This window comes from Engystomops pustulosus, chromosome 1, assembly GCF_040894005.1.
Source record: "Engystomops pustulosus chromosome 1, aEngPut4.maternal, whole genome shotgun sequence".
NCBI lineage: Eukaryota > Metazoa > Chordata > Amphibia > Anura > Leptodactylidae > Engystomops > Engystomops pustulosus.
The window spans coordinates 106,611,847-106,900,204 of NC_092411.1; the positions used below are offsets into that span (position 1 = coordinate 106,611,847).

General features: G+C 39.7%; 1 protein-coding gene across 2 annotated transcripts; it reads left to right on the plus strand.

Moving 5' to 3' along the window:
* Positions 1-20,247: 20,247 nt before the first annotated feature.
* On the plus strand, positions 20,248-235,949 carry CNTNAP4 (contactin associated protein family member 4). Of its 2 annotated transcripts, XM_072150804.1 has the most exons (24): positions 20,248-20,744; positions 61,143-61,253; positions 84,054-84,247; positions 115,216-115,363; positions 132,938-133,141; positions 134,117-134,301; positions 136,611-136,754; positions 140,886-141,147; positions 142,029-142,178; positions 143,955-144,126; positions 166,295-166,401; positions 171,072-171,191; positions 175,603-175,800; positions 183,270-183,426; positions 183,869-183,996; positions 199,938-200,108; positions 200,601-200,819; positions 212,835-213,074; positions 216,389-216,604; positions 218,154-218,287; positions 219,013-219,100; positions 225,370-225,591; positions 228,604-228,675; positions 234,834-235,949. In XM_072150804.1, exons 1-24 carry the CDS (start codon positions 20,669-20,671, stop codon positions 235,031-235,033), a joined length of 3,918 nt encoding a protein of 1,305 aa, XP_072006905.1. In that variant the 5' UTR covers positions 20,248-20,668; the 3' UTR covers positions 235,034-235,949. The 2 variants fall into 2 exon arrangements, with proteins under 2 accessions (XP_072006905.1, XP_072006906.1); XM_072150805.1 differs by lacking the exons at positions 20,248-20,744; positions 61,143-61,253; positions 84,054-84,247; positions 115,216-115,363; positions 132,938-133,141 and having other exon boundaries at positions 134,168-134,301; positions 136,616-136,754.
* The last annotated feature ends 52,409 nt before the right edge of the window (positions 235,950-288,358 follow it).

Here is a 288,358-nt window from a genome sequence, read left to right on the forward strand (position 1 = left end):
AATGTCCTTTTATAAAAACAATGGCAAAGGTTACTTACACCCCAAAAAGAAAAAAAAAAACACCCAGGTGCCAAGAATTTGCTTAAAACAAAATGACTTTTTATGTTACCAAATAACATTACAATTTGGGGTTTATGGGAATCTTTTCAAACTTAACAAAAGGGTTCTTCTCCCAAAGGGTTTTCCCGGAATACAGGGAAAAAAACATGGAACTTGGGCAGGTATAATAAAAAACAAAAAAAAGAATTAGCCCTGCTTTGGGTACATTGTCACAATGCTCTTCTGTCTCTAGTTCTCAAATCAGTTTCAGGTGATGTCCCTTGTACAGCCGGTAAATAATGATGGAAGCTGGAGCCAGAAATAGGTAAGCCCACTAATTTTTGCCTACACATGTACCCGCTGTGGTTTTTAAGGATTCTCCAAAAAGTCCACTCCCACTACATATCAATGCAGATCTATCACCAGAAGCAAGAAACAGCCAGGGGTACATTAACCCCGAATTTTTGACATGCAATTTGTGGAGATTTTCTACAGATCAGGAGGCCCACACCTTAGTGAAGGGATAAAGCCAATTCTCCCAGACCAAACCAATCATGACCCCCCTCCAGAATTTATTCTTTATAGGACCATCTATAACTGCTATGGCAGGTACAAGTAAGATGGGAGTACGTCCAATATAGACACTGGAATATTTCCCAATCTCCTTTGCAGAATAGCAGTAGCTCAGTCATAGCCACAGTAATTGATGGGATTTAGGTCAGGGCCATTTTAACACATAAGCTTTTATTTAAACCATTCTATCATAACACTGTTTTTAGGGTCATTTTCTGGAGTCTTATAGACACTGATGCTCCACTGGGGGGATTCTGGGAAAAGTTTTCCAGGATTGAGCTTAAGGTAGCTCACTTGACATCAACCCTCTGAAGGTCATGTTTGATGTCAAGGGAGCTGCCTTGCAAGGTATCTAAAATAGGTATGGTTTTCATTATACCAATGCTGAAAAATGTTGCATATTTTCCCAGAATACCCCTAGTGGAGCATCAGATATAAGACTCCACAAGCCTACACGGTGGCCTTAATTGTCAGAACCTTTACTTCCTGACCCTAGTCAAAAGCCTTTCACTCAGCCAAACCAGTTCCCAACAATGTACTGAAAAGACCCAACCAGGTTGAAACAGTGCTGTCTACAGTTGGGAGTCTGTTCCTTCTGGAATAGATACACTGGTTTGGTTTTAATACTGCATTATATCATAAGGCTTCCTGAAGGTCATGCTTGATGTCAAGGGAGCTGCCTTACAAGGTAGCTAGAAGAGGCGTGGACTTCCTTATCCCATCCTGTAAAACTTTGTATATTTTCCCTTAAATAGTAAACATTTGTAGTGCATGGTAAAACCAGACACAATGGGCCAAATTTATTAAAGAGTTTGCGCCCGTTTTCTGTCTTTGCCCTAGAAAGAACTCTGCACACTCGCACTCTGCACACACCGCAGACAAACTGCATATAGTACACAATGGGGCTCATTTACTTACCTGGTCCAGTCACGATCCCGCGGCGCATTGGTGCATTGATTCGGGTATGCCGGGATTCACTAAGGTCGTGCGCCCGATATCCACCATGTCTGCGCCGAGGTCCGCCGGAGTTCACCTTCTTCTTCCAGGTGCAACGGCCACGGCCCCCGATTTCTGTCGCGTGAAAGCCGACACCGATGCGCCAAAATCAGATAGCGTGCACCAAAATCCCGGGGCAATTCAGCGCAAATCGGAAATCGACGGGAAACCAGGCGAAAGTGCGTCCGACATACCCTTAGTAAATGAGCCCCACTGCACTAGTTTTGATAACTGTGGGCTATTATGCAAGAATGAGGTCATCATTCATTTAGAAACCTTAACTCCTGTTTTAACAGGATTTCCACACACTTGAATGCTATTATTGAACAAGTCTCAAGTCTCTGACAATGATGTTGAATAGTGTTTGTTGGTCTAGCAGCATCTGTCTTTAATGTCTTTATGTACAGATTAATTCATGCTGAGTTGGTGCCATTCCTTCTCACAAGAATAAATGTATCTCTGCAAGACAGGAATAAATGTCTTACTGTTTTTGGAACAGAATTAATATACAAGGTACAGCTTGTCTTTTACTGGGTGGATAAAATCCCTTATTGAACCACACATGAAAAGCCCTTTACATAAATCATACAAGACATAGAAGATTACTGGCAGTAAAGGATTATCCCAACTCGTAAAACATTCAAGAGTCTTTGGCACTATGTTATCCTTTGCTTTGATTTGCTGGCCACGGGAGATTTCAGATGGAAGTTGCAAAAATCCCAATGCAAATAATCTTATTTTAGGTCATTTTCAATTTTGAAGCAAGTAACATTTCCAGAGGCTTCATAAAAGCAAGTCAAATTGATATTTTGCTAGGGTTACAACTTGGGATCACAATACAGAACATCTATTATTTGTAATGGTCAAATCACATTACATCACAGATTATTCTAAAGCAGATAATATTCATTGTGTAGTTTCTATTATAGTAAACAAGTCTTTTATTGGAACGTATTTAACACGTATTAAATAAAGATTAAAACACCTGCCAAAAGGCATGTACTGTAGTCCAAGCATCTAATTTTATTACTATTCGTGGAACTAAAAGAGAAATGAGATACTTAAAATACTGTATAGACTAAGGAATATGATTATATTGACTTGTATCTGAAAAATAACTTCATGCATTTTAATCTGTTTGCCAGACACTCTTGACACTTCTGGATTTACAATTGTTAAATTTGTATTCTTTTACTGCTAGTTTTACCTTATAAAGCCACTTCAGTCATAAGCTGACTTTGTGGCAATTCTCTAGTGTTTTTTTGTACACCATCAATACTGTATAGCTTGATTTTATAAGGATACTGTATTTATTGGACAAGTGTTGCAACTTATCAGTTGTTCAATCTGTCAGGAGTTGATATGGAAGTAAAAAACAAAAAGTATATCGAGCAATAGATGTAGTACTGTTTCTCGCTTACCCACTTTCAGCACTTTCAGTCCGTCAGTACAATTCTCATTTCAGACTAAAATACACATGACCTGATCCATAGGATATAGAGAAATAGTCCACAGTATATATCAAATAAAAGATAAGGATAACAGTCCAAGAAACCCACTGGACGATAGTCATGAAAGCAGTAACCACCTCATCCAAGTAGATGCAAAAAGTTTTTATATCTCACACTCAGAATAGACATGCCCAGAAAGTCAATAACCCCCTCTACTATAGTAGCGCAACAATGCACAACTAATAAAGATGGTGGTTAGTCATTAAACTTTAGAATGTACAATGATTGGAAATTTATATACTTGATGCAAATCTATTCTGTGGAAATACAGCCACCATTACAGCCTCTCTCTCTCTGGGCCTCCCACTCCCGATGATGTCAAATTAGCTGCCGTCTGGTACTAAGAAGCAGACAGCAGGAGGGAAAGGGCTGGAGGAGACAGGAGGTGGATTAGAGGTGCTGAATCTCAAGGTGTCATGACCATAAACCCCCTCACAAATATACTTGTAAAATACTTCAATACAATACATTTGATGAGCAAAAATTGCAGTGGGTATGGAAAGTATTCAGACTACTTTAAATGTTTTACTCTTTGTTTTATTGAAGCCAATTGATAAGATCATACATTTTTTGTTTGTTTATTGATGTAGACTCTGCAGGCCATTTTCAGAGAAAAAAAACTGAAATGTAAATATTTTGCTAATTTAATAATCAAGAAAAACTGAAATATAGGCATAAGTACTTTCGGACCCTTTGCTCAGTTTTGAGTAGAAGCACTTTTTGAGCTAGTACAGCCATTAGTCTTCTTGGAAATGATGCAATAAGTTCTTCACACCTGGATTTGGGGATCCTCCGCCATTCTTCCTTGCAGATCCTCTCCAGTTCACTCAGGTTGGATAGTGAACGTCGGTGGAAGTAATTTTCAAGTCTTTTCAGAGATGCACAGTTGGGTTTATCTCAGGACTCAGGCTGGGCCTGTCACAAATGGTCACAGGGTTGTCATTGCTTTGTCATCTTAGAAGTGTGCTTAGGGTCATTGTCTTGTTGGAAGTTGAACCTTTGGCCCAGAGCATTTTGAAATTGTTTTTCATTCAGGATCAGTTGGTAGATGTGCAGCCTGGGACAGTGGAGTCCGCTTGTTCAAATCCTTACATGACCAGTCCAGAGTAATGATCTAAGCCCAATAGAAAATCTCTGAAAAATACTTGGTCGTGAAGTTACTGTCAAGAAATCCACAATAGTCAAAGAACTGTGGAAGACACTGGAAGAATAGTGGACCAACATAACACCAGAGCAGTGAGAGAGACTAGTGGTGTCCTGTGTGAAGATATACTGAAGTCATTCAAAGTCTACGCATTTCCTACTAATTGGTAGGAAAATGTATTTGTCTTTCTCTGTGCTACAGACGTGGCTGTTCTATAGTTATGAGCATCATGTTTTTTGCAAAATAATGTTTTTATTTTGATATACTTTGGCAATTTTGTAAACACTGTTCTAGTGGCATGGAGAACCCTTACAAAAAAATCAAACAAATTTTGATCAGTGTAGATAACATTATTTCTAAAAAAAAATCAAGTGATCATACATTGTTCTCTAACTTTGATCTCCACTGTAGGAAGTGCAACGTCTTATTCTGCACCATATCATCCAGCATCAGACACAATGATTATTCTGGGCAGCAGAGACCTGTCTTGTTCAACTCTGCACTGAGCTCACAATGTGATGTGATGCTTAAACTACTGAAAAGGGGTTACGTATGAGAGTCATTAAATGTACAATTACGTCATTTATAATTGGTGATGACAAGACTAATTCCATACTGCAGTATTGTGAAAAAGTAAAACACAAGGGTAAAACACAAATGTAGTTTTAAAAAATAAGTCTGTTTACTAATTCACATCCAGCAAGAAAATTCCAAACCATTTGGCTAGAATATTCCTTTTCAAATCAAGACAGAAAATTCAAAAAAACTTTTCCAACTGTGAGTAATTGTGTGCACTCAGAAGCTATTGGCAGATGCTGCCCTTTGTCAGCAAACCTGCATAACCACTGGATTCATAAACTGGAAAAAGGCACTTGATTAATTCCAGACATATGATGCCAGCTTTTCCCATATGTTTCCATGCTGTCAGATCATACAGACTCAGAAAAAACAGCTGTCACAGCAGGTACCAAGTCCAACAATGTTTGTGAAGAATGTTACATTTACTTTTAGGTTTATCTTTATATAAAAGTTGATATGAAGAATCTAAGGGTGTAAAAGTAATACATATTCTCCAAATTTAACAGAAATTTGGCTTTATAATATAGAATAATCCCGCTCTCATTGCTACCCTGTCTAATGTCAGAGAATTGATCCAGTCACATTCTGGGCATCTCATAAAATATTTTTTTGGACTATTGCCTGCTATAGTCTTGTACTCAGGGACGTCACCTTAATTCTGTCCTTTGTATTCTGGTATTTATGACCCTTTGCCTGATTATTTGTTTGCCTAGTGATATTGAACTGCCTTATTGTCCTCATGGTTATGACCTGTATTTGATGACTATGCTTTTGTCTTTGTCTTGTTTTGTTCTTGTCTCAATGTTTTCACTTTTCTGCATGAGAAGAATGTTGACCAGTTGTCTCCAACCACTTAAGGTAGGTAAGGCAATTACAGAATAACAGCTCGGATGGGGGTTTAGTCTCAGGGCCCACTATCACCAGTTGGTTCCCTGATCCTGCATAACGTTCATAATTTAAAATAATGAAGAACAAAAGGTATTATTGAACAGTCAGGTGCATGGACCAAGGCAAAGGACACTTGAACATATGTTGCCTTTATTATGTAATGTACTTTTTTGAGATATATTAATAAACGTTTCTTCTATCATTGAGGAGAATTTCTGCTGCTTGTCTTTTCCAGGTATATATAGATCATATTGAAAAATAAGCCAACCACCATAGAGTAATCCCTTTTCATACCAAGTATGAATGGGTAAATTACATTCTGAGGAGCTGCCTTATCCACAATGCATTGACAACTTGAAGGCAGCTGAACTGCTCACCCGCTCACAGGGTATTGACTACAGCTGCCTTGCAGCAGAAGTGGCCAACCACATTGTCTCAGAACTTGCAGGCTTCCTGGCTGCCACCATTCAGGCCACACTAAAACAACTACAGGGCGATGGGGCAGCCATGACTCCAGGCTCAGAGAGGTGGAACAATGAGTCTCAGTGGTGGAGGACCGGGACAGTGGGATACATCACTGCCTCCAGAAACTGGAGACTGCAAACCCTGTGATAATGGAAAAGGTGGGCGACCTGGAATATAAGTCCCACCAAAACAACCTGCGTTTGGTTGGACTGCCTGAATCCATCCCCACTAGATCTTGCAGGGTAGAAAGGGCGCACTGCATGGGGGCGCCGAAACTGCAGAAAGGCGATGCAGATTCACATCGAGACAACCACCCCAGGCAAGTCATAGTAAAATATCCTGACTTTAATGATAAGGCAATTAAATGGCAGTATTGTAATCACAAGGACAAGCTTACAATGCAAATCCAGAAGGTGTTACTATTTGGAGATTATTCGGTCAAAGTGGCCTGAAAACAAAAGGCCTGTAATGCAATTTGTACAGAATTGGTTAAACAGGACATAAGATTACAGCTAGAATACAGGTGAAGAACCAGATAGAGTCCCCTTGTCGCCCCACACACCAGCAGATGGCGGATCTTTCCTGTGTGACATCCTACAAAACCTAACATCAAGACCACCTACAGAGGGAGAAGAAGGAAGTTTGTGGATCCAAGCAAGGTCAGAAATGTGGTAAAAGGGTCAGAAAAGGGTCAGGAGTACGTGTGGCGGTTCCGAGCTTTTATGCTAGAGGATACTTCATTTGTGGAGTTGATGCAGGGTTTGTGGATGGAGCTCTTAGCAACAAATGAAAATCATATGGCAGATCCTTTTCTGTTTTGGGAAACGGTAAAATAATAGAACACACGGGTATTTTAAAACGCCAGACCAGGGAAAAATCCACACAAGCAAGATTTGCTCTGAGGTCAGCCTACACCACGTACCTCTGTCACCCAAAAAATGACAATAAACGACATGGTTGACAACAAAATCAAGATGTGAAACCTGGGCGGACAGAAATGAACAATTCACTAGAACACAACAGGAAGTAGAACTTTTGCAGTTTGGTAACAAGTCTGGTCGTATGTTGGCCAACTTGGCGAAGGGAAAAATACCAACCCGGCCAAACCAGATTGTCTGACCCACCGTCCAAAGTGCAAGGAAAGTTGTACTGATCTTTTTCATGGTCTTTGGCATGTTTGGCAGATTCAGAACCTGTGGTCACAGGTTGAAGATGTATACCAGTCATTGTGGAACCGAGACTTTCCATTAAATCTGGCAGCATAACTTTTCCATTTTGCAGATGAAGATGAAGCTAACACCACAACACAGTTTACATAATTACCCAAGTTGTTCCATGTTATTAGTATGGAGGTAAAACACAGTATTTTTCAGTACTGGTTATAAGAGCACGTACCAACACTACATTATGTTCTGTGGCAGAATGAAATAAAAGTGCAAAAGCTAAAGTTTTTTTTAAAAAATTGAGACACTGGTTGATCCAATTCCTTACAACACAGGAGAACAGAACATAGAACAGGCAATGCATCCCTTTACGCTGACTAAATGGTACATACCTACGGGTACCCACTGGAAAATTTATGAGGTACCCTGGGGCCACTTCGCCTTCCATAGACATGACATAACTTATCCCCATAAAATCTGCCCCAATAAAAATACCTATGTATAGATACTTGAGTCCCTGTTTTAGTACAGAGTGTGCACCACTTCAAACCATGTATATGGACCAATTGCATAAAGTACAAGAGGGCATATGTGCATGACCTCCAGGGCTAGCTCCAGGTTTTAGTAGGCCCCTGGGCAACGAAGCCTTAGATGGCCCCTTTGCCACTCATGTGGTGGCATTTAAAATTCATAAACTATTATTTTATATGCAGCTCATTGTTCTATTATATCTGCTCTCCTCTCCAGATTGCTGCCAAGCTGCTGAGGGCTGAGATTCGGCCGTGAGGGCCCCCCAAGCAGCTCTGGGCCACGGCACTTCCTTGGGTATGCCTGGTGCTGGAACCGGCCCTGATGACCTCTCATGTTTGTCTGTTTTTTTGTATGTAGCTGCTTGTAATATTGTTGTGTTATGTAAGTGGAAAAAAATAAAAATAAAACATTATAAAGAAATCTTAAATATTCAATGTAGCATTGAATTAAGGTATATCGGAGCATTACTTACTCTCCAATGTCCTCTTTGGGTTAGCTTGTAAAGACAACCCACATTTTCTCTTTCTCTCTCTATTTGTATTTTTTCATTCATGTTTTTTCTATTAAAAAAGAAAAACTTTCAGTAAAAGTTAAGAAAAAAAATTCTACATTGCAGCATCTACATGGAAAGCAGGGATGCATGACTATATTAGAGCCTGAACATATACGGTATTTATATATGCAATTACTCAATTTTGTATATCCAGCAGCATAACGTTCAGAAATGTCATGGATGTTTAATTTGTGTCTACCTGTGGAAGCATGTCCGGAGAGAAGCCTTATCACTGTACTCCATTCACTGACTGTTCTAGAGAAAAAAAAATAAAAGAGATTTGGGAAAATGCTGCATGCAAACTGTAAATTTCAGCATGTCATACATTTTCGTGAAATGTAAGATGACATCAGCTCTTATAAATTGCGCGACTCAATCTTCTTAAGCATTATGGTTTACCTAGGCCTTCTCATGAGACATTCTCTTATTGAGCAATTACTGTAATCCAGCTGTGTGGCTGCTGAACTGTGAGACACTGATTTGAACGACTTTCTGAGGTGTTTGGAAAAGCTGCAACAACATCCTTCGGATATTGTCAAGTGCTGCAGAAATTTCAGTCATAAACAATACTCACAACAGTTCAATGAAATTAATCCTAAAATCCTATTTCAAAAGGAATGAAGCATTTTATCATCCAACTCTTTGTAGACAAAAGAAGTTTAATTTTGCTTATAAGAAGCAAAGTAGAAAAATGGAAAGAATAAATAATTGATTTTTTTTTTTGCTATTAGAATATAGAATCCAAGTTTGGCAGATAATTAAACATAAAACTTTCAGCAACGATGTTGACTACATACTAGCTGTAAGTTATATTCAATGAGAGATCAAAGACAGCCTAGAACATTAAAGAGCTTCTGTTCTAAAGAAAAAAAAGAAAATTGCTTCGTAGATATTTGGTTGTTTCTCTCTTTTCTCCTATTCTCCTGATTGTCACATGAATTAAAATAGTATGCTTGGAGTTGAAAATAGTAGGATTAACGGGGACATCTAAAGGTTATTTGTTCAACCATTTTTGGACTGGAGTATCTTGGGTCCATCAGACAAAACTGTTCTGGAGCCCACCCTTTTTTCATCCACTAGGAAGTGAACCCAACTAGCCTCAAAATTAGTCTTCTGCTGTATTTCTGGAGTCCAATATTGGTTTAAAGCCACGACCCACCAAATGATCCTCTGGTAGCTTAGTGATCAGTATGACACTGTGGTAAACTTCTTTTATTAAACACGGGGCTCATGCTTGTTAGTTGATAAAGGTATACTTGACTTCTACTTGTAAATGTGTCCTAAGAAGTTGAAGTTACTGTAAGTCTCTGCTAGTACAAATATTATTTAAATTATTTGAAATTTCAGCCTATTTTGCTGAAGTGTTAAACATTACTTTGTTACAATTGAACTTTTTAATGTGTAAACTAGGTGATTTTAACAAGGGTGAAATTCTTTTGGCTTGCCCACCTGGTTTAGAAAATCTCCTAAATAAATGATCTCCAGCATGCAGCCGTTACAATCCACCAAAAGTGGTCTATGAAAAGAAACAGCTGAAACAGTGAAAGGTCCTTTGTTGGCCAATGCTCATTATTGTGTGCGTGGAACAAAGCCATGTACATCTGGTCTAACGCCAACCATAGAGCAATGGAAGATGGTGTACTGCTATCATAGATCTTATACACTATGGGGGTCATTTATAATTTTTTTTCCTGCCATTGGTGTTTTTGCAGATTTTTGCTTCGCAATGGCTGTTTTGTGCCTATTATGTGCTTTTTTGGAATGTTACGCCTCAATTCGTCATGTATTGTTGCAGCCTATTTGTCATTACATTGCGACTCTTTACAGATGTTTGCGCCTGATTTATTAAACTATTACACCTATATGGGCGCAAATAATTGCAGCGTAACACACCAGTCCTGACCATGCTTAGGAAAGGCAATGATATGATTTGCGCTCCTTTTTTAAAATTTGCGCCTAATAAGGCAAAAAAAATCCTGCATTTGTCAAAGAACCATGGTTATGTTATATAGAATTGTTTCCCCTAAATCCCTTCCTCATCCAATCCCTTCCCTTCCTTGGTTGAACTTGATGGACAAGTGTCTTTTTTCAACCGTAGAAACTATGAAACTATGAAACCAAAATGACAAAGACAAATGAGATGCAAAAAATAGACTCACAATAGGTGCAAAAAGAGCACAGAGAAGGGGGAAATAATATAAATGACCCCCTATTGCTGTAACACTGGGTTTTGGACAATGAGTTGCAGACCCACTGTGTCACCAGACTGATTTTAAATTTAATAATTCCAAGAACATTAGGGGGTCACATTTATCAAATGTAGTGCAGTCTGTACTATGTGCAGTTTGCTTGTGAAGTGAGGAGATTGCACCAGATTAATCATAAGTGGCGCACAGTCTTGTATTGGAAGGGGTGATGGGATGGAGGGAGTGGGAGAGGAGGGGGGGGTGAGCGTAGCAGGTGAGACGGGAGCAGAGGGGGGTTGAGCGGAGTCGGGGACACAAGAGCGGAGGGGGGGAGACTGGAATGGAGGAGTATTGGAGACGGGAGTGGAGGGGGGGAGACAAACAGTATATACAGCATATACACACTGTACATACATACAGCAAATATACACACACATACATATATACACACACTATATACAGAATATACATAAAGACTCGTACATGCATATATATATAGACACATATAATATACACACACGGCAGCGGGGGGTTCAGGGAGCAGAGGGGGGTTGCCATTAGCGGAGCAGGGGTGGGAACGGGGAGCGGGAGAGGGCCTGGAGCAGAAGGGGGGCGTGAGCGAAACTGAGTGGGGGGGGGATGGAGGGCCAGGATCAGAGCAGAGCCGGGAGTGGGAGGGGAAACCAGGAGGTATGCGGAGAGTGATGAGTGGCAGGCAGGAGGACAGTGCCGGTTGCTTCAATAACTACAGGCTCAGTAGTGGGTCCTCTGGCTGGCAGTACTTCAGGTGCCGGGAGCGGAGCAGGAGCAGAACGGGGGGGGGGGGGGGAGGCGGTTGCGGAACGTAGCGGAGCAGGGCCGGGAGAGCCGGGAGTGAGGGGGGGAGGAACCAGGAGGTATGTGTGAGGGGTGGCCAATATGTACAATTTTCTTCCAAACTTGATCCAGGCAGTTCATAGTTGTTTTAGAAATTTGAGTGCTAACGTAACATTGTTCATCACAATTATGAAAATGCTAAGCCTCTTTGTCCCATTACTAATATTAAATGTCCTTTACGTCTTGAAGTAACTGTTGACAGCTCAATATAATATAATATATTTAAATCTGTATCTGAACTGTTGTAAATGTCTTACCCATGGTTGCTTGAAAGACATCTATTCAGTGCCTGATTACGTTGAACTGCGCATAAATTGAGATGATAAAGACAAGTGTAAAAGAATAATCTTTCTTTCATTTGAAGCAAAAATATCAAACTCCAAAGCTGAAATATAGGTATGAGTATTTTGAAATATGTACTTTTGTCTATAATTGGAAGGTCTAGAAGGTTTTCATGGTCTCACAACTTAAATAGCAAAAAGGTATTCAATGAGCAAAAGTGATTTAAATGTGTTTTCTATTGCTGTAAAATGCTGATGCAGGCTAAACTTGCCTTTTCATTTAATCAAACATGTGAAAAGTCAAAGGACATGGATATTTTTTTACAATAAAAATCAATGTTTTTCTGAGTAGTGGGTGCGTTATTATTTTTAAACCCATCTCTGAATCATGCTTCTAGCCTCTTTGAGTTGTAAGATTATTGGTTTCAAATGATTTTGAATGTTGCAATAAATTCTGGACTTTCTGACTTGTTCTTGTCACTGGTACCCCCACAATCCATGTCACGGATCGCTGGTGCACCTGTTCCCCTCTCAGTGGTGCCTGTCCTGCTGCCCCAGACTGACTTCTCCACGTCTACTAGGGCGCGCGCGGCGGTACTCTGAGTTTAAAGGGCCAGCACACAGGTGATTGGCGCTGGCCACTTCCGGGTCTCCATTTAATCCGGCGGCTCCCATCATTCCCTGACGGATCTTCAAACCTTTCCTGTGAACAGAAAGCCCTCCTGCTTTCCCGTGTCTCCAGTGTTCCTGTGTCTCCAGTGTTCCTGTGTCTCCAGCATTCCGATGTCTCCAGCGTTCCTGTGTGTTCCTGTGTATCTTGTGTTCCAGTTCCTCCTCCTGTGTTCCCGTGATCCTGCTCCTGCATTCCTGTTCCGTATGCTAGTCCATTCCTACGTGACAGTTCCTGTCCCAGCTCCTGTGTTCCTGCTGTGAGTCCTAGTGTTCCTTCTTGTGCTGTTCTACTGCTGTCACCCTGGGCTCTACTGTCTCCTGGTTAGCTACCTGGGCTGCCACCGTGGGCTAGTCGCATCTGTGGAACGACCTGGTGGTACCCCGCCACAGCAAGACCATCCCGCTTTGCGGGGGGCTCAGGTGAAGACTAGGTACCACTTAGACTCCGGTCCCAGGTGTCGGCTAATACCATCTTGCGCGTAGGTCCAGAGGGTCCAAAGACTCTGAATCCTGACAGTTCTGACACACACAACCGTATAATTCAAAGAGAGCGTACTTCCAATTTCTCATGGCTTCTAATACTGAAACAGGATGAACATCAGTTAATCAGTTAAAGCACCGTAACCAAGCTAATAATCTAAACACAACACTAAAATGTAACCCTACTTAAAAAGTTCACAAGAATGGCGTTCTTGCTCTCACTCAATGATGGATTGGTAGATTGAGCTACATCTGGAACTGAATAGATGCATTCTAACCTATGGCTCCATCATAGTGAGAACTAGACCTCCTTTCTCATGAACTGCAAGGGGATAACAAATTGCCTGTCAGGAGAGCTGGGCCTTTAACTCTTTCAAGAGCACTTCAGTTTTTGCCTTCAAGCATTTTGGAAGGCAAAAACTGGAAAGGCACCTAACAGATTAACTGCCCTGATCGATGCAAGCATCCATTTCAACAGTCAACGACATGTCCCAACTGTATAATAAAGCAGACACTTGCCCAGTAAGGAGATGGCTCAACCCATGAAACCTCTACCTACACCTTTCACGATGTAAGGAGTTAGAATTTTAAAAACATGCATTCTATTGCTAGGCAAACTCCTGCACCTCAAACTGGAAACTGCCAAAGAAAGGACTTCTAGTATCGGCTGAGGTGTGTATCATCTTCTACACCGCTGACCACCTGTGGAATACTCTGGCTTGTTTTTCTGTTTATGAACCTATGCAGTCTGTCATAATGTTTGCCTGGATATGTGACCCAAAGTTTAATTATCTGCTCTGACTTGTATTTAGAAACCTACTTGATGAGGTGAGCAGAATGTTCAGTATTTGAAGATTTATCTCTAATGGTGATCAAAACCTCTCTAATCATAATTTCTACCTGTAACCTTGTGGCCACAACAGTCATGTTAACTGAAATTGAGTACTCAGCAGCCTGGTAGCCCACTTATATATTGCCCATGGGAGTTGGCCAAAATCAATCTGCTTGGTGTAGCCAACTGATCATTACACAAACCCATCCTCAGTACCAAAATCCAGCAAGTTTAGTGCATAAATTAAGCAACTGAATTAATCTTAGTACAGTAAATACAGAAATATAAAAAAATTACTTCATAAAAATAACCCCAAAATCAGTATATGCATACTGTATCAACATTGTTAAATAAATAAAGCAAAAGAAGCAGCCTCAGAAAATACAGAAATTGGTTCAATCTCAAACATAAATACAGCTCCAGAACCAATTCTAACATCTGGAAAGAAAGTCTTTTGCTGTCACTGTATTCATTTGTGTCTGCAGATATGGCAATACATATGAATTTGAGGCTCTTTTAAAGATTTTCATTAAAATGCAGTAGCTACAAATAGGGCCACTGCTGTTCACCTTTTTGTCATAAGACAATGATTGTTATAGAATTTTCTATTGCCCTTTAAATTGACATATAATCATTAATTTTGAGCTACTATATGATAATCAATTTTCTATTACAATAGTGGTAAGACACCCTTAAGGCATCTATATCAAGGAAATCCAAGTTGAAAATCAAAGTACTGTAGTTATCTTTTATATAGTATTTATACTGTAAGTAGTTTAAATAAAAACATTTATGTCGCAAAGAAAAATCATGATATACAGTTAAATTAAAATAGAATACATTAATGGCATAGTATATAAAGAGCAAGAGTATGAAACAGGAGGTAAAGAGTCATTTTCAAACATTTTGCCAGATAACTTCTAACATCCTATTTGGTTTAGTTGACACAAATAAAATGTGCCATATTGTTGGTGCATAATTTTCTAGCTAAGCTACACTTACATTACATAAGACTATGCCCTTTTGCCATATAAAAGTAAATGGAGCTCATTTACTAAGGGTCCGCGGACCGCACAAAAGTCGGATAATCCGATGATTACCGTTTTGCGAATCATTTAAAAGGGGATTGTGGCACACGTGACCGGATTTTGGCTTTCATGCGACACAAACCAGTTTTTGTTTTTGCTTATTTACTAATTATCAAGCAAATTTGAGGAAGAATTGTGAAAACATGAAATCAAATTCATCGAAGCAAGTCTTCTTGGAGATAGATGGGAGCACAACTTGAAGACCAAAAACGGTACACTACCTTGTATTTCATCTACTGCATTCTATTAATGTTATAAATGGTTACTTATGTGCCATAGAGTCATCTTTTGCTACCACAATAAATCCGTTTTTCACAAGGTTCCTCACTGACTGACATCTGCCCTAGGTTCTATAAAAACAATAACCCAGTTATACTCACCTTCTCCAGTGCTCTTGTTAACCCACAGTGCTTCTTACCACCGAAGGGTGTACTGAAATAGCACTGCTGGCCTCTGTTTACAATCAGAGATTGTCAGTAATGAGAGGAGCTGCAGACGAACAGCAGCACCAAAATAGATGAGTATAAGAGGTTAATTGCTTTTATAGCCCCCCTCCTCAAACCTTTATTGCTATAAAATTAATATAGTTCATGGGTCTTCACCACTTTTATAAAAAAACTTTTTGCTGTCAACATACTGGGCTCAGCAGTGCTGGTTAGCTGTGTATCTATTGCTGTTTTGTTGGTAAGCTAATACCAGAAACATACAAAGGCTCAACTGCCTAGCAGTAAACTATTCCGAAAAGCTTTCTCTGTCAAATAGTACTCACTAAGCCTGACTAGGGGCTCCCGAGGCAGTCCTGGTCCCCTAGAGTGAGATGGTTTTCACACATCAAAATATCTTAGGTAATGCTATCTTGGACATGGCTAACCTAGGGCTCCTTGTCTTTGAGGTTAAGTAGGATTTTGTTTTGTCTCCCTAAGCCTTTCAAATATATAGACTTTTGAAGAGTTTCCCCCATATCCATTGTTTTCTGGCATGAGGCTAGGTAATCTCTTAAATCCATGTATTTCTTTTGAGCAACAATATCTTCAGGGGTCTTATTAAGCTCAAGGTATATATAAATCTGCCATCCTGCAGCTTGCCGGAATTGGTAAAAATCTTGATAATTATGAGAAATTCCTGTAGTCTTCACCAAAACCAATAAAACATTCAGTAGAGGAGGTTTTATTATAGTCGTTATGCCAGTTTTCTGGCCTAAAAATGCCCCACAATTGTCTAAAGAAATATTTTGCAACATTTGCAAACCTACTTCACATTAAGCCAACTTTACCAGATTAATCCAGTTAATCTAAATGTCTAAAACACATGAAAAGTAGTGGAAAATTAACACCAGGGCAGTCCCCTTCTGGTGTTGGAAACACTTAGGTATTAGTTGCACAAAAAATGTTCAACTTGCCTTGAGGCTTTACTTTGGAAAGGAAAACAAAAATATATGGACCCAAAAAATTGTCTTGAAACACTTGGTTGTCAGTCTTTCCAAAGCTTTGTAGAATACAATCAATGTAAATCTTCATCTTTAAGAGGTGAAAAAGTGCACTTTGTTTCATTTTAACTAATATTCTAATCCCTACAAGTGGTTTGAAAGCAATCTCCTGGCTCTAATGGGCTTATGCTGTGTTCTCTTCTTCCTGTATTCTCTGCTTGTTCAGGTTCTTGTACAGTTTTTGCACAACAATAAGACCAACAAGCATACCAGTGGAAAAAAAAATGATCTGCATAATTTCCAGGATGGAATGTCACATACTACAATCAAAAGTGTCTGGAAAATGAACACAATTAGACAAAACTTGCAAAAATTCAACTCTAGGAATTCTAGGAACTAGATGAAAGTGCTTCACGGTAATACTGTGAAACAGTCAAGTATGAGCAAAAGGAAAAAAAAGAACAAAAAAATGGACAATAGAAGACAGAGACACAGGTAATACTGTTTTTTTTTTAGATAATCTTTATTATATTTTTAGACAGTAAAAACATTATTACTAGGACACAGAACCAGCGACATTTTCCAAGTACAATAGATGAAATACAATTTCAAAATATCGTCCAAAGCGTCAACGTATAGTTTTTCCCATTAGACTATCTTGAACTTTTAACATCTTTGTCCTGTGAGAAGTATACCTTAAACCAGATATCCCTCCCTCACCCTCCCTCTGAGAATCCACTGGATACCCGAACAAAACATAAGAAAGAAAGAGAAAATAAAAAAAAAGAGAGAGAGAGAAAGAAAACAAAAAAGCCCTTCCCTCCTGTTTGGTTCAAACCTTTCAGAGAAACATCGCCCCGGAAAAGTGTTCACCTTGAGGTCACTTGATTTTTGCAAATAGCCCAATATAAGCTACCCTAGAACAATGGAGAATCCACACAGGAACAATGACTTCAATATGAGGATGTGTGTGATAGACCTGGAATGGCATGCAGTGACTTGCTGAGCCCATTCCCCCAAGCAAACTGACACTCCGGTAAGTGCAATAATTAAAAAAGGAGGAGGGCTCATACGTGTGCTTTCACCTACAGAGAACTAAATATATATAATAATTGACATCACCTGGGGCAATTAATTTCTTGAAGGGGTTTTCCAATGAACAAATGTTAGGCCTTATCCACAGGATAGGGGGTAACTTGCTGATCAGTGGGGGTATCATTGATGGGACCCCCACAGACCACGAAAACGTGGGGTCCGATGGGGTCCCACAAACCTCCGTTGGTCCCCTCATCGCTCAGTCAGACTAATGGAGCAGGCGGCCATTCGTTGCCATTCTGCTTCATTAATCTCTATGGAGCTGACGGAGATCGCCAAGCGCCGCACTTCATCACCTCCAGTGAGGCTCAACAGACTTGGTTGTCCAATGTTTAAGCAAAACCCTAGTTAGGACTTTCTGCCTACATGGGAAATTGCCTGCCGTAGCCACAGTCATCAATGGAGAAGGAGTATGTATATGGGGTATGACATTCAGCGGTTCTCAGAAGAAATTTCCCTTTGTAGTATATGAAATTATTTTATTGCTGTTTCAGGTTCACAGCATGTTTTAGGAGTATTAAGGCCCAGTTTTTCAAGTTCAAGAGATAATATTTACCCAGGAATCACGAGAAGGTGTCAGTAACAGCCCCACTGTCTCTGCTCATAGTAAATGGACAAAAACTGTCATTAGTGTTGAAACCCATCCTCCTACTCCTGCATTGGATTTAAAACTTTCTGGTAAAAGATCCAAAAAACACAATCATTTATTTTTGTGACTAATTGCTACGTATGTAGAAGTTGCTCCTAAATTTTCAGCTTTTGGAAAAGAAATTTGTACATCCACTGGAGGTCTTTTTAGCAGTGGATGCAGTCAGGCAGTCAGGCAACCCCACCTCCTGCACTCAAGCAATCCCAACTCCTGTAGTCAGCTTGTTTTGCCCAACCCATGCATCTGGCCCAGCCCTGTCTTCTAATTGTGATGTAATGCTCTGGTTATGTGGAGATCTAGGAGTCAGGGCTCAGTCAGATGCATAGAGGTAGAATAGCAAACTGACTGCAGGAGGTGGGGTTGCCTAAGTACAGGAGTTGGGGTTGCCTGAGTGCAGGAGGTGGGGTTGCCTGAGTGAAGGAGGTGAGGTTGCCTGAGTGAAGGAGTTGAGGTTGCGTGAGTAAAGGAGGTGAGGTTGCCTGAGTGCAGGAGGTGGGGTTGCCTGAGTGAAGGAGTTGAGGTTGCCTGAGTGCAGGAGGGGAGGTTGCCTGAGTGCAGGAGGTGGGGTTGCCTGAGTAAAGGAGGTGAGGTTGCCTGAGTGCAGGAGGTGGGGTTGCCTGAGTAAAGGAGGTGAGGTTGCCTGAGTGCAGGAGGTGAGGTTGCCTGAGTGCAGGAGGTGGGGTTGCCTGAGTGCAGGAGGTAGGGTTGCCTGAGTGCAGGGGGTGGGATTGCTTGAGTACACAAGTTGGGATTTCCTGAGTGCAGGAGGTGGGGTTGCCTGAGAACAGGAGGTGGGGTTGCCGGGCTATCTGACTGCATCGACTGTTAAAAAGACCTCCAGTGGATGTGCAAATTACAGAAGAAGGTACTGTTTGTGGGTTTGTGGTGGGGGTGGTGTGGTGATAAGTTCCTTTTAAGTGAGACTTTTCTAAAAGCTGCAGATTTATGAGCAAATTGTACATATTCCTTGTAATGGGAAATACCAAAATACATAGAAATTAGTCCTACAAAAGAATAAAAGATGATTTTTTATTCAAGTAGCAGCTTAGAAACAAGCTAAAAAGACCACCAGGGGACATACATTTTACAAAAGAAGGTACTGTTTGTGGGCTTGGGGGAGTGAGTGTGGTGACAAGTTCCCTGTCTGTTATATCTGGAATCACTTGATAAATGTGGCATAAGTAGGATAAAATGAAAAGTAGTGTGAAAAGTAGGACAATGTCACAAAAAAGTCAAAATCAGTGTGTTATCATGCCTTCTGTCTTTTAGGCTGGTTTCTGATATCAAAATCTTACAGTATGTTGTAATATAATTAATAGCCATATTAGAAAAGGCTCGTTCTCTGGAAAGACACATGAAGAACATCACAATAATAGTGTAAAACTATGACTTAGACTTGTTGCATGAAATACTGTACGTATTATTCTTTTATGCCACAAGATGGCAATCTGAAGGAGCAGATATTTCCCAGAGAGCAGCCTGAACTTTGCCGTTAGGTGAATCAATTACTATGTCCCCACCTATTTACTGTAAATATGAATCAAACTGTGTACAGGAAAGATACGATTAGCTATTACCTGGATTTCTTTATACATTCGCTGATAATTATTTCAGAAGATCTATAGCACAATAAGACAGATGCTACCTGAGCTGTAGTCTCAATCTCTGTCATAAACACTTTACAGCAACCAAACAATTCATCGTCCTAAAACTGTAACTACATATCATGTCTTTTCATTAACACTTGATGTGCCTGGGAAAATATTTAGAACACCTAATGAGACAATTTTGGGGATACAAGACTCTGCTATTGATTATGCTATTAATTCTATGAACACATTTTATTGTTGATCTAGAACATAACTTTTATACGGACAATTTATAGAAATTGATAGAAACTACAATTATTGTATAGTGATTATTTGCTGTAGTACTTGTTTTTTTATTGATATATATGAATTACACTAGATAGATTATAAATAAATAAATGACTAATAGATTTTTGATCCCTCATTACGCACACTCTGCTTTGTTACACTATGATATTATAGTGTAATGAACTTAACTTGCCTTAGCTATAATCTATCTATGTCATGTACTTTGTCTCTACATGTAAGGAAAGTGATACAACTTGGCTAGACATCCGATGTGACAGCCTAACAACACCATCTCCTTTCATACACTCACATGTTGTGTGCCAGAATGTTCAGTGATCAGGGCAGAGAAGACATCTGCAGAAGGCTCTGTCCTGATGCACATGTGCAAAGCTGCTTCATATTTTATTGTCTGCATTTCATCGCAGAGTCACATTTCCCACCTGTCACCACAAGGGGTATGCAGGACACATTGTGAGCGTGAAGCTTCAGTAAGCAGGCTGATCAGGGGAGCAGTCTGACAGTTTAGCCCTGAGTGATTGTGTGAAATTGGAGAGAATCTTACAGCCACAAGAAGCTGCTGCTGCTCTTGCTGTTAGGACCTGCAGCAATGAGGAGGTTGGTGTCTTTGTGAGAAGATACAGGGGTTGTCTGCCAGCTGGAAATCACTGCTAGACATCAAGGGAAGAAGCAAAGGGCAAGTAGAGAAGTGCTAAAAAGCCTTCCTGGAAGATCCAGCTACTTTCCTAGACTCTGTGGATTAAAGGATGGATTTGGTCCTTCTCAACTTGATCATCCTGCTCCTGCTTAGTGACAGCATCACTGCGGTGACAGGGAGTAAATGTAAGTGTGACATTGGATCCTACTTTCATGCAGGGTAGCATATTGTGACTGTGTGCTTTCCAAGTGCTGAAATTCTGCACAGTGTGCTAGTATTGGCTACTATCGACATAGTGGGGGTCATAGATTGTACCTTGAACTTACCATTGTTTCTGTCAATACTTCTAGACTGAATATAAAAGTTTACACCCGCCAGGCTTTGTGCAATACACCAATGCACTGTTAATGTCTTTTATGCTATTTAGTCTTAAAGCCATACATTTCAGAGCTCATTTCTCATCTACTGCTGGACTTTACTGCATCCTGTCTTACTTTTAGCTATTCATTATTTGTATTCTAAGTGTAAACCATATCCAGGGATGCATCTTGTCCTTAAATAGAGCTGATGCATATAATAGAGAACTACCCAGGGACATAGACTGAATGCAGGAAGGGAATACTGGCTACATAATACTTGTAGTGCTATAATGCTGCACAGGATGGAGCCAGCTCCTATAAGATGCTACATCTGTACATCGTTTACTACCTCTGCATGTTTCATTTTGCTACCCACATTTAGATTGAATGGAGCAGTCGAATGCCCCCATATATCACAGCCTAGAGGAGAAATAGATGGACCTAAGGATTTATGCCAAATGCTTGTGGTATTTAAAGAACGGTGAAGTAGAGTTGATTTAGTAGTGAACTCTAGCAGTTTGATAGTGATGAATATAAACATTATGGGATGGTAGGGGTAGACCTCCACTTGGTCAGAGCTGCTATCCAGGGACAGAGCTGTGAATGCCAGTAACAATCAAAGAAATATTTATTTTTGTTTGTTTTTTTACTTTGTGTTTTTTTCAGTAAATATCCCTTCTTACAAAACATGGAAATTCAGATTGCCTCTCTTATGTTTCTTTCTCTTTCACATCACCTAAGGGTCAAAGAAATTGAAGGTTAATGCTGCACAATACATTATGCATTGGGATATAACATTAATCCTTTACAATTATGTGCAAAGTTTGACTTAGTAAGTGATAGAGTATAGAGAGAAGCTATTGCACTGCAAACCATAAGGCAATCTGGGCTTGTAGTGCAAAACAGCTATAGCTAGAGGTCACTCTAACAATTTAGGAGGCACAAGCTTTGCAGCAGCATAGGGAATCAAATATTAAAAAGCAACAAAGTGCCTCCGATTGAAGTGCATAAGAAATGTACAGCAAAATAGTGTTCAAAGTCATTTAGAGTAGACACAACATAGAATTAATTTCTTGAGTTATCATAAAATTTTAGTAAAATGGCTAAAACTGAAGAGCGATAATAATCTGACCTTAGTTAATGAAATTACATTGAGATATTTGCCATTTTATTTCTGAGTATCTGCATTGTATATAATATTATTATATACATTCATTCTATCATTTTACCTATGGTCTATAAAACTTTCTTTTTTAATGGTTGCAATTTTGCAAAGACTTTTGTATATAAGTTGTGGAATAGATCTAGCTTGAAATATAATTTCCATGTACTACAGTATAAAGAACACTGTGTAATTGAGTTGTAGTTTTAGATAATGCAGCCTTGTATATCTGTCATTTCAATTTACAATCTATTGATCTGTTCACAGAACTTCTGAAAAAGTTGATTTTTAAATGTTCTAGTTGACTTTTTTTCCTCTTGATGTCTAATGCGAAGTCAAGTTATATATATCTCACAAAAAGCCTTGTACAGACCAGAAGTATACAGTTGATTGAAAAATGATGGTACAGAATGTTCCCAGAGAACGAAAAGTTTGGAGGAAACAGCTACTAGTTCTAGAGCTTGTTTTATCTGCTTTGGACTCTGTAATAATAAATCAGTCAGTCAGTAAATCAGATCTTGTCTGGTAGCTTGAAACTGGGTCATGAAGCACTAATAGACATGAGGAACAGTGTTTTGTAGCTCAAAAAAGTCCAACAGCCACAACAAAATGGACACAAATGCAATAAACATCAAACCAAATATTTGTCCTTAAGATGACTTTGTATGGAAACTTTTTAAAGTTCTATTAGTGGTGGTGGTGGGATGTGTAATTATTCCATGGAAAGTTACATTACCAAACTATGTATAACTTTTAGTTAATGACTTTTTAATCATTTTCATTGAAACCAGTTAAAGTGCCAAAATAAAGCAATCTAGTTTCTCCTATTCCAAGCCAAATAGATAGTGACAGTCAATAATTTAATATGAAATTACTTATTTTTCATAATGTAACAAGCCAAAAGATTTCACAAGATGCTATTGTCTATGCATTGAGACGCTGGTGAATATAGAAGACCTGAGAATAAAGTTTTCCATATGATAAATATGCAGTTTTCTTTATTAACTGTATTGTCATAGTAAACCCTGCTACATTTGAATGAAGATCTCGTGGGCACTTCTGGGATTATCTATTTACCTCACATTGTATTCATTTTTATTTATTATTATTATACATGTGTTTAGTAACTTTTAAGCCAAACTTTTAATTTCTTCATTTTTTTGAAAATAAACAATTGCAAATCAATGAATTGCTTCTTTAAAATGCAGATGTCAATACCATTCCCCGAAGTAATAAAAACATTGGAGGTTTGTTGCTGACTATGAACTTTCTTAGATTAAACTCATTTCACTAAGATGAGACTCTATCTGACATTGACTTTGTGCCTATCATAATGCCAATACCTTAAAGAAAACAATTTCTTGTGTCTCTTGCCATTGCTGGCGAGTCTTCTGCATCTGTCATGTTGTATTGGTTTAGGTTTTTGAATAATGCAAAGGGAATAATGTTTTGCACTTTCATGTATTTTACTTTACTGTATTATTTGGGTTGATTGGTATTAATGTGCTAAGTAATGAACTATCAACATGCTTCATTGGATAATTAATATCATTGAATAATTTAATGAATAAATTATTAAGTAAGTAGATAAGATCTATTGTCTTCATCTGGTTGCTTATGGGCATCATAAGGATTGAAACCTAACTAGACTCATACTACTGAGATACACGTGGAGTATGGTTTTCTTGGAGGTTCATCCCACATGGGACGTTAGCATGTCATTATACTTTACTGGTCTCAATATGGCATAACCTTGTACAGAGGTCTTCTTGCATGAATATGGATAAGTTTAGGTCCACAATTATATTGGCTAGCATGTCTGTGTCCCATGGTCAGTGACAGTGGGTGACTCAAGGCTATAGAAACCACAAGGGACAATATTCAGTATTTATTATTTTTTCTTTGGTTTTGCTGCTTATAAGTAGCTTTAATTCACAGGAATGTTTACAACAATGCTGTCAATGTAACTATAGAGGATATGATATCTCTCATTTCACATGAAATAACTACTCTGGATCATGTTTACTTAGAACATTTTATTGCACTGACCAAAGTTTGTTCTCTTGGAAATGGAAAGTAAAAATTCAACTCTGTGTTCCATTGATGAAACAAGGGTGTCAACTGGACATGTCCTTACATATTTTGAGACCATCCATTCTGATTCTGACCGTGTAGAGAATATGCTGATCAGCTTTTAACCAAGTCATACATTTCAAATGGTGATCCAAGAGGAATGCTGAAATGAGCAGATTGTTATTTCGTTGGGAGGAAGGAGTCATGTGCTTGTTAGAACATGTAGAAAGATGTATTTGTACATCTGATGCAGTAGCTGCATACAAAATTATGTGAAGGACTGGTACTTAAAAGGTTGTCATAATTTTCTTTTAACAAAACCCTACAGACTGTTCAATAAAAATCCTCTTAAATGATTGCAAGCTTTATATCCGTGGTAAAGTGATACAGAAATCATATAGTAAATTGCATAACATGGAATATATCCTGCAACTTATTGTAGAAGATAATTAGAGTATAAAACATATAGGGCCACATTTATCACTTTTGTACGCCTAAGTGTAGTAGTTGCACCTAAATTTCCTGCTTCGTATTAATCCCTTTACTTTAACACAGTTTAAGTGAAATTTTGGTGCAATGTTAGATACAATGTTAAATACAATGTTACATGTGATGCTACAAGCTCCTCTTTGCTTCTCCCATATCCCAGCATAAAGATAACACTTACAGCAGCACCCAGCTGTGTGTCACCCAGTGATCTCCTCAGCAGTGGCTTCTCCTGGAGGGGATCCTCTGGTGCTGATCTTCTGCTGCACCCCTGTAATTCTGCACAGTAACCTCCTCAGACACTAGTGTGATCATCCTGCTACACGGGGGACACTTGTCTGTACTATCTGCAAAATTCAGCAAACTTCTCTCCTGTCCTGCTGCTGAGTTTAGGATTTTGCAGAATGTTTTGTAAATAGAAGGTGATTCACTTTAAAAAGAGTCTGCAGGCAGTGTATGCAATGCCTGTACTAGTGTCTGTCTGAGCTCTGCTGCTGGGGATGAGCTGCTCTGAAAAATCGCATGTGATGAATATCATTAGGTGCAACAAAACATCTGGATTGGTAGAATAAATGATGGAAACATGGTTATTTCTGCTGCGCTGCTAGTTTGGCTTTTACTCGCAAAAATGGTGCGCCATATGAAAAGGCGCAAAAACAACAGAAAAAACTAGTGATACATGTGGCCCATAGTTACACATATGTGTCCTTTTTTAGAATAAATAAGAACCCCTTTTGTGATATCTATGCTAAAGATTTGTCCAAGATCATAACAGAAAAAAAAATGTACTTTTCCTTTATACAGGCAGCCTCCTACTTAACGACACCTGACTTACAGACAACCAATAGTTAAAGACACGCCCTTCTGCCCACTCCCAGACATCTGGTGAAGCTCTCTGGATGCTTTACTTTAGTCCCAGAATGCAACAATCAGATGTAAAGTGTCTGTGATGAAGGCTTATGGCACGGATGCACCCGTGATCTTTGTTGCGGATCGCGAGCACACCCGTGTCCCTTGGTATGACACGGCGCCCCCTGGCCAAGACTTACCTATCCTGCTTCACGATCGACGAAGACGCATGCTCCTGCACCTAAGGCGCTCGCGCTGGATCTTCCACTCTTAAAGGGCCAGGGTCCTCCTGATTGGCGTTGGTTAATACGACTCAGCCCTTTTGATCCAGCACCTCCCTTCCTTCCGAGCCAGATCTTCAGCATTTCCAAGGAACTTCCAAGGTTTCCAGATCTCACTTCCCACAGTGGTTACTGGTGAAAAAGAAAGCCCGTCAGCATTTCCAGATGCTCCTGGTGGTTCCCATGTTCCCAGCGTTCCCATAAGCCTCCAAGCCACCAGCTCTCCTCCAAGGACTTGTCCATTCCTGCCCGCCTGGGTCATGTGCCAGCTCCTGCTTGCTTGGCTGCCGTGACTTCCAGCTCATCCTTCCAAGCCGCATTCCAGCTGTCATACCAAGATCGGACTGTGTCCTGCTACCCCTTTTTCCCTGGCTGCCACCACGGCCCTAGTCGCACCCGTGAAACGACCTGGTGGGACCTCGCCGCAGTAAGACAATCCCAATTTGCGGCGGACTCTGGTGAAGACCAGGTGCCATTTAGACTCCGGTCAAGGGTGTCGGCTAGTACCATCTCCATCTCCATCCACAGAAACTCTAGTTCTGTTATCTGTTGACCGTAACACTTTATTGATAATCCTTTGTTCCATTACAGCAAAAAGTTTTGAGACTCCAATTGTCACTGGGGAAAAAAAAATTGTCTGGATCTACAATTAGAAAATATACAGTTCCAACTTACATACAAATTCAACTTAAGAACAAACCTTGTGCATAATCTGGGAACTACCTGTATTATATTATTGATACAGTGTAAAGCCCAATGGAAAAGGAAGAAGGGGGGAAGGGTGGGTTACTGCATGTGTGGGCTGGTTAGCTTTCTTAAAGAAATTCTATGGTTGCCGTAAGGCTATATTCAACATTAACAATGATGGGTAGCCGTGGGCAGGGTGATAACAGCCCTATGTTTATTATATGATGTGGGTGCTATTAAAATAAAAAATCTTTATACTTACCTTGATCCAGCACTCCCCACACCTAGCATCACTGTGCATGCACGATAATTATGGAGCTTGCACAATGAAACCGGGATTTAGTGCTTTGGCCTCATGGTAGTACTACACAATATGCCCAATATATGCCCAATACAATATGCCCAATGTCTGCACTTGGAGTGCCTATACAATCTGCACCTGAAACCAGTTGTATATTGTAGTGGCATCAGAAGACATGATTCTATGAAGACAATTCAGAACCTATCATCCTAAAGGATTTGATATAGGATTGATATACAGATGTACATACAGATGACATGGCAGATGTATCACTGTTTGCACTTTTTTTTATATGCACATTTTTTGAACTACAGATCATCTCAAAACTTTTTTAAGCCATGTAGAGTTCATGTCACTATTTTGGGGGATCCTGTCTTGGAAGAAAATCAGTTTGTGCATGTTTTTGCACCATTTTTTTTTTAATTTGCAAACCTGAAAAAGATTCCAGAAATTTCTTATATTCAACACAAGACAAACTGTGACATGCACAGGCGGCTAGCTCTGGAGACAGTTGGCGACACACAGCACCACATCTCAATAATAGGCGCACCGCACACGTGCAGAGTTTTTACACTCATGAACAGGGGGCAGTGCCAAGGGACATGTGAAGTGGTTGAATTTACCATGCACACTTCCTAGGAGGGGGTGCGGGAATTTAACTTGTTTCCTGCCTCCGTGACTTTCTCGATAAGGGGAAAGTGGGCTAAATAAAAGTGTGGGTTTTTTCGGACGAAGCTGCAATGTACAGAACCCATAAAGCAAACATGAAAAAACAATTACAGTAATCTATAAGGTACTGTTTGGGGTTTATAGTGTTGTTCTGTGTTGACAGGTTCATTTTAAATGAGGCACAAATTTGTGCTAAATACTAATTTCTCATTTCTAACTATAAGCAGCTTACCAATAACTAATAAAACAAATAAATCAACTTCCATCAAATCTTGTACACAAGCAACTCATCAGTGGTACTCTATTTACTGTACAAAGCATTATTGATCAGATGACAACATAAAAAAACAGCCTCTGTGTCACATTGAAAACTGTATTTTAGAATAACTAGAGCAAAAAGTAAAACTAAAATTCAGGCAAATATAGAATCTCTAAGGGTGTTTCATTTTCTGCTGCAGCAGTGACAATTCTTTGAGCTACTGGTGGCCCACTCTGATGCTGATCAAGTGTAATATGATGGACCAAAGAACTACTAAAAGAGGGGCTAAAAAGTGGGTTTGATGTTTGATTTCTCATTGCTTGATAGAAAGCGATGATTTTTTTTTTTAGTTTGCATGTAAACTACAGTTAAGTACAAAGAAATGCACTTAAAGTACCAGCACCCTTTGTGAGCTGTGTAAGACAAGTCAGGTGAAATCATTCTCACAATGGTCTTGTCGATCCAAAGACATTTTACTTTTCATTTAGGAAAACAGTTAACTCTTACTTTGTTAAAATGTATCAAAATCACACAATCATGGTAAAACTGACTACCGTCTACCTTGTGAGATTTCTATCACGAGTAACAGGATATTCAAACAAAGTATGAATTCTTATGTTGGACACGTCCATGATAAATGTTCATTGGAAGTAGTCAAATAAAAAAAGAACGCTGTCCAACAAAGTTTTAATGAGTTTCCCTTTCAGAAGTTGATATGTATACTTTGTATGCTACACAGGTTGCACAGAGCCTTGTAGAAATCAAAAACTTCTTTAATGGAATATTTAAGCAGAGACAAAATTGCTTTGGTAAGTATTAAAACTTTAAACGAACAGTAAATTACAGATTGTATCCAAATAGGGAACAAGTCTCAAAAACAGCTCCATGGCAACACGTCAATGCAAATGTTCTTCCTAAGAGACATAAGAAGTAGTGAGATACTTTAAAGGGAGATCTGTAATCTGCAGCTAATGAGAATTCATTTTCCACTTAATATTCATTTGCTCTTTCTGAAATCAAAGCTATGGAATAAAACTTATAAAACCTGCAGAGCAAAACAACATATAAGTTGAAGTGTTCTGCATTGCGCTTAGATGTGTACTACACTGTACTACATATGAATATATATTAGGATCGTTTCACACTGTGATTGAGCGCTACATTCATTATATATTTCCGGTGTAATCATAGACTCTAGTTAGTCTGATAACACGAGTGAACATCCTAGGTTTTTGCTAGTTGTTTCAGCCATATTGAAATGAGTCATCTCTATTATGTTTTTTTTTCGTATTAAATTTTTATTCAACTTTCGAACAAAATTTTTGAAACAGCACTCTTTGAGAGTGACTAGAGGATAAAAACAATCTAACATTTACAGTAATATATGGTCAACTCAGCTGAGTTGGAGCCCAGTATTAAACATTTATCAAATAAGTAACGGAATCCGAGCTACCTAAGTAGAAAATGAGGCACACACATAACAGATGATTAATCAAAGTTATGTAAGAAAAACAGAACATGGGGGGAGTCAAAAAGGGGAAGCAAGAGGGGGAAGGGGGGAGGACCAGACCACCTCTATTATGGTTTTAATAATGATTGTATTTAGTAAAGATAAAAAAAATGAACCCTGCACAACCAATATCGGGTATCTACGTAATGCCAACACACAAAAATGAATACAAAACACAGGAGAAAATATAAGTTGTCAACTTTAACCCTGAGGAAGTCTCCTAACGCGTGGGGTGTCCCATATCTCCTGTACCTGCACCATCCTGAATTGATGCTGTGATTCCTTCTTTTTTGTAACCGTATTTACAGCTGCCTTATTTGTAACGTATAATAGGGATTTTTAGTTCATTATTGTCGTTTTTGCTACTATCTTTCTGCCAGGACTTATTATTTACCTAGTATCTGATGCTTTACCCATTGGCTTGTCAGTACATTTTATATCACTTTTTTTTACAGTGTGAATATGTTTACAATATTATAATCACCCTGGGATGGTGAGGGTCACATCTGACCTTAATAGGAGGTGTTTTGTTGCTCTGTATACCCATTCAAAGCAACTTGTGTTCTTGGACGTACTTCGGTACATTTAAATTGTTTTTATTATTGTCCATGTGGTGTGTGGTTTTTTGTATCTCTTTAAATAAATTTGGCGCACGCGGTCGGATTGTGGCGCATTGGCGCTGGCCGAACGAAAACCCGACGGATTCGGAAAAACCGCCGCATTTAAAAAAAAAAATGTGTTGCGGACATCTTGTCCCCACACTCCATGCTGCTTTTATGTCACTTATTTGCAGGGGACCCAAATGACCAGCATTCTGGATAAAGAGGAGATTAACACCAAGTGGCAGGGGAGATGGGCAGCATTAGAAAGTGTTAGGAGCTCTACATGGTACAGTAGGGGAGATAGTAGTTGGCAGTAAGCAGGGATAGATCCAAAGCAACAGAAACATAGGGCCCTGTGTTGTATCATGTCTATGTTTGTAAGGGGAGATATGTAATAGATATTAGGGGCTGAGCAGCAAAGTTTTAAAGTCACATACAATATTAGGTCCCGTCTCCCTCCCCCTAATAGTGAGTAGTGGCAGGAAAAAACTTTCATTATGCCTGCTTCTGTTCACATGCCTACTGCTGGTGTGCTCTGGTGTTCAGCTCCGCCTCCTCTTCTCATGCTGCAGTCACATTGGGATGAGGAGGAGGGGACACAGAGGGGTGCCAGATTCTTCCAGAGCTTTGGGCCCTAGGTGATCACATAAAATGCTCATAAGATTATCTGCCATTGCTCAATATTATCCACATGTGCACAAATGCAACAAGTCCCACCTAATTTTACCTAAACGTGCACAAGAAAAAGAATTTGGTTGTGATAAGCTAACCTTTATGTGCAGAAATCCTAAAAAATATAATGCTCTATAATGCCCATGCATTGTGGGAACGTACAGGATCTTACTTGCATATATTGAAGTGTTAAAACTCAAGATTGAAATATATATACATATAGGATTTTGTAAGCAATCTCCTGCCAAAATGGAAAAAAAAATGTATTGTTATTATAATGACATATTCTTAGTTACACACCTTTATTGTTATTCACTATTATTATCAGTCAGCAAATGGATGCCGTTATTTCAGTGTTGTTTAATCCTGCGTGAGTGACACCCTGCAGCTATTCAGAATGCCAGACCTGGCACATTAATGCAAGGAGACCTTTTCCCACTGGTGTATGCTAGAATCATGTCACTTTGTGTTAGTGAATATCTTTTGACTCTTTCAAGAGGCAGAAACTTTTATTGCAGCACTTTTGGTGTTTCAGTGACCTTCTATTTCCAGGACATGGGTGAAATCATAAAATCGATGTGATTGTTTAAATTTCTGTAATCTTTACAGTAAATTATGTAATATATATAGTTTTTGAGTTTAATAAAAATATTGTGTTCACATAAGTATGTCAAAGTTTTATATGGAAGGATTTCAAATTGTAACAAAGTTTATGAGCTAAATCTAGCATTGGATCTAAGTTGAAAAAGTTTATTTTGTATTTTGCATTCTTAAGAATAAATGTGTAGTCTTGGCACAAAAAAAACAAAGTTGTTCACATTTATGATTGGACTTGTCCAGATATGTATATATCTCAAGTTAAGCGGCTTTTCCAAAAACAAGAGACAAGAGATATGCTTGGTGTATAAGTATGTGTTGGGGTAAGGGATTTGCAACCTTTCATGGCATTTTCTTTATATGGCATGACAATGTGTTGGACTTTTATTTTGTTCCTTGAATTATATGAATTATAGAGTGGTGAAGAATGAGTTCAGATAATGGTGTCAGTGGCAGTTCCCTTCAGTATGTTGGAAAATTTGCAAGACGCCTATACCAGAATGGATTCCATAGTTGACTATATGATCTGTACAAGTTCTTGCATCATTTGGAGCTGGGTTCTGAAATCTTTATATATGTATATGACTATGAGTGGATGAGTACATCTGGCACATTGAAATACGAAGAGCTGGGTCTAGTTCTACTGTGGATTGTACACATAGTTGGTTGGACCATAGTTGATTTGATCACTGCCTAAGTGTATACATGTGGACACATCTATACATCTATACAAGAGTCTAATAAGAATTTAATCACATATGTAAGAAGGGTTAAAATCATCCCATGATTAAACAATATAGTCATTATCATATAGGACAAACATAAGTTTAATAAAACATGTCTTTAAAGGAGTTCTTGAGTCACTCAAGATGCTGCTGTTGCTTACAGCTGAAGCATTTTGGTGATTCTCAAAATATCCAGTTTATAATAGGAATCTAATAAAAACAAAATTTCCAGTCACAGTAGTCCGAGGCAAATTTCTGATGCAAGTATAAGGCAACCATATGCTAGCCGTATGAACGGCAGCTAGCATACACCAGCATATATGTGCACAGTATGCACACACGTTTGTCACAGTACCATGCCATCAACAGAAAAAAGAGCTAGTATGCTCTATCTTTAGCCATGCATATGGCTGGGAAGCACGTCTTCCTATGGAGAGGGGAGGGGTGAACAGTGCTTACTTCTCCACCTCTCCAGCCAAGGAACATTACTGTAGGTAAAAGTAACCTGAAATTCAATACAAGTTCATACCATTTTCTATCTTAATTTTACCTAATGTGCCTGCCTTAATGTAGATTGCACAACATCGGTCAAGCCTCCTTCTCTTTATAAATATAGCTGCATGAAAAATCTATCTTTTTGAGCATGGTATAAAAGATTTATTTTATCCAACACTGTACATTGAATTATCAATTTTTTTTAGGTGTCTGCGAGATTTTCTTAGGCATGTGTTTTCTCTGGTATTGGGTAAATTAGGTATATTTTCCTAGATATTATAAAAATAATATGAGTAATCTTAATATGAATTATGTAGCTCAAGTAGAAGAAGAAATACAAAGAGGGCGCCACATGTGTAAAATCTTTTAAAGATATCTCGAGTAATGTTAACAATTTGTTGTGCTCACCTTTTTCTGTTGTACATTCGGTACAACACGTTAGCGAGTTGTGAATGTAGAAGGTTTCAGTACGATCCGGCAGCCTTCCTGGTCTCCGTGATGAGGAATCATCCATGGAGTTGGTATCAGTTATAAAAAAAAAAGTCATACAACTGAGGAAGAGGTTTTATGGATCACTTTGCTCCGTTTTTATCCTGGAGACCTTTCTTCTATCCAATATGAATTATGTAAAACATATCTGTGTATCTATACACAGAATTTTTAATAAATAAACTATTCAAATTAGTAAATGTTATATGACCAGACAGCAAAATTAAATTTTAATTTGGTGCATCAGCCTTTTAAGAGACATAATAATTACTAAAAATGTATAATTTATTAGAAAAAGCGTTTCTTGCTGTGTTACTTATTGTAGGCTGTTAATGCTGCAAAAATGATAGGTGTACATTGATTGGTTCCCATGAGCAGAACAGTCTTTGATTTGTCAAGCAGCAATGATTAATGAGCACATTGTCATGCTAATTAGCAACACTGGTGCCTATGGGGCCCCTCAGGAACTAGGACCTAGGTACAATTGATACACATGTCCCCTCTGTATCACCAATCAATTATGATATGTCATACAGTATTTATTGATCTAATTGATTTAGGCCACATATTTGTGTTATTTACCATTATCCTTCTTCAAGGAGGTGATTGTGATTGAGAAAGACCAGATAAATGCTAATAGTAAATATCAACACTCATTTTGTCATTCTATCTAGAATATTTGTGTTATTTCCCTAAATATATAATTCCTCAACAAATAGATTTTAGGTCAGTTGATGTAAGTTACAGTACTGTGAGTAATAATTTATAGTGGGAAAGGTCAGCAAATAGAAAAATAAGATACACATGTTAAGTAATTTAAGACAAATGTGGAAGCTACTATAAAACAATACGATCAAAACGAATATGAAAGTATGGGAAGAGATGCAGTAAAGCTTAGTTTGACTGATAACATGCTATAGTGTAATATCACAAAACAATTAAACTTAGCTAAAATTGTTTATGTAACTCACGTGGGTCATTTATCATTATTTTTCTTTCAGTTTTTTCTTTCTTTTTTGACGCATACCAATTTTTGCACCTTTTTGGAGACATTTTGAAATGTCCGCCAGACATTTGTTTTTTGTCAATAAGACACATTTATCTTCTGTTCCAGATGTGCTAAATGTCACAAATGACATTTTTGGCACGAAAAACTCCAGACAAAAGCATACTTACGGAAAACTTAGAAAATTGGAATGAAGTGACTTGCGACATTTGTGTGACATTTGTGCAACATTTCTAACAAATGTCTCAAAAAGAGATCTGAAAAAAAACATTTAACACAATGAAAAAGGGAGATTGATAAATTACCAAAGAAGCAGACAGAAAAACAACAGGCAAAAACTTGCCAAAACAAACAGAGATAAGATAAATGACCTCAATGGTCTGGAGAATATTGATCTGGATAGACTTTTTGTATCACAAAAATAACTCTGTTGTACAGTAAAAAGCAGAGATCTGTTGGAGCGCCCTTGTGTTGTTCTAGAAAGAGCCTTTCTAGAGTATAAACATCAATGTTCTGCTTCTTAATAAAAAAGGTTCTTTCTTTTATTGCTAAAATCGAGTTCAATTCTTAAAAACAATGGCCAATTGCTATGGGTTTCGAGGCTATCCTTGCCTCTTTATCAAGCTATTATGATAAAAAGTCATAATAAAATTGTACGTACTCTTTTTATCATATTTTTTTCTGATAAAAGCTGATACTAGTTTAAACGGTTCTGACTAAGGATCATCGGAGAGGAGCTGAGCTGTGACACAGACAACTTTGTATCATCTGGATCAGTAGTTATGCTCTCAGTATAACTACATCAGGTGAGCAGTATAATTTTTAACACAAGTTCACCGGCATGGACAGTGTTGCTCCATGAGCGCTTTTTTTCCTTTTTTGTAACACTGAAGCACTAAAAAATAACACTGTAGCACTACATCTATGGAAAACACACATTAAATCGAGAATTTGTGTTACCATATTATATATTACTTCAGTGTATATAACAGAGTGTTGCATTATAATCCTCCATTTCTGAAATGAACATACCTAGGAGAGATGATCAACCAGAACTTTTACTAGAAAACCACCATGCTTCCAACCAACCAGTTTAACAGATGCAGATATGTACTGTGCATTTAAAGAAGTTCTCAGGCTATTTGATTACACTGACTGTCAGCATCATCTGAATCAACTCTGGCTGCTGAGTACAGAGCTTGTGAGCCATACTCAGAGCTGCCTTGCTGAGAGCTACTCCTTGGAAAGTTGGGTGGTTTAATTCTGGAGCTCTGTATTAGATTCAGCTGTGGGTTGATGGTGCAGGGGCTGGTTAGTCAATGGCTTCGGGCAGCTCCAGGGAATGGATAAATTCCCTATGCTGAATCGACCAGTTCTGGAACTCTGAATCCTGCAAATATTAGATCACAGAATTCTTCCGGAGCTGGAAACCCTGAAACCCAGTGTGAACTTGGGACTGTATCTGGACCTGATCCAGAATATTGTCTCCTGCCTGATCTGTAACCCTGAAACCCAGTGTGAACTGTGGCCTGTTTCTAGCCCGGTGTAGCCCAAGTCAGTGACCTGTGTACCCCCAGCCTGAGCCGGAGACATGTGCAACCCTAGCCTGTCTGGAACTTTGTATACCCTGATACTGTATGGAACTCTGTGTACCCTAAACCTGTCTGGAACTGTGTGTACCCTGCGTACTCTGTATACCATCGTAAGCATGCCAGTGTATAATAAATGTTCCCCATAGTGTCCTAAACATAGATTAAACATTCTTGAAATATAACAGATTTATCAAAGTGACTGAATCAAGAGCCATTCTAAGGCGGATATATATAACTAAGCAGGATTCTTGTGCCAGTTTTTGAGGCTGTCTTAGATTTTTGTATGCCAGATATATCATAGTGGCTTAGAAAGCTTGATAGATGTGGCAAATAAGCTGTTGATATCTGCACTGGAAATGATAATTTTTGTCAAAAAGTTGCAAAAAAAGTCACAAATTTTCAGAAGTTTCACCGTATGAACCTGTGGACCACATCAGGTTTTACTTGATAAATCTGCTCTAAGTAGGTTAAAGTGAAAAATGGAGTATGTTAAAAAAAATTCATTATTATGAAAATCGCTAGTTTAAAAAAATTGCATCCTCCACACCAGGCACAACTGTTAGACTAAGGGCTCTTACACATTGGCATTGATGCTCAACTTACGTTGTGCATTGGTTATGTTTTGTCTTTGTTGTGTCTTTGTTTTTCTTTAGTTTTGTCTCTGTGTCAGCAAAAAAACCCTGAAGGTTTAACATTGCTTTGAAAACACCCATGAAAATCAATGGATTTGTGAGGAATCAGTGGAAATCACTCGGACATGAAAATCAAAGCCAATGTGTTAGAGCCATATCAGCCACACGTCTAATTTAACACAAGGAATATTCAATTTGGACAAATTAGACAAAAAGAAACAAGACAAAAAAAGAAGTAGATTGACAGGAAAATTAAAAAGAAAAACAATATTCCCCTTTATATTTGGGCATTGCCCCCTGCACAATAAGCAGATCTGTCCTCATTATAACTTGCAAAATCTTAAAGACTAAAGAAATGTTATCAATAAACAGTTAACTGCCAGTTTTTACAATAATTTCATTTTTATCAAATTATCTTTTTTATCTGAATCCTAAAATTTGTCAGGTGCAAAGAAATCTGATAATTTATAGAAATACACATAGGTAAATGTGACAGTTTGTATCTGGAACAAATTGTATCTGGAAAAAAAATAATTTTTGTCTGGAGCTTCAATTATAAAATATACAGTTCCGATTTACATACAAATTCATGCCTGTATTAGGATATGAGATTCATGATAATGTACTATTACAATTATGTTAATAGTTTTTTATGTTATGTATAGAGATGAGCGAACATGCTCGTCCGAGCTTGATGCTCGGTCGAGCATTAGGGTACTCGAGACGGCTCGTTGCTCGGACGAGTATTTCCCCTGCTCGAGATCGAGCATTTAATTAAAAAAACACAGTGAAGAACAATGAAGAATAGAATAAAAACAGTGAACACAGGATCATTTAAGATAAAAACACAGTGCAGAACACAGTGCAGAATAGATTACAGATGTTCGGCACATCTGCTTACTTGTCGGGAGATACGCGCGGAACGGCGCGAACAAAATAGCATGTGAAGAACAATATATATGTGTGTAAAGAACACATTGCAGATGTTTCCATACATCTGCAATGTGTTCTTCACACATATATATTGTTCTTCACATGCTATTTTGTACGCGCCGTTCCGCGCGTATCTCCCGACAAGTAAGCAGATGTGCCGAACATCTGTAATCTATTCTTCACTGTGTTCTGCACTGTGTTTTTATCTTAAATGATCCTGTGTTCACTGTGTTCACTGTGTTCACTGTTTTTATTCTATTCTTCACTGTTCTTTACATCTGCTAACTTGTCGGGAGATAATATACGCGCGGAACAGTGAAGAATAGATCGCAGATGTTTGCAAATTATCAGAAGACATTCTTTTTCAATTAAATAACACATTTTATTCCCGAACCATGGTCCCTTTGAAAAATGCTCGGGTCTCCCATTGACTTCAATGGGGCTCGTTACTCGAAACGAGCACTCGAGCATCTGGAAATGTTCGGCTCGAGTAACGAGCACCCGAGCATTTTAGTGCTCGCTCATCTCTAGTTATGTACTATATAGTGATGTATCTATCATTATTAAAAATGAAGAAAAAATAAATATGAAAAATAAGTGATAGAAGATCTAAACTAGAAGATCTAAAATATTGATGTATCAGACCAGATTGTGCAGTCCAAAACTATATAATTGTTCTTCATAAATGAATGCACAATCAATTTACAGAAGCTGTGTATCAATTAATTTATATCCATCGATTTGTTTAGAAATATAAAGTACATATGATTTATGCCTGGGATGTACGTACAGTTATTAATCAGGTTTTGATAACAGGAATTTGATTTCCTGAGGGACAAGGTGTAGTGAAGTAGCTTCCGAGTTCACACTGCTGTCTGCTTATTGATTTCTTGTCAAGATGCAATCATCTTGTTAAAGGTGCATACATCATGTCAATTCACATGCTGGTTACTGTTTTAATGTTTAGTATTTATTGTCTGAGTATGAATTATGCAATAACATCATTCTAAACATGCTGTAAACAAACAGTAATTGGTTTCTGGGGCAAAGACTTCTATCACTCTCATTTTGTTGTTGTGAAAGATTTATAAATCATGACAACAGGTACCTGAATGAAAAAAGGAGTATGATGTGCATGATCTATGACAATACAGACTAAACATACCCAGTTTCAGCAAAACAATCAAAGAATGAAATTCAAGCAACGTAGTTGGGGGCCGTATGCTAGCCATACAAACGGCGGCTAGAATATGGCCGGCATAGAAGTGCATTGTGCACGGCACGTTACGGTACACGTGTGTCACCATACCGCGCTGTTGCCCTAAAAAGATAGAATATGTATGACCCACTGTGTGCTCAGGCCGGAGGGGAGGTCAATTATATAAACTATCTAACTAAACTACTGACAGATTTAGAATGCTGACAAAGGCATTTATTTAATCATCACAGCATGGGCTGATGGAACCCATTTCCAGCTAAAAATCACATTCCTTATGTGATAGATCTAATTTAGTACAGTTGGGATCCCTTCGGTTGTCTTTTGTTGGGTTATGATGTCCATTATTTTGCTAGATGACATGAAGACATTTTCTGTTCAACCTGTCTGTGATTTTTTATGGAACTTTTTTATTTCAAAATGCAAATCTTATTTAAACAATACAGGAGCAGTGAACAGTAATTTTATGTCAGCTACAACAGACCAAGACTTCCTGCAGGTCATCAGAATCAATATTCTACCAGCCCTGATAGTTTTGTCTGTTTAATTATTAAAAGACAGGATTCAACAGATCCCTGTGGAGTATAATCAGAACGCAGTAGTTCTCCATTTTTTTACATAATAGAACAAAAGGAGAACTTAAGAATCTAAAATTATCTTAAGGAATTAGAAAGCAGCTATTTTAAATCTAACTAAAACTGTTTAAATGGAACAAAATACAATATAGAAAAAACACATTTTCTTTCCTCTCCTTTTCCATTCTAGCAAGGTCATCCACAATCCTGTTCTCTCCTATATACATACAGGCAGTCCCCGGGTTACATACAAGATGGGGTCTGAAGGTTTGTTCTTAAGTTGAATTTGTATGTATGTCTGTATATTTTATAATTGTAACCCCAGCCAAAATGCTTTTGGTCTCTGTGACAATTGGATTTGAAAAATGTTGGGTTGTCATAAGAACCAGGATTAACAATACAGCTTCATTACAGACACCTGTGATAACTGTTACAGCTGATCATTGTAGCCTAGGACTAAAGTACAATAAATTACCAATATACAGAGGTCCGTTTGTAACTAGGGGTCGTATGTAAGTCAAGTGTTCTTAAGTAGGGAACTGCCTATATTTCATCACTGTTACCACCCAAGTCTTGCCATTAATAATTCTACTGATCATTTCCAATTTCCTCCATTAAGTATATTATTTGTTTTAATATATTTTTCTAGGTAATATTTTTAATGTTTGCAATGTATTAATCATTTTTATTAAGGATTCTTTACCTTTATTATATATATTTTTTATCTGATACATGTGACCACTAGTGAGCGTAGCAGCAATTGATTCAACAAGTAGGAATACTTGTTTTCTTATTTAAAACTGATGAGTCTTTGGTCAAAATATTTCTGATTTCAAACAACCTTTTTGATGTAATTTTTATATTTAATATACTGCAATACTGCATGTATAAATTTGAAAACTTAAATGACATCTACCACCAGGATGAAAGACTGTATGCAAATGACACTGAGGGGCTCCAGGTTCCATTAACACCTATGGAGCCCCTTGGAGTGAAGGGAGCCCCCTTCATTCTGGTGGTAGATTCCCTTTAAAGGGAACCTGCTGCCAGGCTTTACCACTAAACTTCTAGCGCCCTCAGGCAGGGATTATGAATTCTAAAATCCCCCCTTTCTGTGAAATTTCACCCATTTACCAATAGAAAGATCCCCCCAAGTTAGGCAAATATGACTCTCCTCATGCCATTTTCAAGTTTAGTGGTTGCAGCTTAAGTGTCAATGCAGAAGAACCTTTAGTTCTACAGGATCTAGAAACATGCTTTTGTGTTATATTAAAGAAAAGAATCTCATCTTTTAGATCTCATCAGGTGTATGGCTGTGTAATCTACAGAACTGGACATAGAGGAAGTTGAAAACATAGACAAGAACTTGATCTGTATCTGCTGCTTGCATTTTCAACTATGTTTAGCTGCCTGGATCTCCAGTTATGTATCTCACAAAGCCATAAATCTGCTCTGATCTGAAAGATGATCTCCTTATCTTTGATGTGACGCCAAAAGCTTGTTTCTTAGTTCTAGGTGGCATCTTAAGTGACACTACAACTGCAGCCACTAAACTTGACTCATCTCATATACAAATTAGATGAGAAGAGTCATAATAGCATGACTTTGGAGCATATTTTTTCCAAGTAAACAGGCAAGATTTCACTTAAAAGAACACATTTTAGAAAGGTCATTTCCTACCCTACCTGAGGGGCTAGTAGTTTAGTGGGGCACAACTTGGTGAGATGTTCTCTTTAAACCTTGGTCCATGCAGACTGGGGAAAGCATCATCTTACCCTGTACTGGGCTCCATATTCTCTGTTAATACTTTGTGTAGTAATTGAGTTAATGTCACTCTACTATTTCTAGTAAATAAAAGACAGGGAAGAAGGAGAGTTGAAATATAAATTACTCATTTCCGATTGGCTAAAGCATATAGAACAGTTCTGATATCATCCCAGGAAAAGCCTAGGAATCAAATTAGTTTGAAGACAAAAAAATGTTCCCACACAAAAAAGCTGAGGTGACAACCCTCATAAAATGACAACGCTTGCTATAATTTATTTTCTTGGTTTGCTCTGACTTCAAACATTTATCTAAACAAGTAATGTAGTTGGTCAATGGGAAACGTCACACAATAGAGGAATTTATACATTTGACAAGTGTTTGGAGCATTAGTACAACTCAGGGCAATGATTGTTGTAATATCTTAATAATAACAAGACAGTAATCAGTCATTAGGAACAGAAAACAGCGACTTTGCCTAGGCTTGTAGCTTACCTTATGCATTTTTAATGTTACTTCTTCCTTAGACGTAAAGTCACATATGTACTGCATAACGATGTAATTATTCACATTCAACACAGTCAGATCAGTACAAAATTCCAGGGTTTTCTATCCATGTAAGAGAATCTTAATTAGATCATCTAATTATTTTTACATTTTTTGTTGTGATTTATGAAATAGAGTTTTAAGACGCGCAAGTTGTATCCAAGGAAACATTATGGAAGAGCCATATGTTTGGACAGGCCCTTTTATCAACTGTATAAGTAGGCTGTATGTCCATTTAAAGCCTGTTCAAATCCAAGTAAATTGGTTTCTTGGCCATTATGCATTTGTATATCTGTAGATAATGCTTCTAAATTGTCATTTTAATTATATTTAATTGTGTAGAGTGTAAATACAGCTAATAGGGTTTCTTTCCAGAATCAATTATTCCACAGAGAACATTTTTTTATTACAGTCAATTCATTAGTTTACAACGTAAGAAAAGTTTTAAAAAAAAAGTCTATGAGACTAATATTTTGATAGTGGTTGTGTAACTTTTTCTGAATGCTAAATCTGTATCAGCATACCCATTTATCCTACAGGTAGTCCCCTACTTAAGAACACCTGACTTACAGATGACTCCTACAGACGAACCTCTGGATGTTGGTAATTTACTGTACTTTAGTCCCAGGATACAATAACCAGCTATAACAGTTATCAAATATGTCTTAAATTAAGCCTTATTGTTAATCCTGGTTCTTATGACAATCCAACATTTTTAAAATCCAATTGTCCCATAGACCAAAAAATATTTGAGTGGGGTTACAATTATAAAATATACAGTTCCGACTTACATTCAAATTCAACTTAAGAACAAACCTAAAGACCCTATCTTGTACGTAACCCGAGGACTGACTGTATACCACTTATAATGCTGGTCTCCTTGTATAAGGAAGAGATATTTTGTAGGCTGTACATGTTATATGACTATTGTTGGCTATCCAAATTGGTCATGTGCTGCAATTTAGTTCGCAGCAAAAAATGACTAGTTTCTTTTGCGGTTTTAAGCAGAAAATTTTAATTCCACAAATAGAAATTCCCAGCAATTATTGACATTCTACAGATTCTAAACCCACAGTGGAAACCGGCTTGTGATCTGTATTCATAGCATCCACTAAGCGATGGCTTATCCGCAGCAGTTTCAGATTGTGTTTATCTGGACTAGATGCGACTCTAACCTCTGCACCTATTTGTTATGTAGCCAAATTAAAGAAACATGAGGGCTATGAGAACTTAGCACATGTCATCACTATGATGTTAGTTAATTAAATGCCAGCACCCGCAATTGGGACCAGCACCCGTCGTAGATGTTACTGGTGGGGATTTGGGTCTTGGTTCAGGTTTCGTTCCCAAACCTGGACTTTATATTTCTTATACAAGTTACACCAAACTTGTATGAACCAGAATTTTCATGGGCTCATTAGGGTTGCATTAAGTAATGCAACCTTAATGAAACAAAAAAGGAGTAATGTTTTAGATGCATGAAATCATGTTCATTTTTGTAGCAGAAATTACAAATCCTTGACAAATATGTCCTATTATCTGTAGTTTTATTGATTTGTTGACAAATGTACAGTCGAATTGCTGTGACAAGAGCCGTGAACTGTGCCTTTGTTATATCATTTTCCCTTTTTACTCAATGAGTCAGATTTAGACACAGCAAGACATTGACAGAGGTATACTTAGTGCTCACACTTAATGAGTAACAACACCTTTGTCATCAAGTGACTCAGCACTGAGTTAAGTGAGACACAGAGATAACAATTGTTAACCCCTTGCTGCTAAAGCCACTTTTCACCTTCCTGATATGGACCATTTTTAAAAAAATCTGACATATATCACTATAAGTGGTTACAACCTTTACATGCTTTTACACCCCTCAACGAATGTAGAACAACTTTATGGAAGTTTGTTAATCCTTTACTTGTGTTACAGAGGTTAAAACAACATCGGTTGCAATTTTGAAATTTACTTTGACTAAATAATTGTATTTTTCAAAAAACTAACACATTCTCAGTGGATTAAATACCAAAGCACTCCTCAAAGTTTGATATCCAATTTCTCCCAAGTATAATAATATAATAAAGTATAATAATACTAACATGTATTATAAGTCTGGCTTTACTGCTGAAATGTATCTTTGTGATTTTTCCTTATTGATACATGGGGCGATTGGTCTTTTTGAATTTTTGACTTTTTTTTAAAACAATAGCTGCAAAACATCTTCAAAAGTCGTTATCTGTTCCAAGATAATTTTGACACCTGGTCAGAGGCAGCCTTAGATTTGCATCGAAATCTGCATAAAAACTAGAAAATGGGGAACTTTGAAGAAAGACAGTTTTAGCCCCCCCCCCCCAAAAAAAAAAGTTGCAATTGAGCACAGCACCATGAAAAGTCTCAAAAATTAAACAAAAATGCAAGACAAAAGTTTGATACATGTCCCCAATGTGGTTATTATGAGAATTGAATTCTGATTATTTGAGTTGAATCAGAATATCTCCAATCACAGCTAATATGAGACTTGCCAGTAGTTTATTATGGCCACAGTAGCCCATGCCAAATACAATTATAACATGGCATTGGATACATTTCTGGCTTGCGCTTTTTGGATTATTTGGATTTATTAAATAAATTATTTATTAATGTAATAAAATTGGAAACCTTCTGAAAAATAATATTCTTAGACATATTGAAATTTTGTTCATTTTGGGAATAAATAGGCCTTTGAAACAAGGCAATATATGCAAATCGCCGGCATTCTATAAAAGTGATTTTTTAAATTAATACTTCATACAACTGCTAATTGATGTTGATACTTTGGAGAAGATAGATGTGGATAATTAGATTAAATATTGTCATATAACTTCTGAAATTTAGTTTCAGATTACAGTACACATGGCACATTGTGCTTCCAATTACTCTTTTGGTTTATAATGTAATTTGCCAGTGAAAATTGTATCACACATAAAGTGGCAGTAATTGCAATTTGTCTAGTGGTTATTGAAATACATTATGTACCCTGTTTTGTCTTTCTAAATGGTCTCCATATTAAATATGGCTTATTAAGAATGAAAATAATGTATACAGGGGTTTGTTAATGTTCAGTTAAAGTCCAGAATATGCTTGTGATAATGTTGATGCTAAAATAATTGTGCCTATACAGACCCGTTGTACAACTAACCTTAAAATGACATTACTTTTATAATAAATATTTCTTGTAAACTCAGCTTAGTAGAGATAAATCACTCTCATCAATCTAATCAATGAACTCAAGAAACCTAACAAGTATACAGACATGCAAATTTTCTGTTACAAAGCATCGTTTTCCACTTATCAGACAAAATATTATAGCAAACTAAATTTGAAGTTGATTTCTTTTTACATTTCAGAAATGAATAGAGCTGAACAAAATAGTAACATTTCCAATATACTTCATTTAGGGAAGCAGCCTTCCTGACTGTTTATGCTCTTCCTGCTGCAGTGAGCATTGTAAGCATTTAGAAGTTGATCATCTCATACAGATAAGAAGCCTAAAGAATACCTCTTTCCATTGCTACAGCATATTCCCCTCATTTTAAAAATACTATCTAGAGATTAAAGAGTTTAGTCTTTGGACACTTTATAAGGCTTTGTTATTTAAAGCTGTCAGTGGTGTACAGAGAGAGAAAGCGGATATTTATGCCCTGCCAGCATAATGTTAGATGTAATATTTATGCCTTGTGGGGTTAATTTTACTTGTTTTTTTATGGTGCTTAAATTATTTTTATTTAATTTAAATGTTATTTTGGACATGCCACAATAGGGGTTCCACCCATAATTTGTTAGAATATCTAGTTTTTTTTAACTTAAATTTCTTTCTAAGATCTTTGTAATGGACAGTGTTTATCCAGTGACTTCCATTATAGCATACAAAAAATCCCACTTATGGGATCAAATGCACATCAAATGTAAGAGTCCCTTGGTCAGGACCGTCGACTGTAAGCCAAAAGAAAGAGCGGATGTGAACTATTACATTTACTCTAAATCAAACACTACAGTTTATATATAGGAGCATTTACTACAAATAAGGAGGCGCTGATTCCGATATGGCAAATTATAACAGGGTATGGCCCTGGGTAAAATTACCCGATGAGCACATCACATTCAGTACAAGTAAGTTCAGAACATCAGAGGCAGGTGTCTCTCATAAATATATACAGACGGTTACGTACAAGATAGATTCTGTGGGTTTGTTCTTAAGTTGAATTTGTATGTAAGTCAAAACTGTATATTTTATAATTGTAACCCCACCCAAATGTTTTAGGTCTCTGTGACAATTGGATTTTAAAACTTTTGGGTTGTTATAAGAACCAGGATCAACAATAAATCTTAGTTGCTGAAATCTTTCATAACTCTTAGAGCTGATCATTGTAGCCTGGGACTAAAGTACAGTAAATTACCAACATCCAGAGGTGTTCATATAATTTTGCTTACTCACAAATACTGTCAATAAAACAGAAGTACCAAACATTACTCGATCCTGGATCCTGCAAAGCAACATTGCCCAAGTTGCTAATTGTAATCCATACACTTAAAGCCCTACCACAGTTTGGGCTCCAAGCAGTGATATAAAAGTGGCTAATCTATCACTCCAGATGTTGGCATTCATAATAAACTTCTTTATAATGGCATCAAGAGACCAATAAAAACATGAACATCACAGCAGGAAATCAACACTTTTCGGCATTAGCCTTTCTCATGAGTAAAGCTAATGCTGAAATGTGTTGATTTCCTGCTGTGATGTTTATGTTTGTATCAGTCTCTTGATGCTATAACAAAGAGGTTTATTATGAATGCCAAGATCTGGAATGCTGGATTAGCCACTTTTGTATTTGCACTCACCAATGCTTTGGGGTTTTCCGTGCACCACTTGAAATTCTGATACACAACAAAACACAGTGAGCAGGCGATTTGACCTTTTTCACACCACACAGTAATATAGTTTGCAGTAAAAGTTATATTGTCAGTAAAATAGATAGATGTAAAAATGGCACTTTTAGGTTTACACATTGGGGCACATTTACTAATAAAGTGGGAAACTGCACTAAAAGTGCAAAGTCCATCAGATAACTGTCGCAAAGCCCTTAGTAAATGTACCCCATTGTCTTATTAATCCACACAGTAGTAAAGCCCACTTCTATGACCTCTAAACACTAACAAAGCCATATCTTGGCCCTACTTGCAAATAATGGCCTTATGTGTGCCTCCCTGCCAAGCATAGTACTAAAAGATAGATTTGATTCACTGATTCACTTAGGCTAAAAATGTTACAAGGTTCAACTGGCTAGTAAGCAAAATAGAGCCTCACTGAGGAGCTGAATTCTAAGTGGCCAAAACGAACAACAACACATCTGAGTTTACATAGCACTTGACTGATCAACTAACAAACAGACAGCTGTAGTACCCTCCACTTTGTGTAAAATGTCAGGTCCTATAGCAATGGCAATGTGCTGTAATTGTTATATGTTTAAAAAAGAAGCGGCCAGCCTACCAAGGTGAGTGAGCAGAAAAGGATTATGGGAAGAAGAAGGGAGGAGTTGAAAGTCACTGTGAGTCAGTCGGCAGTAGCAGTCAGAGGAAGTAGACTGAAGGAGACAGCAGTCGTGAAGCATGTTTTAGAGGAGAAAGGCAGGAGAGCCTGAGTCTCGGAGAAGCTCAGAGAAGCTAAGCAGCATGGCAAGCAGAGGTTGTGCCTATAATTTGGAGTGCAGTGCAGATGAGGAAAAAGAAAGAAGCATATTGCGGAGCATGTGGAGAATAATATTGAGGAGGATAGCTCACCAAGGGGGCCATCATCCCTACAGTTCAAGTTCAAGTTAAAGTGTGCAAGTGTTTATTTGGGTCCGCCATCATCGCAAGGCAAATGTTATATACCTCCTTCTCCATTCATCCCCCTGGGAGCCAGCCCTAGTCGGCAAGAGTTCATAATATCATGCTGATCCAAAATACCTATCTCCCAGGGCTGAAGTCAGCAACCATTATCCTGGCTGTCGTTATAAACATTTCCCTATAAGTCTTTTCCTTCCTCCTTTTTCAAGGAGTCTAATGGAGGCCCCTGGTTCCCCGTCAGTACCCTTGGCCTAAGGGGACAGGACCAACACAGCCCCAGCAAAAAGCAAATTCACGTGTCTAATAAAAATGTGTAGTCTTTTACCCATTCAGACCTGTGCCTTAGGATGTTGCTGTTAGCAGATAGTTCCCTATACTATTGCTCTTTGCATATGAAATATAAATATGAAATAGCCCCTGCTATATCCCTGCGCCCTCCTCCCAACCCCACCCCCTGCGTCTGCCTTTAATGATAGCCTGGGATGAGAGAAATACTTATTTAGAGCTGCTGATATATGCTACTTACTTAGGCTGCTGAGATGATTCAAAATTATTTCAAGTTCTATGCCACCTTGAGAACTACTAAAAGTAATAAGAGGCAAATGATGGCCTGGGAATACAAAATGAATAAGAGGCATATGATGAGCTTTATGAATTCCCAAATTTATAAAAAAGATGTTTGGAGGCCTGAGATGTTCCAAAACCATTAGAAGCAATATCATCTTAATGATATGAGGCATCTCTGGATCTCTGTACATAACAATCTGAAATCTATGCCAGTCTGGAGTTATAACAGGTTTCAGCAGTAAAAAAGGGGATTATTTCATATAAAACTTGTTTCAAATATTGCAACTTTTTAGAAAACAACTGTACCTGACATATTCTACCATACATTTGAAATTAGGACATTAAAATTCCAGACTATTATTAGACTTTGACTTGGTTCCAGATGTACTACTAAAGACTTGTCTTATACAGGATGCAATATGTTCAAATTGATATCACCCCTGCACCAGCTGGGGAAGAGAAGGTACCTCTATATCTGTTTTTCTCTTAAAGAAACTCCACTGTGTCCCATGAGCAAGGACCTCCACACTGTCATCGATTGTTTGGTTCCTCCAGTTAGGATTCTGTGTGGGATTGGATCAGTATATTGTGCAAATCATGAAATAAATGGAATAAATTGTTTTATTAAATACTCATATTCAAATGTACGTAACATATTATAATTGTAAAAATACCTGCTTATTTTGAGCATAGCTTGCCCTTGTGTAGAACCTTGCCAGTGACAGTAATCGAAAATGTAACTACAATGATATTCTTTCTATTTTGTGTATAAACATATTAGCACATGTATTACTGAGTCATTATAGATACTTGCCTATGGTGCTCCAATGTGCCAACTCCTACACTTTCCAAATTGAAAGAAATCCCAAATGAAGAAGTCACTGAAATATAAATATGCTGCAGGAGCTAAGGATGAATAAATAATGTATCAGGCTGTTAGATCCATGTTAACTTTCTACTGCAGAGCTTGTAAATATCAAACCTTAATTAAATGGAAAATGTGAAATGAAATGCATGCATTGGTGTCAACATAAAATACATGCACCCTTTATGGTGGAAGAAGAATGAACTGTACGTGGCAAATAAGTAATATGTAAAATATTAACATCCTTCATCTTCTATTCAGTTTAATGTGCCTTCGACTGCGAAATCAGATTTTACTCTTCAGAACATGAGTCACATGAAAGATAGGACATAACTGGTCAGATTGGCAACTTATAGTCCTGTAAATGCTAGTCCACCTGACAATGCTCTTTGCTTGCTTTGACAAACCTAAATAAGGGGTAAATTTATATTGCCTAGCCAGAAAAACTGTTACCAAATATACACTTTATTACAAATGAATTCATAGGAATAGTTTAGTCCAGGGGTCTGATAAAGATTTTGAATTTAGGAAAGCACCTTCAAATGAGCATATCAGGAGGATTTAGGCCCTCAAACTGCCACCATAACGGTATACAGGTTGTACGCTTCTAGGGTCTTCACTCCTAGGATGTGAAGTGTAGCTGCACCATCTCATTAGAATTATATTCATTATATACCATTGCATATATCCAACATTGACAATAACAGATGTAGCAAATTACCACTGCTTTGTAGCTACAGAACATAGACTGCCACTTCATTGATAACAGTAGCAATTGGTTTTCAAGAAGAATGGACAACATTGAAAATTTCATGCAAGAAATGCAAAAAGATGGCAGAAATTTCCATTCCATTATCAAGACAATATGAAATTGCTTACTATGTTAAGTCTATGCAAGCAAAACGCATCAGTCATAAAGTAATATATCATAGTGAGATAATAAATATTGTGATAAAATATGAAAATGGCTCTACAGATATATTATAATCAACTAAGTTATTGCACTGTAGTATGTTCTATCATGCAGACTTATAACATTGCTGAATAAATGGGCCTTGAAATTATAAATACAAAGCACTTCAATATACAATATTTACAAGCCAGAATCATCCTTGTGCAGCCCTTCTGATATATACATGGCCAAATATGTATAAAGAAAGTATAGGAACCCAGGGCAATACATACATAAAAGATTTCTATATTAATAAAAGACATTTCATACAGAAATGCTTTTATACTTTTTACCACATAACCAAAACTGCAAAAAACTGTTTCATTTTTGACTCATGAAGCTTTAGGACATAAAATACCTGAAAAAAACACATTTACTACACAAGGTATGATTTAAAAGGTAGGTGAGCAGAGAGTTGGTGGGGCTCAATGGGAAGCTACTAACAAGTGTCTATAAACTAATGTCAATGTAAAGACAATAATAAAAGGCTTTGCAGGCACTGATAAAGATAGTTATAAATATAGATACTTTTAACCACAAAACAAAGCATCATTAAAAATAAATTGCTATTCCATAAAAAAATGTGGCATGGAAAGAGTATGGACTGGGCTCAGTGATAGAAGGAAGGACCTCAGAGCCAAATTGTTCAGGATTACTCGCTCCAACAAAATTACAAAAGTAAAAGTGACACGTGAAATATATGCAATTCTTACTAAATGTGTCTCATTGTGAGGAAAAAGATCAAAGACCACAGAGATTTGGAACAAGTGAAAGTGGACGCCAATTGTGAGGACTCACAATGTGCATGTGATGCCTCTATATGAATAGCTCATCCTTACCACACAATTAAAAAAACAATGGGGCACATTAACTTACCCGGTCCCTGCGTGATCCCCGATCCAGAATGTCCGACGAGGATGAAGACTGCTGCAATTCACTACGAGCGAAGTCCGCCAGTGTTCACCTTCTTCTTCCCAGTGTATGTAACTGCTTGGCTTGCGACACAATTTTCAAGTTAAATCCCACGGTTTGTCCGAATCCGTTGGATCATCCGACGGCCAGCCCCCCCAATTTGTGTCGCATGAAATCCTACGTGATTCCTATCCTAAAATCCTATTGTGTGCGCCAAAAAACCCTTTAAAATCCCTGTCCCAGCGGCGCAAAAAGGAAATCGTCGGGATGTCTGACGAAACCCCATTATCTCCTACATATTCAGATGCAACCTCAATCAACCTGACATGATAACTTAGGGCTCTTTCACATTGGCGTTGGTGTTCAGCTTCAGTTGTACATCCGTTACATTTTGTCTAGGTTGTGTCTCCGTTTTTCTTCTGTTTTGTCTCTGTGTCCCTAAATATTTAACATCACACCTGGATTTTCAGCCTCATCAGTAAAAAAAATGGCTGTATCATCTGTTTATTTTGGAGACCCATAGACTTCTATTGCCTTCCGTGATCTGCATCCATCAAAACAATAGGACATTTCATAATTTTTTTCATGGACATTGAAAGTACAAGCCAATGTGAAAACACCCATAGAAATCAATGACTCATTGAGACATCCGTGGAAATCACTGAACCACGGACGTGAAAAACAAAGCCAATGTGATAGAGCTTACTATATAGTGTTGGGTGATACAGAGAGATACCCTTTTTAATGAAATAGGTTAACACATTTAAGCCATGTCAATCAGTGGTATATTTTTACCACCGAGCAGAGGCCATGGGAGTTGTAGGTACATACCTACATTGTTTGTAAACAGGTAAACATAGAAGAGAGAATGAAAGAAAGGATATTTGTGCTATGTACTCTACCTGATGTGTTTGGGTTAGTAGTAGTGGTGTAGGACTATATCATATCCATAGGACAGCAATACAGATAATACAGGTAACCTTACTTTCACTTAAAACTCTTGGATCAACAGTAAATTTATTTTGTTTCTCCAGATAGAACACAAAGGAGTTGTACTGCATGATTTTGTCATTGACAAATTTAATGTGAATGCCTACTTATCTCTCTAGTGTATATGCCTTCAGATTTTAAACATGCCATTTATCTTCCCTATGTTTCCAGACTGAGGACAATAGATGGTAAGCTTTGTTCACCAGACTCTATTGTGCCTATATTACTGAGAATATCTGTCTTTCTCTGATATAGAACTGCTTTATGTCCCAAGGTAGAAAATAACTACAATAAAGCCATTTCTCATGACTCATGACCAGACTATGTTTGAAGACATTCACTAATAATATGGTCTTGGTGTAATGTATAGAAAATAGCTTGCACATATACTAAATTGCTGCATAAGGGGCTTTGAAAGTCATTACTATTCTTTATAATGTAATAAATTCTAAGGTTTAGTGTACATTAACAGTAAAGTTTAAAGTAAAATAGTGGCGTCTTTCAATGGAAAATATTTTTTCTATTTCTTTATGATCCTCTGATAGATGTATGAATCAGTAATTGTCAAATAATATTCAAATGTATTCTGATCCTGTTAGAAAAGCCTTGCCCAAGTACAGTACAAGGATATCGGTAGCTTGAATAAGCTTCCGAACAACAGTCTTCTCAGTTATAGTACCAGCTCAAAACATTATGATGCCAAGTAGTCTTTGCCGAGCCCAGAAATATAAATTGTATGCCAACCGAAATAAAAGCATTGCCCTACTGTCAATATTCACAACTATAGTGGGGGCGAGGTAAAAAGAACAAAATAGAAAAGATGTATCTCAACCGTAGCACTTTAGCAGAAAAGACACAGCAGCTTCTAGGTCTACAGTTAACATCAGGAACCTACATGCCATACATGGTAACTTAATAATCAAGCTGTATACCTTACTTATAGATTATACAATTCCAATAAGTTTACCTTATTCGTATTGATAACATCTACAGGTTCTGGCAGAAAATACCATTTCATCTTCTATACCTGTGCTCCCCACCCTTTTTGTATCCAGGGATCAAATTTTTTTCCAGGGACTGGGCCAGGGAACCCTTTTGTGTGCCGGCAAATACACCCCCAACAACCCAGTCTAAAATGCACCATATACTCCAGCTGCCACCTTTTCTGTAGCCCCCTCTATGGTACCCCTAATGGGTTGATAAGTAGCTACAGAAAAGGAGACATTATAATACCCCTTTTTCTATAGCAACCCCCACACACCTATAATGTCTCTTTTCTGGCTTATTACTGTGAGGAAAAAAAATAAACATACCACATATACACAAGTATTAGCCAAACTGAGGTACCTAATTTTACCACCAAAAAATTAGAAAACATAGTCTCAAGTATAAGCCTAAATGTGGGAAATGCAGCCGCTACTCTTTAATAAAATGTTCAGCAATCTCCCCTCATCAATTAAATCTCCAGCAGCAGCCTGCCCTCAATAATAAAATGTCTGCAGCAACACCCCATATTAATAAAATGGATGCAGCAGTCTGCCTCATTAATAAAATGTCTGCAGCAGCCTCCCTGCATTATTGAAATGTCCGCAGCAGCTTCACCCCATTAATGAAATGACCGCAGCAGCTTCCGCGCCATTTAGGAAATGTCCGCAGCACAGCCCCCCAACAAAATATCCCCAGCAGTGCTCCCACCATTTAAAATGTCCCTAGCAGTGCTCCGCCATTAATGAAATGCCCCCAGCAGTGCTCCCCACCAACAAAATGTGCACAGAAGTGGACCCTAAAAGGTCCCAAGCAGTGCTTCCCCTAATGAAATGCCCCCACTAGGGCTCCCCCCCCCAATGAAATGCCCCCAGCAGTGTTCCCCCATTAATGAAATGCCCCCAGCAGTGCTCTCCCTAATAAAATGCCCACAGCAGCGCTCCCCCCCCAACCCAAATGAAATGCCCCCTGGGCTGCTCCCCAGAGGAGGCCCCATAAAAATAATAAAGCATACACTTACTTCCAGGACTTCTCTTCACGCTGGCTTCTTCTGTCCTCAGCTTCCCGTCACTGCGGACAGAGGCACGTTTATATGTCCATAAATACACGGGGCTGCGGAAGAAGAGGAGCACCAGAGGTAAGTACTGATTTTTTGGCTTGCCCACTCTTAGGCCATGCCCGGTAGTTGAAGACTGCTATGCTATAGTATGGAGAATGAATATTTAAAATATATACTCCAATATTTTTTTGTATTGGAATCAATTGCCAGATAGTAAAGCAGTGTGTATATGTAATGAATTTGAGGAGATGTAAGGTTTTTTTTTTTGCAAAGGGATCTTCAATGATCTAAAGTAGACTTGCAAATAGTGAAACCAAACCTACAATTTAATTGTCTATTTTTTCTGTTCACAACAATAAGGAATATTTGTCATTATGGTGTCACAGCTTTCTAAGGTAAATCATCTAGGTGGAAGCAACAGATAGACTAGCAATAGGGAACTGCATATTTATTTTCTTGTCATATATTGTCACTTTTAGGCTATAAATTCACAGCTCTTCAGTTGAGCATTTCTTACCAACACATGAATGAACAGTATGTGGTTAAGGTTTAAACAGTATGTGCAATTCTGATGTAAGTTGTTAAGAGTGCCATACTTTATATTCTTATAAAGGATAAAAATGTTCAGATCTCCAAGTTATTGACATTATTGACAGTGTTAAGCAACTTCACAAAAGTTACCTATTTCTCCATGTCATTAAATTGAAAACTAAAGAAAAAATGTTTTAAACAATGACATTATGTATCAGACATATCCCCATTGCGATCTCTGAACTTTTGTTTCAATAAATCGAGACCAAAAATTAAAAGAAAATTACACAATTAAATATTTCCCACTTACAAAATTTTAGTGCAAACCTATTGTAGAAAGCTGGGCTAACAAAGAAGGGTGACTAATATCAGTTTAAATACTAGATTGCAGATTTGATGCCTAAAATCTGTTGTAGAAAATGTATTTTAGAAATAAGTACAGATATACAATGGCAATAGGTAACCACATACCCTTCCTCTCAGTGCTGTTAAAGACGCTCTGGGTGTTCAGACCCATTTAGTCATTCTCATAGCAGTAAAGAAGCAAAGGGTTAACCACATACTCTTCCTCTCACAGCCGTTAAAGGTACTGTGGGTGTTCAGACCCAGTTAGTCATTCTTATAGCGAGAAAGGAAGCAGTGGGAAAACCACAACACCTTCCACTCACTGTGGTTAAAGGTGCTCAGGGTGTTCAGACCAAGTTATTCTAATTGAAGTTCCAGGAATGTGGAACTGAAAAATTTGAAACAAATGTTCTGGGAATGAGGAATTGAAGGATTTTACTGTGGGACAGCCACCACCAGCAGATCTTTAAAGTTGTCCTTTAAAGCTGTCAATCTCCACCAGGCAGAATAGGAGCATTTCAAAGGCCAGTAATTTGGAAATGCTCCTATTAAGGACCAGTGTTTGTGCATGGGATTGGCATGGGGGATGGAGAGCTGAATGGATGGTATGGACAGGATTGGTGACTGTGGTGCTGCTGTTGGTGGAAGTAGTGGTGGTGGCTATACATCCCCTATTAGTGGGGAGACAGGATGGATTGTGACTAGGGAGGCAGTGGTGCAGGCTGGGCTAACTGAAGCAGCAGAAAGAGCCTTATGTGTTTCCAGGTGTTTTTGGTGTCTCAGTCACTGTTTACAGGTTACTAGTCATACATGAAGTGCTCAGATTGCTAAGGCTCTGGTGGTGGCACAGTATGCAAATAACATGTGTTCTGTCTTCTGCATTCTGTGAGAAAAATACAAAGCTTAAGACATTCACTGCGCAGTATCCTTTTCTCTGGGTTCCTGGATGTGGGGAGTAGCAGTCAAAAATTAGGCTATGGGCTAATCACTGAACCTTAGCCTCCTTTAGCTTGTTTTCCAGCTGCTAGTGGCTTTCTGCCCCTTTCTACCTCTGAAGTGACCTTCTTTTCCAACCGTGTCAGGTCCAGGACCTCATCATCACCACTGGCTTCCTCTAACACTGAGCCCACACTGTTGCCCTCCTTCTCCATCTGAATATTGCAGAAAGCCACAGCTGTTGGCAGTTGTGTTTCATTGTCATCATAGGTCTCTTCTGGTGGTCCAAACCCACACCCTCACCCTCCAATAAGAGTTCTTGGGAATCTTGTAACTGTAACTCTACAACTGGGGAAGGGGCAGGTGGATGGATGATAGAATCCCAATTTGGGGAGTCATCTCAGCATGTGTAAACATTCCATAACTTGTGGCTGAAATGGCTTTGCTACTTTGAAGGGGGTGGGGTGGATGGGTCTGCATTTAGAACTGAGGATGTGCAAAGCAAAGACAATCCCACGTAAGATGATGCACTGTCTGCCATGTTATTGACCAATGCCTCAATTTTATGTGGCCTATTGGGGCCTATAAGTTCATACTGCACACCCAGGCACCTACTCAAATGAGAGGAACTTGGAGTAGGCTTGGAGAGAGTCCTCTCCCTGCAACACCAGCTCCATCACCACCACCAGCAGCAGCCCCACAGCCACATCTCTGTCCCTTGATTCCTTCTTTCCTCATTTCAAAAGACATGCAGTACCAAACTATAATGTGACAGAACCTTTATGACCTTCATAGAAAACAGAACTTTTATGATCCACTTATCAGTGTATGTTACTCGCAGAGAACATAACTTTTATGATCTATCAGATTTGCTAAACATTATTATGAGATCTTTTATTATCTACACACTATTGATCAGGATGAACACTTTTCTAATTCATTCATTAAAGCACTCTAATCACTATGATAAGCTCTTCTATTATTCATGTATAAATGTGGCCTATTAAATATAATTAGCACTTATTCACTTATGCAATGCACACTATTCACTATGATGATCACTTTTATCCACCTAATCACTATAATGAGTACTTACAGTATATTATCCATGCATTAATGCAGGCTTTTCGCTATGGTGAGCACATTTGTTACCCATGTATTAATGCACGGTAATCTCTATGATCCATGTATTGATGGGCGCTGTTCACTATGATGAACACTTTTATTATCTACATATTAATGCTCACTATTCACTATTCATTCTGCAATTATTGCAGATTTCTTTCTTGTCTAACAGGAGCCTCATGTGTACACCTAAGTGCCCTGACGAGGACAATTGCTAAGTTTTCCGATAAGGTTTAAGGTATCTCTGTGGTCATATTGCTCTTAAGAATAAAGGGACTACACAGTGAAAAATATGAGACACTTGTACTGCCAAATATCTTGAATCATCATTATAATTCAAAATTATTGGCATTTGGTATAATGAAAAATTGCATACATTCTTTTTGTAAAAATAACGTTTTTGGCATGCAGTCTTTATAATTCAGAAGTAAATTTATAAACATTTATGCATTTTATAATGGGTATGGTAAGATTAGTCTCAGTTTAATGTCACCTTAGTAATCAAACTGAAACTCCATAGAGGACTATTTTAAAACACATAATTTGGATGCACTGCCCTCAGCTATCAGTTTTATGATTAAAATATGATCATCCTTACAACTCATGATAAAGTATAACCAGATTGTCTTACAACACCCAGAGAGATACTCAACATATGCTGAGGTCACTTGGTTTGCACATCTTGCAAGTGATTTATATCAAGAATGACAGATGTCAGTATATACATTCCAAAACGTGATGGCCCTGTTAAATTTGTAGTTGTTCATTGAAGTCTCTATGGAGAAAGTCAAGCAGCTGGATGGTAAGAAATGACTAAAGCGGACAGACTGTGAATGTAAAAAACAGGTAGATTCAGTGTAGTCGAAATAAATCAAGTGGTTTGAAACTTTTACTGTATTAACAGTTTGTCTTTCCAAAAGTGCGGTCCAGAAATAGAAATTAATATTAAAAATGAATACCATATAATTGAAGTCAAATTCAGGAATTCCACCCTTGATTAACAAAGACTTTTAGTCCAGTTTTAAAAAGGTTGCCTAGTGGTACCATAAAATATTGCCTGTGCACAAATTACAACTCAGAGCTGTAACATGTGTGAAAATACAGTATAAAGGTAAAATGACACCTTGGACACACCTAGAGAGCCACCCACAAGAAACAAATGGGTAGAACACAAAAGAACTGGAGACAAATTAAGAAATAGAGAAGGGAAAACAGAGATACAACAAACACAGGATAAGTCCTCAATACAAGTTCAAAAAAGTACATTTTGAGAATAAGTCCAATTGACAAGCGCGTGTCCAAAGTGTAGAGTTAAAAAGTCTCACAATTAGGCAGAGATTTTCTTCAGTTCCAACTTCTATGGAGGACTTTAACCCTATTTATGGCTTGAACCTTCATAGTGGCGAAGGGAGATGCATGGAGATGCATCTAAAGTGTTTCGATACATTGGACATGCATTTTTTCCAAGTAATTAGATATTGCTCTTCCCATGTGCTCAGAGATTTGTTTATTAAACTTGCGATTAATAAAATCTACATATTTGACAAAAAAAGGGTCTAAAAAAGTAAAGCTGGGCAAAGAAGGCCCCAGCAAAAACATCCCAAATTCAGACAGTAAATTACAGAAACAAGACAGGATGTATATGAATTGTAACAAATCCTTTATTGAATCAAAAAAATATATACATAAAAACACTTAAAAGGCACTAAGTGTGCTGTGGTCCAGCAACCAACCCTGATCTCAATGCAAAATGAGAAGTGAATATGATGTACATATCAGGCCATGAAACCTGGTTTGGCACAAGACTAACAACAGTCAAAAATAACCCAAATAAATGTGCAGACATATGGATATAAATATAAGTAGCTTGGCCATGAAGAGAATAGTAAGAATATTTACCTAAAGTGCATAGTGCAGTCAGGGAGGGTGCTGGAGGAAAGATGCCCCACGCGTATCGCCTGTGCAGACAGGCTTCCTCAGGGGTAAATGTGGACAGTCCATAGGAACTTACAACCTGAGCCACAGATACACATCTGCGTCCATTTTTGGCGCACGCGTCAAATTTTTGGCGCACGCGTCAAACTTTTGGCGCACGCGTCTAATTTTTGCCACACGCGTCTAATTTTTGGCGCACACGCATCCAATCTTTACTCTATGCGCATGAGCGCCCTGCTAATTCCGGTCACCGGCTATGTCACTTCCGGTACTTGGAACACACGCCAACAGCAGAATTGGGAGGCGCGCGGTATGAGGGCTTAATTTGGAGGTGGGTCCTTCCCCTATATATATCTTCCTATGCACTGTCCACATTTACCCCTGAGGAAGCCTGCCTGCACAGGCAATACGCGTGGGGCATCTTTCCTCCAGCACCCTCCCTGACTGCACTATGCACTTTAGGTAAATATTCTTACTATTCTCTTCATGGCCAAGCTACTTATATTTATATCCATATGTCTGCACATTTATTTAGGTTATTTTTGACTGTTGTTAGTCTTGTGCCAAACCAGGTTTCATGGCCTGATATGTACATCATATTCACTTCTCATTTTGCATTGAGATCAGGGTTGGTTGCTGGACCACAGCACACTTAGTGCCTTTTAAGTGTTTTTATGTATATATTTTTTTGATTCAATAAAGGATTTGTTACAATTCATATACATCCTGTCTTGTTTCTGTAATTTAAAATCTACATATTGTTATCGGCAAGCTTCACAGAAAATCAAATAGATAATGTCATTAGTATCACAGTTAATGTATCTACCAGCACACAGGGTTTGTAAAAGCAGATGTACAGCGAAGAGCGGTACCCGCGGTTTGTGAAAGAATGCATGTTGGCGACACAGTATGCAGGGCCACAGTGAAAAACCAGCACATATGGTTGCTGCAACGGCAGGATAATGGCTGCCTTCTGTGCAGTACCTCGTGGGCCATGGCTGCACACAACATGGAAGCCTGGCTGGTCTTACCGTTACATTAGAACTCTGTAATTTAAGCTCTGTAAGTTACCAGGAGTATTGTCTTACAATTGTATAATTCTATTTTATATGTGTGTATGTATATAACTAGGAACTTAAAGCAAAAAGCAACAAGCAAACGAAACAAGTAATCATATCTGTATCACCTTTAGGCTACATTCACACGATGTATGCCTGCCGTACCGTACAGACATCTTATTTACATTTTAATGGTAATAAACAGATAAATAAACAGGCTAAAAACAGAGCTCTGGCTGTTATTTGTTTGTGGCATCCTGGTCAGAGGTCATGAAGCTAGCATAGATATTAAGACCACTTTACAAGGTGTTAAATCGCTGCATTAAATGAAACTCCCATTCTGTTTTGGAGTCTGTGACCTGTTTCCTCCAAATAGAGTCCTGCGGTGGGACATTGTGCACGCATAATAAGGTAGTCTACATGGGAAGACCTGCAGAAAAACGTCCCCTTGATCTTATGTAGATGCTGTGATTGTGGTAAAGGTACATTGTCACCCGTGTGAATGTATCAACATGTTTTGGGGCTTTAGGGTGCTCCGAACAACAAGGTTTAAGGTTTGGTGGTTGCTGGAAGCAGAGGGTGGACTGGAAATATTTCTTTTATCTTTGTGAATAATAGGTTGCAGTTCCATGGTAATACTATTTAGGATATCCAGTTGTGGACTGTAGGTGACTACTAGGGGTAATCAGGCCTTCTGTTGGGTCTCCTTATATGCAAGTAAGCTTTCTCTGGTGATGGCTGCTGCTTCGCTTATTTTATTCTCAATCACTTTTGGCCTTTAGTCACCTGGAGGAATTCAGAACTTAGCCCCCAAAGGTGTCTGGTTGTAATATATAGTTCGACTGTATATAATGGATTGTCTTGTGTGTTTGGGGTGGAAGCTGTAATTTTTTAGGTAGGCAGTTCAGAAAGTAATTCTGTATCTGAATAGTTTAATTTCAGATTGATGGTGGGGTGAAAGTTGTTGTAACCATCGTGGAATTGAAGCGGTGCCTCCCCACTTGCAGCTCAGATGATCAGAATATCATAAATGATAAATATCATACATAAATGGAGGTAGATCATGGGTTTTGTGGTACATGTAGAAAGGTACAAATCTTAAAGTTCAGCCATAAAGAGATTTGCATACTATGGTACACAGCTTGAACCCATTGATGTTCCCATACACTGTAGGTACAGATCCTCTCTAAATGTAAAATAGTTGTTCTGTGACCACCTGCGTTGGTAGGTTATGTTTCTCCATGTGTGCCCGAAATGCCACAATTCCACTTTTTGTGGGGAATGTACAGTATGTGTACTTCCATGGAGGCCAGAAGTTTAAAGATATTGGGGCAGATTTATCAAGCTGTCTGAAAGTCAGAATATTTCTAGTTGCCCATGGCAACCAATCACAGCTCCCCTTTAAAATATTCATGAGCACTGGTAAAATGAAAGCTGAGCTGTGATTGGTTGCCATGGGCAACTTGGAATATTCTGACCTTCAAACAGCTTGATAAATCTGCCCCATTGTCCATTCATATGGTATAACAGTAAAAAGATATGGAGATGAGTAATGAGAGCTAAAATACATACAAATGTATATAATACAGCCCTGATTATTTGATTAAACAATATTATGGGTAAAAACTAGGTAAAGAGGATTCCCTTTTGACAGTTTTCTTCTGCTTTTCATACACTTTTCTATGTTTAATGGAAAAGCCTTTCTGTTTCTGCTGTTTGGGCATATGGAAATACTGAATGTTCTGACAATTGCATTTAAACTATTATTTTTTCACAAAAATATCAATATGTGTTTTCTATGCTTCTTTTATTGGCAAATTGATGAATCACTGAATCCTTTTCTGTTTTTTTGCTTGCTAGTATGAGAAGCGTATTGTACCTTTGTGTTTTTCATTTTTAGAAAAATTCTTTTAGCACAATATTCTTCAACATTGCCACCTTTATCGTATTCATACAATATTCTGTGTTCTTTCCACAGATGATTGTGAAGGCCCACTGGCTTCATCGCTCCCTCCATCCTCCTTCAGTAGTTCATCAGAACTCTCTAGCACACACAGTGCTGGATTTGCCAGGTTAAATAGAAGAGATGGTAAGTTTTGTTTGGTTTTCCATTATATTGTTTATTTTATTATTACACTTGAGAAACGCAGCAGCATATCACAGTACAACTGATCTTTACTCCCTATGAGTAGAGATTACAGGAAACTGCTGCTCGTGGTATAAAATAAATCTTTGTAGAAGGTCTAATTGAGATGAGGAGGCAACAAGTCTTTTCAATGAGCACCAACAGTTCAACAATGCATGTGTTTCCTGAGTCTCTAAGTCTCTCTATGGTTCAACATAAGATGACCTAAAATCATTAATACATGGTAGCCAAACCCATTAAACATGTTTAAATAATTATATGAATTTATGTAATATTGTTAGGCCTATCATGCTATATGTGTCCTGTTGTGTGAGTGTGCTTTTAACAGCCATGCAATGTCTCTTTTCACTGACCAGTAGGGTTATGGTTTATTTAAATTCAACTCAATTGTCCTGCATATCAATTGAGAAAAATACTCAACTACTAAATATACTTTAAATGTGACATGATCAACAGCAAAATATTTCAGTGAGTGTGATTTGCCGGTAACATCAGGCTCTCCTTCACTGTGGCACAGGGAAGAGGTCTTTGAATGCCTTCAGTCAGTTGAGTACTAAAGGACAGAATGCTGCTCCGAAGTCATGTGATGTGGCCCCCTAGCTGCACTAATTTCATCAGTCAAGCAACGGCTTAATGGGGTCGTTATGTAATAAAAACATTTACCATGGCAATTACAAGACCCTAATATGATCACCTATACTTTATTTAGCCTGCTAAATCTGCTCTTCAGTCGAATGGTGCTGCAGTCAAGTGACCTGCCAGCAGATAGACTTGGGATTTTCTGTAGCTTTGCACTCATTCACATACTCTGATGTCATTGGGAGCAACCACCCCCAAAATGGCAGTACCCACTAGTTTCAATTTCTTTGGTGCCAATGGCATTTTAACAATTAACACCCTTATGTGTTTCTAGTTGGTGTACCGAACACAGACCCAAATAGGATTTATACATTTTAACAGGTCCGCGCATAAAAAAAAATTACTCCTATCAATATGAAGTCAGCTCTAGACATATAAAAATCCATTTCTTCTTCAGTCCTGACCAGCAAAATCTATTTAATTTACTATGAGATTACTGGAATAATTCCATTCCATCTGGACGCAACATCAGTTTCTGAGATAAGCATACAGCAGTGTTGTGCCTTCAGCATGACATTACAAGTTGAACACCTCTTTATCCTCAAGATTTTTGGTTCATGATAAATCCAAAGGTTAATCTGTACTAGGGGGTAATGTTGAGCAGACCACAATGTTCATGAACCCAAACCCAACCCCAAACTTCATTTAGAAGTTTGGGATTGGGTCCAAGTCAGCTTAACCCACTGCCAATTACTTTATTATATAACTCCAAGGCCACAGACCATGGGACTTCTATACTTTCTTCCAGGTGAAGTAGCGGTCAAGTAATTATCACAAACTCACAGGCATCGGAGTGGATAAATAACCATGCAGATTTAGTAATAGTGCTGCGTTTTCTAACTTAGAAAGATCCTCCTTGTAATGCGTCTCATTTACTGAGTAGCCACTATCAAAGATAATGAAGGCACATAGCGCAATAATGTTTGATAGAAATTCCAACAATTTTATTCATTCCAATTACAAAAAAATCCAATAAAAGGCCTTAATTATAAAATCCACATCACACACGTTCTGCATCCTCTCCCGGCCCAGGGTTTAACCTTCAAACTAGGCTTGTTCCAGGGCATCCCTTAAGTGCACTTCCTACATATTGGGGCATATTCATCAGGCCAATAAATAAATCACAAATACTAGCTAATTGCTAGCACTTGTGATTATTTAGCCCAATCCGCCACCTTCACGCCGGGAGTGGGCTGGTGCAGGACGTTACTGTCCTTGCACCAGTGCACTTGCTGCAGCCAGTGACTTTTCACATGTGAAAAGTCGCTGTCTGTGCTTATTTCTATGCCAGGCGGGCCCTGTCGTAGAAATAAACGCTGCACAGCACCCTGCCGGATTCTGCAGCAGCGAGGCTATCATATGATAAATATGCCCCATTATCCTTATATATTAATTATTATCAATATTCATACATAAAACTAACTCATAAATATCTACAGTACATAAAAACTTTTAAAAACGCTGTATCTGATAAACAAAATCATTTTCACAAAATAGTTTTATTTTGGCAACAATGGGTTTTACACTATTCACCTTATATGCATCTGACATTTCTTATTCATTCCCACTTAAGCAATATACATTTGATAAAAAATTATAATGATTTTATTCCTCTAACCACCCAAAATGTTTTGTATATCCAATAATATTCCCTGCGGTTCATACTTATTATATTGGAACATTGATAAATTTATAGAAATCCATAGAATTGTAATCCCCTGGACTAGTTTGTAAAACATTATTTTATTTTATACTTTTAATTTCCACTGTCAATAACACCTGCACGTTGCTGGCACCAATTGCATGTGTTATCTCTCTCAATCAATGTGGCAAGTGTACATTTGGGGACGATCATGGCTCCCAGAAGTGCCCAGATCAGAACAGAATTTTCAAGTTCACCTCTGGCTGACCATAGTGTGCTTCATCATTTTGGGGACGATCATGGCTCCCAGAAGTGCCCAGCTCAGAACAGAATTTTCAAGTTCACCTCTGGCTGACCATAGCTAAACTGGAATTTCATTGGGTCCACTCATCACTAGTGCGACTTTCTTTCCCCTACTCTTTTCATTTTGCATTTCTTTACATAGCACTAGCAAATACATAATCAAGAGCCATAAGACTCATAAATGACCATGCTACCATGCAAGAAATAGTTAAAAGAAAATAGGCATACAGGTAAAGCCAGTATTTGCAGAAATGGAAAAATGAATAAAAAAATGAACAAAGTATAAAGCAATTAATTAAAACATATTTTATATTATTACATTTCTTAAAAAAGTGTAGTCATAACAAAAATAAATATTTGCATAATAAAATGTTGTTTTACTGTCAAGATGTGAATTATAGAATAATGTTATGCAGAACAACTTTAAGTGTATATTTATGTAATACTGTGCCTAACATTCTCATGCTCTGTAAGACAGATAAAAGCATCACAATAAATGACATAATGCTTTGTTCCCTTTTGCATAGCTACATTTAAGTTCTTTGAGACAAGTGAAGGCTGACTGCAACACAAAACTATTTCTAAAGGGAAATTAAATCTTTTAAATATTAAAAAACATTGTTTTATTTTAATTTAATTATGACGGCCGCATTGCAACCTGAATCACCTATAAGGTATTTGGGTCCGGGCCATACCCAGCAGACATGCGGCATGCCCCAACTTCAGCCTATTGCAGAGCGAGGGAACAATGGGGGTCATTTACTAAGGGCCCGATTCGCGTTTTCCCGACGTGTTACCCGAATATTTCCGATTTGCGCCGATTTTCCCTGTATTGCCCCGGGATTTTGGCGCACGCGATCGGATTGTGGCGCATCGGCGCCGACATGCACGCGACGGAAATCGGGGGGCGTGGCCGAGCGAAAACCCGACGGATTCGGAAAAACCGCCGCATTTAAAACAATAAAAGTGTCGCTTGGGACGCGCTTACCTTCGCTTGGTCCGGCTCGGTGAATTTCAGGGCATTCGGATGCTTTTCAGCGCAGCAGCGCCACCTGGTGGATGGTGGAGGAACTACCTTGATGAATCCCGGATGGACCCGAATCCACCTCGGGTGGAGAAAGCGCATCTGGATCGCGAACGGACCGGGTAAGTAAATCTGCCCCAATAAGTTCACTGCTCTGCCATAGACGATCAGAGGTTTAACATGCTTGTGATGTCACTGCGCCGCCTGCCGTAAGAGCTCTGCCATCTTGGTACACCTCCAAGGGACACCATGAGGGAAGAAGATGAGGTCGACGCGCATCAGTGGAACAGAGGAAGGTGAGTACACATTTATTATTTTACCTAGGACTGTATATAGTTATTATAGGGAGATTGTAAATTGTTATTATGGGGGGAGTGTATATAGTTAGAAAATTGGGACTGTATATAGTTAGTTAGTTAATGTTGTGGGACCATATAAAGGTAATGTTGGAGAGATGCATATAGTATTACTGGGGGAGCTGTATATAGTTAATGCTTAGATAAAAAAATAAGAGAGGCACAATTGATGTAATCAGAGAATCCAATACTATGGTCACATATACAACAAAATGGGTATATCAGCCAACTATCCAAAAAAATCTCCCAAGTTAACAGTCTCATATCCAAGATTGTATCACATAACACAGTAATTTGGTATACATACTAGCGGGAGATATATGTATCATAGACAAGTGTCTTACCCATATTGAGTTTGATTTATTAAAAAAAACTTCAGTGTTTGATTTCTTCTTAGCAACCTCAGCATTTCATTAAATCAATTGTAGCCTTGTGATAGGCTGTGATAGGCTTAAGTCCTTCTAGCACAGCTTACATGTTTAGAATTTATTCAAATACCTTATCTCCATTGTGCTACGATACAGGACCAGGTATGAAACCTTCCACCATTAAAATGATAGAACTAATCCAAAAACATAATTATACTACCAAAGAAATAAAGGAGTTGCAATGTTTTTGTTATTATTGATTTAACCCCTAGGGGACACAGCCTATTTTGGCCTTAAGGACGCGGTCCCATTTTTCAAATCTGACCTGTGTCACTATAAGTGGTTATAGCTTTGGAACGCTATGAGATATCCAGGGGATTTTGAGATTGTTTTCTCGTGACACATTGTACTTCAAATTAGTTTAAAAATTTGGATGAAATCTTTTGCGTTTAGTTATGAAAAAAAACAAAATTTGGCAAAAATTTTGAAAAATTCTTTATTTTCAACGTTCTAAATTCTCTACTTTTGATGCAGACAGTCATAGCACCCAAATAAATTCATAACTTACATTTCCCAAATGTCTGCTTTATGTTGGCATGGTTTTTTAAGATTCCACATATTTTACTAGAATGTTATGAGGCTCAGAATTTGGGTGCCATTTTTCACATTTTTTGTAAAATCGCCAAAACCCGTACTTAGATGGACCTGATCAACTTCTAATTGACACTGAGAGGCCTGAATAATAGCAAGACTCGTAAATTACCCCATTGTGGAAACTACACCCCTCAACGTATGAAAAACTACTTTTAAGAAGTTTGTTAACCCTTTACGTGTTTTATAGGGGTTAAAACAAAATGGAGGTGCAGTCTGCAAATTGTAATATTTTTTCACAATACACTCATTTTGGGTGGAAAATTAAACATTTAAAATGGATTAAATTAAAAAAGGCTCCACAAAGTTTGATACCCAATTTCTCCCGAGTACACGGATACTCTATATGTGGTGGTAACTTCTGTATGGGCGCACGGCCGGGCATAGAAGGGAAGGAGGCGCCATCCAAATCAGATTTGCTATGTCACATTGTACAGGCTATAATTTTTTTCTTTTTTTTAATGAGGACCTATAGGGGCTTATTTCTTTTGCCACATGAGATGCACTTTTCTGGTATGTAATTTTGGGGCATCTACAGCTAATTGGTGAGATTTAATTAACTCTTTGTTGGTGGAGGAAATGAAAATCATCAATTTTTAGGAAAATTTTTATGTGTTTTTTATTTGGCCGTTAACCATACCATAAAAATAGTATATTATTTTTATTCTATGGGTCGCCACAATTATGAAAATACTTCATTTATATATATTTTTTATTTTTTACCATTTTTACTGAATAAAAAGTAATTTGGCAAAATTGTTGTTAATTTTAGCATCACCGTCTTTCATATGTATAACTTTTTTATTTTTCACCTCACAAATCTGTTTAAGGGCTTATTTTTTGCAAGAATGATAGCTCTTTTTAGTGGTCTTATTTTAGATTGCGTAACTTTTTAAAATCACTTTTTTAGAGCATTTTTAAAGGGCATTAATAAAAAATCATCTTTTTCAGAGAGAGTTTTTTTAGGTTGTTTTTTACGGGGTTCACTTTGCGGATCTAATAACAATTCTGTTTTATTATACAGATTGTTACGGACGCAGGGATACCAAATATGTGGGGGTTTTGTGTATTTTATTCAATTGTACTGAATAAAAACTAATTTGGAGAAAATCTTATTCATTTTAGCATCACCATCTTTTCATATGCATAACTTTTTTATTTTTTGGCTGACAAATCTGGTTAGGGGCTTATTTTTTGCGAGAACAGTTGTTCTTTTTAGTGGGCTTATTTTAGAGTGCATAAAATTTTTAAAATCACTTTTTAGAGCATTTTTTATAGGGTATTAATTAAAAATTATCTTTTTTCGGAACGTTTTTTGCGTTTTTTTCCTCCAGCGTTTACCGTGCGGGTCCAGTAACAATTCTGTTTTATTATGCAGATTGTTACGGACGCGGCAATACCAAATATGCAGGTTTTTTTTGTGTTTTTATGTTTTTTATACTTTATTAAGTTTTTTATGGGAAAGTGACATTTTAGGGGCTTATATTTTATGTATTTATTTTTTATTTATTATAATGTGTAGTGTTAACTGTTTTTGCATTTTTTTTTACTTATACATACTTGAACTTAAACCAGTGATGCTCTGATCACTGGTTTAAGTTCAATACACTGCTCTACAATACTATTTTATTGTAGAGCAGTGTAAACTGTCTGAGCAAGCTTGCGCATGCTCAGACAGTTTGCAGTCAGACCCGGAAGGGGTCTGGCTGCCATGGAGACCGGGCAGCTCCGGGGCACATGCCAGTCCTCGGAGCTGCCCGGAAGAGGATCGGATCCCCCGGTAAGCGGCACGGGGGATCCGATCCACAGCAGGAACACTCTTACACGCCGCGGTCATGCGTGTAAGGGGTTAACACCCGCGATCGGAGCCGGCAGCTGACAGCCGCTGCTTCTGGTACCGGCTCCGTTCGTGAGCCGGTCCCAGAAGCTAGACGTTATACTACGTCCCGGTGCGCTAAGCATCTAGCCCCGGGGACGTAGTATAACGTCGTGGTGCGCCTAGGGGTTAAGCAGAGAATCATATATTTTTGGTACCCCCTGAGGAAGTATGGGCAAAACACAAGTTGGGAGTCCACATAGAGACAATGGGGCACATTTACTAAGAATGTAGGAAACTGCACTAAAAGTGCTCTGCTCCTGTATAATGTTGGGTTCACCAGATTCATTAAGAATGTGCACCAGAAATCATGAATCTTGCGCTTCCCTGCACTGGGCCGACAGAGTTCACCAACTTTTTTGTTGTGCATGTTAAATCAGGCGCATGGTCCGACTGAGCACCGGAACGCCCCTTAATTTGAGTCACATGTGCCTAGTGCAGACACTTTTTAATTACCTGTGCAAGCAGTTTACACCTTAAAGAACATGCAAAGTCACACAGAAAACTGGCACAAAGCCCTTAGTATAAGTATACAGTCAGGTTTCTTTTTACAACTGACAGCAATCTGTATAATTTTTCTAATAATACCATATGTTTTGGACTATAAGGTGCACAAAACATCCTTTGATTTTCTCAGAAATCAAAGATGTGCCTTATAGTGCAGTGTGCCTTATATATGAACCATACTTACAGACAACAGCTGCCTTGAACTGTACACAGGGCTGCCACTTGCTGGTCATTAATCCTTATAATCGTGTGCGCCTTATAATCCGGTGCGCCTTATAGTCCGGAAAATACAGTAATTTCCTCTTCTGGTGGAATGTGGGAGGTTCTCAACAAAAATGGATTTATGGCATAATACATTTCATTTTACTAACTACTCAAAGAAATGTGAAAGGATAGTCTGATGATAGCCCCAAGCATGCTGGGTTTAGTAGGTATAGAATTCCTAATATCAGCCATGTTCATGATTTTTGGATGAATCAACTGTGCACACAGTATAGATCAAATGGTTTTATTTGTCTGACAATCATCGGCTGGCATAGATAATCTAGTTTTCATTGAGAATGTTGTTTGTCTATTAGGTGGTCTCAGTGTGAGATACCAGCCGGTGTTTTCTTAGAATAAGTAATGTATTATTCATAAATAAAGCTTCAATGAAATATTGGATTTTTATTTTAAACTGATGATCAACTCAGATGTTAGATTCTGATATCAGCGTAATTGTTATTTAATGAGCTTCGAAAATAAATAGCATAGGGCCAAAGCTTAACGTATTCCACAAATAAATAATGAACTGTGCTCATGCAATGAGAAATCAGATATCAGAAAAAACAATATGGCAAAAGAAATATACATGATGAGACTTAAAATGCTAAAATATATAGTGCAGCATTGTGGGGAGAAGTATACAAAGCATCATCTAAGAACTGTACAGTATAACCAGGGTACTTAGGAAGCTTGAAGTATCAAAAAACATTATGATTCTGTATGATTTCTTCATGGGAACCGTGGTTTCACCAGGAAATGTAGTTGACGTTGACCATGTACCTCATGAGATTTGGATTATAGACACCTAAAGAATACTGTAGGTCTACCTTTCATGACTATGCTTAGATGATGATAAGTATGGTAAGAAAATGTAATTAGTATCTAAACAAGGACTATATATATATATATATATATATATATATATATATATATACACTATATACTACTACTATATATATATACACATGTGTGTGTATAATTTTGAGCATGTATAGAAAAATGCTGCTAAGAATTAAATTTTTAAAAAATTGTGTTAAAGGGAAATTCTCATTTCAGCTAAATAAATGTTATTGTTTGTATAATGAATAGTTAATTTTTCACTGTATTTATACAATACTTTCTGTATCAATTCTTTGACCGTTTTCTAGATCTCTGCTTGCTGTCATTCAATAGAAAGCTTCTCTGTTTATTTCCTGATTATTCTCTATGATACTAACGATCTGTGCACCTGTGTGACCATGGTCAGATTTCGGTTCCCTAGAAGTAAACATAGAAGCTTTCTATAGAAGGACAGCGTGCAGAGATATTTAGAACTGTGAGCAACTGATACAGAAAGTATATTGGAAAATTATATAACTTTTTATCATACAAACAATAACATTAATTTGCCAAAATGGGAATACCCCTTTAATATTTTTTTAAAGGTTAGTGAACTTTAGGCAAAAGCCTTAAATATACCATGTATATAGCAGATTTTATTTTAACCCCTTGCCAATAAAACCTTTGTCTGTTTTTATGGTTCTGTTTTTTATTTCTTTCCTTCCAAATACCATAGTGTTTTATTTTCTATTTATTTTTACAGACATGTATGAGTTGCAAATTAAACTGCCTAGTAAAACCATTTAATATAACTTGCAATGTACTTGGAAACTGCAAAAAATTCCTAGTTCAGTTTAATAGACAAAAAACTGTTTTTCACAGGGTTTAATACCATTGTGCAAAATGTTTGACCTATCGATCACTTTTTTTCAATTCTTTATGGCTAGTGGATTTGTGAAAAATGGAGACTATGATATTTGGCCTTATTTAGTTTTCACAAGGTTCACTTCACTAGGGATGACTCATATGTTTCTCATTATGTTCATTTTTATCCTCATCCTAGGTGATAATTTAAACTTTTATTTTTTACTCTTTACTCTTTTTACTCTTTTGAACTTTTCACATAGGGTGTGGGAACCAAAGGTGGTCTGATTGCTCAGGCAATATACAACCTCCTGCAGGGTCTATTGCAGGTTATTCTATGAAAACTATGGGTACATGGACCATAAATGATTAGTAATTTCAATTCCATAGTGAAAACTATTAAAATGATATATTATTGGTTAATTTTTTTCTATATTGACAACGTTTTCCAGAAATTCTCACCAATCCCTTTTTATATAGTATAAACCAATGCAAGTGATTGCTCTTCTTTTTTAATCTTTATACATACAATGTTATATTTTATTTCTGTCATTTCTCCTTTTAAGAGTCTTCTGTTACGAATAGCAGCGGAAGCATTTTAGGAGGAAGCACGGTAAAATCATTTGCAGAAACTTTTTAGGTTTATGGCAAAGCCTTCAGAGTTGGAAGGCAATAAATAATTGTATAGCGCGCTGATAAGTTGGCTGTCTGCTTGGGAAACAGATTACGAAGCTTTGTTCTCCACTAGTAAGGGCCTTTTATGTTGGTTATTATAAGGCAGAGTGTAACCAGATACATTCAATTGGCTTCTTCCCAGACCAACATTACAATCAATACTTTGCACTATAAGGAGCAGGGGGGAAGCATATGTCACAGGCACAGAGAAATGAGTGACCATTCAGTAAAAGCTGCAGTGATGATGACAGCCTGATAAAGAAATATAACCCTACTAAGAGAGTGACAGATTTTAAGGCTTTGCACCAAGATCAGAGGAAATAACTCAGAAAGCAGCAAATCAACATTTTCCTGGTGATATCAAAGCTAAGCATATACTATACACTGTAAATAGCTCTTATCAGAAAACTGCTTGGAAAAATAAGCTTTAGTTATATATTTCTATGGCAGTGCAGGCCAATTTTAAAATTCCTTATACAACAGCAAGTTACTATGTAACAGCAAAGAAAGCAGCTAATTTATATTCTGCTTTACTAATGTGCTAAAAACCACAAATAGGTTCTCAAAGGTTGGTCTGGAAAATCTTAGACAAACCTGTGTACTTAGTATGTAAACACAAGTGGCAGATATAGTAGTTGGTACATTTTGCCATAAGCATCGACCTCTGCTGGTGTTGTGGTTTTTGGCACATACTATTATTCCTCAGCTCAACCCTTTTTATAACCAAGGCTTATTGGTACCTGAATCCAGGTCCAGTTTTGGAGTTCTTTTTAGGCTATTCTTCAATTTCTATTCTATTTATTTCTATTCTATTCAAATGACATTATGTTTGGAACGGCTTTACATATCATAACAATTTAAATTTTTTTTTCACATACACGTGAAAATCTATCATCAAAATCCATCATGATAAGCCAGGGACACTTACTCATAGATCCAGGCGCTGTGACTGCGGTAATCTTCTTATATCTGTTATCCATCACCTTCTTCCTGCTAAAATCAACTTTTAAAGTTATGCTAACAAGCCTGAAGGGTTCTGGTGGGTGTTTCCAGAGCCCCTCAGTGATATCTTTTCACCTGTTGTTACAATGAGAAGTACAGGTCTCTCCTCCCCCTGCTGCTGCTAGATTACACAGGTAGGGGGAGGAGGGAGAGAGAAGGGGAAGGGGGAGACATGTTCTGCTCATTGTAACAATCTGTGATGGGGCTCTAGAAACACCCAACGGAGCCCCTCAGGCTCTTTAGCATAAATGTAAAAAATGTATTTTACAAGGATGGCTAACAAAAATCAGAAAATTACTAGAGTCACATTGCCTGGATCTATTTTCCCTGGTTTATCCATGCTTGATTTTGATGGTAGATTTCCTTTAATTTTATAGTATAGTTTTATTAACAACATGTTTTTGTTAGAATAATTAGACAAGTAGCTAAAAGTTGGAAAAATACACTTTTTGGCATTTTTCCCATGAACACACCTTTATCAACATATGTAAAACATATATACAGCATCATCCGTAACCCTTAGTGTACATGTACTTCTAAAACTGTAAGCAATGTCTCCCTGCAGATACTCCTCCATTTTGCTCTTCGAACAGCTCTATCTTCCTAACTGTGGCGCCTAGAAACACAGTTCCAGTGTCATTTTAAAGTATCCATTATTTTTTAGGGATACTACTTTTTACATTCTCCAGAGGATAAGTTGATGTTGTAAATAAGCTTTAACATCTTTGTGAATGCATTATGGTTATAAACATCCTTATTTTGCATATCCTGTGCAGATAGCACTTGTATAGACATCATGGAAAGAGCTTACTTCAAACGGCTGTGTATTCTTAACCATAGCACCTAGAATCTCCCCTCATCAGGATTGTGTTTATAGTTGCCCCTGTTAAAGTTAGAGTTTGGAGCTTTATGTAAAAAAAAATCTTACTAAAAAAAGCTTGCTAAAAGAACTTAATAAAGCTTACTTCCCACAGCATTAATCATAGTATCATAGTTGAAAAAAGAAACATGTCCATCAAGTTCAACCAAGGAAGGGAAGGGGTTGGATGAGGAAGGGAATTCTATATAACATAACCATCAATGTTATTTAGGTGTAAAAAGGCATCTAGGCCCTTCTTGAAGCTCTCTGCTGTGGTAATATTATATCCCCATCTTGAGAGTCCATACCACTTTTGATACATGACAAGTTCTTGTCGTCTTTAGAGGCAGCTGATTGACATTGGATGCTGTTATTTTATATACTATGATTTACTATGATTTTATATACTTTGATTTACTATGACCCCCAGGTCCTTCTCAGCAAGGGACTCTCCCAGATTTACTCCCCCAAGGACATATTTTGCCTTTGGATTATTGGCACCCAGATGCATTACGTTACATTTATCCACATTGAACCTCATTAGCCAAGTGGATGACCAAACACTCAGTTTGTCCAAGTCACCACGCAGTCTATGGACATCCTCCATAGACTGTATTACACTACGCAAGTTGGTGTCATCAGTAAAAATAGACACCGTGCTATTACTTCCTATCTCTATATCATTAATAAATATATGAAATAGTAGTGGGCCAAGCACAGAACCCTGGGGTACACCACTTCTAACTGGTGACCATTCCGAGTAGGAATCATTGACCCCAACTCTCTGGATACGTTCCTTCAGCCAGTTTTAGATCAGTCTAAGATCACTGGCAGATCGAAGAGTACAGATTTGGTGATAGATCCAGATAAGAGAGGAGAGGTAGGAAGGCGCAGCTTTATGCATAGCATTGTGTGTGAAGATGATTATGGTCATGAAAGAAACATCTGGAAGGTGTTGTCCTATTTGAGTGGTTTATTATGTCAATTTCTGTTTTTAGGTTCTCAAACAATAGCACTAGAAAGTGTCAAAACAATACCAAGTGCATTCAAATATAGCTGTGTTGGATTCACAAGATATTACAATGCTATTGCCATAAAGAGATAAAATCAAATAAAACTGACTGAAAACAAATAACATAAATAGTACTACACAGTTGTTAGATAAATAATAAAAGAACATACACTGGCCCACATTTATCAAAACGAGTGCAGTCTGTACTATGTGCACTTTACCTGTGGAGTGTGCAGATTTCCTGGTTGTCACATCAACTATGGGCAATGATGTCAATAGCACTCAGGGCATTCACGTGAATGTGCACAAACCCAGCCAATCAGGACACATAATTAGTGTTACTGTATGTACATAGATCTAGTGCAGAGCAAGGCAGGGGAGACTGCAGCAGAGCTCTGCATCATACAGTAATCTACTACATCACAAAGAAAAAGATATATTAAAATATGTCCAACAATCAGTCAAATTTCCTCTTTGCAGCTGTTCAGATGCATTTAAAAGTCATGTGTTAATGCCACGTGTTAACGCACTATGAAACCTCTCCAAAGGACCATTTCTCTGTGAGGACTTCCTCCCCAAAACACAGTTTTTTTTATTCAATCACTGATTTATTTTTTTTTTGCCATTTTACTCTATGAAAGCTATAATGAAGCTATAAAAAGGTTGCAATGTATATACACTATGCTGTGTGTGCATGATCTGATATCATTTACTAGAACTGATGGGGAGCCTGAGCTATGTCTTTATTTGTGCATTCAAACTTCCATACATACACATTTCTACTATATTCCAACTTGCAAACACAAACAGCTCTGCCACATTCCATTCCTGGTATGACCATAAATACTTGAGTATAAGCCGAGTTTTTCAGCACAAAAAATTTGCTGAAAAACCCTAACTCTGCTTATACTCAAGTTTATGAAAAAAAACTCTGTACTCACCTTTTTGACACCCCCTGCAGGTCTTCCTCTTTCTTCGTCTCTGTCTTCAGCTCCCCGGGCGGTCCTGTTGCAAAAACCATTACGTCAGCCGCTTGCCAACATCATAGTGTGTGCCTCACCATCGGTGCACACTATGATGTCAACAAGCGGCTGATCATGAGCCTGCATGTATTAGTAACCCCTCTCAAAAGCATCCACCCACTCTCCTCTTCTTTACTAAGTCTAGCTATGGATTTCCATGGCAACAAACCAAACAAAGACAGCAAAAGGGAGAAAGCAACTGCTAGCTTCAAGTTAGAAACTCCAGATAGCTCATGGGAATTACTTCTTTTGACTTAGTGCAGAGCAAGGCAAAAGTTTTTATACTTTACAGTTGTACTTTTACTAGAATATTAATATATAATAGATATTTTGTATGTGGTATTGATAGTTCTGTATTTTACAACCACTGTATATTACCATTGTTGGAGAGACTTGTTCATGTACTGAAGACTTACTGTGCATTGCTGAATATTTTTTGAAATAGCAAAAGTAATTTTCACTGCTATCATGGTTGCATGCCAAGTAATTCTGCTTTAGAAGTAATTTTACTTGCATGAACAACAACATCTTTCTGAGCTGGAAATTAGGCGTAAAAACTGTTCAATTTTTGCCAGCTCTTTGGCACTTTCTGATCTAGGTTCATCACATGTAATGAAACCTAATGCTGTAATGTATTGAAATAATGATTATGGTTCAGGAAAAGTGTCCTCTGGGGCCTGAACTGTCAAGACGGCCGGGGGCACCAGTATATGAGTTGCTGGCAGAATAAATAGCTAATCTGAAATCTAGAATGGTAATCACAAATACAGCATGCTAGAATTAATGTGGGTCACGGGATAGGGCTATTTCATTATAAAACACGCAGATAAACTCAGTTATTCATAAAACTATAAAACTAGATCACATATAGAGAATGTCAACAGATTACCTGGATTACAGCACAATTTTAAACAAGCTTTTATATCATAGTATTTGGCTAAATTAACCTGTATCATTAACTGTTGAACATACTACAAAGAGTTTAGAGTACTGGCTAGCGTCATTCTAGATGAGTCTATTATAAAATGACAGCGGGTATGACAGAAGAAACTGCTACTGCAAAACTTTTTATATACAGTTAGGTTATAAATGAAACATTTTTTTCCTATGTATTCTTTTATTATCTTTATCAAGCATACTTGACAGAGTGGGGAAGTAAGAGTTCTCCTTACAAAGACTATGAATTAAGGCCGCCTTTCCACTAGGAGATTCTGGAAAATATGAAAATATGTTTTCCAAGGTGTAAAATGAAGTGCAATACCTCCTTTTGCTACCTTGCCTTGGTGTTGAGGGGGCTGCCTTTCAAGGTAGCAAAAGAAGGCCCTTTTAGGTACCTCATAAGGCAGCTCCTTGACATCAAGCATGCCCTTGAGGAAGCCTAATGCTATTGTGATTAAGACCAAACCTATATATCTATTTCAGATGGAAAAGATACCCCACAGCATAGGGAATTGGTTTGGCTAAGTGAGAGGCTTTTGACTAGGGTTTGGAAGTAAGCATTCTCCTTACGGATTGCCAATTAAGGTAATGCTTGATGTCATGAAAGCTGCCTTGCAAGGTAGCTGAAAGAGGTGTTGTTTTCCTTATCCCATCCATGAAAACCTATTTGCATATATTCCCAGAATCCCATAGTGAAGTGTCAATAGCTATAAATCTCCACACACCTACAAGGCGACCTTAATTGACAGTCTTCATTAGGAGAACTCTTACTTCCCCACTCTATCTTACAGGACTTTTTCTGGTAGGTTTTCCCAAACCAACTGAACAGCTTGTAAAATCTATCTTTAAGGCCTCATTAAGGCCGTTATGGGGACCATGATCTGGTCGCATGATTTGCAAACATATCACAGCTCCAATAGACTGCTATGTTTCCCAGTGACAGTGCAGTGAGCAATAACAATTGTTTATGTAGATAAGGGTTTAATTGTAGAAATAATGTATTTAAACTAAGCAGTGCCACACATTTGGCATCAAATATAGTTCATGAAGTAGCTGACAAGATTGTTCATATAATGAAGCTAATGAATGAAATTTGCAAGGCCTGATTCAAGGTTAAGCAAGGTAACTTAGCTCTATGCTGTGTCATTAATTTATTCTGAAGTCCTACTTTAGATAGATCAAAAGATCTTCTCAGTGTAAGTAAGAAATTGGATAAGAATATACATTTAAGGTTTAAGGGTCTCCTGCATCAAAGATTCCCATTCATCTTATCACCAATAAATAAAGCATTTTGCCATTATGTTCTGGTCCTGATATTATGCACAAAAAAGCCATGAAAAAATACATGAAATAGAGTAAAACTCAAGAAAATCTAGTTATATTTTTTAAGAATGTTTAAGTGACAGTCAGGGCTACCAGATATTCCTTACTGCTGCCCTGAATATGCCTGCAATAGGGAGTTGGGTAACACATTTTAAATATAATACAACCCTTTCCACCTATAAATGAATTGTACTTTACATGTTATAGACATGCACAATCCTTTGCCTTTGTGTTTGACCTGACAAAATGTAGCATGCTACACAAAAGCATTTAACACTACACTTTGCTTCATGAATTTTGAATCCATGTATCATACCACATCATCTTCATGAAAAAAATCATACATACATGCATAAATATAAACTTCATCATAGCCCCCAGTCATTGAATAATATCATCATGACTGCATTTTATTATTTACATAAAATTTACAGTACAGACTGTGCTTACCAATTTATTTCTCTATATGTCATACTCACTAAGGGGCAAGCTGGCACATTGGATCTGGTCCTATATATGAGATTCCTAAATAAAGAAATGTTTGTTCAGAAGGGGGCTGAAGAAATCTTGTTTAAAGGGAACTGGCCTAAACTACTACCAGTATTATACCAAATTATACCACATGGTCTAACAGCTTCACGCCTTACAGATCATGTTTCTTTCATAGCCCAGCATAGTTCTATCACCCAGAAAATCAACTTTGAAGTGAAATGTAAACTGGTTGTATAAAGTCAGAGAGGTGGAGAGTCAAGCTCTCCTTGCCTCTGAACATCTCCGCCTGTGACTTGCATCATGCAGCAGACTTCAGGAGATCTGGTTACTGATGTCTCTGAGTGCAGGACCATCAATTACAGTGAAGGAGGCATTCTGAGACAGGGAAAGCTCAGATTCAGTGTTAAAGTCTTCCTCCTTGACTTTATAGAAGACATTTACACTTACTTCAAAGTTGTTTTTCTGGATGAATCCACCACCCTGGGCCGTGAAAGAAACATTATCTGGCACGTGTTCAGCTGCCTGACAAAATACTGGTAGTGGCTTATTAGGTATATTTCTGCTGACATCCCTTTAAGATAATTGGTTACAATAATTATACATATTATTTTTAAACTTCTCTGAAACCCACAGTCTATAAATTATTTAGATCTCACCATTTACTTTGAAAAAAAACATAACACACAAAAATTAGCTACTAACCCACCAACAACAATAGTTATATCTTTATATCAGTATGAAAAGCTGCCACTTGCCATTTGAGTATGGCTCAAATATATACCCAAGAGTCAAATTTGGTGAAAAGGAGAGGTCATAGTCTAGCACAACCCCAAGACAGTAGGCCTGCTGCCTTGGTGCTAAAGTGATCCCACAGACCAAGATGGAAAAAATCATGGTTGGGTTGGTTAGTAGATGGTGGAAAGAGAAGAAGTTCAGTCTATTGTCTATTCAGAATAGATAGTTCAGTCTTAGAAAGATTAAATTTCAAGAAGAGAGAAGGCATGATGTTTGAGACAGCCGACAGACAATGGCAGGGGTGATGTTACATGCAGAAGTATACAGCTGGGTATCATCAGCATAGAGATGATACTGGAAACCAAATCTGCTGATGGTTTGTCCAATGAGGGCAGCGTATAGGGAGAAGAGAACCTAGGACTGAGCCCTGAGGAACCCTGACACTGAGAGGAAGATGAGAAGAGAAAGATCCAGAAAGGGAGACACTGAAAGTGCAGTCAGAGATATAGATAGAAAACCGAGAGAGTACAGTGTCCTTTAGGCTAATGGAGCATCCTGAGGAGGAGCTTGTTGTCCACAGTATCGAACACTGTCAACAGATCCAGAAGAATGGAGTGTAAATAGTCACTTTTGGATCAATCAGTGAGGAGATCATTGGAGACTTTAGAAATAGCAGTTTCAGTGGAATACACAGAGCTGAAACCAGATTGCAGGGGGTCAAGGAGGGAGTAAGCTGAGAGATAGCGGGTTAGTCAAGAATAGACCCTTGGTTCCAGGAGTTTGGAGAAGAAAGTACATGTATCTGTATTTATATTCATCTTAAATGTTCCCATATTATAGCTCATGCAAGCCTCTTTTCAGATTAAGCAATAAGGACAGTATTTAGAAAACATACACTTTACAATTATTTCTTATACTTTCCCATAGGCATTCTGTAATTAATTACATGTAGTTACACAATCTGATTAGTAATAGGTTTAAGTATGAGCAATGCAGGCTGTGTCTCATGTAATTAGTTATTATGTGAACCTCTTCTAGTTCAAACATAGCATGTCACATTTGCAATAAATACAGCAACTAGTTCCAATATTCAGGTAAAACGTGGATCCTTATGGTTTTCTAGATGCCTCCCCAAACCTTTATAATGCAAAGCAAGAAGGATACTCACCCATCACTGACAAATGAAGCTGGTGACTTCTTATATGCCTAGGTTAGTTATTCTATTCTCAAGTTGTTTACATGTGGGTTTACAGGGGTTTAGTTTATATAATAGGGTAATTTATGGGGTTTTTGTAAGTCACTTAAAAAGCCTTATAACATCTAACAAAAATGAGAGGATTCTTAAAAAACTATGCCAACATAAAACAGACATTAGGTAAATGTCAGTTATTAAGTTTTTATGATGTTATCACCATCTGCCTAAAAAGCAGAAAATTTAGAATTTTAAAATTGGAAAATTTGTCAAATTTTTTGCCAAATTTCAGTTTTTTTTCATAAATAAATAACGAATTTATCACCCAGATGTTTCAATTCCATGTACAATTACTATGGGACAGATGTATTATCGTCTCTGCACCTAAAAAATGCTGGGATCTTTCGTTTTTTGGCGCATAATTGTTGCAGATCATTTATAATGAGTTTGCGCAAGAAAGAATAGATGTTTCCGACTATCCCGACTCCTCTGTCTTTTTTTGGCGCAACTGGGAGTGACCTAACTTTCCACATTATCCGTCACATTTATGTGTATTTTGTCAGCATTTTTAGGCGCAATTTTTGGCGCACAATAGACCAGGAAAAAAATGGTCAGAGCAAAAGCAGGCGCAGTCCATGTAAGCTTCTGGCGCACATCTCATTGATGTCAGAATTTTTATGGGGCACGACTGCTTAGTTCCGTCTACCCATTAATTACTTACAGCTGCGCGCCATTTTAATACATAGGGCTGTGCTTTCAGGAGACTGATCTCCGATGCTGACAGTCATGCTTGCACCAAAATTAGTAAATTTTGTCACAAGATAACATTTTTCAAATCACATGGATATGTTAAAGCATTAAAGTGACACGTCAGATTCTAAGATTATGACTTAGTCGGGAAGGTGAAAACTTCAGTGGTAAGGGGTTAATTACTGTTATTAAATTTTAGAACACAATTCCAAAGAGAATTTAAGAAATACTTTAATACAGTCATATTTACTGCATACAAGTCTTCAAGCAAAAAATAAAGCTTATTGCCTGGCAGTAATTGCCAGAAGAGCTCAGAATATTGCTCACTAAGCCTAATAATATCTTAAACTCAATCTGTCTCCTGGTAATATCTTCATGGATTGTACAGTCCTGTTTTAAAATGAATCTGGCCAAAAAAGATTGTTTCATTCCTCCGCAGAATGCCTGAATGCCTAGTTTTCCTATAACATCTGATTGTATTGACATAAATCTGTCTGCATACACTAAATCTATGCATCACTTTACCTTCTTTTTCCATATAAGCAATGACAGATGACTGGCAGCTTTATACAACAAATATACCTCCATTTGGATGAGTGTAAACGTACTGTATTGCATATAAGGCCAAACATTAAATAAAATTAGAACAGAAGTTGAATATTTCTACTTATTTACAGTTTTTTAGTTCTAAACTTGTTTTCTCTATTTACTAAGAAGAAAGTTTTTGTCAATACAAATGCTAAGTAAAAGGGGACGGTGACTCTAGAAATTTAGAATAATATGTTTCATATCTCATTCATTTACCATTTGGGTATTTTCAAGCTTAGAGAAAACATTTTTCTTCGCATAATTATTGGAATGTAAAGATGTTGGGGCTTATTTACCAAGTGTGTGCTGCACTTTCATTGAACTTTCAGTGAACTCCAGCGTTCAGGTAAGTAAATGTGTCCCGTTGGTTAAAACACTTTAACCCCTTCCCGACATTTGACGTAATAGTACTGCATCGCGGGAAGTGCGTTCCCGCAAAATGCAGTACTATTACGTCATGCTTCTGGCACCGGCTCCTGAACGGAGCCGGCGCCAGAAGATGCAGGTGTCAGCTATATATTATAGCCGACACCTGCCTCTAACACCCGCGATCGGAGAATTCAACAGGACGGCTACAGGAAGGAGGAACGCGCAGCCCCGGGCACCGGCAGCCCCGGGGCTGCGATCGGAGCAGCGGGCCCCCCGGTAATCGCCGCGGGGGGGTCCGATTCTTCTGAAATGCCTCTTGCAAGGGGCATTTCAGAAGAATCGGACCCACCCGCGGCGATTACCGGGGGGTCCGCTGCTCCGATCGCAGCCCCGGGGCTGCCGGTGCCCGGGGCTGCGCGTTCCTCCTTCCTGTAGCCGGGTCCTGCCTTCTGACAGGACCCGGCTGTAACACACTGAGCATGTGCAGCATGCTCAGTGTGTTACATTACACAGTGTAATACATCTGTATTACACTGTGTAATGTGAAGAAGAGCTTGAACAGTGGATCACTTGTTCAAGCTAACCTGTAAAAATGTTAAAAACATTACATAAAATAATTTTTTAATAAAAATAATTAATTAAATAAAGTTAGAGTCCCCTAAACACAAATATTCCTATACACATGCAATAAAGTGAAAAAAAACCCACATATTTGGTATCGCCGCGTCCGTAACAATCCATACAATAACTCAGAAACAATATTGGACCCGCTCGTTGAACGCCGTAAAAACAAAACCCGAAAAACACGCCAAAAATGTACATTTTTCATTAAATCTCTTCACAAAAATGTTCTAAAAAGTGATCAAAAAAAGTTATGTGCGCAAAAATGGTACCACTGAAAAGAACAACTCAACACGTAAAAAATAAGCCCTAAACTAGCTCTGTCAACCAAATAATATTAAAGTTACGTCTCCGAAAAGATGGCGATGCAAAAACAAATGAGATTTCCTCTATATTAGTTTTTATCCAGTAAAATTGTAAAAATAAATGAAAAACTATATAAATGAGGTATCACCATAATCGTAGTGACCTATAGAATAAAGATAATATAGTATTTTTAGTGTACGGTGTACGACCCCCAAAAAATACGAAAAGAAAGTAAACCAAAATTGACCATTTTCTTTTCACCCATACATTCAAGAGTTAATAAAATCTCATCAATAAGCTAATGACCCACTAAAATGAAGTATTTGTAAAGTGCATCTCATGTCACAGAAAATAAGCCCTTATATGTCCAAATTGCCAAAAAAATAAAGTATAGCCAATAAAAATTGACAATGCATAATTTGCTCTGAATGGCGCAGCTCCCTTCGATGCCCTGGCGTGTGCCCATACAGCAGGTTGCCACCACATATGGGGTATTATTATACACGGAAGAGATTGGGTATCAAATTTTGTGGAGCGTTTTGGTATTTTGTCCACTGAGAAGTTGTACATTTTTTGAAAAACATATTAATTTAGCCAAAAAAAATTTACTTTCAAAATTGCATCCGATTTTGTTTTAACCCCTGTAAAACAATTAAAGGGTTAACAAACTTCATAAAAGTTGTTTCACGTACGTTGAGGGGTGTAGTTTCTATAATGGGGTAATTTATGGGGTTTACTTTTATTTAGGTCTCTCAAAGTGATTTGAAACCTGAGCAGGTCCCTCAATAGCAGGATTTTGCGTTTTTTATGAAAATGTGAAAAATCGCACCTAACGTTCAAAGGCCCATAACATCCTACAAAAATAAGAGTATGCATAAAAAACCATGTCCACATAAATTAGACATTTAGTGAATGTTAGTTATTACGTTTTTTTTGCGGTTATGACTATGTATGGAAAAAGTAGAACATTTTGAAGTTCAAAAATCAAAAATTTTTCCAAATTTTCACCAAATATCTGATTTTCTCATAAATAAATGCAAAACATACCACCAAAATTTTTCAAATAACCTGAAGTACGATGTGTCACGAGAAAACAATTTTAAAATCACCTGGATATGTTAAAGCGTTCCGAAGTTATAACCACTTATAGTGACACAGGGCAGATTTGAAAAAATGGGCCGTGTCAGGAAGGTGAAAAGTGGCTTCAGCGTTAAGGGGTTAATATATGTGGGCCAAGATGTTTTTTTTGTATTAAAACATTTGACAGGTTAAGGGAAAGTTGTCTTATCACAATTAGTCTGAGCAACTTAAAAGTCACGTTAGAGTCCCATTTAGGTGAATGGAGAAAAGGATGGATGAGTGTCCTGTCTACCTACCTGGGTTATACATAGTTACTTTAATCATCTAATACATCTCCTTATGAATTTTGGAGTTAGTAACTGTTATGATATTTTGTTTTTATTGTATTCTCCTATTTCTTGCATAAGTATTCTTGCATAACTATTGTAGGAAATTTCCTGAATTTTATGTATTAATTTTCTGCAGGAGCTGGAGGGTGGTCTCCTCGTGTATCTAATAAGTACCAATGGCTTCAGATTGACCTAGGACAGAGGACTGAAATTACAGCTATTGCCACACAAGGCAAATATGGGAGCTCAGATTGGGTGACAAGCTATCTGCTGCTGTACAGTGACACTGGGAGGAACTGGAAGCAATACCATCAAGAGGAAGGCATTTGGGTAGGTTTTCTTAATAATAAACAAATACATTTCAATAACTACATCAGTACATCAACAATTCAATGCGTATGCTTCCCAGTGAAAAAGCAGACTGCACTTATACATTTTACAATCATATTGGTGAAATATGTGTAAAATCTTCAGACTTATATTTTAAATTGCTTTGTGTGAAGAGTGGAATAAAATAAAAGTGATAGCTAATGTTCCCTTCATTTAGGTAAGATCATAAAGTATACACTAGGAAGTATTTAAATGAATATGAAGCTGTTTTATTCACTAAAAAGATGCAGTTAGTATATTGAAATGTTGATATGCTTAAAAGGTTCTGTTACTCAAGTAAACACTTTCAGCTAAACTTGACTTTGGTAAATTTTACTTTGTGATATTATAGTGCATTTTTTACAGTGGGCCCCTTACCCCTAACCGTGACCATCAACATTAACTCAAAAGACAAAAAATATTATTTAATATTATTAAATATTTATTTAATTTAATCCTCTTTGTTCCAAATTAGTTTAATTGTCCCACTATGATTCAGGATGATTCCCCCTTAAATATCACCTCCATTTTATATGCCCCCTGTTGTAGTAAGTGCCCTCTTATTGTCCTTTTATGTTTAATCCTACATTTCTAGTAAATATACCCTAATTTTAGTAAAGATTCCCATTTTTACCCCCATTGTAAGGGTCCCTTAATTCTTAAGCCTCATACACAGGTATGCATCAGCCAGGAGCTTGCCACACAAACTGCGGCTAACTCACGACCCCAATGGGCACTTTCATGGTATGTTGAGGGATGGTGCATGCACCGCTACTCATTGACTGGAACAAACAGACAGACTGCAATGTAAATTATAGAGCAGGTCCTATTCCTTCCTGTATTGCAGCGTTGCCAATTTTTTTCTTTTTACATTAGCAGTGTGAGCTGTGCTCATATTCTAATGTTAGCCAGGCTGTGTGCATAAAGCCTTAGTGAGTGCTCCCTTTTTTGGCCCCAGTCTTAGCAAGTACCCAATTTCTACCCCATTATTAATAAATGCCCCATTACATCTTCTAAGTGAATGCCCTCTTGCTGTCACCCTTCGTAGTCAGGGGCTCCATTCTGCACTAATCTTAGTAAACCCTCTGTACTTTTTTATTGCAAGTTGACTTCTTATGAAGTATTCCGTTCAGCACTGGCACCTTTATCACGCCATTGTGCTGCAAGCACTGAGATGCTATAAACTGAAAGAGTCATTTCCTGACAGGTGGCCATTATCAGAGGCCTAAGCTAGAAAGCCGTGGCCCTCCTAATGCAGTCCAGGAGCCAGGAGTACACATCCCCTGCAGCGGCGCACCTGCCATGAGGCGAGTTGAGACTTTCGCTGGTGGAGGGGGCGCCATTTTGAAGGCTGCCAGGCTGCTCCGCTACTACTTACAATAGTACTTGCATCATTTAGATGCAAGTACTATTGCTTACAGCACCGCGCAGGACGTCCTGTGCGGCGCTGCTGTGACACAGGAAGCGCTTACTAGCGCTTCCTGTGTCACTAGTGCAGAGGCAGCCTGGAGGAGCGAGGGGGAGGAAGAGCGAGGAGGAGGAGCGGGAGCGCCACATTCAAACCTGTGGCTGGTCTCCCTGGAGGTGCAGCCCCGGCAGAGCTGACAGGAGAAGCCCCGCCCACCAGCCCGGGCCTACTGCACAGAGGTGACGGCTCCATCCACTGCCATGATGTATCCCCTGCCTGACCTGCACCTGCTGCTGGATAACAGGTAAGTGTAATGTGTATATGTGTGTCTTGTCATGTATATATATGTGTGTGTGTGTGTTCCCTGTTTATATGTGTTTTGTCATGTGTATATGTGTGTAAAACATGTCATGTGTGTGTATATAGAGGTATAACATGTAATAGCTGAATATATATAGGTGTAGTGTGTGTGTGTATAGATGTATGACATGTGAAAACTGTGTATATATATATATATATATATATATATATATATATATATAGGTGTAGTGTGTGTATAGATGTATGACATGTGAAAACTGTATATATATAGGTGTAGTGTGTGTGTGTGTGTGTGTATATAGAGGTATAACATGTAATAGCTGTATATATATAGGTGTAGTGTGTGTGTATAGATGTATGACATGTAATAGCTGTATATATATAGGTGTAGTGTGTGTATATAGATGTATGACATGTAATAGCTGTATATATATAGGTGTAGTGTGTGTGTGTGTATAGATGTATGACATGTAATAGCTGTATATATATATAGGTGTAGTATGTGTGTGTATAGATGTATGACATGTAATAGCTGTATATATATAGGTGTAGTGTGTGTGTGTATAGATGTATGACATGTAATAGCTGTATATATATATAGGTGTAGTGTGTGTGTATAGATGTATGACATGTAATAGCTGTATATATATATATAGGTGTAGTGTGTGTGTATAGATGTATGACATGTAATAGCTGTATATATAGGTGTAGTGTGTGTGTGTATAGATGTATGACATGTGAAAACTGTATATATATATATATATATATATATATATATATATATATATATAGGTGTAGTGTGTGTATAGAAGTATGACATGTGAAAACTGTATATATATAGGTGTAGTGTGTGTGTGTATAGATGTATGACATGTAATAGCTGTATATATATATAGGTGTAGTGTGTGTGTATATAGATGTATGACATGTAATAGCTGTATATATATAGGTGTAGTGTGTGTGTGTGTGTATAGATGTATGACATGTAATAGCTGTATATATAGGTGTAGTGTGTGTATATAGATGTATGACATGTAATAGCTGTATATATAGGTGTAGTGTGTGTATAGATGTATGACATGTGAAAACTGTATATATATAGGTGTAGTGTGTGTGTGTGTACATAGATGTATGACATGTAATAGCTGTATATATATAGGTGTAGTGTGTGTGTATAGATGTATGACATGTAATAGCTGTATATATATAGGTGTAGTGTGTGTGTATAGATGTATGACATGTAGAGATGAGCGAACATGCTCGTCCGAGCTTGATGCTCGGTCGAGCATTAGGGTACTCGAAACTGCTCGTTACTCGGACGAATACTTCGCCCGCTCGAGAAAATGGCAGCTCCCGCCGTTTTGCTTTTTGGCGGCCAGAAACAGAGCCAATCACAAGCCAGGAGACTCTGCACTCCACCCAGCATGACGTGGTACCCTTACACGTCGATAGCAGTGGTTGGCTGGCCAGATCAGGTGACCCTGGGATAGACTAGCCGCTGGCCGCGCTGCTCGGATCATTCTGTCTCTGGATGCCGCTAGGGAGAGAGCTGCTGCTGGTCAGGGAAAGCGTTAGGGTGTTCTATTAGCTTACTGTTAGGCAGGAGTGATTCTCAAAGAACCCAACAGCCCTTCTTAGGGCTACAATAACGTTCTACTTTTTTTATTTTAATTTGCATCTTTTACCATTTTGTGAGGAATTAGCAGGGGGACTTGCTACCGTTGTGTTTAGCTCTTAGTGGCACACATATCCATAGCAAAGACCGAAGTGGCAAAATTCAGTAGGGGTTGGATTTCTATTAGGCAATAACTCAGTGTCATCTCATCTGGCATAGTAGTGTGCTTCCTTTGATACTTGGCTAGAAAATAGCCATAGGAGAATACAAACAGCTTCTTGAAGCCTACAGTAGCGTTCTATATATTTGATTTCTGGTTGATCTGCTGGTGGCTGTAGTTTCTGCAGTGCATGTACTTGCCAATTCTGAGCAATTTGTAGTGAGACTTGCGACCGCTGTGTTCTGCGCTTAGTGGCGCACATATCCATAGCAAAGGCCGAAGTGGCAAAATTCAGTAGGGGTTGGATTTCTATTAGGCAATAACTCAGTGTCATCTCATCTGGCATAGTAGTGTGCTTCCTTTGATACTTGGCTAGAAAATAGCCATAGGAGAATACAAACAGCTTCTTGAAGCCTACAGTAGCGTTCTATATATTTGATTTCTGGTTGATCTGCTGGTGGCTGTAGTTTCTGCAGTGCATGTACTTGCCAATTCTGAGCAATTTGTAGTGAGACTTGCGACCGCTGTGTTCTGCGCTTAGTGGCGCACATATCCATAGCAAAGGCCGAAGTGGCAAAATTCAGTAGGGGTTGGATTTCTATTAGGCAATAACTCAGTGTCATCTCATCTGGCATAGTAGTGTGCTTCCTTTGATACTTGGCTAGAAAATAGCCATAGGAGAATACAAACAGCTTCTTGAAGCCTACAGTAGCGTTCTATATATTTGATTTCTGGTTGATCTGCTGGTGGCTGTAGTTTCTGCAGTGCATGTACTTGCCAATTCTGAGCAATTTGTAGTGAGACTTGCGACCGCTGTGTTCTGCGCTTAGTGGCGCACATATCCATAGCAAAGGCCGAAGTGGCAAAATTCAGTAGGGGTTGGATTTCTATTAGGCAATAACTCAGTGTCATCTCATCTGGCATAGTAGTGTGCTTCCTTTGATACTTGGCTAGAAAATAGCCATAGCAATAGGATAGGATTGTTTGGTTTTAAAAACTCAAAAAAAAACAAAAAACACAAAAAAAAAAAAAACACACAAAAAAACACCAAAAAAAACAAAAAGAAGTAAAAAAAAAAAAAAAGTTATAACTCTCATTTTAAAAATGTTTAACCCGAGGGCTAGGGGTAGAGGACGAGGGCGGGGACGTGGGCGTCCAACTACTGCAGGGGTCAGAGGCCGTGGTCCTGGGCGGGGTGAGACACCACCTGCTGATGAGGGAGCAGGGGAACGCCGCAGAGCTACACTCCCTAGGTTCATGTCTGAAGTTACTGGGACTCGTGGTAGAGCACTGTTGAGGCCAGAACAGTGCGAACAGGTGATGTCGTGGATTGCTGACAATGCTTCGAGCAATTTGTCCACCACCAGTCAGTCTTCCACGCAGTCCACCCATGTCACCGAAATCCCCACTCCTCCAGCTCCTGCACCTCAGCCTCCTCCCCCCCAGTCTGCCCCCTCCCAGGAAAATTTGGCATTTGAACCGGCATACTCTGAGGAACTGTTTTCTGGACCCTTCCCACAGTCACAAACCACTTGTCCGGTTGCTGCTGAGCAATTTTCCGATGCCCAGGTTTTCCACCAGTCACAGTCTGTGGGTGATGATGACCTTCTTGACGTAGTGGAAGTGTGTAAAGAGGTGTCCGACGATGAGGAGACACGGTTGTCAGACAGTGGGGAAGTTGTTGTCAGGGCAGGAAGTCCGAGGGGGGAGCAGACTGAGGGATCGGAGGATGATGAGGTGACAGACCCAAGCTGGGTTGAGAGGCCGGGTGAACACAGTGCTTCTGAGACGGAGGAGAGTCCTCGACCTGAACAGGTTGGAAGAGGCAGTGGTGGGGCCAGACGGAGAGGCAGGGCCAGAGCTGGTGCATCAGCGCCACTGTCAACTAGTGAAGCTCCCGTGGTGAGGGCTCTTGCGGCCAGGGCTAGATCTTCAGAAGTGTGGAGGTTCTTTAAGGAAACACCGGATGACCGACGGACTGTGGTGTGCAACATTTGCCAAACCAGGCTCAGCAGGGGTTCCACCACTACTAGCTTAACTACCACCAGTATGCGCAGGCATATGAATGCTAAGCACCCCACTCAGTGGCAACGTTCACCTCCGGCCGTGCACACCACTGCTCCTTCCCCTGTGTCAGCTGCTAGTCAGCCCCCTGCCCAGGACCCTGGCACAAAAACCCCATCGTCGCCTCCACGATCCTCCACAGCATCCACCAGCGTTCAGCTCTCCATACCCCAGACGCTGGAGCGGAAACGCAAATATAGTGCAACCCACCCGCACGCCCAAGCCCTTAATGTGCACATCTCCAGATTGCTTAGCCTGGAGATGCTGCCCTATAGGCTAGTAGAGACCGAGGCCTTTCGCAACCTCATGGCGGCGGCCGCCCCTCGGTATTCGGTCCCCAGCCGCCACTACTTTTCCCGATGTGCCGTCCCAGCCCTGCACCAGCACGTGTCAGACAACATCATCCGTGCCCTGACCAACGCCGTTTCTGACAAGGTCCACCTGACCACGGACACGTGGACGAGTGCTGCCGGGCAGGGCCACTATATATCGCTGACGGCACATTGGGTTAACTTGGTGGAGGCTGGGACCGAGTCTGACCCTGGGGCTGCTCATATACTGCCGACGCCGAGGATTGCGGGGCCTACCTCGGTCCAGGTGTTTCAGGCCTACTATGCCTCCTCCTCCTCCCACCCCTCCTCCACCTCCTCCTCCGAACTACCATCCGTGGGCACGGCGCCATCAGTCGGTAGCTCTAGGCACAGCAGCAGTGCCGTCGCTAAGCGACAGCAGGCGGTGCTCAAACTGCTGAGCCTAGGCGACAAAAGGCACACCGCCCAAGAGCTATTACAGGGCATCACGGCGCAGACTGATCTGTGGCTGGCACCGCTGAACCTCAAGCCGGGAATGGTTGTGTGTGACAACGGCCGTAACCTGGTGGCGGCTCTGCAACTCGGCAGACTGACACATGTGCCATGCCTGGCCCATGTGTTAAATCTGATAGTGCAGCGTTTCCTCAAGACATACCCCAATCTGTCTGATTTGCTCACGAAGGTGCGCCGCATCTGTGCGCATTTCAGGAAGTCCAGCCCAGATGCTGCCACTCTCAGGGCAGCGCAGCGCCGCCTCCAACTGCCCGCTCACCGACTGTTGTGCGACGTGCCCACGAGGTGGAATTCAACACTGACCATGTTATCCAGAGTTTACCAGCAGCGCAGAGCGATTGTAGACTGCCAGATGTCAACTTCCACCAGAACTGGTAGTCAGGTCAGTCAGCTTCCTCAAGTCTACAATGAGGAGTGGACGTGGATGTCTGATATCTGTCAGGTGCTGAGTAACTTTGAGGAGTCAACACAGATGGTCAGTGGCGATGCCGCCATCATCAGCCTCACCATCCCGCTGCTTGGCCTGTTGAAAAACTCTCTGGTCAGCATGAAGTCGGAAGCTTTGCGCTCGTCACAAGAGACGGGGGAAGAATATTCCCTTGTTGATAGCCAAAGCACCCTGAGGTCTGTTTCTCAGCGCATATCGGAGGAGGTGGAGGTGGAGGAGGATGAGGAGGAAGAGGAGGAGAATGTTGGCGAGACACAAGAGGGGACCATTGTTGAGTCCTTCACTGTTCAGCGTGTATGGGCAGAAGAAGAGGAGTTGGAGGAGTTGGAGGAGGAGGAAATGGACAGTCAGGCCAGTGAGGGGAGTGAATTCTTACGCGTTGGTACTCTGGCGCATATGGCAGATTTCATGCTAGGCTGCCTATCCCGTGACCCTCGCGTTCAAAGAATTTATTCCAGCACCGATTACTGGGTGTTCACTCTCCTGGACCCACGGTACAAGCAAAATCTTCCCACTCTCATCCCTGGAGAGGAAAGGAGTGTGAGAATGCATGAATACCAGCAGGCCCTGGTGCACAAGCTGAAACAGTATTTCCCTTCTGACAGCGCTAGCGGCAGAGTGCGTAGTTCTGCGGGACAAGTAGCGAGGGAGAGTAGGCGAGCAGGCAGCTTGTCCAGCACTGGCAAGGGTACGCTTTACAAGGCTTTTGCCAGCTTTATGTCACCCCAGCAAGACACTGTCACCTGTCCCCAGTCTCGGCAGAGTAGGGCTGATCTTTACAGAAAGATGGTGAGGGAGTACGTAGCTGACCATACCATCGTCCTAAATGATCACACAGCTCCCTACAACTACTGGGTTTCAAAGCTGGACATGTGGCACGAACTGGCGCTGTACGCCTTGGAGGTTCTTGCCTGCCCTGCCGCTAGCGTCTTGTCCGAGCGGGTTTTCAGTGCAGCTGGTGGCATCATCACCGATAAGCGTACACGCCTGTCGACTGACAGCGCTGACAGGCTGACGCTTATTAAAATGAATAAAGGCTGGATTTCTCAGAATTTCCAATCTCCACCAGGTGAAGGAAGCTCAACCTGAATAATTGATCCACTCCTCCTCCTCCTCCTCATTTTCCTCCTTCTCCTCCTCTTTGTACAGTAAAGCAGAGGAAAATGGCTATTTTTTGACAGGGCCCACTGGCTCTTGCTATAGTACTTCATGCATTTAATTTTTCTGGAGGGCCACCTACCCGGTCCTCTGTTTGAAACAATTTTTGTGAGTGCCACATACAGGCACTCAATCTATTCCATTTTTCTGGAGGGCCACCTACCCGGTCCTCTGTTTTAAAAAATTTTTGGGACTGCCACATACAGGCACTCAATCTATTCCATTTTACTGGAGGGCCACCTACCTGCTCCTCTGGTTTGAAACATTTTTGGGACTGCCACATACAGGCACTCAATCTATTCCATTTTACTGCAGGGCCACCTACCTGCTCCTCTGGTTTGAACAATTTTTGGGACTGCCACATACAGGCACTCAATCTATTCCATTTTACTGGAGGGCCACCTACCTGCTCCTCTGGTTTGAAACATTTTTGGGACTGCCACATACAGGCACTCAATCTATTCCATTTTACTGCAGGGCCACCTACCTGCTCCTCTGGTTTGAACAATTTTTGGGACTGCCACATACAGGCACTCAATCTATTCCATTTTACTGCAGGGCCACCTACCTGCTCCTCTGGTTTGAACAATTTTTGGGACTGCCACATACAGGCACTCAATCTATTCCATTTTACTGCAGGGCCACCTACCTGCTCCTCTGGTTTGAACAATTTTTGGGACTGCCACATACAGGCACTCAATCTATTCCATTTTACTGGAGGGCCACCTACCTGCTCCTCTGGTTTGAAACATTTTTGGGACTGCCACATACAGGCACTCAATCTATTCCATTTTACTGCAGGGCCACCTACCTGCTCCTCTGGTTTGAACAATTTTTGGGACTGCCACATACAGGCACTCAATCTATTCCATTTTACTGCAGGGCCACCTACCTGCTCCTCTGGTTTGAACAATTTTTGGGACTGCCACATACAGGCACTCAATCTATTCCATTTTACTGCAGGGCCACCTACCTGCTCCTCTGGTTTGAACAATTTTTGGGACTGCCACATACAGGCACTCAATCTATTCCATTTTACTGGAGGGCCACCTACCTGCTCCTCTGGTTTGAAACATTTTTGGGACTGCCACATACAGGCACTCAATCTATTCCATTTTACTGCAGGGCCACCTACCTGCTCCTCTGGTTTGAACAATTTTTGGGACTGCCACATACAGGCACTCAATCTATTCCATTTTACTGCAGGGCCACCTACCTGCTCCTCTGGTTTGAACAATTTTTGGGACTGCCACATACAGGCACTCAATCTATTCCATTTTACTGCAGGGCCACCTACCTGCTCCTCTGGTTTGAACAATTTTTGGGACTGCCACATACAGGCACTCAATCTATTCCATTTTACTGCAGGGCCACCTACCTGCTCCTCTGGTTTGAACAATTTTTGGGACTGCCACATACAGGCACTCAATCTATTCCATTTTACTGCAGGGCCACCTACCTGCTCCTCTGGTTTGAACAATTTTTGGGACTGCCACATACAGGCACTCAATCTATTCCATTTTACTGGAGGGCCACCTACCTGCTCCTCTGGTTTGAAACATTTTTGGGACTGCCACATACAGGCACTCAATCTATTCCATTTTACTGCAGGGCCACCTACCTGCTCCTCTGGTTTGAACAATTTTTGGGACTGCCACATACAGGCACTCAATCTATTCCATTTTACTGCAGGGCCACCTACCTGCTCCTCTGGTTTGAACAATTTTTGGGACTGCCACATACAGGCACTCAATCTATTCCATTTTACTGGAGGGCCACCTACCTGCTCCTCTGGTTTGAAACATTTTTGGGACTGCCACATACAGGCACTCAATCTATTCCATTTTACTGCAGGGCCACCTACCTGCTCCTCTGGTTTGAACAATTTTTGGGACTGCCACATACAGGCACTCAATCTATTCCATTTTACTGCAGGGCCACCTACCTGCTCCTCTGGTTTGAACAATTTTTGGGACTGCCACATACAGGCACTCAATCTATTCCATTTTACTGGAGGGCCACCTACCTGCTCCTCTGGTTTGAAACATTTTTGGGACTGCCACATACAGGCACTCAATCTATCCCATTTTACTGGAGGGCCACCTACCTGCTCCTCTGGTTTGAAAAATGTTTGGGACTGCCACATACAGGCACTATCCAAATTAAATTGTCTCCATAGCAGCCTCCACACGTTGTCTCCATTGCTACCTCCAAAAGTCGTCCATATAGCTGCCTCCATACATCGTCCCTTTATCAAACGAGGTGTGTCAGGCAGAAATTTGGGTTGTTTTCATGGATTCCACATCAAAGTTGTTAACTTTGTCGCCACCCTGCTGTGTTATCCACAAAATATACTGGCAAACTTTTACCATTTAGGGATATTATTTCAGCGCTTCTTGCGCATCTGTTTACATTCCCCTCACCCGGCATATCCTAAACTTATAAGAACGCTACTACACTTGATCTTATACAAAAGGTTCTTAGAAGTGCTGTTTGGGGAGTAGCCTAGAGACAGGGGCTTGGATTGGCGAAAGCTCGCCTGGCAGCGGAACGCCAGCTCCATGCGCATCATGCGCTTCTTGCGCATCTGTTTACATTCCCCTCACCCGCCATATCCCAAACTTATAAGAACGCTACTACACTTAACTTGGTGCAGGCTGGGACCGAGTCTGACCCTGGGGCTGGTCATATACTGCCGACGCAGAGAATTGCGGGGCCTACCTCGGTCCAGGTCTCAAAGGCCTACTATACCTCCTCCCACCCCTCCTCCACCTCCTCCTCCTCCGAATTACCATCCGTGGGCATGGCGCCATCAGTCGGTAGCTCTAGGCACAGCAGCAGTGCCGTCGCTAAGCGACAGCAGGCGGTGCTGAAACTGCTGAGCCTAGGCGATAAAAGGCACACCGCCCAAGAGCTATTACAGGGCATTCCACATCAAAGTTGTTAACTTTGTCGCCACCCTGCTGTGTAATCCCCAAAATATACTTGCAAACTTTTACCATTTAGGGATATTATTTCAGCGCTTCTTGCGCATCTGTTTACATTCCCCTCACCCGCCATATCCTAAACTTATAAGAACGCTACTACACTTGATCTTATACAAAAGGTTCTTAGAAGTGCTGTTTGGGGAGTAGCCTATAGACAGGGGCTTGGATTGGCGAAAGCTCGCCTGGCAGCGGAGCGCCAGCTCCATGCCAAGATCCAACTAACATAGTTTTAACTGCAGCACCTTTAATCTACTACTAGTTCACTGCCTCCATACATGGTCCCCTTATCAAACGAGCTGTGTCAGGCAGAATTTTGGGTTGTTTTCATGGCTTCCATGTTAACTTTGTCGCCACCCTGCTGTGTAATCCACAAAATATACTGGCAAACTTTTATCATGTACCGATATTATTTGAGCGCTTCTTGCTCACCTCCTTTGGTTCCTCTCTGCCACCCATTGGTTTGAAGCCTGAGTCCATTTAGGGTATGTCGCCATGCCACTCTCTAGCCTGCCGCTGCTGCCGCTGCCTCTGCATGCCGTCCCCTATAGTGTCAGGGTCAATTATTGGATGTTTTAGATGCTATCTAGCTTCATTCTGTCACTCTGTCATGGCCATGCTGTTGGCCATAATTTTGGCATAATGGTGCGATTATGCAGCCTCAGAGGCATCCATGCATGCTGCCCCTGCTGTTTCCTGTCCATTTCCGTGGTGTTTCCATCCTTTTCTGAGGTTCCCAGGTGTTTGGCCAAGCTTCCCTGTGCAGAGCCTTGGTCCCCTTGAAAAATGCTCGAGTCTCCCATTGACTTCAATGGGGTTCGTTATTCGAGACGAGCACTCGAGCATCGGGAAAAGTTCGTCTCGAATAACGAGTACCCGAGCATTTTAGTGTTCGCTCATCTCTAATGACATGTAATAGCTGTATATATAGGTGTAGTGTGTGTGTATATAGATGTATGACATGTAATAGCTGTATATATATAGGTGTAGTGTGTGTGTATAGATGTATGACATGTAATAGCTGTATATATATATAGGTGTAGTGTGTGTGTATAGATGTATGACATGTAATAGCTGTATATATAGGTGTAGTGTGTGTGTATATAGATGTATGACATGTAATAGCTGTATATATAGGTGTAGTGTGTGTGTGTGTGTGTGTATAGATGTATGACATGTGAAAACTGTGTATATATATATAGGTGTAATGCATGTGTATATAGATGTATGACATGTAATAGCTGTATGTATAGGTGTAATGCATGTGTATATAGATGTATGACATGTAATAGCTGTATATATAGGTGTAGTGTGTGTGTGTATATAGATGTATGACATGTAATAGCTGTATATATATAGGTGTAGTGTGTGTGTGTATATATGTATGACATGTGAAAACTGTATATATATAGGTGTAGTGTGTGTGTATATAGATGTAGGACATGTAATAGCTGTATATATAGGTGTAATGCATGTGTATATAGAGGTATGACGTGTAATAGCTGTATATATATATATATATATATATATATATACACATATATATATATATATATATATATATATATATATATGTAATTTGTGTGTGTATATAGAGGGATGACATGTAATAGCTGTATATATAGGTGTAATGTATTATATTTGTGTGTATATAGTGGTATAACATGTAATAGGTGTGTATATATAGGTGCCATGCATGTGTATATGCAGGTTTACCATGTAAAGGGTGTAGATATAGGTGTAATGCGTGTATACTGTATATACACGTATAACATGCAATAGGTTTATATACATATATATATGTATATATACATATGTGTGTGTAATTTGTGATGTGTGTGATATATATGTATACAGTGATTGCTGGCTTGGGGGGAGCTGTGTACAGTGATTGCTTGCTTGGGGGAGCTGTCTACAGTCTTTGCTTGCTTGGAGGGAGCTGTATACAGTCTTTGCTTGCTTGGAGGGAGCTGTATACAGTCTTTGCTTGCTTGGAGGGAGCTGTATACAGTGATTGCTGGCTTGGGGGGAGCTGTATACAGTGATTGCTGGCTTGGGGGAGCTGTATACAGTGATTGCTTGCTTGGGGGAGCTGTATACAGTGATTGCTTGCTTGGGGGTAGCTGTATACAGTGATTGCTTGCTTGGGGGAGCTGTATACAGTCATTGCTTGCTTGGGGGGAGCTGTATACAGTCATTGCTTGCTTGGGGGGAGCTGTATACAGTCATTGCTGGCTTGGGGCGTATATTGCTGTTCCCTGTCTGGACTACATTCATGGGGGCCCTGGCTGTATCTCTTTTCTACTACATGACGGTACTCTATGAATTTTATACTACATGGCTGTACACTGTATATATCTTTTTTTACATGGTGGTACGCTGTATGCATTTTATACTACATGGCGGTACACTGTATATATCTTGTACTACATGGTGGCACGCTCTATGCATTTTATACTACATGGTGGTACACTGTATATATCTTGCACTACATGGTGATATGCTGTATGCATTTTATACTACATGGTGGTACGTTGTATGTATTTTGCATTGATTTATTTTCACACCAAACCAATATGATGGATCTGGTCCTGACATTCCCTTATATATTACATAAATGGGGGGGGGGGCGTCTCTCTGGCTCGCCTCAGGCAGCAGACAGGCTTGGTGCACCCCTGATCCCCTGCATTGGCCCCTCTCCTAATCTTTAGGCCCGCTATACATAGTTAACACCAAAATTTGAACAACAGTAGAGGAGACAGGAAGAAAACACTTATATTATAGTGTAATGTAGTATACCATACTGGCCTAGATTGACTCTTACGTCCTCTTATCAACACCAAGTCCTGGTCTAATAAACCATACTATAATACCTACTTTATCCCAGTAGAGGGTAGAATTATGACCAATGAGAGAATTTAATGAAATAAACTTTATTATAAACAATTTTATAAAAAACATTAAAAAGCAGCAGATAAGTCTCAAACAGACAGGTAGTTACCCCTTCCACAACATACTACGTAAGGTGGAAACCAAATATATCTATATAGCAATGTTAGATACCCAAAGACAGTGTAATTGGCATCCTAATCCATACAGGTAACGCTGGCCCGCAGTACATAGCAGCAGCATCTGCTTCATTCTGATGCGCCACACCTGCTGGATGATGACAGAATAGATAGAATCAGAATCATGTAAGGTATAAAATGTCCTTTCTAGAATGTTGTTTTTTTTAAGTGAAATCTCAACCATAGCCTATAAAAAATCTCCTCTAAAGTCATGTGAAAATGAGCAGGAAATTGCCATATTTTACCAGAGAAGAGAGGCTGGAGATGGAGCGTCAATTTAGACGCCTATATCTTGGGTATAGCAGCTACAATTAAAGTTGTGGCATCATATTAAATAAGAGAATTCATTCAAATAGTTGTGGTTCTGTGAGGTATAGAATGGGGGATATAGCCAGTTACCAGAACCATGGTTATAGCTGCTATAAAACTCAAGATATAGGCATCTATAGTGACACTCTCCCTTCAGCCTCTGAGCCTGACACTTCTCTGATCATTTTCACATGCAAGATTTTTGTAGGTAAACTGGGAAGATTTCATATAAGAAAGGGAATTCTAGAAAGACATTCTAGCTTGGGCGGGGGGGGGGGGGGGGGGGCTGCTATTTTAGTGGGGTAAATGTAGGGGACAGGTTTCCTTTATGCCTTACCATAGCTGTAATGTACCCATACACTGTATCTATGAAACTGAAGAAAAACAATAAATGCTATATATTGATGACCACTGGCAATGTAACTCACACACTGGTGTGTTTTAGTTATTCACCTATAGCAGTGGTGGCGAACCTATGGCACTGGTGCCAGAGGCGGCACTCGGAGGCCTTTCTGTGGGCACCCAGGCCATCACCCCAGAATAAAGTTCACCAGACAGAACTCAAAGAATCTTCCTGCAGAATCTTCCTACAATGATAGATGAATTTGCCCTCCTCCTTTCAACTGGGTTGGTGTCCTTGGGAGGCTGAAGGATTGAAAGTTGTCAATGAACAAGGAGAAATACATTATTACTTAAATTGGTGTGCTGGCACTTTCCAATAAATAAGTGGCTTTTGGTTGAAGTTTGGGCACTCAGGCTCAAAAAGGTTCGCCATCACTGACCTATAGTATTGTAATGTACACTGCACGATGCTATTAGTAGCTAATTCTGACAAACCCATTATAATGTAGGTCATTAGGGATATTGCCTGTGTTACCTGTCAAGCAAAAAGTATTAAATCTAGGGCAAAGCTGCAGATTCTCACACTTAGGCTTCTAAATTTAAAAGAACTTGCCACCTTTGATTTCATTGTTGATGTATTATTTTCTGTCACTTTACAGACATGTCACACTTACATTAGTACAAGTTCTAGAAAGAAATAGTTTCCATGCAAACAATTTATTACAATATAACAAAATGTTAACTAGACCTTGTTAATGGCTCTGTAAATGACAGCGTGCTACTGTGCTACTAGACTACGTTGGCATTGGGCTGATTCAAAGTTGTTACCCGAGTCAAAGTTGTTGATTTTATCTCTTTAACCCCCATTAGGGGCCAGGACTTTTCTTTGATAGGATCACAAGTTACCTACCTCATAAAGTCACCTTGGTACTGAAGGCAGTTGGATCAGGCACAAGACATCACCAATTGTCTGAGAAAAAGAATCACTAGATAGAGATAAAGTTGGATCTCAAAGCCATTATCAACTAACATAAATCACTAAAAGAAAACACCTTTGAAGCAACTAGCAAGCTAGGGATCATATCACATTGGTATCTATTTATGAGGAAAGATGTATTTTGATACTAGAGTACTAGAGTAAGAGATGCAGTGCATACATTACCTTGCCAGTAAGATCCCAGTAAACAGAAGGGGGGGGGGTTGTGCGGAGAGATAGATCTTGTGGTTTGCACTTTTAGTGGGAGGAGGGAAGACAATGGGGGTCATTTATTAAGGGCCCGATTCGCGTTTTCCCGACGTGTTACCCGAATATTTCCGTTTTGCGCCGCTTGTACTTAAATTGCCCCGGGATTTTGGCGCACGCGATCGGATTGTGGCGCATCGGCGCTGGCATGCGCGCGACGGAAATCGGGGGGCGTGGCCGAACGAAAACCCGACGTATTCGGAAAAACCGCCGCATTTAAAAACCGAAAATGTGTCGCATAAGGACCGCTTACCTTCACCTGGTCCAGCTCGGTGCATTCCGGCGCGATGAGTTTACTTTCAGCGCAGCAGCGCCACCTGGTGGACGGCGGAAGAACTACCTTATTAAATCCCGGCCGGACCCGAATCCAGAGCGGAGAAGCCGCCGCTGGAACGCGAATGGACCGGGTAAGTAAATTTGCCCCAATGACTAGTAATTACATGATACAATTTAGAAAATAACCAAAGAGTAAAAGACTGCATGCATAGACTATGCTCAAATACAATATTATACTCATTAATTAAGCAATCAATTTAGGTAACATCTCTTCTGAGTTATTAAATTGGAGTTCTGGAGTGCTTACAAATAATAGGGTTATCACACAAAAGATAACATAAAATAAACAAACATATACACATATAATGCAAAAATAAACAGTTTGGTAAAATAAAAGGGATAAAATATATATATACATCACTTTATAAGTCTGGGGAAGCAGATATACTCAATCAATCGATTCAACAAGATCCCCAAAGAATGACAACTTGCTATAAAGAAACGTTCACCGAAGTTGAATTCTAAATCTCTACCATAGCCACCCTTTCTGTGATGATACGAGGAAGGCTTCAGGTATACCATTAGCTACAAATATACACACTAATCATGATGATATTAATATTTTGGAAATCATGATTGTGTTAACATTTTGGGATTTAATTGCTCCCTGTTGCTGTGATGCCATTTAGTGGCCTTTGATACAGTAACAGCAAAGACCTAGATGGAATTATTAGGAAAAAGCATGTGGCTGAAATATGAATTATGCCAAATATTTCTTTGATGTGTATTGTAATATGTTTATTTTTCAGATGTGACCCTTATTATATCACCTTTTCCTAACCTCTGAAATGTTTGCTAGAGTCCCATTATCGGACCATTAGGTTTTATGATAGGATCTGGTTCCTGTGGATACTAGTTTCATGGCCTAAGCATCCTGGCCTGGTTTAGGGACAATTCATTTCAAGGAAGGGGTGTCTACTTTAACTCTTACTCATAATTTTGATGTTTCCCTATCTTTATTACCACAAAAAATACAGTGTTCAACTACTGATCTCCTGCTAAAAACAACAAGAGACCTTAATGAGCAGGACTTAAAGTATACAGTCGTCTCTGATTTATTGAACACTGCTGCCATGAGGCCAGAAGCTCAAATGGCCTCATGGGAGATGGAGCATGTATCATAAGGTACTGTTTATCGTTTTGCAGATTACATTGCCTTTCCATGGTGAAAAATTTTCTTTAAAGGTCTGACAAATCACCTTTAACCAAAATAGCATAACTGTATAGAAGAGTATCTATGAAACTGTTGTTTAGACTTTCTATTAGCATCCCTGTACTACCACATACTGCTGCATTCCTATTTGATCCTACATTTATCCAAGTTACTTAAGATTGCTAGACCCAGGAGAGCTGAAACAATATATAGACATTGCAATCTCATTAACACCATGTTGTGATAATTTAATATAAAACATCACAAGATGTTACTAATGGAAAGTGCATTTCATTTTGAAACTCAGTGGGCCTTGTTTGTGAAAACTCTTGTAGACAAATAGTAAAAGTATTGTCTATAAATGGTTTATTACAAGATAAAATGGAACAAAAAATGTAATCTGTTTAGCTATGATGCCTGACAAATCTACTTTTCCTGAAGGTGAGCCCTAAGTTTAAAGCATAACTCCGATGATATAATGATTTTTACCAAATTGTCATATGTAATTCCCCCTTTTAAAACAGATAAGATGCCCATGTTGTGTTGAGCAGAGCTTTGTGGGTTTGGGACAAACTTTTGGGAGTTGCGAGTATTTATCTGTGCTGAATGTTGCTCTTTTGGGTCCACAAACCTGGACGTGACGCAGCAGCCAGAATTTCAGGTTTGTGTTAGGCTAAACTACCTTACCAATAACATAATTGCGGGTGCTGTCTCTTTAAGTGCTGTCAACAAAGCTGCAAGCAGAGTTTTGTAAGAAAGATTTAAGCAATTCTGAAGAATAGGCTACATAAACAATCCTGTGACATACCTATAGCGACCAGCACACAATAAAGCAATTTTACATGTAAGTACATTTTAGAGGATTGGACCACCATACTACTCTCCTCACACTTATTACACACCCTATTGGTATTTTATCCCAATATTATAGTGCCAGACTAACCTCAGCTTTGGATAATATTTTCTCCCCTTCTCTCACTAAACATAATTTGCTAGGAAGCAGTGGTGGATTATAGTATAAGCAATTTGGGCGGTAGCACAGGGCCCAAGCTTTCTAGTGGGCCCATGGCCATCCACCAAACTATATACTGAGAATAGTCTTCACCCATAAAATCCTCATATATCTGTTCCTTCTCTCAATATACATGAACTCAAGAGCCATTTTAGGACCTTTGAAAGCCATCCAAAGGAGGGGACCTTTGAAAGCCGACAGAAGGGACGCGTGCTCTATTTCCCAAGAAGCTTGCTTCTAGTACTATATATAGGAAGTGAATTCCAGACTTGTAGGGGCTATAATATTGATACACTCCAGGGCCCATGGCAGGCTTAATCTGCTCCTGCTAGGAAGCTGCAAGCATTCTGGTCAGTATGATCAGTTCTAAACTCGTTAGTAATACAGATTTTCTATTGACCAATATATTGACTATGGATACTATATTCTGTGTACTTCACTACATGTTTTTACAGTACTAATAATGTAGTGCTTATTATGCACTTATGAAGGAGTAGGGTGCTCTGAAAATGTCCTTACCCCAAACATATAATTCAGAAAAAAGCTAAGCACATGCATGAAGAGCTTATCAAAATATACAGAAATGTTATTGCAGCAAAATACAACATATGTGACGCTTCAGTCAGTCTTAGTCAAACACTGTGACAAAATGATAAAAATGAAAAGAATATAAAGAAGGACATAACAAGGGGCATGAATATATAGTACATATTGCATATGTATACCTCAACAACTATTCTTAGCAATATCAGGCTGACAAAATATATATGTATATATCTAGCATGTGTCCCTTAAATGTAAAGAAAGAAAGAAGGGGTCAGCTCTGTGCCATCGGCACTATAGTAGTATTCCGTGTCTGTGCTTTAAGAACTGCGCTCACTCGACTGAGGAGATGCATGCGGGACCACACCCTCCAGAAGAAGTCACGTGGCTTGTGTGAGCAAATCAAGGCAGAGAGATTTTATTATACTAATACTGTCTGTTTGTGAAAAAAGACCACGCCTCAGGCCATGTTGGCTACTACCAGCCAATCAGTATAAGTGGGTTTATTCTTAAATTGAATTTGTATATAACTTGGAACTGTATATTTTATAATTGTAACCCCAGCTAAAATCTTTTTGGTCTTTTTGACAATTGTATTTTAAAACAATAAAACTTGATTGCAGACACAATTGATAACCATTACAGCTGATCAGTGTAGTCTGGGGCTAAAGTAGAGTAAATTACCAACGTTCAGAGGCCCGGTTGTAACTAGGGGTCATCTGTAAGTCTGATGTTCTTAAGAAGGGGAACGCCTGAATATATATTTATTGTCAGCCTGATATTACCATGAGTAGTAGTGGTGACACTTCCTCATATGTACTATATATTCATGTCACTTATTATGTCCTATTGTATATACATTCTTTTCACATTTTACTAATGAAGCAGAAACATAATGGGGCAGATTTACTTACCCGGTCCATTCGTCATCCAGCGGTGCGTTCTCTGCGGTTGATTCGGGTCCGGCTGGGATTCATTAAGGCAGTTCCTCTGACGTCCACCAGGTGGCGCTGCTGCGCTGAAGTTCACTGGAATGCATTCAAGTTCAGCAGCCTATTCCTAGTGAAGGTAAGTGCAAGCTCCGCAACCCTTTTTTTTTTTTAAATGCAGCGGTTTTTCCAAATCCGTCGGGTTTTCATTCGGCCACGCCCCCCCGATTTCCGTCACGTTCATGCCAGTGCCAATGCGCCACAATCCGATCGCTTGCGCCAAAATCCGAGGGCAATACAGGGAAAATCGGCGCAAATCAGAAATATTCGGGTAACACGTCGGGAAAACGCAAATCGGGCCCTTAGTAAATGACCCCCAATGTATGTTGCATGTTGTAATATATGTATTTTCCCACAATACAGTTTCTGCATATTTTGATAAGTTCTACAGGCATGTTCCTGAATCTATTCTGAATTTACTTTACTAATGGTTTAGACCTGATGAAGGGAGCAGTGTGCACCCAAAATGCATTGTCCATTTTTACATGCACGTGAATAAATATATCAGTTTCTGAAACAAAGAAGCACATCCCGAATATTCCTAGGTTTTCCATTTATCTGAATAACAACTGCCTACAGCATGGCAATCTTAAAACAATGAAGGAAAATTATGGAGTTTTGTACACCACAATTGTGGCACTAAGAAGTTGCAAAATAGGACTTTGTAATTTTGTAATTTAAATAGATCTATGTAGATTTAAGTAGATCTGTTACAATATGCAATGGGATCATTGGAACAGAACATGTACAAAAACACCATATACTGCTAAACTGTTGCATGGCAGTACAGGGGAGGTTCGATCAGAAACACTAGGACTAACCCTAAGCAAAAAAAAATGTACACATTTTAAGTTCACCACCTTATCCCTAGAACTGATATAAAAATAAACAAAAATCAGAAACATTTTAGGTATTGCTGCATCTCATAATTCCCTACCTATTATATAAAAATAATATATAAAAACGATTATTTCTAGCGGTGAACTCCTTAACGGAAAAAAATCACCCAAAAACACCAGTTCTTGTCATTTTGCAATTCATAAAAATTTAAATAAAAAGTAATCCAAAGGTCATACAGGCCCACAAAAGGTGTCGATGTCAACGTCATCACATCCTGCAAAAAATGACCTCGCCTGACAGGGGTCTCTACCACACCATCAATTGTTAGTTTCCATGGTGCAACTAATAAAAAAGTAATAAAGAATGTTGTTCAATAAAAAATTAATTAAAAATTCCCACAAGCCCCATGAACATATAATGCAAAAAAGTCCAAATCATAAACTCCACATGTACAGCATCACAGTGTCTGTAATGACCTGTAGATTTAAAGAATATCATTATTGAACCCGCTTGATGATCACCATACAAAAAAACATTTGAGAAACCCACCAAAAATTTAGAATTTTACCTATTTGTCCACAAAAATCCAATAAAATGTGATCAAAAAACATATGTACACCAGAATTATACTGTTGCAAAGCACAACATATCCCATAAAAATAAGCCATCAACCAGCTCTGTAGCCAAAAAATAAAAATGTTATGCCAATATCCTCTTAGAATTTTATTTTGCAAATTTAGTATTGTATTGACCCATAGAATAAAGATAACATGATTATTAGGTTATGCGATGAACACCAAAAAAAAAAGTAAAAAATTAATTGCAGAATTGCTTTTCTACTCCTAGGAGATACCAACCCCCAAAATGGTAACACTGGAAAAAGCTGAAATAAAATGCCATAATATGGCCCCAATAACGAAAAAGCTAATATTCTATAGCCTACTAAAGGGCACCAATGAGGAAACTAAAAAACTGGCAACTACAGGGCGCTCCTTCCCTTCTGCGCCTTGCTGTGCGCCCATAAAACACTTAATGTTGGAGAGTCTCTGTACTCGGGAGAAATTTTGTAATAAATTGTACGATGGGTTTTCTTTTTTAATCTTTTGAAAAGGTGTAAATTTTAGGACTGACTGAAGGTATAACCGACAAAATTTGACCAATCTAAATCTCATCTCCATTTTCATTTTATTACTATGACGATCTCAAGGAAAAGCTGTTTCTGATAGTTTGAGGGGTGCAGATTTGAAAATGGGTTGGTTATATAAGGGGTTTTTGATGTTATATATTTAAAATGTCATTAAAAACAGTAATTATCCCCAAAATAGTAAATTCTGAAAATATGAAAAACCAATATTCAATTTGTAAGCCGTGTGACATCAAAATAAATTACCCAAACATTATGAAAATGTAAAGCAGACATATAGGAAATGTTATTTAGCCACTAATTTAGGTGGTAAAACTATCTGCCTGAAAACGAGATGATTTTGAATTTTGAAAATGACCAATTTTTTTTTTTTAAATTACCTTTTTTTATAAATAAAACGCAAAACTTATCAGCTAAAACTTACCTCTAAAATGCATTACAACATATGAGGAAAAAAACGGTCTCATAATCGCTTTGACAAGTAATAGTGTTCAAAAATGATAACCAAATAAAGCGACGCAAGTCAGAATACAAAAAATGGGGCTGAGCCTTAAGCTACAAAATGGCGTCTTAAAGGGGTATATCCCTGATCTATAGCAGCCTATGAGTATAATAATACAGTCCTTCAGAGTGCCCTTATTAGGGCAGTTATTTCAGATTTACGTTTCCCTAATAACAGCATCCTTCTCTATGCTCCTCAGTGCCCTAAAAATGGTAATTGCTGGTTTTTCAGAAGTCCCTGCCAGTCTGACATGACCCTCTTATGAGCACCTATCTGTCTCTTGTGTGTAACTGTGTCTGGACATGTGACCCTGCTCCTGTATTGCAGAGTCAAGTGTCCAGCCTTGCCAATCACAGGCATGCCCACAGAGGACATGTGTGTGGTTACTAAGGGGCATGTGAAGTTACCCTAAGGCAGTGATGGCGAACCTTTTAGAGACTGAGTGCCCAAACTACAATCGAAAGCCACATATTTTTTTACAAAGTGCAAAATGCCAATGTAAATTAACATATTGCTCCCAGCCGTGTCACAGATTCGAACATATTAGCGTCCTGAAGACAGTAGAAAGATGGAGAAATTTGGATTATTATTGTAGCTTCCCTCTAAGGTCCCCTTAACAGGATGAAACGCAGGCCCTGAGAAGGGGCTTCAATGATAATCCTGCTCTGCCCACTCCTCCCTGGCACGTTCTCGGCTACCTGTGACTGCAGGAGGAGGAGTCCTGAATGGTGACCTTTGTGCTGAGTGATGGCCTGGGTGCCCACAGAGAGGGCTCCAAGTTCCACCTCTGGCACCCGTGCCATAGGTTCGCCACCACTGCCCTAAAGTGTGAAGATTTGTACATCTACAAAATAATGACCAAAATACTACAATGCAAAACTAACCTCTTATTTTGAAGAGTTTGAAGAGAATGTAAATGCAAAAAAAACACTAAGCTCTGTTATAATAGACTGTGCCATTGTTAAGATCTAGTACTTTTATATGATAAAAAGAATGCACTTCAAATGTTACTTTTTATTGAAATGCTAAATTGTTTGGTGAATTTAAGAGCAAAGCCAATTATTCCCTTTGTTATAAAATTATGTTTCATTATGCATTCAAATAACAGTTTTCAATTCAGAATTGGGTAAATGAATAGGAACAATGGCTGAGAAACAATGGAATATTTCAGACAAAAAGAACAAATCACAAGGACATATGGATTACTGCTAAAATTAAGCATTGTGCACTGTGCAGCTGATGAACCATTTCGGTTTTGGCTACATTCCATGGTAATAGTAAAGCAAGAATACACATTAACATTGCCTAGAACATCCAAGTTTCATTTTTTGTAACCAGCCATGCATAATGTATTCCTTTTATTAAAGATGATCGTAATTGTTCTCACCACATTAAATTAGCCAGATTAGTAAACTTTTATCCCTGGATTTAAGTTTATTTTTTACTCACTGTTAAATCATCACTTAAATTAGATCTTAAAAAGTTTTCTATATTTGAGTTGTATATTTTATGAATTGTGGATACCTGAATGTTGTTTAGGCTCTTTTTATGAGTCTGTGAAGCAATAATTTATTCAGTTACATCTCATCTATTGATTCATTTCCTTTTGTCAGGACACGTTTAAATATGTAAGTCACAGGATGACCAGGTTTTCAAAACATCTTCATTTTGTGATGTTCTTTCAATTAATGTTCATCATATGTATCTCTGTTTGACCAGTAACTTTCTGTGTTGTGAGTTATGTCTTGGGTCTTGTTAGAATGTCACAATATTGTATTGAATTGGTTTCTGGAACAAGTCCATAAAAGAGGTAGGGGTCTCAAAGAATAATCATTCACTGGAATTTACTTCTGTGATGGCATTGACAAATGTCACTATTCCACCTGTCAAAAGCTATTGATAAAACTACAGATATTGTAAAACTAAAGACACACACGCTAGTTGTAAACACCAAAACAGACAAGACAGGAAAGTGAATTAGTATTCTTTAACAGCTAAACAACACAGGACGGGAATGTTCATCTAAATTAGCGGTGAATTTCTGCATTAGATCTAGCATTCTTGTGCTAGTGATCGGAATGGAACTGTGAAAGTGTCACCCTGGTTAGCAGAAGGAGAGCGGCTGTGATGCCCTGCATGGGGATCTCTCTTCTCAAGCGACATTTTAGTAGAGCAGAATAGCTGTTTTATTTTGTTTCTACCCAGGAAAGGGTTAATAAATGTTTATAATTATGCTATTTTACCTTAAAAATGTAGCCATTTTTAAATACATTTTTTACCGCAAAAACAAGCCCTCATATGGCTACATCAGAAAAAAGTAAAACAAATTATGGATTCTGAAATTTGAGCATGAAAAAAAGAAAAAAGTGTTCTGTCCTGAAGGCCAGAAAAGGCCTTGTTCTTCAAACTTGTGACCCATAAATGTTTTCTCTATGTGGCTCGAGTCCTTAACACTTAACATATAACATAGACTACCAGGTGAAGAGGTTAATCAAATCCATCCCCTTAATAAATGCAAAATCAAGACCAGACCACATACCACAAACACTAAACTATGGGGCAACTCAAACATATACTCATAGTATTTAAGGGAGGAGATTTATGACTGCTTCTATGCCAGTTTTCTGGTGTAACTGCTGTGGAATTACCGCCAATTCTTACACAGTGCAAGAATGTGTAGTTACGATAGCAACAATGGCATTGAGAGGGCGTAGAGACGTACCGTGGCCGGTGGAGTAGTAGAGTAGCCGGTACATTCTTTTGCTGGTTTTCACACAAAACTATGCCACGTCAGACCTAACATATTGGGGCATGATTTGGACTGTAATCGGACAAAAGATTATTTTATTTTGTTTTATCATTTTAGAAAACAAATAAGCTCTGCTGTGTTTTTTGGAACAGGAGGGGAGCTACAAAATACTTATATGTTGGTATTGCATCCTAATAAAAATCCATTTAATCTCTTGTGGTGTTCCAGAGACCTTTAGACAGTGTACTGTATAGCTAAGGGGAAGACTATGCTCTATATGCTGGAAGTGCAGAAGCTATGACTTATTTTTATCTATTCTTAAGTCCACTATCCACCAGATACTTCTAGGCAGTGCACTGTATTACTGAGGGGGGAAGTCAAGCCATTAGTGGTTGAAATATTCTTTTTTGGAGAAATCAATTTCTGCATACAGTATCAGAAAACTATGGGCCAATCATTTGGTCCACTTAAGTAGCACTTCTGACCACCCTTCTGATTGCTGGTCAAAAAAAATGATCTGCAATTTTGCTGACATTGTACTCAGTGATGCATCACCAGAATAATAGATAGTAGAAGTGTCAGCATTTAGGACACAAGTCATTCTTGCAGATATGACAGCTATGGGTTTTCTTTAGAGACATTCACAAATTTAATAACTTGTTAACATAGAGTCACTGCAAACCCTCTTCTGGAAGTACTCTAGAACCTCAAGTCCACAGCAGGACTTGGCATCAAGGTCCACACACCCACTTTGGTCACATTCCATTCCCTACTAAACCTCAAAGTCCATGTAATGTGAACTCTAAATTTGAAAGGATCACAAATACCAGAAACCACACTCATTTTTATTTACTTAACTAACAGAAATGCTGAAGATCTCTGAAAGGGTTGGTTAAAGGGCCCAGATTCAGTTATTTGCTTTTCTTCTTAGTAAAGATTTGTAGTGTTTGTTTTCTTGAAACAAAAGGAAACCTCAGATTGAAAATAAGTTTCGGAAGCTTCATGAAATTAGTAAATGAAAAAAAATATTCTACAGTAAAAAAAATATTTGAATGAGTTTGAAGTTGCAATGCTTATATATTCATCTGTTGTTCTGCAGACTTAATAATTTTACTTCAGGCCAAATAACCGAGCATTAAGCAGAAAATTGACAAACTGAGATGTCTGAGTGATCATTCAAATTAAAGTAATTATCAATTCCGATCTTACAAAATGGCTATAAACAAAGCCACCCACATGCCATTAAGAAGCATATTATTATAGAATAGCCATCAAAGCAGAAACCACATATAAATGACTTCTAGAAATGTTCTGCATGAATACATTCCTAATACAAAGTTAGTCAAACCACAAATAGTGTGCTGAAAATTTTCATTTACTCGTTCAACGTGTCATATAGTGTCTCTTTAGGAAATTATACTTTATCCATTAAATTCTTTTTATGCAGGTACTAGCTATGTAAATAACTAAAACATACATTAAAAAACACTGATTATTTAAATCCCACAAAATTGTGAGCCTGTGATGAGCCTCAATTGAAATGGAAAATGGGTTGGTATAGGCTACACTATGTACTTCATAAAATGTTCCCCGAAGTTCCACCAAATTGTTGGTGTTGTGAAAAGGAGGAAGGAACCCTCCTACACGTTTTCTTGAGCTGCCCTAAACTCACCCCTTGTTGGAAGTCGGTGCTAGATGTAATCTGTGAGGTGACAGGTAGAGAGTTGCTGGATGATCCCACTTTGGTCCTGTTACACCATCATGAGGTTTCCTTTGCCACATACAAAAAGTCACTACTGTGCCACCTCCTCAAAAGGCCTGCTGGCACTTTTTTGAACCCCGCTCTTTGTGTAAGTGGTTGAGATGTGTCAATGGATGGAGAGTCGTCTTATCCACTGATCCAAAGAGGACCACACACTCTAAGAAAACATGGTTCCATAAGTCCTCTTTTGTTACCTCCTTTTGCTATCTAGAGCTGACAAGTACGTTCCCAGTACAGTTGGCAGACTGATGGACTTGTGATGACTTGGGTACCAGGAGGAAGGGGGGCAGTCTCCCTTTCCACTTTCCCCTTATCCATTTCCCCCAAGCTTGTTTCAAATTTTTCTCAAGTGATATATTTCTTTTATATAATGTTGACGTCATTATGGATTCTAGCTTTGGCACTCATCTATAACCTCTTCATTGGGTGCGTTCTACCGCCCTACATTAGGTGTGCTTCTTGCATTATTCTTGTTTTTCTGTCTAAACTCTGTGTTGAGCTGTTAAAATTCTTTAGTTACCTTTAATATAAAAAAGGAGTTTAACTGTCAAGAAAGCTTGATAGCTCAAATTACAACTAACAGGCCAGAATCACACATCTAAACCTTGCATAGGTTTATAAATACAGGCGGTCCCCTACTTAAGGACACCCGACTTACAGACAACCCATAGTTACAGACAGATCACTCTGACCTCTTGTGAAGCTTTCTGAATGCTTTACTATAGTCCCAGACTGCAATAATCAGTTGTAAGGTGTCTGTAATTAAGCTTTATTGATAATCCTTGGTCCCATTACAGCAAAAAATGTTTAAACTCCAATTGTCACTGGGGCCCAAATTTTTTTTGTCTGGAACTACAATTATAAAATATACAGTTTCGACTTACATACAAATTCAACTTAAGAACAAACCTCCAGACCCTATCTTGTACGTAACCCGGGGACTGCCTGTACAAGTATTTATATAATACTTTTTCAGCTAAAATCTACCCTGTTTTGGCACACTTTTGTCATAACAAAATGAAAACAATCAAATTAGTTTTGTCATTAGTTTATTTTTTATTTTGCCATAAAAATATAGTTAGAAATGCAAGCTACAGATAAAGATCCAGTTCCTGCCTATGTTTTAAATGCATGTATTTCCAGTTGTGTACAACCATAAACTTGATGTTATCTCAAAGATGCATTTCTTATCTTTTATATGACGCAAAAAGCATTTTAGTATTGGTACTATAAAACAGAGGATGTGGGCTTCTGAATTGACACTCCATCTGAAACCACTAAACTTGACTCACATGAATCACATGTGAGAAGAGTAATATTTGCCTGACTTTGGGGAAGATATTTTATAGGTAAATGGGTGATATTTCACATAAAAGTGGGAACTCTAGAAAAGACAGGGCCATAACGTCTCTCTTTTGCATGCTATCATTTTTAGTTTTATATGGGGTTCAATTTGTAAAAAGTGGAAAAGAGCTGTTTTGTAATGTATAGTATATATATTTTGTAATTTTCAACCTAACTCAAAATGAACATGGTAAATTAATTCCTTAGTTGATCACTGAAGCAGGATCAACTCCTTTCTTCACTGTACAGCGCTACTTCAGAATTATGCAGTGAATACAGGAAGAGGCAGAAGCATTAATAAAATGCTTCTACCATCTCTTTATAGTCTCTGGCTGCCTCTGACAGCCTCTGACAGTTGTTTTGATATATAATATGTATAGTCTCAGGAAAACGGGAGACTATGGTAATGTTTTTTATAGTGTAGCAGGGGATTTTTTTTAATTTTATTGGTAAATGTTAATGTATGTTTCTTATTATTTGTTAATTTGTTAATATTGTTTTTGTGTGTTTTTTATTTTATATGTCCAGCATGAGGTAAAAAAGTTTTCCATTGTAACTCGCATCACACTCACAACGCATGCTGCTCAGATTGCACGGCCCAAACGCTGCACACCGGGACTGAACTCAGCATGTCAGTTCAGTCCCAGTTTGCAGCGTTCGGGCCGTGCGATCCAAGCAGTATGGGTTGCGAGTGGGATGCGAGTTCATCGCATCACACTCGCAAGTGTGGAGCTGGCCTAAGAGCCCCAGTGATCAAAAGAGAAGGCAGAAGCGTTAATTAAATGCTTAGAGTCTGTGGCCTCTGACCCTGACAGCCGGAGACATGGTCCTGGTTTAGTGCAGGGTCCAATTTTGGCACAATTACAGTCCTGAGCAGGTATAGTAAAAACTTTAGAAAGGGGTTGCAACTTTACATTTAAAAAAAAATGGCACAAAAAGACAACAGACACAGATGCAATATATCACACTCTAAGATAAATGAAACAAGTCCAAAACCCAGAAAAAGCAAAAAGAGACAAATACAAATGTCCTGACTAAAGATAAATGACCCCCATAGAGTTTCTTCTTTCGCTAAAAGCTTTTTCTTATTTATCTCAAAATCTGGTGAAATCTAATTTTGTTATTTTAATGAGTATCTTTAAAACAAAGAAAGTTCGACCATTATTGTTAGGTCACTTGCTTGATTTAATATAGCACTGTTGCTAAATTTGCTGGTAAATAGACACATTTTTCTGTGAATAAATAACAGATTTACAATTTTTTTACAGAGCCTAAATTGTTTTTAATCTATATGCAAATTCTACTTTAGCAGAATCTGCTAGTCTCCCATTTTAAAGATGATTTAGATAATGTTTTCTACTAACGCCTCAGAAAGCAAAGATACTTAGACATTTACTAGGAAAATATATTCTATATACTGTACAGCTATTTTGTCAGTATTTAATGCTCTACGGCCGGGCTGTGTTACAAGATTATGCAACCAGTTATCCTGTGCTTTACCTTCAAGTAGTTAAAGGTGTTGAATATAATTTTATATCTTAATGTATTAACTTGTTATGTATGCCATTGTTACACTATAGACAAAAGTACCCTAACTCTTATCAATGTCATTGCAGTTCGTGACTTGTAGTCTGCCATCACTTTACAAACACTGCAGTCATGTAAACAGGTCTGTTCTCCATATCTCTCCTTTTGGATCGATGTGTATGCATTAAACTGAAGTTTGGTTCACTTCAAAGAGATGAAATTCACCACCACTTCTTCCTCAATCCTCACAGAGTGGTCACACATAGCCAGAAATAGCTTAGCTCTCTCATATTTCTACTTTACTGATCTATTTGGATAACTCATGAGTCTGTCAAACCTATAACAAAGTCTATTGAGCATTTGGTTGCATATCAAGTTACATTAGGAAATTCATTGAAAACTTAACTTAAAATATGGGCCTGAAAAATTTACCACATCATTCAACCTCTACAAAGCACCAGCAGTTCTTTGTAGAGGTTCTAAACGGTAACAGCGGCATATTTTTATCAAAGATAGTCGGCAGCAGATTGCTTGTAAAAAATACCTTTATCTTTATGTAAATTAGGCTCTAGGGCTACAGCTCTGGCTGCAGGCCCTCCTGCCCCTCACAACACTTCAAACCCTCCCCCTGCCTCCTCTGGTCTTTACTAATAACGTCAGCCAGCTCCTTAAGCAGACGGTAGGATGGAGGTGGAGGATCAGAAAGCTGGCAGGTCAGAAGTGCTGCAGAGGGGCATGTAGCCAGTGCCTTGTAGGTTCCGGTATTGCCCCAGGAGTCCTTTAGCCTAAATTTTATATAGATCAAAGTCTTTTTTACAAACAATAAGCTGGCTATTACCTGTGATAAAAGTGTGTGTTCTGGCAATACATTTGTTTTAACTTCAACAAATCACTGGTAGTGCTTTGTAGAGTTTAACTGATGTGGTAGATTAGGGTTAACCTTTCCCCATTGTAATCTACAGTGTTGCATATTATACAATGATATGCTATATATTCTTTCATTTATTTACTCATAAGGATTTTATTACAATAGAAGGGTTCTTTACTACTGTTTATACATTAATACATTTGTATTTTATTGTAGGAATTAATGGGAAATACAAATGCTGACACTGTTGTTTACTACAAGCTTCAGAACCACATTCGAGCAAGATACCTACGTTTTAACCCATTGGATTGGAATATGAATGGCAGGATTGGAATGAGAGTAGAAGTTTATGGCTGTACATACAGTAAGTACTACCCGTTTACATTTTTAGATATATTTACCTAAGGTCCATTCCACACAAATGTATGCATTGTGATGTATTTAACCCTTTCAGGACCTGGCCCTTTTTTGTTTTTTCATTTTCATTTTTTACTCCCCATGATCAAAAATCCATAACTTTTTTATTTTTCCATGTACAGAGCTGTGTGACGGCTTATTTTCTGCGTAACAAATTGCAATTCATAGAGATGGTATTGAATATTCCATGCCATGTACTAGGAAGCGGGAAAAAAATTCCAAATGCAGTGAAATTGGTAAAAAAACGCATTTGTGCCGCCTTCTTGTGGGCTTGGATCTTACGGATTTCACTGTGCGCCCCAAATTACATGTCTACTTTATTTTTTGGGTGGGTCCGATTACAGGGATACCAAATTTGTATAGGTTTTATAATGTTTTCATACATTTAAAAAAATTAAAACCTCCTGTACAAAAATTTCTTTTGGGATTTTGCCATCTTCTGGCGCTAATAACTTTTTTATACTTTGGTGGACTGAGCTGTGGGTGGTGTCGTTTTTTGCGGATTTTGATGACGTTTACAATGTTATCAATTTTAGGACTGTTCGACCTTGTGATCACTTTTTATAGAATTTTTTAATTTTTTTAAATGACAAAAAAAGTGCCATTTTCTACTTTGGGCGCGATTTTCCGTTACGGGATTAAACGCAGTGAAAAACCGTTATCATATTTTGATAGATCGGGCATTTTCGGACACGGCGATACCTAATGTGTTTGTGATTTTTACTGTTTATTTATATCAGTTCTAGGGAAAGGGGGGTGATTTGAGTTTTTAGGGTTTTTTATTATAATTTTTTTTTTTTTAACTTTTTTTTATTTTTATTTTTAGTACTTTTCAGACTCCCTTGGGTACTTTAACCCTAGGGTGTCTGCACGATCCTATCATATACTGCCATACTACAGTATGGCAGTATATGGGGATTTTACTACTCACACATTACAATGTGCTGATAGCACATTGTAATGCATGGGTTAACCCGAAGTAGCCTCGGGTCTTCGCGAGACCCGAGGTTACCATGGCGACGGATCGCAGCTCCCCGATGACGTCACGGGGAGCGGCGATCCTCGAAAAGATCCTTTTGAAGCCGCCGGCGGCATTGCCGGCGGAGATCGAGGTGAAGACACACGCGATCGGTGCTAGCACCGATCGCGGGTGTTACCGGTAAGCCTTTGCTGCAATATGCAGCAAAGACTTACTGGCTATGGAGAGGGCTCAGCGCGTGAGCCCTCTCCATGCACCCGCGGCCGACCCGTGACGTGCTATTACGTCACGGGTCGTGAAAGGGTTAATGCGTATCTGCATGTATTTCAATGCTCTATTAGGCTACTTTCACACAGCCGTTTGCTCGCTTGGCAGTTGAACAGACGAACATACAGCCACTCTCCATAGCAATTGAGGCACCTGGCTGTAATCACAGGAAAATATAGAGCATACTCTATCTTTTTCCTGTGCATGACTATTATTATTATGGTGGCACACGTGAAAGCGCAACATATTGCGACTAGGCACCATAACCATATATAGGGACATATATCTGGCTGCAAACTTGCAGTTGGATATAGACCCCCACTGTGTGAAAGGGCCTTTGGCTGTATATTAAGTTTTTCAACTGTATGTGCACATATCTGTTCTGTATCCATATAAAAAATGTTTGGTTTGGAAAATGTTGGTTTGCTCAACACCCAAAATCCCTGGATACTACACATATAAACGGCAGCATATGGTGTTCGGCTGTATGAAACGCATATTTTAAATGTCACCATAGACATCTGTTGGGTGTATAGAACGGAAATACTGGAGTAAATAGGACATTTCTAGATTTATTTACATCACAGTACGGCCATGTTAATGGTTGATCGTACTGTCCATTTTTGTGAATGTGGCCATGTGCTACCCATATAAAAACGGTATGTTACTGATAGCAAGCATCTGTTTTAATAAGGGACAAACTAATGATAAATGAAAATAGTGGGTAATGAATGTGTTGCTGTGGTAAATTTATTATTTGGCGTAGAACATTCTACTGAAATGAACTTGCCTCAATATTGGTAACTTTAAAAAAAAATTGCATTTATCAATTTAATCTTGAAGATAACCCAACCCATTTAGTTGTAGCCATTAATATGGCATGCAGGGCTTTATAATTTGCTATTAATATGTTTTGTTCACAATAAAATGTATTATTACTTATTATTATTATTATTATTATTATTTTAGCTATATTTTATTACTATTCTATTGAGTTTGGTGAATAACAAAAGTAGACAAATAAAAAGAATGGTAAAAGTAATATACATTACTATGTATATACTTATTTTTTAAGGTATTTACTTTCTGTAAAATATTATGCCAAATAACTTTATAAAACTGTATGTGGACATTTCCTAAACTTTTATATGTATGTGTTATTGAAGTTAAGACGTAGAAGAGCTTGCTTAAGATAATTTCTGTTTTATTTTATAACATTATATTAAAAACTAACATTCTATGTAGGATCTGACTAGTAACAGTTTTAAAATGGCAGATCTAAAGGTCAATGTAGTAGCAAAAGGCTAAGCAATATCTCACATATTTTACCACTTCTTTCCAGTGTTTTGCACGTGATCAAGCAATTAATGGTTATGTTTGTTACTGCCATTGATACATTTTTAAAGCCCAGTGAATTTTCTATCGTCTCTTCTAACCTTTTATCCTCGGATAATTTTGAAATGGCAACAGCATGTTTAGAATACCAGGAAATCAGAGTTGATGACTTGAAGTACTCTGCTGAGCAATCTCTGCTATTTTTTTTTTGTTTTTGTTTTTTTCTTTGGTTTCTCACTTTTAATTTGCAGATCAGAATTAGGAAAAGCATAGTCACCAATATTTCCTAAGGTATTTTGTAGATAAACACTTGTTAATGTTACTTTAATCCCTTGTATCTGCACCTATTTTCCATGTTAATGCCCAGGGTATTAATTCAGGTTTTTTCATCATTTCAACAAGCTGTAACTTTTTATTTGCCAGTCACCGTATCTCTATTTGGTCATGTTTTTGTCAGAATTAAATGCAGTTTTCACTAAAACAATTTGGGGTTTTTATATGTTCTACTGTTGCACTTTTATTAACCCTTTCTGTGCAGTATAGTAAATAAAAGGCAAATCTGATATTTTTAATAAAAATGTTCTGCATTTATTGTGGAATCTGAGGGGTTTTTCTTTTTAAATGGCCTTTATTTGCATAATAAATCCTTTTTTTGGGGGTAGGGGGGACTTCTTCTCTGTTATTACCTTTCAAGTGCCATTACTTTTGTAATTCTTTGTAAATGTGAGCTTATATTTTGGGTAAAGACCTGTAGTATTTATTTGGTCACATGCGAGGTTTATAAAGCTTTTTGATCACGTTTAATAAATTTTTTTATGTGAAGGTTGAAAAAAAATGTCCATTTGGCCATCATTTAAAAAATGTCAAGTTTTTTTTCTGTATGGTATAAATACTATTATATATTTTAGCCTGGGTTGGAACGGTTGTGAAGCTACAAAATTGTAGTTGTAATTTGTAGTGTCATTTTAAGATTCTTTTTAGCCAGGCAATTTTTGTGTGTTGGTGAGTTTACATAAACTTTATTTTTCCATTTACTTTTTTATTACTTTGCCCAACAAGTGGCACTGACAGGAGTTCACTTGATATTTTTTTTATAATGAACTGCACTACCACTGAACGACCTATGTAGAGCAGTACATTCTGCTGTCATAAGTGCATTATACTATGTCACAGTGCTCTATACTATACTATTTTGCATCTTTTCTCTCACTCAGAGACAGCTAGAGACCTTACCAGTGAGTTAGGAAATGCTGAGCCTTTCATTTACAAACATTGGGGCAGATTTACTTACCCCGTCTATTCGCGATCCAGCGGCGTGTTCTCTCCGGTGGATTCGGGTCTTCCGGCGATTCACTAAGGCAGTTCCTCCAACGTTCACCAGATGTCGCTGCTGCACTGAAGTACGCCGAGGTCCACCGGAGTTCATGATCCTATTCCTGGTGAAGGTAAGTGTGTGTCCAGCAACACTTTTTTTTTAAATGCGGCGGTTTCTCCGAATCTGTCAGGTTTTTGTTCGACCACGCCCCCCCCCCAATTTCCGTCACGTGCACGCTGGTGCCGATCCGATCGCGTGCGCCAAAAACTCAGGGCAATTGAGGGAAAATCGACTCAAATGAGAAATATTCGGGTAACACGTCAGGAAAATGCGAATCGAGCCCTTAGTAAATGCCCCCCATTGAGCGGCTGCTATTAGGTTAAGAACAGTCTACTTAGGCCTTTATTAGTTAACTTTACAATTTCCCATAAGTGGCCCAGTTAAAAGGAAAATCTGCCCAATTTCAGTTAGATTTGTCCAAGCTAGTTCTGGGTACATCCATTCCACTACATGCCTTTATGTACCAGGTTATTAGTAATCATGTGCAATAGAAGTCTATCAAGCCTAGTGAATAGATGATCCTGCATGAGGAATAAAGTTGGACTATAAGTGTTTTTAGTTTAAATCGTGCCTATCCAAGTGTTAGTGTTCCTTGAATCTTTGTAATAATTATTTCAGCTTTGCAACATCATTTTGTTATTCAAATTCTGCAATTTCTGTTTATGTTATGAATATGTATTATCATTATTAGATACAGTGATTAAATATTCACTTCAAGGAGATGCAAAAATAAAGCTAAATTGAATTTTTTTGGTAATTGATGTCAGGGTACAGTAGTTTATATTTTGCAAAGAAAATAAATAAGGACCTAAACTTCATTTCTTTTTCATATGTTAAATAGCACAGTAACATTGACATACCACACTTTATCACTAGATAAGTATCTTTTACTTTTTTAATTTAAGAATAATCTATCTGATCACATTTAATAAAGCTAAAGGGGTTGTCCACTTTCAGAAAGTAATGGACTGATTCTATTCATTGGAAGCTTATAAGAAAATATAGAAGCTTTCTATAGAAGTTCAGCAAGCAGAGATCTAGAAAACCATGAGGAATTGATAGAGAAAGTATATTGAAAAATTGTATAACATTTCATTACACAAATAATATCAATTACTTACTGGAAGTGGCCAAACCCTTAAAGCCCAACAGGAAATAATGGAATAGGCTCATTAATTAATTTGCTTTGCAATATCTTGCAAGTCTCTCCATTTCGATAGAATACAAAATCTTTATTGATCCCTGGGGGGGATATACATTTGCTTAGGCAAATATTACATTCACTTAGAGGTAGATATACATGTTATAGGTAAGGTTGCACACAAATGTTATGAGAGGCACATTATACACATACATTGCAATACATGTATACAAGACTTTTTAGCTTTTTACTTAATGTTACCCGTTATAATTTCTATACATACTACATAAATGCAAACTTTGTATTCAATACATGTTCACATACACATTACATTACAGGCTACATACAAATTGTGGGACAAGTTTACAGGTGACAGATGTGTACAATAAGAAACAGGCTACACAGGATATTATTTCAGCATAATACATTCATTTATTGGGGATCTAATATTCAACTTTAGGTTACGCCGTTGACGGTCTGAAAAATTGTAAAAAAATAATTAATAAAAGTAATACAATACTATATTAAATAGTATATTAAAAAAACTTAATATTCAAATCACCCCCTTATCCCTAGAAGTCATATAAATATAAATAAACAATAAAAATCATAAACATGTTAGGTATTGCTGCGTCCCAAAATGGTCTTTACAGCTTTTAACCCCGTAACGGAAAATAGTGCCCAAAGTCAAAAATACCACTTTTTGCCATTTTGAAAAATATAAAACAATCAATAAAAAACAATCAAAAGGCCGTACAGTCCTAAAAGTGGTAGCATTGAAAACAACATCAAAGGTTGCAATAAATTACACCACCCACAGCTCCGTACACCGAAGTATGAAAAAGTTATTAGCACCAGCAAAATATTTTTTTTTTTCCTATAGCAGGTTTTAATTTTTGTATATGTATTAAAACATTATAAAACCTATACAAATTTGGTATGCCTATGATTGGACCAACCCAAATAATGAAGTAGACATGTCATTTGCGGAGCACAGTGAAATTGGTAAAATCTAAGCCCACAGGAAAACAGCGCAAATGTGTTTTTTCACCATTTTTACTGCATTTTGAAATTTTGTCACGCTTCCCAGTACATGGCATGGAATATTACATATAATCACTTTGAAGTGCAATGTGTTATTAAAAAAACATGCCATGAAACAGTTTTAACAATAGAAAAATAAAAAAGTTATAGGTTTTTAACCCCTTCACGCTCCGCGGCGGATATATCCGCCACGGAGCGCAGTGACTTAGCGCTCCGTGGCGGATATATCCGCCACGGCGCTTATGCCGGCTCGGCTCTGGATCAGAGCCGAACCGGCATCGGGAAATACGGGGTGCCGGCTGTAACTAATAGCCGGCACCCCAGTGTAACACCCGCGATCGGAGTTGTCTCCGATCGCGGGTGCTTAACCCGTTAGATGCCGCGGTCAGCGCGACCGCGGCATCTAACAAGTATCTGGGGGGTCTTTCCCCCACGATCGGCCCCCCCGAACCGTTTTCGGGGGGCGCCGATCGTTGCTATAGTAACTCTGGGGTCCGATCTGGACCCCAGAGTTACTAGCAAGAATTGCCAGTAAGATGGCGTCTGTGACGTCATCTTACTGGCAAAGTGCCAGCCTATGCAAGTGCATAGGCTGACACTGATAATACTCTGCAATACATCAGTATTGCAGAATATTATCATGAAGAAGCAATCAGATGATTGCTTGTTCATATCCCATGGTATAAAAGTGAAAAAGTAAAAAAAAAAGTTATTCAATAAAAAAATAAAGTCATAAATCACTAAAAATGCCCCAAACCCCCAAAACATATAAAGAGACATATAACTCAAAAAAAAAGTCTAAATCATAACACAAACCCCACATATATAGTATCACCGCGTCCGTAACAACCCGTAGAATAAAAGTAAATCATTATTGAACCCCCACGATAAACGCCGTAAAAAAAAACTGTTATAAACCCTCCAAAAATTATGATTTTTACCTTTTCAATCCCACAAAAAATGCTATAAAATGCGACCAAAAAACCATATGTACTCAGACATGATACTGGTGCAAAGTACAACATGTCCCGCAAAAAACAAGCCATCAACCAGCTCCGTAGCCAAAAACGTAACAAAGTTATGCCACTTGGAAGACGGCAATACAAAAATTATAGATTTTTCCCCACATTAGGGTTTTGTTTGACAAATTTAGTAAAACGTAAGAAAATATATTCATGTCTGGTATCCCCGTAATCGTATCAACCCATAGAATAAAGATAACATGATTATTAGTCTATACGGTGAACACCAAAAAAAAAAAGTCAAAAATCCAGTACAGAATTGATGCTTTTCTACTCCTGCCCTCAAAAAAAGTTCCTAAATTTTCAACAATAGGTGATACCAACCCCAAAATGGTAACAATGGAAAAAGCATCTCATCCCGCAAAACAAAAATGCCGTCACATGGCCCCAATAACGAAAAAGCGAAAATTTTATAGCCTTCAAAAGGGGCCAATGAGGAAACTAAAATCCTGGCAGCTGCAGCGCCCTCCTTCCCTTCTGCGCCTTGCTGTGCGCCCATAAAACAAGTCACAGCCACATGTGGGGGGTCTTTGTACTCAGGAGAAATTGCAGAACAAATTGTATGGTGGGTTTTCTCTTTTTATATTTTGGAAATGTGTAAATTTTAGTGCTAAATGAACGTATAAGGGAACAATATGACCATTCTAAATTTCACCTCCATTTTGATTCAATTACTATGAAGATCTCAAGGGGTTAACAATCTTCGTAAAAGCTGTTTCTGATAGCTTGAGGGGTGCAGATTTGAAAATGGGTAGATTATATAGGGGGTTTTGATGCTAAATATGTAAAATTTCATTCAAAACTGTATTTATCCCCAAAATAGTCAATTCTGAAAATCCGGAAAAGCGATATTCTATTTGTAAGCCGCGTGACATCAAAATAAATTATCCAGACATTTCAGAAATTATGAAAATGTAAAGTAGACAAATGGGAAATGTTATTCAGCAACTTATTTAGCTGGTAAATCTATCTGCCTGAAAACGCAATGATTTAGAATTTCGAAAATGGCAAATTTTTCAAAAAATTTATCATATTTTCTTTTTTTTGTAAATAAACGCAAAACTTATCTGCCAAAATTTACCACTAAAATGAAGTACAACATGTGGGGAAAAAACAATCTCAGAATCGTTTTGATAAGTAACAGTGTTCAAAAGTTATAACCATATAAAGCGAAGCAAGTCAGAATCCAAAAAATCGGGCTGAGCCTTAAGCTGTAAAATGGCTGCGTCCTTAAGGGGTTAAAGGTGGGGAGTAAGTAATGGAAACACAAAAATGAAAAAGAGCCTCAGCATTAAGGAGTTAAAAATACTCTTTATATCATTCTTTTGACCAGCCTAAGAAATGATAAGTCAGGTTTATCATATGACATGCAAAGTCCCTAAAATAGAATTTGGTCAATAAAGGGTTAATGTGCTCTTTAATTTTTTTTTTTTAACAAGGAAACTTTACCACTCCAGCTATTTCAGCATTGCTCTTTCACTCTATGCCAAACTTTGCAGGAATATTTAAAAGGAAATTGTACAACTGAAATAGAAAGATAATTTCTGATAGCAGAATATAAGCGCTAGTGAACTAATTCCCTTATCTTTAACATTAACTTCATGATGGAATGTCAGGCTGATCAATTTAGGATTATACTGCTCCCCCTTTTCACCTTATAACATTTTCAAATTGATCTGCTAATAACTTAGCTTATCTGAACATCATCTCTCATTCTATAAAGTACATCAGTTTTAGACCTTAGCATTAAATAAATTTCATTTTGTGAATTCTATAGAAAACTACATTTTCAAATGTCCCATTTACAGTCAAATTACAATAGCAATAGAACATAAATGCAAAACATCATACGTTTTACAAATTTTTACTTTTTCATTTTTTAATATAATATGCATATGCTGATTAAGGAATTAGGAATATATATTTTTAGTTTACCTAATGTTGTCATGACAAGGAACAAGTGCAGGCCCTGAACTAACCTCTGGCCCTACTAATAGATGTGTTTCCTTGAGAGAAAAGTATTCTTGAGAGGAGCAATTGGTGAAAAGCACGTTCTCTCATAAATACTGGATACACATAGTTAAATATTATTCCAATGCTTAACTCCGACACAACTAAAAACAGTAAACCTCAGGCCAAAGAAAAGAAAAACAGTACTTTCCTTTGAGGATCACATGCACCGCTCCACCCTGTTGGAAGACCCTTAGTGCTTCAAGATTGGCAGTCCCTCTCAGTCATAGTAAACACCGTCGGAATTAATCCATTTTATAATATTTCGTTTTTAGATGGAGAAAAAAAGCCGTAGATCCTGCCGAACGGGAGATAAGTCAATCGTGCGATCACCAAGGTTTAAGGAGACAAGTAATTATTATAAAGATACTCACAAACATCGTTTAACATGTGCACGGTCCAAAGCACCTTGGCCGTCCTCAGGTTTCGCCTCTTTAGGCTTCTGGGGCATGGTGCTTGACGCGTTTAAATACACAATTATGTTAATTTTATAAACAATTTAAAAGTCTGGTAAAAATGTATATATCTTCTTATTCAAAAGCAAACAACTATTTATATAAAACAAATGTTCATAAAACTATTTTCTTTCAGTTAACATAGTAAACATTTGCATTATATGCAAGAAAATAGTCTTCTATTTCGGAACAGGGGGAGTGGTGCATGGGATCCTCAATTGAAAAGTACTGTTTTTCTTTTCTTTGGCCTGAGGCTTAGTGTTTTTCGTTGTGAAAGGGGAGTTGAACATTGGTTGTATATTTAACTAACTTGTGTCCCTGCCTACTTTATTGGCCCTGTGCTAACCCACAAGCAACTGGTTGACTTTTCTTATTGTGAGTATGTGCTAAGAATAAACAAAGAGTGATAGATAGACAGATATAAGCATAATCAGGATTAACATGTCATAACTAAGATGGCCATGAGGTACAGAATTGTGAGGCAAAGAATAGAACGGAAGTAGCAAGAACACAGCAATAGCAATAGAGTAAGTAGTGAAACAAGTGTCAGTAGACCAATATAACCAGCACCAAAAGGAGGGAGGAATGATTATATTTAGAGTACCTGAATACCACCCCAGCAGCTGACCATTTCGGCCATTAATCACTCCAACTAATACCTGTGACACACCACCAGTTCAAAAACATGATATAATACTCAGCCAAATAGCTCAGCCATAAGTAAGCTGTCAATCACAGTCTGAAGCAGAGGAGTCGGGGGTATGTTTCACAAGCTCAGAAACCTGCTGTCAGAACCCATTCAGAGAGTTCTGACAACTCCAGTTGACAGCTTTGTGGTTGGCTTGTACAGCCAAGCACTGTAACAATGTAAAGCACAAATGAGACAAGACAAAGAATTAGACTCAGCAACTATTGAAACAAGATGTGAATTTAGCTATATATCAAAAAACACAGCAACTTTTTGGATAGTCAATGCAGGACATTTATAGTTGATTGCAGGAAAGATATAATTTTTATTAATTGTCATTATGTGTAGTTACTCTATGGGGGTCATTTATCTTATTTTCCCCTTCTCTAAGCACTTTGTGCATCTGTTCTGAGTCTATTTTTGTACCTCATTTGTCTTTGTTGTTGTGGCTCTTTTTAAAATGCAGGGGTTTTTTAAATTTTTTTAAAAATGTGTAATTTTCCTAAGCATGGTCAGGACTGGTGTGTTATTGCACAATTATTTGCAGCCATAAAGGTGCGAATCAATGTTAAATAAAGTGCAAACACAAGAGGCACAATATAATGACAAATAGGGTGCAACAACACACAATGGTTACATGGAGAATTAAGGTATAACATTCCAAAAAACCCTGCAAAACAGGCTTAAAACAGCCATTAGACTGCAAAGCCGTGAAAAAACTCCAATGGAAGGGAAAACAGGATAAATGACCCCTATATGTATTGCGGCCTTAATCAATTTAAGAAAGTCTGGAAGAATTTCCAAGAAACAAAATGCACAGACGATCATAAGAATTCAAAGATAAGAAACACTAAAGACTTCAATTCAGAATGATTTCAAAACCCACTACCTGCAGATTACTGATAATGCCAAAAGACACAATTAACATTACAAGACATACGAAAATTTGAAATATCCTAAATCAGCATTTAGGGATTCCTTCTAGTGTGACCTTCCAGTAAGAATAATTCACAGGGCCCTGTATAGGTTATGGCAGTGATGGGCAACCTTTTGAACTTGGTGTGTCAAAATCGCCAAAAAACCGGGTGGTGTGTCACCTTTAGAAAAAAAAACCTTATTTTGTGATATTTAGAGTTTAAATAACAAATATGTATAGTTATTTAACTTACCTGCTTAGTGACTTCTTTGTTAATTGGTCATTTGGTTTCTTTTGTCGGTCTTACTGTTATTTAACTTGTGTGGGGTGCCATGAACTAAGATAAGTGAGGGTGAGGGGGAATTCTTCTAGTGATGGCGAACCTGTGGCAGCCCAGCAACAGCTAGTTTTAAGGACATTTGTGTCCTGAGAAGTGCCCCCCAAAGAGTGTACATCACAGCCCAGCCCAGCAGAGCTCAACTCAAAAAATTAACTTACCTAACTGTCACAGGCTCCAATGACACCCCGGACCTCCGTTACTCCTCTTCAGGCCGCTTCAGCTCCTGTGTAGATGTTCCCGGGGAGGCAGAGCATAGGTTTCCTCTTTGCAAGCTGGGACTGCTCCACTCTGGAGTCATTGCGCGGACTGGAGGTTAGGAGCAGCAGCTGTGATCTCTCTGACTGAGATGCAGCCGCTCGCTGCAGACCACATCACCGACCGACGGCCTGACCGACCCCAGGAAACTGCACTACAGCAATTTTTCTCCGGCAGCCGTGTGTCACTGAAAATGGCTACGTGTGTCAGTGCTGACACGCGTGTCATAGGTTGGCCATCACTGGGTTATGGAATACTCCCCAAAGATGGTTGAACATCAGTGGTATGGTTTATGCATCAACATACCATATGAGACAAACCCTTTGGAACACACCTTCTTCCTGTGGTCCTGTGGCCAAAACACACATGTTACCTTTTTCTTTTCGATGACACTGTACACCAGAAGAAGTGATCGGTTCTGTGTGAAATGATTAATTTATTTAACCCTTTAAAGGCCTGGCCATTTTTGTTTTTTCAATTTCATTTTTCACTCCCCGCCATCAAAAATCTATACCTTTTTTTTCTATACGTAAAGAGCTCTGTGACGGCTCATTTGCTGCGTAACAAATTGCACTTCATAGTGATGGTATTCAATATTACATGTTGTGTACTGGGAAGCTGAAAAAAAAATACCAAATGCAGGGAACTTGGTGAAAAAATGCATTTGTGCCGTTTTCTTGTTGGCTTGGATTTTATGGCTATCACTGTGCACCCCAAATGACATGGCTTCTTTACTTTTTTGGGTCGGTATCATCACAGGGATACCAAATTTGTATATGTTTTATAATAATTTCATACATTTACAAAAATTTAAAGCGTTTTCATACTTTGGTGTACGAAGATGTGGGTGGTGTCATTTTTTGCGACTTTTGATGATGTTTCCAATGCTACTGTTTTTTAGGACTGTATGACTTTTTGATAACTTTTTATTACATTTTTTATATTTTTCAAAAAGAGCCATTTTTACTTTGTGCACTATTTTCCATTATGAGGTTAAACACAGTTAACAGTTATTATATTTTAATAGCTCAGGCATTTTTGGATACAGGAATACCTAATGTGTTTATGATTTGTACTGTTTATTTATATTTATATCAGTTCTAGGGAAAGGGAGGTTTTTTAAATTTTTTTTTTTACTTTATTTATTTTTACTCTTACTATTTTTCAGATCCCCCTAGGGTACTTTAACCCTAGGTTGTTTGATTGATCCTACCATATACTGCCATACAACAGCATGGCAGTACAGGCAGTCCCCGGGTTACATACAAGATAGGGTCTGTAGGTTTGTTCTTAAGTTGAATTTGTATGTAAGTCGGAACTGTATATTTTATCATTGTAATCCCAGGCAGAACTTTTTTGGTCTCTGTGACAATTGGATTTAAAAAATGTTGGGTTATCATAAGAATCAGGATTAACAATAAAGCTTAATTACAGACACATTTGATAACTGTTACAGCTGTTTATTGTAGCCTAGGACTAAATACAATAAATTACCAATATCCAGAGGTCCGTTTGTAACTAGGGGTCGTATGTAAGTCGAGTGTTCTTAAGTAGGGGACCTCCTGTATATGGGGATTTTCCTCCTCATTCAATGCAATGTGAAAATCACACATTGTAATCAATGGGTTAAAACGAGACTGCCTCGGGTCATCAGAAAACCTGAGGCTGTCATTGCAACCAATTGCTGCTCCCCAATGACGTCACGGGGAGTGACGATCTTCAAAAAGATGGCGGCGACCTTTTTGAAGCTGCTGGCGATATGCAGCAAAGACTTGCTGGCTATGGAGAGGGCTCAGACCGTGCACCCTGTCCTATGATTAAAGAGTTAAATATATAAATGACATGTTAACAAAAATGGTGCAAAGTTGTTTCAGTTTGAATCACGACAAAGACAAAGGAGCTCTCCCTCTAACTGAAGAAAAGGTTTCATTTCCCAAAGTGACATGGTTTCTTTACCACAATATTTTAGGAATAGCTGGATCTGGTCACAATAGAGACTGCAAAGGGATTTAAAGGAAATCTACCATTAAAATCAAACATGATAAACCAGGGGCACTTACTCATAGCTCCAGGCACTGTGGCTGTGGTACTCTTTTTATATTTGTTATCCATGGCCTCTGTTCTTCTTAAATCAACTTTTATAATTATACTTATGAGCCTGAGGGACTGTGGTGGGTGTTTCCCAGTAGCTTGATAGGCTGTAAAAATGAAGAGAGCAGATCTCCTCTCCGTAGCACTTCCTGCTGCTGCTTGATTACACAGGCAAAGCAAGAAGGGAGAGCACAAGGTGAGACAAGTTCTGCTCTTTGTAACAGCCTGTGAAGCTGCAACACTGAGGGTCTGTGTTACCGCCCCAACCATTTTCATTAGCATAATTTGAAAAGTCCTTTTTAGAAGAAAAAAGCCATGGATAAAGAATATAGGAAGATTACCACAGAGTACCTGGATTCATGAGTAAGTGTCCCTGGTTTATCATGATGGGTTTTGATGGTATCTTCTTTTATAAGGGCCTACATGACTTTAAAGAAAAATAACATTGGTTGTTATATGATTGCATAGAATTGTTTTCCCTTACATTGCTTCCTAAAACTCCAATCTATTTTCTTCTTTGGTTGAATTTAATATATTCAATAATACCACTTTAATGCTTGCACCTACTTCCATAAGCACCAGAGATGGCCCACAAAATGTTATTTGCTCTTATTGTTGGGCAAATAACCACAGACATCATTAGAAAGAAAGTGAAAGGCTCTTGGCATTGTCTATATTATTTGCAAAGTTTAAATTTGGGACAGAAAATTAGGAAATGTAGTTCTAGCCAAGTTTTTTATTGAAAAAAAGAATGTCTCTACTTTATATAACATGACTGTAAAATCTTAAATTTTACTAATTATGAACGTTTGCCTGGCGTTTCACTTTATGAATCATGGAAATACATGATCAGCAATATAATGTTACACTGTCATTGTAGCAATTAGAGTAAAACTTTAACATAATTAAACTATGGGTCTTAATTTCAAACTGTCCTTGGAAGAGACACAATGTGATTTTTCTTATGCATAAACCATAACTGGTATATATTCTATTTGGACAGCAACTATTTAATACCAACTGAACAGTTTATATAGTAAATTGCACAAAAAAATTCATATTTTCCACTAAAAGACTTTTCATAGCTTTTATAGAAGCCTTTACTGTAAGTGCTTTTAATGTTCTAAAACATGTCTTCTTAAATGTCATTGCCTGTTCAATCAATACATCAAATCAAGTTTACATTAAAAGTTGTCATGTCATTCACAAACAATGCAAGTCACAGATCAATCAGACTCTGACCCTCCCACTTACTGTAATATTCCGGCCTTACAGTAAATCCAAATCCTTTCAGTAATGGAGTGTAAAACACAAATATAGATTTTTTGCTGAAAAAAAACTATTAAACTCCCTTTATTCCACTTTCATCTTCCTCCATTAGAAAATGCTGTTTCCTGAAAGTAAAAAGTCTTTTGGGATACTGTAAAAACTTTCAAGTTTATCTAACTCTTTATGTGTTAGTTATGAATGTTTTACATGGAAAAAATATATATAGGGAAGAACTCAGGTGATGACCATTATTCTTCCACTGAAAGTTATAATTTGTGTGATCTTCTCTTAAAGGGAACTTGTCACCAGATTTTTCACTAATAAACCAGATGACAGGTTCCCATAGATCTATGCTAGCTATTGCCCACACTGCCTTTATGTAATAAACGCATACTCACTATCCCCATAAAATCAATTTGGTAAGCTTTCCTTCACATCCTGCCAGAATGAGTCAAATTAAGTCACAAGGGACAGATGTTATTAATGCAGGTCACTGTGTGACTCAGCCCATATCTCCGGCATCTCCGTTATTTTCCCCTCCCTTCAGCAGAGCAGTGTAGAGGATGATGTCAGCCAGAAGGAGGGGCGAACAATGGACATTCCAGAGACAAGGTCTGAGTCACACAGTGACTTGCATGACTAACACACCCTTTGTGACTTCCTGCTCATTCTGGTTTCCACCAATTTGGGATATATGTAAAGTTGCAATTCTGCTCTAGAAAATAACACTTTGGAAGTCATTTATCTTTGTTAGTTTTTATTAGTTTATCTTAGTTTTGCCTGTCTTTTTTCCATTAGCTACTTTATTAATTTATTCCTTGTGTTAAAAGGTTTTTTTTCAGATTTTTTTTGCGACATTTGGTACATATGTCTCAAAAATGTTTCACAAATGCCTCAAGTCCCTTCTTTCCATTTTCTACGTTTTCCTTAAGTATAGTTTAATCTGGAGTTTTTGCACCAAAAAATGTTGCAAATTTTAAACAATTTGGAAACATAAATGTCATTTGGATTAGAAGATAAATGTGTCTTAACGATGATAAACTAATGTCCGTTGGACTTCAGTGCACATTTTACAAAGTCCACAAAATGCGCAAATAGTGCAATGTTCCAAAAGAAGTTGCAAAAAAAAAAAGAAAAAAATGATAATTCACCCTCTTTCCACCAAAATGAAAGCACATTTATCAAGCTGTATAAGAACCTATAATTAATCTGATGTGAAAAATAAAGTTAAAGGGGTTATCCAGAGATTAAAACACATGGCTGTGGTATTGTAACTATGCTCTATTTATCTCCAGCTTTAATACCCAATGTGGTATTGTTTTTGGAAGAAAACATTCATGATTTTTAACCTCTGGACAACCCTTTTAAATAGCTGTTAAGATACCAGCCCAATCATATACAGTATCTGCCACATATCTAGAATAATCAACAAATCAAAAGCAAAAATGTGAGTGTTGTTTGTTTGCTAAATTATGAATATCAATGAAGGACCATTTATAGCTGTTTTATTTCTCTTTTCTTAAGTCTATTCACAAAGTCAAGTTTGTTTACAGGGTGACAAGTCTAAATTTTAGTGTTTTCTAAATGTATTTTTCTTAAACTTTTACGCAAATCTTATTAAAAATAGTAACGCTCAAAAAAATTATTATAAAAATGCAGCACCTTATCTGTAAAATAGAGCTACATCAACGGTCCCAGTGGGATCCAAGTATCACCCGAAGGGTTAAAAATGCACTGTATTGTGTGACTGGAGCTCTATAACTTCTTAGTCTTTCATCCTTATTTCAGATTCATGTGAGTTTCTTATTCCACACATAGGATTCCTTGGTATATTGGGTTTCGCCTTGCAGCTTCTTCCGGTGCCTTATTTTCATCTGAAGCGTTTTTGGTCGGATTGGTCTGTAAATATACCAAGGAATCCTATGTGTGGAATAAGAATCTCACATGAATCTGAAATAAGGATGAAATACTAAGAAGTTATAGAGCTCCGGTCACACAATATAGTACCTTATTAAAAATACCTTATATACTCGAGTATAAGCCTAGTTTTTCAGCACAAAAAAATGTGCTGAAAACCCAAACTCAGCTTATACTCGAGTAAAAAATATATAGGTTTTACCAGGTTTTTGTGGTAAAATTAGGGGCCTCGGCTTATACTTGGGTCGGCTTATACTCGAGTATATACGGTACATTCAATCAAGACAATAATAATATACTGCACCTGCACCATGCACAACATGAGGATATTGCATGTAAAACTTTGGGAAATGAAGTCTGAACTCAGTAAAGTATTTAATGTAAATTGGAATAAATTTCTAATTTCTTAATTTTTAGGTTCAGATGTTATTTACCTTGACGGTAGAAGCTCCATAATGTATCGATTTTATGAAAAGTCAATGACCACAACAAAAGATTTGATTTCACTTAAGTTTAAAACAATGCACAGCGATGGTGTGTTACTGCACGGAGAAGGACAAAATGGAGATCGTATTACACTGGAACTTATTAAAGGAAGACTTTGTTTAAGTATTCATCTTGGTAAGCTGTTGTGTCATAGTATGATAATTGTCTTAGTAGTTTGGAAAATAAAGCAGAACAAGAAATGTGTTTGGAAAGTTGTTTTTAGATATGTTTTACTGTACAGGCAGTACGGGTTACGTACAGATAGGTTCCGTAGGTTTGTTCTTAAGTTGAATTTGTATGTAAGTCGGAACTGTATATTTTATCATTGTAACCCCAACCAGAATTTTTTTTGGTCTCTATGACAAAAATGTTGGGTTGTCATAAGAACCAGAGGTCCGTTTGTACCCAGGGGTCATCTGTAAGTCAGGTGTTCTTAAGTAGGGGACCGCCTGTATAAGTAAAAAAATTCTGGAGAATTTTATTATATTTCTTAAAATATTTTAGACTACAAATGAGGTCAAGAAACTGTCCTATCACTTGATGTAGATGATGCACCTTGTTATATTTACTTCTGCAATTAATAGATCATTTCCAAAAATTTTTTTACCTGCATGCATTGAGGTGTTGCAGTCCACCAATTCTGTGTATTACCTTTGTTGCTCACCTTTGAAAGGTGCCCTTATGTTATTGTCAGTACAAAACCTTGTGCATTATGATAGATGGATAAACAAAATATAAAAGAACTGAACACATACCTCTATTATCATCTGCCCTGTTAATTTTAGTTAAGCCACAGACACTAGAGATGACAAGTTACTCTGTTGGATCTTAGAGACGCTGTGAAGCATAATGTGACATCACAGGATTATATGCTAAATCCAATACCACTTTAATAATTATTTAAGGTTAATACTTTGACAATGAAAGCTAACTACAGAGCTCATACAGTACAAGCGGGGAACAACTAATATGCAGCCACATCTCTACTTATGATAAACTAAACTAATATTTCTCTGGTTAATTTAGGGCAAGATGAAATTTTCTTGTGCTCATCATGTGCTGCTAGACAAATAATACATGCATATTTTATTTGTATTTGCTTCCTTAAAGGAAATTTGCAATTCCATGCCTCTAATCCTCATGTTAATGTATTCTTGGGAAGCTTGCTAGACGACCAGCACTGGCATTCAGTTGTCATAGAGCGTTTTGGAAGACAAGTCAATTTCACTGTTGACAGACACCTGCATCATTTCTTCATGAAAGGAGACATTTCCTATTTGGACATTGATTATGAGGTGTGTATTTTGTGAATAATAACTAGAGATGATGGACTAAAACAAAGAATTAGGATTTTCATACAATGTAATTTCAATATTTGCATACATGACAAAATGAGATGACATTGGTTTCATTTGTATGCACATTATATTCATCAAAACCTGTAATAGGGAAATAAATCAAAGGCCTAAATGTTGACAATTTCAGTTGGATTTAATGTATACTTATTCAAGGACATCACTACTAGAAGTGTGACAGGGCACCTTCCCAAAGCAAATTCGACTACACCCAAGGATGTAATTCATGTATTTATTTTCTTCTTCACCTTTCATAATCAAAACTTCAATGAATTGGATTAGATTTAGTGAAGGAAGAACAAATGATGACGCGTAGCGAAACACAGATAAATAATGATAATTTAGACAGAGGACACAAAATGTGATCGGCATAACTTCCACATCCCATTTTCAGTGGCCAATCATTGCTCAGTTTTCAGGTGAAAGCCTTTGTCATAGTTTACCTTTCAAAGGCTAGAAAGAGATACAAAGTTAAGAAAAATCAAGGTTACTGCCATCATTTTGTGGATATTTTAGGTCCTGGCATAATTTGAAATACGTAAAAATTTAGATGAGAGGTGTTTTTATTAGTTAAGTTTTAATATAGGGTCATTGTACCATTTACTTGAATGTAACACCTAAAGATACAACAGCTTATATAGTTGCTATGGTCAAGAAGATACAAATAGTGTCTAGAAATTTGTTGAGATCTTTCAACATAATTACTTTGTACATAGTTGTGTTTCCATGAGTTGGATAAGTGTGTCTTCCAGGAACCTCTGCCTACATTTATTAATGAAAATGTCCATGTTATGGAGTAGCAGGAGCATACATGCTGTGTTTCCAAGAAACTCAATGCATGCTGGCAGCTTTCTATACAGGCTCAAATTGATTATGTATCCTCACATGAGATTAGTGCTACTGTATCTTTACCTAATTTAAACAGAAGCCTTGAATAATACATTAGGCATGATCATGAAATGCTCAAAAAACAGACTGATGTAATGTAAAAGGACTTCTGGAATAAAATATGCCCACAGGGTATAGTTTATTATATGCCCAACAGATTCCTCCTCTAGAAAGAATATTACTTGTTTCCTGCAAAAAAATCAAAACATTTTCAATATACTTTCAAAATGTTTTATATAACTATGATTATAACCATGAGTGCGATATAAAACCCCTTCCATTTATGTATACTTATTCATATACATCGACCTGATACAGGGCCCCATCTTTCATTGTTCTCTAGTTCTATTAAGCATACCGTTGTCTATTGTTTCTGTTGTTGTGTTTTTGTGTCCTAAATTACAACAAGTGCTTATACACATGGTGTTCAATTGAATAAGGCTTGTAAGGAAGTGCACATAGATCCAGTGCCATGGACCCACACCATGCCTTGTTGTTAGATTCTGCTGTTCCACACTATATTTAGTTGATCTGCTTTTGTAATATGATTATAAAGCATGGCTCATCAGCCATTTATTGCTGAATATAAAATTTCTGCAGACGGAGAATCATGTGATCTCTATCTGTCCATGAAAAATCGTCCGTCCAGAACGTTGATCTTATATTCATGAATACTATGATAAGGTCCTGGCTGGGCAATTGTTCATTGGTAGTTAGGATCACATGGCCTTTCATCTGTGGCTATTTTATGGACAGGAATCTCTGAATGATTAGCTAATCGATAGGAAACTTCAATTAACATAAAAAAAGCGGTGCAGAACTATTAACAAATGTGTTATGCATATAGTCTAGTGTATTCTGCACCTATAAAATTTTCTGATATTCATCAACCAATCTAGCCCAATGAAAAATACCTCTATGGATACATTTAAGGTAAGCAACAGGAATCTTTGCCGGCATATGGCTGGGACCTGTAAGGGGTGTACAGATTCTGGCATATTTGTAAGTTATGGCAACTTGTAAAACTCCCATCTGTTGTTCTATTGTCATATATAACAAGCTTTCAACCTCCTAATATTCAAATAGGCTGCAGGTCTGTAAGTGACTAATGGAAATAAAGCAACATTTAACTATCAATAGGAACAAATTAAATGCTAAGAAATTATTTTTTTCAAACCAAATGCGTATAAAACTTGAATAGAATTATGGAGAAAAGAAAAAAGGAAAATACATTAAGAAAGCCAGGAAAACCTGGCAGAAATTGCTGTAATTAAATGCTCAATTAAGAATGTAACAGCACCACTTTCTACTACACTATAGAAGCTGGCTTAATGGCTATATTGATTTTATTTTCTTCTAAGCTTAGTTTTGGAGGGATCGCATCACAAGGAAAATCAGCATCATGGCTGCGGAAGAACTTCCATGGATGTATTGAGAATCTTTACTATAACGGTTTAAACATTTCCGATTTGGCGAAAAGATATAAACCTCAGATCCACATTGAGGTAATAAAGAAACTTATTTGTGATGATTAGCATTACTATATTTATTACCATGTTGCAATATTTTCAATCTTTTTTTCTAAATCTATCTATGCACATTGGAAAATGGCATACAAATGCAATATTCCAAGGAAAATTAAAAAAAAGTTCATTGTTTACCCAGATGCACAATGTTTTCTTTCTTTTCATTAAGTCTATCTTAAGCAAATGACACTGTAATAAAATCTCATACTTGGTAAATAGTGGAGAAAACAGATCATTTGGCATGCATAGTTGTTTTAAATTGCAACGTTAAGCAATCGAATCATGTAACAAACACATTTGTGTTGAATTATGTGACCAGATCATATATTACAAATGTAACAATCCATATGCATGCAAACATGAATCATAACACCTTCAAATATCTCATAAAATCAATTCATCATGAAGAGAGCAATGTAATATGTGCATAATGAAAATTGATAAACTTCTGTGCATGCTCTAAAATCCTACTAGATCCAGCGCCTATACATAAATTAATCCTAGGAAAAACTTTCAATGTCCCTGTATACCTACTGCACATGTCCTGGAGATGGGATCATAGACAACCACATGGTCATTGTACACTTTGATCTGAGGGCCTGGTTTCCACTCACGGACAAAGATATAAAGAGTTATTAGATAATGGCTGATGTTATAGTGTCCTGAAGAAGTTGTGGTTTTGTTGTCCTCTTCTTATATGGTGCCTACAATCAGTTTAGCTGTGCACCGGACAGACTGAAGACACTTAGAAAGAACGCACTTTGTGCAAAGCTTGTATTTCTCTCTTGTCATGTCCAGGACATGCACATTGATTGGATATATTTAATGTATGGCTGATGGATTCAGTATGGCTTTAGAGTATGCACAGAACTTCTGTATTTTTAATTTACTAATATTACAGTGGTCTCTTCATGATGAACTTATAGTACCAGATATACTGTATGTAGGAATTAAATAATACATCTTTATTTCTATAGCACATTCATATTCCACAGCACTTTACAAATAAACATTATAGAGTATTTATATAGTTGTACAAAACAGTTGGAGTGATGGCCCTGTTTGCAAGAGCTTACAATGTACAAGAAGGTAGAAGAGACACAGGAGGAGTAAGGCTGAATTCACACGACTGTCAGGGGGACGTATATACGGCCACAAGCTTGCAGTCTTACATAGGCCTCCTATAGTGGGGGCAGTGTGCCACACGATACACAGGGAAAAGATAGGAAATGTCCTAGATTTCGCCATGTTACGGCACCAAGTGGCGTTTATCTCTATGGAGAGAGGAGGGGTCAACCCTCCTTCTCTCCATGACGCTGGATGCATGTCCACCTGGCTTCATCCAGGCGGACATACCATGTGTAAACGCGCCCTCAATAACAGTTGATGTTGTATTCATGCAGATTGTTAATTGGATACACTTGTAATATCTCTTTAACTGGTTATATTCTCCCATACAAATGTATATGTTACATTATCTGTTTGATGTATTTATACACTATTATATATTTGTTACACTGTCATTTGCTTGAGAAAGGCTTAATTTGAGGGTTACAGGGTAAATAAAGAACCTTTTTTTTTTTCATTTTAAACCATAGTGTGCTTCCCATTACTTTGACTATCTACCTGTCTGTATAATGTACATATTTATGTAATCTACATATCTATCTACAGTATACAGCTAACATATCTCTCTACCTTTGCTTATCTATCTACATCTTTCTACCTACCTGTCTTAGCATATCTATATATAGATATCATGTAAGCAAAAACATTTTTCTGATATACATGTAAGAAAACTAGTACTATTAATAATGTGTGAAAATTGGTGGCCTTGTTAATACTGGCACATCTATTTTTTCGAATTAAGTAACCAATATAGATAAATCATCAAAATGTTTAAAACTATAGAAAGTATAATTCCACAACTAATAGTGTAATGTGAATATTAAAAAAAGACATTTATCATATGAATTTCTTGACTTTTTGGTGTAAAAAGTGGCAAAAAAAATCGGAAATTGAAATAGTGGATTGGTAGGTTGTCCACTTTAACCCCTTCCCGACTTGCGCTGTACTAGTACGGCGCAAGCCGGGTCCCGGTGCAAGGAGAGGGCTCGCGAACGGAGCCCTTTCCATAGCCGGTAAGTCTTTGCTGCATATTGCGGGTGTTTTCCCGACGATCGCGAACAGCAATGGTGCCGGCGGCTTCAAAAAGATGGCAGCACATGGGTGCCATCGGGGAGCAGCGATCCGTCACCATGGTAGCCTCGGGTAACTTATTCATTACAATGTGCTTTGGCAGTATATGATAGGATAGAATAGAAAAGTAGGTGCAAAAAACACAGGTATATAGGTGCGCGCTGTCCCTAGAGCTAAAATGTAACAGTTAAGTAACGCCTTTCTTTGTTTTTTAGTGTATGTTGCCTTTTGGACCTGAGGAAGGGGACAATTCATCCTAGAAACGCGTTGTCCATAAAAATAAAGCCATCTTGGACTTTACTGTTACATTTTAGCTCTAGGGGCAGCGTGCACCTATATACCTGTGTTTTTTGCACCTACTTTTCTATTCTTCCTTACACCGCGAGTGTCCCACTGCAGGTCACGGGAGACACTGCAGCCCGCCAGATTTACTAATAACCTATTCCACCAGTTCATCTGAACACCATCAATCTTCCCATCATCTCTAGCATCAGGCGCCACATGTTCACTCCTTTAAACTATGATAGGATAGAGCAGACAACCTAGGGTTAAAGTACCGCCCTTTCCCTAGAACTGATATAAATATTAATAAACAGTAAAAATCATAAACACATTAGATATTGCTGCGTCCTAAAATTCCGGTTAAACGGTTTTTCACTGCCTTTTACCCCTTAGCGGAAAATAGCGCCCAAAGTCGAAAATGCTACTTTTTTGCCATTTTGAAAAAGATTTCACAGTCCTAAAAATTATAGCAATGAAAATGCCATCAAAAGTCGCAGAAAATAACAACACCCACAGCTCTGTACACCAAAGTATAAAAAAGTTATTGGCACCAGAAGATGGCAAAATGAAAAAAAAAATTTGCACAGGAGGTTTTAATTTTTGTAAATGTATGAAAACATTATAAAACCTATACAAATTTGGTATCACTGTAATCATATCGACCCAAAGAATAAAGTAGACCTGTCATTTGTGGCACACAGTGAAAGCTGTAAAATTCAAGCCCACAAGAAAATGTCGTAAATGCGTTTTTTCACCATTTTCACTGCATTTGGAATTTCTTTCCTGCTTCCCAGTACAGGGCATGGAATATTAAATAACGTCACTACGAAGTGCAATTTGTTCCGCAATAAATAAGCCATAACACAGCTCTTTATGTGGAAAGTGAAAAATGGAAGTGAAAAAAAGGGCCAGGTTGTTAAGGGGTTTAGCACATTCCACCAAACAATTGTGAAAAGTTATAAAATTTTAATTTCTTCATGTTTTCCAAAATGTCAGCTTGTCCTTGGTTGTGAGATTTTTCACAGGCGCACAGGACCAGTGTGTATCCAAAGGAACTAAACATAGGAGCTTCCTATAAAAAGTTTTGCTCTTAGAGACTTATGATAATATTAATATTTCCCCCAGTATATTGGGAAATTCAATAATCTTTCATTACGTAAACAATATTAATTATTTGCTGCAATGTGCTTAAAGTGGACAACCCCTTTAAACATAGAACCACTGCTGGTGCAACGCGGTGTAAAGACAGATTTATGATTCATGATTTTCTTTGTAAAAATAGCAAAACAAATAATGTAGTCACTAAACTCCCCTCCTGGTGTATGTGCTGCTGCATGTTTTTTTACTCTTTTGCAATTATTTTGCAATAATTTTAAAAAAATGGCAGACACTGCTGAGAGCTTTATTAAAAGACCTATTCCACTTTAATAAATCTGATGGAAAGCAGGGCTCCAAAGGCTGTAATAGAACGATCGCAAGGAACCTGCCTAATGATAAATAACCCCCTTATACTTGTGTTGCTGATACCTTATCAGTTATTGTTTTACAGACATTTCCATTTAAATACATTTTATATTATGTGTGACTCATACAGACAAGAATGTATTTAATGCCATTTCTGTTTTCTAGGGAAATGTTTCATTTTCCTGTCAAGAGCCTCCGGTGGTTCCAGTGACATTTCTAAATGCGCAAAGTTATTTGGTTTTGCTGGGATTATCTTTGCAAGAAGAAGTTGCAATCTCTTTTTATTTCCGGACTTGGAACAAGGAAGGCTTTTTGTGTGCTACTAAACTAAGCTCTGCTCCTTTCCAGTTTGTTGTGTATATTTTTGATGGAAAGCTTAAAATGAGCCTTTTCAAAAATGGAAAATTGTATCTGGACACAGTCACAGGTATGACTGAGAATCTAAGATACCATCCATGCTGCACTGTTTAATAATTGTATTGAAAAATATTATAATAAGCTTCTTGTTTACACTACAGATGTGTCCCTTATAAATCTTACATGCTTTATTGGGGAGATTTATTACTGCTTCTACGACAGTTTTCTGGCATAGAAGCAGCGAATCAATAGCAAATTCTTGCACTGTGTAAAAATACACCAACTCCATGCCATGTGGACGTGGAGGGGCACAGTGGCTGATGAAGGGGACAAGGGGTTCACTGGTCTTTTCGCAAAACTAATTTTTTGCAATACATATATATATATATATATATATATATATATATATATATATATATATATATATAATTTCATTATATATTATATTCTCCAGCTCCAGCAATTTGACTTGATGAAGACGCCGGGTTGGCGTTGAAACGAGTTGTCAAACAATATTGGCTAATAAATACGCAAAATCTCAACTTAGGTATACGTCCCCCATACACTTCTATGGGCTCACGGCACACATGCGGCACCGTACTGCTCCGTAGCCCATAGAAAGATAGGACATGTCCTATCTTTCTACGGAATACGGCACTGAGCGCTATATATTCCTATGGAAAGGGGTGGGGGTGAGCTACGCTCATCCATAGCTACTCTCCACAGCGCCGATGTAAGCTCGTCGTACTACAGTATGGCGGGCATACATTGTGTGCATGTAGCCTTAAGGAGATGATTAGAGTAGAAGTATAGTAAAGTATAGTGTAGTACTATTCTCTAATAAGAAGTATTACTATTTGTTTGTACTACATTAATGACAATTTAAAAGTGATGTATTTCCCTGTACCATTATGTTAAAATTCTGATGCTTATTTTATGCTGATTTAACAGGTTATGCACTTAATAATGGACAATGGCATTATGTTTCCCTTGTTGCTAAAAGAAATCGTGTCAATCTTATCATAGATAATGATGGATCTACAAGTTTATCTATAAGCCTGCCATTTCAAGTTTCTTCAACAGAAAACTACTATTTTGGAGGTTTGATATGTTATCATTTTGCGGGACGTGGGATGAAATTTATAACACCAGCCTATTATTCAACATTGGCAACATAATAGAGGTCTGAACATTTCTTCCTCTTCCCAAATTGTGATATATACATAATAAGGAAAAATTTTTTTGGTATTTGCACAATCTTAATTGATTTCTGATGTGTACACATGATATACGGTATTTAATTTACTCCTGTGGAAGCAAGTTTGGCTTCATAAAAATATATATTTATACCTGCGCTAACCTTAAAGTGTATAAAAAACACCCTTTGGAACAGCAATGGACACCTATACTGTACACCAATAGCTGTAAAGCAAAAGCAACACCACAATCCTAACAAATTGGACTAAAATTAATTGTCCTGTAGGGAGAATGGTATAAAGCAAACAGTAAGTGTATGTAGTTACCTGTAAGCAAGTGATCGTGTCTGATTCCTTTCACATGGGTATGACTGCAAGTCCAGATACAGCGGTCAATGCTTTTTTCCTTTGACCTGTATATCCCACAAAGGGTCTTGTAAATTGACGTATGTAGTAGTTTGGCTTCATTATTTTCTATTATTGCCTACAAACCCGTACATGGCTTATTCCCCTGTGCAGTTTATATACAGATTAGTCATTGCGTATCAATTAACTATTATTTTTTTAATTAAAAGACACATAAAAAACAAAAAAAACCACAGGAATGAATGAAAAACTAAAGATTAAGTTGCACATGATAAGTGTCCCCCCAGTGAGTGTATTTGTAAGCTTTCATAATAGTGCTGTACTCCATTGCCATTGCTACTTTACACCCTGATTCTCTGTTTTTCTATATTGTTTTATTAATGATCCCACCCTCAAGCTAAATTTTTGATACTGGATATAGCAGTTAAAGTTTGTATAATCCTTGAATAAATTGTACCTTTTAACAATGCAATATTCAAGGATTCATCTATACCTGAACCACCCAATTCCTGTATTGCCTGTAAAACTCACACTTATGATGACTTCAATCATTATGATGGCCATCATGATGAGAACTTCAAAGTATTTAGAATGTCTAAAGCATATTGTAGCCATTGACCCTAGCAGGTGATTGACAAAACTGATGGAAAATGGGACAAGACTATATAATAATGTTTCTTTTAAAGAAAATCTACCATTAAAATCAATCATGATAAACCAATGACTCTTACTCATAGATCCAGACACTGTGACTCATAATCTCCTTCTATAATCAACTTTAACAATTATGCAAATGAACCTTAAGGGCTCTGGTGGGTGGGAGGAAGGATGAAGAGAGTAGGGGAGGGTAGACATATTCTGCTCATTGTAACAGCCTGTAAAGCTGCAGCACTGAGAGGCTATAGAAACACCCGCCAGAGCCCCTCAGGCTCATTAGGATAATATTATAATATTAATCTTATTTTAGAAGGAAGGAAGTCATGGATGACAAACATAAGAAGATTTCACAGTCACAGTGTCTGGATCTGTGAGGAAGTGTCCTTGATTTTTCCATGCTTTATTTTGATGGTAGTTGTTTTAAAATGAGCTTCAATCAATAGAAAGCATTACAGGGTTACAAAGCATTACAAAGCACTACAAAGTATTACAAAGAGTTTAAAATAAACTCATATTCTATGGGCCATATAAACTGGGATAATTCTACCAGTAACCATTCAGTATGTACCATGTGTGTAAAGATCTCCTCTATGCATTTTAATTGTGTATACATGTATATACACTATATTTCAATATAGCTTTATTTTCCCTTATTTAGGTTGTTCCAATTACAGTGTTCCCCATGAATGTGTAAAACCAGTTAGCTCGTTCCTTGGATGCATGAAATTAATTTCCATTGACGCAAAAGTGGTTGACCTTATTCAAGTACAGCAAAGCATGATTGGTAATTTCAGTGAGCTGCAGATTGATTTATGCGGTATCATTGACAGGTAAGGATAAAATGCCTTTCTTACTAAATTTTATTTGAATGTGTATATGTGAGTGCATGTCATGTACAGCACCTTGCATTGATGTCCCACCAGAAAACAATAATGAAGGAAACATATGGATATCAAATTGTAGCAATAGTTAATGTGACAGATGTTAATCTACACTATTATAGTAACTGTCGCAATCAAATATACTTTCTATTAAAATCACATGCTACCTTAATTGTGTAGCATACCATCTGTCTGCCTGTGGATCACTACATATGAAAAGGATAACAAACATAGGGCTTCTGAAGCGAAATCAACATACCTGTAATTCATCCTGGTTATTACAATGTTCCAGCACCATTAGCTCTAAATAGATTTAGAAAGCTGTTAATGGAGGAAAGTGTTACTCTATTTGCATCTGTATTACTGGGGATCAAATGAAATTCATTTCTGAAAATAATTGATGTCGGATGAGACATCCTTCTAGTGATGGATGCGCTTGCTAGCATGTGTTAGGAAAACTAATATACCAAAATATGTTTGTTGTGCTTTAGCTGTCACATAATTCGAAATGTCTCTACTTTTAGGTAGTCATATGTAAAACCAAGGATTTGATAGAAGATTCACGTTATTATGTTTTGTTTACTTTTCGCTGCAATTGCTAGTTATGTGACACTGTGACACAGATTCTTCACTATTCTGACATTTCCACATAAATATACAAATCAAAGAACACACGAGGCTGGCTATACAGCCTTTTAGCAAGCAACTCATAGCAGAAATACAGACGATATGGCAGGAAGGGTGCAGGAAGCATCTATACAGCAATTATTCTGAATACTATATTATAGTGATTATTCTGATGCATAGCTGGCTATTCTCATTTTGCACCCAGCGCCTTTACCTCTCTTTTCATCTCCACTTTTAGTGTTTAAAAAATATGTTGTAGAGATGAAGTTATTATTATATTGTGTAATCTGACCTGTTGACCTTTACCCCTAGTGCCACAGATAACATATAAGGGCACATTGATGAATGTTGTGACTCAAGTGTTACTGTACTGTTCAGGCCAAATGCTGTATTTACTGAACTACAAATTCTACTATTCCAGTATTCATAAACAGATTCTAGGTTTGCAAGTATAAAAGGTCAAACTCCTAGACCTGCTACATTTATCATCTATATAATTTTTAGCAGAGCTCGATGATGTACTGTTTAGCATATTGTAGCTAAGATCTCTTTCAATTCTATGCTACATTTATGTAATTATGGTACAAGCAATGATCAGCTGTTGTACAATTATTGATAGAAAGCAGCCATGTTTATCAACCTGCAGACGACTCCTGTAAGGGAGGTCATATTAGAATAAGGAGAAATTGATGGAGATACAGTCCAAATTTTAATGTCCAAACAAAACAAAGATCATCTATAAAACAGTTCTATGGTGGTTAGTACCTACACACAGTGGTTCAATGAAAGGCAACCAGTAAAGTCTCCAAGAAGGGTGGATGAGAAGAAAGGCTAGCCTTTCAGGTCTGATTCAGAAAAAAGGTTAACAGTTTTATGATAGAGAGGAATCTGAACACACAATGCAATCCTTATAAGAGGCAAACTGATGTCCACCAATGCATAGCTGCCTCAACTCAGATAACACCAAACTTGATTTATATATACCATTTCTATTATTACATTCCTCCTACCCTACTCCGATCACTGTTTCTGACTACCCTGGCAAATCTAGGCCAATGCAATGCATGGAGAAGGGATAAGGGAGGAGTAAGGTAGCAATCACCAAGGGTCTCCTGACAGAGCTAGAATATATCATTGCCCCATCCTTTTCTTGGACTTCATTATATTCCTATATATTTTTTTCATAATTGTCTACACTATTGTGGAACATTCAAATGTTGTCTATACTTTGCTTGTCCTTGAATATATTACACTTGTGCTATACAGTACATTTGAATTGTATTGCTGGGTGCTACTATCTGGTTAAGTCCAGTTAAATAATTAATCTTGTAAAACCTGTTACTGTAAAATTTTATGATGGAGTCATTTTATGCAAAAGTATAACTAAGTAAAACACATTAAGGATTCTGATCAGATGCTTGTTGTATCTGGGGTAGAAGGCTTTTGCTGCTGCTGTAAAATCTCCTTCAGCATTTGAATTGAGGCCTGGTGTTTATATTCTCAAGACCAGATGGCATTTTTCTTACTGAGTTGTTTTAGTAGCTGAAGGAAGGAAGCAGATTTAGACATGGAGATAGAACTTTAATTGGACATTTGCAGGGAAACTTCACATATCCTGAAGAGTTTATGATGCAGTGAGTTTCATAATGGCAGGAAAATTTCTCAAACTCCACTATGTCCTTGTTAAATTCACATATTAATTTTAAACATAAGGACTTTTTATGGTGTCTTTGGACCACTTGCCCTGGTTGTCAGACATGTAGCTGACAAAAACAGTAGTGGAATAGTGACTGGTAACATGGGCTGAATTGCTTTTTAGTTATAACATTTCATGCGTCAATTATGTCCAAATTACTGATTCAAATTGTTAAAATTAACATTTTTCCTAAGAGCTACAATGACAATATTGTGACTATGCAACAAAGTAGTGAAAAATGATAATGCTCTCAGTTGATATAGACTTTACAAAAAAACGGTAAAACATATTGAGATATATCAAGTATAAGGCTAGGGTAGGAAATGCAGAAACTACTCTTTAATGAACTGTCCTGCAGCAGAACCCCCTGTCCAGTAGCAGAGCCCCCCTTAAATATAATAACTTAGTACTTACACCTGGTGCTCACCCCTAGTATCCTCTTCTCCTTGTGGCTCATCTTCTCCCAAAAGCTCTAGCATCCCGGCATATTGCCACCTGATTACCTCCTAGTGTGGCCTCTGCCTGCACTGCCTGGAAGCCAGAGCTACAGGGAGAAAATAAACTGCCACGGTTGTTTCATCACAAAAAATGAACCTTGTGGCTCATCTTCTCCCTTCAGCTTATACTTGAGTATATATGGTAAATAGATGCAGTAAATAAATAGACAGTAAGCAAGAAAGCATGTAGAATTAAAGTAATGTGGGCTACAGGTCATCTTTTGGGAAGCTTGTATGATACCTGGCGTCATCGAAGAAGGTTTTAATAAAAGTATGGTTAAATGATAGTAGCAGGCCAAGTAGATATATAACTCATAATACCCCATTGTCTAGGTATGAGCTTACGTACTTAAGTTTGGGTCTGACAAAGTTTGACCAGACCCGAACTTAAAAATCCTGTTTGATACAGGGTACCACGCCCTTGGGTTTTATTACACAAACCCAAGTGTTAACTGTTGTAATGCCACCAGCAAAAGTCACCAGTGACATTTAAATAGAAACCACCATTTTGGGTAGGAAAGGCACTCCCCATGACATCATTGGACAGCACCAATCCTCCACAAAATGGTGCTGCACCACGCCCCCAGTATGTAAATGGCAGCATTTAAGCAGTTAACACTTGCAGTTGGTGCCAGTACCAAACATGGGCATTACCGGCTGGGGGTTTGAGCCAGACCTGAACCCCGGACTTGTAATACACACAATACAGGTCTGCTCACCCTCCTCCTTGACTTTAAAGGGGTTGTCCTCAGCAAATAGTGGATATTGTTTGTGTAAAGAAAAGTTATACTATTTTTCAATATACTTTATGCAGGCAATCCCCAGGTTACGTACAAGATAGGTTCTTTAAGCTTGTTCTTAAGTTGAATTTGTATGTAAGTCTGAACTGTATATTTTATAATTGTAGTTCCAGACAAATTTTTGTGACACCTGTGTTACATCACATGGCAAGGGACTGGTGTTTATCTGTAGGAAGTTAACACTGAAGCTTCCTGTTTCATGACAGCAGGCAGAGATCTAGAAAAACAAGAATAATTGATAGAGAAAGTATATTGGAAGATGATATAACTTTTTATTACACAAACCATAGCAATAATTTGCTGGATGGTGAACAACCCCTTTAAAGTACACATATAGCAATAATAGAAATCAGAAGGTACCGATAATGATGGTATTGAGATTTTTTCATGTGCTCCCAATTCATTTATTTGCATGTATTTGGGTGTTGTATCATGTAACATATTTAGAATTACTCTCTTTGCTCAACTAATGAACAGTAAACCCCTGCATATTAGGATATACAGTTTGTTGAATAATCTGGAATTTATAAATCATCTAGCTTTTCTTGATATGTTTCTTTAAAAACATTGATGAAATAATATAAGCTTAAATGTCAGTGAAATGAAAAAAAAGCTCATTACAGAGAATGGGTTTTGGTGTCACATTTAGGAGGGGCCGAGCAGTTTGATTAATAGCTAGCATGTTGGCATATAAGTCTTCACACCCTACCGGTGGCGTCATCAAATGTTAACTTGGAATGTAGACCTTTCTCTCGTAAATCAAATATGTCAGATGGGGAAATAGCATTGGTAAATACTTGTGCTTATTGCATTTTTCATCAGGTATGGACTCCACAGCCAGACAGCAAAGATTATGTAGCTGAAGGGAAAAACATATATTTTACCCCAAAAGCATCACAGTAACTTACTAAACAAATTATTTAATTAATTGATTTGATTATACATTCATTTTTGAATTTACATATAAACTATTTTAAACTATTTAAAAGTCAGTTTCTCAATACAGGCAGTCCCCGGGTTACATACAAGATAGGGTCTGTAGGTTTGTTCTTAAGTTGAATTTTTTGGGTCTCTGTCACAATTGTATTTTAAAAATGTTGGGTTGTCATAAGAACCAGGATTAACACTAAAGCTTCATTGCAGACATCATTTATAACTGTTATAGATGTTTATTGTAGCCTAGGACTAAAGTACAGTAAATTACCAAAATCCAGAGGTTCGTTTGTAACAAGGAGTCGTCTATAAGTTGAGTGTTCTTAAGTAGGGGGCCGCCTGTAAAGCATGCCATGGATGGTGTCTACTTTATGTTTTCATAATTTTAAAAATGTCTGGATATTTTATTTTGATGTCACATGGCTTACAAGTCAAAAAAATCAATCAATTCTATATTTTCAAGGTGATTTCAGAATTGACTCTTTTGGGGATCATGTTTGTTTTTAATAAGTTTGAAATATATAATATTGAAAACCCTCTATATATCACTCCATTTCAAAACCCTTCATTTTACAGAAAGATTTTAGATTGATTGCTAACCCTTCAAAATCGTCATAGTACTAAAGCAATATGGAGGTAGCATTAAGAATGGTCGTATTTTGTCAGTAATATATTCATTTAGCTCTAAAACATTTTCATAAAAGATAAAAAAGAGAAAGTGCATCTTAAAATTTTTCATGCAAATTCTCCCAAGTACGGAGACACCCAATGGACATTTTTGGCTTACAGAATTTAGTGGCTTTTAGTTGGTTTGTGGGCACATTTTTGTGAGCTATAAAATGTTTCTTGTGATTGCTTACTTTTTGCAGGATTACTTGCATTTTTCAATTATACTGTTTGGGGCTTGCTATGTCCTATAAATGAAAATGTATTAACTTTTTTTGCGGGGAGTTGTAGTAAAACATCAACTCTATAATTCATTTTTTACCTTTTTTTTATTGGTATTCACCACATACCCTGAATAGCATTTATTTTTATACAACGGGTCAGTATGATCACAGCGATACCAAATTTCAATATTTGTACTTATGTTTGACTAATTTTGTGGAATAAAACATAATGGGGTAGATTTACTTACCTGGTCCTGTCGCGATCCAGCGGCGCGTTCTCTGCGGAGGATTCGGTTCTTTTGGCGATCTACTATGGTAGTGCGCCCGATGTCCACCAGGTGTCGCTGCTGCGCTGTAGTCCGTCGGAGTTCACTGGAGTTCATGATCCGTTGCTGGGTGCAGGTAAGCGCATGTCAAGCGACACTTTTTTAGTGAAAATGGTGGCCACGCCCCCAATTTCCATCGTGTACATGCCAGCGCCGATGCACCATAATCCGATTGCGTTCGCCAAAAACCAGGGGCAATTCAGGGAAAATCGGCAAAAAACGGTAATATTCGGGTAACCCGGCGGAAAAACGCCATTCGGGTCCTTAGTAAATGACCCCCAATGTGGGGAAAAATGTATCATTTTTGCATCGCCATTTTCCAAGTGGCATAACACTTTTATTTTTGGTCTATGGTGCTGGTTGAGAGCCTAATTTTGTGGGACATGTTGTACTTTGCAGAACTATATTAATAAAGTTCTTGTCACTTTTTTTACATTTTATGTGGGACAAGTCAACATTTTTGTTGTGTTTTAAAAAAGAAAAAATGATGTTCACCTTGTGGGTTAATTAATTATAATTTTGTTTTATTGTATCGGTCATTACAGCCAGGTGGATACATTATATGTGGGGTTTGTATTGTGATTTTCACTCTTTTTTGCTATATGTAAATGTTATTTGTATTGGGCTTTGGTGATTTTTAAAATTTATTTTGTTTATTTTCCATTTAAAAACATTTTTTTTTTACTTTTTCATTTGACTTACTATGGGATCTTACCAAGCAATCATTTGATTACTTGTTCATTATAAAACCCTGCAACACATATGTTTTGCGTGTATTATAACTATGCAATTGCATAGGCCGACACAGTGCCTGTAAGGTTCTCTCTGTGACAGAACCTTACAGGCATTTACTATGGACAGCCCTGGGGTGCTAGATGAGACCCCAGGGTTGTCATAGCAAACAATCGACCCACTTAAAACGCTTGAGGGGGCACTTATAGAGCAGGAAATCTTGTTGCAGGCATTTAAATGATGTGGTTACGATGACCACATGCTGTGGTTATGTTGACTGCGGATCACTCGCAATCTGAGCTCTCTCTGAGTTACAGCTGACACCTTGATGAGCTGAATTGGCATGAGCTCTTCCCTTTTGTCCTGGTATTGTTCTCAAATACTGGTAATACTTTTGAAAACTGAATAAAATTTAATACGTAAAAAAAAGAATTGGCATTGGCTCCAAGGTGCATTGTCGATATCCATGCCATAATTGTACACCATAGAGCAGCAACAGGATGAGTATGCCAGAGAATGTATTACTAAATAATTCCTGAAAATTGGTGAATACCATATGCTTTACATTTGGATGAATTGAATGTTATTTTGTCTGTCTACCTTCAAATTGTGCTTGACACTTCTGCGCTATACAAGTTTAGTTTTCATACTCTTCTCAGTATAGTTTTTTTCAGCTTAACACATCAATAATATCCTTATGACCTTAAAGTGAGTTGAAAATTGCTTTTTCTTTTCATCCTATGTTTACACTAAATCTCCCTTGACTTTTATTAGATCCCTAAAACAACTTTTCAACCTAGAGAAATCTGTTTTAACTTAGTTCAGCCCTTAGGAAAAATGGTTTGTCCTTGAAATCTCTTCTTAATTGTATTGCAAAGGACCAATAAAACAGATTTATTCTTTTAACAGAAAAATATAATTTACAGTCCTCTATTTCAATGAAATAAAAAGAACAAGGCCTTTAATGCAAGTACTACCGGTATCTGTTTTGATTCTGTAGCTGAAGTTATGTATAATCTGCCATGGAATATTACAATGAGTGTGTTTTTCATAGATAATTGTACTGTCTATAAAATTATACATAATTAACTGTAAATTATAGTGTTTCCTTGATCTGTTATGTTGTACAATATTATAGAGGGAAAATCAGTACAGTATTATAGGGGAGAAGAGGGGATATGTATAAGTAAATTTAAGCTTCATTCATCTTTTAAATAGAAAAGTGGCCATTATTTAGCCTGAAGTCTCTTTACTGTAAACATTTAGAAAGCCTGTAATCAGGGAGTAAGAGTTCTCCTTGCGGAGACTTTGCCAATTGAGATCACCTTGCAGGCGTGTGAAGAATTGCAGGCATTGATGCTCCACTAGGGCATTCTGGGAAATATGCAGATAGGTTTTCCTGGATAGGACAATGAAAACCACGCCTCTTTTACTACCTTGGAAGTATGTTAAAAGACTGCAATCAGAAATGCAATACAGACCAAAGCTAACCGTATATATTTGCCACAACCATAAATGGGAGACACCTCTGAGGACAACATTTTGGAGCTTTTGGAAACCCAATCTCCTTCTCCCCTCAACACTTGTTTTTGAGAAAAGTCATGAGACCTCTATAAATAGTAAATGCTTGTCTGTAACTGCTGAAATTAGTAGGTTCCACAAAATTACATCTAATATCCAATACAAGCTCTCTATATTGAGGGAGGGTCAGTCCAGTGTTGACATCACACCAGCAAATAACTAGTCAGATAAACTGAAATATGTGAGCTGTAAAATATATAACATTTATGACAGCACTACATCTATTATAGATCTGCACATATCTGAAATTGGAACCTAATTTCATTTTACATATCTTGATATTAAGAAATGATACACATTTATGTTCTTTCTTAAGTTAAAACAGTGATAGGTTAAGAGTTAAAATAATAATTAAAAATATTGATCTCATTTGGTAAAGAAAGAACAAGTGCTGTATTGAGTAAAAATGTGTATATTGATTAAAGAAGGAACCATTCATCCATCTTGATGTGCACCTTTGGAATGTGGCTCGGAACACAATACCCGTATATAATAACAATTCAAACTGGTTGTTCTATAAAAGAAAAGGAATTTAACCACTTACTACAGCTCCTCTTTTGCACATTAATGACCTAGCTATTTCTCTCGGGTTTTTTGTCAATGCACCTGTATAGGGGCTAATATTTTGCATAAACCTATAGTTTTCATTTGCAAAAATCCTGGGTTTCATATGGCTTTTTGATTGCTTTTAATATAATTCTTTATGTGATGGATTATGTCTATGGATTATGTTGATCCAAGCATTGTTTTCCTTTATTTTAATAATTTCTTTCCTTTATTCATTTTCTAGCCTGGATTGTCACAGGTGTGGAAGTACCAAAATGTTTGTGCATTTACTTCTTTTTAAAACAGTATGTTTTTACATTATATAATTACTTTATTCTACAAGCAGACACTCATATGAGATCACTTGAGCTATTGTATAATACAGTTGAAGTGCAGTGTATTATAATATCTGTTACTTGTATCTACTAGGCATGGCTTTATAGGAAGTTTATGCAGGTAACCCTGGGATCTCTCAAAAGATACCTGGCTGTCATGTGACATCACCCTGTGATTGCAGTAGCAGGGTACCATGGGTGATAGAGGTAACTCCCTCCCTGTGCAGCCAGTAAGATACTCTGGTTCACATTTAACTGGGGTGTATAATGGGTTGAAAACCCGGGATCAGAACTTTTCAAATGCCAGCTGCTAGCAATGATGTATGAATGTAATAACATATTGGAGCACCTGCAGACACAGTGCAGCACCTGATGTCCTTCAAATTTCTTCTGATGCTCCTCCAGAGAAAGCTAGTGAAGAAGTACCCTAATTCCCACCTCCCTGTAAAAACTGATACAATGATTGTGCAGGGGTTAACGAGTAGTTTTATCCATCCTGACATTTAAATTTTGTAAGTACTTAATTTATAACTTATACTTATAACTGTGGTAAAAATAAGTAAAATAGCCATAAGTAGTTGTACTTTAATTACAATTTAGTGATAGCGAGCCATAAATTCACCTCACGGAACACCCCTGAGCCAAGAAAGGATCTACCAGCATGGAATGCTTGTGTGGCACCCAGCAACCCCAGGTGGTCCATGTTTGTCAAAAGACTGTAGGGAAATTTGTGTGTATGGAGAGTATGCATTGCACATTTTCTGGGCAAGGGATCAAAGGATGGGAATGTTTTGTGTGCTTCTTTCCAGCCAGAAATGATAACCAGAGACAATGGAAACTCATATTTTTATTAATAACTTGAACTTAACTCATGGTTGTGATCCCCCATTTACAGGATAGGGATAAAGAGAACCCTTCAGGCAAATTAACCTCCTAAACTAAATATAGTTTCATAAACTGCCCTTAGAAAGCACTGCCTCTATCTCTTCATTGTCCCTCTACATGCCTCTAAACTTAAGCAATGAGGTCCTAAAGCTGTATGCAAATGACCTGTGAGATGTCTAATGAGTCATTATCATATTCAAGCTGTTCAGCTTATTCATGAGTGGGAGGCACAGCCACACCCCCAGTGCTTGACTGACAGGCTATATAATGATGTGAGGTATAATGGTGTAATGGCTTCTCCATGTGCTTCCTAGTGCTGGCGACCATGCCCCCTGCAGCCTGTGTGTGTGTATAAGAGAGATACAACTGCTCCAGGCAGCCATGTTATAGCAGAACATGTCAGGTACATGTGTAGGTGATGTCTGTTTCTCACATGTGTATTACGAGGGAGAGCATGTCAGCAGATAAAGCACAGACACTAGTAATGCTTTACTATACATTACACACAGAAATGAGCAGGGGGGGGGCAGGGATGACATCTCTGCTTCTGAACATATGACCAGCCTTATTTACATAATAAAGAAAAGAGGATTTTACAATGATTAATATATGAATTGACTAGATAAAGACTGGGATGGAATCCTTGTGAGCTGCTCCAACAGGTAGAGGTAACAGAAATAGTGACAGAGACCTGGTGACAGGTGTCCCTTAAGGGGATTTGATGTAGCTGCCTTTTAAAATTCAAGAAGTTAGCTATTTGGAAACCTGGTCTCATCATGGAACACCCTTGATTTTAAGCCTAACTACCCCAAGTTTGGTATGGGGTGAGAAGTAACTAGATACCCTGATGACTGAAGGCAATGGCATGGTTGTGACATTTTCTGATCAGAAGTTATGGTGTTTTCATCAAAATCATCTACAAAAGTACCTCCCCAAAGGCATGGAGTAATGTGAATCTCTCCCTTTCAGTTACATCACAGTCAGGGAGGTGGGAGCAAAAACCCACTGGATTTAAATTTGTCCAGGGGGCTCCTTTTGTTAGTGTTTTGGGGAATTAATTTCACATGGATAGGCTGCCCAGAACTTCTTCTGGGCGTGTATAACGTGTATAACTGGAGGTATTCCATTAGTAAGGTTATCCGTTTTGATTCCCTTTTTATTTTTACAACTGTTTGTATATATTGTATGTACCGTATATACTTGTGTATAACCCGAGTTTTTCAGCTCAAAAAAATGTGCTGAAAAAGCCCACCAAGGCTTATACAGTAGTCTATAAAAAAAATAAACTTACATACTCACCTTTCAGTGGTTCCCAATGCTTACCGCAGCTCCTCTTCTTTCTTCTCTCTGCTGTAAAAGCCGGCAGAGAAGTGGCGATGCGCTCTGCCAGTCAGCGCACATTATGATGTAGTCACAGGGGTGTGACTATGGTTTGGATGCATTTTTAAAACCAACATGTGACTTCTCTGTGTTACATACTCCTCAGATCTTGGCCCCCACCTTTGTGCACCTATACAGCTCCTCCCTCCTATGTATATATGTCTTTACATTGGGCTGTATTTTAAAAATAGCAAATGATTTTAATGAATGTTTATTATAACAAAAGCTATATCTGAATAAGTCTTGGTAATTCTTTTTTTATCATATTATGCAATTAAATTGGACTGGACATGGGTTATAATTAGAGATGAGCGAACACTAAAATGCTCGGGTACTCGTTATTCGAGACGAACTTTTCCCGATGCTCGAGTGCTCGTCTCGAATAACGAACCCCATTGAAGTCAATGGGAGACTCGAGCATTTTTCAAGGGGACCAAGGCTCTGCACAGGGAAGCTTGGCCAAACACCTGGGAACCTCAGAAAAGGATGGAAACACCACGGAAATGGACAGGAAACAGCAGGGGCAGCATGCATGGATGCCTCTGAGGCTGCATAATCGCACCATTATGCCAAAATTATGGGCAACAGCATGGCCATGACAGAGTGACAGAATGATTTGCACAAAAACAGAGTGGTGTGTAACAAATGTCCACATATAAGCCAAAATGTAGCTCAAAAATATACAATTTTTATTAAACAAAAACACCATAAAAACACTTAAAAAAGGCATGTACACATAACATGCTACATCAGGGTTTGGTTATGATAACACCAAAAATGTACCCCTCCACAATATCCCCATAACAATAAGGTTGCAACAGCCAAAAAAGTGCTCATGGATCATGTATAAGCAGCAGTGCTATTGAAAAAGATACATGCGGGTAATACATAAAGGCTGAAATGAGCCCGATATCCACAGAGTCATAATAGCACTGGTATGTGCTCCTATTACCTAATTGCTGGCCTGCAACAGGGGGTAGAGTGGGCTAGAGCCCCACGCGTATCGCCACGTCCGTGGCTTCCTCAGGGGTAATGAGGTGTTGCTAGTGTGAAGGTATATATACAAAAGTCATTCAGCTGATCAGCCTATGGCAGTGTTTCATTAGTATGCACCTGTAATCACTGTTGCCGCTGCCGCGAACCTCCCACGTCGTCCGCGCGGTCCCGCGCATGCGCAGCTACCCCCGCACCTCCACCTCCATTGCGGGGGAACTGCGCACGCGCGGGCCACACAGATCTCGCGAGAGTTGTGCCGCGATCGTGGCTCAGCGAGTAGGGCTAACATCGATGCTCAGATTAACATGCAAAGGGAAGAAGAGTTTGGCATAAAAAGTGACAAGTGCATTATCCGGACCTGGGGTTTGTCCTGAGTAAGATGGGATATTAAGTAAAACAGCTGGGTTTGCAAAGAGACCTTATATGTGACATATCAATACGCATTATAGACATATGAGAGGGATAAAAACATATGTGTATGTATATCTCTGCTGGTATAAAGTACATATATAATTATGAGCAAATCATTAAATATATATATTTTTTTTGGACAAATAAGAGAAAGACAATAGTTAATAACAGTGATATGCATAAAGTGACTTGTGCTGGCCTTGGTCTAAAGTGCTTGGTGATTGTTCGGTTTCTTCAAATTGATATGATGACTGTGACATTTCTTAGTGCATTTCATGTTTGAATCTGTGCTGATGTGTTTGGAGTTCGAATGGAGATATTGCAGTGCCTAAAAAGAAAATATGTATCAAAGGAAAAAAGAGAAAAAAAAATGTGATTAAAAACAAAACCAATCCAAGAGTGATTAATTTCCATGAATTAAAGTGTTTGTGAATTTTTATTTGTGTGAGAGTATGTGCTATTATGTCCAAATTGTAAATGTTCATGTTGACACACTAGTGTATTAATAAAACAATGCCAATATACACAGATGTATGTCACATGTCCCAAAGTAGAAATAATTTTTTGTTTCTTATTTTTTATAAAACCCAGTAAAAAGAAATTCTTCATTGAGACCTCTAGGTGCCATAGATTGTGTTTGGAAGATCCATTTGGTTTCTTTTTGTAGTAATAGTGGGGTTTTGTCCCCCCCTCTTATGTTGGTAAAAATTTTTTCCAAACCCACCACCTTGATTCCTCTGCACTTACCCCCATGATGACAGTGGAAGTGCGAAGCCACTGAGGTAAGACTTCTGTCTCTGTTGAAATCCCGTTTTGCCATGGAGATCGTGGATAGATGCTTTTGTATCCTCTTTCGAAGTTCCTGTGAGGTCTGTCCTATATATATTTTGGGACAGGAACAAATAATGGCATAGACCACATCCTTTGTACGACAGTTGATATAATGTCTAAGTGGATATTTCTTACCATCAAATGGATCCTGGAGATAATCTGTTGAGACCATGTATTGGCAAATATTGCAATTTCCGCAGGCATATGTCCCTCTTATTCTGGTCCCTCCTGTTGTAGTAGTGGGACGTTTGAAGTGACTTTTTACCAAGATGTCTTTGAGGTTTCGTGCCCTTCTGGATGTGATCCTTGGTTGAGTATCAATGTAGGTTTCCAATCTGGATTCGCTCAGGAGGATATTCCAATTTTTTCCTAACACCTGATAAACGTCTCGCCACTGATTGTTATAAGTTGTCACAAGTCTGACCTTGTTTTCTGAGGTCTTGATTTTTGGTTTCAGGATGTCTTCTCTCTTCGAGTTCTTCGCCCTCATGTATGCTTTTGATATAATTTTCTTCGGATAGCCCCTTGCTTTCAGTCTAGTTGTGAGTTCTAGGGCATTACGTTTAAATTCCTCCTCATTGCTGCAATTTCTACGTAGCCTTAAGTATTGACCCGTTGGAATACCATTTTTTTGGTGTCTAGGGTGAAAACTTGTGTAATGCAGTAGGTTATTGGTGGCCGTCTTTTTTCTGTATAACGTCGTATCGATACGGGAATTTCGTATTGACAGTTTGAGATCCAGAAAGTCAACCGTTGTTTCGGAAATCTGTGGGACCAGATAGATGTTGTATGGGTTAGTGTTCAGTTCTGTTACAAAGTCAAGACATTCCTGATGCGTCCCTTGCCAAAGCAAGACAATATCGTCTATGAAGCGATACCAATGTAATACTCGGAAACACCACGGAAATGGACAGGAAACAGCAGGGGCAGCATGCATGGATGCCTCTGAGGCTGCATAATCGCACCATTATGCCAAAATTATGGGCAACAGCATGGCCATGACAGAGTGACAGAATGAAGCTAGATAGCATCTAAAACATCCAATAATTGACCCTGACACTATAGGGGACGGCATGCAGAGGCAGCGGCAGCAGGCTAGAGAGTGTCATGGCGACATACCCTAAATGGACTCAGGCTTCAAACCAATGGGTGGCAGAGAGGAACCAAAGGAGGTGAGCAAGAAGCGCTCAAATAATATCGGTACATGATAAAAGTTTGCCAGTATATTTTGTGGATTACACAGCAGGGTGGCGACAAAGTTAACATGGAAGCCATGAAAACAACCCAAAATTCTGCCTGACACAGCTCGTTTGATAAGGGGACGATGTATGGAGGCAGTGAACTAGTAGTAGATTAAAGGTGCTGCAGTTAAAACTATGTTAGTTGGATCTTGGCATGGAGCTGGCGCTCCGCTGCCAGGCGAGCTTTCGCCAATCCAAGCCCCTGTCTATAGGCTACTCCCCAAACAGCACTTCTAAGAACCTTTTGTATAAGATCAAGTGTAGTAGCGTTCTTATAAGTTTAGGATATGCCGGGTGAGGGGAATGTAAACAGATGCGCAAGAAGCGCTGAAATAATATCCCTAAATGGTAAAAGTTTGCAAGTATATTTTGGGGATTACACAGCAGGGTGGCGACAAAGTTAACAACTTTGATGTGGAAGGCCCTGTAATAGCTCTTGGGCGGTGTGCCTTTTATCGCCTAGGCTCAGCAGTTTCAGCACCGCCTGCTGTCGCTTAGCGACGGCACTGCTGCTGTGCCTAGAGCTACCGACTGATGGCGCCATGCCCACGGATGGTAATTCGGAGGAGGAGGAGGTGGAGGAGGGGTGGGAGGAGGTATAGTAGGCCTTTGAGACCTGGACCGAGGTAGGCCCCGCAATTCTCTGCGTCGGCAGTATATGACCAGCCCCAGGGTCAGACTCGGTCCCAGCCTGCACCAAGTTAAGTGTAGTAGCGTTCTCATAAGTTTGGGATATGGCGGGTGAGGGGAATGTAAACAGATGCGCAAGAAGCGCATGATGCGCATGGAGCTGGCGTTCCGCTGCCAGGCGAGCTTTCGCCAATCCAAGCCCCTGTCTCTAGGCTACTCCCCAAATAGCACTTCTAAGAACCTTTTGTATAAGATCAAGTGTAGTAGCGTTCTTATAAGTTTAGGATATGCCGGGTGAGGGGAATGTAAACAGATGCGCAAGAAGCGCTGAAATAATATCCCTAAATGGTAAAAGTTTGCCAGTATATTTTGTGGATAACACAGCAGGGTGGCGACAAAGTTAACAACTTTGATGTGGAATCCATGAAAACAACCCAAATTTCTGCCTGACACACCTCGTTTGATAAAGGGACGATGTATGGAGGCAGCTATATGGACGACTTTTGGAGGTAGCAATGGAGACAACGTGTGGAGGCTGCTATGGAGACAATTTAATTTGGATAGTGCCTGTATGTGGCAGTCCCAAACATTTTTCAAACCAGAGGAGCAGGTAGGTGGCCCTCCAGTAAAATGGGATAGATTGAGTGCCTGTATGTGGCAGTCCCAAAAATGTTTCAAACCAGAGGAGCAGGTAGGTGGCCCTGCAGTAAAATGGAATAGATTGAGTGCCTGTATGTGGCAGTCCCAAAAATTGTTCAAACCAGAGGAGCAGGTAGGTGGCCCTGCAGTAAAATGGAATAGATTGAGTGCCTGTATGTGGCAGTCCCAAAAATGTTTCAAACCAGAGGAGCAGGTAGGTGGCCCTCCAGTAAAATGGAATAGATTGAGTGCCTGTATGTGGCAGTCCCAAAAATTGTTCAAACCAGAGGAGCAGGTAGGTGGCCCTGCAGTAAAATGGAATAGATTGAGTGCCTGTATGTGGCAGTCCCAAAAATTTTTTAAAACAGAGGACCGGGTAGGTGGCCCTCCAGAAAAATGGAATAGATTGAGTGCCTGTATGTGGCACTCACAAAAATTGTTTCAAACAGAGGACCGGGTAGGTGGCCCTCCAGAAAAATTAAATGCATGAAGTACTATAGCAAGAGCCAGTGGGCCCTGTCAAAAAATAGCCAGTTTCCTCTGCTTTAGTGTACAAAGAGGAGGAGAAGGAGGAAAATGAGGAGGAGGAGGAGGAGTGGATCAATTATTCAGGTTGAGCTTCCTTCACCTGGTGGAGATTGGAAATTCTGAGAAATCCAGCCTTTATTCATTTTAATAAGCGTCAGCCTGTCAGCGCTGTCAGTCGACAGGCGTGTACGCTTATCGGTGATGATGCCACCAGCTGCACTGAAAACCCGCTCGGACAAGACGCTAGCGGCAGGGCAGGCAAGAACCTCCAAGGCGTACAGCGCCAGTTCGTGCCACATGTCCAGCTTTGAAACCCAGTAGTTGTAGGGAGCTGTGTGATCATTTAGGACGATGGTATGGTCAGCTACGTACTCCCTCACCATCTTTCTGTAAAGATCAGCCCTACTCTGCCGAGACTGGGGACAGGTGACAGTGTCTTGCTGGGGTGACATAAAGCTGGCAAAAGCCTTGTAAAGCGTACCCTTGCCAGTGCTGGACAAGCTGCCTGCTCGCCTACTCTCCCTCGCTACTTGTCCCGCAGAACTACGCACTCTGCCGCTAGCGCTGTCAGAAGGGAAATACTGTTTCAGCTTGTGCACCAGGGCCTGCTGGTATTCATGCATTCTCACACTCCTTTCCTCTCCAGGGATGAGAGTGGGAAGATTTTGCTTGTACCGTGGGTCCAGGAGAGTGAACACCCAGTAATCGGTGCTGGAATAAATTCTTTGAACGCGAGGGTCACGGGATAGGCAGCCTAGCATGAAATCTGCCATATGCGCCAGAGTACCAACGCGTAAGAATTCACTCCCCTCACTGGCCTGACTGTCCATTTCCTCCTCCTCCAACTCCTCCAACTCCTCTTCTTCTGCCCATACACGCTGAACAGTGAAGGACTCAACAATGGTCCCCTCTTGTGTCTCGCCAACATTCTCCTCCTCTTCCTCCTCATCCTCCTCCACCTCCACCTCCTCCGATATGCGCTGAGAAACAGACCTCAGGGTGCTTTGGCTATCAACAAGGGAATATTCTTCCCCCGTCTCTTGTGACGAGCGCAAAGCTTCCGACTTCATGCTGACCAGAGAGTTTTTCAACAGGCCAAGCAGCGGGATGGTGAGGCTGATGATGGCGGCATCGCCACTGACCATCTGTGTTGACTCCTCAAAGTTACTCAGCACCTGACAGATATCAGACATCCACGTCCACTCCTCATTGTAGACTTGAGGAAGCTGACTGACCTGACTACCAGTTCTGGTGGAAGTTGACATCTGGCAGTCTACAATCGCTCTGCGCTGCTGGTAAACTCTGGATAACATGGTCAGTGTTGAATTCCACCTCGTGGGCACGTCGCACAACAGTCGGTGAGCGGGCAGTTGGAGGCGGCGCTGCGCTGCCCTGAGAGTGGCAGCATCTGGGCTGGACTTCCTGAAATGCGCACAGATGCGGCGCACCTTCGTGAGCAAATCAGACAGATTGGGGTATGTCTTGAGGAAACGCTGCACTATCAGATTTAACACATGGGCCAGGCATGGCACATGTGTCAGTCTGCCGAGTTGCAGAGCCGCCACCAGGTTACGGCCGTTGTCACACACAACCATTCCCGGCTTGAGGTTCAGCGGTGCCAGCCACAGATCAGTCTGCGCCGTGATGCCCTGTAATAGCTCTTGGGCGGTGTGCCTTTTGTCGCCTAGGCTCAGCAGTTTGAGCACCGCCTGCTGTCGCTTAGCGACGGCACTGCTGCTGTGCCTAGAGCTACCGACTGATGGCGCCGTGCCCACGGATGGTAGTTCGGAGGAGGAGGTGGAGGAGGGGTGGGAGGAGGAGGAGGCATAGTAGGCCTGAAACACCTGGACCGAGGTAGGCCCCGCAATCCTCGGCGTCGGCAGTATATGAGCAGCCCCAGGGTCAGACTCGGTCCCAGCCTCCACCAAGTTAACCCAATGTGCCGTCAGCGATATATAGTGGCCCTGCCCGGCAGCACTCGTCCACGTGTCCGTGGTCAGGTGGACCTTGTCAGAAACGGCGTTGGTCAGGGCACGGATGATGTTGTCTGACACGTGCTGGTGCAGGGCTGGGACGGCACATCGGGAAAAGTAGTGGCGGCTGGGGACCGAATACCGAGGGGCGGCCGCCGCCATGAGGTTGCGAAAGGCCTCGGTCTCTACTAGCCTATAGGGCAGCATCTCCAGGCTAAGCAATCTGGAGATGTGCACATTAAGGGCTTGGGCGTGCGGGTGGGTTGCACTATATTTGCGTTTCCGCTCCAGCGTCTGGGGTATGGAGAGCTGAACGCTGGTGGATGCTGTGGAGGATCGTGGAGGCGACGATGGGGTTTTTGTGCCAGGGTCCTGGGCAGGGGGCTGACTAGCAGCTGACACAGGGGAAGGAGCAGTGGTGTGCACGGCCGGAGGTGAACGGGCTTGTTGCCACTGAGTGGGGTGCTTAGCATTCATATGCCTGCGCATACTGGTGGTAGTTAAGCTAGTAGTGGTGGAACCCCTGCTGAGCCTGGTTTGGCAAATGTTGCACACCACAGTCCGTCGGTCATCCGGTGTTTCCTTAAAGAACCTCCACACTTCTGAAGATCTAGCCCTCGCCGCAAGAGCCCTCACCACGGGAGCTTCACTAGTTGACAGTGGCGCTGATGCACCAGCTCTGGCCCTGCCTCTCCGTCTGGCCCCACCACTGCCTCTTCCAACCTGTTCAGGTCGAGGACTCTCCTCCGTCTCAGAAGCACTGTGTTCACCCGGCCTCTCAACCCAGCTTGGGTCTGTCACCTCATCATCCTCCGATCCCTCAGTCTGCTCCCCCCTCGGACTTCCTGCCCTGACAACAACTTCCCCACTGTCTGACAACCGTGTCTCCTCATCGTCGGACACCTCTTTACACACTTCCACTACGTCAAGAAGGTCATCATCACCCACAGACTGTGACTGGTGGAAAACCTGGGCATCGGAAAATTGCTCAGCAGCAACCGGACAAGTGGTTTGTGACTGTGGGAAGGGTCCAGAAAACAGTTCCTCAGAGTATGCCGGTTCAAATGCCAAATTTTCCTGGGAGGGGGCAGACTGGGGGGGAGGAGGCTGAGGTGCAGGAGCTGGAGGAGTGGCGATTTCGGTGACATGGGTGGACTGCGTGGAAGACTGACTGGTGGTGGACAAATTGCTCGAAGCATTGTCAGCAATCCACGACATCACCTGTTCGCACTGTTCTGGCCTCAACAGTGCTCTACCACGAGTCCCAGTAACTTCAGACATGAACCTAGGGAGTGTAGCTCTGCGGCGTTCCCCTGCTCCCTCATCAGCAGGTGGTGTCTCACCCCGCCCAGGACCACGGCCTCTGACCCCTGCAGTAGTTGGACGCCCACGTCCCCGCCCTCTACCCCTAGCCCTCGGGTTAAACATTTTTAAAATGAGAGTTATAACTTTATTTTTTTTTTTACTTTTTTTTGTTTTTTTTTGTGTTTTTTTTTTTTTTTGTGTTTTTTGTTTTTTTTTGAGTTTTTAAAACCAAACAATGCTATCCTATTGCTATGGCTATTTTCTAGCCAAGTATCAAAGCACACTACTATGCCAGATGAGATGACACTGAGTTATTGCCTAATAGAAATCCAACCCCTACTGAATTTTGCCACTTCGGCCTTTGCTATGGATATGTGCGCCACTAAGCGCAGAACACAGCGGTCGCAAGTCTCACTACAAATTGCTCAGAATTGGCAAGTACATGCACTGCAGAAACTACAGCCACCAGCAGATCAACCAGAAATCAAATATATAGAACGCTACTGTAGGCTTCAAGAAGCTGTTTGTATTCTCCTATGGCTATTTTCTAGCCAAGTATCAAAGGAAGCACACTACTATGCCAGATGAGATGACACTGAGTTATTGCCTAATAGAAATCCAACCCCTACTGAATTTTGCCACTTCGGCCTTTGCTATGGATATGTGCGCCACTAAGCGCAGAACACAGCGGTCGCAAGTCTCACTACAAATTGCTCAGAATTGGCAAGTACATGCACTGCAGAAACTACAGCCACCAGCAGATCAACCAGAAATCAAATATATAGAACGCTACTGTAGGCTTCAAGAAGCTGTTTGTATTCTCCTATGGCTATTTTCTAGCCAAGTATCAAAGGAAGCACAGTACTATGCCAGATGAGATGACACTGAGTTATTGCCTAATAGAAATCCAACCCCTACTGAATTTTGCCACTTCGGCCTTTGCTATGGATATGTGCGCCACTAAGCGCAGAACACAGCGGTCGCAAGTCTCACTACAAATTGCTCAGAATTGGCAAGTACATGCACTGCAGAAACTACAGCCACCAGCAGATCAACCAGAAATCAAATATATAGAACGCTACTGTAGGCTTCAAGAAGCTGTTTGTATTCTCCTATGGCTATTTTCTAGCCAAGTATCAAAGGAAGCACACTACTATGCCAGATGAGATGACACTGAGTTATTGCCTAATAGAAATCCAACCCCTACTGAATTTTCCCACTTCGGTCTTTGCTATGGATATGTGTGCCACTAAGAGCTAAACACAACGGTAGCAAGTCCCCCTGCTAATTCCTCACAAAATGGTAAAAGATGCAAATTAAAATAAAAAAAGTAGAACGTTATTGTAGCCCTAAGAAGGGCTGTTGGGTTCTTTGAGAATCACTCCTGCCTAACAGTAAGCTAATAGAACACCCTAACGCTTTCCCTGACCAGCAGCAGCTCTCTCCCTAGCGGCATCCAGAGACAGAATGATCCGAGCAGCGCGGCCAGCGGCTAGTCTATCCCAGGGTCACCTGATCTGGCCAGCCAACCACTGCTATCGACGTGTAAGGGTACCACGTCATGCTGGGTGGAGTGCAGAGTCTCCTGGCTTGTGATTGGCTCTGTTTCTGGCCGCCAAAAAGCAAAACGGCGGGAGCTGCCATTTTCTCGAGCGGGCGAAGTATTCGTCCGAGTAACGAGCAGTTTCGAGTACCCTAATGCTCGACCGAGCATCAAGCTCGGACGAGCATGTTCGCTCATCTCTAGTTATAATTATTAATAGTTATATGGCAATGTTTTCCTAGTTATTTATTTTCTTTGTCTGAATTGACCTGTTATACAACACTGTTTAATTGGCTGAAATATCACTGGTCTATTTCACAATTCTAATAAAATATCTAAATGTCCCAGCTTCAAAATAATCTAGTTAGTGGAGAACAAAACTTTTAATTAGGTTTCTGCAAAATGCAATTCTGGCTGAGGTGTCAAGGAGCAACTACTAAATATATTGGTTATAATGGTTTTATTCAGTCAATTATGATCTATGATTGATCAGATGTAATCATGTCTTATAGCAGACAAATTCTTTCCACATGGGTCATTATTGTGTGTTATATTAGAGTATTAAATTATGATCCACAGTATAGCTGAGAATGACATTTACAGCTGTGGTTATGAAATATGCTATCACTTTTGTTCTTCTTAATGAGCTGCTGCCAGTGCTTTTTTATTTTACATTTCAATTTTACTTGAAATTATACTAATAAAATATGCTTTCAGTTTTTCATATGGAGCTAAGATTGTTGCATGGATTTTCATCTTATAAATTGCTAATACAGAAATGTTGTTTTTCAGATGTTTTCCAAATTATTGCGAGCACGGAGGAATATGCTCGCAAACATGGAGTGATTTTTACTGTAATTGCTCAGACACAGGATACATGGGAGCAACTTGTCATTATCGTGAGTACTTCAGTTATAAAAATATATGGCAAAATAATACTGTCATTTTCATATACTCTGCTACAGTTGTGTGTAATTGTGGAAAAACAGAAGTTACTTTCCAGGAGCTTTATTATCTGTTGGATGCTAAAACTTAAAGCTTTTTTTTACATTTTTTTATTTAAATCTAAATTATTCTGGTTATTTCTTGTACTGATTCTTACTCTCTAGTTAGATCAATGCTGCAGTCAAAATTCTACTTACTATTGTTTCCGACAAAGCAAATCGACTGTCACTCTTGTGAGTGAAGCCTTTCCTTCTTTAGTTTGAATTATTCATTTCTTTAATGACTGATTATATTTACAAGCCCTGTAGCCTTTACAGTGATGTTAAATATCCTGCAGCTTAGTATATTAAGATTATCCATATTTTAGAACGTGTCTGAAAGCATTGGATATGACACCTTAAAAGGATATGATAATTAAAGGTCCTCACTCTTTCGGATTACTCAAGTGCACAATCAATACCAAGGAGCGGACAAAAGTCAGCAGGCGTTTACATGCCTCTCTTTCGAAAGAGTAATGAGAAATCTAATGCATGCTACAGGTCCACCCATCTCTATGTGGCATGCCTAAAGAAGGGATGCAACCGCCTATGACAACAATAACAAAAAAAAAATTCTATTTTTTAAATGATTTTTTAAAACATCCCCCCTTTCCCTAAATTGCATATAAAAATAAACAAAAAAAATCAAACATGTTAGCTATTCCAGTGCCCCAAATGTTTTTCACCCTTTTGCCACCCAGAAAAAAAAGTGATCAAAAGGTTGTAGAGTCATCCAAATGGCATCACTGAAAACATGATCCCGTCCCACAAAGAATGACACCTTAACCAGCTCCATAAACGAAACATGGTTTCTGCAATTTATATTATATGCTTTATGATATAAAAACCTTTGTTGGTGAAGATGACTTGATATCTTTGCCAGTGTGGATTGGATGGGTTGTTTTCGACATCAGGTGAGAATTTTATGTCAACAGCACCTTTTTGAGATGAATTTACTTGTACAACATTGATTTCACCTGTTATATGCATAAAGCTAACTTCACACTACCACTAGAGACTATTCAGCGGTTTATTACTGAACATTTTAAAAGAAATGAATTAAAAAAACTATTTTCAAGATAATATGCAATTCTTTTATTAGCTGAGAAAAAACTGGTTGGTGATGTATAAGCAGCCGAGAATATTTATAATGAGATTGAAAAGGAAGCTATTTGACCCTTATAATAAAAGAACTTTTATATATTTGAGTATTTGTGCGTTGCCTGCTAACCTTATTCTTCATTTATTCAATGTCATGCATTAGAATGTGCTACTGTGTTGTCAACACCACGAAAGTAAAGTACAACATTGTTCATGGTGCTTTTATTGTACCAGTGACATCTCAACAAGATAAAAAAGTGCCACAGTTTACAATACATTAGAGACATTGAGATCAAGGGAGAGGAAAGTTTGCACAAACAGTGCAACATTCCTGCTATAATTTAAAGCTAGATATGAGCTCATGGAGCATAGTAAAAGCCGCACTTAACAGAACCAATTATATTCGACTTTTATAGTTTGTTTATATATGTTTAGTGTTCAGGGATGAATAGTTATGACATGAAAAAAATTGCTGCTACCTAAGGGAATATGACAACTTTAGTGATTAAGTTATAACCTAAGATGGGACCTTCTCAAAATGTCACCAAGATACACTAGACTACCTTGGTTTTAGTCTCACGATACCCCTCCTCAAGGTATCCCTTCTCATTATGCAGATCCTTAACTTCTTCAGACTCAGTGTGCTCAAACAGAGGCTCTGGCCACAAAACTCTTCTAATGGTAAATTCTTGTTACTAAAATGAGAACATACTTCACATGCTTTCATGTGCCAGGTCACATTGGACTGTCCTCAACTCTCTGCCCTTCCAGCTAGAGATTCTAGCTGACACCACTTGTAAGGCAACATCTCTTCTGAGTTTATGGAATTGTTAGAATGCAAAATGGCTTTTCAAGGGTACCTGCCACCAGGGACCTCATTTTCACTAAAGACATTGCAGAACCCCATTACAGCTAGATTGCAAATAAGTATTTCTGCCTTTTCTGTGCATTTGCATTACAATATAATTGTGTGTTGTTCTGAGCCCCAGGTTTGTTTCAGTTTGGTTAAATTTTAAAAGAAAAAGCACTTGTCTGTGCTGCTCACTCCTAAGCTCTGAGCCCCCACCTTTGTGCTCCTGTAAAACTCCTCCCTCTGTGTCAGAAAAGGTGGGGGCTGAGAGTTTAGGAGTGAGTGAGCAGGCTGAGCCCTGTTCATACAGACCTAGTGTTTGCTGCACATTACTGCAAACACCCACTGCTAACAGCAGTGAGCAGGCACAGTGTTTTATGACATTAAAATCATTTATATTTTAATATCTTGTAATGTGGCCTAAAACAGTAGTAATAATTTGGAAATGAATTGATCCCTGTTGCTAGGTGCCATTTGGTGGTCTTTGATATAGTAACAGCAGAGACCTTGATGTAATTATAAGGGGAAAGTATGTGGCCAAAATATGAATTATGCCACATAGTTCTTTGATGAGTTTAGCAAGATGGGGGTTTCTAGATGTGACCTCCGTTATACAAGACATCACCTTTTGCTGACCTCTCTTATGAGTGTTGATAGAATTCCCCTATCATAGGATCATTAGGTTTTATGATAGGATCAAATTCTATCATACCCAAGCATCCTGGCCATTTATGTTTAAAAAACTTTTGGAAATTGCTTTAATCATTGGTTGTAGTACAACGTGAATGATTTCGAGGATGTGATCAAAAACCTTTTGATCACTTTTTAAACATTTTTTATATTTTTCAAAATGGCAAAAAAAAAATGCCATTTTCGACTTTGGACAATATTTTCAGTTACGGGCTTAAACGCAGTGAAAAAACGTTAATATATTTTGATAGATCGGACATTTTCGGACGCGGCGATACCTAATGTGTTTATGATTTTTACTGTTTATTTATATTTATATCAGTTCTAGGGAAAGGAGGGTGATTTGAATTTTTAGGGTTTTTTATTATCATTTTTTTAAGCTTTTTTTTACTTTTACTTTTACTATTTTTCAGACTCCCTAGGGTACTCTAACCCTAGGTAGTCTGATTCATCCTATCATATACTGCCATACTACTGTATAATAACAATTGGATGTTATTATAAAAATGTTCCCGTGTGAAGATAATTTCTCATAAATGTAGCCATGCTGTCCCTTAGAAACGAGACAGCTTCCGCGAATACGACCACCTCACATTTTAGCAGCAGTGGCTAGACATGCGCTATTGAGTCCTGCCTGACCACCTGGCTTCAGCGATCATTACCACAGGATGGCTGTGGGACATGCAGTTACTCCCGGACATTTCATACACAAAAACCTTTTGTGCAATCACTCCAGCAGAGGTGGCTGTATCCAAGAACATAGTCATGTTTCTAAGGGACCATATGATTACATTTATGAGAAATTATCTTCACACAGGTAAAAAATGTTTAATAACATCTAATTGAAGAAATGTTTATATATGGCAGAATAATGAAACTGAATGTGAATGCCCAGATGAGAATAACCCTTTAAGTATGGTTTCATCCGGAGTTTTTTGCACCAAAATATTTTGCAAATTTTAGGTAATTTTAAATGATAAATTTCGTTTTAACACATGTGGAATCGAAGATAAATGTGTCCTACTAACTAAAATCAAATGTACGGCGGAACTAGAACTAGTCTAGGCAAATAATGTCAAAACCAAGAAAATAGAGAACTGCCACAAATCCCATAAAATAATAATTTTATTAAACCCTACGCTCACAAGGATGTTGATCGAATGGAGCCAGTACTAGACGCAGTGGCTGTCAGCTGCGTATTACAGTTGACACTGCGCTCCAACAATCGCAATCAGAACCAGTTCCAATCGCGAGTGTTATGGCCGCGGCGTTTAATGGTCTTTCTCCCATGGATTTGATCCCCCGTGCTACTTACTGGGGGATACGATCCTCGTGGGTGCCTGATCTCTTCTGCAGTCAGACCCCTTCCAGACCCCTTCCAGTAGTAAAAGCTCCACTAGCTTAACTTGCATATCCCGGATGCTTGTGGCCGGCGCGGCAGGGAGAGCCAGCAGATGCAATCACATATATAGTACCCACTATTAGTTCCAGTGTTTTGGTTAGGCAAATAGTGAATTTGGCACATTTTGAAGTGACTTTGCACTGTCCCCTGTACAAACATAGACAAATAAATCAATGATAATTTCCCCCTGTGTGCCTGTCGTCTCCATAGCGAGATACATTTTCTATTGATCCATATGATACTGTTGGGACTAATGTAGTTTGTTGGAAAATTCCTTTAAGGTTGTTTTGTAGTCAGTAAAAAACAAAATCCCAAATGTTCATGAACACAGTGACTAAGTCACATTTTATGTACAAAGAATACTTTTAAATGGCTCTAAAAAGGGAATTGAACTCTACTTGACTGTGAACTCTACATTTCAGCAGAACATATTTCCATTTCTTTTCACTTGACTTCTGTGACAGCTTATTATTAAGAGTTGTTTTTGGCAGATAAATTATTGTATTGTGCAATGTGTTGAAAATTCATAACTTTGTTTTTCAGCTAAATATGAACAGTCATGTGAAGCATATAAATACAAAGGAAACTCATCTGGATTTTTCTACATTGATTCTGATGGGAGTGGATCTCTTGAACCTTTTTTGGTTTACTGTAATATGACAGGTAATCTATAACATGGTCTATGTGTAGTATACATAAGCAAATGGACTAGTGTAGGTAGAAATACTTGAAAAAAAAAAAAAAAAGAATATGTAAAGAGCTTAAGGGAAAGGCACATTTTATGTCTAGGAATATATTTTTAATATTTTTTTATGCGACTATCCACATGTAATTTTAAAAAGGACTATATTCTTCAATATATTATCTAATTATAATATATTATCTAATTATTATAATGGACTAGCAATTACTAGTTCTACAGGGAGTTTTTGTGTGGTACAGTACATAACAGACAAGACAAAAAGATAACAATGGAATCTAACACTGCCATAGAAAACATTTTCATTAACAAAAGATTATGACATGGCTTATTTATATCTACTATCATCATAGTACAACATAGGACAACTAATTTATCATTAGTGGATGTGAAATGCGATGAAATAACTGATTTATTCTTGCTTTTTTAAAATAATTTTGCACCATTAAAATCACAAGAATTCAATTTACTTGCCTACTGGCTTATGTACTGCTGCAATTATTTTACTCTTCTAGTATTTATATTTTGTGATTAAATTTTTAAAAATTCCAGACACCTCTGAGAGATTTATTAAAGGGCCAACGTCACTAAAATAAATCTGCTGGGCAGTGGAGCTCCAAAGGCAGAAATAGAACTATCACAAGGAGCCTACCAAATGATAAGTGTCCCCCACTGATTCAGCTCCATCCTCATTGAGGAGGCAGACCTCCAGACAGCCGCAGTAAAACATATCACTAAATGCTGATAACTGAGCAGCTAAAAGATCCCTGCCCCAATAATAAAGGCATAAAATAGAATAAAATTAGCTTAGAAAGAGTGTGTTGTTACTAAAAAAAAAATGTTACATTTGTGTTACTGTGGAACTGCTCCATTTTTGTGCATCCTACTATTAAACATACAACCTATATTTTTCTATGGCTATCATTTGTACACTACCATTTTTATTTATGTCTTAACTTTTGTTAACTACTTAATGCAATGAGACTTAAGTTTTTCGAATTACTTTGTATTTGACTTTAAACTTTTCTTAGAACAAAATGATAGAGATAAAATGGTAGTTAATGGCTAATGTTCACATTAGGATAAACTGAATATATTATAGTGAAGTCAATATTTCAAGTCAATATTTCACTAGACACTTAATCCACCTTCCAACAGTATAAGGCACAAGGTACATTGTATTTTACCCATGAGAATTCAAGAACAGCTGTTGGTATTTTCATCACTTACTCAACGCTAGTATGAAAAAGTACAACATTCCACTAAATATTTAACCTGAGTGACTGAAACATATGTTTATTTAGAGTCTAATAGCGCCGATACTGATTCTGTTCTGATGTTTCAGAATCCGTGGGGAGAGTTTATTGCTCTCTAATGCAGCACATATACAGTAATACCATCGCAATGCAGCGCTGATATATGGAGTCATGGAGACAGCTATTTTAATATATCTCTACCCACTACACTGGTGTTTTTTTATGCTAATGAAAGGGATGGTGAAAGTAGATGATAGCACAGTCTGAGGCCTTTTATAGTAAAAGGATTCACAGAACTACCACCAAAGACAATCACATGACCACAATCATGAACATATATCTATATTAATGGGGGAGTTATGTGGTGCCCATTCTGATTCAATTGAATATATTGAATGTTCAGTGCTGTGGTGCTGATGCCTATGGATAATAGTAGGCAAAAAGATTATTTTTTTTCTCCTCAAGCTTAATATATTATGTTATTTCATAGTGACCAACCTCTTTAAAATGAATTTCACATTTTTGTGAAATTTTTAATGTGACATTTTTAATGGCAACTAATTATCTACTGGCATTCAATGGTAAGATATGCCTTTTGCATTAGGCATACATGGAGCAATATACTGTATATTATCTAGGTAACTTTTATGAACATTTATGATATAGTGCATTACATTTAATACATTTAAGATGTAAAAATAAGTCAGTCCTGAAATGCTATTCTAGTTTTAAGCTACCTCTTTACTGAAGTAACCTAACAACAATGGTAAATTTGGTGTCAATAAATGAACCATGTCCACTTTACTACCCTCTTTTCAAAAGAGGAGCAAGTGACATAAATCTGCACAAAGGTGATAGATTTTTAACCGCTTAATCATGTGTGATGTAAAATTATGTCACACGTTGGCTGCATGTGTTTGGAGAAGACTACGCCTTTTCCATAGACGGTGAGGGTTTGCTGCATATTACAGCAAATACCCACTGATAGCCCCAATAACGGGTGTAAACCCTGCGATCCCTGATAGCAAAGCTAACAGTGGCATTAAAAAACAGGTGACGCGTGGGCGCCGCCATGTAGGCTAGGATCGTCGCTTCCCATTAAAGGGAACCTACCTCCATGAATCTACCTATAAAGGTAGATCGAGTGGTATGTGGATCAATAGGTCGTGAGGATAGCCATTTTTGATAACTTTTAATAGCTTTATATGCAATTTTGTTTTACGGCTACTGGAGCATGGAGTATGGAAAAGTTATTAGCACCACAACATAGAAAAAATAAGATTTTCTTTTTTTTGCACTGGAGATTTTAATTATACATCACATTAAACATTATAAAACCTATATAAATTTGGTATCCCCGTGATCATACCAACCCAAACAATACAGTAGATATGCCAGTTGGGGCTCAAAGTCAAAGCCGTAAAATCTAAGTTCACAAGAATATGGTGCAAACACCTTTTTTCACTATAATAACAGTATTCAGATTATTACTATGATAACTGTATTTACTGTTTACATCAATCAGTAAATAAAATAAACACATTATAGCAGATTTATCAAGCTGTCTGAAAGTCAGAATATTTCTAGTTGCCCATTGCAACCAATCACAGCTCAGCTTTCATGTTACCAGGGCTCATGAATATTTTAAAGGTGATTGGTTGCCATGAGCAACTAGAAATATTCTGACTTTCAGACAGCTTGATAAATCTGCCCCAATAAATGTTATCAAAAAAGAGTTAGTACAGAATATCATAAAGTTGTATCAATGGTTGCATTGCTCTTAGAGCCTCATGTGCGCTTCAAAGTTTAGCATTTAGCTTCCAATTTATTTATTCACCAGCAGTTTTTTTCATTGTCTGCCAACTATAGTCCAGTCACTTGAAATAATTTATCAAGGCTGACTTGTGCTTTTACATTCTTGATCTGCTTTGTACTGCTGAAAGGTGCCTAATTGTATTAAAAGGCACATTTCTCAAAGAAAAATATCCCAGTCCCCTTATTTTTGTCTCAGTTAAAACTATTTCAGCAATCGGCAATGACCCTTCTGTCAAGCCATATTAACTTATTAGAAAGTTGCTGCAAAGTATCAATGGTTCTTAAGTGGAAAGCCATAATCTAATTTATTGAAAAAATATCAAAAAGTTTTGCCATATATTAAATTATCAATCAAAGGTCATATAATGCTTACACATATAATCTGGCACAAAAGTTCTTTAGATCAAATGATTTTTCAGGCAAAGATTTTATTTGGTTTAGCTTTTGCATATAATCTAGTATTAGGGTCATTCTTTAATCTACAATGAGTTTGATGTATAAATATGTCACCTAACACTAGCTCACTAGCACCTGATGTAGCGTACACCACATTTATTGAGGCTTTTAGTCCATTTTAGGAATTTTTCTAGCCTAGGAAATTTAGTCCATGCCCCAGAAAATTTAATATTGTGGTGCAGCAAACTAGACCAGCTAAAAGGAGGTAAAAAACATGGCTCTCCATTGTTATACTGTACCAGATTAATCATCCAACATCAGACACAGTGATTAAACCGATGGAACAGAGAACTGTCTAGTTGTACTCTCCACTGTTCTAATGACTTACACATTAATACAACTCCCCCAATATGTCTGATACACTGTTTATATGGAAGTCAGTGAATTAATTTCTATTAAGTTTAAACATTACAAGAAGACAGCAGCTTCCTCCCACTCTATTGTCAATAATGAATGCTACATCTCATTATTCATTAATTAGAATAATGGTCATGTTTTTTCCCCCAATGGGGATGATCCCTAGAAAATGTTGTGTGAAACCATATGACAGGATGAAAATTCTATAAGAGATGATATGGCTAACAGACATGGCATATAGTTATCAAAGCATAAATTAATGTACCAGAAACAAAGCTAGAAAGAAACTAGTGCAACTGTCTTTGTTTAATTCGTTAATTCATTGCATTGAATGAATTGTATAATTACCATTATATCTTTTTACATCAGAAATACATCTTTTATTACTATTGACAATTGAATATTGAATATTACAAATGACAATTTTATCAATATTTACAATTGAATATTACATTTATTTCTATATTTCCAAATCTCTTTATTTTAATAGACACAGCAATAAGTGTTTTACATCACAACAATACAGAACTGAACAAGGTAAAGAGTTCCAATCGGGAGAACCCTCATATGATGAATTTCAAATACACTGCTGATATGGAGCAGCTCCAGGCTACAATAAACAATTCTGAGCACTGCAAACAGGAAATTGCTTACCACTGTAAAAAGTCTCGAATTCTACATAAGCAAAGTAAGTTACCGCAGGACTATTTTGTTTGCCACAACCTAATATACTTTAAAATATGTTTAATCCATAAATTATGTTGTACCGAGTAGCTAGAAAGTTTTCACTTATGCTACAAGAATAGTAGCTTTCTCTGCAAAATTTTCCAAGGGGAAAAAAGTTTTATTTTACTGATGGAAGTAACAAAAAACTGTTTAATGAGGAGAGAAAGTGTAAGCATGAAATGAAATGGTAATAACTATCCAATCCAGTTTATAATGTGTCACTTTCGTTTTGTTGGGCTACAATGGCAAGATCTCTTTTTGTCCACCTTTTCTAGTTGCCGATGGGCTGTGCAAGATGTTATGGATGGGCCATAGCTTTTTGACTCTGTATTTCAGCATAAAATCAACAGTGTTAACATACCTTACTACTGTTACTATAAGGGACAACTTTAGCTATGAGCAGCTTCCTCCATCAGACTTTGAAACCATAGACAGGAAATATACCCACCTAGAGTTCAGAGTGTAAAGCTAACATGGAAGACCCCAAAATATTCTTTTTGCCTTTGAATGAGGAATCTACTAGGCCCTATATTTCGAAACCCCTTAATGACTTTCATTTCATGTTTTTTTTTGGAGGTTATTAAGGGTAATTCTACTGACGCCTTCCTCTATGATGATTAAGTAGAGTTTTTGGACCTAGCCCAGCCCCGGTAGTAACACTCAGGATCAGAAAGGATCCAATCTTGTGTGTTTAAACCCTTAGAGATTGTGGTCAAAGTGGTGCAGAGTGAGATATCTCTGTCACCGAGAGATCGTGAGTAGTGCAGTGCATAATACAAGAGATCAAGTGATCCTCTTGTGCCCTTGTAAAAAAAACACTACAGTTGTATGTAAATAAAAAATCAATATAGTCTAAGTGAAATAAAACCACTGTATGCAAAAATTTACTCCTTTAAAAAATATAGCGACTAAAAAAAAAATAGTGCTCTACAACAAAAAATTTAGGAAAAAATTTACCAGATTGACAGTTTTTAATCATGCATCAGAAAAAAATTATATCAAACTGACTCAAAAATCTTTATGAACAAATAACAGGTCTTTATTAGAGATGAGCGAGCACTAAAATGCTCGAGTGCTCGCTCGAATAACGAGCCCCATTGAAGTCAATGGGAGACTCGAGCATTTTTCAAAGGGACCATGGTTCTGGAATAAAATGTGTTAATTAATTGAAAAAGAATGTCTTCTGATAAGTTAGCAGATGTATGCAAACATCTGCAATCTATTCTTCACTGTTCCGCGCGTATATTATCTCCCGACAAGTTAGCAGATGTGAAGAACAGTGAAGAATAGAATAAAAACAGTAAACACAGGATCATTTAAGTGAAAAACACAGTGAAAAACACAGTGAAGAATAGATTGCAGATGTTCGGCACATCTGCTTACTTGTCGGGAGATACGCTGTCCCGGGATCCGCTGCTCTTCTTCCACTGAAGTCTCCCCGATGTCTCCGTGCCCCGATGTCTCCGTGCCCCGATGTCTCCGTGCCCCTATGTCTCCGTGCCCCTATGTCTCCGTGCCCCGATGTCTCCGTGCCCCGATGTCTCCGTGCCCCGATGTCTCCGTGCCCCGATGTCTCTGTGCCGCTCCGTGCCGCTGCCCGATGTCTCCGTGCCCCGATGTCTCCGTGCCCCTATGTCTCCGTGCCCCTATGTCTCTGTGCCGCTCCGTGCCGCTGCCCGATGTCTCCGTGCCCCGATGTATCCGTGCCCCTATGTCTCTGTGCCGCTCCGTGCCGCTGCCCGATGTCTCCGTGCCCCGATGTCTCCGTGCCCCTATGTCTCCGTGCCCCTATGTCTCCGTGCCCCGATGTCTCCGCGCCCCTATGTCTCCGTGCCCCGATGTCTCCGTGCCCCGATGTCTCCGTGCCGCTCCGTGCCGCTGCCCGATGTCTCCGTGCCCCGATGTCTCCGTGCCCCTATGTCTCCGTGCCCCTATGTCTCCGTGCCCCTATGTCTCCGTGCCCCTATGTCTCCGTGCCGCTGCCCGATGTCTCCGTGCCACTGCCCGATGTCTCTGTGCTGCTCGCCGGTGTCTCTGTGCTGCTCCCCGGTGTCTCTGTGCTGCTCCCCGGTGTCTCTGTCCTGCTCACCGTGTTCTTCAATGTGTTCTTCACACATATATATTGTTCTTCACATACTATTTTGTTCGCACCGTTGCGCGTATCTTCCGACAAGTAAGCAGATGTGCCGAACATCTGTAATCTATTCTTCACTGTGTTCTTTACTGTGTTTTTCACTTAAATGATCCTGTTCACAGTGTTCACTGTTTTTATTCTATTCTTCATTGTTCTTCACTGTTTTTTTAATTAAATGCTCGATCTCGAGCAGGGGAAATACTCGTCCGAGCAACGAGCCGTTTCGAGTACCTTAATACTCGAACGAGCATCAAGCTCGGACGAGTATACTCGCTCATCTCTATTCTTTATGCCAAAAAATAAGTCCTCAAACAGCATTGACAAAAAAGTTATGGCTCTGATGGAAAAGTTTTCTATTTCCTCAAAATTATTTCATTTTGCAAATGAAGGTAATTTGAAGAAAAAAATAAAATTAGTATTACTGAAAGTGCATTTAACCAGGAAAAAGTTTTTGTATAATTTAGGTTGCACAATAAATGCAGAGATTTTTAGAAAAACTGAATAAGATTTATATTCTTTTTGTAAATATTCCCAATACACCACATACAACTATGAAGACTGAAAAAAAAACCTTGTAGAAGGCATTAACGATAAAAAAAATCTGAAATAGCCTGGTCATTAAGGTATAATACAGGTGCAAGATATGTGGTACTCCACTGATTCTGACACAGATGGATTTTGTTCTTTTGATCCCACCATTCCCGATCAATCATTACAATAGGTGGCAGCATCCAATCTGCCAATGAAGAGCCTCATATGACAACTGGGTATTAAATGCTTAGCAATGGTGGTAGTGACGCCTCATGAGTTGGAGTTGATGTCGATGGCAGCATTAGTGCTGCCAGCATTGTGATCCTGGCCATGACCCTTATCTGCACACTGATTGTTATATTCCTTTTAATTATATATTTATTTATTTATTTATTTAGTTAGTTATACTTTACAATACCAAAGAAAGGACATATTCACCCAGAGAAAAAGTTTTTGCCAAAAGTTTTCAGAAACCAGATGCTTTTTTTCCTACCATTTTGTGGACACAACTTTCAGACTTCCTGCAGTTTACTGAGCTTACTGCAATTCTGATGAAGTGTGTAAAATGTTGTTGTGTCCACAATACAGGATGAATAAATCTCCAAAACAAAAATGGAACACTAATAAATACGGTTGTTTCTTTCCCCCGAAAATGGGATGTATAATGGAAGAAAATAGATTTAATTTTACTTTCTTAGCCCTTTCTGGGATATTATTCTACCAGGAAAAATAAGCAATCTTATACCATATGACAGGAAAGCACAGATAGTGTTAAGTGCTGTTCAGTGTGAAGACTCCACAAACCAAGTCTGACCTTCCAGACGGTCTGTGAAAGTCTGTTATTGGCCTAAACCTCAGTCACATTTGAACTTTTAGTTTTGAAGCTGAATTAAGCTTTGAGCCTTTCAATGTAGCAGCTTTCACAGAAAGTACAGTGCCTCTAGAAAGTATTAATATTGAATGCCTAACTTAAAAGAAATCACTTTTAAAGGATGTAGAAGGTTGGATGAATCGGTTAAAGCCATATTCCAGCTGAGAAAATATGGAATCAGGATAAATGGCTATAAACAATGTTAGACTATCCTGTGTGCTTTGTCTCCGGAAAAAGTCACAGATAATACAAAGGAAATTATGTTATTTATCATATGAGGAGATACCCTTTAAAACATAGATTAAGAATTCCATATCAAATTACAATGAGTCAGATCCCATTTATCATTTGGTTGCTTCCTTCTAATTAGAGGTATAGGGAGAAATATATCTATTAAGCATTCACTTTAAATTGAATATAACAGCTTTATCATATGAGGTTATGCTTCACATGCAATTCAATAACGGTCATTTCAACAGTAAATAATTTATTACAGTACAAATGGCATATGAATTAACTTAATTACAGACACATTAATTTTAATGAACTTCCTCTTGAGACTCATATAGTAATATACCAAACCACAATCAATTTAACTGGAAGAAGCAGCTTTACTACAAGTTGAATTCACAGTTCATGCAAACTGAATATGAAAACCAGGCGAGATATATCAATGCTGAATGAGGACGTTTTTCAAGGCTTTATTTCTACTTTTAATGAAGATATATAACTTTACCCTCTAAATATATCTAAAAGTTTACTCTATAATACTCATAAGCTTCACTTGCAAATGTGCACAGTATGTATTACAGAGAAACTGTCTGCTCACTGGCAATATATAAACTTAGCATATGGTCTTGTAGGTAAAGAAAACTTCACAAAGCTGAAAGTACCTGGAAGTGAGCATTATACACGGGCAGATCACTTTTAGTGCAGTTTCCCACATTCTTAGTAAATGTGCCCCAATGTGTTCAAATATTTTTTTCTGGACAAGTTTGACTAAATAAGGGCATAAACCTGCCTTAGGCTGGATTCACACTGCCGTTGTCTGCTGTACCATAGCACGGCGGGCAGACGGCGGTACACGGGGAGAGGAGGAGGAGGTGAGCGCTGCTCACCCCCACCCCTCTCCGTAGGGATATATGGCGCATGGCGCCATATGCCGTGAAGAGATAGCACATTTACTATCTTTTCATGGGGTATGGAGCGGTACAGTGCTGCATGTGTGCAGCACCGTACCGCCCCAGTATGGCACCGTGCGCCCATTGCCGTCTATGGGGGATGTATATCAGACATATATACGTCGGCCTTATATACATCCCCCATACAGCCGTCTGAATGTAGCCTTAGAAAGATATTATGTAGGTATTACATCCATTAAAAAGAGGGTTTCATAGTATACCATGAAATTATGGAATGATGATTTTAAAAGTGTATGATCAATATTTTATTTGTGGGGCAACAAATGAAAATATATTTAGAATACAAACACATATACCAAGATCTATAAATTAGCTTAATCACAACAAAAATAATCTGTGATTTTAAAGGCCACATTAGTGAGAGCTCCAAATCATCTGCTTCTCCTACACTCACAGCATTACCTGACAGATTCACATTATCAGCAGTTGCCTTAAGTTTACCTTAGAATCTCATTGTAAGTAAATTAATCATAAAGTCAAGCCAATTTCAATGTTAATGTTAATTTCAATGTCATTTCAGCAAATAAATACTATTGTATATGTAAATAAAAGTTATACAATTTCAAATATATTTTCAATATATCAATCCATACTGTTTTCTAGATCTCTGTCATTGTAGTTCAGTGGGTAGCATTACAGCCTTTCAGTGCTGGGGACCTGGGCTCACGTCCCATGGTCAACATCTGCAAAGATTTTGTATGCTCTCTGCATGTTTGTGTAGGTTTCCTCCTGTTTCCACCCACACTCCAAAACATACTGATTGAGGTTGAGTAGATTGTGAGCCCCATTAGGGACAGGGATCATTTTGGCAAGCACCGTGTAATCTGTGTGCATTACTTAAATAAAGGAATTATTGTTATTCTATGGGAAGCTTCTATGTTTACTCCAAGTGGACAAAACTCTGTCCCTAGCCATGAGATGTCACACAGGAATATGGCTCGTTTACAAGCCATGCGCCTGTGTGACATCACATGAGCAGGGACAGATTTTTGTAGTAAACCTAAAAGATTTCTATAGAATGACAAGCAGACATAGATAATTGTGTGGAATTGGTAAAAAAAAGTATATTGGAAATTGTATAACTTTTCTCTAAACAAACAATTTTATTTACTTGAGGAAATGCAAATAACCGGTTAACTTGCACAGATTATAAATACATTTTTAGATTTCTTTATAGCTTGTTACGTGCATTAAAACCAAATAAAATATAAAGTATCCTTTCAGTAATCAGACTTTATATGAATTTAATTCAAATTTAATACAATTTTAGTTTCTTTACAAAAACAATGTTAATGTCTCTCATTTGTACACATATTGCAGAAAATAGATGCATACACTTAGCATAATGCTTTTTATTCACCTTTAATTTCAAAATGGAGACGTGAGCGTCTCAAGATAAATGACTCTAATATCATGCCTCAGTGAGTATGCAGACTCCTGGTGCTCTTTTCTACTAATAAAAGTAAAATATTTGACAATAATGAAAAATAAGGTTATTTGCAGAACATCTTTTAACTTGAAATAAATCAGAAATGTATCAGGAGAAGCTATAAATTTAACTATATATACCAAAGTAACTTTACACTACGCATCCCACTAAACAACATCAATGTATATACTGTTATCTAGCATTTATATTATGCAAATGTATGTGATTCCAGATTGGTAAAAAAAAGATTACTAATATGAATTTAAAGATTTTCCTTTGATGTAGTAAGGGATTTCTTATGCAAAAACATGAATCCAATATTGTACTATAAGTGTAAATACCACCAAGTCAAGAAGAAAATACAAAATATAGGTTCATTGAAAATCTATTAAGAAATGTATGGAGTTGCTCATTAAAATGTTGTCAAAATGGGCACAAGAGGAGTACCACATGGTAAGGGATCAAACAGTGCTGGAAGCAAAATATTGAGGTAAATATTGTAAGTAATTTATTGTTTTTATTAATACAGGCAAATGGCCCTTTTTAAATATAATTCACTTTTTATATTCTTAGATAACACATTTAATGATGACAACAACTAGTGGAACAGACTTCCATTGTTTCATTTCTCTTTCGGTAAAGAACCTGTAACTTCCCTGCCAGCGCCATTCTCTCTTTTTGGATTGTGGCTTAGCATACACTAATAATAAAAAAAAACCTACTTAATTTGTTGTATAATTGCTAATTGTAATATGGATTAAAATGGGTTTTTTTTATATAAATCCGGGACTATTACCAAAATAAATGCTTTTGATTCAATGTTCTTTTAAGAAAATGGAACTCAAATCTTAATAAATTAACATCCTACATCCTTGTTCATTCCACTGCATTAGAGCCCCTGGGAAATTTCAATAAACCCCTTCAGTGTCATAGACCACCAAATACTTACCCCTTCACTGCTCTATAACACCTGGATCCATATATTAACCATTTCAGGGCTAAAGGGCTCATAGACCTTTAGCTTCTCTCTTGAATAACAATTATTTTTCCTTGTAGGATTTGGAGGTCAAACACAAATGAACAGTAGAAAAGCTATTATTCTATTTGTAAAAAATGTCCAGAACTTGAATGTGGAGAGATCAGCATACACTAAAATACAGATAGATAGGTGAATAGATGAGGAGTCCGCATTTATTTATTGTTTGATGTATTTTATTATCAATTAATATGCCAAAAATAAATATGAAAATATATTTTGCTCTAGGTAACATCCCCTTCACTTGGTGGGTTGGTCGTAATAATCAGACACATACTTACTGGACTGGTTCATTGCCAAATGTAAGCAAATGTACATGTGGGCTGAATGGAAATTGTGTGGATTCCCAACACTATTGCAATTGTGATGCTGACAAAAGCGAATGGTAATATACTAATCCTATGATAAATGCATGGTGTTGTTTTTAGTACTATAAACATTGTATAAATGTTTCAAAGTATACTGTATTATAGCTAAAGTTTAAATAATTAGTTGGTTTCATAATGTGCAATTTTACTTTTGAGACATTCAATTTAATACAAAATTGTTGTACAATATATCAGCTGTCAACATAACCGACTGATGTCACGCATTTCCTTAGAATAAGAGTGACTGTTCTATCAAAACAGCATATCTCTGCTTGGCATGCTATTCTACTAACATGACACACAAAACTTTTTAAAACTTCTCTATTACCCATGCCATGTCAGAAAACTGTATTATAAACATACTGAATTAGTCTTTTTAAATCAACGTAATATTTAAACTTCGATAAAAAATCAGTAAAAAATTACTATATTTATTTATGATAATGTTTCCATTTCCAGGTCTAGTGACAAAGGATTTTTGTCCAACAAAGATCACCTCCCAGTCACTCATATTGTGATTACTGACACCGATAGACCGCAATCGGAGGCTGCTTATAAACTGGGTCCTCTGCTATGCTGGGGAGATAGTAAGTACAATCCAGTGTATGTTTCATTCATGACTATGAATAAAAGTTTAATAACTATTAGCATTGTTGCTACTTTATAGTCAGGGATTTTGTCAACCTTTACAAAGAAGTAATTATATTTAAAAGAAACCTACCGGGAAAAAAATTGTTTATATCTTCTTATGATGAACATGCTAAATTGATTAAGGACACCATTTTAAAACATTGAGGTCTATTTAAATGTGATGAAAATTTTGGTATATGGTTTCAGGAATACCCAGTTTGTGTAAAGGAAAGTCTCTAGATAATATGTTGATACATTCAGATATAGATCATAAAAATGTGACAAAAAGACATTTCTGCGGTCCAAACGTTTTGCTTGTATATGTTGTCAGCATTGTTCTGTTATTATTAAATGCAACACTATCAGCCACCCATTAAAGGGATATTGTATCATACATGGTTTTTTACATGCAATTTGAGCAATATGGTACACTTAAAATGCCCATTTGGTAAAATATATGTAGGGCAGACCACTCGCTTGGTGAAATTAAGGCTGAATGAGCATTGCTTAGTGATCAAGACTTTTAAGGTTAAATTTAAAAAAAGAGGACGAACAGAGGAGGAAAGACACACAGGAGACCACTAAAAAGAGATGCTATGGTAAAACAAAAGCATTGTGCTCATTTGCAATGGTTAGATTTTGCACTAATCTGTCTTTATGTGTTGATAATTCTTCCCCTTTAAGGCTGGGTGCTTTCCCTATAAGCTTTGGAGTTAGGTCTGCAAGGTCCATTTGCATGTTACAGAAAGGGGGAGGGCCCACGAAATGTAGAGGGCTCTAGAACACGACAGTCTCTTTCATGTGGCTAGGTTTGGAGTGGATTACTGTACAGTCTAATGGACTTTTGAAAGACTACAAATGGACTTTACATTCATGCACAGTATCAGTTTTTGGTATGTGTCATTTTGGATACCAATGCTTTGATAAAGAAAGGTATTTCACATCACATATAGTGCTTCTGTGTATATCTGATTGTCTGCATGTCTGGTAGAGGTGTGGGAAGGGCCTCCTTAACTTTTCCTGAATCCTTTTCAGTGAAATTGGGTCTGCCGTATTCATTTCTACAGCTAGTTTCACTGTGAGGTCACAATTGTGAAAGTTATTAAGATACCTGCAAAACATTTTAAAAATCCACCTGTCAATTTGAATGGTGTTACAATTTTCCTGTTTGACTTACAAACAAACAGGTGAATGCTTGTGTAATAAAAAAAATACATTTTACATGATGTACAGGAGGCAATGCTACACCTTACTTCAATGTAAGGAGAAAATCTTTTTCTGAGTTGCCTGTATATGTTTCAGGTAATTTCTATTATATATATATTACATAGGATATGAACTTAAGACTATAAAATAGTGAAGCATTCACTAGATTACCTCAATAATCCATCTCTATGGCGAAGGTAGAACTGGTAGAACTCCTCTAGGCGTAGAGGGTGCCCCCAGTCCTGACCACAAGCATAGGTATAAAAAGTAACAAGTTGGGAAGGGTTTCACATTTTATTTATTTCTAATTTATAATGCTAATATCAACTAGCAATATAAAATAAATTGCAATATGGCGGTATAGATAATAGAATAATAATCCTGTCCTGTCCTTATGGAATCTTCAAATATTAGAAATAATGGTCAATCTATCATAGTACATTATTCCATCAGTACCCGGGGGCGTCATCTGGGCCTGGCAATTTGTCTATTTTAGTGGTGTCGAGGCGGCGCCGCACCTCCTGACATTTATTTGAGGATTTACATCAATCCTGATTATGTCATTTCTAGAGATGAGCGAACACTAAAATGCTCGGGTACTCGTTATTCGAGACGAACTTTTCCCGATGCTCGAGTGCTCGTCTCGAATAACGAACCCCATTGAAGTCAATGGGAGACTTGAGCATTTTTCAAGGGGACCAAGGCTCTGCACAGGGAAGCTTGGCCAAACACCTGGGAACCTCAGAAAAGGATGGAAACACCACGGAAATGGACAGGAAACAGCAGGGGCAGCATGCATGGATGCCTCTGAGGCTGCTTAATCGCACCATTATGCCGAAATTATGGGCAACAGCATGGCCATGACAGAGTGACAGAATGAAGCTAGATAGCATGTAAAACATCCAATAATTGACCCTGACACTATAGGGGAGGGACGGCATGCAGAGGCAGAGGCAGCGGCAGCAGGCTAGAGAGTGGCATGGCGACATACCCTAATTGGACTCAGGCTTCAAACCAATGGGTGTCAGAGAGGAACCAAAGGAGGTGAGCAAGAAGCGCTCAAATAATATCGGTACATGATAAAAGTTTGCCAGTATATTTTGTGGATTACACAGCAGGGTGGCGACAAAGTTAACATGGAAGCCATGAAAACAACCCAAAATTCTGCCTGACACAGCTCGTTTGATAAGGGGACCATGTATGCTTACAGTTCATGCCAGTCGCTGCACTGGCTGCCAGTCTCCTTTCGAATACAGTTTAAAATAATAATAACCCTCATCCATAAAGCTCTGTATAATGCTGCACCCCCCTACCTCTCCTCTCTTATCTCAGTCTATCGCCCAACCCGTGCTCTTAGATCCGCCAGTGATCTTAGATTAACCTCTACCCTAGTGCGGACCTCCCACTCGCGTCTCCAAGACTTCTCTAGAGCTGCACCAATTCTATGGAATGCTCTGCCCTGGACTATCAGACTAATACCTAACCTCCAAAGTTTCAAACGTGCTCTTAAAACCCATTTCTTTAGGCAAGCCTATAACACTCATTAACTGCATGAAGTTTTAACTCTTCTACTAACCCGTCCTGTGTCGTCCTCCCATCTGTTATCCAGCAACCAACAGGCACCAGACTTCTCTGCAGTCCCATTCACCCTGGACCTGGTATATAAGATGACGGCTGAGTGGTTCAAGCGACAGCAATTCCATTTATTATATTTTGTTCTATTCCCTAAGAAGAATGGCTTGACCGTTAAATATTCTTTTACCTCGTGTTACCCCATCATCTTCATAAACCGTAAGCTCTGGCGAGCAGGGACCTCACTCCTGTTGTTCCATACAAATGTTGTGCTCTGTTACAATACATTTGTATTTGTTTCCTATGATTTGTAAAGCGCTACGGAATATGATGGCGCTATATAAATAAAGATTATTATTATTATTATTATGGAGGCAGTGAACTAGTAGTAGATTAAAGGTGCTGCAACTATGTTAGTTGGATCTTGGGATGGAGCTGGCGCTCTGCAGCCAGGCGAGCTTTTGCCAATCCAAGCCCCTGTCTCTAGGCTACTCCCCAAACAGCACTTCTAAGAACCTTTTGTATAAGATCAAGTGTAGTAGCGTTCTTATAAGTTTAGGATATGGCGGGTGAGGGGAATGTAAACAGATGCGCAAGAAGCGCTGAAATAATATCCCTAAATGGTAAAAGTTTGCAAGTATATTTTGTGGATTACACAGCAGGGTGGCGACAAAGTTAACAACTTTGATGTGGAATGCCCTGTAATAGCTCTTGGGCGGTGTGCCTTTTATCGCCTAGGCTCAGCAGTTTCAGCACCGCCTGCTGTCGCTTAGCGACGGCACTGCTGCTGTGCCTAGAGCTACCGACTGATGGCGCCATGCCCACGGATGGTAATTCGGAGGAGGAGGAGGTGGAGGAGGGGTGGGAGGAGGTATAGTAGGCCTTTGAGACCTGGACCGAGGTAGGCCCCGCAATTCTCTGCGTCGGCAGTATATGACCAGCCCCAGGGTCAGACTCGGTCCCAGCCTGCACCAAGTTAAGTGTAGTAGCGTTCTTATAAGTTTGGGATATGGCGGGTGAGGGGAATGTAAACAGATGCGCAAGAAGCGCATGATGCGCATGGAGCTGGCGCTCCGCTGCCAGGCGAGCTTTCGCCAATTCAAGCCCCTGTCTCTAGGCTACTCCCCAAACAGCACTTCTAAGAACCTTTTGTATAAGATCAAGTGTAGTAGCGTTCTTATAAGTTTAGGATATGCCGGGTGAGGGGAATGTAAACAGATGCGCAAGAAGCGCTGAAATAATATCCCTAAATGGTAAAAGTTTGCCAGTATATTTTGTGGATAACACAGCAGGGTGGCGACAAAGTTAACAACTTTGATGTGGAATCCATGAAAACAACCCAAATTTCTGCCTGACACACCTCGTTTGATAAAGGGACGATGTATGGAGGCAGCTATATGGACGACTTTTGGAGGTAGCAATGGAGACAACGTGTGGAGGCTGCTATGGAGACAATTTAATTTGGATAGTGCCTGTATGTGGCAGTCCCAAACATTTTTCAAACCAGAGGAGCAGGTAGGTGGCCCTCCAGTAAAATGGAATAGATTAAGTGCCTGTATGTGGCAGTCCCAAAAATGTTTCAAACCAGAGGAGCAGGTAGGTGGCCCTGCAGTAAAATGGAATAGATTGAGTGCCTGTATGTGGCAGTCCCAAAAATTTTTCAAACCAGAGGAGCAGGTAGGTGGCCCTCCAGTAAAATGGAATAGATTGAGTGCCTGTATGTGGCAGTCCCAAAAATGTTTCAAACCAGAGGAGCAGGTAGGTGGCCCTGCAGTAAAATGGAATAGATTGAGTGCCTGTATGTGGCAGTCCCAAAAAATTTTCAAACCAGAGGAGCAGGTAGGTGGCCCTGCAGTAAAATGGAATAGATTGAGTGCCTGTGTGTGGCAGTCCCAAAAATTTTTCAAACCAGAGGAGCAGGTAGGTGGCCCTGCAGTAAAATGGAATAGATTGAGTGCCTGTATGTGGCAGTCCCAAAAATTGTTTCAAACAGAGGACCGGGTAGGTGGCCCTCCAGAAAAATTAAATGCATGAAGTACTATAGCAAGAGCCAGTGGGCCCTGTCAAAAAATAGCCATTTTCCTCTGCTTTACTGTACAAAGAGGAGGAGAAGGAGGAAAATGAGGAGGAGGAGGAGTGGATCAATTATTCAGGTTGAGCTTCCTTCACCTGGTGGAGATTGGAAATTCTGAGAAATCCAGCCTTTATTCATTTTAATAAGCGTCAGCCTGTCAGCGCTGTCAGTCGACAGGCGTGTACGCTTATCGGTGATGATGCCACCAGCTGCACTGAAAACCCGCTCGGACAAGACGCTAGCGGCAGGGCAGGCAAGAACCTCCAAGGCGTACAGCGCCAGTTCGTGCCACATGTCCAGCTTTGAAACCCAGTAGTTGTAGGGAGCTGTGTGATCATTTAGGACGATGGTATGGTCAGCTACGTACTCCCTCACCATCTTTCTGTAAAGATCAGCCCTACTCTGCCGAGACTGGGGACAGGTGACAGTGTCTTGCTGGGGTGACATAAAGCTGGCAAAAGCCTTGTAAAGCGTACCCTTGCCAGTGCTGGACAAGCTGCCTGCTCGCCTACTCTCCCTCGCTACTTGTCCCGCAGAACTACGCACTCTGCCGCTAGCGCTGTCAGAAGGGAAATACTGTTTCAGCTTGTGCACCAGGGCCTGCTGGTATTCATGCATTCTCACACTCCTTTCCTCTGCATGGATGAGAGTGGAAAGATTTTGCTTGTACCGTGGGTCCAGGAGAGTGAACACCCAGTAATCGGTGCTGGAATAAATTCTTTGAACGCGAGGGTCACGGGATAGGCAGCCTAGCATGAAATCTGCCATATGCGCCAGAGTACCAACGCGTAAGAATTCACTCCCCTCACTGGCCTGACTGTCCATTTCCTCCTCCTCCAACTCCTCCAACTCCTCTTCTTCTGCCCATACACGCTGAACAGTAAAGGACTCAACAATGGTCCCCTCTTGTGTCTCACCAACATTCTCCTCCTCTTCCTCCTCATCCTCCTCCACCTCCACCTCCTCCGATATGCGCTGAGAAACAGACCTGAGGGTGCTTTGGCTATCAACAAGGGAATATTCTTCCCCTGTCTCTTGTGACGAGCGCAAAGCTTCCGACTTCATGCTGACCAGAGAGTTTTTCAACAGGCCAAGCAGCGGGATGGTGAGGCTGATGATGGCGGCATCGCCACTGACCATCTGTGTTGACTCCTCAAAGTTACTCAGCACCTGACAGATATCAGACATCCACGTCCACTCCTCATTGTAGACTTGAGGAAGCTGACTGACCTGACTACCAGTTCTGGTGGAAGTTGACATCTGGCAGTCTACAATCGCTCTGCGCTGCTGGTAAACTCTGGATAACATGGTCAGTGTTGAATTCCACCTCGTGGGCACGTCGCACAACAGTCAGTGAGCGGGCAGTTGGAGGCGGCGCTGCGCTGCCCTGAGAGTGGCAGCATCTGGGCTGGACTTCCTGAAATGCGCACAGATGCGGCGCACCTTCGTGAGCAAATCAGACAGATTGGGGTATGTCTTGAGGAAACGCTGAACTATCAGATTTAACACATGGGCCAGGCATGGCACATGTGTCAGTCTGCCGAGTTGCAGAGCCGCCACCAGGTTACGGCCGTTGTCACACACAACCATTCCCGGCTTGAGGTTCAGCGGTGCCAGCCACAGATCAGTCTGCGCCGTGATGCCCTGTAATAGCTCTTGGGCGGTGTGCCTTTTGTCGCCTAGGCTCAGCAGTTTGAGCACCGCCTGCTGTCGCTTAGCGACGGCACTGCTGCTGTGCCTAGAGCTACCGACTGATGGCGCCGTGCCCACGGATGGTAGTTCGGAGGAGGAGGTGGAGGAGGGGTGGGAGGAGGAGGAGGCATAGTAGGCCTGAAACACCTGGACCGAGGTAGGCCCCGCAATCCTCGGCGTCGGCAGTATATGAGCAGCCCCAGTGTCAGACTCGGTCCCAGCCTCCACCAAGTTAACCCAATGTGCCGTCAGCGATATATAGTGGCCCTGCCCGGCAGCACTCGTCCACGTGTCCGTGGTCAGGTGGACCTTGTCAGAAACGGCGTTGGTCAGGGCACGGATGATGTTGTCTGACACGTGCTGGTGCAGGGCTGGGACGGCACATCGGGAAAAGTAGTGGCGGCTGGGGACCGAATACCGAGGGGCGGCCGCCGCCATGAGGTTGCGAAAGGCCTCGGTCTCTACTAGCCTATAGGGCAGCATCTCCAGGCTAAGCAATCTGGAGATGTGCACATTAAGGGCTTGGGCGTGCGGGTGGGTTGCACTATATTTGCGTTTCCGCTCCAGCGTCTGGGGTATGGAGAGCTGAACGCTGGTGGATGCTGTGGAGGATCGTGGAGGCGACGATGGGGTTTTTGTGGCAGGGTCCTGGGCAGGGGGCTGACTAGCAGCTGACACAGGGGAAGGAGCAGTGGTGTGCACGGCCGGAGGTGAACGGGCTTGTTGCCACTGAGTGGGGTGTTTAGCATTCATATGCCTGCGCATACTGGTGGTAGTTAAGCTAGTAGTGGTGGAACCCCTGCTGAGCCTGGTTTGGCAAATGTTGCACACCACAGTCCGTCGGTCATCCGGTGTTTCCTTAAAGAACCTCCAGACTTCTGAAGATCTAGCCCTCGCCGCAGGAGCCCTCGCCACGGGAGCTTCACTAGTTGACACATTTGGCGCTGATGCACCAGCTCTGGCCCTGCCTCTCCGTCTGGCCCCACCACTGCCTCTTCCAACCTGTTCTGGTCGAGGACTCTCCTCCGTCTCAGAAGCACTGTGTTCACCCGGCCTCTCAACCCAGCTTGGGTCTGTCACCTCATCATCCTCCGATCCCTCAGTCTGCTCCCCCCTCGGACTTCCTGCCCTGACAACAACTTCCCCACTGTCTGACAACCGTGTCTCCTCATCGTCGGACACCTCTTTACACACTTCCACTACGTCAAGAAGGTCATCATCACCCACAGACTGTGACTGTTGGAAAACCTGGGCATCGGAAAATTGCTCAGCAGCAACCGGACAAGTGGTTTGTGACTGTGGGAAGGGTCCAGAAAACAGTTCCTCAGAGTATGCCGGTTCAAATGCCAAATTTTCCTGGGAGGGGGCAGACTGGGGGGGAGGAGGCTGAGGTGCAGGAGCTGGAGGAGTGGCGATTTCGGTGACATGGGTGGACTGCGTGGAAGACTGACTGGTGGTGGACAAATTGCTCGAAGCATTGTCAGCAATCCACGACATCACCTGTTCGCACTGTTCTGGCCTCAACAGTGCTCTACCACGAGTCCCAGTAACTTCAGACATGAACCTAGGGAGTGTAGCTCTGCGGCGTTCCCCTGCTCCCTCATCAGCAGGTGGTGTCTCACCCCGCCCAGGACCACGGCCTCTGACCCCTGCAGTAGTTGGACGCCCACGTCCCCGCCCTCGTCCTCTACCCCTAGCCCTCGGGTTAAACATTTTTAAAATGAGAGTTATAACTTTATTTTTTTTTTTACTTTTTTTTGGTTTTTTTTGTGTTTTTTTTTTTTTGTGTGTTTTTTGTTTTTTTTTGAGTTTTTAAAACCAAACAATGCTATCCTATTGCTATGGCTATTTTCTAGCCAAGTATCAAAGCACACTACTATGCCAGATGAGATGACACTGAGTTAGTGCCTAATTGAAATCCAACCCCTACTAAATTTTCCCACTTCGGTCTTTGCTATGGATATGTGCGTCACTAAGCGCAGAACACAGCGGTCGCAAGTCTCACTACAAATTGCTCAGAATTGGCTAGTACATGCACTGCAGAAAGTACAGCCACCAGCAGATCAACCAGAAATCAAATATATAGAACGCTACTGTATGCGTAAGTAAGCTCTTTGTATTCTCCTATGGCTATTTTCTAGCCAAGTATCAAAGCACACTACTATGCCAGATGAGATGACACTGAGTTAGTGCCTAATTGAAATCCAACCCCTACTAAATTTTCCCACTTCGGTCTTTGCTATGGATATGTGCGTCACTAAGCGCAGAACACAGCGGTCGCAAGTCTCACTACAAATTGCTCAGAATTGGCTAGTACATGCACTGCAGAAAGTACAGCCACCAGCAGATCAACCAGAAATCAAATATATAGAACGCTACTGTATGCGTAAGTAAGCTCTTTGTATTCTCCTATGGCTATTTTCTAGCCAAGTATCAAAGCACACTACTATGCCAGATGAGATGACACTGAGTTAGTGCCTAATTGAAATCCAACCCCTACTAAATTTTCCCACTTCGGTCTTTGCTATGGATATGTGCGTCACTAAGCGCAGAACACAGCGGTCGCAAGTCTCACTACAAATTGCTCAGAATTGGCTAGTACATGCACTGCAGAAAGTACAGCCACCAGCAGATCAACCAGAAATCAAATATATAGAACGCTACTGTATGCGTAAGTAAGCTCTTTGTATTCTCCTATGGCTATTTTCTAGCCAAGTATCAAAGCACACTACTATGCCAGATGAGATGACACTGAGTTAGTGCCTAATTGAAATCCAACCCCTACTAAATTTTCCCACTTCGGTCTTTGCTATGGATATGTGCGTCACTAAGCGCAGAACACAGCGGTCGCAAGTCTCACTACAAATTGCTCAGAATTGGCTAGTACATGCACTGCAGAAAGTACAGCCACCAGCAGATCAACCAGAAATCAAATATATAGAACGCTACTGTATGCGTAAGTAAGCTCTTTGTATTCTCCTATGGCTATTTTCTAGCCAAGTATCAAAGCACACTACTATGCCAGATGAGATGACACTGAGTTAGTGCCTAATTGAAATCCAACCCCTACTAAATTTTCCCACTTCGGTCTTTGCTATGGATATGTGCGTCACTAAGCGCAGAACACAGCGGTCGCAAGTCTCACTACAAATTGCTCAGAATTAGCTAGTACATGCACTGCAGAAAGTACAGCCACCAGCAGATCAACCAGAAATCAAATATATAGAACGCTACTGTATGCGTAAGTAAGCTCTTTGTATTCTCCTATGGCTATTTTCTAGCCAAGTATCAAAGCACACTACTATGCCAGATGAGATGACACTGAGTTAGTGCCTAATTGAAATCCAACCCCTACTAAATTTTCCCACTTCGGTCTTTGCTATGGATATGTGCGTCACTAAGCGCAGAACACAGCGGTCGCAAGTCTCACTACAAATTGCTCAGAATTGGCTAGTACATGCACTGCAGAAAGTACAGCCACCAGCAGATCAACCAGAAATCAAATATATAGAACGCTACTGTATGCGTAAGTAAGCTCTTTGTATTCTCCTATGGCTATTTTCTAGCCAAGTATCAAAGCACACTACTATGCCAGATGAGATGACACTGAGTTAGTGCCTAATTGAAATCCAACCCCTACTAAATTTTCCCACTTCGGTCTTTGCTATGGATATGTGCGTCACTAAGCGCAGAACACAGCGGTCGCAAGTCTCACTACAAATTGCTCAGAATTGGCTAGTACATGCACTGCAGAAAGTACAGCCACCAGCAGATCAACCAGAAATCAAATATATAGAACGCTACTGTATGCGTAAGTAAGCTCTTTGTATTCTCCTATGGCTATTTTCTAGCCAAGTATCAAAGCACACTACTATGCCAGATGAGATGACACTGAGTTAGTGCCTAATTGAAATCCAACCCCTACTAAATTTTCCCACTTCGGTCTTTGCTATGGATATGTGTGCCACTAAGAGCTAAACACAACGGTAGCAAGTCCCCCTGCTAATTCCTCACAAAATGGTACTAGATGCAAATTAAAATAAAAAAAGTAGAACGTTATTGTAGCCCTAAGAAGGGCTGTTGGGTTCTTTGAGAATCACTCCTGCCTAACAGTAAGCTAATAGAACACCCTAACGCTTTCCCTGACCAGCAGCAGCTCTCTCCCTAGCGGCATCCAGACACAGAATGATCCGAGCAGCGCGGGCAGCGGCTAGTCTATCCCAGGGTCACCTGATCTGGCCAGCCAACCACTGCTATCGACGTGTAAGGGTACCACGTCATGCTGGGTGGAGTGCAGAGTCTCCTGGCTTGTGATTGGCTCTGTTTCTGGCCGCCAAAAAGCAAAACGGCGGGAGCTGCCATTTTCTCGAGCGGGCGAAGTATTCGTCCGAGCAACGAGCAGTTTCGAGTACCCTAATGCTCGACCGAGCATCAAGCTCGGACGAGCATGTTCGCTCATCTCTAGTCATTTCCCATGGGATATTCCTAGGTAAAGACGGTTGGGAAGGCTTTCCCACTCATTTTTAATTTATAATACTAATATCAACTAACAAAATAAAGTAAATTGCAAATGACGTTATAGATAATAGAATAATAATATAAAAGTGACAAAGCTAAACTTTTATTTTAAATTTTTAATTTCATTATGCAAATTTCACCAGTATCTCTTAAGCAGTGGGGATACTGCAAAGTGGTTTCACTATCAAAATACTGAGCTGAGCTGGTACTGAGCACAAAAAATGTGCTGAAAAACCTCAACTCGGCTTATAGAAAAGTCAATACTTTAAAAAAAAAAGCTTACATACTCCCCCTCCAGCGCTGCTCCCCTGATGGCCGCGCTGCTCCCCTGATGCTAGCGCTGATCCCCCGATGTCATCACGACTCCTCTTCTTTCTTCTGTAACAGGTGGCAGGATGCGGCCAAGTTATCTCACAGCCGGCAGGCGCATAGTATGACGTCGGCAGCGGCCGTGTCATACTACGCGCCTGCCAGCAGATAACATGGCCGCGTCCTGCCACATGTTAAAGAAGAAAGAAGAGTAGCCGGTAATCCAGAAGAGTAGCCGCAATGACATCGGGGAGCACTGCTGCGCATCGGGGCTGCCGGAGGGTGAGTATGTAAGCTTTTTTTTGTTTTTTAAGTGCTTGGCTGGCTTTATGCTTCGGGGGCAGAATGGGCTGGCTGTATACTACTGGGGCAGGCTAGGCTGACTGTATACTACAGGGGGCAGAATGGGCTGGCTGTATACTACAGGGTGCAGAATGGGCTGGCTGTATACTATAGGGGCCAGGCTGGCTGTATACTACTGGGGGCTTGCTGGCTATATACTGGGTGGGGCTGTGACCAATGCATTTCCCACCCTCTCCTTATACTCGAGTCAATAGGTTTTCCCAGTTTTTGGTGGTAAAATTGGGGGTCTCGGCTTATACCCGGGTCAGCTTATATTCGAGTATATACGGTAATATAAAGATTTTTAAATTATTGTTGCTTCATATCAGAGATCAAACTTCTTACAAGATTATCAAGTAGTACTGACATGAAAACTGGACTATTGGATACTAAATTACTTGACTTGTTAATGTCTTTAATAATTAAAGTTTTAACATTATGTAACGAGAAAACCTTTGTATGTGGGTTTGGATAGAGAAAGAATACATGAATTAAATTCTATTAAGTAAAAGTGAAGAGCAGCAGCAATTCAAGTCAAATACAGGGTAAAAAGCAATTAGAGAATGATGATTCACACGCTTATGAAAGAAGACCGAAAAGTCAGACAGGCTCTAGATACATGCAAAGTCCTTGAAACGAAAAGAAGTTTGAAAAAGTAAATTAAAAAAGACAAGCCTAAAATAGAACTTTAGTGGTATTCTATAAGTTATCATTGTGCATATATAAAGGAGCTTGCAAATACCGGTACTTGCATGAACACTTTGAAAACTACTCTAATAAACAGAAAAAAATGGTTTACATTTACTTGTTCATGACATTGTAAAGTAAACAGGATATCTGTTAAATACCCTAAAAATATATCATCGGTAATGAAAATGTCTAGAGTATAGAGTATAGAGGCAACACTGGACAGTATAACAAAGTTAAAATTTAGACTTTTTCCAAATGCTTGACCATAACAATATAACCCAATATAACCCAGAAAACAAATACAATAATAATATTGTCCCTGGGGAATAGGATTTTCTAAATTTTGGGCTGTCATGGGAGCAAGAATTAACAATACATTTTTATTGTAGGCACCATTGACAATTCCTATGTTGACCATTGAAGTTTGGGGCTAAAATTCAGTAAATTACCAGTATTTAGAGAGCCTCACTAGAGGTCACAGTAGGCAGAGAGGTCCGTTTGTAACTAGGAGTTGTCTGTAATTTGAGTCTTCTTAAGTCGGGGACTGCCTGTTTTTTACTTTAAGCTTCTTGCTTGTTTTACAGTAGTTAGGGCCTAGCATAGTAATACTATTTATAAATACCTTGAACTGTTCTGTTATTTTGGCCTCTTTTATTCAGCAAGCATGTGGTAACATGAATGGAGTTTTAATGCCTAATATGTATGATAAACTGAACGCTGAAAAACTTTCTGAATTGCATCATAAGGTAGTATTCTCAAATAAAATAGAAAATCTCAAATATTACTGTACAAATTGCTACAATCCTACAAAATCAAGGCTTATTATGGTATTTACAATGAACCTGAATGCTGAAGTATATATGGCCCAATATTTTCTAAATAATACAGTGTGTGTGTCAAAAGAAATTAATACAATGTGGGAGATTTGGCCTGGTAGAGACAGTGGTAGCGGAGATTTGTGATTTCGTTCAAGACAGCGACACTCCAAAACAGGTCTCTCCTGCCTTTCTTCAATCAGCAGGTACAATATGAAACAGCCTTTACATTCAAGCTTCAAACATAAACAAAATCCTACCTGTCTGGGTGTTAGCTAAACAGAGAGTTTCCCTAACTCACCACTTACATATAAAGTCACCTGCAAGGTCATCACTTGTTCCAGGCATGGAAGTGTGTGCTCTGCCGGACCGCCTTTCAGAGTCAACACTCTCAGCCCTGCTCAGCAGATTCATGCAGTCTGATTAGTCTGCTCCCAGCACCTGTATCCAAGGTGCTGAACAAACCAAAACCTGTCCACAGGGAGGTGGAATGGACCGCCCCACTACCAGCATGCGAATCCATTCCACATAAATCTGTCCCAGGACAGTTTTAAACAACTGCTCCAAAAAAAAAAATAACTTTTTTGAGTCATACTCCCCAGATTTACAGTGTTCAGCTAGATGGTTTGTCATTAGGAGAACCCTCTGCCATCTTTTCTGTTTCCAGGCTAACAGCCAGCTGTAGAGTATGCAATACATCGATTGCCTGGGTAAGCCAGAGTGTGAGAATATCTCAGAGATCAGCTTACTGTAGGACACATGGACATCAGTTGTCTTCATGAGACAATTAGGCAGATGCTAAATGTTGACAACAAAGCTCTTTCCAGTCTTGGAAAAGAAAAGTTAAAATACTTAAAAATATTTGGCATTTATCACCAACATATTCTCTAAACGGGTAATCATGTATGTTTGAATTATGTGATGAAAAGCAACAAAAGTTTCTACACTGATTAAAATGTAACCCATTGCACTCTTCACAGGAGCACAGATTAATATGGGAGGGTTGTTCAGGATTAAGGTGGAGAGTCTTAGTTTACAAAGATAACAGTTCTTTAATAAGAAACAAAAAATTGAAGATGATGATCTCATTTGTTGGTCATCATTAGGGTAAAAGAAACTTCCATGACCCAAAGCTGAAATTTTCATTTAGACAAGGACTGAATTAGTTTTGAGTCAAAATTAGCTTTAATAATTGTAAATGTGAATAGTTTATTATTAATAGTAATTCATTCTATATATACTGACTAATAAAGCTTACACATAAAGTTTACCAAAAGTTTGAACAAACTTACTATAGATATGGAAATGCATAGATCAATAAATAGTACGCAAAAGCAAGTAAGAAAAGACCAGAAGCAGGCAACAAAAATATGCATTACTTTAATAAGATTTGTTCTAAAAGGAACTTTAAGAATCATTATTATGGATCCATGTTTATTGAATACACTGAAGGAAAGTTTCATAGCTTAAACTACCTATTACTGCAGGCAGAATAATGGATTTAAAAGTTGCTTCTTTGTTGAATTTGTAGACTTTTATCATTTAGAATGTTTTTGAAAAGTAAAGGAAAAAAGTCATTTCTCTCATGTTAAAATTCATTTATAAGTCGATTGTCAGTAAGAGAAATAATCTCTCATATGAAGGTTGACTTAAGGATGTATAAAGAAAGAAAATAAAAAGAATACACAGCGTACAATAGAGCGTTTGGGTATTATGCAACTGTGGTAAATAACAGACCAATGTAGGGGAAAAGGAATTTCCTGCTTTCATTGTCCATGGAAGGTAATAATAGGAGCTGATTAATGAGAAAGATAAAGTCACAGTTGAGAGAATCAATAAAATCCAAACTTGTGGGAGAGATGTAATGTTAGTGATTTACACTGTCTATCTTTTAGACAGTTTTAGTATGTCATACCAAGTGTAAAATATAACTGAAAGGCATTGAACCACATGTATCAAAAGTTTTAGACATACTTCTATAAGTAGCAGGACAAAAGGCCTAAAAGAATGGGCAATTCTGCAAATGTGACAACAAATTGCCACTTTTTCTGGCACAAATAAGGGCGCCAAGCTAGAACATTCTTAAAAAATAAAGTAATACACATGATCCTGCAGCAGGCACTTTGAAGAAGACTGTTGATAAGATAAGATAATCCTTTATTAGTCCCACAGTGGGGAAATTCACTGTTGGGAACATTTACTAAGGTCTTTGCACAGGTTTTCTGTCAGACTTTGCACATTGTTTGCACATTCTTTCTAGAGCATACTGCTTGTACAGGTATTTAAGAAGTGTCCGCACCACAAATGTGTTGAACACAACTCTTTTGTGGAGCAGCTGCACTAAGCATCATGTGACACAAATTAGGGGGCGTTCCGGTGTTCATTCTGACCTTGCGTCAAATTTAACATGCAAGTCCGACAGAAGTGTGTCGCACCCCCCATGTTAAAGTCGCACCAGAAAAAAAGTGGTGCACTCTGTCGGGCCTGGCTAGGAGAGCCAGATTCATTAAGAACTTGCGCCAGAAATCATGAATCTGGCGCACCCTGCATTATACACAGGCAAGCCACACTAAGTGCAGTTTGAACCATTCTTAGTAAATATGCCCCAGTTTGTGTTTAGACACTTTTTAACTTGCCACAATGTTTCAGTTAACTTCTCTTCTTTTTTTTATTTGCCTAGGAAGTTTTTGGAATGCAGCTTCATTTAACACAACATCATCTTACTTGCGTTTTCCTACCTTTGAAGGAGAATTTAGTGCAGACGTGTCTTTTTTCTTCAAAACTGCATCACCATCTGGACTTTTCCTTGAAAACCTTGGAATCAAAGATTTTATCCGGATAGAACTAGAATGTGAGTTTGTAACTTTTTTTCTATTGACAATATAATGTGTTATTCTTCTCCCAACATGGGCATTTTAGTTTTTATATGAAGGGTTGATAAATTCAATGGCCCCTGTGAAAATTATTCACTGAATTTTTTATTTTTTATAATGGAGAAACTCCATTTAGTTATTTTTAGTTATTTTTGTGCTTTAGTATTATTAAAGACATGCAGAATATTAGAAAACTATGAACAAAACAAAACTAGCCAAAACTAAAACAGCCATAAAACAACTTTAAGAAGTTTTTGAGGGCCTTCTGTTCATTAAAAGTAACTCATTCTTTTGAGAAGCTTCATTATGCTATGACTAGAAGATAATATCCAGTATATTTTGAGACTTCAAGTGTAGTCCTCTGTGTTTCATATGTATAAGGCTCTAATGGCTAATTAAACTATGAAAAGTGTGAAATGTATACGAATTTTAAAAAAATATTGTAAACTAATAAACTTTTCTGACTTTAGCTCCTACAGATATTGTTTTTTCTTTTGATGTCGGAAATGGACCCCTGGAGGTTCGAGTTAACTCACCAACTCACTTAAATGACAGCCAATGGCATTTTGTAAAAGCCGAGAGAAACATCAAAGAAGCCTCCCTTCAAGTGGACAACTTACCTCAAAAAACTTACATCACTCCTTCTGATGGACACATACGTCTACAGCTTTCCAGTCAGCTCTTCATAGGTAGGTTTTGATTAAAACTTATCTAATGGTTGAGCGAGGAAAAAAATATTGTACATTTATCACTAGAGTTTATCAATTGTATGATGTCACTATTTTATAATTTAGTAAACCAAAAAAAACCTTGGTGCTTGCAAGAAGTACTATATTCTCTCCAAGCAGGAGTACATTCCATGGAGAATATTGTGATCATACAGTATGCAGTAGAGTATGCAGTATGAAGATCTTCCAATAACAACTCAGGATGTAGTATGTGCTCATTGATTTAAATTTGAACTATAGGATCTACTTAAAGCAAATCTACCACCAGGATGAAGGATTGTAAACCAAACACATTGGGGCACATTTACTAAGGGCTCTGCGGCCGCACTTTCGTGGGGTTCCCTGACTTTTACCGTTTTGCGCCAAATTCCGCCAGGATTTTGGTGCACGCGATCGGATTTTGGCGCAATTGCGCTGGCTTTCATGCAACAGAAATCGGGGCCTGGCCGGCAGAAAACCGACGAATTCGGAAAAACGCGGAATTTAAAAAACGAATTGTTTTGCAGCAGCGGACCTGGATGCATCAGCGACACCTGGTGGATATCGGGCACATGACCTTAGTGAATCTCCGGAAGACCTGAATCCTCCTCAGAGAACGAGCCACTGGATCGCGACAGGACCGGATAAGTAAATCTGCCCTATTGACATTCAGGAGAGGCCTCTGGCAGGATTTGCTCTTCTTTAAGCTTCAAATGCCCTTGTTTTTAAGAAAAAAAGGTTTTACAAATATACAAATGAGCCCAAGAGGCTTCATGCTCCAATAACAGCAATGGAATCTGGAGACCCTTAAGCTTATTTGCATAGTTTTAATATCCTTTTTTGTAGAAACCAGGGAATAAGAAGCTACAAAAAGAGCAGTTCCTGTCAAAGGGGGTACACACACACACCAGTATGTCAGTGAGCTTGGTTTACAATCCTTCATCCTGGTGGTAGATGTTCTTTAATCTCTGCATAGGCGACTATTGGTTTTCATCTCTTTAGACCGATAAATTGATAAAATATTGAAAATCCCCTTTAAATACTGTGCAATGGATTTAAATAGGAACTAAAAGGTGATTTCTAATCCAGACATAATAGAATCAATTCATCATGGGAGTTTAACTGACCTTGAAAACCTCTTTTTGGGTTTTAAGATTGTCTATTTATCAGGAAGAGGAAATTGATTTATTGGAATAATAGTCATTAGAAGACAGCCATTTCCATGAATTATCTCCAAAATTAATTACACCTTCTGGTTAAATGAAGTGTTTTTATCCTTATTCAGGATAAGCTGTAGTATGAGGTCATTATAACAGTGTCACAGTCATCGAAAGAAAGGTTTAAGGTTATGTTCAGATTGTTTTGTTTTCAGGTTTTCTAAGCTATTGTAGCTCAGAAGACATGATGAAAAAACATGCATTTTCATTCTCTTCTGTCATGCATCCATTCCTTTTATTCAAAAAAGCATATATTGTAGTGGTGTTCGTTTTCTCTGAACATGCCATAAAAATTTAAACGGGTGCAAGCAGATCTTTAACCTCTAACTTATCGCCCAATGATTGCAGGTCAAGCTAAAATACCATTATAGAGACTGTTGTAGCAAGAGAGGGGAGCCACTGTTATCAACAGCTGTACTTCCCACAAAGAAGGCAAAAACAGTTTACCACCAATGAGCACTGTATTTAGTGCAGAAAGCAACTATGCCACTTCTCACTCCTTGTCCCACCTGGTTACAGTGCTGGATCCCAGGTTATCTCTGCAGTTGGGAGCTGTGTTGTCCTATGCAGGGAAAATCACCAATAAAAAGGAAAGCAGTAAAGTAGTTTAAAATATACTTGTTTTATGAACATCTTTATGGATGGAGGCAGGGGCATAGGGGGACATTGATCATAGATTTTAGACTGTTCTTGCAGTTTTGCAGGGTTTTTTTGGCGCAAGCAAAAGTCCGGCACTTAGTGGTTTTGAGTGTCTGCACCTTATCTGACATAGTGAATGGCTGTTATACAGAGGTTTGCACAGCATCGATCACTATTTTGTGCCTATAAAGTCGCAAAAAAGTTGCAAAAATACATCTGCTCTGACCAGGTGCGCTCGATAAAAAACTCCCTTTTCATTACTGCAAACAAAGATCTTCGGTTCCCAAATGAAAGGTGAACTGAATGCAAGTAATGACTTCATCATTTTCTGTTGGATCATATTATTGAGTGGGATTATTGTCAATTTTAATGTGCAGATCTGAAAGGCAAAGACTCTTTTGAGCAAGATTATTTTTTTTAATAAAACTTTTATTCTCTGCCCTTACAACAAAATGTAGTCTGGACATTGCAGATGCAGTTATTTTTTATTTATTTATTTTTTTTGCAAAAATGAAGCCCTGAGTGTTCTGCCAGCTTTTTTAAATCTCACTTCATTATTGGTCACAAATGAGATCTACTTTGTAGGGGAATCCTTTGGTGCAAATGAATCGGACATGCCACAATCTCATAACGCATTTACAAAGGCAAAAAGAGATCATTCATAAATCACCATACAAGAAAAAAAAAAAGAAGGCAAAACTGAGATACACTATGATTAACGTCCGCCATAATGTGCCAGATAGAAAAAAATAATACCAGTCATCAGCTTTAAACCCAGCCTAAGCAATAAAGAAAACAAAAAGTCTACTTTATAATAGTCTATTTTAAAAAATGTGAATAATGTATACTTTTTCCACTGTGTTTAAAAATGAGGCTGGTTATGAAGCCTTCAACTGTTTGAAAGAAGATGAACATGAAGACATGAAGATGGTTAAAAATGGAAATGTAGTTTCCTAGTTACAGCACAGTTCAGTGAGAACATATAACACCAATTATTATTATTAATATTATTATATTTATTTTTTTGTAAAAATGTTGTTAGAAACATCACAGTTTGAGTCAACTGAAATAATAGAGGGATCATCAAGCTTGTGTTGCACTGAATGCAATACTTTTTAATGGTCCAATACACAAGACTGTTATCCTAATTCCCTTAAAAAGTAAACATTTACTAGTCAAAACCATTTTTCATAGATCACCCATAGAATACTTGAAAAATGGATTCCAAAAGAATGGCAATTGGATGTTTTGTGTGCATCTAACCATTTTTCATGTTTGAAAATTGACTCATTAGAGAACATCTAGCCTAAAAGTAAATATAACTTTCAATACAATAATAGAAAGCAGAATTATTCTGAAAAGTTTTTATTATGGAGTAAATATGGCCATATGTTATATAGAGTTACTAGGGGATATTTATCATACGCTGGCGCTCGTGCGCCAGCGTATGATCGCCCCGCCGCTGCAAATTCGCAGCCCGATACATGAAGAGGCTTCTGCCTCTTCATGTATCGGGCTGCCAGTCGCGCAGCGTTTTTCCTACCCCAGACAGGGCCTGGCGTAGAAAAAGACGCACCCGGCGACTTTTCATGAATGAAAAGTCGCCGGCAGCAGCGAGTGCGCAGGCGCGGGGACAGTAACGCCACGCGCCGGCCCACTCCCGTCCGGCCGCGCCCCCCGCTCGGCCGGCCGCGCCCCCCTTCACGCCCCTTCACGCCCCACTGGCGTGAAGGTGGCGGATTGGGGAAAATAAACGCAAAAGCTAGCAATAAGCTAGCATTTGCGATTATTTCAGGGCCTCTGCGCCAGCTGCACAATTAAAATTAGCAAACAGATTAGGTGTTTGTACTTGAATATTTTAAAATGATAGGACAGGTTTAATCTCTGTCCACGGAAAGTATCAACTGGGAGCTTGGCCAAATAATCTTTTTGAGATGTGTTCTGCTGCAGTTCCTAATTTATATTTTGGGCTACTGTATTTACACAGGACACTTCTTCCAAAATTTTCTGGACTTTTATCTTCATCAATTTCTACTAAAATATTAAACCTTTCTATACTCTTCCATTCAAGTTACAATAATTTGGACAATTAATTGAGATATTTCTGAAAAAAGCAATGCTTGTAATTCTACCCACTTTCTAAGGTTACTCTTCAAAAATAAAATATGAGTGATTTTTTTTTAACTGCAGTCAGCTGCCAATTTTTTTTTTAGAACATAAAAGGTGGGACTGAATGTAGCAGTCTCAAGATAATGGCTTCAAAATACTATGTTAAAAACTATAAAAACAGCTATCAAACAAATTATACCATAGTGCTGTGGAAAATGATACAGGAAAATTCTCTACAAACTGTTTCATTTGAAAGATCCTTTTTCCCCTGTGGACTTTGGAAATAACATTATTGTAACAGAACGACTATTTGAGCATTTTTTTTTAAAAAAAAAGTATGTGAAACACATGAAATGATGATATGACGCAATTCCTGAGGAGAAAAAAGAGAGAAATATTATTTTTTATAGATCTTATTTCATTTTTTGTTGCTCGTGGAAAAATTTCAAAAGTGTTCATTGTCTCCATCTGTCACATAGTTTCAGGATGAGTTGTCAAAGTGAATTCAAATACATTAAATCCGTTTAGAATGGTTGAACATTTTGACATTTCTGTACACCTTCAGACTGGAATTAACCTCAATAAACCTTTGTAAGACTTCAAGTAAGGGTCTAAGCACATCCTTATAGTGAACATCCTTGGCTGTAGGGGCATCCTATGCAAGCAGTAGCAGGTGCTTGCTATCTTCTCCAACGTGGATGAAATAAAGTTTTGATTAAGGCTATCAAACATTTTAGATGCAGTAGTCAGCACGAATGGGTCCCCTCTTTAACCCTATTCACATGACATCTCTTCCCCAATGAAAAGTAGGGTGAGGATTGTTGCAATGAAGTCCCAACAATAGCTCCTGGGTCAGAATTGTACAAAATAATGTCAAATAACAGTGTACTATGCAAGAAAACAGTAAATGCATGTTTATAACTTTTGCGCTATTTGTCCTGCAGGGTAAAAGTGTCAATAAATGCACAAATAGAACAAAAACAAAACATGAATTACTCCCAAAATGTAGAATAAAATGCTATTAAAAATTCAAGTATCAAAAGATCTACTTTACCTTGGCCCACAAAACACATGCCATCGCACAGTGTTATCAATGCACAAGTAGAAATGTTTTGTATAATTGCATTAACAATAATACATGGAAATATCTCTGCTAATTAACACCACTGGTGTGTAATGTGATGCTATTCCACAAAGCATGGACATCTGTACCCCATACATCAAGAATAAGACCATAAGATCGGGATGTGCAGTGATATTATTCTGCAGAGTACCACAAAGGGGTAAAGCCTTTATGTGTTGAACCTGCCAGGGGTAAAAACAGTATTGTAGGTCTTTGCCCGTTATAACCTTAAGATGCAAATAGGGTCCCTGGCTGTTATTTATCATTAGGCAGGCATCTTTTGACAGTTCTATGGAGGACATTAAATAGTCTGCCTGGCAGCGGAGCTCCAAAGGCCTAGTCATAGAACTATTCCAAGGAGCCTGACTATTGATAAATAACCTTCTATGACTGCCCTTGGAGTTCTGTTGCCCTTTCTGGTAGTCCGGTGGATAATGTCAATCACAGCAAGGGAGTGTTCTAAGGTGGGAAGAGATTGACTTAATTGATGAACTCCATGGGGGACATTTATCATACCCTGGCGCTTGTGCGCAGCTGCATAGCATGTATCGGGGCAGGAAGCTGCGCCGCATTTATTCTATGCTAGGCAGGGCCTGGCATAGAAATAAACGCAGCCGGTGACTTTAAAGCCGTCCCACACCCACCAAGCAGTGCCCTTTGCTCGATGGGCCGCGCCCCCCCTCTCACGCCCCAATAGTTGCAAGTGCTAGCAATAGGCTAGCATTTGTGATTATTTCAGGGCCTCTGCGCCACTGACATGGTACAGAGGCCCCCATGAGTTTATAGAGAAATCCAGCAGAATGTACTAGTACCATAAATAAAACATAACTTTTAATAATTACTGATAAAATAAGTTCACAGTGAACCACAATAATATGAACATCAACCATCTAGTCAGCAAAAACACATCAGAAAGGGAGATCATTCAGACCTCCAATAAGTCTTGTCTGACACAGTTCCAATTAATTCCTGTATAGCATATGAAACGGTGCATCATCTCAAAACCATGCACCAACATTAAACCCCCACAGTAAAGAATAATAGGGTGGATCTCACCAGTCTTCGATGCAGCATCTCCTGGTTGGGCAGTACTAGTCCGGAGGTAAAGGACCTATTAAGCCCTACGATCGGTTAGTATCCTGACCAAGCAATATTGCTCCGCCCCTGACAAGGACAGTCCTTTCAGACCCTGTTACTCCCTAATATGTTATCCCTACACATTTCATACGTTGTGTGACGCACTCATTAGGGGAATAAAGTGATGTAGTTGATTATGCAGCCTTGATACTAAACAAAGGACGGCAACAGGAGGTTTAACCAACGCAATTCGCTCGTTAGAGATTAGTCATGGCAAGGACCGTCCTTGTCAGCTTAGTCATGGCTATGACCATGACTAAGCTCTAACGTGCGAAATGCGTTGGTTATTCATTGGGTCTCTATTCATGTATGTACTGAGCCATGTACAAGCTTTTACTTGGATTTCAAATAAAGAATATAACTTTTATCGACAAACCTCCTGAAGTGCTCTTCTGCCCCGTGTGCTGGGAGTGAACCAAGTTAGGAGGTGAGCTGAACTACTAAGCCCTGTTCTAGCCTTGATACTAAGTATGTCTGCAAAAGATCCACATCACGGGGTTAAAATGAATACCACTAGACCAGGAGACGACGCATCGAAGACTGGTGAGATCCACCCTATTATTTTTAAATGTCGGGATTAATGTTGGTCCATGGTTTTCAGACGGTGCATCGTGTCATATGCTATACAGGAATGCACTAAGACACAATGAGGTATTAATGGGGACTGTGTCAGACGAGACTTATTGGAGGTCTGAATGATCTCCCTTTCTGATGTGTTTTTGCTAGATGGTTGATATGCATATTATTGTGGTTCACTGTGAACTTATTTTATCAGTAATTATTAAAAGTTACATTTTACTTATGGTACTAGTACATTCTGCTGGATTTCTCACCGATTTTTGGATGTATTTTTCTTGACTTGAAAAGTGCGATAGCCAACTAGGCAACCTTTTCCTGTCTTGTTCGGATTTAAAATCAAATGACTTTATACAACCAATTTATATCTGATTTCAAAGTTTATTTATATTGGGTGATGCCACAGCACTGGACCATATAACTAACATGTTCTGAAAAGTGTTAATCTGCTTAACAACATACTGGTAGCGGTTTGTGAGGACAATTTCTGCTGATAGATTCCATTGAAGCTTGGTGCTAAACTAGGTTCTACATTTAATCTGAAAGTTGTCAAAAGACAGTGAAAAATCATTCAGCATTAGTAAAGGGTTGAGGTTTAGTTTACTTATTGGCTGATTAAATAAAGTCCACAAGTATACATCCTTTTAAATGGCATTTTAATAGGGTTCCAAGCTAACATTTCCAGTTTCCTTTTCAGTAATCTGTCATTTTAGAGTAAATTTCATTTTTATATTTATGCAAATAATCTCACTTTCCAGAACTAGCCCTTTACATAGTGATATTTTCCATAGAAAGGTATTAGAACAAGGAAACGGTTGCTCCAGTTGATCCCGCCCCCTTGATGTACCAACAAGATGAATGCTAACAATCAAAAGTATTCTCCCATCACAGCAGTCCTTGCATGGGGAAATATTTCTATACACATTGGGGGGAATTTCTCATTAGGTGTGCTTTCTGTGCCATTTTTTTAGATTTATTACAGTGGCTTAGACAATTTGATAAATTTGCCACATGAGGTGTCAATGTGTACATTGGATTTAAGTTTTTCCCACGCCAAGAGTGGAATGGAGAAAATTTGCACCTAAGCTTATGACTTTGCATCTGATAAATCTGGCGATCATAGGCTACAATGAAAGGTGAAGTAAGTTGGCAGATGTTTCAAAAAAGTTGGCAAAAAAATCTTCTAATTTTCGTACAAAGTGTCAGTTGAGACAATTGGCAGTTATGAAACTGACATAACTAAAATTATAAATTCCCCCATTGACTTTGATAGGATCTGTATTGTGTGTTACCACTATAGGAACCATTTGCTCTACGCTTAAGACTGTGTTCAGTATATAGTAGATTTCCAAAGTGTTTCCAAAGCAACAACCTGACAGATATGACTCAAAGTTGGATTGGTAAGTACGTTTACAGCAGGTTGCAACCATAACATATTATTATCCATATCTGGCTGTCACATTTCACACAAGGAGAAAATATTTATGAGGAAAAAGTATGCATAATCTTTTTTTTAATTTATTCTTATCAAGGTTATTAATATTATTTTCTGCTAGCTTTTTACTATACAAGCACCCAATTCTCTTTTACTTTAATAAAGTCTATCTTTATTTTATATGCAACAGATGTTGCTTCATGTTTGAGCAGGGGAATAAAGTATTAATTGACATTCTTTCAAATTAATTTAATTTGTTGGGACGAGTGCTAGTTTTCAACAGGAAATCCTTGAGAAGGCAAATCAAATAATTTGTGGCTTAGAAGTGCCAAATCTGTGACATTTAATTAACTGCCTGAAAATGATGCTTCACAACTGGAATACTGGAACAGTCACATATGGTTGTGAGATTTTAATAAATATTCAGAAACTAATGGTTTGGTTTACTATATAAACCTTAAAGAAGAAGAATGTACTTCCAATATGAAAAGTGGTTAAAAATTCACACAGCCACCCATTTTCTCCACTACCACACAGTACTCCCATTCCCATTGGTCTCCTGCAGTGTTTTAAATGGCTGTGGCTGTGTGAGCCAGCACCAGGATCTGATCTAGTGATGCTCTGCTCATCACTAGTGGAAAACCCTCTTCTATGAAATGTATATATACTAATATGCCATATGAGATGACAATACTTGTTTACCTATAAAGGAAACAATAATGAGTTTGCACTAATAATGGATAGATATTGTACAGTTAGAGTAGTTATCACACAAAAAACTTTCCCATTGGTCTCCTGCAGTGATAATTTAACTGCTGTGGTCAGTCACTGGCTCAGTGGCCAGATGTGCCATTTTCTGCCACCTCCTTGCCAAGTGGGTGTGGAGGAGTGAAATGGACCATGCTGAGCAGCCTGGTGCAGAATATAGCACAATTATATGCCAGGTAGCTAGAATTGAGGCTCAAGCCTCTCAATATATCTGGAACCTGTGGGGGGAGGAGTTAGCATCGCATGCTGCTTCACATGGTAAATCTCCCCTATGTTTTTATAATCAAAGTACAATGCTCACTATCAGCTTTTACTAATAAAGTTTTGCTAAACGTTTCAGACCCAGAATCTTAAAGTGAAGAACAGTGTTCAGATGGTCCTTCTCACCCCCACAGGCGTTATGTCTTCAAATGCCACTGACACAGTCTTCAGCATGTTTTAAATGGCTGTGGCTGTGTGTGCCAGCACCAGGATCTGATCTAGTGATGCTCTGCTCATCACTAGTGGAAAATCCTCTTCTATGAAATGTATATATACTAATATTCCATATGAAATGACAATGCTTTTTTTACCTTTTATCACCTATAAAGGAAACAATAATGAGTTTGCACTAATAATGGCTAGATATTGTACAGTTAGAGTAGTTATCACACAAAAACCTTTAACATTTAATTTTGTAACCCCTTCACATCTAAACAGTGGCACATTTCAAATCTTCTGAACCATGGCAACTAGAAACATAACTGGTGTTATTATAAAAAGAAGAATGTTCCCTGAATATCACATAAGGATTGTGCTTTTAGGTGCCACAGAACTGGAGATGTCCATTGTTAAAGTTTATGTCAATATGTGATTTTATATACATTTTCCCACCTACTACTGTAACATGAAAAGTGAATATCTCCAGATTTGCCTCACCTACAAACACAATGGGGCAAATTTACTTACCCGGTCCATTCGCGTTCCAGCGGCGGCTTCTCCGCTCTGGATTCGGGTCCGGCCGGGATTTAATAAGGTAGTTCTTCCGCCGTCCACCAGGTGGCGCTGCTGCGCTGAAAGTAAACTCATCGCGCCGGAATGCACCGAGCTGGACCAGGTGAAGGTAAGCGGTCCTTATGCGACACATTTTCGGTTTTTAAATGCGGCGGTTTTTCCGAATACGTCGGGTTTTCGTTCGGCCACGCCCCCCGATTTCCGTCGCGCGCATGCCAGCGCCGATGCGCCACAATCCGATCGCGTGCGCCAAAATCCCGGGGCAATTTAAGTACAAGCGGCGCAAAACGGAAATATTCGGGTAACACGTCGGGAAAACGCGAATCGGGCCCTTAATAAATGACCCCCAATGATGTGATATTAACCCCCTTGTCGCAGTAGATATGTAAAGAGGGCTTCTTGTGGATCTTAGCCCTTCATACACCCTGGGTGTTTGCTGCATAATGCAGCAAAAACCCATAGCCAACACTGCCATTGTTGCTAGAATCAATTGTAGGTATTAACCATTTCAATGCCCCTGGCAAAGCCATCTTGACCCAGATTGTTGTCTTCCCCTGTGACATAATAGAGGGAGGGGGGCAGTGATCCTGTAACAACCTGGAGTCTACTTGAGACCCTCAGGCTTGTCATTCAGCACAATCTATAACAGTGTGAAAATGGCAAATTGTTATGGATCAATAGGAAAGTCAGAAGCATTGCAGTATATGTTAGAATTGATCAGGCCCTCTATGGTTCCAGTACCCTAGGGGGTCAATGATATATTATACAAAAAAAAAGTAGAAAAAAGTTGAAAAAATATTTTATTTAAATAAAAACCTAAAAGTTCAAATCACCCCCTTCCCTTAGAAATGAAAAATAAATGAAATCATAAACATGCTGGGTATTGTCACATCCCAAAATGCCTGATGTTTCAAAATATAAAAACTGCTATTCCCTGTGGTGAACCCTGAAGGGGAAAATAGCGCCCAGATGCCCGGAACGAACGCCACTGTTTTGCCATTTTCCAGCACATAATTATTTTACTAAAAAGGGATAAAAAATGTTTTACAGCCCCAAATTGGTAGCAATGAAAACGTCATCTCATTTTGCAAAAAATGGAGCCACAGAACTGGAGATTATGCCTAAATAGCTCTATACACTGAAGTATGAAACAGAATATGCCAAAAGTTATTTTTTTTTTTACATCTACTAAAACATAATAAACCTACAGTATATATATTTTGTATCTTTGTGATCAAACTGACCCAAATAATAAATGGGGTGGTGTCAATTGGAGCACACAATGATAGACGTTAAAACAAGGTACAGAAAAAAGTGGTGCATATGTGTTTTTTCATGAGTTTGTTTGTTCCAGTTTTCCAGTACATGGCCTGGAATATTAAATATCATCACTAGAAATTACAATTTGTAACTTGGAAAACAAGCCCTCATACAGCTCTGTAGACAGAAATATAAAAAGTTAGTGATCATTGAAAGGGGGAAATGGAAAAATGGAAAAGGGCTGTGTCCTTAAGAGGTTAAAGGGGAGATTCTATTCTCTAAAATGCAACAGAACTGTGTTTCTAGGTGGCATGATTCAGAAGACATAGCTATCTGAAATGTGCCCCTCCACGAAGGCAGCATGAAGAAGGAAATAATGAGTTGACAGTTTACAAAAGTACCTGTACCCTCTGCATCTGTAACTGAATCTGGAGAGTGAATTAACGCTGTACATATTTTTTAACATATTTTGGTTTATTGAATTTTGCTGTCATTTTGCTGTCAAACTTGTCATTTTTCTGCTTATTCTATGAGACCAAAAAAATAACTACCGGTAATAAGACTATCCTATCAAGTTAAAGTGTCACAAAATAGCAAAGTGCAAAAATTGACATTCACTTCACGTACCAATGACAGAAATGGCTGCACGGTTATTCAATTGATGGTAATGTGAAACAGTCATGTTGTTTAAGGCAATAAATCTACATAAAATTATATGTATATATTTTGTTTATAAACAGGTGGTTCTCCTTCAATAAAGAAACAGTTCTTGGGTTGTATTCGTTCCTTAAAGATGAACGGAATTCCTATTGACTTGGAAGAAAGGGCAAAGGTGACACCAGGTATCACGCCAGGGTGTCCTGGGCACTGCAGTAGCTATGGGAGCTTATGTCACAATGGAGGAAGGTGTATTGAAAAGCATAGTGGGTTTTCATGTGACTGCAGTTTGTCAGCATATACTGGAGCATTTTGCAAAAAAGGTAAGTTTTTAAATGTATTGAGCAAGTAGCTTTATCATGTGATGTCAAGTGTATGGAAGAAGTAAAACAAAAAGCTTATTGACAGGGGAACATTGACAGGTTCTGGTTAATTTTTCAAAACATTTTAACACAATATTACACTTTCTTATGTTATGTTGGCAATGTGTGTAAATAAGGGGTAGTGATAAATGTTGTTTTGACACAACTGCTTACAAAGCATACAAATTATAGAAAGAAGCAAGCCTGGTTAGTTTCCAGTCCTTGGTCTCTGTATCCTGGACTCCAGCGATAATGATTAGCTTGAGTGCTCAGGATTTCGTGGCTTGAAATAAGGAAACAAAGACAGAGAAGGGATTAGGAAACATGAGAAAATGAAGTGAGCATTACTTTCTATATGACACCAATTTGTGAAATTATTTATATGCTTGAGCATCTATTTACTGTTTGTATTCTTAAGCTAGAAGACATGTATGCATATTTGTTATGTAGTTAGTTTGAGTGTCTAGGATTTTGTATTTTTAGTTATAAACAGATGTCTCATCCTATAAATTAGCCCGTTTCTATTTAACTAATTAATTAACTAATAATATGTTGTGCCTATATATGCTGTACATATGGCATTTCATTTTGTAACACAATGTAACAAGGTATAGCCTCTTGTGAGGCTCATACAGTACCTGGAGTAATGGAGCACACAGATGTAGTCACAGAGGTTTAAAAATATAGAAATTCAATCTTTCATTAGTCTATAATTTATTGGTTACACTTACCAGTCAATGTCCTTTCTTCATAGATAAGTCTCTTGCCCTTTTCTGCATTTTGACATGTTACTCACCATTACTAACTCCAGTCATAATATTCCATGGTTTGATTTCTCTAACTCTAAAAAACCTTCCCTTTAATGATTTTTAAAGGAATTGCCTTTTACTGTTTCCTTTTACAGTCCTTTGAAAAATTAATAGGGTGCAAGATCTCACATACAAAAAGATGTGTCTGCCCTTACCTTAATTACTCTACTGGAAAACTGGTGAAATGCTAGCAAACACCTTGAGAAAATAGATAATATTTTTGAGGGAGCACATTGGGAAGGAGTGCATACTATTTTATATATGCTATATTACATGTGCTCTATTGCTGTTCAGGCCAATTGCTAAGATCAAAAAAGTTCTTTTTTTGCTCATTAATGTACACTCTGTATAACTTATTAAACAAAAAAACTGAAATATCAAATGGTGATAAGTATATAGACCTATCATGTGCTGTCAATTTCCTTCTGATCATCCTTGAGATGGTTCTAATCTTTCATTAGTATCCAGCTGTATTTAATTAAACTGATTGAACTTTATTAGGAATGGCAGACACCTGTCTATATAAGGCCCCACATCTCTCAGTGCATCTCAGAGCACATGAGAATTGTGAGGTCTAAGGAACTGCCCAAAGAGCACAGAGACAGAATTTTGGCAAGGCACAGATCTGACCAAAGTTACAAAATAATTTCTGCAGCACTCAAGCACTTGACCAGGCCACCCAGCAAAACTAAGCAATCGTGGGAGAAGAGCCTTGGTGCAAGAGGTAAAGAACCCCAAGATCACTGTTCTGAGCTCCACAGATGAAGTAGGGAGATGGGAGAAGGTTCTACAAAGTCAAATTTCACTCCAGCCCTCCAGCAGTTGGGGTTTTAATGCAGAATCTGCTGAGGGAAGCCTTTCCTCAGTGCAAGACACATGAAAGTCCACCTACAGTCTGCAAAAAACACATGAAGGACTCATGGGAAATATTATTCACTTGTCTGATGAGACAAATATTGAACTTTTCTTTGTTATTTCTAAGCAGTATGTGTGGAAAAAACAGGCACTGCTCATCACCTGCCAAATACAAGCCCGACAATAAAACATGGTGGTGATAGCTTCATGCTATGGGAGCGTTTTCAGGTGTAGGAACAGGACGACTGGTTGCAATTGAAAGAAAGATGAATGCAGCCAAGTACATAGATATCTTGGATGAAAACCTCTTTCTGAGTGCTCTAGACCTCAGACTGGGCTGAAGGTTGACACTCAACGTGGCAATACAAAGAGCCTGACAATACTTAAATAACAAAGCAGTGGCTTCAGAACAACTATATAACCATTTTTGACTGGTCCAGAGCCCTGACCTAAACCCAGTTAAGCATCTATGGAAAGAAGTGAAAATGGCTTCCACCAATGTTCACCATCCACCCTGGGGGAACTGCATAGGATCTACAAAGAAGAATGGCAGAGGATCCCCAAATCCAGGTGTAAAAACTTGTTGCATAATTCCCAAGAAGACTCATGGCTGTACTAGCTCAAAAGGTGCTTCTACTCAATACTGAGCAAAGTGTCTGAATAGTTATGACCATGCGATTTTTCGGTTTTTCTTGTTTTATAAATTTGCAAATATATCTACATTTTTTGTCAGGAAGGGGTACAGAGTGTATATTAATGAGCAGAAATAAGAACTTTTTTGATCTTATCAACTGGCTGCAGTAAGATCTGTAGAAGTAGTAGCAGCAGTAAGATTATAGATGCCCACTTTTCTTAGAAGATATATTCAATATAAATATATTAAATAAGTAAAATCATAGCATGCTACCTATTACAGTGTCTTAAAATATCTGATATATCAATATTTAAAAACATTTATTCACAGAAAATAGTACCAATTGTCGAAATCTGCCCCTTTTCACCATTTCCCAACACAAAATCAAATCAAAAGTTTATACAGTCCCCAAAATCATATCAGGAAAGCAACAGCTTCTCCTGCCAAAAATGAAACCTTATACAGCTCCACTAAAGTACAAAAAAGTTATTGGCGTCAGAATATGACAAAACTGAGAATTTTGTTTCTACAAACGATTTTAATTTTTTGGGGAATTAAAACATTATAAAACCTATATAAGTTTGGTATTTCTGTGATGTATCAACCCAATAAATAAAGAGGATGTGTCGTTTGGACCAGACAGGAAAATATATAAAGACAAACCCCAACTGTGGTTTCTTCAATTCTATCCCATTTGGAATGTATTTTTAGCTTCCCTGTACACTGAACAAAATATAAAATGGCTCCACTAGAAAGTAAAATATGAACCAAAAAAACAAGACCTGAAATATCTCTGTAAAAATAAAAATAAAAAAAGAATGACTTGTGGAAAGAGGGGAGTAAAAATGGAAAAGCAACAATGGAAAAGTGTCCAGGAAAGGGTTAAGCAACATGAAATCATTGTTTAAAATAATTTTTGGAAGGTTGACAATTGTTTACCATCTTTTAGTAGTAAAGCTACGTTTCTTCTTTTACAGAAATTTCCGCTCAATTTGAAGCAGACTCATCCTTAACTTATCACATTCTTGAGAATTACACTGCGGTTAAGAACTCAAGTTTGCGGACACCATCGACATTCACAGATTCAAAGGAACACATTGCTTTTAATTTCAAGACGACTCAAACACCAAGTTTACTTCTTTTTGCTCAGTCTTTAAATAAAGCATACATTTCAGTTATAATCTCTAAAAACGGTATGTAAATAACGCCAAGGTATGCCAATTATTGTACAGTGTAAAAAATGTATTGTGCTCTAAGGAAAGTACATTGGTTTGCATTTAGTGCTTATGTTTAATAATTAACAGCACATTTTTTTAATGTTCTCTGTCATTCAGCTCTAACTTGTTTTTTCACACTGTTATAGAATCCACATTCCCAAATTTCATATAATTTAAAATGTACTGTATGCAAGGTTTCTCTAATATAAATTGTCAAGTTCTATTGTTTTATTGTACAGTGAAGATCTAGTTCATTACACATTTCCCATGGACTCAGTTCAAGCAACCGCCATCATTAATTATTAATTGAATATTTGTTCCTGAGTGTGGTTATATGTGTGATGGAATAAAATAAATGTAATTGCTATCACTGAAGTTCAACTGTGGTGCTGCTGTTTTAAATTTGCCTGGAATATATGTAATTGGATTTATCTAGCTATATCCTTCCTTACTTTTTCTCCAGACCCTAGGAAAGTTTATCTTATGAGATGAACAGCATTTCAAGGCTACATGGTTTAGCAATATTTTAAGTAGTTTATCATGGATGTGTCTTGACAACACAGCTTTCACTTGATCATTCAGCTCTCTAAAAAAGTACGACTGATCAAGGACTTTCTATAAAATGTTAAGATATTAGCAGTAGAGAATCATAATACAGGCAGTTTGTCCAAGTTTTCTATGAGGCCATCCAAACTACCAACAAAATTTTATATTGAAAATGATTTTCAACCTTAAATCCTTGTACATCTGTTCCTGCTCTCAATACACATGTACACAACAGCAATTTCAGGACCTTTGAAGGTCCTCCAAAGATCCTGAAACCCCAGATTGAAAGTAGGCAGAAGGGACCCATCCTTCACTCCCCAAGAGATACATTACTCCCACAGCCCAGAGCTAGGTTCATTTATCTCTTGGCTGTAGTCAGAAAGTTAATTTATGCAAACTGCATAAATTAGTGATAAGTGGACCCAGTAAAATTCTGCTGGTTAAAGGTTTGGAACCTCTGTTTGGTTAGGAAGCTCTGGTGTTTGTTATCTAAATGCTGCCGGCAGAGGCAATTTAATCAGTGCGGGTGGGCCACCATGACCCTCTGCCTGTTACCTGACTGACATTGACTGTTTGCCTGCCTGATCCCTCTGTACCATGAACTGGTGTCTCTGTGTCTGATGGGCCAGCACCTGTCTTCACTACAACCACCACAAGAGGTAGCAGCTCTGCAATCTCTCCACTTCAAAGTCCAGATCTTGGTATAGGGGTGAAATGTTGAATATGAGAGTTCCAGGCACTAGGTTCTTACTGTGTGGCACAAATTGAAATTAGTAGGATAACATGGCAGGCTGAGACCCTACTGCTTGGTACACTTATATAATGTAGATAGCATGTACATAATTTAAAAAAAAATCAGGTATCTAACATTTGTACCTTTACATTTCCAGTCCTGAGGAGAGATATGGCAGGGTTTACTGTAACTATAATGTCTTTTGTCTAATTTTTTAGTAATTTGTTTTTTGTTTGTCTTTTCTAGGAAGTTTGCAGATAAGGTACAGATCGAATTATTATCATGATCCTGATGTTTTCACTATCACTTCTAAAAACATGGCTGATGGTCATCTCCATAGAGTGTCCATTTTGAGAAAACAGGACATCTTATTTGTGGAGGTAATATTGCTGGGATTATTATTGTTGTTTTTTTATATAAAGGCATATATAGCTTATGGTTATTATGGTTATTCAATAGCTTTAGTTTGTTTTACTGCTCATATTTTGTAAATGTCTTTACATTTATTACATCATTTTTAATATTTTAATTATTTTTTCCTATAATTGCAGACCTAGATTACCTAGGACCATTCTGAGATTAAAGGATATCTATCACCAGGTTCAATGATTGTAAACTGTTTTTCATTTAGCTTCTTACGGCCTTGTTTTTACAAAAAAAGCTGAGGAGCTCCTTAAGCTCATTTGCATAAAGTCTTTTTTCTTAAAAACAATGGCATAAGAAGCTCAAATAAAGAACAGATGCTGCCAGAGGGGGAACACACCAGTATATTAGTGTGCTTGGTTCACAATCCTTGATCCTGGTGGTAGATGCCCTTTAAGGGCTCTTTGACGCTGGTGTTTAATTTCACTTCAGTGATTTTTCACTGAAGCCATTTTGGCTTATGAAAGCATGCAATCTGTTTGTCTCCATAAGCCAAAGGGGTTCAGTGAGAAATCACTGATGAAAAAAACTGTGTAAATCTGCCCTAAATCAGATGTTCTTATAGAAATTGATTATTGTAAGAAATTGAAAGGCATGCAAGAAGATAGGTTATACTTTCATATTCTATTATTCCATCTACTGAAAAATTATACCAATATTCTCTTACTCTCAATTCCTCTAGGTTAACCAATTTGTATCAGAGCAATTCATTCTCAGTTCTGGCACACAGTTCAATAAAATCCATTCTCTTGTACTAGGTAAAATATCAGGTGAGTGTCATTTTTTTCTAAAAGATCACAAATGTTATATACTTTATCTCATTGATAGAATAGTATGCCTGACCTGGGAATTTAATTAAAATGTGACAATCAAGAAAGAAATGTACTTTTGTCAAGTTGAAGCATCATCTCAAATAAGTGCTTCCTTGCAGATGAGCAAGTGGGTTCTCTTCAACCTAATTTCACACTTATCACTTCATTTTACAATCAGGCATCCTGGAACATGATATTTTCTTCTAAGGAGTGTTGATTTATTGTACGTGTTCAGAGACAGAGAAATGACAGAATTAGAACTCAAATAAATCAGAAAGGAATACAAATAATACACATAGCTATAAACAGGTTGAGAATCAAGGAGGAATATAGTAGTCCCACTTAGCGGGTTCTTGCAGCATTTTGGCAAGCATTCAAGCTGGCATTTTATAGCATTCCAGAGGTATGAAAAAGTCTGCCATGTACAGAAACCTATTAGGCCCAGCTAGAAACTGGGTCTAATAGGTAAACTGTCAGTGTAAAACCAACAGATCCAATACACGTGGGATCATTGTATCTCATGTGTACGTCCCTTAGTTGGACAGTAAAAAAAGTTAACATAAATTTTGAAACATAAAGAAATAATAAAAATAAAAACACCTGAAAAAATCTCCAAGTAACTGAATAGTATGTTAAATAGTAGATATTGGGGGAGATTTATTACTAGCTTTCTTCTAAATATTATAACAAAAAAGTTGCACACTTTTGCACAGACTTATTTGTACTCTTTTTTGCAACTTATTCACATTTGCACCACAACTTGTTGTGCAAATTTATTTGCCAACTGAGACTTTTTAGAAAGTCGCAAATGCTACACAGCTATGACCTGTCTAACTTCAACACATTTCATTTTAGACAGTAATGTAAAAATGCATTAAAAACCCGTTTTGATCTAACATACCTTATTTAGACACATTAAAAGTGTGCAAATATTGACAAATGGACAAAACTACTGATTGCAATTCCTTTGGAAAGACATTTTTATTTTTAAACAAAAGAAGCCTGTCCTTAGGCTGCAATATGCAGGCAATGTAACCAAAAGCATTATATAAAGAAATGGGGGGGGGGGGGGAGTTATCAGACAGACAATTTTAAGATTTTTTTGTGCATAAATTTGTGACTTTTTTTTAAAGTAGCATCTTAAGTAGCATCTTCCACACCTAGGAGCAATGTTAGACTAACAGACACAGGTGTCATTTAACACAAGGAGACAAAGACCAAGAAACTTGGCATAAAAAGGAAGTAGACTAGAAAACTAGAAAGATAAAAAATAAATCTCTCCCATTAAGTTTGTATACCCATTCTGTGAATGCTATAAAAGTAAAAAATGGAAAGCTATTTTTAAATTGCCCTTTTGGTGCCTCTTACCTACCAGAAAAATGATCTGTAAAGAAATCAAAAAGTCTGCTGTATCCTAAAAAAGTATCAATTAAAACATTATCCTATCTCACGATGAACAAACCCCAACAATGCTGTTTTGATTTAGTAATTAAAAAATTAGAGAATATGGTGAATTATAATTTTATACGTTTTCCCCAAAAATGTTTAATTATTTGCTAAGGTCGTAAAACATATGGAAACTTGTAGATATTTAGTATCTTAATTGCACCAACCTGCAGAATAATTTTATCATATTATTTATTCTGTACAGTGAACTGTATAAACGTTTTACTACAAAAACAAGTTGTTTTATTCTGTTCCCCCAAGGAAAGGGTTCATTAATTTTTATCATTATACTATTTTATTCTAAAAATGAAACCACTGGAAAGCATGATTTTATTTCTGGAACTTGAGCTTGGAAAATGAAAAAATGGCTCTGTCCAGAAGGTCCAAATAGTCCTCATCGTTCAGGTGTTAATGTAAGAATTTCAAATATTTTTTGGTTTGTAAAGTAAAATGGGATGGATAACTTCTGCAAGAATACATTGCACTTAAAATGTGGCTATGTAATATGGAGTCATTAATCATAAAGACAGCTTGGAGAAGTCTGGAGCTTAGCTTTTCATACTGTGATATATTTTAATTTCTTGCTAATTATTTTATTGCATTTCAATTCATTCAGTTAAGTTTAGCAGAACTTCTGTGTTTGGATAGAAAAAAAGCCTCTAGGTAAATCTTGATTGGTAGAGCATGTAATTGAAATAGAATCTCAAACTTCCTTTCTATTCATAACTCCAAAAAGCAATAAAGCATAAAGCAAACTTTAAAAAGAAGTTATATATTGTCCCGACCTATTTAAAAATAGGATATGCCACTGGATAACAATGATGGAGATGACAATGTCAGCAGAGTATAGATATGACACAGTAGGTAGATATCACCATTTAAACTGCACCCAATAAAAATAATTTATGATGTTCTGCAAGAATGTCAAAGCAGTCCTCTGGTTAACAATAAAGAATAAAACATAGTAATCCTACACAAGGGCAGTTTTTCAATCTCACTAATGTAAGAAGCATGTTATATGTACTATGTAGTAGATTTACTAATGTGCTTGAGCAAATAAATGTGTAAAATTTAATGAAAAGTCTTATATTTAGCTTAACACAAATCAAGTTAGCTTGAAATAGCATATTTCGTGCTTAAATGTTTGCATCAAATTTTGCTACAAACTTCAACTTTGATCAGCGGTTCAGTAAATGGTGTAAACTTTTGTGAATGCTATAAAAATAAAAATGAAAAGCTATTTAAAAATTGCCCTTTTGGTGCTTCTTACCTACCAGAAAAATGTACTGTCAAGAAATCAAAAAGTCTGCTGTACCTTAAAAAAGTATTAATTAAAACATTATCCTATCTCACAGTGAACAAACCCAAACAATGCTGTTTTGATTTAGTAATTAAAAAATTAGAGCTCACAGAATATGGTGAATTATAAATATATACGTTTTCCCCAAAAAGGTTTAGTTATTTGCTAAGGTCGTAGAACATAAGGAAACTTGTAGATATTTGGTCTCTTAATTGCACCAACCCGCAGAATAATTTTATCATATTATTTATACTGTACAGTGAACTGCATAAACGTTTTACCACAAAAACAAGGGTTAATTCATTTTTATCATTATCACTATTTTATTAGATATCACCATTTAAACTGTACCCAATAAAAATAATTTATGATGTTCTGCAAGAATGTCAAAGCAGTCCTCTGATTCTCTGATGTAAGAAGCATGTTATATGTACTATGTAGTAGATTTACTAATGTGCTTGAGCAAATAAATGTGTAACATTTAATGAAAAGTCTTATATTTAGCTTAACACAAATCAAGTTAGCTTGAAATAGCATATTTCATGCATAAAAGTTGGCATAAAATTTTGCTACAAACTTCTGATCAGTGGTTCAGTAAATGGTGTAAACTTTTAAACAGGAAATTTGTAACTTGGATTTATCATCCACTGAAATTATGCTGTTTAACAATCAATAAATGTGGGACCTTGGAGGAGATTACCGTAATCATACGCCAGCTGTAACGGTACACAGACACGGGACTAGAGTCTCTTTGGGAAGAGTCCAGAAGGAGGAGTCTGTGGACCAGCAGCCTCAGGGCAAGACTACACCAGGTCCGATTTGGCATTGTTTTGCGTAAAACAAGTGCAGGGGAGTGTCTTAGATTACTGAACCATAGTATGCAGGGTGGTCTGAGAAGCAAAAGGCTTTTCTACTAAAATAAGGAGAGGGCTGAAAGTTTGATTCTCGACACAACTAAGTTTACAAAGAAAGGTGATTTTGCTTTTACTGTTTTCAGAGCAGGAGGAAAAAAAAAAAAGAAAATACTATGTATCATTTGTTAAAAAAAAACATTAGAGCAGAGGTTAATGGGAAAAAAGATTCCCTTGACAATGTGTTCTATGAATGTCACTTTAATTGAATTTGCAACATGAAGAAACATGCTGAACAAGAAAATCCTTGTTCTGTGGCAATGTTTTAATTACAGTTAGTGATCGCACATCTACATGTATTAATGCAAAAACTTGAACTGATGGAGACACCATGATTAATTTATTTTAAAGACAATTCTAAACATTAAATTTGGCATTAAGTTTCTACACATTCACTGACACCAAGCATTGAAGAGATTATTTATGTATTTCTATCACATTATTTCTAGTCCTTATGTGACTTGTGTTTTGTATTGCTTAGCAGTTTGTCCATCCAGAGGCACTGAGTATGACTTCCAGGTATCCATGAGCTGGTTGGTGGAGCTTCAGCTGCAGCAACTTCGTTGCTCAATTATCCTCCTTCATTCTCTATATCACTTCCTAGTAAAATGGAATGGCATAGAACCCTAGTAAAACCACAGCAATTGGTCATAACATAGTCAAATATTATTCACAGGGAGTACTGAGAAAACTTTCCTGCCCTTATATTCTACCACTGCCAACCTGACCTGGTGATACTTGATAAGCTGAAAAGCTCATGTATTTATGCTTCCATGCCAAATTTCGTGACCCTCCATTACCATGGTGCAGGTTTAATCTTCTGACCAGGCAACTTTAATGATCCAATTTTTTGCCTGTCTTTCAGTTTCCCTTACATAGCATTGGCAATAACGCTGGTCACCTGTTGTTATAGCACAATCAGGATAGTGAACAAACAATTGTTTGCAGAGCAAACATTGGGGTAGATACATAAAAAGGCCACGGGTTAGGCCACACACCCTTTTGGCCAGAAAAATGCCCGGAAATTTTCTAAAACCCTTAATAAATGTGGAACACGTCATTTCAAGTGGAAATTACTCCAGAAATGGGGTGTAGACAGGTTGAGGAATCTCTCCAATTGTATTTGGCTGCAGTTTACTTAAAGGGGTATTCTCGTCTGGGCATTCACATTCAGTTTCATTAATCTGCCATACACATACATTTCTTATTAATAATTTTTTTTACCTGTGTGAAGATAAATTCTCATAAATGTAGTCATATGGTCCCTTAGAAACAAGACTGTGTCCTTGGATATGGCCATCTTTGCTGGAGTGATTGCTCAAAGAAACAAAAAGTTTTTGTATATGAAATGTCTGGAAGTTACTGCAGGTCCCCCAGCCGTTCTGTGGTAATGATCGCTGAATCCTGGTGGTCCGGCAGGACTCAATAACGCATGTCTGGCCACTGCCAGAGTATGGGATGGTCGTATGGGAGGAAGTTATCTCGTTTGTAAGGGACAGCATGGCTACATTTATGATAAATTATCTTCACACAGGAACATTTTTTTAATAAAAACCAATTGAAGAAATGTTTACATGTGGTAAATGAATTAAATTATATGTGAATGCCCAGATGGGAATACCCCTTTAAATGTGTACAGATTGAACAATGACATGCTCCTTTGGCCACTTTTTTAAGGGTTTGCAGTAGCTATGTCTAGCTAAGTTCCTCTTTTGCTGGATATTTTTTGTATACTCTTAATGTCATTGCACTAAAAAAAATTACAACACAAAGTTATCTCATTTTGGAATCCTATACTGTCTCCAAACATCTACCATAGCTCAAATGAAGAAGCCATTCATTGACTGAATATGACTGCAATTACCTGTTCATACTTATGTACTGTATATCGAAACATATAAATATCTAAGTATTATAGATGAAGCCAACCTTAACTTGAATCTGAAAACACAATTCTCTGTGATTTGTATGTCATGAGTATTAGATTTTAAAAATAATATTTGTGTTTTTGCAAACCTTTATAATCTTTCTACATGTTGCATGTTCATGTAAATAGAGTTTTTATATGAAAATTGATAATGTATTTAATGCTTGTTTTGCTCATTTATTGTACAAGATTTAATGGATTAAAGACACTTATCATTGGTAAGGAAAGGTCTTCTTTTCAGGTCTTTCTGCACAAAGTAAAAAACAATTGTCCATGTACAGGTCCAATTGATCAGGATACAAACTATATGCTAGTAAAAACCATTGATGTGTTTTCACAACACATTCAATGGCTGGTCACATACAGAAACACCTGAGATAGACATCTTGTGATGTGTGTGTATTTAATAATATATAATGATACTTCCTAGAGGTAGTGCTGCTCAATAGGAAACCCATTTGAGCACCATCTTGTCAACATTTTATTGTGATTGTGTCCTTTAAATCTTTAAAGAACACAATCATTAATGGCTTATTCAGTGACTTTTAATGTAAACTAAGCAATATGATTTGTTCATGGAAGAAGAAAATAAATCTTCCAATGAATAGGCACAATACCGTAACACATGCTTTTATTTTTGTAGCGGAAGACATTGATGTTGACCTAGAAACGATGAAGGCCAGTGCCAATGGATTTATCGGTTGCATCTCTGCTGTGCATTTTAATAACATTGTACCACTAAAAGCAGCTTTCAAAAACAATCTTACTTCACAAATAATAATAAAGGGACATGTTATAGAGTCTAGTTGTGGATCCATTAATGGAGGTGATGCTGAATCTGGTGAAACAACCCACTCATTTGCAGGTAATGTATGTGTGTATGTGATTATTATTATTTAATTACAGTCTATAATATGGATTCATATTCATTCAGAATCTAACTGAAAAGTAATAATCCAAAAATTTGTATACAAGTATTTTTCTCTCTTGTATATTGTTTATATTCTTTAAAAAACACAAAAATATAGAATTAATAAAAAAAATAAGATTTAGGTGCACCCCTCGTAGACCTTTTTGTTTAATTATAAAGTAAAACTTTGTTTTCCGTTTTTTCCCTTTACTGTACCACTTTGGTGAACTAACATTGTTAATATCTGGTTGTCCATTTCAGAATCTGATTTTATATTTTTTACTAACACCCATTATAGCCTTGTATTATTTGACATCCTAATGCTTTTGATTAAACTTGTTAGAAATAAAAACAGTTATTAATCTCTGTCACCAACCAATTATCAACTTTGTAGATTAGGACAGGGTCAGTTGAGAGAGGGGGATTTATTGATAGCTGTATATTGTATATATTAAAAAGTCAGGATAGCAACATACAGATAAGGCTCAGATCAAGCTAAGTGCACATTCTACAGACTATAAGAATTTATGACATTCTTCATGGGCTATACTGATATGTATTCTAACTTCAACATCTCCAATAAAGCTTAAAGGGGTTAAATGTGAGTATAAATTTGAAACTAGCTTCCCCAAAACTCTAGACATATATTATGTTAGTCTTTGTTTACAATGTTGCTAAGATGAGGTGCCATACATTTAGTTGTTTTCTGGTTTGTTTAAGGAATACAGTTTCCATTAAAGCTGATTCAATGCAATATTGCAACACAACATGAGTTAACAAAAGCCAAAAGTCTTTTAAATATACAGCGCCAAATTTACATAAATAGGAAATATAGCATTATAATGAAACCCTGCACCATTATTCATAATATCACTGAAATAACTCTTAAAACCATGAAAAAGGAAATGAAAAGTTCTTTATTGTACACAAAACATGCTGGGAGGTAACCTAGCAAGCCTCGGAAATGGGTCTGCTTCGCGTGCTATGGCGCTTTCTCAAGCTGATCGGCTGGTGAGTGCCGTTACTCTTTTCTATTCTTATTTGCTATACTCCCTTCATGTTAACTGAGCACCTTTAGAAGGTCTAATACCGGGTATACTGTTCCCAGTCTGTAGTCCATGCGTGTGGCTGAAGAAACCCATCGGGGTGAAGATAGTGCCCCCCAGTTATATTCTCTCTTGTGTATTGTTCTAATGTAACTTTATCTCTCCTACTTCCTCTACACTTGTATTTGAAAAAAAAAAACCTCTGGAATATTTTAACAGTTTTTACATTAAATGTGTGAATGCTTAAATTGCTTATCCTATTTAGAGATACCGATATAGTCTTCCTCAATTTTATTATAATGAAACCCTGCACCATTATCCATGATATCACTGAAATAAGTCTTTTAAAACCATGAAAAAGACAAGTTAATGATTACTGTACCTGTTGTGCTTTTGAAAGACATTCCATATCTGGACATATCCAGTTAAGAGGCCATGTGAGAGAGAAAACTCTTTTACATCCATGTGACCCATACAGCTAATCAATAGCCTCTAAAGTCAAAATCTGCTCACATTAGCATTACTGACTCTCTCTGGACCAGAGGCCCGAAATGCAATGTTTGGGTTCTTTCCCCTACTTTATTAGAAGTTTGGGGCCAGGATCGGTGATGGCACCAATTACGGCTGTTACCTCTTTAAATGCCGCTGGCAAAGTCCTTGCTAACAGTCACTAACCTGCTGGTGGCACTGCTATACTCATGTGACTCTTCAATCCCTATTGAAGTCATTTAGAGGGAAGACCCTCTCCAAAACACATTTAAACAGTTAACACCTGCGATGAGTGCCGAACCCAGGCCCAAACATGATTTTAACTAATTTAAGTAACTGACCAATATTCATCTATTTACAGTTCTGAAATGCAAAGTAAAGCCTTTGGGTCTGAAATAGTTTTTACCTCATCAGCTGTTGATCCTGTCCATAAAATATTCTGCATTTCTGAATTTGTGACTAAAATAGCCACTACGCCACCTCACATCATGTGACTGCAACAGTTCTAATGCAACTTTAGGAATAGAAAAGAGCAATGGTACTTACCAGTTCCGGTATTGGAAATGAAAAGACGTCCTTTATTGTACACAAAACATGCAGGGAGGTAACCTAGCAAGCCTCGGCAACAGGGCCGTTTTGCGCGCTAAACATTTTAACTGTTTTTACATTAAATGTGTGAATGCTTAAATTGCTTATCCTATTTAGAGGCAATATCCTCTTTATTGTCATACCTTCCTTGTTTTATGACTGGTCTTTTGTTGGTGTTTTGTATTTCTTGCTAACTTTTCTTTTCCTGTAATATCCGTGCCGGCATCATCCTCTGTCCACAGAATGCGGCTAAGAAGTTGTTAATGTCTGTGTTTCCTGTGTCTGAACTGTGGTTTAGACTTTTGTTTATCCAGCCACACTCGGCTTCCTATAATTTAGTCCTGTCCAGCAAAGGATTACTGGTGTGATGGACAGCTCCTCCGCTCTGTTGTGGAAGGCATGTCCGGAAGATCCTTTATATAACTGCCCAGTCTTATCAGACCTTGCTGTATCACTCTTAGCCCACTGTATCTCTTCCGTGTGTGCTTACTGTATACTTATCTATTGTTTATTCTGGTTACCAATGTTGGCTATTGTACCCTTAACCATCCCTTTTTGGACTCTGACTCTGTAACTACTATCTTGTTGTGACCCGGACTGCTCATGAGTCTTTTGTGTTATTTGCTTGTTAGTCTTGTTCTGTCTCTTCATAGTGGCTTAGGAAGGGCACGAGAGGCAAGTAGGGAGATGACAGCTTTGGAGGGCTTAGCTTAGGGCTTACTTTCCTGTATGTCCTGCCTGCTCCCCTTACCGCCCTCCTAACAATTCCTAAATATTTGCATTAGGATTACTGTATATGGCTAATGCATTTTATTTCTATAACTGTAGTATTCTCCCATTGCAGATCACTCTGGAACATTGGATAATGGAGAACAGTTGACTAATGTATTGACAGGTGGTTTTGCACTTATTGGAGGTAAGATGCCTTAAACTGTCTGAAATAGGTAAAATTATCAATTTTAATGTAAGATAAACAAAGAGTAAACAAGTGTCAAAAACTTACAATGTCACTAGAGCCTATACTTTTTGAAAGGAACATCCAGACCAGATTTCTCTTGATAATATAGCCCTAATACTATAAACTCTGGACATTTTTTTTATGTGAACACCCCTCAATTTTTCAATAATATTTAAATACAATGTTATTTTTTTTTTGGTTCAAATAGTTTTTATTAAAGATTTTTAAATATTTCACATCTCGAAGATATACAATAACACACATCATAGTGAATGATCAAATATTACAATACAGCTACTCCGGGGCATACCCTGGGTCTATAAAGAAGAAATTTGTTACAAATGACTATTCGATCAAGAACTAGAATTAGAATAAAATACTTCATCCTATGCATATGCAAATCTGCGCATCTGTGTTCTTTTATGTGAATGAAGAGATGAGAATTATGTGGACAAGATCAGTCAAAGCTATTAAAACTTATAAAACAACAACAACATCAACTAGGGCATAGAGTATGTTGTGATGGTCTGTACTTAGGATGTATTGCATGTTTAGTACTTATCTTAGGGGATTTGGAGAGAAGTAGGAGATCCTCCTAGAGAAGTACAGAATTGAGAGGAAGACCAGCTATCCCAGATCAATTTGGGGTTATGTGATCTCAGGAATCCATAGGACATTTTTTCTTCATACATGTAAGCTGTATTAATTTCAATTATCAATTCCTCCCTGGTAGGAATCACCTGGGATTTCCATTTCCGAGCGATAAGGAGTTTGGCCACTGTCAGAATTTTAACTAATAGTTTCTTATGTGGCATGGAAATTCTGGGAATCCCTATTAGTAATAGGGCTAACAGCGGGGATCTGGGAAAGCTATAGAGGAACACTTGCCTCAAAAGGGAGAATACATTTGATCAATATGGTTGTAAACAGGGGCAATCCCAAAATATATGTGATATTGTGCCCCTACCCCCACATCCTCTCCAGCAAAGATGGGATGAGTTAGGATACATCTGACTGAGACGGACTGGTGTGTAATACCAGTGTAGCATTATTTTGGAAGTTAATTCTAACTGAGCTGTGTTTCTAAGTGCGCTTGAAGTTATTCTCATAGACGAGCACCAACTTTGGGAGGAGATAGGTGTATTAAGTTCACGCTCCCACATTTTCAAGGGATAGAGATATTGGAATGTCATACACTGGGTAACAGTGGTGTAAAATGGTTTAATGCCCTTGCCTTTGCGAAACATTAGGGTGAAGATATCTTTATTAAAAGAAGGTTTGTTTGTCAATTTCGATTTAATATAACGTGTTACTTGGGCATATCGTAGAAATTCGTTATCTGACAATCCGTACTTTTCTTTAAGAACATTGAATGGTATAACTTTTTCCCCTTCAAACAGTTGCCCACAGTGATTTATCCCCCCCCCCTCTCCGAGTTAGATAGCAATAATGAGGGAATAGCTATTGTAAGGGTAGAGAGTGGGAGATCTGTCCATGTCTGGTGATCTCCAGCTGTTGCATGAAGGGATCTCCAGACAGATAGGAGTGCCTTCAAAGGGGATGAGGATATGTTAGGTAGAGGGATGTTCCACATAGATGCAATTAGAATACTACGTATCTCTAGCCCGCCACATATATCTGATTCAATTTGCATCCAGGGGGTCTTCTCTTTGGTGTTATGCCAGAGAGAGCCTTGGGCTAGTAGGTTTGCTATATAATAGGCCTTTAGGTCAGGTACCCCCAGGCCTCCCCTGCTCTTATGTTTAACCAGAATGTGTTTAGCTAGTCTTGGTTTTTTACCTACCCAGATGAATCTAGAGAGCACGGATTGTGCCTTTTCCAAGAAGGAGCTGGGTATGTGTATTGGGAGAGTTCTGAACATATATACATTAACTTGGGTAGCAGAAGCATCTTGAATGCGGCTATACGGCCCAGCCAAGACAACTCTCCTTTTTGCAATGTTGCACACTCCTTAGAGATATTGTCAAGCAAGGGAGGAAAGTTGTTACGAAAAAGATTCGCAGGAGAGTTAGTGAGGGTGATCCTTAGGTATTTAACTGAATTTATTTGCCAGTCCAGGGTATATTTGTTTTTCAGGAGGTGTAAGGAAGTCAGGGGGATGTGTAAATGGAGGGCTTGGGATTTGGTGATGTTCAGTTTATAGTAAGAGTTCTTACCGAATTCTATGATTGTGTCCATGACCGCCTCCAGGGAGTTCTCTGGATCTAGCATTGTTAAGAGGATGTCATCCGCATATAACGATATGAGATGAGATCTGTCCCCTATCTGTACTCCTCGAATATTTGGATGTCCTCTGAGTAATCTAGCTAATGGTTCAATAGATAAAACAAAAATTAAAGGGGAAAAAGGACACCCCTGTCTGGTCCCATTAGTAATATTAAAAGACTCCGATAAAGTTCCATTAGCAAACACCCTGGCAGAAGGGGAAGAATATAAAGCCTGTATGGAACGAAGTATAAACCCCTCAATGCCCATCCGTTCTAACGCCGAAAAGGCGTACGACCAATTAATGCGATCGAACGCCTTTTCGGCATCCAAGGCGAGTAGGACCGCGGGCCATTTCTTTACATGCAGCCAGTTCATAATGTCTATAACTCTACGAGTATTGTCAGAGGCTTGACGGCCTTTAATAAAGCCTGTCTGGTCGTCGGATATTAATTGGGATATACATGGCATAAGTCTGGCTGCTAATACTGCTGCATACAGTTTGGTATCCGCGTTCAATAATGATATAGGTCTGAAATTTTGAGGGACCTCGGACGGTTTTCCTGGTTTGGGAATTGTCACTATCAGGGCTTGCTGGTTCTCGGTCGGGAGTGTGCCTCTTTCCGCAGCCGCATTTATAAAATTCGTAAAGTGTGTAGGGAGGATAGTGGAGAAGGTCTTATAGTATTCTGCTATAAACCCGTCTGGGCCAGGGGCTTTCCGAGAGGGCATAGAATGTATAGCCTTGATCACCTCACTTGTATTAAATGGAGCGCATAAAATGTGACTTTGTTCTGGGGTTAATTTTGGGAGACCCGCAGAGGTAAGAAACTTATTAATTTCTCCTTTCTCGGGTTGGTAGGTAAATTTATCTTCCGCTATATTATAAAGTGACTCATAATAGCTTCTAAAGCGGTCAGCGATCAGTTTGGGGGTGTACAATTTGGTTCCATTGGATGGATGTAACAGAAAAGGAATTCTGGAATTCATATGTTTTTGTTTAAGTCTCCGCGCCATAAGCCTACCCGCTTTATTGCTTTGAGAATAATAAGTGGCCTTGAGTTTCCTCAGGCATTTATCATATTGTGAGAGGAGCAAACTTCTAAGCTGCATACGGATCGATGTAACTTTCTCTAGGTTGGCATGAGAAGGATTATTTTTATTTACCTGTTCAGCTTGTTGTAATTGCTGAGTGAGAGTTCTTAATTGTTTCGTCCGGATTTTATTATCAGTGCGCTCCATCCGCATAAAGGTCCCCCTTATATATACCTTGTGGGCGTTCCACAATAAGGTGGGATCTGCTATGAGGGGGGATGTAATAGTAAAGTATTCCCTGAGTTCCTTTTCAATTTGGGGTCTGTGCGAGTCATGTGCTAGGTAATAGGGGTTACATCTCCACATGTAAGACGGTCTGTCCTGAAAGCCTGTGTCAAGGGTTAGCGTGACTGGAGCGTGGTCTGACCACTTGATTATCCCTATTTTTGCATCCTTAATTTGGCATAGTGTGTCCCTATCTGACAGAATAAGGTCAATTCGGCTATACGTATTATGAACAGTGGAATGAAAAGTGTAGTCTTTTTCAGTTGTATTAATAATTCGCCAGGTATCATATAAGTCATATTTCCAAAGTTCAGTGTTGAGTGCATGTGGGACTGTTCTACCAGTGGAGGTGCAGTCCATTTTGGGGTCTGGGGTGATGTTAAAATCCCCACATATAATCAGTTTCCCTTTCTTATGGGTAGTAATTATTCTCATCACTTTGTGAAAAAAAGATATCTGCCTACGATTTGGTGCATAAATTGCAGCAATAGTGATAGGCATATTATTAATGCTACCTACTATAATTACATATCTACCATTCGGGTCACATATAGATTCTGTGACCTGAAGTGCCACGGACGACTTGCAGGCAATAAGAACTCCCCTACACTTTTTGTGATAATTGGAGTGAAATATGTGTGGGAACGCAGGATGTTGGATGCGAAAGTTATCCTCCTGCAGGAGATGGGTTTCCTGCGCACACAAGATATCACATTTGGAGCATTTTGCTTCTCTCCACAATTGATTCCTTTTATAAGGGGTGTTTAATCCCTTTGCATTAATACTGGTTAGCGTAATAGCCATAAGGACGCACTAATTGCGCTGCGACAGTACCCAAATACATCTCTAATACATATGATATCCGTTTTGTTATATGTAGTTGTACTCTGTGCCAACTTATAAACTAGCAACAAAAACAAACATGAGCTATGTAGCTCGAAGGTGTCCGAAAACTCACAGAAAGCCACTATACGTGGTTTCGTCGGACAAGTGAAGGGAACAACAGTCAATCAGTTACCCGATCTGGACGTGTAGAGGGTCAGACGTCCATACCACCTTGCGTGGAAAGTCTTAGGGAACTACCAAGTGTCCGGTCAGCGATGTCCTCTGTTGTTCTGGACATTGACCCATTCTTCTTCCAAAGGTATCGGGGGTCGTCTCGGCTCAGATGGGGGCATCGGCACCTCTAGGTTCCATCTTTTAAGTAGCGCATATCCTTCCTCGAGTGTTTTTACCACCTGTGTGACTCCATTTCTGGTAATGATTACCCGTACTGGAAAACCCCATTTGTATAGGATTTTGTTGTCTCGCAGTGCTCTGGTAAATGGTTGCAGCTGTTTGCGTAGTTGGAGAGTGGCTGCGGACAAGTCAGCAAAGATGGTTATTTTATTATAGGGTTCAGGAAGTGGCTCCATTTTGCGTGTCACTCTTATGATTTCCTCTTTAGTTTTGAAGAAATGGATTCTTGCTAGAACATCTCTAGGCGTAGTTTCATCCAAATGCTTAGGTCTGGGGACTCGATGAGCTCTGTCAATAGCTAAGTCCATTTCTGAGGTTTCAGGTAATATGATCTTAATCATTTTCTGAAGATACTGTGCGAGGTCTGCAGGTTGAATTGTTTCCGAAATTCCTCTGAATTTGAGGTTATTCCTTCTCGACCTGTCTTCCAGGTCTGCAAGCTTTGCTTGTAATCTGTGGACCTCAGATTCAAGCTCATAATGAGCATCTATGAGTTCGTTGTGCGAGCCCGCAAAAACCCCTAGCTGGGTCTCAATATGCTCAGTTCTGTCGCCCAGGTCTTGGATGGCGCTATTTAGGGGTTTGAGCATGTAGTTAAAGTCCTTTTGGAAAGACTTACGAAGCATGGAAAGCATCTCTTTCATTGACGCCTGCGTTACCATTGACTCCGATGTAGGAATTGTGGCAAACGGATCTTCCCCGAGGGTCTCAGTATCCTCTCCCTCCTGTCCGCTTTGAGCAGAATCGCTCTGCAGCAACAAAAACTGGCACAGGCTAAAGCTGAAATCTATGGCACTGTCAATTAGCATACATTTCATTTCCTGTGTTAGAGATACATCACAAGGAGCCCAATAGCTCCTAAACATTCTGAAGCATCTTGTGCATATGGAGGCGCTCATTAAAACCAGCACAATGTGCAGGGCTCAATCAATCACCTCCAGAGTGCTTACAGTTACATATCATGAGTGACACATATCATGTATCACTCTACAGACTTCATTCACTATGCATTGACTTTTACAGGAGGCCAAACAACTGGAACTTTCCCTTGTCAACTCTAACAGTCTACAGTCATGAGTAGTCTGTCATCATTAATTTATTGTTTAGTCATTATAATTAAAAAACACAGCAGGCTTTGGATTTCTTGCTATTACTAGTTCCCAACAGTTACTCCACATTAGTGTTCATTCAATTAAAAGCTGATCTCTACAAAGCAAAGGTAAAAAGTGGATGTATTGTATCAGATCCCTGCTGTGTATTTATTATGACTTGTGAACTAGCACATTCTACATGAATATGCCTTAAATTTTTCTCTATTATCATTTCCACAGGTGTAATATCTGTTGCAGTATTCATCTTATTATGTATTGCTGGTATAGCAATAAGAATTTATCTCCAGAAGAATACGTATAAAAAAAATGAAGCCAAAGAATCAGAGCATGAGGACAATGTAGAAGCAGCCGCCACACTGAAAGCCGATATCAGTATGCAAAATACAATCGATGAAAGTCAAAAGGAATACTTTTTCTAATGTGTTTTCATTCTGTGCCCAAACAATGGGACAGACAGACTTTCTTGCTAAGCAAGGGGCACTAGGTGAAAGAAAACAAAGCATTAAACATGCATTGCAAGCAAACAACAGCATAGAACTGTTTCTAAACTGCGTATGATCAACTACAGTGATTACTGAAGGAGGCATCTAAAAGTGACACACCGTTCTTGCTGAATGCATTTCAGTGATGGCAATCACTGCATTGTACACTTTTATTGTTGGTAGTTTCAGATTGTTCTGATGTGACTTTTCAGACTTACAGAATTCCATATTGAATAACTAATTCCAGACTATTTTCAAATTGAAGTTCTTTATTCTGTCTGTGTAGTTAAACATTTTGTTAATGGTTAATTCTGAACCGTAATTTCATGCTTAAAAAGAAGGGTATGTAGTGTTTTCTATTGTGATCTTCAACTTCAGGTTTATTACTACAAATAACTATTATGTCCCAACAAAAGGTTTCATTTGAATCAAATAATTTATCTGTAAATAAAGGGGCACAATTAAAGTAATATAAATATTCAACTACTGTACATATTAAGTTCATTTTTGAAAAATAATTTTCTCCCAATGTTAAGAAAAAAAATATAGTGATATGACAATAATATTTGTTATGACAAGCCATTAAGTAAGTCTCATCTGCTACCAAATATTTTGTGGGCTGAACTTATACAAGCACAATAGACATGTTGGATTTGGCCCAACATGTCTAATTTATAAAACATAAGTAAGGAGGATTAAAGGAGGTTTCCAAAAGATAAATTTCCAAAACTTTACAGTAGCAGCAAAGAATTAAACTTAATAAATGCACATATCAAAAAAAAAATTCTAGCTTTATATTTACTTATATATTTGATCATGTTTTCATGGGGATTATTAAACTGTGTACACAAGTTCCACCAGCCTGTCATATCAGGAAACCACCTCTATTGGTCAAAATACAAAAATGAAAAAAAATAATCCACAAAAAGTACATGTTTGAGGAAATCAAAAGTATTAGCCATTACATTTTGACAATCTAATAAAAGATAACAAAGAAATCATCATGGCCATACTCATCTAGACTTCACATTCAGATGTACCCAATTTCTAGAACCTATTTTCTTATATCATATCAAGAATAAAATGTTACTATATGGCTACTTATGTTTTGAATTAACAAATAAAAAAATATAAACAGATTCAAGAAAGATAACAGCATATTGCTTTAAATTTCAGTGGGAAAAAGCATTATAATATATTTTTATTGTTTTTTACAGGACCATTTTAGAACATGGGGGTAGTCTTTGTCGAATATCTTTTTTTTAGGAAAAATTGAAAAAAGATTTCTCAGACTCGATTTAAAGTACAAGCCACTTGAATTTAAAGAATGCAGTCTTGTGCCAGGAATTATTTAAATTCTAACTTTCATTTAGGCAGAAATTGTTAAATTTTGGTTGTCAATAAAATGCTCCAGGGTTAAAGTTCATTGGGATAGGGCCTATAAAAAAGTCTATAGAGGCACATAATTAAATGTAAAATGTATTAAAAGTAAATGTTTAAAGTCAGCCCATTATTTTTCTAATGGGCTCTTGGGTCCCTTATTATGTCAGGATTTAACTGAGGATACTTTGTCACTCTTAAAACATGGGAAACCTTCAGCCTCACTTGGTAACTTAGGAAAATGGTATTGAGAACATGTTGAAAACATGCTAATAATTCTTGTGGAACATGTGGGAATTCTTAAAATTTTATCATTCAAATATGAACAATATTGATAAGACTTGACAAATACATAACCTTGATCAGTTTCTTTATATAGGGCTCATTGGCCAGATTTTATTCCACATGAGAACAATACAGCATTGTTTGGTTTAACCTTGTTTATTAATTAATTATTTATTCCTGTTGACTAGAACTATCAAAGACACTATAATCAATAACACCAGAAATCTTGAACAAGACCATATTCATATAATATTTGGTAGTAAATAGTCTACCAGAAGCTGAACCACTCTTTACAATTACTGTCTGTAGTGGTTGACATATAGGGTTTTTAGCTGTGACACCTCAGTCTGTCATAAATATATTTTCTATTTCTCTGCCGATATGTAAAGGGAACGTTTCAGAAGGATCACATATTTTTACCTAATGACAGCTTCTCATAAACTTTTTAATACAAATTCCCATCTGCTTTTACCATTCCGTTCCAATCACTTTTTAAAGTAAGGAAAAGTATATTTGGCTTCCTGCCAGCAAACTGCATTGAGTCACTAGGGTGTCTCTTACAAGGCTGCAATCGTCATCATTATCTCATCTCTATTCTGCCGTCTGTCCCCTCCCCAATCCAGTCATCAGCTGACCAAATGCTCCAAGAAAATCTGTAAGAGCATGTATGTGAGAGGGAGGGAGGAAGGAGGGAGGGACATCTAGCAGAAGAGAGAGAAGCGAATGATCCAGTTTGCTGGCAGGGAGCCAGGTTTACTTTTTTCATCTTTTAAACATTATTGGAACCAGTGCTGTTGATTATAAAAGCAGATTTAGAAATTGCATTCAAATGCTATGGGCTAGGTTCCTTTTAATATTTTTAAACAAAGTTGGGAAAATATCTTTTAGGACAATAACTTTATTCAACTTGACTAGCTTACAATTTGCTGACCTTGCTCATATGTGTTGACCAAACTACAGGGCTTTTTTAAAATTGTTTTCTAGCGCAACATTACATTTTCAATCAAACCTTAATAACAATAATTTATACCATATACAATTTCTTTGCAAAAAAATATATTTCCCAATATCTGAACTTTTATATTATTTTTTTTTACTCTTCTGTTCATGGTTTACTTTACAATCCTTTAGACTTCCTTGTGTATGTTTCTTCAGAGCCTTTTTATTAAAGCACTAAATGTTTATTTGAGTTGGCTTAAATCCAGTGCAGAAACCTTTTCTTTATACAGGGACAACTAAATAATCAAATACCCTTCATGATTTCTATGTGTGCCTTGAAAGTATAGAAACTGGGGAAGATAAATGTTTTGCTATGTATTAGCAAATATTCAAGGCTTGTACAATACAAAAAATACTGTAAATCACTGGCAACCACGAAATACAAACAGTAGCATAAGAAACCATTTACTCTATCAGTTTTTGTTATTTGGCACAGTACAACACTGTATCAGGAAATGTTATCCACCATTATTGCAAATAAAGATACAATATTTGAGAATGATTTGGGACCTTAAGTAAACATGTTAAATTGTTTTCTTTAATAAACAATAAATTATTATTTTTAAAATTATAGTATGGATCTTTTAATTTGTAATTTTGTAACTGTCCTTATTGTTTAGAATAACAATGTTTATAATCAAGAAACTTTTAACCATATTAAGCAATATCTGCATTTATTAACAGAATAAAGTTATCCAACAACCGTTTCCCCAATGTAAAAATGGAATGTATCTAGAATTCAAAAGAATTACCTAGGAGCCCAAAGAATTAATTGTATAATGCAATAGTAGCAATATCCCTATGCTTACAAAAACACTGAAGTCGTAATATAATTTTACCAGGACAAGTGGGCAATGTTTGTGGGGTTCTATTTTCAAAAAGTAATTCAGACATGTTTTCAGGTCTGTGAGTCTGTGGACCCTCTGGACCACCGTAGGAGATGGTACTAGCCGACACTGGGACCGGAGTCTAAGTGGCATCTGGTCTTCACCAGAGGCCACCGCAAAGTGGGATGGTTTTGCTGTGGCGGGGTACCATCAGGTCGTTTCACAGGTGCGACTAGCCGGCGGTGGCAACCAAGGTATTAATGCAGGAGACAGTCTGTACTAGGGTAGACAGCGGGAGAACAGCACAGGAAGGCACACTAGGACTCACGTCAGGAAACGCACGAGCTAGCACACAGATCAGGAATAGAGATGAGCGAACACTAAAATGCTCGGGTACTCGTTATTCGAGACGAACTTTTCCCGATGCTCGAGTGCTCGTCTCGAATAACGAACCCCATTGAAGTCAATGGGAGACTCGAGCATTTTTCAAGGGGACCAAGGCTCTGCACAGGGAAGCTTGGCCAAACACCTGGGAACCTCAGAAAAGGATGGAAACACCACGGAAATGGACAGGAAACAGCAGGGGCAGCATGCATGGATGCCTCTGAGGCTGCATAATCGCACCATTATGCCAAAATTATGGGCAACAGCATGGCCATGACAGAGTGACAGAATGAAGCTAGATAGCATCTAAAACATCCAATAATTGACCCTGACACTATAGGGGACGGCATGCAGAGGCAGCGGCAGCAGGCTAGAGAGTGGCATGGCGACATACCCTAAATGGACTCAGGCTTCAAACCAATGGGTGGCAGAGAGGAACCAAAGGAGGTGAGCAAGAAGCGCTCAAATAATATCGGTACATGATAAAAGTTTGCCAGTATATTTTGTGGATTACACAGCAGGGTGGCGACAAAGTTAACATGGAAGCCATGAAAACAACCCAAAATTCTGCCTGACACAGCTCGTTTGATAAGGGGACCATGTATGGAGGCAGTGAACTAGTAGTAGATTAAAGGTGCTGCAGTTAAAACTATGTTAGTTGGATCTTGGCATGGAGCTGGCGCTCCGCTGCCAGGCGAGCTTTCGCCAATCCAAGCCCCTGTCTCTAGGCTACTCCCCAAACAGCACTTCTAAGAACCTTTTGTATAAGATCAAGTGTAGTAGCGTTCTTATAAGTTTAGGATATGCCGGGTGAGGGGAATGTAAACAGATGCGCAAGAAGCGCTGAAATAATATCCCTAAATGGTAAAAGTTTGCAAGTATATTTTGGGGATTACACAGCAGGGTGGCGACAAAGTTAACAACTTTGATGTGGAATGCCCTGTAATAGCTCTTGGGCGGTGTGCCTTTTATCGCCTAGGCTCAGCAGTTTCAGCACCGCCTGCTGTCGCTTAGCGACGGCACTGCTGCTGTGCCTAGAGTTACCGACTGATGGCGCCATGCCCACGGATGGTAATTCGGAGGAGGAGGAGGTGGAGGAGGGGTGGGAGGAGGTATAGTAGGCCTTTGAGACCTGGACCGAGGTAGGCCCCGCAATTCTCTGCGTCGGCAGTATATGACCAGCCCCAGGGTCAGACTCGGTCCCAGCCTGCACCAAGTTAAGTGTAGTAGCGTTCTTATAAGTTTGGGATATGGCGGGTGAGGGGAATGTAAACAGATGCGCAAGAAGCGCATGATGCGCATGGAGCTGGCGTTCCGCTGCCAGGCGAGCTTTCGCCAATCCAAGCCCCTGTCTCTAGGCTACTCCCCAAACAGCACTTCTAAGAACCTTTTGTATAAGATCAAGTGTAGTAGCGTTCTTATAAGTTTAGGATATGCCGGGTGAGGGGAATGTAAACAGATGCGCAAGAAGCGCTGAAATAATATCCCTAAATGGTAAAAGTTTGCCAGTATATTTTGGGGATTACACAGCAGGGTGGTGACAAAGTTAACAACTTTGATGTGGAATCCATGAAAACAACCCAAATTTCTGCCTGACACACCTCGTTTGATAAAGGGACGATGTATGGAGGCAGCTATATGGACGACTTTTGGAGGTAGCAATGGAGACAACGTGTGGAGGCTGCTATGGAGACAATTTAATTTGGATAGTGCCTGTATGTGGCAGTCCCAAACATTTTTCAAACCAGAGGAGCAGGTAGGTGGCCCTCCAGTAAAATGGGATAGATTGAGTGCCTGTATGTGGCAGTCCCAAAAATGTTTCAAACCAGAGGAGCAGGTAGGTGGCCCTCCAGTAAAATGGAATAGATTGAGTGCCTGTATGTGGCAGTCCCAAAAATTGTTCAAACCAGAGGAGCAGGTAGGTGGCCCTGCAGTAAAATGGAATAGATTGAGTGCCTGTATGTGGCAGTCCCAAAAATTGTTCAAACCAGAGGAGCAGGTAGGTGGCCCTGCAGTAAAATGGAATAGATTGAGTGCCTGTATGTGGCAGTCCCAAAAATTGTTCAAACCAGAGGAGCAGGTAGGTGGCCCTGCAGTAAAATGGAATAGATTGAGTGCCTGTATGTGGCAGTCCCAAAAATTGTTCAAACCAGAGGAGCAGGTAGGTGGCCCTGCAGTAAAATGGAATAGATTGAGTGCCTGTATGTGGCAGTCCCAAAAATGTTTCAAACCAGAGGAGCAGGTAGGTGGCCCTCCAGTAAAATGGAATAGATTGAGTGCCTGTATGTGGCAGTCCCAAAAATTGTTCAAACCAGAGGAGCAGGTAGGTGGCCCTGCAGTAAAATGGAATAGATTGAGTGCCTGTATGTGGCAGTCCCAAAAATGTTTCAAACCAGAGGAGCAGGTAGGTGGCCCTCCAGTAAAATGGAATAGATTGAGTGCCTGTATGTGGCAGTCCCAAAAATTGTTCAAACCAGAGGAGCAGGTAGGTGGCCCTGCAGTAAAATGGAATAGATTGAGTGCCTGTATGTGGCAGTCCCAAAAATTGTTCAAACCAGAGGAGCAGGTAGGTGGCCCTGCAGTAAAATGGAATAGATTGAGTGCCTGTATGTGGCAGTCCCAAAAATTGTTCAAACCAGAGGAGCAGGTAGGTGGCCCTGCAGTAAAATGGAATAGATTGAGTGCCTGTATGTGGCAGTCCCAAAAATTGTTCAAACCAGAGGAGCAGGTAGGTGGCCCTGCAGTAAAATGGAATAGATTGAGTGCCTGTATGTGGCAGTCCCAAAAATGTTTCAAACCAGAGGAGCAGGTAGGTGGCCCTCCAGTAAAATGGAATAGATTGAGTGCCTGTATGTGGCAGTCCCAAAAATTGTTCAAACCAGAGGAGCAGGTAGGTGGCCCTGCAGTAAAATGGAATAGATTGAGTGCCTGTATGTGGCAGTCCCAAAAATGTTTCAAACCAGAGGAGCAGGTAGGTGGCCCTCCAGTAAAATGGAATAGATTGAGTGCCTGTATGTGGCAGTCCCAAAAATTGTTCAAACCAGAGGAGCAGGTAGGTGGCCCTGCAGTAAAATGGAATAGATTGAGTGCCTGTATGTGGCAGTCCCAAAAATTTTTTAAAACAGAGGACCGGGTAGGTGGCCCTCCAGAAAAATGGAATAGATTGAGTGCCTGTATGTGGCACTCACAAAAATTGTTTCAAACAGAGGACCGGGTAGGTGGCCCTCCAGAAAAATTAAATGCATGAAGTACTATAGCAAGAGCCAGTGGGCCCTGTCAAAAAATAGCCATTTTCCTCTGCTTTACTGTACAAAGAGGAGGAGAAGGAGGAAAATGAGGAGGAGGAGGAGGAGTGGATCAATTATTCAGGTTGAGCTTCCTTCACCTGGTGGAGATTGGAAATTCTGAGAAATCCAGCCTTTATTCATTTTAATAAGCGTCAGCCTGTCAGCGCTGTCAGTCGACAGGCGTGTACGCTTATCGGTGATGATGCCACCAGCTGCACTGAAAACCCGCTCGGACAAGACGCTAGCGGCAGGGCAGGCAAGAACCTCCAAGGCGTACAGCGCCAGTTCGTGCCACATGTCCAGCTTTGAAACCCAGTAGTTGTAGGGAGCTGTGTGATCATTTAGGACGATGGTATGGTCAGCTACGTACTCCCTCACCATCTTTCTGTAAAGATCAGCCCTACTCTGCCGAGACTGGGGACAGGTGACAGTGTCTTGCTGGGGTGACATAAAGCTGGCAAAAGCCTTGTAAAGCGTACCCTTGCCAGTGCTGGACAAGCTGCCTGCTCGCCTACTCTCCCTCGCTACTTGTCCCGCAGAACTACGCACTCTGCCGCTAGCGCTGTCAGAAGGGAAATACTGTTTCAGCTTGTGCACCAGGGCCTGCTGGTATTCATGCATTCTCACACTCCTTTCCTCTCCAGGGATGAGAGTGGGAAGATTTTGCTTGTACCGTGGGTCCAGGAGAGTGAACACCCAGTAATCGGTGCTGGAATAAATTCTTTGAACGCGAGGGTCACGGGATAGGCAGCCTAGCATGAAATCTGCCATATGCGCCAGAGTACCAACGCGTAAGAATTCACTCCCCTCACTGGCCTGACTGTCCATTTCCTCCTCCTCCAACTCCTCCAACTCCTCTTCTTCTGCCCATACACGCTGAACAGTGAAGGACTCAACAATGGTCCCCTCTTGTGTCTCGCCAACATTCTCCTCCTCTTCCTCCTCATCCTCCTCCACCTCCACCTCCTCCGATATGCGCTGAGAAACAGACCTCAGGGTGCTTTGGCTATCAACAAGGGAATATTCTTCCCCCGTCTCTTGTGACGAGCGCAAAGCTTCCGACTTCATGCTGACCAGAGAGTTTTTCAACAGGCCAAGCAGCGGGATGGTGAGGCTGATGATGGCGGCATCGCCACTGACCATCTGTGTTGACTCCTCAAAGTTACTCAGCACCTGACAGATATCAGACATCCACGTCCACTCCTCATTGTAGACTTGAGGAAGCTGACTGACCTGACTACCAGTTCTGGTGGAAGTTGACATCTGGCAGTCTACAATCGCTCTGCGCTGCTGGTAAACTCTGGATAACATGGTCAGTGTTGAATTCCACCTCGTGGGCACGTCGCACAACAGTCGGTGAGCGGGCAGTTGGAGGCGGCGCTGCGCTGCCCTGAGAGTGGCAGCATCTGGGCTGGACTTCCTGAAATGCGCACAGATGCGGCGCACCTTCGTGAGCAAATCAGACAGATTGGGGTATGTCTTGAGGAAACGCTGCACTATCAGATTTAACACATGGGCCAGGCATGGCACATGTGTCAGTCTGCCGAGTTGCAGAGCCGCCACCAGGTTACGGCCGTTGTCACACACAACCATTCCCGGCTTGAGGTTCAGCGGTGCCAGCCACAGATCAGTCTGCGCCGTGATGCCCTGTAATAGCTCTTGGGCGGTGTGCCTTTTGTCGCCTAGGCTCAGCAGTTTGAGCACCGCCTGCTGTCGCTTAGCGACGGCACTGCTGCTGTGCCTAGAGCTACCGACTGATGGCGCCGTGCCCACGGATGGTAGTTCGGAGGAGGAGGTGGAGGAGGGGTGGGAGGAGGAGGAGGCATAGTAGGCCTGAAACACCTGGACCGAGGTAGGCCCCGCAATCCTCGGCGTCGGCAGTATATGAGCAGCCCCAGGGTCAGACTCGGTCCCAGCCTCCACCAAGTTAACCCAATGTGCCGTCAGCGATATATAGTGGCCCTGCCCGGCAGCACTCGTCCACGTGTCCGTGGTCAGGTGGACCTTGTCAGAAACGGCGTTGGTCAGGGCACGGATGATGTTGTCTGACACGTGCTGGTGCAGGGCTGGGACAGCACATCGGGAAAAGTAGTGGCGGCTGGGGACCGAATACCGAGGGGCGGCCGCCGCCATGAGGTTGCGAAAGGCCTCGGTCTCTACTAGCCTATAGGGCAGCATCTCCAGGCTAAGCAATCTGGAGATGTGCACATTAAGGGCTTGGGCGTGCGGGTGGGTTGCACTATATTTGCGTTTCCGCTCCAGCGTCTGGGGTATGGAGAGCTGAACGCTGGTGGATGCTGTGGAGGATCGTGGAGGCGACGATGGGGTTTTTGTGCCAGGGTCCTGGGCAGGGGGCTGACTAGCAGCTGACACAGGGGAAGGAGCAGTGGTGTGCACGGCCGGAGGTGAACGGGCTTGTTGCCACTGAGTGGGGTGCTTAGCATTCATATGCCTGCGCATACTGGTGGTAGTTAAGCTAGTAGTGGTGGAACCCCTGCTGAGCCTGGTTTGGCAAATGTTGCACACCACAGTCCGTCGGTCATCCGGTGTTTCCTTAAAGAACCTCCACACTTCTGAAGATCTAGCCCTCACCGCAAGAGCCCTCACCACGGGAGCTTCACTAGTTGACAGTGGCGCTGATGCACCAGCTCTGGCCCTGCCTCTCCGTCTGGCCCCACCACTGCCTCTTCCAACCTGTTCAGGTCGAGGACTCTCCTCCGTCTCAGAAGCACTGTGTTCACCCGGCCTCTCAACCCAGCTTGGGTCTGTCACCTCATCATCCTCCGATCCCTCAGTCTGCTCCCCCCTCGGACTTCCTGCCCTGACAACAACTTCCCCACTGTCTGACAACCGTGTCTCCTCATCGTCGGACACCTCTTTACACACTTCCACTACGTCAAGAAGGTCATCATCACCCACAGACTGTGACTGGTGGAAAACCTGGGCATCGGAAAATTGCTCAGCAGCAACCGGACAAGTGGTTTGTGACTGTGGGAAGGGTCCAGAAAACAGTTCCTCAGAGTATGCCGGTTCAAATGCCAAATTTTCCTGGGAGGGGGCAGACTGGGGGGGAGGAGGCTGAGGTGCAGGAGCTGGAGGAGTGGCGATTTCGGTGACATGGGTGGACTGCGTGGAAGACTGACTGGTGGTGGACAAATTGCTCGAAGCATTGTCAGCAATCCACGACATCACCTGTTCGCACTGTTCTGGCCTCAACAGTGCTCTACCACGAGTCCCAGTAACTTCAGACATGAACCTAGGGAGTGTAGCTCTGCGGCGTTCCCCTGCTCCCTCATCAGCAGGTGGTGTCTCACCCCGCCCAGGACCACGGCCTCTGACCCCTGCAGTAGTTGGACGCCCACGTCCCCGCCCTCGTCCTCTACCCCTAGCCCTCGGGTTAAACATTTTTAAAATGAGAGTTATAACTTTATTTTTTTTTTTACTTTTTTTTGTTTTTTTTTGTGTTTTTTTTTTTTTTTTTGTGTTTTTTGTTTTTTTTTGAGTTTTTAAAACCAAACAATGCTATCCTATTGCTATGGCTATTTTCTAGCCAAGTATCAAAGGAAGCACAGTACTATGCCAGATGAGATGACACTGAGTTATTGCCTAATAGAAATCCAACCCCTACTGAATTTTGCCACTTCGGCCTTTGCTATGGATATGTGCGCCACTAAGCGCAGAACACAGCGGTCGCAAGTCCCACTACAAATTGCTCAGAATTGGCAAGTACATGCACTGCAGAAACTACAGCCACCAGCAGATCAACCAGAAATCAAATATATAGAACGCTACTGTAGGCTTCAAGATCAAGAAGCTGTTTGTATTCTCCTATGGCTATTTTCTAGCCAAGTATCAAAGGAAGCACAGTACGATGCCGGATGAGATGACACTGAGTTATTGCCTAATAGAAATCCAACCCCTACTGAATTTTGCCACTTCGGCCTTTGCTATGGATATGTGCGCCACTAAGCGCAGAACACAGCGGTCGCAAGTCCCACTACAAATTGCTCAGAATTGGCAAGTACATGCACTGCAGAAACTACAGCCACCAGCAGATCAACCAGAAATCAAATATATAGAACGCTACTGTAGGCTTCAAGATCAAGAAGCTGTTTGTATTCTCCTATGGCTATTTTCTAGCCAAGTATCAAAGGAAGCACAGTACTATGCCGGATGAGATGACACTGAGTTATTGCCTAATAGAAATCCAACCCCTACTGAATTTTGCCACTTCAGCCTTTGCTATGGATATGTGCGCCACTAAGCGCAGAACACAGCGGTCGCAAGTCTCACTACAAATTGCTCAGAATTGGCAAGTACATGCACTGCAGAAACTACAGCCACCAGCAGATCAACCAGAAATCAAATATATAGAACGCTACTGTAGGCTTCAAGAAGCTGTTTGTATTCTCCTATGGCTATTTTCTAGCCAAGTATCAAAGGAAGCACAGTACTATGCCGGATGAGATGACACTGAGTTATTGCCTAATAGAAATCCAACCCCTACTGAATTTTGCCACTTCGGCCTTTGCTATGGATATGTGCGCCACTAAGCGCAGAACACAGCGGTCGCAAGTCCCACTACAAATTGCTCAGAATTGGCAAGTACATGCACTGCAGAAACTACAGCCACCAGCAGATCAACCAGAAATCAAATATATAGAACGCTACTGTAGGCTTCAAGATCAAGAAGCTGTTTGTATTCTCCTATGGCTATTTTCTAGCCAAGTATCAAAGGAAGCACAGTACTATGCCGGATGAGATGACACTGAGTTATTGCCTAATAGAAATCCAACCCCTACTGAATTTTGCCACTTCAGCCTTTGCTATGGATATGTGCGCCACTAAGCGCAGAACACAGCGGTCGCAAGTCTCACTACAAATTGCTCAGAATTGGCAAGTACATGCACTGCAGAAACTACAGCCACCAGCAGATCAACCAGAAATCAAATATATAGAACGCTACTGTAGGCTTCAAGAAGCTGTTTGTATTCTCCTATGGCTATTTTCTAGCCAAGTATCAAAGGAAGCACAGTACTATGCCGGATGAGATGACACTGAGTTATTGCCTAATAGAAATCCAACCCCTACTGAATTTTGCCACTTCAGCCTTTGCTATGGATATGTGCGCCACTAAGCGCAGAACACAGCGGTCGCAAGTCTCACTACAAATTGCTCAGAATTGGCAAGTACATGCACTGCAGAAACTACAGCCACCAGCAGATCAACCAGAAATCAAATATATAGAACGCTACTGTAGGCTTCAAGATCAAGAAGCTGTTTGTATTCTCCTATGGCTATTTTCTAGCCAAGTATCAAAGGAAGCACAGTACTATGCCGGATGAGATGACACTGAGTTATTGCCTAATAGAAATCCAACCCCTACTGAATTTTGCCACTTCAGCCTTTGCTATGGATATGTGCGCCACTAAGCGCAGAACACAGCGGTCGCAAGTCTCACTACAAATTGCTCAGAATTGGCAAGTACATGCACTGCAGAAACTACAGCCACCAGCAGATCAACCAGAAATCAAATATATAGAACGCTACTGTAGGCTTCAAGAAGCTGTTTGTATTCTCCTATGGCTATTTTCTAGCCAAGTATCAAAGGAAGCACAGTACTATGCCGGATGAGATGACACTGAGTTATTGCCTAATAGAAATCCAACCCCTACTGAATTTTGCCACTTCGGCCTTTGCTATGGATATGTGCGCCACTAAGCGCAGAACACAGCGGTCGCAAGTCCCACTACAAATTGCTCAGAATTGGCAAGTACATGCACTGCAGAAACTACAGCCACCAGCAGATCAACCAGAAATCAAATATATAGAACGCTACTGTAGGCTTCAAGATCAAGAAGCTGTTTGTATTCTCCTATGGCTATTTTCTAGCCAAGTATCAAAGGAAGCACAGTACTATGCCGGATGAGATGACACTGAGTTATTGCCTAATAGAAATCCAACCCCTACTGAATTTTGCCACTTCAGCCTTTGCTATGGATATGTGCGCCACTAAGCGCAGAACACAGCGGTCGCAAGTCTCACTACAAATTGCTCAGAATTGGCAAGTACATGCACTGCAGAAACTACAGCCACCAGCAGATCAACCAGAAATCAAATATATAGAACGCTACTGTAGGCTTCAAGAAGCTGTTTGTATTCTCCTATGGCTATTTTCTAGCCAAGTATCAAAGGAAGCACAGTACTATGCCAGATGAGATGACACTGAGTTATTGCCTAATAGAAATCCAACCCCTACTGAATTTTGCCACTTCAGCCTTTGCTATGGATATGTGCGCCACTAAGCGCAGAACACAGCGGTCGCAAGTCTCACTACAAATTGCTCAGAATTGGCAAGTACATGCACTGCAGAAACTACAGCCACCAGCAGATCAACCAGAAATCAAATATATAGAACGCTACTGTAGGCTTCAAGAAGCTGTTTGTATTCTCCTATGGCTATTTTCTAGCCAAGTATCAAAGGAAGCACAGTACTATGCCAGATGAGATGACACTGAGTTATTGCCTAATAGAAATCCAACCCCTACTGAATTTTGCCACTTCAGCCTTTGCTATGGATATGTGCGCCACTAAGCGCAGAACACAGCGGTCGCAAGTCTCACTACAAATTGCTCAGAATTGGCAAGTACATGCACTGCAGAAACTACAGCCACCAGCAGATCAACCAGAAATCAAATATATAGAACGCTACTGTAGGCTTCAAGAAGCTGTTTGTATTCTCCTATGGCTATTTTCTAGCCAAGTATCAAAGGAAGCACAGTACTATGCCAGATGAGATGACACTGAGTTATTGCCTAATAGAAATCCAACCCCTACTGAATTTTCCCACTTCGGTCTTTGCTATGGATATGTGTGCCACTAAGAGCTAAACACAACGGTAGCAAGTCCCCCTGCTAATTCCTCACAAAATGGTAAAATTTGCAAATTAAAATAAAAAAAGTAGAACGTTATTGTAGCCCTAAGAAGGGCTGTTGGGTTCTTTGAGAATCACTCCTGCCTAACAGTAAGCTAATAGAACACCCTAACGCTTTCCCTGAGCAGCAGCAGCTCTCTCCCTAGCGGCATCCAGAGACAGAATGATCCGAGCAGCGCGGCCAGCGGCTAGTCTATCCCAGGGTCACCTGATCTGGCCAGCCAACCACTGCTATCGACGTGTAAGGGTACCACGTCATGCTGGGTGGAGTGCAGAGTCTCCTGGCTTGTGATTGGCTCTGTTTCTGGCCGCCAAAAAGCAAAACGGCGGGAGCTGCCATTTTCTCGAGCGGGCGAAGTATTCGTCCGAGTAACGAGCAGTTTCGAGTACCCTAATGCTCGACCGAGCATCAAGCTCGGACGAGCATGTTCGCTCATCTCTAATCAGGAACACAGAAACGGACTGGCACACGCATCAGGATAGAGCAACGGGCTGGATCACGAATCAGGAACACAGCACGGACTGGCACATGGATCAGGATACACAGGAATGCAGGATACACATGCGAGCTTTCTCTTCAGAGGATGTCTTGAAGATCCAGCAAGGGTCACAGGAAAGGACATGAATTTATGGCAGGCCAGCACCAAACCGTGGGAGCCACAGATAATGCCGCTGGAGCCAGGAAAGGTGAGTTATGCTGGGCTTTGGGATCACATGGAGGGACATGGGTGGGCCCGCAATCTGAGACAGGGATCACGGGAGCACCCCTGACACGTGTGACACATTATAATCGGTAAAAGGATAAAATGAAGAACATCACCCATTTTTCTTGGTGTTTTGATCTTCTCAAACTCTAAACAGCATTAATAGTCAAAAGGCAAGTATATAGAGGAAAATAAGGTATTTAACATGTGTTACTTCCCTCATTTATATTTTCTGCTGTAGAAATAAAAGAAATGATTTGGAAAATCTACTTATACAAGACAAAACCATGGTGAGGCGATTTCTTTCTTTGCTATTTTACAGTAAGAATGAGGGAGAATTTTTTAATAAAACAGGTGCTTTAGCAGTTCTCCACACTAGAAGCTTTTGTCCCAGAGATTATTACTTTACGCAAAAGAGAATAATGACAGCAGGAAACCACTGTTAGACATTGTATACATTCTTAAAATAATCTTAACTATCATTTTGGGATTTTACTGTTAACTACACCAGCAATCCACTATCAATCACCACCTAGATGAAAGAGTCGATTTTTCAACATTTTGATATAAAATTTAAAATGTAAAACTTATTTTGATTTTATTTTCCTTCTAAATCAATAGAAGAAATGACTGATCATTGACATTCTAAGATACTTTCCATATATAGGCTTTGTTCATCTATGATGAGGTCCTATTTTACCCTCTCAAAATCACCTGGCCCATATATATATATATATATATATATATATATATATATATATATATATATATATAATGTGGTTATTATTTACAATCATAAGAACCACATGAAAGTAATTCACCTAGTGGCAAACAGAAAACTGTTATTTCCCAAATATGGATAATGGGGAATAGAGAAACGATTTTCTATGTTAAAGAAACAGGCTGAAGCACCATATCAAGTACATGAGGGAAATGTGTCATTATTGATGTTGGTAGCAGCAGCTATTGTGTATTATAAGTAGTCTAAGGGAAAATAAAAGCATACCAAGATATTACCTACATTACAATTTAAAGACAAAAAATAAAATTCTTAGCTCTACATGACCCACCAATATTTGACTATTAGAATCAACATTTTATTTATATGCTTTACTGTTGCTATCAATTGTCTATTGTCAATTTTTGCTTTTTTCTCAGGACGTTTTATTTTATTGAGTGGTACCATATAGAGATGAGCGAGCACTAAAATGCTCGGGTACTCGTTATTCGAGACAAACTTTTCCCGATGCTCGAGTGCTCGTCTCGAATAACGAGCCCCAATGAAGTCAATGGGAGACTCGAGCATTTCTCAAGGGGACCAAGGCTCTGCACAGGGAAGCTTGGCCAAACACCTGGGAACCTCAGAAAAGGATGGAAACACCACGGAAATGGACAGGAAACAGCAGGGGCAGCATGCATGGATGCCTCTGAGGCTGCTTAAATGCACCATTATGCCAAAATTATGGGCAACAGCATGGCCATGACAGAGTGACAGAATGAAGCAAGATAGCATCTAAAACATCCAATAATTGACCCTGACACTATAGGGGACGGCATGCAGAGGCAGCGGCAGCAGCGGCAGGCTAGAGAGTGGCATAGCGACATACCCTAAATGGACTCAGGCTTCAAACCAATGGGTGGCAGAGAGGAACCAAAGGAGGTGAGCAAGAAGCGCTCAAATAATATCGGTACATGATAAAAATTTGCCAGTATATTTTGTGGATTACACAGCAGGGTGGCGACAAAGTTAACATGGAAGCCATGAAAACAACCCAAAATTCTGCCTGACACAGCTCGTTTGATAAGGGGACCATGTATGGAGGCAGTGAACTAGTAGTAGATTAAAGGTGCTGCAGTTAAAACTATGTTAGTTGGATCTTGGCATGAAGCTGGCGCTCCGCTGCCAGGCGAGCTTTCGCCAATCCAAGCCCCTGTCTCTAGGCTACTCCCCAAACAGCACTTCTAAGAACCTTTTGTATAAGATCAAGTGTAGTAGCATTCTTATAAGTTTGGGATATGGCGGGTGAGGGGAATGTAAACAAATGCGCAAGAAGCGCTGAAATAATATCGGTAAATGATAAAAGTTTGCCAGTATATTTTGTGGATTACACAGCAGGGTGGCGGCAAAGTTAACAAGTTTGATGTGGAATGCCCTGTAATAGTTTTTGGGCGGTGTGCCTTTTATCGCCTAGGCTCAGCAGTTTGAGCACCGCCTGCTGTCGCTTAGCGACGGCACTGCTGCTGTGCCTAGAGCTACCGACTGATGGCGCCATGGCCACGGATGGTAATTCGGAGGAGGAGGAGGTGGAGGAGGGGTGGGAGGAGGAGGAGGTATACTAGGCCTTTGAGACCTGGACCGAGGTAGGCCCCGCAATCCTCTGCGTCGGCAGTATATGACCAGCCCCAGGGTCAGACTCGGTCCCAGCCTGCACCAAGTTAAGTGTAGTAGCGTTCTTATAAGTTTGGGATATGGCAGGTGAGGGGATTGTAAACAGATGCGTAAGAAGCGCATGATGCGCATGGAGCTGGCGCTCCGCTGCCAGGCGAGCTTTCGCCAATCCAAGCCCCTGTCTCTAGGCTACTCCCCAAACAGCACTTCTAAGAGAACCTTTTGTATAAGATCAAGTGTAGTAGCGTTCTTATAAGTTTAGGATATGGCGGGTGAGGGGAATGTAAACAGATGCGCAAGAAGCGCTGAAATAATATTGGTAAATGATAAAAGTTTGCCAGTATATTTTGTAGATAACACAGCAGGGTGGTGACAAAGTTAACAACTTTGATGTGGAATCCATGAAAACAACCCAAATTTCTGCCTGACACACCTCGTTTGATAAGGGGACGATGTATGGAGGCAGCTATATGTACGACTTTTGGAGGTAGCAATGGAGACAACGTGTGGAGGCTGCTATGGAGACAATTTAATTTGGATAGTGCCTGTATGTGGCAGTCCAAAAAAGTTTTCAAACCAGAGGAGCAGGTAGGTGGCCCTCCAGAAAAATGAAATAGATTGAGTGCCTGTATGTGGCAGTCCAAAAAAGTTTTCAAACCAGAGGAGCAGGTAGGTGGCCCTCCAGAAAAATGAAATAGATTGAGTGCCTGTATGTGGCAGTCCAAAAAAGTTTTCAAACCAGAGGAGCAGGTAGGTGGCCCTCCAGAAAAATGAAATAGATTGAGTGCCTGTATCTGGCAGTACAAAAAAGTTTTCAAACCAGAGGAGCAGGTAGGTGGCCCTCCAGAAAAATGAAATAGATTGAGTGCCTGTATGTGGCACTCCCAAAAATTGTTTAAAACAGAGGACCGGGTAGGTGGCCCTCCAGAAAAATTAAATGCATAAAGTACTATAGCTAGAGCCAGTGGGCCCTGTCAAAAAATAGCCAGTTTTCTCTGCTTTAGTGTACAAAGAGGAGGAGAAGGAGGAAAATGAGGAGGAGGAGGAGTGGATAAATTATTCAGGTTGAGCTTCCTTCACCTGGTGGAGATTGGAAATTATGAGAAATCCAGGCTTTATTCATCTTAATAAGCGTCAGCCTGTCAGCGCTGTCAGTCAACAGGCGTGTACGCTTATCGGTGATGATGCCACCAGCTGCACTGAAAACCCGCTCGGACAAGACGCTAGCGGCAGGGCAGGCAAGAACCTCCAAGGCGTACAGCGCCAGTTCGTGCCACATGTCCAGCTTTGAAACCCAGTAGTTGTAGGGAGCTGTGTGATCATTTAGGACGATGGTATGGTCAGCTACATACTACCTCACCATCTTTCTGTAAAGATCAGCCCTACTCTGCCGAGACTAGGGACAGGTGACAGTGTCTTGCTGGGGTGACATAAAGCTGGCAAAAGCCTTGTAAATCGTACCTTTGCCAGTGCTGGACAAGCTGCCTGCTCGCCTACTCTCCCTCGCTACTTGTCCCGCAGAACTACACACTCTGCCGCTAGCGCTGTCAGAAGGGAAATAGTGTTTCAGCTTGTGCACCAGGGCCTGCTGGTATTCATGCATTCTCACACTCCTTTCCTCTCCAGGGATGAGAGTGGAAAGATTTTGCTTGTACCGTGGGTCCAGGAGAGTGAATACCCAGTAATCGGTGCTGGAATAAATTCTTTGAACGCGAGGGTCAAGGGATAGGCAGCCTAGCATGAAATCTGCCATATGCGCCAGAGTACCAACGCGTAAGAATTCACTCCCCTCACTGGCCTGACTGTCCATTTCCTCCTCCTCCAACTCCTCCAACTCCTCTTCTTCTGCCCATACACGCTGAACAGTGAAGGACTCAACAATGGTCCCCTCTTGTGTCTCGCCAACATTCTCCTCCTCTTCCTCCTCATCCTCCTCCACCTCCACCTCCTCCGATATGCGCTGAGAAACAGACCTAAGGGTGCTTTGGCTATCAACAAGGGAATCTTCTTCCCCCGTCTCTTGTGACGAGCGCAAAGCTTCCGACTTCATGCTGATCAGAGAGTTTTTCAACAGGCCAAGCAGCGGGATGGTGAGGCTGATGATGGCGGCATCGCCACTGACCATCTGTGTTGACTCCTCGAAGTTACTCAGCACCTGACAGATATCAGACATCCACGTCCACTCCTCATTGTAGACTTGAGGAAGCTGACTGACCTGACTACCAGTTGTGGTGGAAGTTGACATCTGGCAGTCTACAATCGCTCTGCGCTGCTGGTAAACTCTGGATAACATGGTTAATGTTGAATTCCACCTCGTGGGCACGTCGCACAACAGTCGGTGAGCGGGCAGTTGGAGGCGGCGCTGCGCTGCCCTGAGAGTGGCAGCATCTGGGCTGGACTTCCTGAAATGCGCACAGATGCGGCGCACCTTCGTGAGCAAATCAGACAGATTGGGGTATGTCTTGAGGAAACGCTGAACTATCAGATTTAACACATGGGCCAGGCATGGCACATGTGTCAGTCTGCCGAGTTGCAGAGCCGCCACCAGGTTACAGCCGTTGTCACACACAACCATGCCTGGCTTCAGGTTCAGCGGTGCCAGCCACAGATCAGTCTGCGCCATGATGCCCTGTAATAGCTCTTGGGCGGTGTGCCTTTGATCGCCTAGGCTCAGCAGTTTGAGCACCGCCTGCTGTCGCTTAGCGACGGCACTGCTGCTGTGCCTAGAGCTACCGACTGATGGCGGCATGCCCACGGATGGTAGTTCGGAGGAGGAGGTGGAGGAGGGGTGGGAGGAGGAGGAGGCATAGTAGGCCTGAAAGACCTGGACCGAGGTAGGCCCCGCAATCCTCGGCGTCGGCAGTATATGACCAGCCGCAGGGTCAGACTCGGTCCCAGCCTCCACCAAGTTAACCCAATGTGCCGTCAGCGATATATAGTGGCCCTGCCCGGCAGCACTCGTCCACGTGTCCGTGGTCAGGTGGACCTTGTCAAAAATGGCGTTGGTCAGGGCACGGATGATGTTGTCTGACACGTGCTTGTGCAGGGCTGGGACGGCACATCGGGAAAAGTAGTGGCGGCTGGGGACCGAATACCGAGGGGCGGCCGCCGCCATGAGGTTGCGAAAGGCCTCGGTCTCTACTAGCCTATAGGGCAGCATCTCCAGGCTAAGCAATCTGGAGATGTGGACATTAAGGGCTTGGGCGTGCGGGTGGGTTGCACTATACTTCCGTTTCCGCTCCAGCGTCTGGGGTATGGAGAGCTGAACGCTGGTGGATGCTGTGGAGGATCGTGGAGGCGACGATGGGGTTTTTGTGCCAGGGTCCTGGGCAGGGGGCTGACTATCAGCTGAAACAGGGGAAGGAGCAGTGGTGTGCATGGCCGGAGGTGAACGGGCTTGGTGCCACTGAGTGGGGTGTTTAGCATTCATATGCCTGCGCATACTGGTGGTAGTTAAGCTAGTAGTGGTGAAACCCCTGCTGATCCTGGTTTGGCAAAGGTTGCACACCACAGTCCGTCGGTCATCCGGTGTTTCCTTAAAGAACCTCCAGACTTCTGAAAATCTAGCCCTCGCCGCGGGAGCCCTCGCCATGGGAGCTTCACTACGTGACACATTTGGCGCTGATGCACCTGCTCTGGCCCTGCCTCTCCGTCTGGCCCCACCACTGCCTCTTCCAACCTGTTCTGGTCGAGGACTCTCCTCCGTCTCAGAAGCACTGTGTTCACCCGGCCTCTCAACCCAGCTTGGGTCTGTCACCTCATCATCCTCCGATCCCTCAGTCTGCTCCCCCCTCGGACTGACAACCGTGTCTCCTCATCGTCGGACACCTCTTTACACACTTCTTCCACTACGTCAAGAAGGTCATCATCACCCACAGACTGCGACTGGTGGAAAACCTGGGCATCGGAAAATTGCTCAGCAGCAACCGGACAAGTGGTTTGTGACTGTGGGAAGGGTCCAGAAAACAGTTCCTCAGAGTATGCCAGTTCAAATGCCAAATTTTCCTGGGAGGGGGCAGACTGGGGGGGAGGAGGCTGAGGTGCAGGAGCTGGAGGAGTGCCGATTTCGGTGACATGGGTGGACTGCGTGGAAGACTCACTGGTGGACAAATTGTTTGAAGCATTGTCGGCAATCCACGACATCACTTGTTCGCACTGTTCTGGCCTCAACAGTGCTCTACCACAAGTCCCAGTAACTTCAGACATGAACCTAGGGAGTGTAGCTCTGCGGCGTTCCCCTGCTCCCTCATCAGCAGGTGGTGTCTCACCCCGCCCAGGACCACGGCCTCTGACCCCTGCAGTAGTTGGACGCCCACGTCCCCGCCCTCGTCCTCTACCCCTAGCCCTCGGGTTAAACATTTTGAAAATGAAAGTTATAACTTTAATTTTTTTTTAACTTTTTTTTGTGTTTTTTTGTGTTTTTTAGTTTTTTTGTGTGTTTTTTAGTTTTTAAAACCAAACAATGCTATCCTATTGCTATGGCTATTTTCTAGCCAAGTATGAAAGCACACTGCTATGCCAGATGAGATGACGCTGAGTTATGAAAAAATAAACGTAAAATAAAAAGGAAATGGCAGACTGTGCCTAATTGAAATCCAACCCCTAATAAATTTTCCCACTTCGGTCTTTGCGGTCGCAAGTCTCACTCCAAATTCCTGACAATTGGCTAGTATATGCACTGCAGCAAGGACAGCCACCAGCAGATCAACCAGAAATAAAATATATATAACGCTATTGTAGGCGTAAGTAAGCCGTTTGGATTCTCCTTTGGCTATTTTCTAGCCAAGTATGAAAGCACACTGATGACATGACGCTGAGTTATGAAAAAATAAACGTAAAATAAAAAGAAACTGCCAGACTGTGCCTAATTGAAATCAAACCCCTAATAAATTTTCCCACTTTGGTGTTTGAGGTGGATATGTGTGTCACTAAGAGCTAAACACAACGGTAGCAAGTCCCCCTGCAAATTCCTCACAATATGGTACTAGCTGCACTACTAGTGCCAGCAAGCCCAGCCACAAGCAAAAAAAAAAAAAAAAGTATAACGTTATTGTAGCCCTAAGAAGGGCTGTTGGGTTCTTGTTGAATCACTCCTGCCTAACACTATTCTAATAGAACACCCTAACGCTTTCCCTGACCAGCAGCAGCTCTCTCCCTAGCGGCATCCAGACACAGAATGATCCGAGCAGCGCGGGCAGCGGCTAGTCTATCCCAGGGTCACCTGATCTGGCCAGCCAACCACTGCTATCGACGTGTAAGGGTACCACGTCATGCTGGGTGGAGTGCAGAGTCTCCTGGCTTGTGATTGGCTCTGTTTCTGGCCGCCAAAAAGCAAAACGGCGGGAGCTGCCATTTTCTCGAGCGGGCGAAGTATTCGTCCGAGCAACGAGCAGTTTCGAGTACGCTAATGCTCGAACGAGCATCAAGCTCGGACGAGTATGTTCGCTCATCTCTAGTACCATACTCATGGTATACAAAATGGACTGGACACATTTTATTATTTAGAATGGGAGGATGGAAATAAATTCTACCATTGTTTTTTGGGCTTTCAATTTAGCTTTTTATTTTTGTGAGTATAAACTAGTTTGCAAGTGTGCATTGTAGTGCAGGAGTGCTGATGACTTCATAGTTCAACACAGCTACATACTACAATGGAAGGGCATTGTGTTAAAAAAGAAGTTTCTACTTTTGACAGTGTCATTTGACCCATGTATCATCAGGGGATGTTTTCAAAGCCACTTTTCTAGTGTGTTTGTTTTTGGATAGTCTGCACTTTTTCTGTCTCTATAAAATGTTTGCACCACTGTTGTTAGGTTTGTTCTCTTCAGTTTTGTAGTAAAAACTAACCACACCGAACCAGATCACCAGAGCTTATTTATTAACATTTTAGTAGTTACTAAGTCAGTATTTAAAAATACCAATGAGATTTTTCACAAAGCAGGGCCTTCTGGATATAAATATGTTCAGCCTGTCGAACAGACATGTGTGCTGGTCAGTACTTCTTTCAAATAGAAATATAAATAAACTCACAATCCAGATATAATATTAATGGAGTCATTTCCCTTTTTAAAATTAAAGCAGCAATTTGTTTCTTAAAAGTAGCAAAAATTTCATGATGGTAACCATGGTGTCTGCACTAAGATCCCAGGGTTGTCCATAGTAAATTCAATAAGAGGTTTTGTGATTGTGGGCACTCTCAAAAAATAGGCTTCGGAAATGAATTATATATAGTTTTTAATTTCTTAAAAGGATAGAATATACAACAGACAATTAATTTTTTAAAAATACAACAGACAATACAGTATTATTTAGAGATTACCAACTGTGTGTGCATATGTATACTGTGTATACTATAGTGTCCTAGACACGAGGATGCAGGGACCTATTTGGTCCTTTTCTATTTGGTTCTTGTAGTACTCCTCCTCGTGGGAAAAGTATCACATACAAATTCAAAAACAGTGTGTGCATATATGCAATAGTATCCCGAACAAGTCCTAAACAAGAGGATGTGGGGGCCTGGTCGGTGCTTTTCTATTTGATTCTTATAATACTCTTCCTCGTAGAGAAAAGGTAGATATACAGAGAAGATGTACAAAGAAAAATTTAAAAAAATTGAAAATTCATATAAAAATATGTTGATGTAAAAAAATGTATGTTAGAGGTGAATTGATATCCAGGAGGTTTGTTGACTTACAGGGTGCAGGGCCGTATACCTGTAGCGTCTCTTACTGATCGTTTTTTGAACAGTTCAAATAAAACAGAGTCCGATTTTAAATATAGATGTCACTGTATACTTAAATTTAAACACTCACGGTTGGTTGACAAGTGCTGGTATGAATACCTCTATGTTCGTGTTCTCCGCTTGTGATATACAGGAGTGACCAAACGCCAATTTCTCTCCTTTTAAGAAATTAAAAACTATATATAATTCATTTCCGAAGCCGATTTTTTGAGAGTGCCCACAATCACAAAACCTCTTATTGAATTAACTTCCTTGGTCTCTTTTGGTGTTGAGACTCATTGTGGTTGCACCCAAAATCGGTTTAACAGAAATCGATAAGTGCCACTAAACTAACCTTATAGCTGACTTGTCCATAGTAAATGCCTGTAGGGTCCTATCTGTAATGTCTGTGAAGACCCGTACATTAAAACAAAATCAATATTAAACCTGCACGATGAACGTCATAAAAATTAAAAAATGTATGACTTTTATCTTGTTCCACATAAAATGCAAGAAGTGATTGTAAAAATTATCAATACAAAATTGTACTGCTGTAAAGTACGCATCCAGCAAAAAACAAGCTCTTAACCAGCTCTATAGATTATTTATGCGACTTGAAATATGGTGATGCAAATATTATTTTTTTTCCCCACATTAGGTTTTATTCTACAAAATTAGTAAAACAGAAGCAAAAATATAGACATTTGGTATCACCTCAATCATACTCACTTGTAGAATGACAGAATTGATGTTTTTTCTACAACCCACCCACAAAAAAAGTTACTGTATATACTCGTGTATAAGCTGTGTTTTTCAGCACAAAAAAATGTGCTGAAAAACCTCAACTCGGCTTATACATGAGTCAATACTTAAAAAAAACACTTAAAAAAAAAGCATACATACTCACCCTCCGGGGCCCCGATGCGCAGTGCTGCTCTCCCGATGTCATCACGGCTCCTCTTCTGGCTTCCTGGCTCCTCTTCTTTCTTCTGTAACAGGCAGCAGGACGCGGCCATCTTATCTCACAGCCGGCAGGCGCATAGTATGACGTCAGCAGCGGCCACGTCATACTATGCGCCTGCCGGCAGATAACATGGCCGCGTCCTGCCGCCTGTTACAGAAGAAAGAAGAGGAGCCGGGAAGCCAGAAGAGGAGCCGCAATGATATCGGGGAAGCAGCGCTGCGCATCGGGGTCCCGGAGGGTGAGTATGTAAGCTTTTTTTGTTTTTTAAGTGCTGGGCTGGCTGTGTACTCCTGGGGGCAGAATGGGCTGGCTGTATACTGCAGGGGGCAGAATGGGCTGGCTGTATACTGCAGGGGGCAGGCTGGGCTGGCTGTATACTACAGGGGGCAGAATGGGCTGGCTGTATACTACAGGGGGCAGAATGGGCTGGGGCTGTATACTACAGGGGGCAGAATGGGCTGGCTGTATACTACAGGGGGCTTGCTGGCTATTTACTGGGGGGGGGGCTGTGACCAATGCATTTCCCACCTTCGGCTTATACTCGAGTCAATAGGTTTTCCCAGTTTTTGGTGGTAAAATTGGGGGTCTCGGCTTATACTTGGGTCAGAGTATATACAGTAATTCATTTTCAGTAATAGGACATAGCCACCCAAAATAGTATCACTGAAAAAACAAGCCAAAATTAATGGAAAAACAAATATTTTATAGCCATTCATATCAAAATCACTTTGATAAGTTTAAAAAAGTTACCATAAGTAACCACATTGCAAAAAATGGGGCTGAGCCTTAAGCTATATACTGGTTGCATCCAGTAGCGGTTAAACGTGATTTAGTAATAGTAATAGGGTCTTTAAGAGTCTGCTGGTTTTGGTGAATAAAGACAATTATTTGACTGGGTTGATATAGAAACCAAAAGAAACAAGTTGCTGCATATGGCATTTATTATGAATTAAACCATTTTATCATTTCATTTTGCTGTTTAACTTTATTTTACAATTTGTAATTTATTTTTCAAAATGCATAGTAAATGCAAATGTTAACACATTAGTTAGCGTGGTGTTTATATTGCATTTTGTAAATGCAAATGTTAGTAGTAACGAAATAAGGCACCTCCCCTCAGCTGTTGTAATTAGCTTCAAAATGCATTAAAATCGCAATTGATCCGCCACGTGTGACCTTACCATTAGAAATAACCATTACAGAAAAAAAAAAAAAAGAATTTTGACAAAAGAGGGTACTGTGAAAAATGTTAAACAGTTAAAAAATGTGAAATAATTCCAATTTACATGTTAAAATCGGGTCCATGAGAAAAAACTTCCTTTGTACCTGCCCTGGACCAGGTGCAGATTTGCGCCAAAAGTGGTGCAAAAACGGCAAAAGTTGCATGGAACATCTTGAAAACAAAGATACATAAGGCACACCGCACAAAGGTGCAGACAAGGGGTACTTGAAAAAGAACAGAGTTAAAAGTTGCAAAATGGCGCAATAACAGCCAAAGTAGCTAAAATTTGACAATTTGCCTAGCTGAAACTATGATACATGTACCCCAGTGTCCCAATTGTCAGGCACTTCATAGAATGTATATAACCAAAAAGAACAGGAGTATACAGTACAAAACACAAAGTGTTTTAAAAGCAATAAATCTTTATTGTACTATTTAAAATACACAAAGAATCTCAAGATTCCAGATCAAGCCAATTCAGGCAGATGCATCACAGGCAGAAACAGAAATATAGGCACATGCCATCATTAAGATACTTTTATCGAAACGCGTAGGCTAGCAGTGCTCTTGAGCATTCCTTTTCCCTAAGTGTTCCTTTTTTCAGCCTCAACTATATATGCTTTTTAATCTGAAAATAAAGCTGGAAGATTAGTAATTTTACCCTAAGCGGGTGCCAGATTATTTTCCTTTTTCTGATGCGTGACGCGTGTTTCACAGATTGCTTCCTCAAGGAGTGTGAATTGGATGTGGTAATAGACTGCTTATAAGTCATAGCATGACATTGAATGAATGGATAAAGATTACAAAGTGTGTAATGTTTTGTGAAAAGGATATTTTTGAAGAAGAAGGTCCGAGACTTAACCGTTTAAAAACTGTTTTAGCAGAGCTAATCAGAGACTTTGAAAACAATTCCAAACACACTTACATTATGCTGCTGGCCTGTAAAATTCTCTCAAACTTTTCCATAAGTGTGTGGAACTTTCTGGTTGTGAAATCAGATAAGGGAACTGAGGTCACAGTAGCTTCTTTCACTTTCCATAGTCCTGAGATCTTCTCACATGCACAAGCAGTACAGCCAATCAGGACATGGAATCTAAGGCTGAACGTTTTCCTTAACGTTGTTGCTGTGCAGACATCTTATGCAGAGCTAGGCAGGGGAAAGACACAGAACTGACAACACACATTACTGGCTTCTGTACTGAACAAACAGTAATTCACTAAATACAGAATATATTAAGCAACTTTTCCAACAAGAGCCCCTTATTATATCTGAGATTGAATTTTATGCCAGGTCCTTCCTCGCCTAGGATAGCACTCTAGCTAGCCCCATGCCTAGTCATAGCGTGATCAGAAAACTGAGGTCAGAAAGTAAGAGTTCTCCTTATTGCCAATTAAGGCTGCCTTACAGGCATGTGGAGAATTATAGCCATTGATGCTCCACTAGAAATATATGCACTGTTCCATGACTGCCCTGTCCATCTTCCAGGTACTTTGTTCATCACTTGTCTTGTATATACATATGTAGCTTCAAAGGCTGCAAAAAATATGTTAACAGAAGATGCGGATATGGGGGTTCCCACAGTAGTCTCTGCGCATTGTGTATACCATTTTCAAAGAAAATAAATTCATTATGCATTAGTATGAATCCTAGAGCATCAAATATAAAATCCACACATTTCTCTTCCTATCTAGACTTCATTAGGACCTTATATATTGCTTCTACCACATCTTGATGTTTTATTTGGGTAAACAGCGCCTCCACATCTATGGAGGCCAGTTTAAAAGTATCTTCCCAATGAAATTCCTCAACCACTGTTAGTAAGGATTTTGTATCTTGTAAATATAAGGATACACTATCCAGTAAAGGTCTTAAAAACCAATCCAGATATTATGACAATGAGACCATAAGGGATAGACATCCCATGACTATTGGTAGTACCAGGGTACACTCTAGCATTTTGTAGATTTTTGGTAAGAAGTACCAGAGGGTAAGAGGGTTACTTTTCTAAGGGAGTAATTTCTGTCCTATTCTTTTAAAAAAGATCCCCACTTACAACCCCCTCCTAAGAAGACCCATTAGCTTACTTTGGTAACTAATCAAGCGGTTCCCTGGGAGCATTTCATTTGTATCCCTATGTAGGAGTGGGCTTTCAGCTTTTTTATGTAACATTTTCTTCCACATCACTACCACATTTCCGCCTTTGTTGGCAGGTTTGATAATCAAATCCTGCTGACCTTTTAACCAGTTCGATGTACATTCTTCCTGTTCATTCAAATTCATTTCATCATTCTTATGGACTGATGTTCTTATATCCATACTAACTAGTTTTGTGAAGGTATTGATCGAGCTACTTGGGGGAATTTGTATTGGAGAACATGACTCCCTAAAATTACTTAACTGCATCTCCATATTTTCCTCAAAACCTATAAATTCAGCAAGCTCTTGAAGTGTATTGCGATCAGATTCAGAAAAATTCTCATGCAGACTTAATTGGCCTAAATTTGCAGGAGGGCTAGCCCCCATCTATTGTATATTGTTCATTCTGAGTCACACTTTCCTTTGTCTAGGCATAAAGTCTAAGCAGTTGTAATTTGTATTTAACTACATATAAATCAGTTTTGAAACAAACATTATCAAAAGGATTAATTATGCTTATAATAATTATATATAATAACAATAATTCAAGCCTTTAGACAGTAGATTCATGCACTCATTTGAAAGGGGAACATTAGATACACTTATCACTGACCTTTGATTGGATTGATAACTTTAACTCCAGGAAATCATAGATCTAAATAGAACTTCCTAGACAAGCTTTTAGCTGCCCAAATTTTGCTGCCAAAAACTGTGCCACATGAGTCGGAAAAATAGAAGCGCCTGAAAAGTGTAGGATTCACAAGCAGCACCACAATTTTGTGGCCAAAAAAGAACAAGTTATGAGTGTCCAATTTTTTTCCTTTCCCTCTGTGTTTTGAAATATCCCATTTAAACAGTAATGCGCAAATCTTCAATAGTGTGGTCTTCTCTGAAGAAATGTACGGTCACTGGGTACATGTAATGGAGACAAAAAATTCTAACAAAATAAAAAAAGTTAAAATGTTATTATATTGACATTTCCATTAAAGAATTAGCTTGAAAACCTTACAAACCACTTTCATAATGAAAAAAAATCTCTAAAAGCTCAAGGCGATTCAAAGAATGCATCTATGTATGCATTTTTCCATTATTCCCTTATGCTTGCAAGGAAATGATGATTTTACAGTGCTGTTTAGATTGAATGTATTTTGTTAAGCATACACTACAGCAAAATTCAGTTTCATTTGTTTCATGTGTTACAAAGAGCAAAAGTGGTCCTGTGACTGCTTGGTGTGAAATAGCTGGTATATATGATATTTATATACCGTAGTTATAAACAAAAACATAGAACTTATAATGTAGCTCTCAATTCCATCAGTCTTTTGCAAATTGCGGACTATTAGCTCAGGTGCTTAGTGCAAATAAACAGCAACCTTTTTATAATATAAGTAGGAGATGTTGAGATGTCCTGCGGCATCGGACTTTTAATACATAAATTTTCACTGCTGCACGGGCTCCAACTGGATACTTCAAGATACCAGACCCTCTTGTCCTATCCGCCTGCGCTAGAGCAGTGGAGTGGTTAAAGTGCCAGAGTATGATAAATAACCCCCATTAAGTACAATGGTGTAAAGTGTTTGAATTTCAGATACATTTAAATGGCACCTGTATTTCCATATACAGATTTAGTCATAGTAAACTATATTTATACTACATCAGTGTACATACCATTCTACTCATTTCAATGGAATCTGTCAGACATTTAGACCATGCAAAACTTCAGATAATGTTAAAGTGCCAACTTGTCAATCTTTTTGATTATACTTTTGAGCTCAGTCTGAGCAGCTTTCCCAATAGGATAGAGAATGCCGGTGACTGGCAAGTCACCTGGCAGGATGTCGGCACTGCCGGACCAATGCTGAAGGTAAGTTGATGGCAAGGGCACCGTATTATAGGTATGGTCTGATTAAGTACATATAGGTGGTGCTCAGCATGAAGCAGATAGGCAATCCGTAAAGACAAATGAAGACAAGAGATAGCGGCACTCACCCAGAATTCTTCTTTATTCAACTTAGTGCATAAGACAGGGAGGTGCAGCACAAGGGAGACTTCGGCGACGAAGCGCAGGAGTGCGCGAAATGGCCCGTCGCCGAAGTCTCTCTTGTGCTGCACCTCCCTGTCTTATGCACTAAGTTGAATAAAGAAGAATTCTGGGTGAGTGCCCCTATCTCTTGTCTTCATTTGTCTGAACAGTTTTCTGTTCTGCGCATACAGCTGCTTCACACCCCTCTAATGTAAGTAATTGCTGCAGTCAGATTGTAAAAGACTGGGTTGTAAAATACCTGTTACCCAAGTACTTGAGCATACTGAATTCTCGGTAACAGGTACATGTCAAAATACCTGTGGATCTGTTCATTTTTATAATGGTCAGCACATGTTTACATAAAATTAAACAAAAGTCAACAGATCATTCAATTGCCTGTGTGACTTGTGTAATCTATTCAATTGTGCATGACTCTGATTTAATCCAATCAGTCCAATCTGTTCTTCATGGACTCCCCCTTGTCTATGCCACATAGATACAAATCAGCTGTGAAAAATGTACATTAAAAAGGGTCAAATATGTTTGAATATATTATATTTGTGTTTGAACCATTATGTTGTATTAGCTACACATACTACAGCAATTTCTACAGATGCAGTTACAGTGCATGGATACAGTCAGCACTGCTATGGGGGTTATACTTTATGAGATTGCCTGTGTATGCATAGTATATATCTCCTGTAGAAGCATTAAATGTAGACAGGCTCTGCAGCTGCATGTGTAGGCAATTCTATGGTGTATACAGCTACAAGTAGCCTGTGTATAGTGTATTTGTACAGTCAGTGCTACTACAGTAGTGGTATATACTATAAAATGCCTATGCATATAGTTCAGAGTGCACCAATGAGGCTACCACTGCAGTGTGACGAGTATTCTTCATACATAACTTACAACAGCATTCTCCTTACAGTCAGCACATAGCACAAATTTCTTCTCCTTCACATTGGAGCAGCAGAACCCTGTCTGATCAAGTTTGCCAGGTGTCCCCAATTCTCAAAGTTCCTTAATGTTCATTGCCGCTGTTTATAGAGACATGGGTTCATACATGCACTCATTTATACACACTCATACTATAAAGAGACACTGCTACTCATGCACTTGTGGTATGCTTATATTGTGAGTGCAATCTCTGCTCCATCACAGGAGGATACATCAAACTACGGGACCTCTGCTAGCTCTGCAGCACAGAAACCATCATTTCCTTCCTCCCATTTGTATGACCTGTCTCTTACTTAGAAGAAATTCTGTCAGGACTTGAACCAGCAGACTATGCTGTCCCAGGCTGCAGTTCTACCAAATGAGCTTTGCAGCTCTCGTGACAGCTCTAGTGCCGATCCTTGGCCTAGTTCTTGATCTCCCAGTTCCTGTTTCCCTGGTTTTGTTCCACCCCTTCCTTGATTAAACTTCTTATTTAAACCCACCCTTGCTTATCCTTCTCTGCAAGATTATTGTGCTCCCAGCCTGTGATATTGCTTGTCTCCTACTCTCCTGCGATTGGCTACTACTGTGAAACGACCACCACATCCTCCAGACTATGATTCTTTCCTGCAAATACCCAAGTAAGTTGCAACAGTTAGACTCCAAAACCAGACCCAGATCATTACAAAGCCATAGAAAACTCCTACTCCTACATTGAGGGACAAAGACCATCCAGTGATGTCACTGGGGAAACACCCCATATATATGCAGCAGCCAATTACCGGCTGCTGCCGTTGTACACTCCTCCCTGCACATTAAGGGGGAGTAGGGGTCCCTGGGACATGTATCCCACAGTTTAAGTGGGATATGTCTGTGCCATACTTTGTAAGGACTAGAGATGGGCGAATTTGTGAAAATTTGCTTCAATCTGGTCCGCCGAATTTTCAAAGAAAATTAGATTAAAACCAAATCGAATCATGGCATGTGAGGTAAATTACGTCAAATGCTGGGTGCGGGTACATGGAGGGGGCTCACGGGCTGAGCCCTCTCCATAGCTGGTAAGTATTTGCTGCATATCGCTAGCACCGATCGCGGGTGCTAACCCGCAGAACGCCGCCGGCATGCGCAACGGCGCAGCCATCTTGCCGAGGATCGGCGCTCCCCGTGCCGGGGAGCATCGATCCGTCGCCATGACAACCTCGGGTCTTATGAAGAGACACAACCTGCCTCGTCTTAACCACTTCATTACAATGTGCAATCAGCACATTGTAATGAATGAGGGAAATCCCCATATACTGCCATACTGTAGTATGGCAGTATATGATAGGATCGACCAGACAACCTAGGGTTAAAGTACCCTAGGGAGTCTGAAAAAAAAGTCAAAATAAAAATAAAAAAATTTAAATAAAAAAACCTAAAAATTAAAATCACCCCCCTTTCCCTAGAAAAATAAATAAACAGTAAAAATCATAAACACATTAGGAATTGCCACATCCGAAAATGCTCATTCTACAAAAATATAATATTAGTTATTCACTGTGTTTAACCCCGTAACGGAAAATAGCGCCCAAAGTAAAAAATGGCACTATTTTGCCATTTTAAAAAATATAAAAAAGTTCAATAAAAAGTGATCAAAAGCTCGTACGGTCTTTAAAATGATAGCAATTAAAACGTCATCAAAAGTCGCAAAAAATGAAAACGTTATTAGCGCCAGAAGATGGCAAAATTAAAAAAAAAAAATTTGTACACGAGGTTTTAATTTTTGAAAATGTATGAAAACATTATAAAAACTATATGAATTTGGTATCCCTACCGCCATACAGTGAGGAACACTAGCGCCATACAGTGAGGAACACTAGTGCCATACAGTGAGGAACACTACTGCCATACAGTGAGGAACACTACCGCCATACAGTGAGGGACACTACTCCTATACAGTGAGGAACACTACCGCCATACAGTGAGGAACACTACCGCCATACAGTGAGGAATACTACCCCTATACAGTGAGGAACACTACCGCCATACAGTGAGGAATACTACCCCATACAGGGAGGAACACTACCGCCATACAGTGAGGAACACTACCGCCATATAGTGAGTAAAACTACCTCCATACAGTGAGGAACACTACCGCCATACAGTGAGGAACACTACAGCCATATAGTGAGGAACACTACCTCCATACAGTGAGGGCCACTACCGCCATACAGTGAGGAACACTACTGCCATACAATGAGGTACAATAACCCCATACAGTGAGGAACACTGCCCCCATACAGTGAGGAACACTACCCCCATACAGTGAGGAACACTGCCGCCATACAGTGAGGAACACTACTGCCATACAGTGAGGAACACTACCTCCATACAGTGAGGAACACTACCCCCATACAGTGAGGAACACTACCCCCATACAGTGAGGAACACTACCTCCATACAGTGAGGAACACTACCGCCATACAGTGAGGAACACTACCCCCATACAGTGAGGAAAACTATCCTCATACATTGAGGAACACTACCCCCATACAGTGAGGAACACTACTGCCATACAGTGAGGAACACTACCCCCATACAGTGAGGAATGCTACCCCCATGTTCCTTTCTTCTTCCCAGAGCTCTCTGACCCATGTAACACGTTGTGCTCGCCATTTTGCTAATAAAGGGGATAAAAAATGTAAAAAAAATTATTTTTTTATGTATTTTTTTAAAAATTCGTTCCCACGAATCACTGCAGACTTCGGATTTGTGATGAATCGAAGTTTTCCTGAAATTCTAAACGATAGAACCGATTCGCCCATCTCTAGTAAGCACATATCAACGTGCAGCCTAAAATAAAGAGGCTGCACAACGGTGCGTCACAGAAATAAACAGTTTCTGCTCTTGAACATTAGATTTACATTTGCTATTGGCTGATATTGGCGGATATATGAATTAGATTACTATATATTATCTGAAGCAATATAAGACCATGAGACTTTGTTTACACCCTAATATTTCTTCTTTCAGAGGTCTATGTCTATAACATAGAAAGGTAGCTAACAATGTACTGTATGTTATTGATATGTAATGTTTAGGTTATTGCACTCATACTTAATTTTTAACATTTACCGATAAATTAAATGAAATTGCAGCATAAAATAGAATATTAAACTTATGAATACATCTGTACATTGTCTGGATGTCCAAAGTTTCAAAAAGTAAAAACAAGCTATACATTATTGTGTAAAATTAATAATGCTTCAATCTAATGACAGCTAAATGATTCTTTATTAATACGGCCACTTTTATGGTTGAATATGTGGAATTACAATGAAAAAATAATATGATAGCTTTCTGGTTTTCTATCAATCTTTATGACTATACTACTTATGCAGATATGCTGACTTTTTAGGATAATGAAAAACATTGTTATTTCCACAGGTTGATGAATGGTAACAACAAAAGGTCAGATCTTGCTTTCTCTCATATTCTTATTAAATTAATATTCAAATCAGGGAATAAAGTGGCCAGTTAAAATCAGCCCATGTATAAATACCAGAAAAAATCTAAAAATTAATATTATAGCATAAGAAATTAAACATTACACAGAAAATCTGCACATGATAATATGATGAGATGAGCAAGCACTAAAATGCTCGGGTGCTCGTTATTCGAGACAAACTTTTCCCGATGCTCGAGTGCTCGTCTCGAATAACGAGCCCAAATGAAGTCAATGGGAGACTCGAGCATTTTTCAAGGGGACCAAGGCTCTGCAGAGGGAAGCTTGGCCAAAAACCTGGGAACCTCAGAAAAGGATGGAAACACCACGGAAATGGACAGGAAACAGCAGGGGCAGCATGCATGGATGCCTCTAAGGCTGCTTAATCGTACCATTATGCCAAAATTATGGGCAGAAGCATGGCCATGACAGAGTGACCAAATGAGGTTAGATAGCATCCAATAATTGACCCTGACACTAGAGGGGATGGCAGAGGCAGCAGCGGCAGGCTAGAGACTGTCATGGCGACATACCCTAAATGGACTCAGCCTTCACCAAAGGAGGTGAGCAAGAAGCGCTGAAATGATTTCCTATGTATACAAGAGGTTGATGGTATATTTAGTCGATAACACAGCATGGTGGCGACATAGTGTTCAAGTTCCATAACGTATCTGGTGAAACACCCGAAAAATGAGCCTGACACAGCTCGTTTGATAAGGGGACGACATGTGGAGGCAGCCATGGAGACGACTTCCATGATTAAGAGCGACAGTATGGGGCATCCATATTGCGCTGCTATGATTGCAACTTCAGGTCTCCAGCATGGCGGCGACAGATGGGCCGAGTTCCACTATGTATCTGGTGAAACACCTGAAAATTCTGCCTGAAACAGCTCATTTGATAAGGGGACTATGTATGGAGGCAGTGAAGTAGTAGTAGATTAAAGGTGCTGCAGTTAAAACTATGTTAGTTGGATCTTGGGATGGAGCTGGCGCTCCGCTGCCAGTATATTTTGTGGACAACACAGCAGGGTGGCAACAAAGTTAACAAGTTTGATGTGGAAGCCATGAAAACAACCCAAAATTCAGCTTGACACAGCTCGTTTGATAAGGGGACGATGTATGGAGGCAGTAAGGTAGTAGTAGTAGATTAAAGGTGCTGCAGTTAAAAAATGTTAGTTGGATCTTGGGATGGAGCTGGCGCTCCGCTGCCAGGCGAGCTTTCGCCTGTCCAAGCCCCTGTCTCTCGGCTACTCCCCAAACAGCACTTCTAAGAACCTTTTGTATAAGATAAAGTGTAGTAGTGTTCTTATAAGTTTGGGTTATGGCGGGTGAGGGGAATGTAAACAGATGCGCAAGTAGCGCTGAAATATTATTGGTAAATGATAAAAGTTTGCAAGTATATTTTGTGGATAACACAGCAGGGTGGCGACAAAGTTAACAAGTTTGATGTGGAAGCCATGAAAACAACCCAAAAATCTGCTTGACACAGCTCATTTGATAAGGGGACGATGTATGGAGGCAGCTATATGGACAACGTGTGGAGGCAGCTAAAAAGATGAAGTGTGGAGGCTGCTATGGAGACAATTTAATTTGGATAGTGCCTGTATGTGGCAGTCCAAAAAAGTTTTCAAACCAGAGGAGCAGGTAGGTGGTCCTCCAGAAAAATTAAATAGCTTGAGTGTCTGTATGTGGCAGTCCAAAAAAGTTTTCAAACCAGAGGAGCAGGTAGGTGGTCCTCCAGAAAAATTAAATAGCTTGAGTGTCTGTATGTGGCAGTCCAAAAGAGTTTTCAAACCAGAAGAGCAGGTAGGTGGTCCTCCAGAAAAAAATAAATAGATTGAGTGCCTGTATGTGGCACTCCCAAAAATTGTTTAAAACAGAGGATCGGGTAGGTGGCCCTCCAGAAAAATTAAATACATAGAGTACTATAGCTATAGCCAGTTGGGCCTGGCAAAAAATAGCCAGTTTCCTCTGCTTTAGTGTACAAAGAGGAGGAGAAGGAGGAAAATGAGGAGGAGGAGTGCATACATTATTCAAGTTGAGCTTCTTTTGTCGGGGTCGGGTCAATCCTGCCTTACACTCTTCTCTCAGACACTCCAAATTAGTTGAGCATGCGTGCACGTTTGGATAAGAAAAGACAGAAGACTGAAGTTCTGTTTTATCTTAGGTTCATGCTCTTAACTTGCCGAACAGGAAAGAGAAATGAACTGTGTTTATTTCCTGATTACATAGCTTCTTATACCCATAGAAAAAGGTGTGGTCACATACATTAAAATCATTATAATTGGTTATAGCTAAGCATATATGTCTGGCCCCCCGGCTCTTGCTGATTGGTCTTCCAACTTAGATTATGGTTGCCATGCAGGCGTCATCTTCTGTAGCCTGAAGATTAGGAAGTTAACCTTCACTCCAAAAACCTGGTACTATCTTTGGAGCAACATCTGCTCTTCCATCTTCTGCTTTCCATCACAAGACTTGAGTTTCGCTGATAGTTGCATGTCTGGTTAAAACTGATGTAAGGGAAAAGCTCTGTATTTCTCAACAGACAAAGTACAAAATATAGGGCAAAGGGCACATGTATACAATCATAAGGCATATAATCATTAGAAGCATATAATCATTATTTTGGCCCTCACAATTCCCCCCTAAATACTGAGCTTTTCCCTACACTTCGCTGCGATTCGTTTTTCCTATAGGCTGTCCATGTGGTGGGAGAGGGGAGTGGATTGCTTCACTGAGTCATTGACCCAACGTGCCCTTGTGACACCTGGATCAATTTCCCAGCACTAACCTTACTAACACATGGAGTCCTCCTTCTTTCCCTTACACTAAAGCTTCCACTATTGGGGAGGGGGCTGAGTATTCCGAGATCACAATGGTAGGTAGGTCATCTATCGGGGAAGAATTTGGGTGTTCCAGAACTGGAACATGAGGCTGTTCTGACAGAACTGAGATCTCAGGCAAATCGGGCAGATTTCTATTCCTCATGGACATATAACAAACAGACTGTTTATCGATATTCGGAAAAACTCCTTTAACCTTGTTATTCGCAATTTTCTTGGCCAACTTCTTATACAATGGTATACAACAACATAAGAGAAATAGAGCCAGGATGAACATCCCGAGTAGTACCAATCCTATCTGTTGGAAAAGGGCCTTCCACCCCCCTGCCCAGCTAGTAAACCATGCTGCCCAGGAGGTATCTACCCCTGCATTTTCCTTCATCTCGGTCGCCAATGCTGTGATTTTCTTTATTGCTATCAGTGTCTTGCCACCAGCACCTGAATTCTGAGGGATGTAAGTGCAACAGTCTTCTCCTATCATTCCACACACTCCACCTTTTTCTGCAAGTATCATATCTAGGGTCATTCTATTTTGCAAAGTCATTCTAGTATTGGGGCCCAGTTCTTCCACAATACTGATGAAAGCATCCCTACTGTAATTCACAAACCTCTGTTCATTATAGTAAACGTAATTTATCCAATCCACATTTTTGTTGATTTGCACTTGGGGAATTATGGAAGCAAATCCGGCTGCAATCTGATCCTGAGCCTTGTATCGGTCTGGGACCCCCCCTTGGGACACCAATACTATCTATGTAAACATCAGGGTCTTGTCCGTAATCAGTGTTACTTAGTGACCTTTTTATCTTTACCTGTTCATTTTTATGAGTCGGATCCCAGGGTAACATCAAGAAAGGCAGGACTAATTTAACTAGGGCGCATTGACCCCTCCATGATTGGGGGAGGCGGTTCCTCAGCTTACCATTCCCACAAAGCCAAAAGACATCATAAAGAAAAGAGGTATGGTCGGACAATAAACCGGAGTCTATGGTGACAATCTCTTGGCAAAAACCTTTTTCAAACACCCCCAGGGGAGTTTTGGCATCAGTGATGTCAGAGGATACACAGGTATAGTTCCCCTGCTCAACCCAGATTTCACCTGGGGGTCTTACCTTAGACTTAACATAAACTAAAGGTAGATATTCCAAACAATCAGAGGTATTCTGGCCCTTTAAAAATTTCATCAAACAGGTCAGTTTATCTATATGTGGGATCACATAGGGTTGGGTGGTCAGATGAGGATTCGCCCCTGCACAAGCTATGCATCCGACTGATATGTTGTGTGCCTTTACAGTATACCTTACCCATTCTAACCATAAGTTCTTTCTTGGGACAACTTGAGTTTCCATAGAGAAAACCTCTTCCCATTTTAACCCGGGAACTGGTATTACCTCGCTTACTTTTTTTCTGTAGTTCTTGATCTGCTCCTGCTACGTAATTCACTGGGGCACTTGTGGGTCTCAATTTAGCGTCTCGCAATTCAAACATCCCAAGCTTCCCATTTAGCGTCCCCCTATGGCATCCTAACACATATTTCCCTAAATCTCCTGGGGAAGGCATTGTGATGCTTATAAACAAAGGAAGACAGTTGCCTGGGTATTTACATGTTCTAGTTGGGACTCCCCCTATATACAAAGCCATCCGGTCAAGAAGGGATTTACCATGTTTGTCTTTCCTTTCTAACCCTTCTTGGGGTTGATACCCCCACTTTTTCCCTGTGTTCCACCCTACATCTGACCATGAATTGCAGTTCTCATTTCCGGGACGGGTTACGCAAATGTAGAACTGTGCTTCGCCCTTGTACTGGTATGATGGATCCCATCTAATGTCCTCTGTCCCTCGACAATCTACAACATCACAAAAATCAAAGAAATACTCTTCATACGGGGCCGTGGTATGTACCCAAAAAGTGGTGATTTGGCAGTTATCTGTGATTATTAAACAACTCAAACAGAAAAGGATATAGAGCTTCATTTTGTCTTCCCCTTGCAGTGTGATGCATGTATCCAGGTGGGTTTCCCTTCAAGTTTCACCGCTGTAGGTGTTACCAGGACCACTGTGTAAGGTCCCTCAAATCTGGGTTGAAAGCAATCTTTCCTGATATGCTTCTTCACATACACTTGATCACCTGGTTGGAAGTTGTGGACTATGTCACCTGATGACTCTGGAAGAGAAGCAACAACTGCAGCATGCAGATTAGTTAATTCCTTGGACAATTCAATTACATATTGTACAGTCTTATCATGACTTTCAGACAATTCCTGCTTACTTATTATGGGAAAAACTGGTGGTTTGCCAAACAAAATCTCATAGGGGGTGAGACCATGTTTGGCCTGGGCAGTGTGTCGGACATGATACAGAGCAATGGGGAGCAATTCTGGCCAGGGGAGGGGACTATCCTGAGTCATTTTAAGTAACTTGTTCTTTAGGGTACCATTCATCCTCTCTACCTTCCCTGAGCTCTGTGGGTGGTATGGTGTGTGTAGGCCCAAATCTACTCCCAACATGTTCCATAACTCTCTGAATATTTGGGAAGAAAAAGCAGGGCCCTGGTCTGACTCTATAACTTGTGGTACTCCAAATCTGCAAACTGTCTCAGTGATCAGTTTCTTTGCTGTAGTTTTTGATGTCATGTTAGCTACTGGGTACGCCTCTGGCCATCCGGAGAACATGTCTACTACCACAAGTACATATTCGTGTTTTCCCTCCTTGGGTAGCTGGATGTGGTCCACTTGGATCCTTTGAAATGGGTATTCTGGTTTGGCAAGGTGTTGCTGGGGTACCTTCGTCGTAGGGGCGGGATTGCAAGTGGCGCATACGGTACAGGCCTGATTGTATGCAGCAATGGCAGGTGTGATTCCTGGGGCATAGTAGATTCTCTGGATGCAGGCGTAAGCTTGGTTCTTTCCCCGATGTGTGGCTCCCTTGGTGTATCTATATAAACGTTGTCATCTAGGTGCTTCTCTTAGACCTTCAGAATCCTTTGGGATTCTCTACCTTTTCTTATGTGTCTGATCAACCTTATCCCTGGGGATCACGAGGAAGGAATGCACAAGTCTTATCACCGTACACTAACCTTCCCAGCCTCTAGGCCTGACCTGACTCTCCTATCCCCACAAATACAGTACATCAGACACTGCTAATACAGGGTTACCTGTGCTGTCAATGTTAAAAAAGGTCATTGTCTTGTTGCACCAACCGTAGGTAAAGTCTCCTACCCTGGGGGCATCCTGGTCAGCCCTACAGATACAATAATACTCATGGTTGGGGTGTCCCTGAGCAGACAGTCAGTCAGAAGAGACCAGTTAGCAGGAAGAATAAGTAAGTTTGCAATAAAAAACGTGGCAGCATGCTGGCTTCCCTCCTGCTTCACAGACGTGGCATTGGTCAGCAGGACTTGGAAAGGACCGTCGTAACAAAGCTCCAGACTCTCTCTCTAGTGTCTCTTTACCACCACGTAGTCTCCAGGCTTCAGGTTATACATCCTGAGGTCTCTGTCTGGATCTGAAAAAGGAATCAGAAACACTTTTGCGGACCTTTTCAAAGGCCTGGCTCAGTTGTGTGGCATATTCCACCTGATTTCCTGCCATCAGCTCTAGGGTCTATGGGAAGTAGGGGCCTAGTCTGGGTGTGCAGCCAAAAAGTACTTCAAAGGGGGCAATCCCATCTTTCTGTTGGAGGTGGTCCTAACTGAATGGTGGGCAGCAGGAAAGCACTCGCCTGTTCTACACCCAGGAGGGACAAAGTTTCAGGTCTTTACCTGTCCAGTGAAGTGGGTTCTGCGACTGGACTCTATGGTCTCTGGAAGTCCAAACCTGCAGAAAAATCTCACTCACCAACTTCTTGGCTGCGGCTCTGGCAATAGCCTTGGTCATGGCAGAAGCTTCTGGACACCCTGGAAAGAGATCAATGCACACAGGCACGTATTCCTACGTACCACTTTTTGGTAGCTGGATAAAATCCATCTCTGGAAGGGATACAGCAGCTTGGGTGTCACCTTCTGTGGGGTCTTTTCCACCTTACCCGGGTTGTGGCGGGCACAGACTATAAAGGCTTTCACTAGTCTAGTGACGGGTAGTAACGCCCGGGCAAACCACTTATGGTTTATGAGCACTAGCATGGCCATTTTGGATGTGTGTGTGTCTTGTGGGCTACTTGACTTACTGTCGGGCGCAGGGCTCCGGGCAGGCACACCCTCTCTCCCAGCATCCAGGTCCCATCGTCATCTGGGCTCCGGCTTTCCTCCACACTCCCTTCACTTCTGATGACTCTCGGGCCACCAGGGACTGGAACACCTGTGGATCAAACTTTTAGCTCAGAACTCACCGCTGAGACTTCAGGACAGTCTCTGGGCTCCATCTGTGCAGCTGCCTTCACCATCCCATCAGTCACATCCTTGCCCTTGGCTTGTGGAGTTACCAAATTGTGTGTGCTTTTACTTTTACTATCCCCACCTCTTTTGGAAGTAAGAGAGCATCCATAAGCTCTTTAATCAGTGTGCCATGCTTAAAGGGGGTCCCTGCAGAGGTGAGGAAATCTCCAGCCTTCCATATGGGTTCATAGTCGTGTTTAGACCCCAGGACTATACCTTGAGTATAGATGTTTGCCCTTTTACCTTCCACCAGCTGTAGCACTTCCCTGAGTGCCGTCACTTCACCTCCTGCGCTGACCTGTGTGGAGGGAGTGGTTCTGCTTGTACTACCTCATGTGCGCCACTGACCACTGTATATCCAGTGTAGAACCGTCTGTCTTCTCCTGCAGACCTGGAGCCATCTATGAGAAAAAACTCAACATCTGGGTTAATCACCCTTCTAATCCGGACACGTAACCAGTGCCCAATATCCCCAGAACAGAGGATGTCAATCTGTACTATTCTCAGTCCGCAAACTTCCTCCCCAGCTTCTACAGAAGGGGGGCAGAGACTCTATATGTCACAATGAAGCCTTTTACTTTAACTTTCCACCCAAAGGTCTGACTCAGTGCCTGAGAGAATGAGGCGTGGTGATTCAGTGACACACCATAGGGAAGTGTCACTATGTATCAGTTCTGAACCATCCCAGCGATCACCGTAAAGAAAATGAGTCTCACCACTCAGACAATCAGCCCTTAGACCCGAAAAGTATCAGAAGCTACTAACTTATTCCACACCAATGATCACAGGGAAGTCCAACACATATATAATATGCATCAACTTACCGTGATTCAGTGAGGCCGCGGTCCTCTACTGGTGTGGACAAGCGTTCGTCCCCCGTCCTCTGGTTCGGGTCCTCGGGTGTACGGTATCAGCGGGGATGGCCCCACGTTGGGCGCCAGCTGTCGGGTCAATCCCGCCTTACACTCTTCTCTCAGACACTCCAAATTAGTTGAGCATGCGTGCACGTTTGGATAAGAAAAGACAGAAGACTGAAGTTCTGTTTTATCTTAGGTTCATGCTCTTAACTTGCCGAACAGGAAAGAGAAATGAACTGTGTTTATTTCCTGATTACATAGCTTCTTATACCCATAGAAAAAGGTGTGGTCACATACATTAAAATCATTATAATTGGTTATAGCTAAGCATATATGTCTGGCCCCCCGGCTCTTGCTGATTGGTCTTCCAACTTAGATTATGGTTGCCATGCAGGCGTCATCTTCTGTAGCCTGAAGATTAGGAAGTTAACCTTCACTCCAAAAACCTGGTACTATCTTTGGAGCAACATCTGCTCTTCCATCTTCTGCTTTCCATCACAAGACTTGAGTTTCGCTGATAGTTGCATGTCTGGTTAAAACTGATGTAAGGGAAAAGCTCTGTATTTCTCAACAGACAAAGTACAAAATATAGGGCAAAGGGCACATGTATACAATCATAAGGCATATAATCATTAGAAGCATATAATCATTATTTTGGCCCTCACACTTTCACCTGGTGGAGAATGGATATCCAGAGAAATACAGGCTTTATTCATCTTGATAAGCGTCAGCCTGTCAGCGCTGTCAGTCGACAGGGGTGTACGCTTATCGGTGATGATGCCACCAGCTGCACTGAAAACCCACTCGGACAACACGCTAGCGGCAGGGCAGGCAAGAACCTCCAAGGCGTACAGCGCCAGTTAGTGCCACATGTCCAGCTTTGAAACCCAGTAGTTGTAGGGAGCTGTGTGATCATTTAGGACGATGGTATGGTCAGCTACGTACTCCCTCACCATCTTTCTGTAAAGATCAGCCCTACTCTGCCGAGACTGGGGACAGGTGACAGTGTCTTGCTGGGGTGACATAAAACTGGCAAAGGCCTGGACAAGCTGCCTGCTCGCCTACTCTCCCTCGCTACTTGTCCCACAGAAGTACGCCCTCTGCCGCTAGCGCTGTCAGAAGGGAAATACTGTTTCAGCTTGTGCACCAGGGCCTGCTGGTATTCATGCATTCTCACACTCCTTTCCTCTCCAGGGATGAGAGTGGAAAGATTTTGCTTGTACCATGGGTCCAGGAGAGTGAATACCCAGAAATTGGTGCTGGAATAAATTCTTTGAACGCGAGGGTCACGGAATAGGCAGCCTAGTATGAAATCTGCCATATGCGCCAGAGTACCAACGCGCAAGAATTCACTCCCCTCACTGGCCTGACTCTCCATTTCCTCCTCCTCCAACTCCTCTTCTTCTGCCCATACACGCTGAACAGTGAAGGACTGAACAATGGTCCCCTCTTCTGTCACGCCAACATTCTCCTCCTCTTCCTCCTCATCCTCCTCCACCTCCTCCGATATGCGCTGAGAAACAGACCTGAGGGTGCTTTGGCTATCAACAAGGGAATCTTCTTCCCCCGTCTCTAGTGACGAGCGCAAAGCTTCCGACTTCATGCTGACCAGAGAGTTTTTCAACAGGCCAAGCAGCGGGATGGTGAGGCTGATGATGGCGGCATCGCCACTGACCATCTGTGTTGACTCCTCAAAGTTACTCAGCACCTGACAGATATCAGACATCCACGTCCACTCCTCATTGTAGACTTGAGGAAGCTGACTGACCTGACTACCAGTTCTGGTGGAAGTTGACCTCTGGCAGTCTACAATCGCTCTGCGCTGCTGGTAAACTCTGGATAACATGGTTAATGTTGAATTCCACCTCGTGGGCACGTCGCACAACAGTCGGTGAGCGGGCAGTTGGAGATGGCGCTGCGCTGCCCTGAGAGTGGCAGCATCTGTGCTGGACTTCCTGAAATGCCTGGGATTCCGTAATGTCTGGTGTGGTGCCAAGTGACTGGCGCAAGGCAAATGTGGTGCCAATATATAAAAAGGGCTCTAGAACTTCGCCTGGCAATTACAGGCCTGTAAGCTTAACTTCCATTGTGGGGAAAGTATTGGAAGGGTTAGTAAAAGACTACATACTGGAGTATGTGACATCAAATAGAATAATAAGTGATAGCCAGCATGGGTTTACTAAGAATAGAAGTTGTCAAACTAACCTTATCTGCTTCTATGAAGAGGTGAGCAGGTGCCTGGATGGAGGAGCAGCTGTGGATATTGTGTTCTTGGACTTTGCAAAGGCATTTGACACTGTCCCTCATAGACGCCTGATGGGTAAAATTAGGGCTATTGGTTTGGCAGAAATCATTTGCAATTGGATTGAAAACTGGCTGAAGGATCGTATCCAGAGAGTTGTGGTCAATGATTCATACTCGGAATGGTCACCAGTTATGAGTGGTGTACCTCAGGGTTCTGTGCTTGGCCCACTACTATTTAATATATTTATTAATGATATAGAGGTAGGAATTAATAGCACTGTGTCTATTTTTGCAGATGACACCAAACTGTGTAGTGTAATACAGTCTATGGAGGATGTTCATAGGCTGCAGGGTGACTTGGACAAACTGAATGTTTGGTCATCCACTTGGCAAATGAGGTTTAATGTGGATAAATATAAGGTTATGCACCTGGGGGCCAATAATCCAAAGGCAAAATATGTCCTTGGGGGAGTAAATCTGGGAGAGTCCCTTGTTGAGATGGACCTGGGGGTACTAGTAGATCATAAATTGAATAACAGCATGCAATGTCAATCAGCTGCCTCTAAAGCTAGTAGGATCTTGTCATGTATCAAAAGTGGTACGGACTCTCGTGATAGGGATGTAATATTACCACTATACAAGGCACTGGTTCGGCCACACCTGGAATATGCTGTCCAGTTCTGGGCACCGGTCCATAAAAAGGATGCCCTGGAGCTGGAGAGGGTTCAACGTAGAGCCACAAAACTGATAAGGGGTATGGAGGGTCTTGGTTATGAGGAAAGATTAAAACAACTAGATTTATTTAGTCTGGAAAAGAGACGACTACGAGGGGACATGATTAATTTATTTAAATATATGAATGGTCCATACAAAAAATATGGTGGTAAGTTGTTTCAGATTAGATCAAATCAAAAGACGAGGGGGCACTGTCTCCGTTTGGAGAAATCAAGGTTTAATCACCGGAGGCGACAGGGCTTTTTTACTATGAGAACTGTCAATCTGTGGAATAGTCTGCCTCAGGCGCTGGTCACAGCAGGGACAGCAGAGAGCTTCAAGAAGGGTCTGGATGCCTTTTTACACCTAAATAACATTGATGGTTATGTTATATAGACTTGTTTCCCATAAATCCCTTCCTCAACCAATCCCTTACCTTCCTTGGTTGAACTTGATGGACAGGTGTCTTTTTTCAACCGTATAAACTAAATGCGCACAGATGTGGCGCACCTTCGTGAGCAAATCAGACAGATTGGGGTATGTCTTGAGGAACCGCTGAACTATGAGATTTAACACATGGGCCAGGCATGGCACATGTGTCATCTGCCGAATTGCAGAGCCGCCACCAGGTTACGGCCGTTGTCACACACAACCATGCCTGGATTCAGGTTCAGCGGTGCCAGCCACAGATCAGTCTGCGCCGTGATGCCCTGTAATAGCTCTTGGGCGGTGTGCCTTTTATCGCCTAGGCTCAGCAGTTTGAGCACCGCCTGCTGTCGCTTAGTGAATGCACTGCTGCTGTGCCTAGAGCTTCCGACTGATGGCGCAATACCCACGGATGGTAACTCGGAGGAGGAGGTAGAGGAGGGGTGGGAGGAGGAGGAGGCATAGTAGGCCTGAGAGACCTGGACCGAGGTAGGCCCTGTAATCCTCGGCGTCGGCAGTATATGACCAGCCCCAGGGTCAGACTCGGTCCCAGCCTCCACCAAGTTAACCCAATGTGCCGTCAGCGATATATAGTGGCCCTGCCCGGCAGCACTCGTCCACGTGTCCGTGGTCAGGTGGACCTTGTCAGAAACGGCGTTGGTCAGGGCACGGATGATGTTGTCTGACACGTGCTTGTGCAGGGCTGGGACGGCACATCAGGAAAAGTAGTGGCGGCTGGGGACCAAATACCGAGGGGCGGCCGCCGCCATGAGGTTTCGAAAGGCCTTGATCTCTACCAGCCTATAGGGCAGCATCTCCAGGCTAAGCAGTTGGGAGATGTGGACGTTGAGGGCTTGGGCGTGTGGGTGGGTTGCACTATACTTCCTTTTGCGCTCCAGCGTCTGGGGTATGGAGAGCTGAACGTGGATGCTGTGGAGGATCGTGGAGGCGGAGATGGGGTTTTTGCAAGGAAGGTGTTTGGGCCGGGGTCCTGGACAGGGGGCTGACTAGCAGTTGACACAGGGGAAGGAGCAGTGGTGTGCCCGGCCGGAGCTTAACGGGCTTGGTGCCATTGAGGGTGGTGTTTAGCATTCATATGCCTGCGCATACTGGTGGTAGTTAAGCTAGTAGTGGTGGAACCCCTGCTGATCCTGGTTTGGCACAAGTTGCACACCGCAGTCCGTCGGTCATCCGGTGTTTCTTTAAAGAACCTCCAGACTTCTGAAAATCTAGCCCTCGCCACGGGAGCTTGAATACGTGAAACATTTGGCGCTGATGCGCCAGCTCTGGCCCTGCCTCTCCGTCTGGCCCCACCACTGCCTCTTCCAACCTGTTCTGGTATAGGACTTGCCTCCGTCTCAGAAGCACTGTGTTCACCCGGCCTATCAACCCAACTTGGGTCTGTCGCCTCATCATCCTCCGATCCCTCAGTCTGCTCCCCCCTCGGACTTCACCTCTGACAACCGTGTCTCCTGATCGTCCGACACCTCTTTACACACCTCTTCCACTACGTCAATAATGTCATCATCACCCACAGACTGCGACCGGTGGAAAACCTGGGCATCAGAAAATTACTCAGCAGCAACCGGACAAGTGGTTTGTGACTGTGGGAAGGGTCCAGAAAACAGTTCCTCAGAGTATGCCGGTTCAAATGCCAAATTTTCCTGGTAGGGGGCACACTGGGGGGAAGGAGGCTGAGGTGGAGGAGCTGGAGTAGTGCTGATTTCGGTGACATGGGTGGACTGAGTGGAAGACTGATTGGTGGACAAATGGCTAGAAGCATTGTTCGCAATCCACGACATCACCTGTTCGCACTGTTCTGGCCTCAACAGTGCTCTACCGTGAGTCCCAGTAACTTGAGACTTGAACCTAAGGAGTGTAGCTCTGCGGCGTTCCCCTGCTCCCTCATCATCAGGTCGTGTCTACCCCGCCCAGGACCACGGCCTCTGACCCCTGCAGTAGTTGGACACCCACGTCCACGCCCTCGTCCTCTACCCCTAGCCCTCGGGTTAAACATTTTCAAAATTAAAGTGTAAATTTTTTTAGTTTTTTGTGTTTTTTGTGTTTTTTTTAAACAAAACGATGCTATCCTATTGCTATGGCTAGTTTCTAACCTACACTGACAGCACACAACTGGATTTTGTGCTGTGCCTGATGACTTTGAGTTATAAAAAAAAGTAAACGTAAAAAAAAAATAAATCAGCAGACTGTGCCAAATTCAAATCAAACCCCTAATAAATTGTCCCACTTGGGTGTTTGAGGTGGATATGTGTGTCACTAAGAGCTAAACACAACGGTCGCAAGTCTCCCTGCAAATTCCTCACAATATGGTACTAGCTGCACTACTAGTGCCAGCAAGCCCAGCCACAAGCAAACAAAAAAAAAGTAAAATATAACGCTATTGTAGGCCTAAGTAAGCCGTTGGGGTTCTCCTATGGCTATTTTCTAGCCTACTCTGAAAGCACACTGCTATGCCAGATGACTTTGAGTTATATAAAAAAATAAACATAAAAAAAAAATCAGCTGACGGTGACTAATTCAAATCAAACCCCTAATATATTGTCCCACTTAGGTGTTTGAGATGGATATGTGTGTCACTAAGAGCTAAACACAACGGCCGCAAGTCTCCCTGCAAATTCCTCACAATATGATACAAGCTGCACTGCTAGTGCCAGCAAGCCCAGGCATAAGCAAATAAAAAAATATATATATAACGTTATTGTAGCCCTAAGAAGGGCTGTTGGGTTCTTGTAGAATCACTCCTGCCTAACACTATTCTAATAGAACACCCTAACGCTTTCCCTGACCAGCAGCAGCTCTCTCCCTAACGGCATCCAGACAGAGAATGATGCGAGCAGCGCGGGCAGGGGCTAGTCTATTCCAGGGTCACCTGATCAGGCCAGCCAACCACTGCTATCGACGTGTAAGGGTACCACGTCATGCTGGGTGGAGTGCAGAGTCTCCTGGCTTGTGATTGGCTCTGTTTCTGGCCACCAAAAATCAAAACGGTGGGAGATGCCATTTTCTCAAGCTGGTGAAATACTCGTCCGAGCAACGAGCAGTTTCGAGTACGCTAATGCTCGAACGAGTGTGTTCGCTCATCTCTAATAATATGCAAAGAGTTTGTGATAAACTGAGTTGTTCTTGTATGAAGGTCAAACATTTATACGTATACACTTATAAGTTACTCTTTTCTAAAACTGAGATAAAGACATTGGGGAAAATGTATCAAGACTTTGCACTTTGCCGGCATACAATGCACTGGAAATACTACCTTGCATAGGACCAGGCATAGAATTCACCTACAGGCTGCACCTGGATTCAGGTGCACCGCATGGTAAATCCAGTCCTGCTGCCCATCCCTCTCTGTTCATGTAAAAAAAAAAGTGGTGTGGAGGTGATAAAAGTGGGTTAAAGAGTTGCAATTGTTCATCTTGCACCAGGAATTGAAATATAATTAAAAATGTATGCCTTGTACGAAAACCGCAGTAAAAGGCATACATGCCCCCATTAATTTTTATATTTGGAACAGCTTAAAGAAGCACTTTTCATAAAAGTACAATCTTCTATCAAATGCTATAAACCTATGTGTTGATGGTTGATTTGGACTAGTGCATTTTGCTTGATGTACTGTAGTTACCAACAAGGTACATGTGAATAAACAGTAATATACAAATGTACTACTGTTTGAGATGGGCTAATTTGTTTGACCCAATTAGTTCGTCCCGATTCGCAGAATTTTTAGAAAAAATTTGATTCGACCCGAATCGACTCATGACGAATCACGTTAAAAAACAGGTATTTTTTGTATGTTGTGGGATGCTTAAATATGCATGGTCTTCAAACAATGCTGTGTTTTAGTATGACACGCACATGACAGCCGATTCACTCTTCAATTCCATGTGCACTTACAGAGGCCAACTTTACCAAATAAGCAAAGCGGGAACGCAGCAGGACTGAGCTGAGGGCCAAGATCCCACTATAACATCAAAGAGTGCACTCTTTTTAAACTGACATCAGATGATACCATAGATTATGACAGAAACTGTTCTGTTAAAAGTAGATACATGTAGAAACCCCCCAAAAGATTGGAGAGGTCGTCGGCAGTAATTTTGCATTGACGTCACTAATCATTTTGCCCTTCATTTCATCCATCAGTGTCCGCTTTCAATTGGTATTGCTAAAGCCAAAAACAAGCAGGTCCAAAACAGAGATGGCCAGTAAATTGTATATTTGCATGTCCTCTGTGTTCTGTATCCACTGCTACTTTTGGCTATCAGTCCTGAGGCTTTTCATTCTTTCTGAAGAAGGGGAAAAATAAACATAGCGGCAATGTCGTAGAGCGGTGGAGGGTAAAACAGCATTATGGAAATCACAGGGTGTTCCAGGGAGACAGTTGGCAGCACCATGAGTAGGCCACAGAGTGGCACAATGACAGTGTGAAGGTGGCAGCAACATGGAAATCCACAGAGTGGCACAATGATAGAGTGTGGCAGTGGCGGCAACCTGGTAAGCCACAGAGTGGCACAATGATAGAGTGTGGAGGTGGCGGCAGCAGCAGCAGGAGCCCACAGAGTGGCACAAGGATAAAGTGTGGAAGTTGCATCAGCAGCAGTAGCAGGAGCCCATGGAGTGGCACAATGATAGAGTGTGGAGGTGGCAGCAACCTGGTAGGCCACAGAGTGGCACAATGATTGAGTGTGGAGGTGGCGGCAGCAGCAGGAGTCCACAGAGTGGCACAATGTTAGAGTGTGGCGGTGGCGGCAACCTGGTAAGCCACAGAGTGGCACAATGATAGAGTGTGGAGGTGGCGGCAGCAGGAGCCCACAGAGTGGCACAATGATAAAGTGTGGAGGTGGCGGAAGCAGAAGCAGCAGCAGGAGCCCACAGGTGGCACCAACATGGAAAACCACAGAGTGGCACAATAATAGAGGGTAGAGTGGCAGCAACCTGGTTAGCCACAGAGTGGCACAATGTTAGAGTGTAGAGGTGGCGGCAACCTGGTAAGCCACAGAGTGGCACAATGACAGATTGTGTAGGTGGCGGACAATTCCAGTCGCTGGTAAAGATGGTAGGAGGCAGATGGAGCAACTGCCAGCAGATGTGTGGCATCAGGTGGGTGGCAGCATCAGAATAGTGGCTGAGGCAGGTAGTTAGAATCCAGACTAATTTCTCAACTTTAGGGGGAGGTGTCATGGCTACTCTAGTCTGATGCATAAGGCATTGGCGAGTTAAAATCATGGCCGATCCAAGCCTGATTCATCTTGACTAAGGTCATTCTTTCCACATTATGGGAGGAGAAGCGCATTCTCCTCGGGGTAACGATAGCCCCCGCCACACTGAACAGTCACTCTGATACCACACTACTGGCCAGGCAGGACAGCTTCTCTACTGCAAACTCCACAAGTTGCGGCCAGGCATCAAGTTTGGCGGCCCAGTAGTCCAGGGGATCCTTTACCGGGGGTGGTAAAGTGCTATCCAAGTATGCCACCACCTGCTAGTGCAGAGTCTGATCCATGTCCTGCTGCTGGTGGTGGCTACCCTCCTCACTAGGCAGGTGAAGGAAGTTGCTCATTAAGGACTCCAGACTCCAGCTGATGCTGATGCAGCTGCTACTGCTCCTACCCACCCATCTCTCCACGGCAGCCGAGGCAGTAGTATGTGTGCGTTCACTGCCAGGAATCCCTCGGTCAGACCTGACAGAGGATGGACAATGGTGCACAAAGGCAGCGGCCAACTGTCTTCTCAGTATTTCTCTATAGTACGCCAGTTTTCCTAGTTAGGCAAAGCAGCATGCTGTGGGCTATCTGTGCAATTGACTCTGAGGGACTTCCGGCCTCCATCTCCACTGTATACTGCCACGGTGCTTCTGGGTCATCTACCTCATCTTCTACCTTTTCCGGATGCTCCTGCTCTCTTGTCATCTGAGTAGACAAGCTACTGATTTCACCAGACTCTGCTTGTGCTCCAATTTCCTCGTCCTCCAGTTCAGCCCCGACCAGACACATGTGGCCATGAGATGTAGTCTCCACTTCTTCAGTGCCATGACTAGACAGATTTTGAAGCATGAGTTCCAGGACTTGAAGCAGTGGAATGACGTTATTCATCCCGCAGTCCTGGTGACTGACAATTAATGTGGCCTTTTCAAAAGGCCTGAACAAACGGCAGATGTCACACATGAGCTGCCAGTGGCTGACATCAAAGTTACACAGGGGAGTACTCCGGTCCGCTTGCATCATAAAAAAATTATTAATGGCTTTTCTCTGTTTATATAGGCGGTCCAACATATGGAGGCTGGAATTCCAATGGGTGGAAACATCGCAGACTATGTTGGGGGAGGCCGTTCTGATGCTGCAACTCACGGAGGGTGTGCTTGGCTTTTAAGAATGGCTGAAGTGCATACACAGTTTCCTGCCCATTTTTAGAATGTCTTGCAGATGGGTGGAAGACTTCAGGAACCTGTTGACAACCAGATTGAACACGTGCACCATGTAGGGCGCATGGGCCATCCCTCCTTGGTGCAGCCAAGACACCATGTTCCGCCCATTGTCTGTCACCATAGTTCCGATTTTCAGCTGTTGTGGAGAAAGCCACTGATTGATTTCTTCTTGCATGACGCGGAGCAGTTCCTCCCCTGTGTGACTTTGTCCGACCAGGCAAACCAGGTGTAAAACTGCGTGACACCGCTGTGTCCTGCACATATGGTATGATGGAGAAGCACTTAGACTTGTAGAGGTGGTGGTGGAGAAGGAGAAGGCGGACACTAATACACCGAAAAGGACATATTAAAGTCACCTCCTTTTAATAATGTAGCCCTAGGCAAAGTGAATGGCTTACTGAACACTTGATGCAAAAACCTAAACTGTCCAGTATTCAAGGCATAATCATTGTACAGAGTAAGTGGGGTGTCTTGCAAGGTACCGATGATTTTCAATTATCTGCCCTTGGGATCTTAAATTACTTCTGACACCTGAATAGGACAGGATACAGCAATAAGAGATGCTACACCACATCTCCTCCTTTCCCCTATGACATGATATGAAGTGGGAAACCTCCCTTTGGAAAAATCACAAGAACCTGATAAATCAAAATGGGTCTCCTGTAGGAAGTATGTTAGCTCCTTGT

What these genes read in the sequence shown, in the direction of transcription:
- CNTNAP4 (XM_072150804.1), top strand. Translation starts at nt 20,669, where the DNA reads ATGGATTTGGTCCTTCTCAACTTGATCATCCTGCTCCTGCTTAGTGAC. An exon ending in AGAAAACTACTATTTTGGAG is followed by an intron (nt 142,179 to 143,954) that starts GTTTGATATGTT and finishes TCCCTTATTTAG; the next exon opens with GTTGTTCCAATTACAGTGTT. An exon ending in TGTACTAGGTAAAATATCAG is followed by an intron (nt 219,101 to 225,369) that starts GTGAGTGTCATT and finishes TTATTTTTGTAG; the next exon opens with CGGAAGACATTGATGTTGAC.